The sequence below is a fragment of the Neopsephotus bourkii genome, unplaced genomic scaffold (assembly GCF_033783945.1).
Source record: "Neopsephotus bourkii isolate Nb327-2 ecotype Australia unplaced genomic scaffold, CSIRO-AGI_Nbou_v1 NB_1768, whole genome shotgun sequence".
NCBI classification, from domain to species: Eukaryota; Metazoa; Chordata; class Aves; order Psittaciformes; family Psittacidae; genus Neopsephotus; species Neopsephotus bourkii.
This window is the reverse complement of record NW_026902242.1, coordinates 259,366-489,061: the sequence shown is the minus strand read 5'-3', so window position 1 is coordinate 489,061 and position 229,696 is coordinate 259,366. Positions and strand designations below refer to the sequence as shown.

The 229,696-nt window shown below is 46.6% G+C and overlaps 1 protein-coding gene and 1 pseudogene across 10 annotated transcripts; both read right to left on the bottom strand.

Annotated features, from left to right (window-relative positions):
* Positions 1-10,234: 10,234 nt before the first annotated feature.
* On the bottom strand, positions 10,235-11,669 carry LOC133226083 (uncharacterized; annotated as a pseudogene).
* Positions 11,670-14,837: 3,168 nt separating this feature from the next.
* Positions 14,838-224,843, bottom strand: HDAC4 (histone deacetylase 4). 10 transcript variants are annotated; one of them, XM_061378967.1, is made up of 28 exons: positions 224,671-224,842; positions 217,307-217,425; positions 197,623-197,871; positions 142,531-142,602; positions 115,101-115,345; positions 103,869-104,019; positions 99,465-99,585; positions 94,188-94,309; positions 83,990-84,121; positions 81,824-81,936; positions 76,772-76,888; positions 76,482-76,680; positions 73,590-73,819; positions 64,629-64,886; positions 63,136-63,322; positions 56,029-56,162; positions 50,447-50,567; positions 45,542-45,588; positions 37,941-38,048; positions 37,390-37,445; positions 36,556-36,643; positions 35,278-35,397; positions 33,427-33,524; positions 24,897-25,015; positions 22,546-22,679; positions 17,484-17,568; positions 16,044-16,185; positions 14,838-15,542 (listed from the first exon to the last, which is right to left on the bottom strand). In XM_061378967.1, exons 3-28 carry the CDS (start codon positions 197,642-197,644, stop codon positions 15,503-15,505), a joined length of 3,261 nt encoding a protein of 1,086 aa, XP_061234951.1. In that variant the 5' UTR covers positions 197,645-197,871; positions 217,307-217,425; positions 224,671-224,842; the 3' UTR covers positions 14,838-15,502. The 10 variants fall into 10 exon arrangements, with proteins under 10 accessions (XP_061234951.1, XP_061234960.1, XP_061234955.1 ...); XM_061378976.1 differs by lacking the exon at positions 217,307-217,425 and adding an exon at positions 166,053-166,159; XM_061378971.1 differs by lacking the exon at positions 217,307-217,425 and having other exon boundaries at positions 103,869-104,016; positions 224,671-224,843.
* Between the last annotated feature and the right edge of the window lie 4,853 nt (positions 224,844-229,696).

Genomic DNA, 229,696 nt, shown 5'->3' with positions numbered 1-229,696 from the left:
AGGGAGAGGAGGAAAAGGAGGAGGGCTGGGGATGGAGCAGCATGGAATGATGGAGCAGCGAGGATGACCTCCGTAACTACGGAAAGCAAACAAAACCAGGGATGAAGGAGGCAGCTGGCTCCTTTGCCAGTCACTTGATTCTATGGAACTCTTCTCTTTTGCTGCTTGTTGAGGCATTTGTTGAAAAAGCTTTGCCTTGCTGCGTCAGAAGCATTGCAAACCATGGGGCAGCCAACACCCAGCTGGGACTGAGCCTAACCTGGCAGCCTTGGTCTGCTTACTTAAGCAAATAGGGCTCTGGGGATGAACAAGGCATGTATCTGTCTGGTTGCTTCCTTTCCCCTTCCCTCCAGCTGACTTTGGAGCCCATTCTTGGTTTGTGGACTAACCTAAATGGGGGCAGTGAACTCGGAAAGATTCAGTTCCTCACAGTGCCTTGAGACTGCTCTGGCAGATGGATGGGGCTGACTGCAGCCTGAGCCCAGCCCAGCTTAACCCAGCGTGGCCAAAACCACCAGAGGAGCAAACTGGAGCCCACCAAGGGCTTGCAGGATGCTCAAAGCAATGCAAGAGGAGGTGGCCCATGGTCACCTTGTCCCAGTCACACTGCTGCTGCTGTGTGATGCCACACAGACCATGGGAAGCCCTTTCCCAACCTAGCTGATTCTATGACTCTGTGCATTCCTATTGATGAACAGGCAACTGCAGCCTCCTGCCAGTGTCAATTTCATCTCATTTGATCACATCAGGAGCCTGTAGCCCTGAGTTTCCTCACTTCAAGTCTCCTGCAGCTGGAGAGACCCCAGGGATACCTATAGGACATTTGCTTTGAGCTGTCATCCCTCCCAAGCCTTGTACACAGCCATCCTGCAATATATAGAAGGAAAAAGGAAAAGCAAATTCCTAAGCAGCATAAACAAACCTCGGAGAGCACTCTGGGAGCCGGGATGATTAACATTCCTTAAGGAAGGAGCTGGGGGAAGGGAGGCACAACACCCTCCTGCGGGTCCCACCTTCCCACCTAATCCCCCCATTGCCATCTGGCAGATTTACTGGCCGCAGGAACGTCGCTCCGACTGATAGAATGAGGAATTGCAGGCGGTGCTATATTTCCTCATGAATTTCACTTCCCTGCCAGAAGAGTTCAGAGCTGGGTCAGACTTTTATATATATTTATGTACATTATATATATATATATATATATAAACACATTTATCTTTTTCTTCTTCTTCTTTCCAGGTGATTTCCACCTTTCCCCATCTAAGGACTCATTTATCCTCATTCATCTTCCCTGCTCACCAGTTTTTTTACTGTTTGCCCAAACGGGTTAAAGAAAACTGAAGGACCAAAGTTTGCATCCATCCCATCCCCTCCAGGGTGCTTCTTTCTGTGGATACTTGGGGTGGTTGTGTTATGCTGGTTTGTGTTGGAAGGGACCTTAAAGCTCATCCAGTTGATGAAGCCACGGGCAGGGACACCTTCCACTAGAGCAGGTTGCTCCAAGCCCCTGTGTCCAACCTGGCCTTGAACACTGCCAGGGATGGGGCAGCCACAGCTTCTCTGGGCAGCCTCCTCACTCAACACCCCCAAGTCCTTCTCCTCAGGGCTGCTCTGGTTTCAATCAAGCTCAGCTCCAGCTTAACAGGCTCTAAAGAAGAGGTGGGTGGTTTGGACTTCAAACAGCCCTGTCCCTCCTCCCCCATCACAGTCATGGTGGACTGCCTTCACAGGGTCACGATCAGAAGGGGATGTACATCAGCATCCTAAATCACTGGTCTCTGAGCTTCTACCATGCCGCTTTACCTCATGCCTATGTCTTCCATCCCTGCTCAAGGCAGGATGCTGAGAAGCACAGATTGGAGATTTTGTGGGTACCCATCATCACGTACCTGTCTTTACTCCCGGGGAGGGGTCCGCACCAGTGCAGCAGGAGGGACAGCGAACAGCCTCTGTGCTGTGCTCCGCAGCAACAGGGGCCTTGGGGAAAGAAAACAGTGGCAGAAACCCCAAAGTCGTTTGCTCTGCATCATTTACTTGCTCCCTACTACTGCTGCATGCTTCTGGGAAGAGAGTGGGACAAACAAGGTTCTCCCTCTCCACGGGGATTAGGGGATGGGAACACATGGAGACGGAAGTCTCAGAAGACACAAGCACTAAAATCCCTGGGCACAAAGTGACCAAACACCTTTGTGTGTTGCACAGCTGAGCTGCCACACTGGTACTCCTTCATCTCCAGCTCGGGTGCGTGACTGCAGTCCCTTTTCACCCTTGTAGGAGAAAGGCAAACACAAACAGGTGGAAATCACCTTTTCCGTCATCCCATGGCCAAACCTGAGGAGCAGGACAGGACCACATTCTCTTGCCATCAGGAGAGGACATCAGAGACCCGCATTTCTGGCTGACCCCTGTCAGAGCCTGTGCTGCCCTGTATTTCCATGGACACATTCCTGACCGCGGAAACCTGGATCACACCCTTGAGGAGGGGAAGGAAAGGACTTGTTCTATTCGAGGCACTCCAGCTCCTTCAGGAGAGGACTGTTTTGAAGGCATCCTTGTTGAACACAAGGCTATTGCCCTGAAGGAGCTGCCTTTGCCCCTCCCGACACCATCCCCAAGCAGGTCACACATCTTCTCACCAGTGGCTGGCTCTAAGCTGCTTTTTTCCCACCATTCCGGAGTTTTACAGCCAGCATTCCTCATTTTCCATGTCATTAATCTCCACGAGCCCTGGCTCCAGGTCGGCTGGAAGCCAAATCCTGCCAGACAGGTTCCAAGTGGAATCCAAGTTGTCTGGAAAAGGCGTAATTCAACTACAAATTCAGTAAGCACATGAACCATGCGCTGGCTCTCGTCAACCACAACCACCCAGCAGGGCAAGCTCAAGCCAACACACAGGTTTGGTGCCTTCTCCCGTTCCAACTGGCTTTCCCAGCAAGCAGCCAAAACATGAAGGGTTATTTTGAGCTGATAGTTTTAATCCCCACAAAACGAGAGAGATTTTCGTGCTTTGGGAGTTGCCATTGAGCACTGTCAGCATTTTCATAGCATTTTTGCAATGACTTTTCATTTCCTCTGTTGGCATCCGAGCTGCTTTGCTGTGGAGCTCCAATTCCCCAAGGTCCCAAAGCTGAGGACAAGACAGGCCAAACCTCTGTCAGACAGGGCAAGGGAAGGAAAAGAAGAAACCTGTTCTATGGTGGGAAAAGGGAGAACAGGAAGAGCAAAAACTCACCTGGACATCTCTTTAAGCTAAAAGAGGGAGATTCAGTTTGATGTGAGGAAGGAATTCTATGCAATGAGGGTGGTAAAACCCTGGCGCAGGTTGCCCAGAGGAGTGGTGGATGCCCCAATTCCTATAGACATTCCAGGGCTGGATGTTGTTCTGAGCAACCTGGTCTAGCTCAAGATGTCCCTACTCATTGCAGAAGGGTTGGACCAGATGAGCTCTGAAGGTCCCTTCCTACCCAGACCATTCTGTGATCTCCATAGGTGCTCTACGCCGTCAAAACCAGCCCTCTCCCCGTATTCTGTAGATTGCCTGTGCAGTTTGCCTGTCCCAGAGGGTGATGCTCAACACTGTAGGAACAACACAGCTCTTCGCCCCTCCCGCAAGCTGCAGGTGATGTGCACATTAGGCATTCCAGGCAGGAAGTCTGCCTGCTATCTATCATTTGCTGTCAGTCTCTTCCCAGCATCTCCAGTGTTAATGGGGTTGCCCTCAGGGCTTTGCTCAACATCCACCTATACTGCACAGCCCTTGCCAACATCCCTTCTGTTGCCTGGCTGGCAGGACTGGCTTCCCTTGGGCGAGGGCTGTGCAAGAGCTGCCAATGAACTCAGGAAAGCAGCTACATCAGAGCCCAAGGCACAAGCCAAGGCTCCGTGTTCTTTGACTCAGGTTGTGTGCTTGTGTGCTATTTGCCTCCCTCCAGTAACAAACCCCGGCGGGGTTAAACCAGAGGAGCTGTGTGGCTCTGCACCAGGAATAAATGGCTAACCAGACCAGCAGCACCAGTGTGTTGAGCTGGGATCCTTAGGAACAAGGGCTCTGACAGCCCGTGGCGTGATCCATCCCCAGCCTGCGCCAAGCTCTCTCCTACAGCAAATCCAAGATGCACATTGGAGGAGCCCTAATGAAATCTGCAGATACGTTAGTGCTCTGCTTGGATTGCTCTTCCTTGCCTCCCCCTGCAAGCCTCTTCAGAACAGAGCTTGGAAGCAGTCTGTTGTACTTAAGAACTAAGTCCTGCCTTTCTCGACTCACAAAGGGAACCAAAAGGAATTGTTTTGGAATAACAGTGCAAATCGAATTACCCGTGGCAGATAAGGGGCAGAGAGGTCAGCTCTGAAAAGGCTTTAGATGAAAGAAGCATTAGCCTGCAACCCGCAAGGAATAACTCAATTCCAGTCTCATTTTCAGCACCCCCAGAATCTGGCGCAGCAGAGGTTCCCTAATAAAGCTCAACAGATAAACCTGGCCAAGAGGATTTGTTTTCCTGCTGAACACAGAGCCATTCCACCAACCACATGCTGAGCATCAACCATCCCCCAGAAAGGGGGAAGTATAGCAATGTATTAGAAGCCATCATCAGCCCCGAGGAAGCCAAGCAGCCCCAGTCAGGTTCCAGGCAGAGCTATGAGAAGCCACTCTGTGGTTTGGGTTTGCGGCCTCATGCACACCTCCTCCTCTTCCCAAGCTGCATCCCATGGATGCAGACACCCCCATGGCACCATGGACAGGAAAGAGATGGAGGTCAGGGTGGGGATGTGCAAACCCTCTGCTCTTGAATGCACCAAATGTGGCAGGGTTATTGATGGGTTTGGGACATGCCTGGGGCTCCCATTGGATGTTTTCCACCATCTCTGCTTCAATTCTCTTCCTTTTCACAGCAGAGCTCTCCCCACCTTTCCCAAAGATTCCTCCCTTTGGTTGGAACCTCCCTTCTCCTGGCGCGCAGCAGGAAACCATTTGAGACCAGACCCAATGCAGCCCTACTGAGGGCCAAGCAGGGACCCTCACCAGCGCCAAGACCCACCTCCTGGATAAATAGGCTCCAGGAATTCCTGTCACTCACCACCGAATGAGCCCAGCTGGCTAAAAGCTGGTTGCTAAGCTTGCGTTGGCCGCATGATCCATAGGGATTGGGGGGGATTTCAGGAACTGCTCCATGCAGTGGGGAAGGAGGGGGGTTGCTTTTTGTTATTTCTTTTGCTCCTTCAAATGAAAACATTTCATTGAAGAGTGAGATTTGGGAAGCTTTCTCCAGGCCTCTGGGCTTTCGATGCCTTTAAAGCACAGGAATTGCTCCCCATTCCCTTCTTGGTTTAAAGGGAAACAGGGCTCTTACTCCTGCAGGCCCTCCGAAACTGCTGACCATTGTGCCTTGATGGAACACAAACTAAAGAGCACGATGCTGCCTGTGCCCTCGTCCTCCTAAATACAGTAAAATGCTTTCTTTCTATTAAACTGCATTGAGTTTGCAGATGCCAAACCTTTCCCCTTGCTGCAGGGGAATAAACTGTGCAAGAAATAGATGAAAATGACCCCAAAGGTCTATAATAAAGCAAATAGAATCACAGAATCAAACTGGTTTGTGTTGGAAGGGACCTTAAAGCTCGTCCAGTTCCAACCCCCTGCCATGGGCAGGGACACTCTCACAGTAAAGATCTTCTTCCTTATCTCCAACCTGAATTTCCCCCGTTGCAGTTTGAACCCTTTACTTCCTGTCCTATGAAAGATATCCTAGATAAAGGGTACCTGTCTGTAGCTGGTGCACATCAATGTGCAATCAGGCCTGTACAGGATAAAATGGTTTCCCTGCCACTGCCATGTGTTTTAAGCTTGGAGCATGCACTGTGCTGCCTACTTCTCAAGGGGTGGCTGCAGCTACTGCCCCATTGCATTGGGCTGGGGATGCGTGGGATGCAGGTGCCCATGATGGAGAGCAGACCCCCCCCCTATTCTCACTGCCCTCAACAAACCCAAGGGCTCTGCCAGAGAGGTTTGTGGTCCCTTTCTGAGCTCAGAAAGCAAAGCAGATGACGGCAGTGCGCTGCTGCCCAGCGTTAGGATCCCATGGGGATGATGCTCACCTGTCACAGGGTAGGTCACCTCCTGGACCACTGCCATTGCTGCTCCTATGCCCTCAAGCTGATCCCAGAGGAGAAGAGTTGGTCCCTGTAGCAGTGATTTGGGGGTCTCCTGGACAAGCACCGGTTGCTGCTGCTCCAGCCCCTGAGGTCTTCTGGGCATCCCCAGGTTTGGATAGCATAAGAGAGTACAGGAAAGAAACCCAAGTCCCGGGTGGCTTCCCACATTTCCACATCCTTATAATCACACCGGAATTCCACAGCCCAACCCAATGAGCCCGTCAGCAAACTCAGACACCATCCCCTTTTCCCAGAGCCTGTAATTAGCTCAAGCTTTGCTTCGTCCCTGCTGAAGCCTTTCATTAGGACAGCCTGTGAGATGCTATTTGCACAGCCATGAAATACAAACACACTGTCAAGCCTCAGCGGGCACCGCTTGTGCTGAGTTATGCTGTTGTCAAAGAAGGCAGACTGTGACCTCCCCACAACGCGCAGAGTTGGGGTGTTATCACCTTCACTATTATTCAGTACATTCCCTGTTCTCCTGAGAACAGCTTTTCCTGCGCCTCCAGAGGTTTGCTGCCCATTGCTGGTCCCTCAGCAGCTCCTGAAGGAACAGCTTGCCGTTCAGGGATGCTTGCCATGGCTTTCCTCTATTCTTCCTTCCCTCTTCTGCTTTGCAGCGTTCTTTTGCCAAGCCTTTGCACAGATCAACCCTCTCAGCTCTTTCACTTATTAAACTCTCTTTACCCTTCCCCTTCTCTCCCATCCAGGCTGGAGAGCCTCACCTCCCCGTACCAGGCACATCCAGGACTCACATTAGGTTGTTCACATCTTCATTCCGACCTGAAGACATCAGTGTGTTCCATTGTCCAATCTTAGCAGCTGATGCTTGGTGTTCTCTTGGGAAACGCCTGGTGTTACTGACTACAGAACATGGAATCCCAGGATTGGTTTGTGTTGGAAGGGACCTTAAAGCTGATCCAGTTCCAACCCCCTTTGTTACAGCCAAACCCCATGGCAGACTGCAAGGGCAATTGCACTCCAATTCATGCACACATGGCTCCATCCCATTGCTCTGTGTTCACACCACATACCCATTTGGCCAGCACTAGGCTTTCCAGTGCTTCTGAATTGACTTTCTGCATGGAAGCAAACACTTCCTGGCATTTGAAAGGCTCTGTCTCGGCAGAGTTACTGTGGGGTCTCTGGGTATTCTCCTTCGATGCTTTGCCGTGGACTCCTACAGCTCATTGAGACCCCCTCAATTCAGCTTCCAGGACCTCTTGAGTTACATTCCTTGTATATGTGACGGTTCTTTGGAGTTGGATTTGCTGCTGATGGATCTCCCATAGGTCACTGCTGTCTGCAGGCAGGACAAAAGTGCATCAGCTTCAAGCACCAGCTCCCCATACAAAGGAGCACCAGCTCTTCCTTAACATTGCAGAAATCACGGCAGTTGCACCCATAGGAGCAGATTCCTGCCTCTTTGGCCAGGCTTCAGCCTTTCCTCCAGTACACAGGCAGAAAGCCCTTAAATTCCCAGCTATAACCAAGCTATTGCACCTTTCCATCATCTATCCCAGTTTGCTCCAGGGGAAACAGTGTGAAACACCTCCCAGCCTCTCCCCACTGGGAACGCAAGCTCAACTCCCCATTCCCTTGCTGCGAGGGTACCAGCATCCCAAAGGACCTAGCTTGTAGCACACATGCTATTCTTTCCAGCACCATTACTGCCACATGTGTTTTCCCTAAAGCCATTACCACTTAAAGGCAACTGCATTTCAATTCCCACTTACTGGTTTTCAATAGTAATCCTTCCTTGCTTAGCAACAGTCGCTTTTGCAGCAGGAAGCCCTAAGCTGAACTTTACCTAGAAAAGAGCAGTCAGGCTTCTTGGAAAAGGACCATATGAGAGGAAGCAGCTTCTGGAGCCAGCCCGGAGCTGGGCAGCCTTGTGTTTATAGCTACCTCCCCTCCCGTGAGCAGCAAACCCATTCCTGACTCCTGTGGGGAACAGCAATGACACCCCATGGCAGTTCTGTGCATCAGATTGATGTTTCTGCTTACAGGATGCAGGCAGGGGGAACAAACGAGTCCCCAGGTCCCTCAGCGATGCTCAGAGCGGCCCACAAGAGATGAACCCTCCACCAGCCCTAGGAGAAAGCTTCCACTCAGCACGCATCCAAATCCTGTCATAAAAGCAGGATGTTTTGCTGGCACAGGCTGAACTCTTGCCCCCTTTGCTGTGTATTTAATACTGGACCCTGTTCTTTCCCCTGCAGCTACAGAGATGTTGATTTAAGGCACAAAGCCTTGACTTGCTGCCCACAGTGAGAAACAGCCTCTTTCTCCTTTAAAGAAATGAAGTAATAAAGTTAAAACCAACCCCATCTCACTCTGGAAGAGCCACGGGAAGGGTGTGGAGCAGTAGCCTGGACATCCCATCCCTTGCACACAGACCCAGGCTCCCACCAGAGGGAACCACCTCAAAGGGACTGGGGCACATTCACAGCAGCACAAACGCTGTTTTCTTTGGGAAGAACAGGTTTCTGGCTATAAAACTTCCCATGGCCGAAGCTGCACTTATTAAAACACATCATTTCACATTGAGACCCTGGCGTGGGTGCCGCACCATTGAGTTCAAACCTCCCTGCTGCATCGCATCAGGTTTACATCCATGTGCTCACAGCGTGTGGCAAGAAATGAAGGCAGCTCTAGATCACAGGTGCATCTGCAGGCCTGACATGTCAGCACTCACAGAGCAGGTCCCACTCCCTTGCAAGCTGCATGCCTGGGGCTGGACCTGGAGGTTGGAACCGGTGTGTTTAGAGAAGGAAATGGCTGTTGGAAACACGGATAATCTGGTACTGCAGGGCCTGGGGATGCTGAAGGAAAGCCCATTGCAGGCTGCCCTCCAAAGCATCCAGGCCAGCACTTAACCAACCCCCCCTCCTCATTTGTAGGGTCTCAAATCCACCACTCAGCAATGAGTATTCATCAGAGCCCACAGTGCACATTTGGCTTTGCAGTGCGAGACCTGGGGCTTCTAAAAGGATTAGCAGCCTCTGACAAATGCACTGCACAGAGCCTGAAGCTGTGCTGGAAACAACCCTCACTCCTCCCAAAACGAGCCCTCCAGGCTGTCAGAGCTGGCTGGAGCCTGGCAATGGAATTCCACACCCATGGATGAACTGGAAGACCCTTCCCAAAGTTCTGCCCAGAACAGCCCCCATGGCCATGCTGGCCCATGTCACTCCTGGTCCCAAAGCAAGCCAAAAGCCAAAGCAAACTGGAGCAACAGGCGATGCTCAGTGTCCCACAGCAGGGTGCCACTGTTGCTGTCATGGGCAGGGATGGGGGACACTGCCTGTGATTACCGCTTTGGTCGTCTTTAAGAACAGTGGCTTAGGTGGACTTTGGCCATAAGCCTCCTTTTCTCCTTTTCCAAGAGGAAAGGCACATGGATCTGGACAGCTCTGTCCCTGTGATGCTTTGCTGCCAAGAGATGCTACCAAGATCACAAGTTTTCCATGTGTTCTCCCCTACCCCTGCCTGTGGCAGGGGGTTGGAACTGGATGAGCTTTAAGGTCCCTTCCAGCCCAAATCATTCCATGATTCTGCTTCTCCCATCTTAACTTGAAAGCAACACTGAGAACCTCTCCTGAGCTTCAGAGCGTGCGGGCAAGTGCAGAGGATCTGCTCAGACAGGGCACGGGATGATCTGCGGGTTTGGAGGAGAGCAGAACTGGATAATGACGCATGGAAATGGGAGTTACCCCGGAGCTGAAGGAACCATCCTGGGAACCGGCAGGTCTATACCCAGCTCCGGCTACAGCCAAGGAAAGTACCAGCTCCATGAGCCAGAAACAGAATGTCAGGTTTTGCCTCCATTGGTTTTCCTGGTTTTCACTCACTGGTGGCTTTTGTGGGGAACCCAGCTGCTCCCAGAGATTTCCTCCTGGGAATCCTGTTCTTTCATCACCCTACAACCCCTACGTGCACGTGACAACACACACCTCAGAGCAGCAAGGAAACGGGGCAGAAGCTCCACCACGGGCATCCTTTGACCAAAAAGCCACTTCAAGTACCGAGGCCTCGTTCATGACCCCAAGAAACCACTTTGTTTAAAGCAGCTGAAAGCTCACATTCCCCCCGCCCCAAAGGCACCAGACGAAAAGAAGCTCAGCAACAGAAACCAGGGTGGTTCTATAATTAACTTTGTCTTTTTATTTACACCACAAGAATAACAAGTTGTCATAATGTGGTACAAAATACTGGACTCCTAATAAAGTTGAAATCGAAGTCGGTACTGTCAGAGAAAGACACCATTGGCCAGTTCGAAACAAAAAAGAAAAAGAAAAAAGGGAGAAAAAACCCTAAAAAAAAAAAAAAAGCAAAATAACAATAAAAAAAAAACCAACCCAAAACAACAAATCCAAAACGAAAACAAGGAGGAAAATATTCCAAACTCCATCAAGGAAAAGAAAGGACCGTCAGAAAACTTAGCACGAGGAATGCTACCATCACTTAAAGTAGGGTCCATACAATCTAAGAGTGAAACTGTGTCTAAATTACAGCGTAAACCGGGAGCTGCTACCAATGGTGACGTCATACTGAGCATGTATTAGGTATAAAGTAGAATATAATATAGTTACAACTTTTTGATACTACATATCTGTAATAAGCTCTCGGGTGAATAATGTTTCGACCCCTTCCCCCCCCCACGCCCTCCCCACCCCACTTTTTATATATATATTATATATATAAGTTTGTCATCCTCATAAATTGGAAAATAGCGCCTCCACTATGGAGCACAGAAAACTGTTAACTTATTTCTTTCTTTCAATAGGATACTTCTTTCTCATCAATATCAAAGACAAAAGCGAAGGGCGGGCTGAGAACGAGCCCCACTCCGCCGCAATGAAGAAACACGTTTTCCTTTCGCTGTAAAGTCTCGTTTTTAAACCACAGTGTTGCACAGTACACGACTGCTTTTAAAGTGAAACCGAGCAAGAATACATCATGGAAAAGGAAGCTTTAGAAAAGTTCACGCAGCTGTGCTGAAGAGTTAACTCGTCAAAGTCCTCCTCATTCACCTCCTCGGAAGGAATGACTCTTAGCTGTTGCCAAAGGGTTGCATCCAACCTCCCCACCCGGCCGAGAAAGCAAAGCAAACCTCCCAACCCAAACGAAAAGGAGAAAACTAAAAACCCCCAAATGACACAGGCAGTTTTGACTTGGTGTGTTCTGCGTAGTCGCCCTAAAAACACTGTTTCCACATAAATACAATAAACTCTATTATTGGTAAGTTACAAGTGCTAGATAAACATCTTTTTTCTTCTTAAAATGAGAAATGTTTAAGTAGTCCTTTTTCATCTTTTTTTTTCCTTTTTTTTATGTATTTTTAACAATAAAAAGCACAATTTCTCAGTTAAGTTCAGTAAGACGCAAAAAAAACCCCTTCCCACTCTCCTTCCTTCGTGTGTAGCTGTGTGGGTGTGTATGTGTGTGTGTGTGTGTGACAACAACATCCCAACCTTTCGTCTCCTCAAATGCCATGAGAAGAAAAACGTAACACCCCCCCCCCAAAAAAAAGAAATAGTCAAATAAAAGAAAACCAACCCAAAAAACAACCCCCAAAAGCACACGTTTTTTATCCTTTTCTCATTTCTCAAAGCTGCCAAGTTTGGCGTGCAAAATCTGGGTACAATATAAAGACATGCCAACCTTACAGACCATGCAACCTCGAGGTGTAGGAAACTTAAAAAAATAGATTCATATATATCTTTATATATTTATATATAGCAATGCCCGGAAAAGATGTGGGCCCAAAAAGGTTTACAAAAGGAAGAATGGAATGAATACATGGCTGTGACTACTAAAAAAAGGAATGTTTTGTATCGAAAGTAAAAAACAAAACACAAATCCCTCCCCCCCCAAAAAAAACAAACCACCAAACCCCAATGATTACTTGTGTACTGCAAACTGGGCCTTGCTTCTCTGTAAAGAGGACTGAAAGATGCTCCTTTCTTTCCAAGCAGGTACAAAGGATGCGCTGGGGGCAGCACCGTGTTGGGATGCAGGCGCATCCCGGGCTCCCGCCACAGTAAAGTCATCTGAAATGAAGAAGCTAATGGCTCAAAAGGTGAATAAACCTCAAAACAAGGGCTCTTTCCTCCACTTCTCTGAGCCTGCACTGGCCCTGAGGAGCATCCCCCCTCGCATAGGGAGCGGGCACTGCTGCAGAACAAATTCACGTAAGTGGGAGTTAGGAGGAGATGAGCTTTGATGTCTTGGGGAAGGGGGGAAAATCTTTCCATCCCTGGCCAAAAGCTGAGTGAAAACGATGGAAAGAAATGATCCTGACAAGCTCCTCTGATTCCCACAAAGAAACCGGCTCAGCATGGTCAGCAGGCGGCTCTCAGAAAACACGGAAAGAAAAGCAATCAAGAGCAGAAACTACAACAAAGCCCCTCCGGGGAAGAGCTGACAAAGAGAAAGGATGGTGTAAACATGGTTGTTACTGCCCACAGCGTGTACACGGCAAAAGGAGAAGTTGAAGTCAGTTCACCAGATTCGGCACTCAGGTTCATTTTAGATCACAGCAGCAAAGTGGTCAGTTGAAAGAAACAAACCCCCAAAACCACCACATCTCCAGGTACCTCTTGTTTTGACACAGGAAGATCATTTCAAGACTATGCTGTGGATGGTCCTACACGACCAAAGATATTCATAACTTGAACACGTACTTGGGTTTGCAAACCTCAAATACAGTAGTGTCTGGTTTGTAAATTGCATTATAAACCAAGGAAGAAAACACAAAAGCCTCTTGCGTTTGCTCACAACGCTTCCAACTCCTCCCATGAGAGCGAGTCCTGAATGGAATGAAAGCGGCTGCTTTGAGAACTGGAAGGAAGGAAGTTACTGGAAGCGACCCCGGCAGTCATCATTGAAACAGAATCAAATGAGAATTAAAGAGAGAAGCTACACTTGGTTGATGGGAGGAGGGCTGTGTGCTATCCTACACTGCTGTAAGAAGGCACGCGTGTCAATCCGGGCTCCTCTAAGCTGCTCCAACTCTTCATGGCAGGGCTTTGCTGCTTCTCCCCTTCCTGTCTGCAGGAATGGGGAGGGGGGCAAAAATACCTTCAGGAAAAGTTCTCCAACCCTACCAGCAATGGGAAGAAGAAGAGGAGAGAAAAAGAGGGAGAGAAAGAGGACACAGGGAGGTGTGCGTGCATGTCTGTGTGTCCGTCTGTCCGGCGGAGAGAAAATGCCAGCTGTCCCATGAGTGTCCCACAAGCCTTTCCCAATGGTAGGCAGCACCAGGAGCCGCCTGTAATCCTGGCTTCGATCCATGTGGAGGACAAAGACATCACCCATGGGAACAGTACTATGCTGAAGGTAAGAAAAACTCTTATTTTCTTTACATAGCTACTATAACAGAACTGAGGCAATATACAGTCGGCGGTATCATTATACAAAAGAGCCAATCCCGGTTCCCTCTTCCTTGTGAAAACGCACCCGTTGCGGAAAATAAACCTCTGCCACGGTTCCTTACGCCCGCAGAAAGCTGCTCACTGTCCAAAAGACTCAAGGAAAAGACAAACCCAAAGGAAAAATAAACAAGGCAAAAAAGAATGTGGAAGCAAGAAAAATGGGGGGGGGTGGGGGGGGGGAAAGGGGGTTCGATGCTATTGCCATTCGGAAACGAAACCTGCCAAATGGAAAGTAAATGTCAGAGTCACACAAACAAGGCTTCTGGAGGGGTTTGATATAAAAATTAACATCAAATTCATAGTCTTTGTTATAAAAAACTTTTTTTTCTCTCTTTTTGTTTTGATAGAAAAAGGATCACAACTAAAAACCTTAAATTAAAATACAAATGTTTAAGGGTAGTTGCCCAGTGGCTTAACGTGTTGGCTTTCTGAAACACTTCCCAACTTGTCATCTCCAAAGTCCTCGACTTTCAACCTGGATCCTTTTCCAAAAGCACCCCTTACATTCCAATTCACAAAGCTGTCTCTAAGGAGCTTTCCAATGGCTACTGTTACTATGCATTTATTAAACGTAGTTTTCTATAAATGCATCATAAATATTTTGTTCTCCGTAAGAATCCGGTTTTCTAAGCTTGGAATACATTTGGAATATACATTATACACATAGATAGAGTTATACCTAAAAATTTAAGCAATATCTCATGCTAGTTGCTTTTCATAAAAAGCATTCCAGTCTTAAATCCTGCAGTTGTAGTCTAATACATGCTTCAACAACCAAATTGAGAAGTTCAATTCAGAGATAACGTAGAAGAGAGAAAACGTTGGAAAAGTGGGTTTAAAAATGGCTGAATTTCAAAGACCCAACAGTATTTGCCACTTTTTTGGCAACTACCTTAATTTTTTTTTTCTCTTTTTTATCCTTTTTTTTTTTTTTTTTTTTCTCTTTAAACAGCAATGAAAGAAACCAAAACAAATCCAAACTTGGAGAGAGTTTTTGGAGACGCTCTGTTCAGTTGATGCCTGCTTCCCACCACCATGCCAGCACAAGCCAAAAAGTCGTCTTTCCTGATGGCAGTTCTTGGCTTTCCCAAGCAGAGGGAAAAAACAACTATTGATGAACTGCTGTGTTCTTTGTGAGTGTTTTTTTGTGTGTGTGTTTTTACTTAAGGCATTGTTCCTCAAACTTCAGAAAATCCAGCTGCACCATATCCATCCATTAAAAAAAAAGGCACAAACTCATCTTCAGATGGCTTTGGAGACAATAAAGCCGACTCCATCTGGGCTACCGTTTCCCCCCTTTCTCTTTCCCTTTCCTTTCGCTGTTAAGATGAGTCCCTCTTTCCCTGTCCCTCCCCGTTAAAAAGACACCATCTCCCATTGTCCTGCTTTCGACAAGCACGTCGTTGACTCACAGGCAGGCAAGAGCCATTGGAAAAATCCAAGAAATGAAACTGTACGATGGGTTCGAGTGGTTCAAGCGAAGATTGCTGAATCGTGGGTGACCAACTTGGAAAGCACCAGTTTTACTGTAAAGGTTTGTTTTCTTTCTGGTTGTGGTGTTCAATCTTTGATTTTGTTATTTCTTATCTCTTTTCGGTTTATGGCAACTCTGCCAAAGACTTCACGGGCTTTGTTCCTCTTTGCTGCTCCCACTGAGGGCCAGAGAAAAAAGCGGCCAGTGTCAGTCCTTTACTGCTCTTCGCCAGCATTTTTCTGTTTCAGCAAATAGATACTGTAGACGCATATAGATATGGAGAGATTGTTTTCGGTTGCTTTGTTTTACACCTGGTTGTCCTTCTGTATTCTGGAGAAAACCATGACAGGACGCAGGAGTAACAAGAGAAAGCCTCTTGGCAGAGCTTCAAGACAGAAGACGAACAAACAAGAGAACTCCAGCTGGAAGGTGAATGCTACAGGGGAGGTTCCTCTTCCATGGGTTCATCATCAGGTCTGAGTGATTTCACAGCCAAGCAGGTAGGATGGGAAGGGGAGGGAAGAGAGAAAAGAGAGTTGAGCACACAGAGCTGGACAATTTGTGGTGCAAAGTTTCATGCTTTATGTTCCCATCCCCTTCCCCTTCCCACCCAGGCAGTTGTGCTCAGCTGCCTCACCTACAATTACAACTTGACACCAAGAAGGGGTTTTAGGCAATCTGTGCAATGCTAACATCTCTTGCAGCAAAATCATTTTCCCCGCAGTCTAAACCCACGTTCAGCTCCAGTTGGAGCAGACGGGTCAGGCACAGTATGCATCATACTAAGGTCACACACAGTGTTCATAGCACTGCTGTTCTCCTGCAGCCCAGGAAGTATTTAGAGAGCCCACAAAGTACGGGAAATAAGGGGAATGTGTGTGCAATAGTTGAAAGAGGAGGATTAACCCAGAAGGCTGCCCACAACAGCTCATCCTGACTGCGAGACGGGATGACAGACAAGAAGGAAAGCAACTCACCTCTTCTCAGCTGGCTTCACACCTACTGACAGAGATGCCATGGCTGTTACTGTCTCTGCCTCCTCGTTCTCACACTTCTGAGCCTCAACCAGGGAGTACCCCACTGTGGAGGCATAACGCTGGAGTGAATGCCAGTACTTGCCTGGGGTAGAGGTGGGAAGAGAGGCAGTAAGGTCACCTGTGCTGTTACAGGTCCAGCACCACATTCCCACTTTCCCAAGCCCAAGAGATAGCTGAGAACTACCTGGGAAAGACTCATCGTGCCTATGCAAAATGCAACCCTGATCTGCCCTCTCTCTCTCTTCAAGAACTATCTTGGAGTTCCAGGAAGCTGCAGGTTCCTTGGAATATGTGCCAAGGGAGACCTTGGCTTGTGAGGCAAGGACAGAGAGACGCCTGTGAGCTATATGCCACACTACTCTAACAACAGAGGAGCTGCTATGTTTAAACCCTTGTCCTATCACCACAGTCCCTGATGAAGAGCCCCTCTCCAGCATCCTTGTAGCCCCCATCAGACACTGGAAGGCTGCTCTGAGGTCTCCATGCAGAATGTACAGGGAGTATCAGAGGTGAAGATCCGAGCTGCACAGAAGTGCAGAGCATCCCTCTGTCTTCATGAAAGGAGGTACTTAGGTGCTTGAAACAGAATGACGTTTCCTTTTTCACTTCAAAACCCTCAGAAACATTTAGACCTTGGGAAAAATAAGCAAGAGGATGGATGTAGTCCAGATTTGGGCTGGATATCTGCATTCAGTTGCTAACTGCCCTGTTCTTTTTGTGGGCAAATCACCCAAGACTGAAGAAGTTTAAGCTGCATTTCTTTTTTATGGTGGAAGTTTGCTACCTTTTTCGGTGGAAAGAGCACAGGAAAGCTTTAGAGGGAAAGAATGAAGGGAGACTAGCCCTCCCACCTTAGACCACAAACATTTGAAGTGGGAAGATGTCAGGACATAGCGGTGGAATTCCCATGTTACTCCATCCCCCAAGAAAGGTTCAACTACAATGATTTCAACCTCCCAGCTAAATAAACCTAAAATATCAGCAACTCTGTTGAACTATCTATTTATAACTAATGAGTGCCACCACATCCAACAAGACTTAACGTCACTCAGATAGCTGAATTGCTTTTGAACGGGTAAGACCCCACTCTAATTGCAGGGCAGCCTGTCCCTTCCTGAGATTTTAGAGGTTTTAATACTAATTCCTCCCCAAATGCTAAAGCGTTTCCCTGAATCAAGAGCTCGCCATGCATTGCTTGATCCACTCTTGCATGCACAGCAAGACCAGCTTGCAGCTGCACAAATCCAGGTCACAAGGGCAGTGACCACCCATAAACTAGGACAAAAGCACACAGTGTTGCCAGGATGATGGAGCAGTCAAATGGGTGTCCCACAGGGCTACTCAGCTGGAAAGCAGCTGGGTGACTGGGGCTATACTCACTGTGTATCTCGATTACTTTCTCCATTGAATGCACGGCATTAGCATTTGCTCTCTGCTGGAAAACCTTTTCTGGAAGAGGGTCGAGCTGGAAAGAGAAAGGAACACCAAAGAAATGTTACCTCAAGAGACCAGGAGCCTCCACTTCACTTCCCTGGTTCCCATTTCTGCACCTTCAGTTAAACAGGCAAAATACACAGACTCCCCAAGTGCTCTTGTGATACTCAGCGCAGTCTCCTCCACCCTGATGCTCCTCCACACATAAAATGCTGCAGCTCAGGAGCCGTGCAGCACAGAACCTGCTGCAGCCACTGATACAAACTCAATGTAGAGGCAGTATTAGACAGGCAAGATAAATTAAGGCCACTATTACTATTATATAAATACCTAATTCAGTGTATTTACTCTTAACACACACACACACCCCCATTCTGAAGATGGGGAGCTTCACTGAGCAGCTTGCCACTGCTGTGAAAACAGACTGCTCCAACCCATGGGTGTGAAATTAAGCCCATGGGTGTGAATTAAGCTCTCCTGGTGAGGAGGTGGTTTTGCCTCTGGATCTATGTCTTTGTCAGAGGTCCCTGTATCCCAGTGGGATCAGTCAGGGAACACACACCTCTGCTAAGTGGTGCTGGTTCATAGCGGTAGCAGAGACTGCTGAGCCCACACTTTGATTAGCACAGCTGGTTTAAATAAAGACATTAAATTGCTCCTAAATTAATAGCACTCAAAAGCCAGAAGCTTCTGCAGACTTGAGACTTGCTATATAGAAAAGGAATGTCCAACCTAGATGCGTCGTGTATTGCTTGGTTTTGGATACAAGCTCTCCTGCAATGCAGGAGAGACCTGTCCTTTCAGTCTGCAGTCAGGAGGTTACAAAACTACCTCCTGACCTACCAGGGATCCACTTCATCTTTACATCAGCATGGACAAATGCACCTATGGTGAACTGACAGGAAGTGCAGAGCTCCCTTCAGCAATGAATGACATAACTTTTCCAATTTCTTTTTAGAGGCACAAAAATGCTCTGGCAGCCAGGGCAAGGGAAAGGAATAAGAATGAGGGAAGGGGAAGAGCAAGAGAAATGCTCTCTTCCTTCTTGACATCATTCCCTCCTATTTTCTAGGAGATAGAAAGCTTTGCCTGTATCCATCCCAGCCCCAGCAGCCTTTGGTCAGTACAGAAAGAGAGAAATTACATCAACCCCCATGACAACTGTATTCTTCTGTCAACTGTTCTGTTGCCCTTTATGAGGTTATTAAACTTTGACTGTTGTAGTTACAATGCTTTGATTCACAGGAGACAAGAAACCTGGGCTCAAATCAAAGTAACGCACAGCTACTTGTGGTTTGGTTTTGAAGACCCAGCAAAGACCCTAAGATCCATTTCATATGGCTCCTGCCATACTTTGGAAACAGCAGCAGCAGCAGCACAGTAATGATAAAAAGGTCTTCCAAGGGGCAGAGATGGGGTTATTTGTTTTCAACAGGTGACAGTGTGGAGATTCCTGGTTTCTTCTGCCACAGCAGAGGTGTCTGCTTGGTAGGTAAAGATGTGCCAGCAGAGTAACCCTACTTGGCTCACACACATGGCCAATGGCTTGGATTAGACCTCTCACAACCAAGTAAATCCTCAAGGTAAAACTTCCAGCAGTTCTGATCCTCTCCAAAGCCCATCTTTTGTTTCCGTCTTTCCCCCACTGCTGCCCCCACTTCTCCAACTAAGAACGTGAATTCATCACAGACCTCCAAAGCTGGGTATCCAAAACAAGGGATATCCTTGTGTTTGAAAACAGTGGCCGAGGCCCAACCAGGGCTATTCCCCAGCAAAGCAGCAAACACAGCTGAACAGTTAAAAATAGACAAAACTGACAGCAAAGTTCAACTGTGACTTGTGTTCAAAGCCAAGAGAAGCTCCAGCCAAGAGATGTGCTCTTATGACCACGTGGCAGCCATTCACTAGGTCTTTATGAGGACTGGAAGATGCTCCATTCCACACATAATCACAGATGGTGCTTTTTATACCTCTTTAACAATAACACTGGTCAAAACTGGCTTCTGTACAATAGAAGTGAAGGCAAAAGCAATTCCTGGACGTATCTTTAAGTAAGAGCTTTCTAACTCTCTCAGTCCATTTGACAGAAAGCAAGCAACATCAGGCAGCCCAGCCACACATGTAAATCATTTCCATTGCACGTTCCTCCCCTTGAAGTAACTCACAGACAACAGCTCTCCAGGAAAAGGGACGAAATACCTCCAGGCATTAGGCAAAGGCTTTACACCACTGCTTATTTTCACCTTGTTTATTTGGGATGATGCCTGGATTCATCTCCTCATGGTTGCTGCCTCCTGTGCCCTCCAACCCTGCTATCAGAGGCCCCTTTAAGTCATGACGGTTTACTGGTCTATATTACCATCAGCACATCTTCCCTGCATCATAGAACAGCTTGGATTGGAGGGGACCTTTGAAGCTCATCTAGTCCAATGACACCTTCAACTAGACCAGGTTGCTCAGAACCACATCCAGCCCATCTTTGATTTCACAGCCGAAGTTGTGTTAGTGTTGCACAGCTGAGTTTGCAACCAAAGCAATGTACATTCATTTGCAAGCCACCTCGCCCGGCACTAACTCATTTCACATTAAAATGATCTGCTGCAAAGCTAAAGCTCTGGTTTAATTTCCTGGACAGTTGGGAACAAGACAGCTCTTGCCTTTGCCTAACGCTGCATAACACAGGAGTTTTGATCTCTGCCGGTGAACGCAGACGCACTGGGGACTGGCACCATTCCCTTCATTTCCTACCATTCCCTGTGTAACTCCAGCATGGCTCTTCAGGAAGCAAAGCTCCCCGCAGCCCGTCGCGGCCGCAGCTGGCTGTCCATGTGCATGCATGCAAGAGCCTCTCACACGCTGTACATCAAACTGCATCAAAGGGCCGCGGGACAAAGCAACAGCAGTTCCCTCCAACTTCCTTGTGTTAAAAAGAGGGTATAAAAGAGCTTGATAAAACTAGTGTTTCCTGCTTTTTGATGTGGGGGTAAGCCAGAGAACACGACTGTGATCCCTGCACAGCCTTAGAGCCCACCTAGGAAAAGTGAAAACAGGTCCATCTCCAAGTATTTTAGTCCCTCAGAGCTGTCCTGATTCAGTGATGAATAAAAGTGCTTTTTCACTTTGAAGGATCATTATTAGCTCTAAATGAAACTACTCAGGCAGTTGGCAACATCCAAGCTATTGTGAGGGCTGAGAGGCTAAAGCCTCGCACTTCCAAACGTGTTTGTGGCTTGGATCGGGCACTTATTTATTGCACATAGATCCTCACACCACACTGCAGTCACCTGCCTGCATCACAGGAGCACGTTATGCAAGAGGGATAACATCCTTCACATGTTATTTGTTCTGTCTCCCCTTCAAAGGGCATCTTGCATTAAAACCTTCTGCATCCAGAGGTGCTGAGGAATTGTCTGTGGTGACAACAGCTGCCACCTTAAGAGAGATGGGTGCTGCAATAAAGACTTCACTGCTTCCATGCTGATGTAGTAGTTGTCTCCTGAGTTTCTGGCTGTCCTGAGAGCTGATCACAGGCTGGCCTGTTGGATCAATTACCTGTGCTGAGAACTGCCTGGCCAAGCACAAGGAGCAGATGCTCTCTGCATGCTTGGAGATGGGATGCTGGATGATTGAAGCAGATGCTTCTGATGGATTCCAGCTGTTTTATCTCTTAGACTGGTTAGTGAGGTTTCCCCAGGCACTGTTGTCCTTCATGTGGAGTGTGGATACTACAAGACAGAGCACTTCTACAACAGGCTGGAAGTAAAACATAGCTGATCTGCACCTCCACACAGATCCTGCTCCCTGCCTGTAGTGGCTCACCACCATCCCCAGAAGGCAGCTCCTGCTGGAGGCAGACCCTGAGCTGAAACACTGCTTGGCCTCTCCTCTTTGTGGTGCTGCACCTTCAGGTGTTGATCACATCCTCCCTCAGGGGCTCTGTAGCAAAGGTGGTGATGAAAGACCCTGGATGTGCTCTTCAAGGCAGGTGAAAGCTTTAGGAGGAATTGCCTCCTTTCACCAGGACAGGAAGGGAGATGCCTTGTGGAAGAGAACGCTGCCTTCAGGGGTCATCTCTGCAGCCTGCTCATGTCTTGCTACTCTCAGATTTGTTCTTTACGGAGGGCAATCTCTTACCTGAAGAGGCAGCCTAAAAACATTCAAACATACGTACTTCTTTCCCCTCTGCTGCCCCTGCTTCTCTACTAAACATGAGTTTGTCACAGACCTCCAAAGCTGGGTATCCAAAACAGGCCCTTAGTGCTGCCTTAGGTTTCACAGCCACCCCTGACTTCCAATTGTGGTGGCTGCTTTTCCCCCCGGGCTGAAATATTTAGCTCTATGGAATCACACTCTGCTGTTATCACAGAATCCCAGACTGGTTTGCATTGGAAAGGACCTAACCCTCATTCATTTCCAACCCCCTGCCACAGGCAGGGACACCTTCCACTAGAGCAGGTTGCTCCAAGCCCCTGTGTCCAACCTGGCCTTGAACACTGCCAGGGATGGGGCAGCCACAGCTTCTCTGAGCACCCTGTGCCAGTGCCTCAGCACCCTCACAGGGAAGAGCTTCTGCCTTACATCCCAATACAGCAATAGACAGAGCTATAAAATATAACATCAAGCTAAAAATACACTTGAAAACAATGTCAAGCAAGCTGCCTAACACAGCTGGCACAAGCTGTTGGGTGTGAATTAAGTCATGGTAAACCTAGGGGCAAAAACTAACACTGTAGTACTAGAGGGGGTCTGCAAAAAGAAGAGCAGGCTTGGACAGTGAATTCAGAAAGCAATTCAAAGAGTTCTTCTCAAAAGAGCAGAAAGCAATCTTGCATAAAGAATAAACTCTAATTCAGCTCTTAATGATTCCAAGCCTTATAATACACATTACCAAACACAGGTAGTTAAATAAAGCATGCAGTGTTTAAATCAATGCATGTCAAAAGGACCCAAAACAAGGACAGAAATGAGGTGGAGGTTGTGGCTCTTGGTTTTTTGCATGTCCTGGTACCTCGTTTCCCAGCAAAGCAGAAACACAAGCTTCGGAGGCATCACAAATAGCTGTCAGGTCATGGCCTCCTTCAAGAGCCAGGACAACGCGTCCCCCAGCCAGGCCCATCAGCTGCTTCGTCAGGTACCCAAAGCCTGTAACGAGGGAAAAAGAGGAAATGCAGGAGAAGGGCAAAGGTTGCGGCTGGAATCAGGCTCCTGGCAAAGGATCAAAGAATTATAGAGAGGAATTACATCATATTAAAAAACCACAAGGGATCTGAAAGGACTCAACACATAATATAAGCCAGGTTGGATTTTAATATGCTTGCTGCAGAATTCCAGCCATGGTTCCCTGCTGGACTGCCTCAGCCGTGTGTGTGTGTGTGTTGGGATGGATCTGTACCTCCCTCATGAGCTGGAGTTTATTCCAGGTGAGAAGCAGCACTGTCGCTCCAACCTCCCCTCAGTGTCCCAAATTAAATATCACAGAATCCCAGCCTGGTTTTGGTTGGGAAGGACCTTAGGATCATCCAGTTCCAACCCCTGCCACAGGCAGGGACACCTTCCACTAGAGCAGGTTGCTCCAAGCCCCTGTGTCCAACCTGGCCTTGAACACTGCCAGGGATGGGGCAGCCACAGCTTCTCTGGGCACCCTGTGCCAGCGCCTCAGCACCCTCACAGGGAAGAGCTTCTGCCTAAGAGCTCATCTCAGTCTCCCCTGTTCTGGCAGGTTAAAGCCATTCCCTTGTCCTGTCCCTGCAGGCCCTTGTTCAAAGCCCCTCTCTGGATTTCTTAGCAGCCCTTTTAAGGTATCAAACCAATTAAAAAAAAAAAAAAAAAAACCCAAAACACCCTGAAATAAATATATAAAAATTAATATAATTTAAATAAATATATATAAAATAAATAACAACTATAGCAGTGAATAACTCCTTTGGAAGGAAGGAAGGAAGGAAAGCTGGAAGGAGGTAGTTTTATGCCCCACTTTGGAAGATGTAGTTAGAGCAGTCATGGGGGAGGGAGGAGGAGAAGGGGAAATCAGTCAAACTGCTGCTGGTGCTTTCAGCTGCAATAGCAGCATTGCAGTGCCCCAGAGATATCTGACATCTAGTTCTTAACAGACGTTTCTTCCCATATATAATACGCTATAAAAATTCCTGGGGCAGCCGGGACTTTGATCAGATGACACACAATACATTTCTACCTTTAAACAAAACAGAACCAAGCTGCGAGGGTTTAAAGAACACAGCCTCAAAGCAGCATCCCCCCCCTCTAAAAAACCTCAATACATGCAAACAGAAGAAAATCCAGGGCATTTCCCCCTCCTATCCATGTTCCCTGCTTTCTGCTTTGTAGTGACCTCCATGAGTGCCTTTGGGAAGTGCCAAATTAACAGCCAGGCACCAAGATTCATGGCTGAGCCCATAACATGTAGTGTTAGAATAGCATTTAGACTAGTAGAGCATGGGTAATTCAACCAGCAGGCAAACAAGACCTTGTCATTACAGTGTTTCTGGATACCTTAAATAACTTATCTCTTGTAAATCTCTCTCACTTTATTCCTATAGGAAGTTTATAGGCTCAGCTACCTTACACGGTTCTCAAGTTTACTGCAGAAAAGAAGTTTCCTGGCTGAAACAAACTCTTCAAAAGTAATAATAAAATCCTTTTGCAAGAAAAACTGTCCTCTCGATTGACTGCAGTGAAACAGTGCTGGGTATAAGCACAGCATAACCAAGGGAAGGAATTTCAGTGCATCTCCTGCACAGTGTATACTGTCACAGATCTAAAGCTAAAGGGAGGTTCTTGTGGGCCTGTATCATTGCTGCAAAGGTGGAGAACAAAAATGTTCAACTCTATTTTTATTATTATATTTATATTCTTTATAATTTATATTTTATAATTTATAATAATTTATTATAGAATCTATAATACAATGATAGATTATTTAATTATAGTCTGGTATCCTGGAGGAAGGAATTGACTTACGCTACTATTCAGAGCAAGGTGCCCTGTTTATACCTAGCATTGCCTCTTTCTGCAGTTCACCATTAGAACAAGTGAAATGTTGTGATTCAGCATCCGTCTTGCACATGTCGAGATGTGACTACATACGAATTGGTAACTTATTTGCAGTCAAAACTGAAATATTCAATGCTTCAAGGAACTGAAGGCTTCAACCATACCAAAATATACACAGTGCAGTGACAAAACACATCAAAATTCAAAGGAAAAGGCTGCAAAGTTTGCCATAGAAATGAAGGAGCTGAAGGACAGACCCCAAAATGTAAAACCTGCAAATAGTGTACTTTAGTCCCTAGGACAGCAGCAGTTTACAGCAGTTTCAGCTCTTGTAAATCCACAACTTACATTTCGCTGATAGATTATATCCTCCAAGAGGTGTGGGATGGCCTTCAACCGCATCAAAACCAGATGACACCAGCACAACATCTGGGGCAAATTCATTGGCAATGGGCATTACTACCGTTCTGCAACACAAAGTTAACAATGGCAGACACGTTATTTTGGCTCAGAAACACTTAAACCATCCTGAACAAACCCCTTACAAAACCTTGTGCTATCATTCCACAGTAGGAAGGCCCATCTCCTACCTTCTGACAAGGAGAGAACACCATCCAGTACAGTTTGAAAGTCAACCTCATGTTAGTCTTAACAGTGAGGTCTATTATTTCCTCAACAGCATCACATTTTGACCAGGACAATAAGTTGTCATACACTATGTTTCCCATTTGGGATCATATCTTGCTTTGCACAAGGAGATAAGGAGAAAATAAGAGGGCCTCTGGCACAGTCTGGAAATCCACCTAGGAAACCTGTCCAATGGCTCATGGTCCTTGTCTCCATGTTCTCCTCTGAAATCCTCCTTTAGCCTTCGCAGCACCTACAAAGCTCTTTATTTTTCCCTTGTTGCAGTTTTCATTGACCATAATGAAAGGCTGGGGATGTCACAGAGGGCAAAAAGCTTTCATGGGCAAATACTCTACCCAAATACACCTCTGCAAACTCCAGTTCCTCATCCTCTGACATTTTGTTCACTGCAAAAAATGGCCTTGAATTGCTTAGCACCCATAAACCATCGGCTGTTAAGGCTGCTATTTAAATGAAACAAGAGGTCTGTGCCTGTTGTTTCTCAGCAAAAGGCCTTTTCCTTGTGGTTTCTATCTTCAATCTACTCAATTTCTGTTCAAAACCAACAGGAGGTTGCAAATACCCCAATTCTCAAGCCAAGACATCACATAGGTGGCAATCTGAGCAGAGGAACAAGTAGCTGCTTCTTCATCTAACAGCTCCAGCATAAACATGGCAGAACTGAAACTACAGCAATTAAAGAAGTCAAAGGAAGGGAGCTTGGTAACGAGCAAGATGCAGACACCCACACTGTGCTCTGACCAACAGGTTGTTGGATGAACTCCTTCTCGTCTTCACGTCGGGGTACCTACACACAAGGGTTTGAAAGTTGCTTTGAAGTCTTCCATTGGGCACTGATAACAGTACGAAATGGTGGAAAAGCAAGGAGGTGCACAGGTGGTTGCAAACCTCCACCTCAAGGCCCTTCATATACAGTGGTGTTTTCCAAATGATGGGGTTTTTCTATTAGAAATGAATCTTCATTCCTGCTGGTACTGAAGACAACAGCATTTCCCTACTTCCCCAGCCTAGGAAGAGCTGCTGGCAAGGTTAACTTTCTAATATATGGAGTAATTAATATACCAAAGCATGAACCTGTAAATATATTTGCATTCACCTTTACTGAGTACAGTTGTTACATAACACTCCAAAACCCCAAGAGCAAGCCGAAAAAGGTCTGTTTAGTGCTGAGATTGCTCAAGTGCTATCAAGACACCCATAAAAATTCACATCTCTCGCTAGAATGCTGTTAAACAGCCACAAGACATCTGCTGGTGTCAGCAACTTGTATTAGCCCCAACACCGATCTGAGCTGATGCCCAGGTTTTACTTTTAAATGGAGTATTAACATCTACCTCTCAATAAGCTGCTTCTGGTGTCGGTCGAACCCATCAAGCAGTTTCCACTGCCACCACTGAGCAGGAAAGCAAGGACATGGCACATTGCATGGTCTGGTCAAGGCACTCAGACATCATGTAACCCAAAAGAAGCATGTCTTGAGCTTTATGTTTTGCCAACTGATTGCCGCAGTAACCCAAAAGCCTCCTGCAATCTTTGCACAGGCAAAGAGCGAGGCAAAAAGAACCTGATTTTCTTTCAATTCTTACAAAAGCTGTAAGATTGTGAATTCTTTTCCTTACAGTTGACAAAAATCTGCTGAGTGCAACTCACAGACATTGCAAGGAGAAACCACCTCCTTCACAAAGGACTAAAGCACCAGTTTTGAAGTAAGCGCACATGGGAGAGTTGTATCTCCCCCCCACCCCGAGCTTTGAAGTACTGCTGAGCTCTTCAATTCTAACCAAAGAAAAACTGCTAAAAGAACCAGATTTCCTCCCCACTCCCTGAAATTATATTGCCACAGGAGCTGCTAGTACCTCAAGTGATGTGTGGGATCACTGCATGTTGGTTGCAGAGCAAGACCAAATCTGCACTCCTGAGCTGTGGGCACGGTCTGTCTGCAACCCCAAATCAGTAATCATTTCTGGGCTGCAGGACAGCTCACAGAATCCCAGCCTGGTTTGGGTTGGACGGGACCTTAAAGCTCATCCAGTTCCAACCCCTGCCACGGGCAGGGACACCTTCCACTAGAGCAGGTTGCTCCAAGCCCCTGTGTCCAACCTGGCCTTGAACACTGCCAGGGATGGGGCAGCCACAGCTTCTCTGGGCACCCTGTGCCAGCGCCTCAGCACCCTCACAGGGAAGAGCTTCTGCCTAAGAGCTCATCTCAGTCTCCCCTGTTCTGGCAGGTTAAAGCCATTCCCCTTGGCCTGTCCCTACAGGCCCTTGTCCAAAGCCCCTCTCCAGGTTTCCTGCAGCCCCTTTAGGCACTGGAGCTGCTCTAAGGTCTCCCCTTCAGGAGCCTTCTCTTCTCCAGGCTGCCCCAGCCCAGCTCTCTCAGCCTGGCTCCAGAGCAGAGCTGCTTCAGCCCTCACAGCATCTCCATGGCCTCCTCTGGACTCGCTCCAACGGCTCCATGTCCCTCTTGTGCTGCTGCCCCAGAGCTGGATCAGGACTGCAGGGGGGTCTCACAAGCGTTTATCAGCTCATCTGCTGATAGCCAAGCATGAATGAACAGGGACAGCCTGCGAGCAGTGCTGGTGATGCTCGGCTGAAGGTTCCTGCGTGGTGACAGCGGCTCAAAGATACCCTCTAGTGGCACAGCCAACACACAGCCAGCACTGAGATTTCACCGTGAACCAAGGCTGTATAAACTCCAACCAGCAACTGCTGCTTTTTCTGTCCTAAAAGTGAATCCACTGATATTTCACAGCAGGTAAAAGAAGCTATTTAGAGATGTCCAGTTTTCTACAGTGTTGGATGGGGTGACCTTCCAGCTACAATTGCTTACTGAAGCAAGTACCCTCAACTCTGGGCAATTATTAGTGGTGGTCTGTATAGACACAGTAGATTTCAACAGGTCCCTCAGATATTTAGGAAACATGGGTCACAGGTCCCTATGCTTCCCCATCCAAGAGGAGCCAGGACAGACAGACAGTCTGTGCCCATGGACAGGTGCTGCATGATGCCCATCCCAGACAGAACCTATCCAGGAGCTATGTGTGTTGAGAGGAGAAGTGCAAGGTGACAAGGTGTCAGAATAAAGAAGTTAATGATGCTTTTGGTACCTTGACCATGACAAACTCATTCAAACACAACCACTCTCAAAACCAGACTTGAACCCTTTGCTTCATCCAATGTCTCCCACCCAAACTCTCTTGCTTCTGACTTTCTCCTAATTCCAGTACTCCAAACCTGCAGTCCCAACTCTGATGCTCTCCAGGTACGTAAAGCACCTCTACCTTTGGACATAAAACCTGACCCAGGAGGGCCAGAGCCTTTCTGCCTCTCAGCAGTCCCTTGCTTTGCCTATCAATGACTATCAAGGAGGTGAGCAATTTTGTCTGCATCTGTAAATGAATGGCTGAGGTGGCTGTAGAGTTATTCACTGAGCAATGAAAGGGTTTGGAACACTCAATATTCATTCAAGCCAAACAGAACTTTTTAAGACACAAAGGTTTATATTTCCTAAATGTTAAAATTTACATCCTAATGTAAAAGGGTTGTTTTGCTTCCTTAAAATAAACTAAATCCTTTCATTTCATTCTCATCGCAGCTAAGCCGAACAGCTCAGCATTAAACCAATGGCTGTGGAAAGCAAAAACTACCCCTCATTTCTGCAATCATTTGGAAGAGAGAAAAAGAACCCAAAAAACGATTTTTGATGTGTTTTCCAGAAGACTGGGTAATTTTTAGGCTGCTATTAGCCAATTCACCAATTAAATGCCTAATAAATGACAGGCAGATTAAACAGTCCTACAGAGGATTTCTTGCTTTTAAATGCTCAATTGCAGTGAGGAAATTGGTGAGATTTAGAAGGCTGAACACTTTCTTTCCAGAGACTTTTTCTCTACTGTTGGCCATATCTGTATCTGTATCCAACAACACATTATCTGTTGCTCCTACATCTAATCCTACGTCTCTAAGCCTCCGTCTTTGTTTCTCTAAGCAGCCACTGCCACGGCCATTTACTATGTCAAAAGGGATCAGGAGTTTGAGGACAAAATCAGCATCAGGAGAGCATGAAATGTGAAAGACAGAAACGACCATTTCAGGCAAAACATCATCTTTCCTGCCTCCCTCTTACTCACTCCTGAAATGGTTTATGGATTGAAGGGAAAAACTAAATCCCCCCCTTCAAACTGGCTCCTGAATTCATTGTGTGCTTCAAGGCAGGAGGAGGGACCTTTCAAATATAGTCCTGGCTTTTGCTTCTGGTTGAGGTGTTTGAAATAAAGCTACCATGGAATCAAGCTGTATTTGGAATTATAATTGTGGACGAGACCCCAGGGTAGGGGAAAAAAAATCTCTCTGAGACAACACAACTGCTGGAATCAGCAGGAAAAACCTGCTTATAGTAAATTCAGAGTAAAACTCCCATCAATAAAATAATACCATTGAATTTCACCAAGTAGTTGCTGGGTTATAACAGGGAACTAGCTGCAGTCCTCGTGCTTTTACTGCAGGTCTCTTAGCTGGGTTTGCACACTGTGCCTTTGAAGCCTTCCTGAAGCTTTCTAAAGCAAACCTGCTTTCTGCTTGTATAACAAGCGAGGGAACAACAAACCCTGGTAAAAAGAAGAAAGAAAACCCCCACGAACACACTGGATTTTACAACTGTTTGTTTCTATAACTACTGCATAACAGCACTGAACACACGCCGATGAGTTAAGGGCTTTCGAAACTACATACCCTGCATTTCTCACATTAGAGTTTAACACATTTCTGCCTAATCTGTGAAATCTGTATTGCCCACATACTTTAGCACTGAGTTCAGAAGCGGGACCTTTGCCCAGACAATGGTCAGCTAAATCAGAATGTCACGCTGTCTTGGGCAGGCAGAGCCCAAGAGCTACGATGGGGATGGAGGAGTGCCAAGCAAACTCCCCAAATCCCTTCTGCACTTCCTATTAGTGACCAGAGTGACTCCACCCTATATCCCCCCCCCTCAAAGTACAGTAATCATGATATCACCCCAACCTTGAGACAGGGCAGCCGGTGATTTCAGCCCTCGGTTATGAAGACAATAAGCGACAAAGCGCATGGTGAGGCTGCTCTCTGCTCTGCATTAACTCTTGTTCTCACTTTAGAAACGGATTAGTGAACTTAGTAAATATGAAGAGGTCAGACTGTCCTGAACAACCCAATGTTGAGCTGCAAGCACAGGGAAGCTTGTATCTGTAGAGTATTTGTCAGTAGCAAAAATACTTGATGCAAGTTACTCTCTGTTCTTCAGACAGACTAAAACAACACTGTAAAAGGGTTCCAGTGTGGGGGTGACAGGATTCACTGAGGTTATTTATTCACACATCAGAAGACTTATTGCTGAGGACAATTATTAGTTTGTGTGAGCACATGCTTTTATCAAACCCATACACCACCTCACCCTAAAATACAACCCAAAAATGAAAAGCATGTTGCTTGGTTTTTCTTCCGCTTTGTTTTTACATAGGAAGATGGATTTCTTCCCTAAAAGCAGACAAGCACATCAAGAGTTAAGGCTGAAGAAAAGTCTATCAGTATCTTTGCCTAGCTCAAAGGATTTCCACTGATTCCTCTGCAGACTTCAAAGCCTCACAGTTTGGCATTTGGACTGGTTTGAATTAAAGCTCGGTTCTCCGCTGTGAGTTTCCAAGTTCATGGTGAAAATGCCTGCAGCTTCTGGAGTTCATTATGGCCAATTTTCTTATCTTTTCTTCATCTTAGGTTTGATCCCTAGCAAATGCAACGTGGCATTCGATGGGGTGGAATAACAAGGTGCTGCCTTGAAGGCATGCATTGTCTCAAGGGGCTAACACAAGAAAAGAAGGAGGAAAAAAAGAGGATATATGACCCATTCCCTTCACTTTCTAACTCTCAGGGGACTATAAATTGCAAACTTCAAAGCATTATTTTACATTAAAATCAATAGAAATATTCGGGGGGGATGGGGGGAAATGTTTTTCAAAGAAGCTGGTTAAGATTTAAAAAGGTCACTTGATAATGTATTATCACGACCAGACTTGGCATAAGATGAAAAAACCCATCCAATTTAACTTCTTGACTGAAGGTGTGCACATGGGGCAGACTACGGGAAGTGCTACCTAAGAGGATGAGTCACAACATCCCTCAGCTTCCCAACATCCCCCCTCCCCACCCCAACCCCCAAATTAGGGCTGTGACTAGCTCCAAAATATGCTCCCCAAATAGCTGCAGTCTCTGGGCAAAAAGACACCAGTGCCTATTAAGGAATGGTTGGCAAAGGTCTCACTGTACAGATGGAGCAATTTTCCAGCAGCCTTGATACTCAATTCATGTTTAATAGCGAGTATGTCACTCTGTCAACATACTTCTGACTGGTCTCTTTCTAATGAAGAGATCAGTCTTGTTGACTGCTGGGATAAACAGACTTCCACTTTGGAGGAAAGTGTTGCTTTCCTGTAACAGGAATAAAACAGTGAGACAAATTACACTTATTTGACTAGATGTGATTTTAAACTGCACACGTTCTTTGAAGGCTTTTTAATGGCAGGCTGAAGAGTAAAAGCTCTTTCTGCTCTATAATGGAATACAAATACGTGCACAGGGAAGGACAGAAAATAATGCTCCCAGATTTTTAATGCTCCTCCATGAAGGCCGGATTTCATTTGCATCCCATGTTTTGGCAAGTGCGTGTCTCTGTGAATGCATGCAGGGTGGTCGTCAAAAGTGCACTAAATCTGCTTTGAGGACTGAAAATCACTTCAACCCATAGCTGTTAAAAGACAGGCCAGTTGGAGAGGATGAACCCGCAGCACAAAGGTTGGGGGGTAGAACTGGACAGGCTAAGAAAAAGAAAGCCTCTACATCCAGCAGGTCAGGAAATTGGATTTGTTCTCCTGGAAGGAGTATCAGAAAGGGAAGCGTGGTCTCACAGCGGCCTCTATTCACTACTGCATTACTTACAAGTTCTCCCCTACCCAGAGATCCACCTTCATTTCACCTTGGCATTATGCTGTTTTCATCATTAGTTTTAATACCTTCCTTTTCCCATTCTCTGAAGCTCTGGCAAATGCATCACGGCCCCTGAATGCCAGAGATGTACACTGCCCCATTGGGCTATTTTGCCCATTAGCTACTCAGAGCAGCAAGATATGTTCAGCCAAGAACTCCCATAGCGACACTGCTAAGAGAGACCACAACCTGGGTTTGCATGACCATAGATCAGCTAATGTGTGTTCTGCTTCATGCATCTCTTCTGATGATGCTGGTATGAGGAAGAAAGTAAGGATCAGATCAAAGGACTCCCTGCAGATACCTCCCTGTGATCCTCAGGTATCGCATACTTCTGTGAGCAGAAGAAGATGAGGAGGACATCAACAAGTGGCCTCATCCCCATCTCCATTTGGAGAATCAAATGATGCCAGGGTTTTTTTTGAGCATGCTTGGATATACTTGCACAACTCAGCACAGTGCCTTATATCTGGCTTTGCTATTACTTCTCATCAATGAGGATATCCCAGCAACACGTGAATTCAGCTCCACAGCTTTGCTTACCTTCATTCACACTCTGACAGTGAGTGATGAGTAACAGTTAAGAGATGGTTGTATTTTTACTCAGAACACACAACATGCTGCTTCTGAGGGGAAACCAGAACCCAGTAAGAAAAGCACAGACCCAACCTGGCCTTGAACACTGCCCGGGATGGGGCAGCCACAGCTTCTCTGAGCACCCTGTGCCAGCGCCTCAGCACCCCTACAGGGAAGAGCTTCTGCCTTATCTCCAGCCTGAACTTCCCCTGTTTCAGTTTGAATCCATCACCCCTTGTCCTATTGCTACAGTCCCTGATGATGACAGAACAGTAAAGTCCTTCTGGACTCTCCATCAGCTGGGTTTACCCACAGAAAAACCCCAAAGAGGTACAAAGCTTTTAAGCCAAAATCAGAAAAGCTTATTCGTATCAGTTGACATTTTACATTCATACATCAGTGCTGAGCAGCAAGTATGTCAGCCCCTTAATGCCACAGCCACACTTATGGCCAAAAATAGCCTATTTACTTAATTCAGCTTTATTTTTATGCTGTTACTCCAAAAGGAACTGTAACTGGATATAAATCTCTTATTTCTAAACTTAGCAAGAGAGAAACTCAAGATTATGAAGGGCTGTACAAGGAAAAAGAAACCCAATTTAGGTAAAACAGTCAGTTTCTAAGAGGAAAACTTTAATATTACCTGAAAGCAGTTAAGTATTCTGTGTCTCCCATCGGTGGATCGAGGCCACCAGTAAAGGCCATGTTAACATTGAAACCAACTCCTGCTCCTGTGCCAACCTGAAAAAGGAGATTGCACTCTGAATTACAAATATGGAAGCTGTCTTAATATCCTTCCAGTTGAATATGGATTTTGATTAAATAGCTTGGTAGCAGTGAGGTTAATTTTTCCCTCTAAAGCAACTTGGTCCCCAAAATCACGAGTGAAAATAAAGGTCCTCCATGCTCTGGTCTTTATAGGAGTTGTGGACCTGCTCACACAAAACTCACTTCATCATCAACTGCCTCCTCTTCCTTGTCTGCAGGAGAGTGTGTTACATGCAATACCTTTTTGAGCTTCATCCAGAAGCATATTCTGTCTTTCATTGGGGGGGGGGGGGGGGAGAAAACCCAGTTTTAATCAGAGTGAGCTCCCCCTCTGCTGGGGAAAAGTACGACTGACAGAGATTCTCACTGCTTGAGGGCCATCAGCGTGGTGAATGTCCATACATCCCCATCCTTGCCTGTCCTGCAGAGATCCCTGTCTGCACTGACTGAAAATACATGAGAAAGGGAAAAACTGAACACAGAAACGAGGGGTTTCTAGGAATTTGCCAAGAAGCAGGGCCATGCTTTCCCTATCCACATCGAAACCCCAAAGTAATCCATCCCTTCATCAAGTGGGGACCTTGCAGCAGCCTGAGCGTGAGGCCCTGAGCTCCTACACACCCCGCTTGTGTTCTGTGGGGTTGGTTTTTACATCTCTGCATATGAAAACAGAATTTAAACTGAAAACCAAAAATTAAGGTGTTCTACAATACACAGGTATTGATTCAGGCTACATAAAGCTGCAGGGCTGTTAGTGCACATTCTCCCTTGTATTGGTGCAAACACCACTGGTACAAAAACCCCAGGGGATTCACCCGTCCACAGTGGCTTACTTAGCCATCTGCTGCTTTAACTGAAGTTGGTTTGTAGTCTTGGCTTCATCTGGTCTGGAATGACACATTAAAAATACTATAAATGGTTATATCTGGAATGGATGGTGTAGTCTTGTGTTTCTTTTATGACAGTAGGTATTTTGTAAGACAGATTACGAGAGCATTAAAAGGTCAGCCAAAAAGTAGGTCTTTTGCATATCCTCAAGCAGAAATTAAGCCTGCTGCAAAGGACTACTGTTTATTCACTATAACAGCAGTCCACAAACAAGGGAACAAAGCAGTATCATAGAATCAATTAGGTTGGAAAAGACTTTCAAGATCATCATGCTATGTTTGAGTTCCTTTAGGAATCAAAATGGAAACATGGATGTTTGCTGAATTGGAAAACATGGAACTGACAGGGCCAGAACTCTGGTTTTCAGATGTAACCTCATGTGCCTCAGAGTATTCAAAACTAAGTATTTCGTATCATTTCTCTTCGATAAAATCACTCTGGAAGGACAGTATCTCCTGCTAACCTAGAGGGAAAGGAAGGATGCGATGGATGTAGGAGCATTCATCCAGAGCTCAAGGAGAAAGGCCTCCCAACTTCACTGGCCCAGCCCTTCTCTGCAGGCTCTAAGGATACTACCAGGAACTGGTGGAATTGGCCCAGTAGCCTAAGTGACCAGTGCTAAAATCCTGCCATTCACGGCTGTTAGGACTTGGACAAGAAGGCACCAAGCACACAAACCCAAGAGATACATTCGCAAAGGGGCACTAACAAGCATGAGCATGGGAGTGGTGGCAGGAGCCTGGCAGAGCCTCCCGAAGATGCTAGGAGGCACCTGAGTCACAGCCCATAGCCAGTCCTATTAGAGACAGATGGATGCTATGTCAATCCATGCTCTTACCTCATCGGGAGCACCACTGCCTGGAAAGAAGTTCCCATCATCATAGCGATGTAGTGAAATATAAAGAACATTAGGATCATTGTAGAAAGCTTGCTGAGTACCGTTCCCGTGGTGAACATCCTTCAGGGACAGAGATTGCATTATATGAAGGAGGTTAGTACCTTTGTCAATATGCAGATTAAAGCCACCAAACTTGGGATTCAGAGGGGTTTTCTTTGCTGCTGTGCTTCATTTTCTATGCTTCTCTCTTATAGCTGAAGCAGCTGATTGGAAATGAGAGTAACCTGCTTTGCACAGCTGGCTTCAGGTTACACTCCTTGTTCAACACATGGGATAAATTGGGGTAAACACAACCTTAAATGTTTATCAAAACTGAGGATAGGCTCAATTTACTTGGATGGAGAGAACTGGATTCATATCAGTCTTGGGGGGTGGAGAGACACTTCATGAGTTACCCCAAGTTTGCATCTTTAATGAGTCTGTGGGGCAACAACTAATACAAGTGCCCAGCAAACTTGTGTTGGACCCAACAAGGTTAAAAAGCACAAACCTATTACCTGGATCCCCTATTGCATTTCTGCTTGGCACAGAAATGTGGTCTGTAACAACACAGGTCTTCAAAATGCCCCTTCCTGACATGAAAACCAGTTGAGGAAAAGGATGTCCATCCAGTAAGTCAAAAAGCCAAAGGCATTCATTTTAACTTGTGTGTCTAGCCCGTGGGAGATACGTGGCAATATCATAAAAACTCATGGCTGATACCTAGCAAATCAAATGCCTTCACAACCATACAAATACATCTCATTCCAATGCAGAGATCACTTTTAACTGACTGGCCTACAGGCAGGACACTGAGACCATCCAGATCCACGTCAAGGCATGCCAAACAGCCTGTCCCTCTCAGTAGCTGGTCCTCACATCTTGAAGAGAAAGCTGGGAAGGATCATAACACTTTGGGTGAAAACCTTAATTAATAAATAACCATAATGCAGCATGCTTTGCTATTACCCATCACAGAGACTGCATTATGGGCTTGTTTTGGAAAGCAACTACTTATTAATTACAATTTTATTTTCAAAACGATGGAATTTTTCTTTTATTGAAACACTTTGATGAAAAGAAGCCCCAAACTTGAAAAAACCCCAAATTTTGGCTTGCAGACCATAGGCAATGTTTGTTTTTCCCTGTCTGACAAAGCCAGGGTTGTCCTTACAAGATAAAAACCCCAGAACAATATCCACCTGCTTCCGTGGAGGGTAGAAACAGGCAGTTACTCACCCAGTCCACTATAAGGATTTTGCTAACGTTCAGTCTTTGCTGGAGCAGCTTGGCTGCGATTGCCACGGAGTTAAAATAGCAGAACCCCCTGGAGGTGATGAGAGGGAAAGGAGAGGTGTTAATTCTACATGTCCTTGGTCCCAGTGCGTCTATCAGCTCGATATAACACATTTGGAAGGGATTTCTTCTGCTCTTAACTCTTCTTTCCTCCCTGGAAGATAGAAGTGCTCAATGCTGGCTCAAGAACTCAACAGCAAGCACTCATCTCTCACCAAAGAGTGCTGAAGCACCCAAAACATGAAACTTCATCACATGTTAAGCCAGATACACAAAGCCGACATGATTTATACACAGGACCTTGATTTGAGAACAGTCTGATGGCAAAAGCCCTGCTATAGTAAACATATGCAAGACAGTCAACTTGAGCTTTGGCTATGTGAAGCCTTCCTACTCTGACACTCTCCTAATTCAGTGTTGTGACCACACGACACAGTTATATTTGCTATTACCACTGTTACTTGGGTACCCTTGTTTTCTTCGCATCGGACAAGCCATCAACATTGAATATAAAACAATTCAAGAGGTTAAAGCAAATAGAAGCATCAGTTCTTTTTCCAAAGCATGATTCTAGTGCTGATTCTGGCTCAGAAATATCCACCTGAAATCACTAAGCAGGATCTTACCCACTTCCAGAGAATCACTGGGAGCTTTGACTATAAAAGTGTCTTACATACCAATAAGCAAGACGTTCTGGAATGGAAACCTAACCAACTCCCTTATTTCCAGCTGCAGCTCCCACAACAGACAAACACTGAAGCACACATGCATACTTACATGGGTGTGCTCTCTTCTGCGTGGTGACCCGGAGGCCGAACAACAGCAAATCCATTCTACACATGAAACATAAGGAAGAAGAGACAGAAAGGAAGGTTTAGAGCACCAAGAGCAGAAGCATTAGTTCTGCTTTGGAACTATGTAGTTGTTCTTGATAGTTTTCTCACTCTCCCTCGTTTTGGAGGTGGGAAAAACATTCACATGAATGGTACAGAAACTGGTTGGTGCAGCATTTCCTTTCATTCAAGGGAAAGTCTTCATGAGGTCACTGAAACAGCAAATGGGCTGGTTAAAAGCAACAACAAGACCCTCAGATAATGCCATAACAGTGATTTCTTTTGCTGCTCTGGTTTCCTTCTTACTCTTAGTCAGCGCATAAGAACATTCTCCAGGAGCCTGGTGTTCACTTGCTGATATCCTCAAGGATTTTTATGACTAAAGCCAGAATGGTGCCATTATAATGAAGCTAACTGGACCTCCTGCATATCACAGCCCTGAGCAGAGTCCTGTACAGAGCCTATATCAAAGCGAAGTGTTATTTTCATACCAACCTTCAGTTCTCCTGTGGCTACTTTGGAAACGAGCTCAATGACACAGCCCACAGCCAGGCGAGCAGCACCAGACGAGTGAACTTCATTCCAAATGGTGTCACTGTCAACCTAAGGGAGACACACAGGAAACACGTTTAGGAACAACAAGGACAACCAGGAAGCAGAGACCCACAGTTTATGAAGTTCTTCTTCAGTACTGAATGCATAAATGCATTAAACACATTAAATTTAAATGCATTAGGTTGGAGGACTGGTCCAGGCAGTACCAGGGCTGGACCCTACTCATGAGCGTAACATCACCGCTACTGTGTGTCCATCCAGCAAAATGGCACTCAAGAGATGATCATTTCCAACAGCTCTGCAATGCTAAAGGGTCAATGCTGTAACAGAGCAGCAAATTCTGCGTCTCCAGCACTGTAAAGTTGCAGGTGTCTCCAACCAGTAACTCCTACCAACACCACTGTATAAATATTTCTTTTTGAATTACTGAAGGAAACTAAACCCAGATGAAATAAAAAAGTTTACAAAATCATTCAATGATTCTATAAAATAAAACACACACAATAAAAAGGATGTTTAATAGTGGGTGTTTAAAAGATGCCTGCCCAGGACTGCCAGGATAAGGTTATGCTGCCAGCAGCTTCCCTGGGGAGCCATCCTTTCAACCCTGTCTCATCAAAGCTAACAGACCTTCACCATTGAGCTGCTGACTACAGACATTTACTTCCATGCTCCATACTTGACAAGACCACAGTCCTCTATGGTTTCCCCCCCCCCCCAAAACATGCAAAACAGGCTAGAGGCAATGCAAGGCATTCTGCTGACATCCCCAGGTCATTATTCTATGAGATCATGTCCTAGTTTCAACACAAAGGGACAAGCATTGGCTTTTACCCATTCATCCCAACAAGGTAAGTCTGCAAATATGGGATGAAACGCCTGTTCTTTCTTTTACTGCCACTCAGCTGTGACTCTGCAGAGAGCAGAGGGGGAAGGAGGACTCCTCGGGGGTGGAGGGTTCCAGGCTGAAGGTCTTGATCTCCTCATTTCACCCATGTCATCAGACCCATGTAACTGTCTCAATGCAAAGGATCACCAGCTATTTCTCACCTATGACACTGTGTTGAGCATATTTATGGAAACAAGGTCAACAGAGAAGGAAAGAAAGGGATGATCTGTTTTGTCTGGCATCCAGTCTACTCACTGGAGATGCCCCATAGGAGAATGTTCCCACCTCCTTCACACCTGTGCTAAAGCCAGTGGAAATAGTCCCAGCTCTGTTATCAGGGATGGCTTCTGGCAGCATCTGCCCTGAGGATGCTTTTGAAATCACAGTAAACCAAGAAAGCATTTGAAGGACACCAGAAAGCATCTCTGTGCAGTAATGCTGTCAATATATGTGTTGTCTCAGACTGAGGAAAGCCACTGGACTGGTGGAAAAGCCCTACAGTGACTATCTGTGCTGAGAGTATCTAACCCATCTTTGAGACTATCCAACCGATGTTTGAGAGTACGTAGCCCACCTCTGAACGTACCTAGCCCATCTCTGAGCATATCTAACCTATCTTTAAGCACATCTAATTCATCTTGGTCTTGAAAGAAAATGCTGCAGGACACTGGTAGCTTTTGCCTGGCTACAGCAAGTACCAGGCCCCTTCCATGGATGCAGAATTGCTGAGGGCTATCCTCATTCACTGTGAGGTACCAGAGGAATAGAAACAGAACACCACAATTCACATGTCCAACGCATGGCTTTACATAGGAGACCAACAGACCCTTGGATCTCCTCAGACGTCAGTTTGTGCCAGCATTTCCCTTTATACAGCATGCGCTTGAGACAAGCACTACTATGTTCAGGCCCTTTGATGCCAGCAGAAACCAAGCACCAAACCTGGTTTGATGGAGGTCAACACAGGGTGGGTTTAAAGGGCCAGAAAGAAATGAAGTACTTGGATAAAAGCACTCCACCTGTGATCCAGAAGCCAAAGTCAAGGGCTCTGCCACGACCCCACACTCAGCTCCCAACGCAGAGATGTCCACTGCTACCCACAAGCTCTCCACTGCCGCATCCCACGTGCAAGCATCTCCAAGATAAGGATTTAACACCCAGCCACCTCCCCTGGAATGGATGTCTGGAGACCACTGGGCCCTCCTCCAAGGCAGCACTTCATCATCTGTGAGGCTGTAAGTGTTTGAACAGTCCCGCTGAAGCCATCAGCGCTCCACAGTGGGGGGGGGGGAGTGTGTGTGTGCACAGACTCTGCCATGGTGGAAAACGTTATTAATGTGGCCCTGAGCTGGACTGCTCTCCAGCTCTGAAGCTGCTGCTGTTTGGTGCACAGGCTGCTGTTGACCCCTCCATCATTCCTGAACTCTGAAGTTCATTACAGGCGAGACGCTATTTGGCTTTCCCTGCCTATGAGCTCTTTGATGTAGCTGCCATCACAGGAGTTGTTGCTGGGACAGCACATCAAGCCTTACCATCTGGAAGGACTTTACAGAAAGGGGAAGCATATTTCTTGCCTTGTGTGGATCCAACAGCATATATTCCTCTTTTTATTCCTGAGCTGGAGGATACAACTGTGTCAGAGATACCGAGTCTTCCACATCTGCTGCTGCTGGATGAGGAGCAGTTGTCCTGGTCAGCACACTCCTTGAGAATAATAATGCCTTATATATAGAAGCTGCTCTTTCTGTTTGATAAGTCCCTAGGATAAGGCTCCTTTAAAGGTGGGGAGAGGGAATTCAGTGCCTGGGACCTGCTGGAGGCTCTTAACATTCACAGCATGTACCATCATTAGCAAATGATGAGGGAATGCAGAACAGGAAGGGTCAACAGCTTGACACAGGCTCTCTCCTATGAGCAATGCCTAAGATGCTTCAAGGTGAAAACCAAAAGACTTTGTCCTTCCTTATAAACTGGAAGTCTTCATTAATATACATGATGAGGTTCCTATTCCCACTGTATATCCTTCTGTACACTCATGTGCAGCTCCTTCAAAGTGAAATGAGCGTCTTATAAAAGGTTTCATTATTTCTTTAGCTGAAGAGCTATGCAGATAAGAAATTAAGCCTAGGGACAGGTAGAGACAAGTTGTAGTGCTGCTTTGCAGTGTTTGAAGCTAAGAGAAGCAAAGGAGTTGTTCTCTTCCCTCATTACTCCTTATCATCACGCTGAGGCAACAGTAGCGCATATTATCTGTGCTGCGAGTGAGTTGTCTTTACCTCACCACATCTCCTCCTGCTCTTAAGCACTGATGAAACAACCACACTCCTATTTTGTTCTTTTAAGACTGGCTCATTAGTTTCTTCTCATTTCCATTCCATGGAAGAAGAAAATACACCAAAGAAAACGAAGTTATTAGCTACCATAACATCAAGTCTTTGAGTGTTTTCAAGTTGGATGCAAATCTGCTTTTCAAAGCTTGAACTCCTTGCCCAAAAATCTTCTTCTAATTATCCTGGATTAGGTAATGGTGCACATAAGCCATACATTAAGGAAAGAGCGTGTGCTGCAGAGAAGCGAAGGTAATGTCCCAAGTAGTGCACTTGCAGGTGCTGCTGAGGAACAGTAGGAATAAATTACTGTTGCTTAAATCAGAGCTCACATCTGTTGATATAAGTGCTTCTGTGCTTTATTCCCTTCTTGCTATGATCAGAAGCCTGCAGATGGGAGGAGGTTTGGCAGTGTCAGCTACAGCAATGTCAAGGCTTCACTTGTATTAAGCAAACCAGCGAGGAGAAAGAATTGATAAGAGTTTCCAAGCACCAGGGAACAAATTTACCCTTTTTCTCATAGATTTGAAGCCACTGTGACTTCATTTTTAAAGAGAGAGATTGAAAGGTGTTGTGTGATGAAGCAATTTGCTTTAAACTTTTTCTTGCTCCTTCACTCTCTTTAAGTTGCCTTGCCTTGCTGGCTGGACTTCATCTTGGCTCTTAACAGCTCTTCATGGGCTTCTATCCCATTAACTGCCCTCCACTGCCTTTCAGATCCATCTATTCTTTTAATCTACATGAAAGTCCCTAAGTAAGACAACTGTGTTTTAACTGTTTGCAGGAACAGAACCTGCTTTCAAGACCATAATATTATCTGACACTTCAGCTCCTGAATTACAAAGCAATCATGCTCCAGGCCGGTCCTTCTCCTACCCAAGGCATTATTTTGTGTCCAACACTGAATTTCATGTGCTACATCACCATTTAGGTTCTCATTATCATAACATCACCCTTATTTCCTTGCAGGCAGCTTTTGCTTTGATGATCATCAGCATTTGCTTTAATAACACCAGCAAAGGACACTTGCTTATGACAATGCTGCCAGGGATGGGGCAGCCACAGTATCTCTGAGCACCCTGTGCCAGCGCCTCAGCACCCTCACAGGGAAGAAATAAAACTTCTTCAGACCTGGGCTGCAAACCATTTGTGGTCAAGCTGATGTCCTAAAGGTGCTCTGATCATCACTTACACCTCATGTTCCTTCACTACCAGGAAACAATCACCACCACAAACTGACTGGAGCCTACTCAAACTTCTCTCAGCACCAGGGCTGCCTCTCCCACAACCTTCTCAGCTTTGAAGCAGAAGAGAAAACAGGGACTGATGACTGCTTAGCAATGAGTAATGGTCTGATAACATGGCAATCTCTAAATAAAACTCCATCACCATATAGAAACCCATCCATATAGAAACTCATCCATATAGAAAAGCTATCTTGCAGCCTGAAAAGGGTCTGGAAAGCAACAGTAGAAAAACACCAGTTAAACTCTCTTGCTAGAACAATTTGAAATCATTGCATTACACCACAACAAGCACTTTAGCTCCCAGCAGCATTCACATGCTGAAACTTCTCACATTTACGTGACACCTCCTCTTCCACTAAAATCCTTCCTAACTGATGCTTTACCCTCGGCTCTGATTTACTTAAATTCCCTTTTCTGATTTCCTCAAAAAAAGAAGAAATTACATTCATCTCAAACCCATCTTTGGTGCAGAAAGGAACTTGGTTTTCAGCTGCTCCTGCAAGGCGTGCTCTATGGCCCCAGATAAGATCCCACTACAGGGCTGCTTCTGACAGGTTCCCATAGCAAATCAAATCAAGAGCAGCTTGTCTCACAGCACTGGCAAGCTAACACAGGCTGCAGCCTTCCCTCTGCTTCTTCAGTAACCACACCATGCCACTCAGCCCGCTTTCTTGACTCATCTCACACTCTGAAAGACAGTATAAAACAGGATCGAAACGACTCCATGAGCTCACTGCACGGATCTTTGACCCCAAAGGAGATGGTCTATGCTCCAACCCATCCACAGGATGTAGAAAAGTGAAGCACACTATGCTCTAGCCAATGGTTTGGTATCATAGCCTCATTTTCCCTACAAAATGCTCAGATGTATATATTATATACTATAGATAATATTGTATAATACTTATATCATATATAATATTTAAATATTTATAGTATAATATTTATCCCCATACCAGCGAAGATGATGTTTTCCTGCACCAACCATGAAAGCAGCACCAGTACACAGTCACTGAGGCAACTGGGGAAGGAAATCCAAGCAGAGCAACAGAAAGCCATTTTAATGAATAAACCAGACTATCACGTAGCTGAGGCCACGAGGATGATCAGGGCCTGGAGCACCTCCTGTATGGAGACAGGCTGGGAACATTGGGGCTGTTCAGTCTGGGGAAGAGAAGCTGCATGGAGACCTCAGAGCAGCTTCCAGTGTCTGAAGGGGCTACAAGGATGCTGGGGAGGGACTCTTCATCAGGGACTGTAGTGATAGGACAAGGGGTGATGGGTTCAGACTGAAACAGGGGAAGTTCAGGTTGGAGATAAGGAAGAAGCTCTTCCCTGTGAGGGTGCTGAGAAGCTGTGGCTGCCCCATCCCTGGCAGTGTTCAAGGCCAGGTTGGACACAGGGGCTTGGAGCACCCTGCTCTAGTGGAAGGTGTCCCTGCCTGTGGCAGGGGTTGGAAATGGATGAGATTTAAGGTCCTTTCCAACCCAAGCCATTCTATTATTATTAGTAAATTACTGGGTTTAAAAAGCTTTACATAGAAAACATGTGAATTATCTGCTAAGACTGCTAAAGTACTGGACAAAAGACAGCAAATGGCTTATTTAATAGCGAATATTGAATATTTAACCAGCAAGTTAACTGCAAACTCTATCTTCCTTTTGAGCATATTGATAATACCAGCACCGTGGCATTTCCTGCCTTGATTTGGGATTTAATGCAAGCCTTGCGGGCCCGCGCTAGGCTCAGGCACTGTCTCGACTTGTTACCCTTCAGCCTTCATTTGCAAATGATAATTTCTGCTTTGAATGGCATGCCTGACTGCAGGGCAGAGTAAATGCAACCCTTTGAAACTCCAGCCAAAAATTTGCCATGAATTAGGAGGCTGCAGCATATTTACAATACAGAATGAAATCTCTCCCCGCGTGGCGGTAGGAATAAATGCCGATTATTCTTGTTTTGGGCTTTTCTTTTCTATTCCCCCTCCTTTTTTGACGGGATAATTTTCAAAGCAGCGATTTTTGCAAAGACTCAGGAAGAAAACAATTTTGTTTCATTTCCATAACAGAATCCAGACCTCCAAATTCAACTCACGAGCTACAATTATGCCCGAGAACCACCACTGCGAGGTTTCAAACACAATGCCTTTTATTGTCTCTTCTCATTCTTTCCCCTTCCTGCTCTCTGGGATTTTCTCCACTGTCACCCTGCACAGAAACTTTAGAGCAGAGACTTGAAAGGGAAACTTTCAAGCTTTCAGGCTTCAAAGAACAACAACATAAACCTTTGACATAAAGTATTTGCATGGCATTGGGGGTTTTCAGCCTTATGGGAACAAACAACAAGAGAAAGTTGCTTTATTAGATAGACTCTTGACACATCAAAACTGATGTTCAGCTTCGCTGTGATGAATGGAGGGATATTTTAGTCACCTCCTTCCAAATCCACATATGATTGTCCTGGAGGAAGATGCCAAATATTGAAGCCTGCAATTCCCTTGTGCTGCATAACCTGTGACACATTACATTCGAGGACAGTAATGTAGCCCAGACCCAAACACAGCAACTTGCTATTTACAGGCACTTCCCCAATACTGTCCTTCAATATCACTATTTGCTTAATATGTTTTCCACCTGCAGGAGCAGGCAGGCAGCTCTGAAGTACAAATACCGAAGATGAAACACCTACACGGCTCGAGCAGCATGAAAAGCACATCCTGCATTCTATGCTGAAAGCATTTTTGGATGTAAAGGTTGCCTTCAAATCCAGTAACCTCTAAGCCGTTAAACATGACTGCCTGGGAAATGAGGTTTCTCCTCCTAAAAGCCAGAGACAAAACATGCCTATGAATGTCACACACACTTCAGTGCTCCAAAATAGCTCCAACATCTTCACACTGCTTTTGAAGAAAGGCACGTGAGGCTGTCACTGCAACCCCCCACCCCAGGAAGACCCTGTTTATGGGTGACATCTGGTTGCAATTACCCACTGGCTGGAATGCAAAGCAAGGAGTTTTGGTACCGATGGGACTGGGGAGAACAAACAGGACGTTATTTACACATTAAAGAGACTACTCACCCCGACACCACCACAGGGAAGCCTGACAAACATCGATGTTAGGGAACCTGTAGGAAAACAACCCAAAAAGGGACCCCGTAAGTCAAGAAGTCAAAGTTCACCACATTTTGCCCCAATTTGATGGCAGTGCTGCAACCTTTCCAAACACAGGTCTCAGGAAGCACACAGGCAACCCACTGCAATGCATTCATACACAATGTACACACTTGAGCTTATTAAAAAGCCTTCCCAGTATAAAAGCCTTCTATAAATCACTGCTTTTTATGCAAGGTTTGTGTGCTGTCCTACGTCTCAAGCAGTCATGCTGCCTATAAATGATTGAGATGCTACCAACGGCTGCTCAGCATGAACATTTTAACTTCTTTCAACTGAAAGGGGATAGCAAATCATAAACCCACCCTCATTACTTGTCATCAGCTGTTCCTAGGAGACTTTGGAGCACAGGGGAGAGGAAGACAAGAAAATAAACCAGTGGTAAAGCAAAGCAAACGTGTTCCAACTAGAAGAGTAAAACCCACACTAAAACTTGGGAGAAAACCAGAAAATCTGGAGGGCTCATTTTGCATCTGTAACAATTTTCACATCACTTGCAGATGAGCAAATCACCCTCAATGGTTTACAAACCGAACACTGAAACAAGCACAGGCTGTCTCACATCCATCACCAACCTACATGTACGACTTGCGCACTTGCCTACACATCCCAGGCAAAGAGGGAGAAGGAAATCTGTGTGTGCAGACACTGTAAAAGATGTTGAATACACTGCCCGAGGTTCATTGACTTGAGACCTATTTAAAGTTAATGGTGAACTAAATTGGTTGAATCGGATTTCTCTCTCACCAAACCAGATTCTTGTCCTGGTCATGTCTATACTGAAAGAATGAATTCCCTTAAATGTTAAGTACCAGCTTTGTAGAGCATGAATTAGACATGACAGCAGACAGACGCTGCTGAGGACCATGCTGGTGTCAAACGCGTTGCAGACACATACGTTACCCCCTGTGACTGACAGCAGAGTGAATGCATGTGTATTATTAATCTGAGTGCACAGCAAGATTCACTCTCTGATTAGATCCACATGAAAGTTCTTAGATCATCCTGCCTCGGACCTCCTGTCACATCCTTCACTGCTAATCCAGCTATTACTTTGATATTTATCTTCTTGAAAACAATTTCTGATTGCTCTCTCCAAATTAAAAGCAGCCTTATTTGCCCAAGTTTAAATTTGTTCAACAGGTTCCAAAGCTTTACGCTGCCAAATGAGAGATGGATTCCTATTTTCCATCCTCAGACTTCCAAAGGCTTTAGCAACACTTCCAGGGGTACAGCTGTGCAACCTGCCTTGAAGGCCACCATGTTCAAACCCAGCCAATAAACCACAGCAAAGCAGATCTTTGTGATGCTCATAGCCCATTAGGGGAAATTTGTGTAAAGCGTTTGACACTGTCCCACACGACATCCTTGTCTCTAAATTGGAGAGACATCAATTTGATGAATGGACCACTCGGTGGATAAAGAACTGGCTGGATGGCTGCACACAAAGAGTTGTGCTCAATGGCTCAATGTCCGGCTGGAGACCAGTAACAAGTGGTGTCCCTCAGGGATCGGTGTTGGGACCGGTCTTGTTTAACATCTTCGTCGCTGACATGGACAGTGGGATTGAGTGCGCCCTCAGCAAGTTTGCCGATGACACCAAGCTGTGTGGTTCGGTTGATACGCTGGAGGGAAGGAATGCCATCCAGAGGGACCTTGACACGCTTGTGAGGTGGGCTGATGCCAACCTCATGAAGTTTAACCATGCCAAGTGCAAGGTCCTACACCTGGGTCGGAGCAATCCCAGGCACAGCTACAGGCTGGGCAGAGAAGAGATTCAGAGCAGCCCTGAGGAGAAGGACTTGGGGGTGCTGGTCGATGAGAAAATGAACATGAGCCGGCTTCAGTGTGCGCTTGCAGCCCAGGAAGCCAACCGTATCCTGGGCTGCATCAAAAGGAGCGTGACCAGCAGGTCGAAGGAGGAGGTGATCCTGCCCCTTTATTCTGCTCTCATGACACCTCACTTGGAGTACTGTGTGCAGTTCTGGTGTCCTCAACATAAAAAGGACATGGATCTGTTGGAACAAGTCCAGAGGAGGCCACGAGGATGATCAGGGGACTGGAGCACCTCCCATATGAGGACAGGCTGAGAAAGTTGGGGCTGTTCAGCCTGGAGAAGGCTGCATGGAGACCTCATAGCAGCCTTCCAGTATCTGAAGGGGGGCTATAGGGATGCTGGGGAGGGACTCTTCATTAGGGACTGTAGTGGTAGGACAAGGGGTAATGGCTTAAAACTTAAACAGGGGAAGTTTAGATTGGATATAAGGAGGAAATTCTTTCCTGTTAGGGTGGTGAGGCACTGGAATGGGTTGCCCAGGGAGGTTGTGAATGCTCCATCCCTGGCAGTGTTCAAGGCCAGGTTGGACGAGGCCTTGGATGATATGGTTTAGAGCAAGGTGTCCCTGCCCATAGCAGGGGGGTTGGAACTTGATGATCTTAAGGTCCTTTCCAACCCTAACTATTCTATGATTCTATGAAAGTAACTTCAACATCAGTGCTGGGCTTCTGTTGAAAGTCTCTTCTATTGACTTTTCTCTTTGAGAAAGGAGCAAGACACAGAAGTAGGGAGCTACAGGACAAGTGCAGCAGTAAAAGGAATCAGCAGAGCCACAAGGAAGCCTGCTTACAAATCTGAAGCCCCTGACCTATCTACTCCCTTCCTGCTTTCTCCTAAAGAACTGCTGGATGAAGAGACATCCCTTTGCATTTGCAGAAGTTTAAGAAGAAACATCCCCTGTTTTCACCCTCCAGCTTTACAAGCTCTTCCTTTTAGGCTGAGGTTTCTCATGCTTTATTTTCCTTATAGACATATCAAAGGCAAAGAGTTTACATGGAGTCAGCCACCAGAGCGGTACATATGTCAAGTCTAACAAACTTCTATTTGCGTATGTGAGCCTCACACAAAGCTTTGGTCTCAGACTTCAAACCTGACATACATTTACCTCTAATGTATTTAAAAGAACCCTGGAAAAGCTGGTTTGTAAATTTAAAAGCCTCTTAAACTCTCAACAGGCTGAAGAAGGGGCTGCCTGCAGGCTTGCTCACCTCTTTTGCTCAGGGAGGTTTCCCCAACACATCACTGGCTGTTCCCCTTGCTCAGCTCCAGCACTGTGGAAGTCATCAAGTTAACAAACTGGTTTTAGGGCCAGCATCACCCTTCCTACCCTGCTTCCAAAGCAGAACATCTCCCTGGGTGCTATGCACACATCTCCACCAGGCACACGTACAAATCATACACATAGGGTGGTGATGGACATGAGACAGTATGTTCTTGTTTCAGGATCCAGTTTATAAATCTGCAGAATTTGGAGGATGATTTGCTCATCTGCAAGCCCAGAAAGTGATGTGAAACTTCTTACAGATACAGAATGAGCCCTCCAGATTTTCTCTGTTTTTCTCAAAGCCTTAATGCTGGTTGTCTTTCAAGCCATCAACTTCTGCCTTGTTGCCTGTCAGCCACACTGAATGGTGTGAAGCTGTTTGCTCTCCCTGCAAGCTCTATGCTCAATGCAAGTGTCAGTGTGGCCCATGCACAGCTCAGTGTGCAACAGGATGACAACTGGGCAGTGGGAAGAAGCATTCCATCACTGTCTGGGCAAAGACAGTCATGTGAGCTGGCATGAGTCCCACTGCTAGCAGCTCAATGCTAAACTGCTGCCAAGTGGGTTTGGGAAACAAGGCCTAAGCTCAGCTAAGAGCTACTGGAAAGCCCTTCCTATTGGAGATCCTGGGGACCTGACCTTCTGCCTAGAGTTTTACACTACCAAGGATATGAAAGCAAAAATGTTTTAAACTTTACATATGAACTGTGCAGTTTTTCAGCCAGATGTATCTGCTTTTTGTTTCTCTGGACCTTAAAGAGGTGGTAAATTAGCCATAAATACAGTGCTAATTCCATGTTTAACCAACAGGCTAATAGCTTTCCTCTTTGGGAATCCAATGTACATACTGAATACGCTATAAAATCTTTCCAGCTCTTTTGCTGTGAGTACTCCATCCTGCAGGCCATCAAGTTAATCCTCTTTTTATATTGTCCAAAGTCAAGCTAATCCCAAAAATAAACTTCCTCAACTTGTAGGTTCCAGAAGTGTCTTTTTGCTGACTCTCGCATGAGAACTTCCCAAACTGCCCCTCAAGCTTATCACAAAGGCACAAAGGGAGATGATGATGATGATGATGACTCCACAGAGGTGAGGTGTTGGAATCTACATGGTTTGGTTGCTGGGGGGTGCTGGTTATCTGAACAACCATTCCATCTGTTTTCTGCAGGGAAAATGACCGTATTTTATGACAGATGCATCCCTGTTTCAGGAATAGATAGTGTCCAGAGTAAGGGATAAACAATCTTAAGCCAAATCAAATGCAAGACTAAGAGGCCCCTATTACTCTCCTGCAGTTTATCTATAGAAAACTGACAGCCTTTTGCTGACATCAATGCAGCTGGTTGGTGCTGCAGGTGCTTACTATGGTGTACCAGCTGCTACCTAGCAATGGGCAACATTCTAGCATGCAGAGAAGAGTGTCCAAGCATAAAAGAAAACATCTGAATCTCCTTTCCTCCTCAAGGAAAACCTCCTTTTAGGTTTTGAAGACATCAAAATTTTGGCTATCTAGGGTTCAGGGATCTACCTGAAGAAAGGGAGGTGTTTCTTGTACTGCTCTCAAGCAGTCATTGAATGGTGATGGGAAGGATTCTTTCCGGAACTGCTTGGGAACTGCCTGGGGATGCTTTCATATTGCTGTCACCAAGTGAGTGCCCAGCAGGGCTGAGGACAGCAGTGTGAATGCTAGAGGTGAGGAAGGAGGCAATACCTAGAAGTTTCTTGCTGTCCAGTTTCTGTCTGTTCAGAGGGTTTGTGCCGTACAGCAGCGTATGGGCTTCAGAGTGGACTGTCTGCAGCTCTTCTAAAGTTGCTTTTCTTCCACGAATGCACTGAAAGAGGAAAGAAAAGGAGTGATGAAATCACTGCTTACCTCTCATTAAAGAACTTTTTCCTTAGGAAATCATAAAGACACTCAGAAAAGAGCTAAAATGGGTTCTTATGTGGAAAAATTGATTGTAAGGCAGATTTTGGTTTAGTCCCTTATTCAAAATATTAGCTTCACATAGAAAGTCATCTTTTTACATAGAAAGCTCATCCAGTTCCAACCACCTGCCACAGGCAGGGACACCTTCTGCCTTTAGGCACTGGAGCTGCTCTAAGCTCTCCCCTTAAGGAGCCTTCTCTTCTCGAGGCTGAACCAGCCCAGCTCTCTCAGCCTGGCTCCAGAGCAGAGCTGCTCCAGCCCTTGCAGCATCTCCGTGGCCTCCTCTGGATCAAACAGTCAACAACAAAATATAACTAGCTAACAGCAGAACGCTGGAAGGCTCTGAAAGCCTCTTACAGAGGTCTGAAGGTCACCCAAAATGTAAGTCTCAGGACTGAGCATCCTGCTGTGCAGCTCATATCTATGCAATCCATGCAGGATCACATGTACCTCCTTCACTGCCTTCACCCGGGCTGCCTCAAAGCCAGGCTTCCACCTTCCTGGAGAAGTTGAGGTTCTAATAAGAACAACAAAAACTGATACCTCAAAGGAAAAAAGGGAGGAAAAAAGAAATCATGCTCCTCCGAAGAACAGGCTTTCAAATGGGAAACTTGTTCTGAAGAGAAGGTCAAGAGCATCTTGCTCCTGAGAGCTGGTGCAAACCTGTCTGAGGCATAAGGCAGCAGAAATCAAAGCCCAGCGGGATGCTCGTGCACTTTGCTGCTCTTCATTGTGGCATCCCTGCTCTCCATTTCCTCTTTCCTTCCCTCTATGCTCTGCTCCACTACCTAGGCTTCCTGAGATCAGTGATGAGGCAAAACTGCAGCATCCCATTAAAGAGGCAATAACCACAAAAACCCTAGATCCAAAAAGGGATAGAAATACTTGGCAAATGAAATCCCTCAGGAACTTTCATTCTGTCTTCTTTTTTTTGTCCATCCTGCCCTTAGAGGCTTTTACAGCTTCCCTCTAACCTGTATGCCAACTCTGTTCCTTTGAACAAGATGTACTGACCCATTTTTAGCTCCTACATTTAGGGGTTGTACAGAAACAGCATTTTGTATGCCTTGGTGTTACGTGAAGGCACCAGGAGAATGACAGCCTGTCCCAGTAAGACGCCAGCACCTCCATGGACACAAACAGCTTCAGCTCCCCAGGTCCTGTTTAAAGGAGGTGACACTACCAAGACATCTGTGCTCTTTAGGAGGGTTCTTAGTGCCATCCTCCCCTGCACATGACACCCATAACCAAACAGGAACTGGGAGTGGATGGAGAACTTCCTTCAGTGCTGCAAGTAAAACATATGCAAAGATAAAGCTACCACTTACTGAACCAAAGCTATGTATCACAAACAGCAAAGCAAACCTTGTTTAGTTAGAAACAATGGTGCTTGAGAGGCTTTTGCACCTTTCTCATCTCCCAGCTCATGGACCACAAACTTTGTCCTTAGCTTTAACACAAGAGATTTGGAAAATGAATTAACACCCCCCCAGAATAAAGTTGGAGAACATATATACGGAGAACATATTAATGGAGAACATACTCCTCACTCCTGTTCCCATACCCATCATGACTTGTACCTCAGTCTACAGCTCAGCCTGGCCCCCGTGCTCCTAATTTAAGCAGTTCCTTGTTTTCTAAGAGCTCTTAAGTCCTGATATTCTTACCTTTGAGGCTCTGCATTGCCTTTGGAGCTCGCTTACTCCATATTACACCCTCCCCTTTGCCTAACCTCAAGTGATCACGAGCCACATCTTGTCCCATCTGTGGCCCTCCAAAAACCACAAAAGGCCATGAAAACAGCTACAAGCTTCTCTCCAGAGACTGACTTCCCACTGCCACCACCTCATACACACTTGTGATGGGAAACCTTTAAACAACACAGCATTGCTGCCAGTGCTTGGAGATGGACCCCAGTTGAGGAACTTGCTCTTCCTCATCCCGGTTGAGGAGCCTGGGGATTTGATGACATCCAAAACATAACAAACCCTATGGATTTCCTCCTGCTTTTGATGCTGGTGGGAAGATCCCAGTACACCACAAGTGTGGGTCTGCATTTGGGAGGCAGAATTTTCAATAAGAGATTGCCTCAAGAATTGTTGCTTTGAAACTCTGAACGTCCACAGAGTAACTGCTGTGTTTTATAAAGCTACTTGATTAAATCGAACTTAATTAAACAAGCAATACCATAAACCACAGCTGTCACCAACTTTGGACAACTGCTTTCACTCCAAAGGGACATCTTTGAGCTTGTGCGACTCTGCCAGACTCTTACCCATCACACCATAAATCTGGCAACAGAGACACCAAAAGAACATTCCCAGGAGAAAAGACACCCAGAACTGCTGGAGCTTGCATGAGAAAGCAGAGCTGGGCTTTCTTTTCAGCATGCAGTCATAGGGGAAACAAGCTGTTAAGATGAGAGGGATCCACGGGAGACTCATCTGATCCCACACTGTGTGTATGGGATTATTCCCTATGGTTTTAATCTGTGCCAAGCAGCTACTTGCAACCAAGAGAATCAACTATACCAGTGCATGGATCACAGCAAAGGGCTGCTAAGGAAGGAAGGGGAAATGTGACAATAAGGAAATGACATAGTTCAAATTGTCCTTTTGCAAATATGAATTGCAAGGAACGGATGAAACAACATAAATCACAATTTTCACATCAGGCCCTTGGGTTTACTTAAGTGACTCTTCACGTCTGAGACACAGGGACCTGCAACAGTGAAGATGTGTCTGTCAGCAATCCAGCTAAGAACAGAACACAGAATGAAACAGCAGCTCAGCAAACACATCAGTGTTCAGCTTGGCAAAGTTCTGAGTGTTAGAATCCAGGTGTTGCTGCTCATTGCTGCAGACCTACTACTAACACTGAAGATACTCACCTCTTTCCAAGTGCCTGTAAGACTGTTATGCAGATGGAGCAGTTGTAATCCATAAAACCCAATGTAAACACATGGCAGCCTGCATTGGTAGGGAAGTGTCAACCTCCTCATATAAAGACCTCTGTTAAGTTGACACAGCACATGCACAATACTGTGGGTAGGGATAGCAGGCACAGCTCATGTTGGCCTGCATGGAGCTTTGCATAGGCAAGAGAGATTTGAAAAAGTAATAAAATTATTCAGTGTAGTCACGATTAATAGGTCAGACTTCAAAATTCCTTTTAAATTAGTCATATAATAGAGTATGTCCCACAGAATTAAACTTTTACAGAATCCCAGACAGGTTAAAGCCATTCCCCCTTGTCCTGTCCCTACAGGCCCTTGTCCAAAGCCCCTCTCCAGGTTTCCTGTAGCCCCTTTAGGCACTGGAGCTGCTCTGAGGTCTCCTCTTAAGGAGCCTTCTCTTCTCCATGCTGAGCCAGCCCAGCTCTCTCAGCTTGTCAACTCAGACTTTCTACATGTCCAGTCTACAGCATTCTTGTCCCCATGGTAAATCCTTGGTCCCAGGCAGTGCCAACAGCTCATGCTCATGCTCTAAACCCAGCAGCAGCGATCACTCATGTCTAAAAGCTGTCCCCTTACCATGCAAGTGAGTCTGATAATGGAGGTAATCTTCACTGAAGGAAAAACCTATATTGTCTTCTCTGCCTGCTGGTAGAGAGGTTCCAGCTGAGAAGCTTCAGATAGCCTCTGAAGGGCAGGGAAGTGACCAAATGGCTTTGCAAACACGGAAAAGAATGACATCAGTCAAGAACAGCAGAAAGTCAGGCAAAGAGAAAGAAGAAGAAGAAAATCAAGACCAAAAGAATGAAGCGTGGAGGTAGGAAGGAAGAGAAACAGAGAAAGGTTAAAGAAGGAAACTAATACAGTTAAGTAAGGTGAGTAGGAGATATGGGTATAAAGGAAAAGCTAACTAGAGAGAGAAATGAGTGTTTTTAGAGCAGCCGGTTAACCTGAGATGGCAGGTTCGACCTTGAGGGAAGGCAGAGAGAAGAAAACCCAGGAATTAAGGCAGAAAAGATAACATCATTGTGTGAGGTACCCCTGCCTGTGGCAGGGGGTTGGAACTGGATGCGCTTAAGGTCTTTTCCAAGCCAAACCAGTCTGGGGTGCTACGGTTTTATCACTTATTTTCTGACAAATAAGGCTGAATGTCAGCAACAAGCAGAAGGGAAACATGGGTGGGAAGCAGGCGAACATCAGGAACAACTCCAACTGGAGCACTACCCAAAATTAAAGCAAGTAACCGTTGCCTGGGATCACACAGTGAAGAATCCGCACATCAGACAACATCTACAACACACATTTAGGAGACCAGGCAACTCGCACTGCTCCTGAACAGAGAAGTTAGGCAGCGGTGGGGTACGTTTTCCTTTTGTGTGTCCCAAATAACAATCCCTAAATCCATAGAAAAGGGCCTCCATAGACAGAAACGGGTTTCGGGTTCTTCCTTGCTGTTTGCAGGGCTTGGGGGAGCTTTAGCCAGGGGCAGTGCTGCCACCCAGTGGAAGCCTTTTCTAGTTGCTCAGGGAATATTCCCAGCCATAACTCAAACGTACTGCGTGCTTCAGGCCCTCCAGATGCTCAAAGAATCAATGATTACATACTACCATTAATTTAAGACCACCGCTTTTAGTTATCAATATTAATAGTCATTAATCACGATTATTAGTCATTAATCTTTGTATTTTAGTATCTAAACTTTACGTTTGCCTTGCTCTTAAAATACATCTATTAATTTAACCTCTCATGATGCAATAGTGCTTAATTACATCCTCCACCCTCATTCTTTTTACAGTAGCTTTACTATAGGTTGACCATTACATACCAAAGAGTATTAATAAAGTTATTAAACCACAGAAATACACACTTATTGTTCCACAGCTTCTCCCACTGTGATTGGAGTGATAATAGCACAGTTGCTTCATATTTTGCTCTTATATTTGGTTGCTCAAGAATCCAACCCTTGGTTGGGAATTCCAGGACTGAAATTGTAGGACTGGAAATATCTTCAGACCAGAATAGGACTGAAAATCACAGAAGCAGCTTCATGGCATCATCGGTCAAGAGCATTCCCCAACGTTCCAGGAACAGTCAGCTCGCTAGCAAAGTACTCCTGACATACACACAAGCATAAGCAGTCATCGAGGAATGGATTAAATTTAGGCCACATATGGCAAAACACTGCCAAGAGCAGGAGCTATAAAAACATCAATCCAGGATGCAGTGTAAAGTTTGCACATCCAGCGAGCAGTCAACAGCCTGAGCAGCAGGCGCCGTACAAACCATCCGGACCAGAAATCAGCCCCCCACAAATGCTCATAATCCAGCAGCTGGATCAGCCAGACAAATCCAAACTCTCTGTTTTCCCAGGCCCCCCAGCCACTTCATCCCCTTTGGTTGGTACTTTACTGACCTCACACTTGCCACGAAGACCCGTCTCCTGCAGCCGGGACCAGATGCTCTGGATGCGCCCCGCATGCTCTGGGTGGCTGTTGGTGTTTCCACAGGTACACTGGTGTTTCAGCATCAAGGTGTCATATACAAGGCCTGCAGCAGAGGTGACAAAAATTGCTCTCAGTTAAAATAAATATATAAAGAATTTGCCCTAGATGGAACAAAACCTGATCTTTTTCTTTCTATTCAACAGTTCTAGACAAAGACTCTGTTTTTCCAGGAGCCACCAAGCTCTAAGGAATTAAAAGCCAAGACAACCCCAAACCTGCAACACTGGCTTCCTGTGGAAACCTTCACCAGCTACGGAAAAGCAGTTAGTTACCAACATCTCTGCAGGCTGAAGCTGTGAGTGACAGAAGGAGGCGACAACTGGAAGCATCACTATAAGTACAGGGCTGCTGGTATAGGAATGTGATTAAGGAGGGGACCGAGCTGCAACTTCTCTGTGAGGGTACTTAATGTTGCTGCTAAAACCACAGAATCCCAGCCTGGTTTAGGTTGGAAGGGACCTTAAAGCTCATCCAGCTCCAACCTCTGCCATGGGCAGGGACACCTTCCACTAGAGCAGGTTGCTCCAAGCTCCTGTGTCCAACCTGGCCTTGAACACTGCCAGGGATGGGGCAGCCACAGCTTCTCTGGGCACCCTGTGCCAGTGCCTCAGCACCCTCATAGTGAAGAATGACTCTAGGGCTTGGGATTAAAAACCAAAAGGAATAAGTCATTGGCAGGCACTATGCTTCATTACATAGTTTGTGCTGAAGTCTTTGCATCAACATTATTTGACAACGCACTAATTAGGGCTATTAGCACACACTTGGGCATAATTACTCAGCACAACATGCAGGTATTCAGCAATGTTGTTTCATTTGAATGTGGGAGTCAGGCAGCTAAATCCCCTTGCATTATCAAGTATTTATGGCATGACAACAGCATCAGAAACTTGGATTCATGCTCCAGAGTTGCCCAGATACATTTCTGGAAGGGGAGTTAGGATTTCATAGCAACGTTCCAGGTTCTCCACAACTCTGCAGTCCCCGTGACAAAAGACCTGGGTTTTTTATGTTCATTCAAGCAAACAAGACATTCTAAATGTTTAAATTACCATAGGATCATGGAATGATTTGTGTTGGAAGGGACCTTAAAGCTCATCCAGTCCCAACTCCTGCCACAGGCAGGGACACCTTCCACTAGAGCAGGTTGCTCCAAGCCCCTGTGTCCAACCTGGCCTTGAACACTGCCAGGGATGGGGCAGCCACAGCTTCTCTGGGCACCCTGTGCCAGTGCCTCAGCACCCAAAGGTCTTGGTAAGAATCCAAGGCCTTTGAATTAGCAGTGAAAGCAGGAGATATTCCCAGATCCCAGTGCTAAAGATTCTGTAACAGCAAACAGTAATGTCCTTCGAAATCCCAGTTGAGTACACCTATGTTGTGGCAGGGAATGTAAACCCACCAGAGCTGGTTTGCAACAGCACAGCAACCAATAAACAGCACAATTCCAAATGCAGGGAGTTCAAAGGGGCTTGTAAGAAACTAGACTTGGAGAACAGACATGGGCATGCAGCCTGGAGCTGAGTGCCGTGCTGCGGCAAGTACCCAAGCTCGGCTCCAGCTGCAATCACTCCTTGGGACTGAGTGCAGACATGTTCTGCCACTGAAGAATTTGGCTTTCCCCATGGAGGCAAACCCTGGCACTGACACTTGCAGGTATTCAGCCTTAGGGGAGGTATCTGACAGCTCCTCACTTCGCTGTAGGTGAGAGTGCAAAGGGAAAAGTACCCCAAACCACATTCAGTTCTAGGAAGAGAACAGAGCACTGGCTCTGTTGGCTAACCCTCTGCCGCTGGGTTAGCCAAAGTTCAGTCAAACAAGATCATGCTGCAAAGCTCTGTAGAGCTCTCCCACATTTGATTCGCGGCATCAAACTTCATTAGGAGCTGCTGGGCAAAGGCAGGCACTGTAATCGTCACCTGGGGAGAAGCTATAGCCCAAAGGTAAGGCTGGTTATACCCAAGAACTCTGCAGTGTAAGTTCATTTAAACCAGTGCAAGGTCTGCAGTAACCTCATTTCATGTTAACTTGTTCTTGAAGGAATGTCTTCTTCAGGGGACACCATCCATTTTGATATCTGCTAAGGCACTGGGGCACAGGGTGCCCAGGGATGCTGTGGCTGCCCCATCCCTGGCAGTGTTCAAGGCCAGGCTGGACACAGGGGCTTGGAGCAACCTGCTCTAGTGGAAGGTGTCCCTGCCCGTGGCAGGGGTTGGAACTGGATGGGCTTGAAGGTCCCTTCCAACACAAACCAGGCTGGGATTTGACGATCCTGTAACATTTGCTACCCAAAAGAACCCCATGTAGATGTCCTCCAAGATCATATGGGGCTGCACTTGTCTGGCTAACTCATTCACATTCTCTTTCCCAGTGATTCAATGGTAACAGCAGTGTCTCAATGAAGTTCTGTGCTGTAATCACATGGCCCTCACCACTTCTCATTTTAACAAACTAAACCACTGGAAAGAAGGGAACTGTTCCAAGCTCCTGCCTGTGGTTGGGGACACTCAGCTGAAGACACATACAGAAAGCAAAGCTCAGTGATTTAAGCTTAAAATACAAACCTACGTTGGTCATTACAAGGTAAATTAAGTGGTGCTGGAAGCAACCCTCTAAGACATGAGCACAATCATTTCTAAAGGTCAGCACTAAAGCATAACCAAAGCGCTTTTCTTGGCAGAGCGAACATATGATTTGAGGTTCAGATAATTACATTGCTCTGCACAGGAGAGAACAAATGCCTTCATCAGAACTGAGAAATACCTTAATGCAGAACATCGGGATAATTTGTGGATCCATTTTTACAAGAGATCAGAGACTGGATAATTGGAGCTATGCAAATTAATGGCCTAACCTGAGAAGTCTTATTCAAGTGTGTAGAACAGTGCATGCAGAAGTATTCATTAAAGTCAAGGGGGTTACTTGTGCTAGCGAGGGCAAGTTCAAGGACTAGCGTTCTTTCATATGCTAGTAGGAAGGAAAATGAGATGTCATGCTTCAGGACATAAACCTGAGTGCTTGGAGAAGTCAGCAAGGGCACTTGTTTTCCCTTTCATGTGGAGTAATGCACATCATGTTTGAGAAGAGCATTAGGTTGTCTTCCTACACATACCTTTGAAGTCACAGGTACTGGACACACAAAGAGACAGGGAAATAAATCATACATAAAGCCCAGAATTCCCAGCTGTCTGCTCCTAACTCTGTCCAAAGAAAGCATTACTGTTTGCTATAGAATATCCTGAATATGAAAGCGATGAACAATGCCTTTGTGTGCTGGACAATAACTGATCTCTTAAGAGACGCATCCATGTCTAGAGTGATCACGGTTGGCTTCATTAGGGCCATTGAACGAGGTTTGGTTTTTGCAGCCCTCTCACAGAATGATCACAACAATTCAAATCTGAATTCCTCTGAAACCATGTGAGGATCAGACTCCAAAGCAGCCACTCATCAAACAGATGGATTTGCCTTGTGAAAAAGAAGCCTGATGGACTTCAGCACTGCCTGCTTTGAAAAACACCCAAGACTTTCATTTCCTGCCTTTCAAAGAATAGTTCAAGCCTAGTGATTAAGCTTTAGTACCCACTAAAGACACAATCTGCGACACACCATGGACAACTTCAAGCACATATCAGCAGCTGAACTCACACACACATGCTCAGCAGCTGAGCTGCCTGCCTTTCCTCTCCATGCTTGCGTGCCCAGAGTTGTAGGCTTCCCCTTTTATGTGAGATGAAGGACTACTTATAGGACTAAAGTTCTCACCTTTAATGCACTGCACTTCTATTAGTGCCAGTGAATGGGAAACACTCCTCCCTTGACAGCAATTTATTGTGTTTTCCCTCCTCCATTCACCTAGCATAAAACGTAGAGAACTGCACAATAAGGGCCTTGGAGTCTTAACATGAATAAATGCCATGAAAAGGATATTTTACAGGTGAACTACACTAAGCATCCTTCATATCACTGCACGGGATCGTGTGGTGCTATATAAAAGCAGTGTGATGTTCTACCTCTTATTTTAAGCCACTTTCTTATTTTAAACCCAAGGAAAAGAAATCAGAACGTTGTAAAAGTGTCTTTTCAAAGCAGCACAGTTCTCAACATCTACATTCTTACAGTTACTTGTAATTGGAATGAAACTTAGAGGCACACATCTGAGTCAAAAGTAAATCCTCCGGTAGGAAATGTTATTGTATGTTCCAAGTCCTGCATATGATTGACAAGGCAACTTAAACAGCAGAAGAGAAGAAGGGAAAGAAGAAAAGGAACGATTGATCTCTTAAAGTAGGGCAAGACTTCCTTGATTTTAAAGCACCAAGATTTGGGTCTAAGTGGACTAGATGCCCAAATTCCATCTGCTTTCACTGTGAGCCCGGGAACTACCCGTCTTTGCACCTTTGGCAAAAGCTAAACTCTAGAATCATCTTGCTATAGCTGGGTGCATTAGGAATGCAGTTTTATTGAAATTCAAGGTTTCAATATTAACAACAAAGAGAGGATAAAAAGACTGGCTTGCAAACATGAGCTTTTACAGAGCTGGTTGGACATGCTTTCAGCTAGGAGCTGAAGAACACAGTCATATTTAACGTATCTACTAGATCTACACAACTACCCACTATACAGGTTGAAGGAGGTGATCCTGCCTCTCTACTCTGCTCTGGTGAGACCCCCCCTTGCAGCACTGTGTGCAGTTCTGGTTTCCACAGCATAAGGAGGACATGGAGCTGTTGGAGCAAGTCCAGAGGAGGGCCATGAGGATGAGCAGGGGCTGGAGCACCCCCTGTATGGAGACAGGCTGAGAACATTGGGGCTGTTCAGCCTGGAGAAGAGAAGCTGCGTGGAGACCTCAGAGCAGCTTCCAGTGTCTGAAGGGGGCTACAAGGATGCTGGGGAGGGACTCTTCATCAGGGACTGCAGTGACAGGACAAGGGGTGATGGGTTCAAACTGAAACAGGGGAAGCTGCTGAGGCGCTGGCACAGGGTGCCCAGAGAAGTGGTAAATGCTCCATCCCTGGCAGTGTTCAAGGCCAGGCTGGACAGAGCCTTGGGCAACATGGTCTAAAGTGAGACATCCCTGCCCGTGGCAAAGGGGTTGGAACTGGATGATCTTAAAGTTCTTTCCAACCCAAACTATCCTATGACTTCATCAGTATCTGAAAATAAACCCCATCCACAGTGCTGATTTTAACAGTGCAAAAAGTGTGGGTGAAAGAAATGTGTAAGTAAAGAGAAACAAAATCATGAGTTGCTCATATTGGAGTGTTCTGGATTTTCTTCCCTTTCCTTTTCCCAGGGCACACATCACATTGCAACACGTTCATTCACAAAATAGAGCTTGACATTTGGGGAAGAAGGCGGACTTCAAAACACATCCTCCTAATGACCTAACACAGGAATTGGAAAGCTGCACATAAATTGATTTTGTCTCTTACTAAGGCTACTGAACAGACAGAAAGGATTTTTGGGGAAAAAAAGCTGGTTGTCAGGATGGGGCTTTGCAGTTGTGATTTAACCCCACCCAGCAACTAAGTACGACACAGCTGCTCACTCACACCTCCCCTGCCCCCCGCAGTAGGATGGAGAGGAGAAATGGAAGAATAAAGGCCACAGGCTGAGATTAAGAACAGATTATTGAAATTAACTCTAATAACAATAGTATTCCAGCCTGGTTTCTGTTGGAAGGGACCTTAAAGCTCATCCAGTTCCAACCCCCTGCCACAGGCAGGGACACCTTCCACTAGAGCAGGGTGCTCCAAGCCCCTGTGTCCAACCTGGCCTTGAACACTGCCAGGGATGGGGCAGCCACAGCTTCTCTGGGCACCCTGTGCCAGTGCCTCAGCACCCTCACAGGGAAGAGCTTCTGCCTAAGAGCTCATCTCAGTCTCCCCTGTTCTGGCAGGTTAAAGCCATTCTCCTTGGCCTGTCCCTACAGGCCCTTGTTCAAAGCCCCTCTCCAGGTTTCCTGCATCCCCTTTAGGCACTGGAGCTGCTCTGAGGTCTCCCCTTAAGGAGCCCTCTGCTGTCCAGGCTGACCCAGCCCAGCTCTCTCAGCCTGGCTCCAGAGCAGAGCTGCTCCAGCCCTTGCAGCATCTCCATGGCCTCCTCTGTACTTGTTACAACAACAATTCTGCTATAATAATACCAGTAATGTGAAAAAGGGAGAGATAAATAAAACCCAATAAACACAAGTGATGCAGAATACAACCGCTCACCACCCACTGACCTATACCCATCTGACCTGAGCAGCAATCAGTGGCTCCCAGCTAACTCCTCCCAGTTTATATACTGGGCATGATGTGCTGTTGAAAGGAATATCCCTTTGGCTAGTCTGGGTCCCCCAAGCTTCTTGTTCTCCTCACCACTGGTAAAGCATGAGACACTGAAAAGTCCTTGATTAAGAGAGGCAACCAAAACATCAGTGTGCTGTCAGCATTATCCTGAGGCTAAAGCCAAATCACAGCACTGCACCAGCTACTAAGGAAAAAATACCTCTATCCCTGCTAAAACTGGGATAATCTCATTTGTGCTAACCTACAGACACAGATTCCCGGGCAGAGGCTGTGTTACAGAAGGATGGGTAGACTGGCACAAAGCCTGGAGTGGATAACTTATGGCATTGGGCTGCACAGGGACTGGATACAGCAATCAGATACTGCAATTGGCACACTGTCCTTTGTCAGTACACTGCCTCTCTCTTGCCTTGCATCTAAATCAGCTTTGTCACAGCATATGACTTGTGTTTTCTGGAGGGAGATCCATAATTAAAGTTCTGTGCTTGCTTCTCTTGTTATTTGCTGTCTGGACTGTAGCTGGCTGTCCCTCTGCAGAATGCACAAGCAGGACAACAGGGTGTAAGGCAACTGACACTTATCCTTGAAGACAACAGGATACTATGGAACCCCCAAGCACAGCCGAGACATGATGGCTTTGCAGGGACATGGCAGAAAAGCACAACATTAAGGCAAAATGGTAACACCAACCCCACTGCTTTAGCCTCCAGCGTCCCAAAACGTTACCTGTTGTGAACCTTGGCTTAGTGGGTGGCTCCTGTACAGACATCGGGAAGGTGGCCGAGGCAGGTGAGGACTGAGCACGGGACAGGGGCCGATGGCCTCCAAAGGAGACAGGCATGCCTGCTGCCTCCAGCGATGCCTGGTAGTTCCTCAGCTGGTGGATCCGTTGCTGCTCCAACAGAAGGGCTTGCTGTGGGGAAAAGAAGGAGGTATCATAGAATCATGAAATGGTTTGGGTTGGAAGGGACCTTAAAGCTCATTCAGTTCCAAGCCCCTGCCACAGGCAGGGACACCTTCCGCTAATGTTGTTCAAATGACATTTGTTTTATGTATTTATTTATTCACTAAGGCAATGAGGCTTGGATGCGACTGCATAAATCAAATGACAATTCGAACAAGCATGGTTATCCATGGCATTGATCCTTCAAGGCAGCGCTGTTCTGAAGATAAAGGAACCAAACACGTAGTCTCTGAGGAACAACAGCAACTCCACGAGTCAGCTCTACAGTGCTTGGAAGAAGGCAGAGCAGCAAGATGCAGATGACTTCATGGAGCAACTCATTTGCACCTGATTCCCAAACACTGCAACTGCAAAGCTGGCACAAGTCCGTTTTCCCTAGCCAAGGGCTGCTCCTACACCCTGGCATGGCTACAGCAATCTGCTCTTGGCTGCAGATCCTGGGCAGGGGTTATGCAGGGCTGTCAGTGCTGAAGGCTGTAAAGATGAGCAGAGCACTGATGCCATAGGAGAATCACCTTCATTACTGCTACCACAACAGGCAGACTTTGGGAGACTGCCATGTAACCGGGAAGATTACTCTGTGCTATGTTGTTCTTGGATTTATCACCTGCAATCCACGAGCCTTCAGTGCTTACCCTCAAAAGTGAGAACAGTGAGGTCTCTAGGATCTCTAGCTCTGAAGAAGGAACCTGCTCCCATGGATCTTGTTCCCTTTTCCCTTCACTAGCACTTCTCTTGGGCAGTCCATTTGTTTTCAAACATAAAACCAAACTAAAATCCTCTGTAGCAATTGAACCACACTTGTCTTCCCAAAGAAACAAAGTGGTTCAGTGGCTGCAAACACATTGTCTGCATTTGGTGCAGCTGCTCCAGATTCTCCCTGGGACTTCTGAGTTGATGTGGTGACTAATTTAACCTGCATATTTATTTACATAGCCAGTCTTCAAAAGCTGGTTGCCCTTAGCTTATCACAGAGTCATAGAATGGTTTGGGTTGGAAAGGATCTTAAAGTTCATCCAGTTCCAACCCCCTGCCATGGGCAGGGACACCTTGCTCCAAGCCCCTGTGTCCAACCTGGCCTTGAGCGCTGCCAGGGATGGGGCAGCCACAGCTCCTCTGGGCACCCTGTGCCAGCGCCTCAGCACCCTCACAGGGAAGAAAGCCTCTCACCCTAGAGCAGTATATGGTGAGTACCAAGAACCAACCAACCTTCTACAAAGAACCAAGTGCCAAGCATGGTGCGTTGCAAGCTCACCTGACGGAAGAGCAGCTCCTGCTCAGCCTGCCTCTGCCCAGACTCCAGCTCCTGCTGCGGCTCTGCTTCCTCCTCATCACTCTCAATGGGCTCTTGCTTCACTTGCACCATGTTGGCCAAGCCTGGGGCCTCCTTTTGGCTTGCAACTCTGTCAGTGTATGGCTCCTCCAAAAGGGCTTGGTGTTCCCGTAACTCTTCTTCTGTCTCCTCAGGGTGGCTTTCGTGCTGGCGAGCTGGTTCATTGGGTTTTGATATAATCTGAGAATAAGAACCCAGAGATGAAGTGATAAATAAACTGCGACTCCCCAGAGGTAAAGTTCACTCTGTTCTCCTCAAAGAACACAATTCATGGAAGAGCAATTGGGAATTATAGCTTTTAGCTCATAAATGAGGTCCAAAACAACTGCTCAAGGGAAAAGTCAGGGCAACCTCATCGTTAAGCGCTATGAATTCCTGTCTCCCAGGTAATGACGAGTCTTCATTTTCCACTCAATTTTCCCTCTTAAGAAGTAAGAACCTCTTGTGCCTACACACCTATGGATGCTACTCCATTTACAGATGCACAGAGAACCATAGACCCTCTAAGAGACTTTCTGCTACCTTGTTTTCCTGGCGTGTCTTTGAATCACCCCTCAATTTTACCTGTCAAGTGAGAGGCTTTCATAAGGATTTGTCTTTGTCAGTCTCCTGAGATGAGTTAAGAGGAAGCTGAGGACACTCAACTTAGCACATCTGTACATAAGTGATCCACAAGATAAGTGCCCATTCCAGCCAGACTTTCCTAACTAGAGATGGTGAGCTTCCCTGAAAGCAGCTACTAAATCAAAGGGAACAACAGAGTTTTCACTATAATTCACACAGGCTCAGACTTACTGAAGGTAAAATTCACACTTCTCACTCTCAGACTGCTCCTGATTCCTATTTGGGTAAAAGCCCAATTCAAAGCCATGAACTGTCTTTAAATGCTGCACAAGTAAATAAATCCATTTCCTTGCCTGAAAAGAGCTTAGCCTGAACCCACTTCCTAGGCTTATAAAGAAACTGCTGAACCTTGAAAGCTGTCAGGGCAGAGCTTTTGTAAGGATTAGATCACTGGTATGAAAAGCAATATTGATTTTAAATCTAATAAAGCTGAATCAAAACACAGTTACTGAACACATGCAGAAAGAGGGACTACTTGTAAGTAACTTGCTCTTTGAAGAACCATGGCTTAAACCTGAAACTAAGCCCTTTTCCCCAAGCAGAGGGAGAGAGACTCTGCCACATAAGTTCAGCAGCCCTACACAAAGCAGATTCAGGCAGAGAGTGGCAATATAAAGGATTAATTGCCTTCAATGATCGCAGTGGGGACAGCAAGAAGCTGTTCATAGCTCCAGCAGATGATCTCAAGTAACTGAGGCTCGAAACCTTTAACTTTGGAGCACTGCAACACAGGGCCACAGGTTTCCAGCACTCGGTGAATAACTGCATCTCGGATGTCTTGATTCCTGAGAGGAGCAGGACATACAGAAGGGCATTATCTCGCCTGCAAGCTTAAGGCAAGCCCCTACAGGGTTCAAATCCCCAACTCCAGCACAGATAGGGAATAGAGCCCACCCCTCTTTTCACACCCCCTAACCCCCAGCATCCCCCTTCTAGTAACAAGAGCCAGTGTTTTTGTACTGATTGACATCCTGTTTAGGCTTTTTAGGAAGGACAGGCTGGGAATGTGAGGAGGAGAAGCTGCCCTTTATGTGAGGGAGGAGCAAGAACACGTGGCACTCTGTATTTTGGTATGGAACTGGAGTCACAGAATTCCTGACTGGTTTGTGTTGGAAGGGACCTTAAAGCTCATCCAGTTCAACCCCTGCCACAGGGGGTCCAGGGCTGCTGACTGATTGATACTCAGGGATTCTACAAGATCAAGAAAGACCCATCCCAACTAGTTAGAAACCAGGCACAAGTTGCAGAAGGCCTGCATGGATGAGCAGGTTGCTCCTAAGTGAACTCAAGATATAACCAGGCACTGTACAAGAGCTAGAAGCAGGAAAGGTGACCCAAGAGGAGTAGACAGCTGCTACCTGATCTTGTTTGTACGGTGTTAAGAAAACCAAAGGCAACCGGGAGTTGAATTTGGCAAGGGATTTGAAGGGTTATCAAGAAAGAAAAGAGTAAGACAAGGGAATTCATGTGCCCACTGTTGAACAGGTAACGGACCTGGTGACAAATGACATAGAAAAGGCCATGGTACTTAAAGCCTTCTCTTCCAGCAAGGCCATCCCTCAGGAATCCCAGAGGAAATTTTGGAGCAAGGAAGACTTACCCTTTGGTGGACGGCCACCAAGTTTTGGGAGAACTCAAAAACTGCGGGGAGTACATAAATCCATGGGGCCTGATGGGTTGCACTCAGATGATGGGACAAGAGGCAACAGGCACAAATTAAACCACATTAAATTCCTTCTGAACACAAGACATGCATTTTTCACTGTGAGAGTGGTCCAACAGGTTGCCCATAGGCATTGTGGAATCTCCATTCTTGGAGATATTCAAAACCCAACTGCAACCTGCTCCAGCTGATCCTGCTCAAGCAGGGACATTGGATTAAATTGATCTCACGAGGTTCCTGCCAACCCAAAAGATTCAGGGATCCAAACTTCTCAAGGTGAGAAGTACCTTTTCACCCACCCAACTCCCCCCATCCAATGTGGTACTCACTGGGTAACTAAACCACATTAAGCTAAAGGAAGTTCTTCCATCAATATTAAGCTCTCTTAGGCTTGATGAATTGAATCTGTTTTAAAGCTAATTAAACCATCATAAACTATCTTCTGTTCTTTTCTTTTCCTGCTTGGATCCAAGGTCTCCAGCTTTGAATTTAATACCTTTTGCACTTAGGAACTACACAAGGTAATTGCTGGGAAAAGAAAAACTGTCCTTGTCAAATGTGATGGAAATGAGCAGCAGTGTAATTCCCTAGAGTTTTTAAATTATTCCAACTCCATATAAATGTAAGAATGAAATGAAAAACATTCTGAAGGTTGAAAGCTCAAGTGGTCAATGACAGGGACATTTTAAAACATTCAGTTTGCTCTCCCAGTACAAAGTGAATCTCTTGGTATGGTGTCTGTTCTAACTGATGCAACCTTATTGTCCTTCTAAAAGGACAATTCTGCAAAGCAAGCACATTGGTAGGAACATATTCCATACAGTACATGTGCATGTACATTCCAGGCCCACTGAACTCCCTAAAAACCTTCCATTTTTGCCATTTCATGAACATGTGTTCGTGTAATTTAAGACAATTTAAGGTAACAAAATCTGTGTTGGCACATGGACAGCAGGATTGATGCACCCTCAGCAAGTTTACTGATGGCACCAAGCTGTGTGGTATGGTTGATACACTGGAGGGAAGGGATGGGATCCAGAGGGACCTCAGAGACCTCTCCCAGCTGGAGAGCTGAGATGATGTGAACCTCATGGAGTTCAACCAGGCCAAGGGCAAGGTCCTGCCCCTGGGTTGGGTAATCCCCAGCACAAACACAGGCTAAGGGTGACCGGATGGAACAGTCCTGAGGAAAAGGACTTGGGGGTGTTGGGTGAGGAGAAGCTCCCCATGACCCAACTTCAGTGTGTGCTTGAGCACAGAACACCCCTGGGTGCTAGGAATGGAGAGGTAGGTGGTGGGGGGCTCGTATCCTGGCTGAGATGCTCAAGCGACAGCAGAGAGCCATAAGGCATCTGCAGGGAACATTGCTGGGGGCTTGAATTAAATGCTGGGAAAGCTAAAACAAAAGCCTTGCTCTTCTGACTATCAACACAACTATCAACAGGACTCCTCCCGTGTGAGGTATCCCTTGGATTCTCATTTTTAACTTGTATAGACTAAGAAAAACCAAGAGCTGATAAGGGATGATGACAAGAGGCCAAGTTGGGCATAGTAAGGAGCTGACAGAGCCTTCTGCAGCAGCTCAAGACTAGAATAATCTGTTATCAGTTGGTTGGTTGGGATTTTTTTGACCCTGAAGAGACGAGACAGCAGGAAAAACCATTAGTCTGAGGCAGCCTACCTGCTGGAAGCACCAGGAGGATGCTGGTTAGACCAGAGGGAGCAACCCAAGTGGAATTAATCAAAGACCAGGGACTGCCTGGATAGGAACAGGAGAGGAAAAGGAAACACCTCGGCACCAGCCAAAGCTGTTTGCTTTCCCTTCTCTAAGTAATTGGAGTTATGTGTTGATTATATCAGCTACACATCTAGGCGTCACCAGCCCTGCAGCAACAGACACCCCACAGAACAACGGCTCCTGGCAAAACCCTAAACAGCATTTTCACCCTAATAGTAGGTGCGTTGATGCACTAGCAACATGAATGTCAAGTGCCTCATGTCCTGCTGGAGGGCATTTCATGTTCAACCAACTGAGACAGCAGGAATGCTGAAGGAGCTTTTCCAGAGATCATTTTCAATACCTGTTCTATCCCAAGTTATGCCTGGGGAATTCCAACCAGACTCCCTTAAACCTTTCAAAAGGGAAGAGTCTACCTGAATACTAACACACTCTAATACACTGCATTTTTCTGCTATCACAAATGACATATGCAAAGGATTCACTTGAAGCTAAAGAGTTAATTCCAAGGACAAGAAAATAAGGGAACAGTGAAATAAAATTCTAGGTGTTAATAAAAATGCATCCACCCAACGCTGCTGCACAAGACAAGGTCAGACACTATAGCGTGGTGTATATATGTTGCCATATATATATATGGCCCAGCAGGAGAAACACTTCCCAAAGCACGCTAGAAATAAGGGTTACTCAGAGGAAACATCATTTGACCACAGAAGCTCACAATTAATCAGCTTAAGAATACAATTCAGGGCTAAACAGGAGATTACCTGTTCTAGGAAGGCTTTGTGAAGGCATCCAGGGGACTAAAGCCAAAACATCCATTTTCACTACGTAAAGGGAGTAAGTTGAGTGTTCTTGAGTATTGCTCTTTAGAAAGGGTGTTGCTGCTTCAAGACCTATCACGCTGCAAAGCTGACACTTGTAACTCAAAATACCTCAGAGGACAGGGTCTTTCTTTATGATGTTCACTGTCACAACAAAATGCCGACCTCTAAATGCCACAGAGGATTGCCTCATATACTTCTCTTACGGCAAAACAAGCCCTCTTGACAACGGGGAAAACCCATTCCCAAGGGTTGAACATTATAAACACAAAAAGGTGGGAAACAGCAGCACGCCCCTGTGGCAAGGGGATGGAACTGGGTAAGATTTAAGGTCCCTTCCAACCCAAACCAGGCTGGGGATTAACGTATAGCTTTCATTTTCAAGGCTGTTTAGAGTTTACTGGTTTAGGGCACATTCCTCATTGCAATCAAAGGCTGCACAGAGCTCAGTTTGCAAGCAGGGATTCACTATCTTATCTAGAATCTCATTTAATGTCTCAAACCCTCATTCTGCAGAAAAAGTTGATTTCTCCACAGGGTTTTGCAGTGTGAGCACATGAGTGCTCTGCAAATATTAGCACATCTGTGTTGGCAATGACTTGACGGCAAAGCTGCTCCATGCCATCAAATGCACAGCTGGGGCAGAGATTATGAAACCTCACTGGATAGGGCTTTCCATATGATGTGGTTGATGTTAAGATGTGATGGTTTAGGTGTGCAAACAAACCTCTGCAGCTCAAAGCTCTGTTTCCTTGTCCTGCAAACAATATGGACAACATGAGTGTGCCACTGCAAGCTGGATGCACTCAGTGGGATGTAGCTCTGTGGCAGAGGGGAGAAAGCCAATTCCATGCCACAGTGTCAAACTGCATTAGCCCTAAGGTCCCTTCTTTCTCTCTCCCACTCCAATTCCAAGGCATCACATCACCGGAGAGCAGCCTCATTCTTACCCTTCTTCAATAAGTTCAGAATCCAGTTAATCACCAAAAACTGCATCAAAAAGATGCATAAAGAAGAAAATGTAAGAAAGACTTGCATGGGAAACTTCTCTAATTCCATGCCCTAACTCAAGTGCTCAGCTTGACAACTTCAGCAATGCTCTTTTCATTTCCACATGCCATGTGTCCCCATTTTTTTAAGGGAATGGGTGCATGGAGTTCTTCCCCCCTCCTTAAAGCAAATGTCACCACCAGATGACAAGAAGACCACGATACGAGCAGGGTCCCAGCCTGGACCATCAGCAAGTAGCTCCTGAATGGGATGAATCATGTGCTTCACTGCACTCAAGCAATCCTCAATTTGCTGCTGACAGTGGCAGAGCAGGGACTTCAGACCCTGTGCTGGAAGGGATTGCACCCATAGGAGTCACCCCAGGGAAGCCTTGTCCCTCCTTTGGACCCATCCTATGCAACACATCCCTCTGTGCTCTCTTTCCCTACCCAGCCACCCGTCCTGTCCTCATGTGTCCAATTCCAAGTTATTCTTCCAACATGGAGCCTTCACAGCCAAATCCCCATTAGGATTATTCTTAATCAGGAAGAAAACAACCCATTTTTCCTCAGTTGCCTTCTTGGAAACAGCATGACTTGTTTTGGCTGTGATCTTCTCAAAGATGTCATCTAATGCTGACACCTAAAAGGGGAAGTTTAAGGCCAAAACCTTCAAGTTTGGAAAAACCCACAAGCAATTGAAAGCAGCCTCGTGTTATTTACAGGAAATCCAACCCCAACCTTAACACAGTGCTGACAGTTCTGCTAATAATTAAAAGGCAGCAATCTCTTCCCTTATTTTTAGTTGTGCCCTTAACTCTCCTACACACAAGGCTCTTAAAATATCTGCGCATCTGGGAAAAGTCTTTTTCCATGTCAGCACTTGGATGCTATCCCACGGGATAAATTTGCCACACGCACACAGCGCTAGGACCAAAACGATTTTAACTCCTTGGTTCTATAAATCAAACAACAGGGAAAAATCGCCCCTGTGCAATCAGTTTCATGACACTCCCCCTGCTTCCTGCCCTGCCTCTGCTTATGGATGTGATGGATCATGGCTTGAACAAAGCTGAAATTCAGAGGGCTGCAGGGCTCCAGCGCCTGGGAGGTCCAAGTGAAAGTCTCAGTGAGTTCAGTGGGTACGTCATGGCAAAGGCTTTGGCCGCTTACAAGTGCTGGCAACGGCATAAACCTCCAAAACCTCAAACAAACCAACCGCTGAGCTGACATCTATTGCTGAACAAAGAAACCCTACCTAGCACCCCACAGCCAACCCTCCTGCTCACAAAGAGTGTTTAGAGGGGGGCAATGGGGGTTTCTAGGGCAGCAGCAGCTCCCTACCACCCCAGCGTGCAGGGCTGAATGAGGGCCAGGGCTGGCACAAGCGGTGCGCGGTGGCAGCTCTCCAGAAGTACATGATTGACGTCAGTAACTTGTGTAATCATCCTGCCTTAGCTTGAGTCTATAAACAAAGTGTGTTTTGGGGGGGAGGGAGTTGTGTGGAGTGGGGTTTTGTTGTGTGGGGTTTTTACATCTCAGGAGTTGTATTTTCTCACAGGACTGGAACAGTGGAAACATTTGGAGGAACCTCTGCCATCAATGAAAGTGCAGTGATGTGAAAGGTCCTCCTGTCACCAAACTCATCCTCCGAAGCCTGAAATCTACTACTCCTTGCTTCTGAAAGAAAGCCACCTCTGGAACTCCTTCAGAAAAGCCTTTAGAAAGGCTCAAAACAGCATGAGCCACAGTCAAAAAAATATCACCCTGATTAGGAACCATCTCCCCCTTCCCCAACAGCCTTTTCATAGTGCACATCTACCAACAGACTGTGCCTTCTGCAGCCCTAGGGGTCAACCTCAGCTCAGGTAAAACATCACAGCTCCATCCATACTATTCGTAAGCAGACCTCTTGCACCTAAAAGTTGAGTTTTACTTTCCCATAGGCTAAACCATCAGGTTAGATTTTGTCTTTTTAAATGGATACTGGATGCAGTGATCTCAAAGCAGCTTGTTGCAGGTTTGCTGTATTACTGGGATGCTCAGACAGATGCTTTTGGCTACAAAGCAATTGCACAAATCTGTGCTCCAGTGAATGGTGCTCTGCAATGTCCATCTGATGTCAAATTGTAGAATGGAATGGAATACATGTATTTCATTTCATAGAATGGAATGTCCTCCAAGGCATTTAGAGAAAACGAGCCAGGCTGGACAGAGCCTTGGGTGACATAGTTTAGTGCGAGGTGTCCCTGCTCACGGCAGGGGGTTGGAACTGAATGATCTTAAGGTCCTTTCCATCCCTAACTATTCTATGATGCTAATTAAGGTAGTGCTTGCTTCCTTCAAAGCAAGTTTTGGATCAGAACTAGCTGATCTAGTCAAAACAACTTCTGCAGGATGCACAGTAATGCTCAGTATTAAAGCTGCAAGTCTGAACTGTACTGCCTTTCCACTGTGCTAAAGAGGTATTGATCCTTGCCTTCATGGAATCATGGAATGGTTTGGCTTGGAAAGGACCTCAAGATCACCAAGTTCCAACCCCCTGCCATGGGCAGGGACACCTCACACTAAACCATGTCACCGAAGGCTCTGTCCAGCCTGGCCTTGAACACTGCCAGGGATGAAGCATTCACCACTTCTCTGGGCACCCTGTGCCAGTGCCTCAGCACCCTCACAGGGAAGAGCTTCTGCCTTAGATCTAACCTGAACTCCCCCTGTTTCAGTTTGAACCCACCACCCCTTGTCCTATCACTACAGTCCCTGACGATCTCCAGCATCCTTGTAGCCCCGTTTGGACACTGGAAGCTAAACTGAGGTCTCCACACTGCTTCTCCTTTCCAGGCTGAGCAGCCCCAAACCTTGGCGATGGCTGTCCACATCCTTGCTGATGTACTTCATGAAGAAGAGGTTCAAGGATGAAGGCTATTTGGTGATGGAGGTAAAGACCACATACACATTGCTACACAAGAAACTCTACTAGCGCTGCCCAAAGTTGCTATCAATGCTGTATGAGGCAAAACCAGACTTTAAAAGCATCGTGCCTACCTTGTTGATGTGCAGTTGCTGCTGCTGGAATTGCTGTTTGTGTTTCTCCAAGAACTGCTGGTGCTGCTGCTGGATCACTAACTGCTGGAGAGCCTGGGCGTTCTGGGGAAGGGGAGCAGACTGCGTACGCCCCAGCGGGCGATGCTGCCGGAGTTTGTGTATTGAAGGGGAGACCCTTTCTCCACCAACCAGAGACTGTGCATGGAGGGGCAGTCCTGAAAGATACCAGTCTGAAGATAATATGGAGGAAAAAACAGCAGAGAAGGAAAAAAAAGGAAGAAGAAAGGAAGGGAGAAAACGGCTGTTGAGTAACACTGATGGTGACAATGACATATAATGTTAAAACCAGCCACCTCGCCTGTTACAGCTGAAGCATCCTTCAAAGAGAACAGATAACAATTAATCACCACTGGGTGGAGAAATACTTTGCTTTTCTTTGAATCCTTTGTTTTCTTGGTCACTCGAAGCCCATAGGGAAATTGTTCGTTTCTTAAACCCAGCAATACCTCACTGAGCCTTCCATCACTCCACGGGTGACATGAATGAACATCACAGTGGTAGTTTGGAGAAATTTAAGTCTTGGAATATGAAGTAACCCCAGGTTCATTCCTAAGCAAGCAGCAACCCAAGCTGCCACCTCACAGCATCCAGCAATTACACCTTACAGGGCGCTCACTGGACATGCTGAATGATGATGGATGATGATGAAGCTGCTGCTTACTCTACACCACACAGGGCATGGCAGCCCTTGGCTGTACTCTATATCCTCCTGTAGAAAAGACATGGGATGAAAATTTCCACGTGATAGACCCCTCACCAGGTTTGCATTGGGAAAAAGCACTTCCTTGAAGTATTTCAGGTATATGGGAGCAATCAGGCTTTGGTATTTCTATAGAAAGAAGGTAAGTTAGAACCCAAGATGACAAACAGCTACAATTGTTTTCATCACTGTCCTGTGCATACATGCCAGCAACTTGATGGAAACACAAGGTTATTTTGGGATAACTTGAGTTAATCATATGCCCCTGGCAATTTGGGCGATGACTACCATGTGAAACACCTATCTGAGCTCCAGTAAGGGCATGTCTTTAGGAAGTGTCATGTCTTTTGACCTGCTCTTGAGGTAAACCAGTTCTTACTCTACTCTCCAAAAACACCTTCCCGTATTTCTTAGAAAGCTGGGATATGGAGACAGGCCCAACCCAAGGGTGGAGGAACTGAGGATAAGCATTTACTTCTGCTCATTACAACTTGGGATAGAAAGGCATTGCTGCTGTGAACTCCTGTCTCCCTGATGTGGATCAGCCTGCACGCACCTGTAGGAAAGGAGTACTCTTTTGCCTCACCTCATTGCATAAAACCAAGTAAAGCCTTTGCAGGTGTTAGCATTCAAAAAACTGCCCAGTTCAAGGGGCAGAGAAGTTGCATCTCCTCTCTGTCTTCAGTCTTTAGTTTAGAAGAGAGAGACGCTGCCCAGAGTTCTTTAGCCAGAATGCAGCAGTTTAGAAACACCTTGACATTTCTGTCCAGGACATTACCTCATTTTCCCATTGATTCACCAACTGCCCTACGTGGGAGAATGTGACTCATTTAAAAGCCTCTCTTCGTAGGGAAAGATTTACTGACTTTCTCCCACCTTTGCTCTTCTGAAAAGAATAATGTAAAAAGGCATCTTAGCTTAAAAATGCATGTCTATAAATTCACGTATACACATATGCACACACATGTCTGTGTGTGTATGAACAGATGAATAAGGGGGAAAGATGTGTTCCATTTCCCTCATAGCACAGCTCCTCACACCGGCAGAGGAAGGGCCCCTATACATTTTGCATAGGATACCTTGGAGGACTTTGGAGAACTTGTTTTGGTTTGCTCTCTTTCAGTTACTGCATCCAGAACGTGTGTTTTGTCTTGTTGCTCTGTTGTATTGTGTTTCTCCTAAGTGTTGGTTTACGATATGTTGTTCTCACTCTAAAAACATCCCATGTAGCAGGTGGACTAGAAGGAATACACTCAGAAGCAACCATTATATACTGCAAACTGAAGGAAGCTTTGAGAGAGGTTGCATAGGAAGCAGAACTGCACTTTTCCCTATGTGTGCTTTAATGCAAACACCAGCACAGAGAAGTTCTGGTGACAGGGTAAGAGCAGAAGTCTCCTCCAATGGCTTTCCATCAACAGGCCTTGGACAAAGGGTAAATGGTGAAGAGCCACGTATTGACTCTGAGTAACCTCATCACGCCACCTTCCACTAGCCCTGGTTGCTCCCAGCCTCGCTGAACATGCTTATAAGCTTATCAGAACCACATGTATATCCCTGGGATTTGAATGTAAAACCAGACGGGAACCAAAGAGCTGTGCTGCAATGCTTCAGTGACCACCATCTCTCAAGAATTCCCATTAGAAATGGAACAAATGAAAGTAAAATCAACACGTCTATTAGAACTCCAGGAGAACATCCTCTGTCCCAGCATTACACACTGTAAAACCAAATCCTACTGAGGACTGTTGCTTTGAATTAACCCTATTTATAGAAATGTGCCTTCCCACAGGTACTTCATGCTGAAAACACAACACAGGGAGTGATTCAAAGCAATTAGCACCCTGAAAATGTAACAGACACAAACAAATACAATCTGTTGCAATGCAGCTGATGTTGCCGTGGTTTTGCCACTTCAAATAATGATGAACAGCAAGTATTTCAATCTGTGAGTTTTTAAACATGTGCTTTTCCTACACGAAACAGAAACCAGAGGTGATAAACAGGGATGTTGTGTCTCTTTTGCGCAAGAGACAGACCTTACCACCAAGCAACAGATGCCACTCTCTTTCTTAAGCTGTCCCTACATTTAGGGACTGGAGTTTTGCACATTACCTATGGATCACTCTCACCTGTGACTAAGGGAGTTTGTGCAGTTGGCTGTTCCAGTAAGACCATGTGCTGCAGAAGAGGGTTATGTGCAGTTCCCCCATCTCTTTCCAATGTTGTAGTGCTCAAGTAGGGAGTGAGGTGAGTGCCAGGAAATAAAGAGATCCGCTGCTGTAAGGTTGGGATAGTAAGTCTCTCTGCATCTTGCTGTGCTGATCCTCCCTGCAAATGCATAATGGATGGCAACCGCATTAAGGGATAAATCAGGGCAAACAACAACATCCCAAAGGCTGTATCCTCCCTCCCCACTTACACTGGAAGGGCCAGTTGCAGGCAGTCCTAGTGTGATGTTGGGCAAAGAAGGAGATGTGTAGAGTGGAAGCTGTGTAACGGAGCCTTCACGATTCACAAGTCTGTGAGCCAGGCTGGTCTGGAAACAAAAGTAAGAACATTGTCCTGGTGAGAAAACATCTAGAGACTGGATCAAGGACACAGTCCACTTGCTGTGAGAGCACACCACAAATGTACAGAGTGTGTAACTTCACTGCTCATGTTGGAAATAACGAACAGGGAAACTGAACTCTGCTTCAGACCCAGCCTAAATAATCAAGTTCCCCCTCTGCTGTGCTCTGAGGAGACCCCCCCCCCCCCCCCCGCAGTCCTGATCCAGATCTGGGGCAACAGCACAAGAGGGACGTGGAGCAGCTGGAGCAAGGCCAGAGGAGGGATGGAGATGCTGCGAGGCCTGGAGCAGCTCTGCTCTGGAGCCAGGCTGAAAGAGCTGGGCTGGGTCAGTCTGGAGAAGAGAAGGCTCCTTAAGGGGAAACCTAGCAGCATCCAAGGCCAGGTTGGACACAGGGACTTGGAGCACCCTGCTCTAGGGGAAGGTGATTCCCTGTGGCAGGGAGTTGGAGCTGGATGCGCTTTAAGATCCCTTCCAGCCCAAACCATTCCATGATTCTATGATATTTTCAACAAGCTTGAATGCCATTTAATGAAAGCACAAGGAGGCAAAAGGAAACAAGAAAGAATTCACTCTGCACCGGATCGTAGGAAAACTGGGTGACTTTGTTGAACACTTGGAACTGAGATGCAATTGGACATGGGAAAAACGTCTGGCTAGTCAATGACACATCGAAGACTGCGTTTAAAAGGCAGTCCAGTGTCTGCGAACAGTGACACACATAGGGAAGGCTTCCTCTGGTCCTTGTACAGGCAGTACAACCCTCAGCTGCAGAGGTGGGGTGTTCTTTTAAAGCCAAACCCATGACCAGCTGCTCCCCTTAAATACTGATAAACCAAAGAGGTGGGATTGGTTTCGGAGGTTGTTCTATAGAAAACACTCAGTTTTCAGTACCAGTTCTTCTGTGCTTCCCCCCAGCATGTTACTACAGGGTTTCTTTGTAGTCTTTGAGGGAGAAAAACAGGGGTTTATTATCCAGAGCCATCCAAGCCCTGCAACCAAGGAAATAACCTGCGAAGTCTCATTGACTTACAGGACTTTGAATTTAAGCCTGAAATGTATTAGGATATCTGTTACATCGATACAGATTGTTCCACAGTGTAACACAAAGTTAATCATAACCCCTTTTCCCACAATAGCACCTCCGTTAAACAGTTGAAATTCTATAGAAAGTAATTTATATCTAAACTGTATATTATTTAAGTCGGAAAGTGGCCTGTAGAGAATTGAGGATGCTCAGAACACTTGTTTCCTAACAGGAAAATCAGGCAGTTTATTGTGATTTTCATAATGGCTTTTCTAGCACATAAATCAATCTTGCTTGGAAATTAAAGGTATTTTTACTTAAGTGTTCCTGCCTTAAATGGCCATAAGATAATTCAGTAAATCAGGAAACAGCTCTATAAATGTAACTTTAAGGCTTTTGGATGAGACGTTGAAGTCTGATTAAAGCTAAAGCACACTAGTAAGTAGCATAAATTGTCTGTGATTTGCTAAAGAGAACAACAGTCATTATAATGCCTTTTGGTTTTTAAGGTAATCTCTCTTAGCTTTAAAAGGGCAAATAGTTGGGAAGGACAAGTAAGCTGTTAAATCTCTCTGCAAAAGCTTTTTGCAGTGACTCTGCCTGAAGCCTGAGCAGCAGCAGAGTGCTGGGAAGGATGCAGGGGTGATCCTGCTGGGAAGGATGCAGGGGTGATCCTTAGTCTCCAGGAAAAGTCCAAATAAACTGCAAAAGGTCTCTCTGTAGGGTAGAGAGGTTGGTGGCAGTTGCAGGGTGAGATCATCCCTGTGTTGGTTATCTTGGTCTCGTCATCCCTTTGTAAGACAGCGTTCAGGGCATGCACTTGGTCTGTGCTTCACAGAATCACAGGATGGTTTGGACTGGAAAGGACCTTAAAGCTCATCCAGTTCCAATGCCCTGCCAGGGGCAGGAACACCTTCCACTAGAGCAGGTTGCTCCAAGCCCCTGTGTCCAACCTGGCCTCCAACACTGCCAGGGATGGGGCAGCCACAGCTTCTCTGGGCACCCTGTGCCAGCGCCTCAGCACCCTCACAGGGAAGAGCTTCTGCCTAAGAGCTCCTCTCAGTCTTCCCTGTTCTGGCAGGTTAAAGCCATTCCCCTTGTCCTGTCCCTACAGGCCCTTGTCCAAAGCCCCTCTCCAGCAGCTCCCTTTAGGCACTGGAGCTGCTCTAAAGTCCTTAAGGAACCTTCTCTTCTCCAGGCTGGACCAGCCCAGCTCTCTCAGCTTGTCACTTCTTCCATAGGAAGAGAAGATGTATTTTTAAGGTCTCACTTCACAAGCTGGAAAGGAGGAATCTGCAGGGAGCACTCTGCTGCTGAGCAGTACCTGGGTAAGGACATGCGTTGTGTGTACCCACACGCTGCTTCTGCCAAGTAATCATGAGCACTAGTGGCAATTTGGCTTTAAGTTAAATGACATAATGGTAGCGTGCCACATTGAGAAGATAGTTATTGTCAGCAGAGCAATATAATATTTTCCTGATATCATAAATGAAACAAAACTACATCCATTTTCCCTTTGAACAATCAATACTCCGGAGTTGTGCCTCAAAGTATCTCCTGGGGATTTGTTTGAAAAACAGCGAAGAGCAAAACGCAACAGCTTGACACTATCAGCATCTGGTATTTAGCAGCATTATTATCACTTTAAATATACAGATCCCATCTACAGGGCGTACACAAACATTTGCTGAATTGCACAGAAGAGAACAATTTCAGCATGCACGATTTTGGGCTGTAGACAAGTACTTTATATAGCCTTGCATGAACTGCAATGGCAATGGGTATCGCTACCTTGCAGAGATGGAAAAACCTTTGGATTTCAAACCAGTATTTAAATAGACAGTGTCTATTTTAAAAGGAGGCAGAGAGCTGTCATCTTTCTCCACTGAAGACAAGCACTGGAACTTAAATAACATGTTTACCAGATATTAAACTAGATATAAACCAGATATTAAACAGATACCATCTTCCACGAGACTTGGAAAGGTTCAAGAGGTGACTGAGCCAACTAAGAAGCAAAGAGATGTGTTTCTCATTTAAAACAAAACCTGAAGGTGTCCTCAGCATAAGAAGCATGTGGAGATGCTGGAGCAAGTCCAGAGGAGGCCATGAGGATGATCAAGGGCTGGAGCACCTCCTGTATGGAGACAAGCTAAGAACACTGGGGCTGTTCAGCCTGGAGAAAAGAAGCTTGTCCCCTTGTCCCCTTGTCTCCAGGTTTCCTGTAGCCCCTTTAGGCACTGGAGCTGCTCTAAGGTCTCCCCAGAGCACAGCAGAGGGGCAGGATGCCCTTCCTGAGCTGCTGCCCACACTCTAGGGATGCAGCCCAGCACACAGGGAGGTTCTGGGCTCAAGCACACACTGAAGCCGAGTCATGGGGAGCTTCTCCTCACCCAGTACCCCCAAGTCCATCTCCTCAGGGCTGCTCCATCCATTCTCCACCAGCCTGTACTTGTGCTTGTCTTAATCTTTACAGTAATTGCCTAAATCCTGTAAGTTCTACAGCAGACTAGCGTGAACGTAGCCGTGCGTTGGATAATTTGGCAGAGGAGAAGGTACAGAAGGTGACACATTCCCCATATTAAATACTGTTACACTACATTAGAAAAAAAAATAAAGTGAAAATCTGTACAGAACTAAAGTATTAAGGGCTCACATTTATACTGCAAGAAGCCCTTTTCAATTCTAAACGACAATTTGGGAAGAACAAGCCCAGGCCTGTTTTTACAACCCTGATGGTAAGACAGAAACTACATTCATGTGGAGAACAGCTAATGGTAAGCTGGATAAAAAGACATGCACCAGTAACATTACACAATGACACTGAGTTTGTACATACAGGGTTTACAGTGAGATCCACCCCAATATCTGCCCTTAAAAGAAGGTGGGCTTCAGTAATCCTGAACACAGGAGCTGTTATCTCCCAGTTTACTCAGTCCAACACCTTGCCCTTGACATCTGTAAGAGATGCCTCAAGTAATGGTGGAAGCTTTGGGCCACGAGGATGCCCAGGGGCTGGAGCACCTCCCATATGAAGACAGGCTGAGAACATTGGGGCTGTTCAGCCTGGAGAAGAGAAGCTGCGTTGAGACCTCAGAGCAGCTTCCAGTGTTTAAAGGGGGCCATACAAGGATGCAGAAAGGGACTCTTCACCAGGGACTATAGCCATAGGACAAGGGGTGATGGGCTTAAACTGAAACAGGGGAAGTTCAGGTTGGAGATAAGTAGGAAGCTCTTCCCTGTGAGGGTGCTGAGGTGCTGGCACAGGGTGCCCAGAGAAGCTGTGGCTGCCCCATCCCTGGCAGTGTTCAAGGCCAGGTTGGACACAGGGGCTTGGAGCAACCTGCTCTAGTGGAAGGTGTCCCTACCTGTGGCAGGGGTTGGAACTGGATGATCTTAAGGTCCCTTCCAACGCAAACCGTTCTGTGATTATCAACTAGCATGCTGGTATGAGGCGCCAAGCTTTCGTGTGCCTATGTGGGGAGGAAAAGGTTAAATCCATTCCCTTTAATACAGTTCTGGTTTGTTCATATTTAGACAAAGCTACTGCACACAATAACTTCACCCTTTAGACAAAATACTTCAATTTGACCAGGAAACCTTGTTAAATCCCTGTATTTTGACTCTCTCGTCACAACAAACCCTCTACAAGTTACCACAAGGAGCTTGTGAGCTGGCTCAGCTGAGATTTAATCAACAGATAATGCATCCTGTCATGCCAGATTGAGAGGTAATTCCCAAAGCCTGCCCCGAGTCACGAGCTACGTTTTTGTTCCTGTGGCGCACACCGGTTTGTCCACTTCAGTTCCTAAACCTCTGCAAAACCTGATTGGAAACCCAAGTGTTAAAACCCAGAGGGAGGAAGAGCTCTGTACCTCTGCTTGAATACTCGTGACTGATCCTGCAATTCCGTTCTCGGTGCTTATGTTATTGGAGCTGTTGTTTGGAGAGCTGGGCCCAGATCCAGGAGCACTGTTGCATGCAGAGTCTAAAAACACATCCAAAACCAACTTTCAGTGTTACAAACAATCTCCATGATGGTATTTAAACAGATAACAACCCTTTAAGTTTTGTTTTGGAGGAAAACAACCTTCCTCCTCCCCATCTGCCTCTGCCTAAATCTTCCCAGGGCTCTTAAAATACCAACAACTAATTTCAAATGGGCTGCCCAAGTACCTACTTACCATACTTGAGTCTTCTCCTCCTGGGGATTTCTCTTACAGTATAATAATAACTTTAAATACAATTGGAAGATAATGAAAGACATGGAAAAAGCTTGAAAAGGCCAAAGTGGAGGATGTCAGCTTGTCCTGCTTCAGATTTCTAGCAGTGCTTCTCTCTCCCTCTTTCACCTATAACCCCAACAACACCCTCTACTCATGTATTGCATCAGACTTCACACTCGAACAAGCAGGGGAACTGTCTCAGCCTCGACATTTTCCCACGCAGGCTTCTAGTCCATCTGGTTTTACTGGACAGCCACCACTAGCACCGAGTCCTCACGCTGGGCACAAGAACTGACCTTTGCTTTTAGAGCACAGCACTGAGATTTTCCAGTGCAGGGCATGGGGTATGTCCCTGTCCCCTGCCAAGTGCCCGCACCATGCCTGGTCCTCAAAGAAACAAGACTTGCCTTGGTCTGCCCTTCACGGAACTCCCACAGCACTGAGCTCCCCATCCCGGAAAAGCCTGGCGACTGACTCCCAAGGATTACATTTTGACAGGATGGCAAATTCAGTTGTTTGAAGGGATTTAAAAGCTGTGTGAGTGAAACAGGGCTGGATGGACCATGGGCCATGGTTGCGTCTGAGCATATTTCACCAGAATCAGGCAAAACTCTACAGGGTCCAAATCTGTTTAAATCACTGCCTTTAAATCACTAAATCAGAAAACTCTCTCCATATTATATATTTTATCAATATGTTCCCTTTGAACTCACTACCCAGAACCACAGAGATGCCCAGCCTGAAATCAAAGCCTCCCATCAACAGCACAGAAATAACAACAAACAGAAAGAGCGTGTGAAATGGCAACAGCCTGAAATCTTCCCTTAGAAGGTGTCTCATGCAGTGCATGGCCCAGCTTCCACTGCTTCTCCTTTTAGTTTAGAAGGTAAATAACATTCTAAACCTTTTCTTTAGCATAAAAGCCACGGGACATACAGCAATATATGAGTGAAGTAGACTGGATTTTCAGACCTGCTATAAATGATGCTTTAGCTCTTGAAATCATCTATTCCCTTGCAAAACAGAGAGGCACCAAGTGGTGCATGGCTACCCCAGGGTCACCTGAAAGCACTGTGCTCTCTAAAGACAGCTCACTCCGAGCTTCTCCGAATGATGCTACTGTGCCTTGAAGTGAGCCAAGTCTGAAAAAGCTGCTACATAGTGGTACTTACACTCAGGCATCCCTAGGTGGTGCTCAGAATTAACTTTATGGTAATCTATACAGTCTACCTTACCCTGATTCCTCCTTATAAACTTGACTCCCAGAAGAATACTCTTCTTCAACAAGAAACTGTCAAATAAGTAGTCAAAATATCATATATATATATATATATATATATAAAACAATGCCTTACATACTTTAAAACCCTGCTGTAATTACCTAACAAGGAACTATGGCAGTCTGCCCAAAAGCTTAAACTAACAGGGGTTATAAAGCATTTCCTGTTGGAGGACGAAAGCCGTGAATTAAAGCCTCCCCAAGGATATTAATAGGATCATCTTTGAGAAAGTTGATTTCTCAACCTGTTGCTGAACATCCTAGAAATGCTTGGGGGAACCAAAAACCCAGCACTCTGGTGGCATATTTCCATGTCTTCGAACCAAACCCAAGCTCCTGGTGTTGATAATGTTATCTCAGCAGATCGGTACTTAACGGACCGATGCTGCTGACGCACACTTACATCCCCCACTGCCAACTTCATCCCGGTTTCACCAACACATGAGAGATGCAGACTGAACGCAGGGATTCATCTGGGGAAGGGAACCTCTTATGGAGTGTGTGGCTGCAGGGTGGATGCCTTGTCACCCACCTACCTGTGACATCCAGCGGGCGCTTCTTCAGAGCAGTAACCACTGGGCCATCTTTTCTGCGCAAGAGGGGGCTGCTCCGTCTTTCAGCAACTTTCTGCTTTAGTCTGGATCGTAACTTCAGGTTGGGTTCAGATGCTGAACAGGATAAAGCACAGCAGAGTGCTTTGGTTAATATTAGTTGGTTCATTTAATATTAATTAGTTAGTAATAACTGGTTCAGTATTTTACCTATTTCAGTAGCTTTTAACGCAAAGGCTGGGTTCAAGTTCAGTATTTGTAGAATCCTAAATGGAATTAGTCATTTGATAGCATAGGTGTGGAAGAAAGACTTAAGAGAATGAGCATGTCCCAGCCCATGAGACAGCTGAATTCACTGGCAATGAAAGTCAACAGCATTTTAATTGATAATCATCCTGCAATCTCTTTTCTCAACTGAAGACACTGACTTACAAGCAACTGTGAACTCAAGACTAATGCAGAGAACAATGTTCACATTCCCTAGCTTCCTAACTTGCTTCCAAGCCAGTGGCAAAGCTAAACTACAGGATCAAAACCATCAGTACAGGAACTGGTGAGACAGCTGAGATGTTGCTGTCTGGTTGAGCATGGAGCATCACTGTGGGGCTCAGACAGCATCTGCAATGCACTGCTGAAATGGGCAGCTTCCCTCCCATGGAGTCATCCAACCCCAGGGTGAGCTGGCTTAGGGAGGAACACCAGGGCAGGGGAAAGAAAACACGAGAATCAAAGCTCACAGCCAAACCAGGAGAGTGTTTTCCTGCTGGTTCACCTCCTTGAAGCAACTAACCTTGGAGCGAGATGAGCCTGTGTCCTCTGTAGCCAGTGTCAACTCAAGCAACAGGGCACAAGAGCGTGGCCAAGGCCAAAGCCAGCACCAGGGAGGAGAAGGGTTGTTTATTTGGGGAGCAACTTGGTTTGCACCATCACAGGCACAAAACTGAACCGTATCTAAACCCACATCAAATGCTTTGAGAATTCAGAGCTGCCAAGGGCAGGTGTGCATGGATTTCCTGAGACCACAGTCCGACTTGCTTTGTGTACATCAGCCTTTGGAGAGCCTCTCTTCAACACTTCGGCTGTCTCTAAATCCTGGAATCTCATTTCCCCGAAATGCAAAGCAGAGCTCTTGGGAAGCTCTATCCTAATGCCTCTGGGTTAATGACAGCAATATGGAACACATCTGTATGGCTCAGATTATCAAGGTTTTATAAAGGTAATGAAGCTGTAAGTCAAGATTCCTCCTGCAAGATGACTTCCTCTGTAAACTTCCTGATCCCTTCAGCAGACACAAACTATCTCCTTTGGTGCTTTATATTGTGAGATTTGTAAACTGGCCCAGTCTTTTCCCCTCCTCAACCTCTTAACAACTCTGCAGCTTAATCCCTTTGAACAAACAGATCCTGTGCTCTCACCATTAACTACCCATACACTCAGCTCCTTGTACAATGAGCTATATTGCTTTAGGAGAATTAAGAGAGGGTTTACAAACTGATTTGAATTAACAAAGATATATTTTCCCTCAGTTGGCTTTGACCACTGGGTCACGTCAAAACTCAAGCCTGACAACATGAATTGCAGGGTTCCAATCTCAGAAGGCTGATGAATTCAAGATCAAATGCTTGAAGTTAAGCCATCAAAACAGTTCTTTGATGAAACTTTTGGGAGGGGGGAAAAACAGAGCTTTTCATTAATGTTTTGGACAGGAAAATGCCAACAAGAGATAAAGGGAGCACTAAAAGTGTCAGACTCCACAAGATGATGCTTAAAATGCCGGATGAAGTGCATTAGCAAAGGGGAAATAATCTTACAGGGCATTTGCATGCAAAGTGGCAGGGGACTGAATGCAATCTGTCATCTGCTTGGAGGGCAGTACTGGAAGAGTGGACTAGTTAAAATACAAGCATAGGTTCTAATTACTCACTTCAGTAAGTTCTCTTCAAAACAGAAGCTGACTTAGGGCTTTAAAAGTGGCCTTTAGGTACATGAACATTCAGTACCTCATCCTTCAGCCTTTAATTCCCAATTTTAATTGGTTCCAAATACTGAGGATTAGTAACCGGGTAGATGCTCCAGTCAAAGACTTTAAAGAACAAATGGGAACTAGATGCAGATACATCCGGTTTGGATACATCTGCACTGCCAACTAGTATATGAAATAGAAGCCTATGCCCCAGCTGTTGAAAGGATCTGTCTTCTGCCAAAGCAAAACAGGACAATACAAACTGTACTCGAGCACTGATTTTATTTCTATGCAATGTAGACCCTGCATGGTGCTCAGCTGAAGCATGTTTTCTGTTGGGAACAGACAAGTATTTGTGAGGTTTTCTATGTACAGAGAAGGGACTGGTTAGAAACACCTTCAAAATGGGCAGGGAAACAAAAGATCCGAGGCTCACAGATTATCCAACACGACCAGATCTGCCCCCTGTGCAAAGCCACAATCCCCACGTCCTTCCATGTAACAGGAAGGGAATGAACATAGACAATTCCAGCCTTAACAGAGAAAACAACTTGAGAACAGGTTATTGCGAAAGCAGGGTATTACAATGTCAGGGAAAACTGTTTTCAGGCAAAACCATCCCAGATATTCCTCCTTTGCTTCCTCAGTTGGACTTCAGAAACAACAAAGAGTCTCTTGAAAGAACTGTGTTGCTTTAGCATCTTCTGCTTGTGGTTTTATCTCCACCACCCTGCTATAATCCCCAATCTAACCTGTCATCAAGACCTCAGACAGCATAATCCCAACCCACATTTAACTGGGTGCTATACAGCTCAAATGAGGTGAATTCAGATTCAGCGCAGGCAGTGCAGAATAATCTTAAATTGAAGGAATTGACACAGAGCATCTTTTATCAGAAAAGATGTAGCTTTAAACAGCCATTTCCAAACCTCAAAGCAATAATTTAAGCTGATTTAGATGGTTTTTAAACTAGTAGATACTAGCCAATAGTTTTAAGCTGAAGAGAGATGTCCTTTAAATGGAGAAAGCAGGAATTCAAACAACATGTAGCTATCAATACCAGGTACTCAACACAGGTCAGATGTTCTCCCAAAGAGCACCAGTTCCACTGAGAATCCCAACATTCACCCTGTCAGGCAATATGCCCAAATAAAGCCAACTAAACCCATCACTGCTACCTACAGTAAGCTTAAAACTGAATTACACAACTTACTGGTCTCCTGCATCTTAAGGTGAAACCTTGAGAAGCAAACACTGGGAAGTTAGAAAGAAATCAGGTTGACTCCTGTTTAGCAAACAGATGGAGCCCATGCCAAGTCTGAGTCAGCTTCCACAAAGCCAGTGGGATTTCTTCAGCAGTGACATACTTAATTTGGCCTATAATAAGGATTTATACAAAGAATATTTTGTTTTCCTCCACATAAATTAATAACTAGAGCAGAAGCCAAAAGCTTCCCTAGTTTGCACAGGCTCAAACCCAACTTACCCCTCTTATACATCATTTATTGCAGCAGGACCCATGTAATCCACTTCGCCAACATTTATGTCATTCTCATTGTTTCCTTCCTAGAATTGCAACCCCTAAGCTGCTGAACTAATGGGACATTAAGTCTGTGCAAGGCAAAAACACAACGTCCTGGGCAGGCGTTGCCAGGTTCCCATTAAACATCCATGTTCCTGATAAAATAGCCAACAATGCACCATGAAAACCCTCATCCCAGTCCTTGAACGTCTTGATTTCAGCAGCTGGGCACTGCGAGGGTGCTGAGGCGCTGACACAGGATGCTCATAGAAGCTGTGGCTGCCCCATCCCTGGCAGTGTTCAAGGCCATGCTTGATGGGGCTTGGAACAACCTGACCGATTTAAAGCCATTTAAGGTTCTGAGGTCTTCCCAGAGCCTTCTCTTCTCCAGGCTGAGAATATAGCAAGTATCTTGTAAAAATCTAAAAAATCTGAAATTCAAATCTAATATAAACCTCTTAAAAATACAGCAAAATCTTTATCCATCCCTTTCTACCTACGTTCGTAGATACATTAGTTCAGGTGATGCCATCCAACAAGCTAAGACACCTGGGGCTGTTCAGCCCAGAGAACAGAAGCTGCATGGAGACCTCAGAGCAGCTTCCAGTGTCTGAAGGGGGCTACAAGGATGCAGAGAGGGACTCTTCATCAGGGACTGTAGTGATAGGGCAAGGGGTGATGGGGAATAGAGGAAGTTCAGGTTGGATATAAAGAAGCTTGTCTGGGCACCCTCACAGGGAAGAGCTTCTGCCTAAGAGCTCATCTCAGTCTCCCCTGTTCTGGCAGGTTAAAGTCATTCCCCTTGTCCTGTCCCTACAGGCCCTTGTCCAAAGCCCCTCTCCAGGTTTCCTGCAGCCCCTTTAGGCTGCTCTAAGGTCTCCCCTTAAGGAGCCTTCTCTTGTCCAGGCTGAACCAGCCCAGCTCTCTCAGCGCTTGTCTGAAGAGCTCTTCTGCAGCATCACTGCCATAAAGCAATTTTTGCCTTTAGGAAGTTATTTTTGGACTAGAGACACTTATGTCATAGAATTCTAGAATCAACTAAGTCAGAAAAACCTTTCCTTGCAGCAGCAAAGGCTGTTTAAACAATAGGGATTTCTCAGGCAGGTCTATGGCTCCTCTCAGCAGAGCGCACACTGAGGCAGTGCGCGGGTCCCCAGGAAAGCCACACCTCCATCTCCATCGGCTGGAAGGGCAATGCTGGTGGGAAAGCAAAGCTGCTCTGGAACTTGAGTGACACTCCATGCCATAGAGAGCTCAATGATCTTCTCTAAATCATACTCCCACACTACACCAGGATTTCTGCCTACTCTATTTTCCTCTAAACAATCTCCGCGATAAAACAAACCACTTAAAGCATTCCAATGATCAGAACCAACTGAGGGAGGTATTATGCCTTTTCTTGACAAAGGCAGCATTTTAATCACTGACAAACCCTTTCTTTTGCTCTCTGCTTCCTTTGAAATGCAAGGAATTCAGCACAATTTCACCTGCTTAGCTGCAAATAATACTCAAACCAATCTGTGCTGGTACCAGTGAGCAAACACTGTGCACAAGCACTGGTTTGTGGTGCCCAGCAAGTAGATGCACATAGGGAAGGACCATGCTGCCTGTTTCATGGAAGCTCTGTATGGGCAGCAAGTGATCAGGACCCTGACAGCCCAGGTACATGTCACCATCTAGGTGCAAGCTGGGGCTTAGAAGTCATTGTTCACAATCTGCTTGTGCTTGATGGAGCCCAAAGAATATAATCGCCTTTTCTGTTTCTTTTAGAAGGTTGGTGGGCTGGAAGCTGTACTGGTTGCTGGCATCATCAGCACAGGCAATATATTTGGGACCTACTTCCTTCTGAAGTAGGTCCCAAAGGTAGAGGAAGGGGTTTCCTTTTTGTTGCATTCCTTTATTCCTTGAGGGAAGTCACTGCAGCAAAGAAGTGCGTAACCATGGTCTGACAATGCTGAGCTAAATACTCCTCCTTGGACCTTTCCAGCCAGTTCTTAACTGTGTGGGCTGGGAAGGCTGAGGACAGCTTTTTTCCCTTTACCACAAGCCCTAAGACACAGAACTTGACCTATAACCAGTTCTGTTCCATCACAACTTGTGCAGAAGGCAAGACACACTGCTGGGATGGGAGGTTTTCAGGTAGGATACTGGTTCTTCCCCGCTCCCCAGAGAACAGGAGCTGAAAGAGGGGTCTGTGACACTTCCTCCCCATCCTTTCTGCCCAAGTCCATACCACACACACACTCATTTACTATCTAGGCAGGAAATCCAGAGACACAGACTTGCCAAAGATGTCTTTGTAAGCTCCCAGTCTGGCATTCAACTCCGTCTAGCTTTGGAAATAGTGGAAACTCACACCCTGAGATGTTATCCCACAGCTCTGCAGTGAAAACATATTTGGGACCACAGGAATCTTTTTGCCTCCTTCAAATCTTCATGGCCATCAACTTCCTTCTGATGTTCAGCTCCCCAGTGCAGCCAGCTGTGATACTGGAGTAAAGGGAAAGCCAGGGTCCAGAGCATCAGCAATGCTTCACAAAACAGTGACAATGGCTGCAGCAGCACCAAAACCCAAGCCAAAGACACCAAAACCCAGCTCTTAAGAGATTCAGGAGGTCTCTTGGTGCACAATGAACCACAGCAGTTTGGCAAACACCAGAGGCTTAAGAAGCACAAGTCAAACACGAAACAATAGCGTGGTTTTGATAATATCAGCTTGGCCCAAAATCCCACCTCTGCTGACAGACCTGCCAGGAGAAAGGTTGGAAGACCAAAGTACTTCAAAAGAAATGAGCCGGGTTTCTCCCTTTGGGGTCAGGTTTAAGTATTGATATGGGCAACCACTTCCAGCTCCTGCATGCAGTGAATTGAATGTGTGCTGGCTCTAGCAGGGGTTGAGCTTGGCAAAACTTACCCTGATTTTCATGACAACTGATTGGAATGCTGTGGCTTTCCTTTGAAATCCCGATGAGCTGTCAAGGCCCAACAAACACAAGGAATCCTTACCCTACCTTTACGCAGGAGGAAGTGGGAAAGCTAGTGTCCAACATGAGACAGCCCAGCCCTGCACAGGATGTATAGAAACGCAAAAGCAAACAAACCCCCTATGTAAGCAAGAGGAAAACCATGTTAAAAAGTTGCATTGTTCTCTTTTTACCCATCTCAATGCTGGTAGCTGTGTCAGCTTTGTAATTAACAGCATCTTCCAACACATCCACCGCTCGGGTTTCAGAAAGCAGGGAACCCCATCAACTAACAGCCTTGTTCCTGGGAGAAAATGAGAACAACCATAGAATGGCTTGGGTTGAAAAGGACCTTAGGATCGTTCAGTTCCAATCCTTGCCACGGGCAGGGACACCTGACATTAGACCACGTCGCCCAAGGCTCTGTCCAACCTTGAATATTCTTCAGGACAGCAAAATGGGAAAGCTGTGCTAAAAACAAACCTCAGGAGCTCCAAGACAGCTGCTGACAAACAGCTCCTGGGGTCTGTCAGTACATGAAGTCCTGCATCCACCTCTGGGGCAGGAGCACCAGAGGGACGTAGAGCTGTTAGAGCGAGGCCAGAGGAGGCCACGGAGATGCTGCGAGGGCTGGAGCAGCTCTGCTCTGGAGCCAGGCTGAGAGAGCTGGGCTGGGTCAGCCTGGAGAAGGCTCCGTAAGGGGAGACCTCAAAGCAGCTCCAGTGCCTAAAGGGGCTGCAGGAAACCTGGAGAGGGGCTTTGGACAAGGGCCTGTAGGGATAGGACAAGGGGAAAACTACCTTCCTGCAGACCCCTACATTACCCTATCCCTAACGATGCTGTTGGTTGGATTCCAGGCCCAGTAACCAGAAGCGCATTGTGATGAACTTCGTTATTTGAAGTGCAAATATTGAATCAAATTGGCCTACAGGAGATGGCAGTTTTACATTACAGACACAAAGGCAGGGTTTTACCTAGTGCCAATAACGTGAAAAGCTCCCCCATAATCAAGAACTTTAGTTAGGATGGGCTCCAGCCTTCCCTGTCTTTTGTTTACACCAGACTGTTCAGGAGCTTTTCTTCTCCAAGCAACTTAACATTCTTGGCAAGGGGAATTCTGCAGGGGAACACTGTGCCAGAGACTGACGTGCTGCTGCGTTGAAAGGGAAAGAAAGGGAAAACAAATCAAAACAACAATAGCTCTCTCCTGAACCTTGCGAGCGAACTCGATTGTGTTACAGAGCAGTCCCCAAAAGGTTAATGCTGGGGTCCAAAAAGAATAAGCATCAGCACGCTGGAAAAACAAAATCAGCTCAATGTCTTCCTGCTTTATAACAACAGGGATTTTGGTTGGTTCCATTTTTAATAATGTGATTAAGTACATTTATCATCCTTAATTCCCCCTGTCTGACAGGGCTTTTATTCAGCCAGAGTCTTATTGAGAACTCAGTTTGGGTCACAGCAAAGGGCTGAGCTCTGCAGAAATCCCCTTCCATAACACTGGGAGCAGGAAGGGTGGCTGATCCTCAAACCCAAGCAACAAGAAAAGCCTGCAAGAACTCTCAGCCTGGCTCTGGACAAAGGCCTGTAGGGACAGGACAAGGGCAATGGCTTTAACCTGACAGAGGGGAGCAACCTGCTCTAGTGGAAGGTTGGCAGGGTGTTGGAACTGGATGAGCTTTAAGGTCCCTTCAGCCCAAACCACTCTGGGATTCTATGAAGTAAGGTTCCCTGAAGCGATGAGCATGGGGGTCCTGGAGCATGTCAAAGCCCATTTACACTTGGGAATGCTACCGTACTAGAAACGGATCACCTGCATTTATAAGGTACAGAAAAGAGCTAAAAGTCTTTTGGAGACAGGCTGTCCACAGGCCCTAAGCAATAGGAAAGGTGCCAAGGGATGTTTCCTCTGCATGGAAATGCTGTGATTTCCCAGAGCAGCCTGAAAGTCTTCAACAGAAGAGGAGTAAATAGCAGCAGCAGCTGATAGAGCCTGGGCTTGCATTTCTCCTCCCAGGCAGATGTGTGCACTGAGCACATCTTTGTGCTTCACCAGCTTTAGAGCTGAAGGAAGTCTTCTCTGAGAATATTCCTCCACCAGTCCTCTCCTTCCCTACCAAAGACAAAAGTCCCAAAGCCCGGACAGCACCACTTCATCTGTCCTGGGCACTGATGGTACAGCAGCATCTACCACACACCTAATGGGGTGTTTGATTACCTCGAAGCAGAGATTAGAGGATGTTTCACCCTTCAAGCAAAGCCAGTTCTCTTAGCTCTACTTCTGGAGTTCTCCAGAAAAAGCACAATCAAAACTATCTCCACCAAAGGTACAGGGTATGCTCAGGAAAAAACCCATATCCTGGAGAGGGCTTGCCAAGTTATGATTGACTTCTTGTGCAGCTGAAATGTCTGGCACTTGTCACCCAACCCACCAAGTGGGAAGGCATAGCAGATGGGAACCCATCCCCAGATCCATGCGGCAGGCCAGGTGCTATGGTCCATAGTGAGAAGTTCCCAAAAAGGTCTTCTAAAGCACAGGACTGGAAGGCAGTGAAAGAAGAAAACCCCCAAGTTCCCAAAGGTAACGAGAACTGAGTTAAACCATTCACTGCACCCAAGACCTCCTCTACTTCTAACTATTAGAAGTGCCATGAGAACACCTACATTCCTCTCCCAGAAAGCAAAGGAGATGCTGCAGCTCTTGGGAGCTGATGTAGGGCAGCTGATTTGAGCAAAGCCTGCTCAAATCCTCCCCAAGGAGACTGGGTTAACACACTGTCAGCATTCCTTAGCACAAGAATGACACAATTTTGACTCCTGGTACTCATCCATCCACATCTGAAGATCCACAAAGCATCCCTGAGAAACAGCTCGGCAGCACCTGCAGAAGCTGTGAAGTTCAACCATACCCCTGCTCTCCTCTTGCTTCCACTCCATCTTTTCAGAACCTGTGGCTGCCCCATCCCTGGCAGTGTTCAAGGCCAGGTTGGACACAGGGGCTTGGAGCAACCTGCTCTAGTGGAAGGTGTCCCTGCCCATGGCAGGGGTTTGGAGCTGGATGAGCTTTAAGGTCCCTTCCAACCCAAACCAGGCTGGGATTCTATGATTCCCCAAAGAAAGCAGCCGAGGATCACAAGCTGGCCAGGTTAGAAGCTGAGGCTTGTTGGCTTAGGCATGCAAGATGGAGCTGAGGATGAGAGCCAACCAAAACAACCTGGTTTACATAATATATAGCTGAGAAATAACTGACCTGCTAAGCCACCATGCAGGGAAAATCCTAACTGAGAAATAACTGTCTAGGTGTGAACCAAACCCCTTTGCAGGAAGTCCCGCCGTTCTGACTGGCAGAACCAGATTTATTTATTTTAAGTATAAACTTGTGCATAAAATGCAAATCCCCAAAGAAATTAACTTTTCTTGGTCCTTTTCTCACTCAGCAGAACGCACTTGGACTTCAGACACCCAGATCTCTGTATTAGCTTTGACTCTGGGAAAACATCTCACAAACTTTGACACGCTGTCTCCTAACCGCACATCCAAAGCAGCTCCAGGCTCCCTCTCACACTGAGTACAGTGACAGATGAAGGGGGAGCACAGCAGAGTGGGTGCTTGTTGAATAAACCACCCCATGAAATACAGATTTACAGTAATGTAACTCCTTTAAAACAACAAAACAAAGAGGACCAAGTGTGACAGCAAAGACAGAGCAACACAGAAAATCAGTGCAAGAGCTACCTGTTTTTCTGAGTGGGAAGTCATCTTTGGAATCATACATCCCCAGTACAGGGTGATTGTAGGTGCCGGATACGCCACTTTGGGGTGGGGAGCTCTGGTCCAAAGAGCTGTGCTGGGTCTTCCTGCACAGAAGGAAAGAAAAAGAGAAGGAAGAAGCTTTACATCAGTGATACACAAAGGGAATGACTGTAGCTTCACCTTGGTTATCTCAGTTAGTGGGGAACAGTGCAAAGGAAAACATCCTGGTAGTATCTTTCTCCCTCTAAACACTCATATATGACTAATATAGAGGAGATAACTAAACACAGGCTTAATTTTCAGTAGAATGACCCTGTTGAGAATGGCTCAACTCATGAAGCTATTTAACCATGAGTATAATGTCAAGCATCTACTTGGACTAGCTTTTGCTAAGTCATAATCTTGAAGCTCAGCATCAGTGCTCTTACTCCCTTCAACAATCTCCCTTCACTGAATATAATGCAGATGCAGTAGACAAAGCCCAAGAACGAAACAAAACCAAAGGACGAGGTGCCACAACTGGCTAATGGAGCCACGCCGCATAGGTGGTCTTCTGCCTTTGGCTTCCCTGCCTGCTGACCCCAGTACTCAGCAGAGATACAGCCAAAGTACTCAACACCCTTCCAGATTAACTTCTTGAATCTGGTAATTTATAGCTTTGTTTGAGCAGGCTGCTGGAAGTAAATTGCACTCTGTTTGCTAAAGATATTAAATAATGAATGAGTTTTCTAAGCCTCCCACCAGTTTGTTGGCTGCATCTTTCCTACCTAATGACTTGTGCCCAGCCTTGCCATTTCCCAGGAGCTTGACCAACCCCAATCAGCACAGGCTTTGGGAAGTCTCCAAGCTGTGCATGCTAGGAGATTGGCTCCATCCATGGAATGACTGATTTAGCCATATAGGTAACAGCCACAGAGCTGTCAAACAAGCACTTTAAGTTTAAAGAAACACAATTTAAACCCTGTATTACTTCTCCCAAATACTAAAGAATATGAGACAAAGTGAGCACTTTGTCAAAAGAAGTGAGTATTTGAGATATTACATTGCCTAATAACCAGGCATTTTGGGGACCTTGGTTAAAAACATTCTCCTACAAAAGGTTCTTTATGGAAACCAAAACGAGCCATTCCCAGCTGAAAATGACACCAATCCATCCCATTCCTTTGGCAGTACCTGTTTTGAAAGCTCAAATCCAAAGTAGGCTGTTGGGTGAGATACATTGCAGCAATTCAACTACAAGTGATACCTCTCAAAAGGAAGGGGCTAATGAGGCACCAGGAAAACACATCCCATTTTCTACACGGTTTTGTTGCAAGTTTAGCTGAACATCTACATTAACATTTTCTATAGCCACAGCTCTTCCCAAGCAGTGTGATTCACTGTGGTTTCCTAATCCTCCCTCCCTTCCTATCCTAACCATAGAGGCAGAACGATGCTGCGGGCTCTTACACAGTTGTGTATTTCATGAGCGTTTGCGCACATCACGTACCCCCTGCACATTCACACCAATAAATGCCCCTGCACACACGCAGTTTAATCATCACCTGCAATCAAAACACAACCAAACTGACAGATATTTGAAGCCCTTCTAAAAACAGAGGGTGCTTTCTCTGCCCAGGTCTGCTCATAGCAGGGGAAGGCAGCACAGAGAGATGGTTCACAAACAGAAAGCCTTGGATGCTGCAAGCCAAGAGCCCTCAAACCCATCGTGTCACACAATGACATTTTTTTGCCTATACAAGCAAGAGGCTTTTCTTTCTCTCTTTTTAAGTCATGACTTAAGCTGCACAATCATGCACACTGAAACTATTTTCATCTCTTTGTTAAGGAATGTGCAGTAACCCAGAGGGCCTGTTTAGATGTGCTTGGGGGTTGCTGAATGACAGATATTTAAACTCTGCAAACAGGAATACATTATACGGCTCAAGGACTGGGATCGAACACTCCTACCCTGCTTGGAGCTAAACGCAACGCTCTGCATGCCCATTCCAGCCTTTCAGAGGTCTTGAAAGAGATGAAGTTGTACATTACATCGAGCTTGGGGGCATTCCTGAAAGCTCATAGCTTCACAGAATGTATCCCCTGTTCTTTGAGCTCTGAGGTCCTCCATAAAACCTTCAATCTCCATGTGCACAGCAAAGAATGCGTGAGACTTCAACCAAAGACATGGAACGCAAACTGGATATATATTCAAACATATGTATCTGTGTTAGAAGGTTCTGTGTACCAAGACTGTAGACACCTACGGACACTGGTATAATTTAATGTGTGATTATATCTCTCTACCTCCTTCCCATGCAAACACTCAGCTTTCATGACTGCTACCACACTGAGTAGTTACTACTCAAGTGCATTTCTAACAGCTTCTCAGGGAAGTAATAGCCTTGTTTGCTAAGCCCAAGGCGCTCTGTCTGCGTTCCTGTTAAGCCACTCTTACTTACATTAAGTAAGGTTTTCAAACACATGAATGAATACTCAGTACCCGAGATACACTTGAACATTTAATGAAGGGTTAAATGGTGAGTTCTCCAATCCAAATCTGTCCAGGCCTCTTTAGGATTAACTCCCTACTTTGCTCAACTGATGTTTAGAATATGATTTAATATGAGAAACAGCAATGAGACATTCCTCTGGCCAAAAAGAACAGCCACAGTAGACACATGGGTCAAAGCTGAAATACAAGTTCTGCCTGTATGCCTCACGGCTCTGCAATTAGTCCAGTGATGCTCCCCTCCTTTGCAGATCTTAGTGTCAAGTGGGGTCAGCCCTGTGCTGGGGCTCTGGAGATCACAGCCTCCATGATAGTTGTGCCCTGTGTATCTTCTAGAACTGGAACAAGGACATTAGGCATTCAAGGCCAGGTTGGACAGGGCTTGGAACAGCCTGCTCTAGTGGAAGGTGTCTCTGCCCCTTGGAACTGGATGAACTTTAAGGTCCCTTCCAACACAAATGAGTCTGGGATTCTGTGATTTTGAAAAGCAAAGCCCCCTGTGGGCAGGGCTGTCCAGTGGGTTCAGAATCCACAGGAGGGACAGCTTGACATTACAAGTCAAAAGGATTTCTTCTGCTGTTGCCTATCACCAACATAAACTGAAAATGAGACCCACAAAGCTGTTTTAAACAATTACATATAGGCTGCAGATGTAGCTATTAAAGACAGTTTACAAAGTGGCTTGAATACCACAGAGCTGAAGACAGAGCAAGACCTCCGCGATGGCCCACAAGAAACAGTATAAGAATTACCAAGTCTCTTTTTCTCATTTAGCAGATCCTTTGGACTACAACTACATCCTGCTTAAAAACGTCTAAAACTGGCCCCCTGTCATCTCAAGGGCTGATCCACACATGCAATTGTGCCCTTTAACATCAGCGATTAATTAGGAAGTATTCACTAGCTATAAACACTCCATGTACGAGCAACCAGCAGTGTTGAATGAAGTTCAAACAGATACAAGATCAAAGAATCCCAGACTGGTTTGGGTTGGAAGGGACCTTAAAGCTCATCCATTCCCAACCCCCTGCCACGGGCAGGGACACCTTCCACTAGAGCAGGTTGCTCCAAGCCCCTGTGTCCAACCTGGCCTCCAACACTGCCAGGGATGGGGCAGCCACAGCTTCTCTGGGCACCCTGTGCCAGCGCCTCAGCACCCTCACAGGGAAGAGCTTCTGCCTAAGAGCTCATCTCAGTCTCCCCTGTTCTGGCAGGTTAAAGCCATTCCCCTTGGCCTGTCCCTACAGGCCCTTCCCAAAGCCCCTCTCCAGGTTTCCTGCAGCCCCTTTAGGCACTGGAGCTGCTCTAAGGTCTCCCCTTCAGGAGCCTTCTCTTCTCCAGGCTGACCCAGCCCAGCTCTCTCAACCTGGCTTCAGAGCAGAGCTGCTCCAGCCCTCGCAGCATCTCCATGGCCTCCTCTGGCCTTGCTCCAACAGCTCTACGTCCTTCTTGAGTTGGAGGCAGATACTGAAGGCAAAAGCATTTGGACATCTCTGAGGACAACCAAAGCCTTGCCCAAAGGCTACGTCACATGTCAATGGAACACACTTCACATCACGGCCATTGACGCAGAGCCACTGTGGTGTTCAATACCCTCAGGAGAGTTGTTGTTTCCAAGTAATGCTTTCAATTCTTGTTTTTAAAGGAATTCACAAACCTTAATAAGACCAAAAGAAGTGCTTAAAAACAGGCGTGTCATTTAAAAGACTATTTCAGCATCTGTTACCACTTAATTGGTTTGCCTGCTCACAGTAGGAGCATCTAGTCTATCTTCTGCAAGCCTCATCTGCGTATGCTAAATCCAAACACCACCCAACTGAATCACATTACAAGTATGTGAGTACATAAATATCTCTCTAACTGAATTGCTAACCTTTGAGATGCCATATAAATAAATACTAATATGTAATTCATTTCAAAGGTTTTCTCTTCTTTTTAAAGAATCCTTTTAAAATAGAATGGGAATGAAAAATCTTTGACTTCTGCCTTAATAGCTGAAGGGTGCATTGACAAATCCTCCTCCAGCACTAGATAGGACACTCCAGTCACACAGCCCTGCTGCCATCTGCCCTCCTCAAAGGCTGAACACAACAAGCTCATGAATGCCTGCACCGTACTACCAAGACAGACCCTTAGAAACGCTTTGGAGGCCCTTGGGGCTTTCTTCCCGCTTCATATCTTTTGTTAAATCTAAGAATATTGATCCTTTACCCACCACAAAGCAGGTGGAGGGAAGACAAGGGGATTATTTAAATTCCTATGGATGGCCCCTTGTGCATGAGTTTATACGTCTCTATCTGTTAACATCCTGCAGCATCACAGGAAAGGGATGTTTTGATTAACACGTGCCACAATAAACCTAACAAATAGGATGATGTTTGGAAAGCTCTCAGTATTGGATCGGGCCTTGGAGCAACCTACTCTAATGGAAGGTGTCCCTGACTGTGGCAAGGGGCTGGAACTAGATGAGCTTTAAGGTCCCTTCCAACCCAAACCAGTCTGGGATTCTCTGACTCTATGCTTGCTCAACTACCCTGAGTTGCAATACACTAAACATAAAAGGTAATTTACCCATTTTATTGAAGTTCAAACGATTCACACAGAAACCCTCTGAAAAATGCATTTTGGTCACATACAGCACAGTCAAACCCCGGCTCTCTCTGCTCTGCTTTAGCCAGTAAACACATCAGGTCCATTCCCCACATCTCCAGCAATGTGAAAAAAGGTGGCACAGGCTGAATCATAAAGATAAGCCCAGTACCACTTACCCGTACCAGAAGCGAGGGTCACTGGATATACAGTGGTTGAGATTCCGGTGTGCCAATGCCTTCTTCTTATTTAAGACAAACTCTTGCAATTTCATCTTGACTTCTGTGCTTGCCACTGCACCTGAAATGTCAAAACGCGTAAGAAAAAGACCATTTAATCAATTGACATACTTGAAAGAACTGAAATTCCTATAAAGATCTGCAATTCAATCTTTGATTTCCAGTCTAAAAGCAGAACTTATTATTTTAAAGAGGGAAAGAACAAAGTATCTCCAGTAAGAAGATCTCGCTTTTTATTCCCCTCTTTGCCTTTAGGTTTGCATATAATCACAACTCCTGTTTGAAAACAGGGATTGAATCAGAGATTTATCATTTCACTATAAAATTGTTCTGAGGGGGATTTTATGTGTGCAGGGAAGCACACTCAAAAGAAAGCTGTCATACGAGGTACTTCCAACTTGCTTTCCATCAAAGGCAGTTAAGAGAAAGGGTCTTGTGTACACTCAACTTTTAAATGTCACATCTGCAAGCAGAAGGGGAATGAGACCAATGTCTCATATGGGGATTTAGTCTTGAAAACCCTGGTAAATAGGGCCCTCTTTGTTCCCAAGTATCTGTGGACAATAAGACCTACATAATATTCCAATTCATTTACAAGTGTGCAATCTCTTCTTTCAAATAGGAAATCTCACAGTTAAAAGAAGTAAGGAATTTTGCAGCTCAGAGTTAAAATGTCAACTGTGTAATTTCTAACCATGATTTCCTCCACAATAGAGACCGGTTTGTTTTCCTACCATGATGGATTAAAACTATCGTTTGCTTGACAGAACAGATTCGCAGCCAGAGGGCTCCTGATGGAGTAATGCATAGAAAGTTTGGCAAGTAGAACATGTGGAAAAGGATGGTTCATCTATACCTTGGCGTAAAGCAAGAATTCCAGAGGAAAGTAGCCTGGCTTCAAGGAAAAGTAAAGGCCAGGAAAGCTGTCTGCTCTCCTGGGAGTAAAAGCTTCAACTACAACAGGGCAATCTTTTGCCTCCTGGATCCTACTCAGCAACGTGGTGCCATTTGACAGAGTGGGGAAACACTTCTTGTATGGCTCCAAGAGAAGAAAACTGCACTGTTTTTCTACAGCTCTGCCTTGAATCTTGGTCAACTGTGTTTAAATGGTTGAAAAGTCACCTTTTTGGAGCCCTGCCTTTCTCACTGCATCTACATATGTAGGTATGGTGTATAGCTGCTGAGGAGCTGGAGGCAAGTTTGTATTAGTGTAGCAAGACACACGGCTAGAGCAGAAGAGGTGACAAAGTCATGCTTAAAGGCCTTATCTCTCCAAAAGGTGTCATCATTCATCTATGGGAATCTTTAATCTAAAATGGCTGCATTCCATCAGTTTGGAATCTGACATGATTTAGAACATCTGAAATGAAACAGTTTTCTATGCTGAGATATAGAAAAGCTTCCTGGCTTGTCTTCCTCTGGAATTAGAAGTTGAAAGGCCCCATAGCAAAATAAAAATGTGTAGGCTTTGCCTTCCCTCAGGAATGCTGGAGCCATGGACCAAGTTGTCATGAAAGACCTTCTGACCGTTACTCAGCTCTTGAACCTTGAGTTGAAAGATCAAAAGAAAGAAAACCCAAGCCCAATGATCTAATTCACTTTAAATAAATATAAATCCCTTTAAAATACTATAAATAGCTCACTAACAAAATAACCACACTGGGTTATTTTGAACCCAGTCACATAAACATTGTGCAATGTCCAATAAAGATGTTAAAGAGGACTCTAAAGGTGGAAAGGGACAAGCTGTCACATATACAATAGTATACACCATGAAGGAGTATAAGCAAACAGGACAAGAGAAAGCCCACGTGTATGGATTAAGTCCATAGGGAGGAAGCAAGACACTCAACCCCAATGGAAGCAAAGACACTCAACCCCCAATGGAAGTAAAAGGCACGGCAGAGTCAAAGCAGGAGGAAAGAGAAAGAACTGGAGATCAAGAGCCCACACAGCAACCCTGGCAAGGGAAGCAGCTTTGCATGTGGGAAAAACCAAGCTGTGAAGCTGGTGAAACTCACGTGGTGAAACACGTGGGAAAAAAACCAAGCTGTGAAACTCACCTTTTGGAGAGTGAGAGTGTAAGAGGAACAGGGAGCAAAGAGCATATCAACTGATAAGACTGCAAACAAGAGAGAGCCACAAGGAGCAAAGTACTGCAGGCAGAATAGCTCTAAGGAGCCAGAAAGATGTGTTTGGATATATCCAAATATAGCACATCCAAACCTAGGATAAGGCAGGGTTAGTGGGAAGAGACTAAGGGAGGGCAGTGGCAGGACTAGGCTCTTGTAGAAGGAGAAGGTCGCACAATGCAAGAGGAGAGGAGCAGAACTCTTAAGTGAAGATGTGGGCTTATCATTGCTTACAAGGAAGTCAAACACACGACACAGCCCAAGACTGTCTGAGCAACAAGGGATTGAACTGTCCATGCCCAGAAGTGTCTGGAAACACTGATGCACAGACAGGTTGTAGGTTCAATCTGAGCAGTGGGAAGGCAGAATGACCAAGTATCGCTCCTTATCCTGCAGGAAAACTACCTTTATTTTCATATACATTTTCCTTCCTCTAAGGGAAATCATGCTTTTCATCCAAAGCTTTCTGATAGTAGGTATCAGTTAAAGCTCACAAGATGAGAATGCAACAAGCTGATACTGGCTTAAACTAAACAGGCTTGTGATTTGCTTCTAAGAGATACAAGCCAATTCTATTTGGGCTTACAGTGATGGAGGAAGGAGGAAAATAAACTATTCACAACTATTAATGCTCCATCCCTGGTGGTGTGCAAGGCCAGGCTGGATGGAGTCTTGGGTGACATGGTTTAGTGCAAAGTGTTCCTGCCCACAACAAGGGTGTTGAAACTGGATGATCTTAAGGTCCTTTCCAACCCTAACTATTCTATGATTAAATACTCTTTATATTTCAGATCAGGACAATTTTAGCTGTGTTGCACTTAGCAAAATCTTCTGATGTGAGAAAAAGCAGTATTCTGAAGAGCTGAGGTGCTATAATGATTATACACCATAGAACTTCTTCAATAAAGAGTAACTTAAAAATAAAACTGTAGCCATGGGAACAGGATCTTCAACTTACCATCCCCAAAATCTGGTTTCTCCTTTACACCTATGGTGTTTCAGCCAAAAGGTGCTTTGATGCCTTTGAAGCTCACAGAGATTCAGGCATTTTGCTATATATTCAAATTACTTTAAGGAGAAGAGCCAGATACCAGTACTACAGAAGTGCCCAGCAAAACACTGACACAGCATCAACAGCTGATAATAAAACAGCACGGTGAAGTGGAAATGCTTATAGCTTCCATTCACCTCAAACCCACTGCATTTACTTTGGACAATAACATAAAGCAGCCAGAGGAAAATGGAAAGCAATGGACCTGGTAGTCAACCAGGCACCAGAGCAGAAAACCTGCATTAGCATCCCTTTTACTCACTCCTGAATGTTGAACAGCTTCTGCCTAAGAGCTCATCTCAATGTTCCCTCTGGCAGGTTAAAGACATTCCCCTGCAGGTTAAAGCCATTCCCCTTGTCCTGTCCCTACACAAAACCCCTCTCCAGGTTTCTTGCAGCCCCTTCTGATGCTTATTCCTACTAGAAAAATTCTTTTTGGACCTTTATCTCATTCCTGGTTCCCAGACAGCATCTCATCTCCTCCAGCCCCCTCTGCTTCTTCCATCACAGGCTGCTTTATTCCATTTGAGCTGAAGACCTAACAAGTTGATCGTACAACTTGGTGAGGTATTTTTCTTCCCATTCACTTCCAAAAGAAAACTGAACAAGCAACCAAAGTGCTTTTGATAAGAGGAAATTGTGAGGCCATAATCACTCTACTGAATCTCGTCAAGTGCATAATGACACGTGGGAAAGCCAACCACAATCTGTAACCTCATGAAAGAAGTACTTTTTGAATGAAAACACTTTCAAAAGCAAAGAACTGAGAACTCGGCTCCATCTTAAAAGAGGGGAATTAAAGTGAAAGAAGAAGAAGCAGCAATGCAGTGTGCATCTGGTGTATTTTATGGGCTTAATATTCTGCCTCCATTAGGAATGCTGCCAAAAATACTTCAAAAAATGTTAAATCAAGTAAAGAGATGAGAGGCTTCCTTTTGAAAAATGCTCAAATTGCATTTCCTAAGACAAAAATGAAGATAAAGCAGAGAAATACGTCTCTCTCCACACTCAATACTTCAGTTTACGTAAGCTCCCTGCGCAGCCGAGCTCTGTAAGAGAGGCCATCAGGAAGGTTTCTCCAGCTTTATAAAGCTGCATGATGGCTGCCATTCATCTGCTCTACCTGTCAGCACTGACAGAGGTGAGCTTTTTGCTACTTACTCTCTTTTCCTTTCTCTTTGTTTTTTAGCTGCTGAAGTTTCTGCTCTCGGTGCTGCTTCTCCAGTTCCTGTTCCTGCCGGTGCTGCTCCAACTTCCTCTGGTGCTCCAGCAGCTCCTGCTGATGCTTCATGGCCAGCATCTCCTGCTGCTGCTGTGGAGAAGGGATGAGAGGAAAAAGAGTAAGTTAACACTGCAGAGTTCCCAGGGCTAACCCAGAAGCTGCTGTCAGGTGACAACAACATTGCTTAATTCGTTGAAAGAGCAAAAATGGTGTTTTCCTTGTCTAGAGGCTCCAGCACCATGACTCACTCTATGTAACCCCATTTCCATTTCAGGGATATGCTAAGTGACAGGGACTTTATGCCCCAGGCTTCAGGGTACGGTCTGTTTACAAGCAAAGCATCATGTTCAGGAAGCACCTCATTTGAGAAAGTGACACAAAGCTTCTACCCAAAAGAGGGGAGACTGAGATGAGCTCTTAGGCAGAAGCTCTTCCCTGTGAGGGTGCTGAGGCGCTGGCACAGGGTGCCCAGAGAAGCTGTGGCTGCCCCATCCCTGGCAGTGTTCAAGGCCAGGCTGGACACAGGGGCTTGGAGCGACCTGCTCGAGTGGAAGGTGTCCCTGCCCGTGGCAGGGGTTGGACCTGGATGAGCTTTAAGGTCCCTTCCAACCCAAACAATTCTGTGCTGAAGGAGCGTGCTTGAGCTCACCAAGTCAGGCACTCCCAGTAAAATACACCATTATCAACGTGGGCTTTGCAGAAGAGTTCCCTTGTGCTTTTTTGAATAAGCCTCTAATTATATGACTTTGGACTCTGTTTTCTCCAACAGCCATTCTCCCTCTCTGTGTACAGACATGAGTTCCCACAGACTGGAATACCTCTATCTTCTTAACTCCATCAAACACTGGTTACTTTCAGGGTAAGGGAACCCTCTGAGAACAGGTCTCACCCCATCCTTCTCCAAACCCTGACAGCGGGAGCAGACGCACTCCACGCGCACTGATTTCTCCTATTGCACATGTGTGCTACCCCGACGCTGCAGCCGCAGATGCATTCTAGACCACAGACATCAGATGAAACCATTCTATATAAAGATGCAAAGAAAGAAATGTAAAGAGGTACTTTCCAATCTGCCTGGCTATCTGCTGGCAACTCTGGATGGAGTCCCTGCTGCTGCCTCTTCCAAGCAGGCAGACTGTTGTAAAACACCCAACCCCAGTTATAGCGGAATTCGCAATGATTGCACCTATGCTTCCCTTCCTCATCCTATGGAATTTTATGTAAACAGCAAAAAAACAACCCACCAAAACCCAGACTCTCAAAACCTAAAGAAGAAAAACAACCAAAAAAAAAAACCCCCAAACCCTTGACAAAAGTAGTTATTTTTGTTTCATAATTAAGCAGCAGCTTCCACTAACACATCTCCATTTGGAGCAAGAGTATCTTTTCAGGCTTCCAACAAGTCCACCACATGGTGGGCTTTTATAACCTAGCCATAGAAAGTATGCAAATGAACAATATTTAATGCACAATATGTTAAAACAGGTTTTGTTATTTTTATGAAATCAGGAGCCTTTTCTCTCCATCTGCAGTCTCCTAGGCTCTGCGTGCTTCACTTCCTGCAATGGTTTACATACATTAGGGTGCCTTAGAAGGAACTGTGCATTCATTGACATCTGTAGTGAAATGTAAATGAAAGACCAATTTGTATCTGGATGGCTTATAGAGGTTTCATTAGAGAGGTATTGTTCCTGCTGATTTGGACCCCACTTGCCACAAAGCCTATTCTTAATATAGTTTTCCCATCTTTTCAAAGTTGGAAAAATAAATAGTAATGAAGCAACCTCTCCAATCATCTCCATGAAAAAGGGAAAGAAATCACTTTGTTGGTGTCTGCTGGAGCCTCAGAAAATGACTCCAGAAAACCCATCCAGGTGCTCTGTCTGAACTGGGATGTCTTCTTACAGCATGAACGTGTCTCCAAGCCCAGGGCTGAAAACAAGCCACACAGACCTTGGGTCAGCATCCCAAATCCTTATCATGGCTCAGCCACATCATTGCCCTGCTCATCCCTGCTGCTACCGGTACCCATCTTGTTCTAATAAAGCCAGAGGGAATATAACTATCACATTAAAACTGCAAAAAGGCCTTTCTTAGCTTTAAAACCATAAGCTTTAAGACTAGACTGTGCCCCAGTTTTGTATTTTGGGGGTTTCCAGTTTAATTTTCTCATGTAAAAACAGGGTTTTCTGCTGACGCTTTGTGCAGAAAAACCCATGAGCCGCAAGAGAACCCGCCTACAACAACTGACAGGAGGAGCAGGAAACCTGAGGACATACAAAAAGTTGTCATGGGGACAAAAGGAACTGAAGCATCACAAGAAGGTGAGATTCTGCTTCATCTAAAGCAATCACAGTTCTTTTTAACAGTCAGTAACCATCCATCCCCATGTGTGGCTAATAGCAGCATAGTTCTAACCTCCTTCCTGCACCATGAACTAAGCTGCTTCTGCTAAGGTAATACCTATACACTGTGGGCTTGGTCTGGCATTGAAACTTCCCATTCCCAATGGTAATGCCATTAGAATAGCTGTGAAAGACAAAGTGTTATGCCAAGGGAAATCCCTTTGCATTCAGCCTAATTCAGCTATCAGTTGGAGGAGCACAGTGTGTGGCAGCCAGGCACACCACATTAGGGAGTGCAGCTCGGAACATCTGAATTAGGTGCTCTTGCCAAAGTAAATGTTTGTCAATATTTGTAACTATGGGGATTCCTGCATATGTTTAATGTCACTGCTTCCACTATTTATGAAAACTGCACAAATGCTCAACTGTACCTGGAGTTAGTGTTGCTGGTGCTCCTTTAGCATACATTAATATTAATCAATGTAATGGGGAGAACGCAGAGCATTCCCAACGCTCAGCTAACCGTGAGGACTTGTTGCTGTAGTGGGTTTTGCCATCTCATTCATCAGCTGTGTCTTCAGTATGTCAACCTACAATGGGGACTGATACCTTACCAGTAACACCACTGTCAACTTCCACTGCACAAAGCAACCTCTTTGTAAGCAAAGAGGAGCTAAACCAGAGGGACTAAGGATGTGTTTCATGAGGACATGTCACATTAAGGCTTCCAGAACGACTCCTCAAACTGCTAAATGAGCAGCAAGAATGTGAGTCCTTCCTGCATCCAGGAACCTTGAAGACACTACCTTATTCTTCCCCCAGAAGCCAGGCACTGCTCTGTGCTGCTTCTTTCCCATCCAACCATCACTTTAAAGGTGCATCTGCCATTTACTTTCACAAAATGGACTAAAATCTGCAAAGCAGGAGAGGTTTTGAAACTCAGACTATGGCTCCTAGGGTTTTATATATATATATTTGAATAGCTTACTGTAATTAGTGAAAAGCAGTATAAACCCATCTGTACCCAGACAGCTCACCCTTACTCATGCAGGTAATCACAAGCCTGGCTGACCAACGGTTTGCATACTGATTGCCGATATAAGATTGCAGGCTGAGGAGTTCTTTATCCAACTACTTCCCCTGCCACCTCGAAAGGAGAGGCTGGCCTCTGATGGAGGCAATAGCTTAGAGGAAGTTGTAAGGATGTGCAAGTAAAATACTACCTTCAAACCCAACAACTTAGTGCTAGACAAGACCAAAACCAACCCCAAAAAAGCAGATCTCTGAACTTGTCCTCTTTGAGTCAAGAGTCGAGGCATGACCCAGAAAGCACTTTGAGAAACTAAGCTGGGTTCAGCTCCTTTCACTGAAGCTTAATTCTTCATGACATTCTTCCTATCTTAGTCCTCTCCCTCAGCGGCCAGCAAGATTAGGGTTTTGGTGGAAATAGTGGGGTGTAGGGCAAATCATCTGCCATGTGCTTTGCCAAAACTCCATGGTTTTGGGGGTTAAATCTGGTATTCAAAAAGACCAAGAAAGAAGCGACCAAGCCATGTACACATCAAAACACCCCCCAAACAATCACTAGGTATGGGTGGAAGCAAAGCAGGGATGTCAGCTTTGAGGGAGAACTGCTGTATTGGGTGATCTCAGAGCGCTCTCAACACTGGCCATTCCTTTGGCCAGACTGCTTCATGGTCTCCACATCCTGTTTACTCAAGTCTCAAGCTGTGGCTTCAGTTTCAGGATTCACTCTCTTGGCTCCATCCCGACGTGTTTCAGATAATTCCTGGAGCACCAGAGGCTGCTCAGAATGACTGAGATGTATTGGGGGGGGGGAACAACATTGTGGTTTCCAGCAGGAGCCAAGATACAGGAATCCTAAAGCCCAGCTGAGCAGAACAAATGCCTATCATCCTTCTCTTGGACACATCAGCAGCTGAACATAGATTTGCTGTGTCCCCTTCCTGCTATCAGACAGCATCCCTTTGCTACACAGGGAAACAACCCTGCCCAGCAGACAGCTTCCCGGGCAGGAGACTGATCCCGGTTAGACATACCCTACTGGGAATGTCTGGTGTTCAAGTTTATGAGGCTTAAATGTCTCCAGGAACGGGAACAAGGGTTGTGTTCCCTCCCAGCCAGCTCTAGGTGACAAGATCCTACGCTATTACTTTGGCAGCTTACATATGGATATATAATTTCAGATCACTGTTTCTTTCCCATGCCATTACTGCTCGCTTCCCCTAAAAGGCTGGAAGCTCACATAGCAGCTTCATCCCTCTAAGTCCTGGATATCTGTGCTGGGAATGCATTTGCACATGCCTTTTGCTCCCTGACTGCCAATCCAGGCTAGTTTTCACCCTATCTCCAGAAGGTGAGCCTCTTCAGAAAGCACTGAGCTCAATTTGTAGTATCCAGCATGTTCAGCTCCACCTCCCATTTTACCCTGAGCAAAACTCCCTTGCATTTGCCTCTGCTTTGCTTTACATGGTTATTGCTGAAGGGGGGAACAAATCCTTGCACCACGAGCATCCAAATCATGCATGACAAGACGGAATCTTTATAAATCAAAGATCTATATACTGTAAAGGAAGGAGCCCCAGATGTTTAATTCTAAGTGAGATTTTATGATGCCATAAGCAATCAGACCTCAGTCCTTGGAGAAGCAGTTACATCCTCTGTGAACTGTTATGGGGTGCAGGGAGTAGATGAATTGAAATGGGAAAGTTATGTTAAAATCAGGATCAGGAGTGGAGATGCAGGACAAAGAGATCAGGAGCAGTCAGAGGAGCCACCACCAGGTTTTGGTCATTGCAAAGAAGGAGATGTTGGCACCAGGTGCCCAGAGAAGCTGTGGCTGCCCCATCCCTGCCAGTGTTCAAGGCCAGGTTGGACACAGGGGCTTGGAGCAACCTGCGCTAGTGGAAGGTGTCCCTGCCCATGGTAGGGGATTGGAGCTGGATGAGCTTTAAGGTCCCTTCAACACAAACCACTCTGGGATTCTGTGATGCACACCACCACCAGTTAAACAGGAAACTTAAACACAGAGATTTATCCACCACCACTGTTCATACTGGGTGTACTTGAGTGAAGCTATTAGCAACATCATTTATGTTTCAAATGCAGCATCATTCTCCCACATACCAGCTCAATGTTGTTAAGAGACCACATGCACCAACAGGAATTACAAGATTAGGAAGGTTAAATTTATCAGCAACAGTGTATATTAACAGGTCAATATTCTTGCAGGATCCACTCAGCTTTCTTTACTCCTGCCCCGATTCTCTGTGTGCTCTCTCTGACTACTTCCCATCTAATTTTATCTACTTCCAAAATAAGATGGAAGTTGAAAAATCAGATGTGTGAACTGCAAAATATTCTTGCTCCTGCCATTTACTCTGCAATTCCAAACTGAACAGAGACCATAAGGATCTAGGCTTTAAAAGGAAGTCATTTAAAGTAATGACTGCACCCCACACACGTACTGGGAGACAAACTCACACTATAAACAATGGAAGAACAGGAACCTGATCACTTGAAAAAGCTGTTTGGACTGCTGTTGCCATCAGCCATTCAGCCTTTGGAACACCCAGACTCTGCCCAATTTAAGTCCAGCTTCAGGAGATTCATTCACAAGAACATGCAGTGGGTGAATATCTGTTCTTTGACTTCAACAAAGGAACATGGAGTGGCCGAGCAAAGGGGCCACAGGCTTTCAATCTCCCATTGCTGATGGATTGGCAAACCTCCATATCCTGCTGGAAAACTGTGAACCCCAAAGCAAAGAGACTGAGTAATGGTACATGGAGGACAAGGCTGGCTGTACCACCACACTCCATGCACACAGGTCCAGGGATTCACAGCACAATCCACACTCACTGTCTGCAATGAGATTCGTGACTTGACTTTTGAGTGAGGTTTTTCCATCTCAAAGCTGGAGATTGATGGAGTCCCCATTCAGCTCCTTCCAGCCAACAAGCTGTGGCCTATTTCAGAAGCCCAAAGGAAGCATGCTTCTTTTACCAGGTTTAGAGTAGGACCAGTGCAGACAACGCTCCTGACTGCGCAATCCAGCTTCAGCCCAGAAACTATCAACATTAAGTAGGAAGATGCCCCCGAATGAACCCAGCCTGCTGCATGATGATTTCTTCAACCAAGAGAGGGGGCCCAGAGGTGTCCAAGCTGCTCTATGGATCTGTTGACACTACCCACCCTTCTGTGTGAAGATTTGTCTTCAGTGCTCTTGGGAAAGAGCTTGTCTTTGAGGCAGAGGAAAGTCACTCCCTGCCCTTCAAAGAGAGCAAACACTCTGATCTTACAAAAGCTTTCCTCAGGGTTACTTCCATCAGAAGTGAAGTTTTGCAGGCTCCAGGTCTAAGTCTTGGAGGCAGCTCCGTGGATCAGAAAACGGAGGCAAGGTCACCAAAAAAGAACAGGAAGCTGTCTAGAAATAGCAAGGGAGCACATTACAATGCATTCAAGTAGACAGAAGGCACAAAATGTTCAGTCTGGGTTTTTTTTTACCACCGACTGTACCCAGCTGCAGCCTTCCAAGATGAATAATCTTATCATGTCAGAAGGCAGACAGAGGCGGGCACCTGGTATCTCTGGGCTTTTGAAGTTGCTCTTGAACAATGCAGGCTGTGAGGAACGGCTGCTCTGCAGACAAGCAGCACAAACTGGAGCAGAGGGAGTCTCTCTGCATGGGCTGCTGTAGGCAGGAAGGATGGAGCAGCCACAGTCAGCAATGGGAGTTGGAGTGTTTGGGGGGGGTCAAAGGGAAGTTTGCCTTTACCAGAGTTCAATGTGAAGAGGAGGATATAGGGGAAATGGGTACCTTTGGCAGCCCTGACTCAGGGCATGTGGAAGGTGCCACCCAGCAAAGGGGAGAAGCAGATGACATTGATCCCATCAGCAGATGGGAATTTAAGTTAGGAAGCGGGAATTGACACAAATAGGCCACCAGAAGAGGCTCTAAGCACTGGCATGGCTACAACTGACAGAGGATGAGACTTATGCCCAAGGAGCAATCCTGCAAGCAAAACCTGTCATTCCAAGGGCAGGTACCTCCAAATAAAAGCAACAGCAGGATCAGCATGATACCTGTTAAGTCTAGATAAATCTCTACAGCATTCCAAGATGTGTCTGGAAGATTTTCTGTCAGCCTTCTGCTCTCCAAAACAAAAATAAGGAATGGCCAGAGAGTTTCAACCTATATCTCTAAGATACCTCTATCTGACACCTCGGATGTGTTACACCTCTCCGTCAGGGCTTGGAAGCTAGATTGATTGAAACTATGCCATCTGAAACCAGCCAAAATCTAACAAAGCCATCTCCTCAGCTTTATCTCAACACTGCTATGTATATAAAGCTGATGTCTGAAAACATTCCATGTATTTTTATTAACTGGCTTGAAGCCATGAGGCAGCACAGCACACTGCTCCACAAATCACTGCATTCGGAAAAAGAGACCAATTTGGGAATCGCTCCTCATCAAACCTCACCACAAATCTCCTTTGGCTCTTGTTATGGACTCCTCTGCCCACCCTGTCTACATTGCATGTACAGCCTCATCTTCCTTCTGCTCCCGAAGCACACAAACCTTCTTTTCTCAGCTAACGGGAAAAGCAGGAATAGCATTGCAGAATTAACAACCTTGAACTTCCAGGTGAGGATCGGAGGCCAATGAGGAACTGTGAGGCTCAGTTGCTTGCCTGTCTTGCTATCCCATCGCCTTCCTCACCCTTTCTCATGTCTGCTGTCATGTGCTAACACCAACATGCGTCAGCATCCTGAATACGTTCCTGGCTTTAGCTATAAACCAGCCAGAGCTGGGAAGAGCCCTGCTCTGAGCTCCGGCAGCACAGGGATTAACCACACTACCCACCGCGTCCTTCACTCCCACTGCTCACAGAGCTCACACTGCCCTGCCAAAGCTCCTGCCCCTCTTCAACCACCTCGCTCCGGCTCTTGACCAGAAGGCAAATGGAAAAGCTTTTGGTAACTTCCAGCTGATCTTGGCTGGGAAGGAGTGACTCACAAAGGAAAAAATTCCCTGCCGATTCCTTCACAATCAAAGGTCAAGCAAAGCTCACACTGGGACCTGTGGAGAGGCTTTCCACCATCGCAACGGCCCGGGCATCAGGCTCTTTATTCCACCCTTGATTTTGTTTAGGAAGGCAGATTTGAAGGCTATAAATATTGTTACACATCTGGCGAGGCGTTCCAGAGTGGAAAATCCATCTCACTGAAGGTAAATGGCTACAGGAGAGAGGAGCTGCCACCTCTGCCTCCAGCCAGCACACAGCAGCCTCCGGTGCTCACCAACTCCTGCTTCCTTTCCATGACGCTCTCGCATCTCAGCAACCTGCAAAGCTGCACCACCATTGTGAAAAGCACTTTTCCCTATTTCTGTATGAAGTCCTCATCAGGTTCCATTCATTTTCCCTAAACAAGTCGGGGTTTTCTTGTTACTCCTTGATGTCAACGATTCCACTCCCATTGTGTGCCAAGCGGTAACTGTGCCTACTGTAATTCCCTTCCACAAATACTGTTTCACTCGGAGCCTGGCTCTCAAATTCCAGGATCTTCTGGGATATTCCACCTACATTTGGAGCTCACCTCTTCAAAATCCAATGCCTACAAAGCAAGGACTGCTCAGGAGGGAAAGGACAAGGAAAGGGACTGCACATGCAGGCAAGAAGGGCTGTGACCATCCCATCATCTTCTCCTCTTGCGCTATAGGTCAGATGATTCAAACTGGGCTGTTGGAATGAAACCAAGCTCTGGAAAAAGCCCAAACATCAGATTTCAATAGGAAAAAGTTATCTACTTGAATAGAAAAACAAGGAAGACATGCCAGCATTTTTCAAGCCAAATTTCACTTACTTAAGACAACCTTAAGGTGTTCCTTACACCAGGGCTTTGTTTAGGGGTGGAAGGGAGAGATGCTTCCCCCCCTCTTAGCTCAGATTGGGTCAGAACAGATTCTCTGCTCACACTGACACCAGAGTAAGAAAAGAAAGAAAACAAATAAACCCTGATTCCTGCTGTACTCGCTGAGGTTTAAAATGTCAATGGAGTAACTTCTTTAAAACATCCATAGTACTGCTGGCTGCAACTGAGCCATGTTGGTTATGCAGATGCCCATCCAAAACACAGAGGAGCTGCTTCACAATCACAGAACCATAGAATGGTTTGGGTTGGAAGGGACTTTAAATCTCATCCAGCTCCAACCCCTGCCATGGGCAGGGGCACCTTCCACTAGAGCAGGTTGCTCCAAGCCCCTGTGTCCAACCTGGCCTTGAACACTGCCAGGGATGGGGCAGCCACAGCTTCTCTGGACACCCTGTGCCAGCGCCTCAGCACCCTCACAGGGAAGAGCTTCTGCCTAGGAGCTCATCTCAGTCTCCCCTGTTCTGGCAGGTTAAAGCCATTCCCCTTGGCCTGTCCCTACAGGTCCTTGTCCGAAGCCCCTCTCCAGGTTTCCTGCAGCCCCTTGAGGCACTGGAGCTGCTCTGAGGTCTCCCGTTCAGGAGCCTTCTCTTGTCCAGGCTGACCCAGCCCAGCTCTCTCAGCCTGGCTCCAGAGCAGAGCTGCTCCAGCCCCTGATTATGCACCTCCCTATACCTCTGCCCTGAGGAGAACACAGAGGACCCACCAAGGACAGAGATAATTCAATCAGTCCTCAAATAGCGATTGCTCTTCCAAACCCTGTGTTTGAAAACTCTGTAAATAATACACCATTAACTTTTAATCCTGTCTTCCCCACTCTGACATGAATTTCGTATTAAAACAAAAGTTATATAAGGTTGAATCGAGGTTGCTTTTTAATATTACATTAACGCTACTTACCATGTGCAGTGCTAATCCCCGTTTGAAAGGAGAGCATATTAGCAATGCTGAAAGCTTCTGTTACCATAGCAATAGTCTATCACTGTGAAATATTTATATAATGTCTAAGGTTTTCACTATGCAACAGCCATCTTCTAAACTGCACTTCCTACTTCTCCTGTGTGTTACGTGGCTTCTCCGTCCCGTGCACCGGAGCAGCCCTGGCTCCTGTCACTGCAGCGACACGAAGGTTCAAACATCTGCTCTGCACTTGGTGCTGATGTGCAGTGAGCACTCTGATGGGCCCCTCTAGTCCCATATATGTGGTTGTAGCGGAAAGATAGCCTAAAAGCCCTCGTGTTGGGTTAAATTCTACTGAGACTTCCCAAATCCAGGCAAAACAAATCACCTGATGGCAGTGGCATACAGAAGTACTGACTACAGATAGGGGGTCATGTTTAACATGGCACCAGCTTACCTTGCTTCCTCTCCTACACCCTATCCCCCTTTTTAACTCTTGGTGCTTGCATTCCTTTACAAAAGATCATCCGAAGAATCATGGACTGGTTTGTGTTGGAAGGGAACTTAAAGCTTATCCAGTTCCAACCCCTGCCACGGGCAGGGACACCTTCCACTAGAGCAGGTTGCTCCAAGCCCCTGTGTCCAACCTGGCCTTGAACACTGCCAGGGATGGGGCAGCCACAGCTTCTCTGGGCACCCTGTGCCAGCGCCTCAGCACCCTCACAGGGAAGAGCTTCTTCCTAAGAGCTCATCTCAGTCTCCCCTGTTCTGGCAGGTTAAAGCCATTCCCCTTGGTCTGTCCCTGCACAAAGCCCCTCTCCAGGTTTCTTATAGCCCCTTTAGGTATTCTTTGAGCAGAGGTTACCAAACCCAGCACAGTATTCCTACCCCAAAGCACATCAGCTGGATCACCTCTAGGTGAGCGGATGCTTCCACACAGTGCCCAGCGCAGGGCTGCTCATCACTTACCTTGATGTGCTCATGCAGCTGGGCCTCATGCTGCCGGGAGAGCTGCTCGTGCTGCCGCTGGAACTCGGCTATGAGGATCTGTCTCTGGATCTGCTGTTTCTGCTTGAGTGCCAGGAGCTCCTGCTGCAGCTGCTGTTCCCGCAGCGTCGGCTCTGTCACAGGCATGGAAAACTGGTGGTCCAAGCGCAGATCCATTGGGACTGAAGTCGGTGCAACTTGCAAGGGCAGTGCTGTGGTCACATCAACTGCAGCATGAAAACAAGAGGAGAGATGAGTATATTCCTCATTCACACAGGGATCTAGCTCTCATATATGTCCAGTAAAGACATTGAGGAACTATGTATTGAATCAAGAACAACACCTTAAAACTCTTATCTTTTAAATGGTAAAAAAGCACTATGGGAATTCAGAGTTCAGGAAGTTTTCCTGCAGCCATCACCACCTGCAGATATGTGCATTTGCTAACAGTAAAGGACTTCAACACATCACATGTGACCCTTCTTAATACCATTCTACATCTGAGGATTTGAAACATACACCTGTGGTTCTGCTCTTCGAGCATCACTTGAAATAAGAAAGATTAATCTCAGACTTCACAGAATCATGGAATTATTTGGGTTGGAAGTGGCATTAGAGCTCATCCAGCTCCAAGCCCATGCCATGAGCAGGGACACCTTCCACTAGGGCAGGTTGCTCCAAGCCCCTGTGTCCAACCTGTCCTCCAACACTTCCAGGGATGGGGCAGCCACAGCTTCTCTGGGCACCCTGTGCCAGCGCCTCAGCACCCTCACAAGGAAGAGCTTCTGCCTAAGAGCTCATCTCAGTCTCCCCTGTTCTGGCAGGTTAAAGCCATTCCCCTTGGCCTGTCCCTACAGGCCCTTGTCCAAAGCCCCTCTCCAGCTTTCCTGCAGCCCCTTTAGGCACTGGAGCTGCTCTAAGGTCTCCCTGCAGATTGTGAACACATCACATGGGAACGCTGCAGAGCAGCAGCAAGAGGAAGCAGGTTCCCCAGTGGTGACTATGCAGATACTTGCCTGTGTCATTCCAAGTCCAAGTGGGACAAACCTGAAGCACAATCAAGGCACAGACAGAGAACAGTTTGTTTACCAAGAGGTGTATGCAAAGAGAATAAAAAAGAGAAAATTATCACTGTGATTATCTGTGGAGTAAAAATCAGTCCTTTGCTTGCACAAGAAGCACCCCCCTGAAGACAATGGGATTGTGGTAAAAAAGGGCAGCAAGAAATATCTGTGAAAAATCCCTTTGCAATAACTGAACTCAGCTTGTTTGTGCTAAAAAAGAAAATCACTGCCATCACATAATGACTACAGATGCCTAAATTCCACCTGAATTCTGCATTTCTCCTACACTCCATACACGGACCACATGCAATGCCTCTATCTACAATCACTCAGTCAGAATGAAAACAGACTCATCCTTCAAAAACACTGAGCTTCCACAAACTTGGAAACGAAAGTTGGGCTGGAGGTTTTCATTTTAGCTGCTGTTTTCTCTTTAAGATATGTCTGTGCAAGGTTGCACAAACTGCAGCATCCCTGAAGCTGGACCAGTCATACATCTGCTAAGGTACCTACTCCACATGACAGGGTTACCCAGGGATTGCCTGTGACTGTGCCTGGGGAAGGCTGAGATCTCACAGGGGTAGACATGATGCCCCACTATAAGGACCCTGTGCTGAACCTGCCCTGCTTATACAAGCCACTTCATTGCCACCCTTCTGTGCCATTCCCCAGAGGAAGCCACTGTGATACCCTCTGATGCCCACACATAACCTCCATCAGGACATTAGTATCATCAATCCCAGAGGAAGGAGTTTTCATAGGGTTTTGTCCCAGTTTGATGCTGGTAAAACCTGAGTCTGAATAAAACAGAGACACACGGGAAAAGAAACCATAATAGTGGAGTCATTCCTAAAAAAACAGGTGTTTTGGAAGGTGTAAACCAAAATGCACTGCCGTGCTGCCAACAGCAGCAGCGACAGGGACCACTGGAAAGGCAACTGCATCCCGGATGGCAGCTCCTTGGAAAGGGGGATGTGGAGCTAAGTAGTGGGGTTTCAAAAGCACAACCAGGTTAGTGCTGCTCGAGCTGAAGGCAGAGAACAACCAAGAAGCAACAAATCACACTCCAAGAGATGAATGAAGACATTTTGCTTGGTCTACATAAGACCAATTTGCAGGAGAACATCACTTCTAAGCAAAGAAATGCAGATTAGCATAGGAAATGGAAAGCACAGTAAAAACCAAACCCAAATCCATTGCTTTTCATTGAAAACAAAGATGCACAAAAGCAGGGGGAGGGTGCTACAGAGACCAGAGCATCTGAGTTGAGTTTCACATGTGCAGGAGCAGTGTCCTTCCACCTCCTCATGCTGGGGAGGAGGAGACTTTCTCTTTGGTTTTCTCTTTTGGATGGAAACATTCTCTGCTAAAGGTCACATTACTGGAAGTGTTGCTATTTTTCAACCCACAAGCTCTTCCCTCCACTTCCCTATTGTTTTCCTTCCTGTGGCCTTTTCACTGCTCCCCTCTCTCCCCCGCAGGACCAGAGCTGGGATTCCTTCCCTCCAGGGCATTCTGGGGTGAGCCATTCAATCATTCTAACCCACCTAACCGTGTTCCTACGCCCTCCTTGGGAATGGCTGATGCTTTCCTATGTGGTTGGAACTGAGGGTAAACCCTTCCAATTCCTGCCCACAAAGCATCCCTACAGCAAGTGCTGCACAGAAGCATCCCTCCATCCTTTCTGTGGGAGCTGATGGCTCGACACCAGCCCTCTCATTTCACAGACTATCGCTTCAGAAACTTCTCACCTTACATGTGATGCTTTAAATTAGATTTAAAGCAGAATTTCAGACTGACAGAAGAACGTTTTGGATCCCTCCAGCACTACTCAAACTCAGACGACCCCATAACAGCTCCCTATCTATGTGATACCTGCCCCTGCAGCATGGTGAATGGGGCAAAAGGTACCATCTGAAACCATTTTGTGCCCCAAGGGCTGTAGGAAATGGGACGAGTGCTGGAAAAGAGATGAGGGGTGATGGTTTTAAACTAAAAGAGGGGAGATTCAGGCTGGACACGAGGAAGAAACTGTTTACAGTGAGGGTGGTAAAACACTGACACAGGTTGCCCAGAGGTCCCCTCCCTAGATCCCGAAGAGCTCAAACCAGTTAATGGTAGAGGATCAAATGGAGTGAGTCATGAAGCAAGCAGCACAGTGGGCTCTGTGAATCACAAACCTTTTAAACGTGCTCCCTGTTGTCACGTCCAGCTGAAGATTTCTGAGCACCCGGAAAGAACATCTCCCATCTTTCAGACGTGCGGACCAAAGGTCAGAGTTACTAATGCAGAGGTAGGAGCCACTCGAGCTGCTTACCCCTTCTCCACATAAATCTGTTTATCTTCAGTACAGCTGACTGTGTTTGGTAATGCTATTTATAGACCCATAGGCTGGATGGGGTTGGAAGTGGCATTAGAGCTCATCCAGCCCCCTGCCACAGGCAGGGACACCTTCCACAGGGCAGGTTGCTCCAAGCCCCTGTGTCCAACCTGGCCTTGAACACTGCCAGGGATGGGGCAGCCACAGCTTCTCTGGGCACCCTGTGCCAGCGCCTCAGCACCCTCACAGGGAAGAGCTTCTGCCTAAGAGCTCATCTCAGTCTCCCCTGTTCTGGCAGGTTAAAGCCATTCCCCTTGTCCTGTCCCTGCAGGCCCTTGTCCAAAGCCCCTCTCCAGGTTTCCTGCAGCCCCTTTAGGCACTGGAGCTGCTCTGAGGTCTCCCCTTAAGGAGCCTTCTCTTGTCCAGGCTGAACCAGCCCAGCTCTCTCAGGATGGCTCCAGAGCAGAGATTTAGACTAAATGCAATTTGTCTCGAAATCCACATACAGTTTCTAACACATCTTTAAGAACTAAGCACTCTGTTCCCTAAAAGCAGACAACAAAAGCTTTCAATGTGTTAAAATAGGCACGGTTTCAGCCAGAACAAACACACTACTCCCTGTGACTGCTACAACTTGTGCTTGTCTCCTGTGATAAACTATAGAATCATAGAATGGTTTGGGTTGGAAAGGACCTTAAGATCATCCAGTTCTAACCCCCTGCCATGGGCAGCAACACCTCACACTAAACCATGTCACCCAAGTCTCTGTCCAACCTGGCTTTCAACAGTGCCAGGGATGGAGCATTCACAGCTTCCTTGGGCAACCCATTCCAGCACCTCATCACCCTCACAGGGAAGAACTTCTTCCTTATATCTAACCTGAACTTCCCCTGTTTCAGTTTGAACCCATCACCCTTTGTCCTATCACTACGGTCCCTGATGAAGAGTCCCTTCCCAGCATCAGTGTACTCCCTAAGCAGAGCCTGAACTTGCACCGTGTTGGATAATGGTCCTGAGAAAACTTCATGGTCCTTCCATTTCCCATCCGAAAGGATTCATTCCCCCTGCAACACCCAGTGCACAGGGCACCAGCTGTGGAGAGCACGACCACAATTCCCATTCAGAGTCTCCGCAGAGGCTGCGTCATCCTCGGCTCTTACTATTTCAGTCTCCAAATACCCCCCTCTTTGAAATGCCATGAGCTCCCCACAGAAGCAGCGAGTGCTTTTGACCTCCCGAAAACAATCCAACCTTCTCTGCTTAATGAACACATCCTCAAGACAGAAAAAAGCCTGTGTTCTTATGAATATTTTATGGTAGACTAGAAAATTGCTTTTCTAGGTTCTGCCTTGAGAACATATTAATACAATCGGCTTCATGACGCTAGCAAGAGCACAAAGACTACATTCAGAGGTTGAATGCAAAATGCCAAAGCCATGAATTCGAAGACAAGATCGCGATTATGGATAATCAACTATCTTGTGTTCTCTCTGCCTTTTCCTCCCCTGTAGGACCAGAAGGAGAAAACAGAAGGGATGTTACTTGTTAAGCTCTGTTTTAACCTAAGCATGGAAGGATCCTTTCTATCCATGCTCAAGTTACCGTTAGTGTTATACCACATCAGAAACACTCTGCTCAATGGTTCTCTCAAACACCATCCAAGTGTGCCTGTGTTGGATGTTAAAGCATCGTCCCCATTGCTCACCAGCACGGAGCAGCCTCCTGGTTGAGGTTGCCAATTTGATAGCTCACAGCCTGCTCTTACATAGACTGAAGTTGTTAAACACGCTTGCTGTAAATGAACTGGTAATCTCCAACCTGAAATCAAAGGTGTGTTCCCTGCAAGCAACGCTGGACATGAAAATCATTGCCGATCAAGGCTGCATAGAAACACACTGTCAGAGAAACCATACGGTTTCTTCCATGCTCCCAAGTGGAAAATAACTTCTCCACAAGTACTAAGCATTTTGGAAGGGATGAGGAGAAGGTGACATTACTGCAATACATGCATTGAAATAAACTTCACAGGAAAAACTGTATATTCTTCCATTCTCAGATACAGCATTTCCATAAGGATGAAAACATCAAAGGGCTGAGTCCTGAAAACACACTAGAATGGAAGTTAAAACCAAAGATATTTGGGATATTTAAAGTACAGCTTTAAATTCAAATCTTGCTTCAGCATAAACTTTCCTTAACCTGAACTTTAGAAACATTGCTCAAACTTGCTTTCTTTTTTCTTAAACCAAATGCTGTTGCCAGAAAGACTTGCCTTTCGTGCCTCTGTGTGTTCAGACTGAAGCAGAAAGGAAATGTGCCTCTCACATTTGAAATATGACATCACCTTCACATGGGAAGTGCAGGGGACACCTTCCCTGAGGCTGCCACCCGCCCGGCACAGAGGGGAGTTATATCTAACTCCAGGGAATTAGATCTAAGGCAGAAGCTCTTCCCTGTGAGGGTGCTGAGGCACTGGCACAGGGTGCCCAGAGAAGCTGTGGCTGCCCCATCCCTGGCAGTGTTCAAGGCCAGGTTGGACACAGGGGCTTGGAGCAACCTGCTCTAGTGGAAGGTGTCCCTGCCCGTGGAAATGGATGAGCTTTAAGGTCCCTTCTAACCCAAACCAGTCTGGGATTCCATGGGTTAAAGCCATAGGGAAAGAAGTAAGGATCAACCAAGGGACTGCTTGCAGTGATTTACTCTGGAAGGATGGCTCACGTTAGTTGGGTGTTGTTAGACCATTATGGATCCAGTCTCTGCCCAGCAGGAACTGGTGCCAGCATCCCCCCCAGGCCATGCAGTGCTGGGCAGCCAGGGTGCTCCTTCCCACTCCTGAAAATGCCCAAACTCACCAAAACACTGAGCGAGGGTGAGATCAGAGCTATTAATAGAAACAAGCTACTGCAGTATCTGACTGCAGCACCAGGAGAGAAGCAGTGTATTCTGTGCGTAAAGCAGAACAAAGCAGACGAAGACATAGCACCCTCAGAGCACATGCTGCATGTCCCACAGACATGGGGGGCGGAGCCCCACACTACCATCTATACTCAGCTTATTCTCTAGGGAAGATGTCACCAGGAGCCTGCAGACTTGCCCAGGACCCCATGAAGGAGGTCTCTGAGGTGCAGCTTCCTTGACACCAGTCCTGCATGGCACATCACAAGCATCACCCAGGAGCAGGATGAAGGCATGGCCCTGCCACACTCCTCCATCAGTCTGTAGTACACATGTGCAGAGATGGGGAAGTGGGGTGCTGTGGGGGAGCCTGGAGCAACACTTCATTACCTCTGCTTTAATTCTTACCTCTGCCCTCCCAAAGGCAGGAGCCAGGATCTCAGCAATGATTACTCTGGGGCTAGAATTACATGGTGACTTTTAAGTACCACATTGCAGCTAGTCTGAAGGATGGGGACGTCAGATCAGACATCAGAAAGTGGTCCTCACTTATGGGGACAGACCAGTCATGTGGTGACACAGCTCTGGAATGGGAAGCAAACACCGGCGATGGAGTCATCCCTCTATAAAGCAGGCAAGGCTGTGCACCACAGCAGCCGGTGTGTTTGCAGAGCTTGTGACAAGAGAGGTGTGGGTGAATGCAAACGCAGCCTAGATCCCTTCTCAGCACACAAGAGAAGAGTAAATAGCAGCTGAGGTTGCCAACCAGCACCACACATGCTGCAGTTCAGCAAAGGGCTGGAGTCATTCCCTGCTAGGAGAATATTTCCTGCAGTATGAATGGGAACCAAAATTAATCATCCCAGCACCCATTGAAAGGCATCGTGAGGCACTGCACCGTAGGCAACAGATGGAGCTGTAAATGTCACTCACTCATTCATGGCAATGAAACTTTTTGCTGATTACTACTGAGAGCTGAAGACATAATAAGGGTGCAGTGATGCTGGATTTCTATAACCAGCTTTCTTTGATCCTAATCCCTTTCCCGGAAAGATCTATCAGCATTTATTGGAGACCTAGATAGACAATTTATTCATGGTGACAAGAAAGCCAAACCTTGAAGAGCAGACCACTTCATCTTCACTTACTCTATCCTAGGTTTAAAACAATTAAAGCCATTCCCCTTGGCCTGTCCCTACAGGCCCTTGTCCAAAGCCCCTCTCCAGGTTTCCTGTATCCCCTTTAGGCACTGGAGCTGCTCTAAGGTCTCCCCTTAAGGAGCCTTCTCTTCCATGGCTAAATACCTGGACCTTAGAAACCATCTGATGGTCCCATCTAAAGTACTGGAAAACACTTCAGTGTTCCTGAGCAGAGGCTGCAGCAGAGCCCTCATCTCCTGAGGACCATTAGCATTATGTCCTGCCCAGAGGAAAGCCAAACGCTTCACAAGGAAAACAGGGCACTGCCAAGCACACAACATGTAATAAGTCCTAAATAAGACTGTGAAGAGTTCATGCCAAAATGCTTGTGAGGAGGCCAGGAAGAACACCTTCATTGCACAGATGTCTCCAAAAGATGAGCCTGTGCAGATAGAGAAGTTCCAAAGGGAGACACTTCAGTTCCACCACCTCCTTCTCATTCATTATCCTACCCCACCTTCAATGACATCTTTCAAAGGAGTGTCTTGGAAGATGCCACTGCTTTTACTGGAATTAAAGATCATGGAATCAAAAGCATCAGCTTGGACTACTTCTTACTTTAGACTTCATACAGTTGTGGTAAGCATTTCCTTGCATTCTAGGGGACAGACAACCAAAACCCACATGAGTTTCCACAGGAAAAGGCATCTATATAAGTAATAATATACAGCATTAGACAAATCAAAAGAATATCTATCCCTTCTTAAAAGGCATTCCTGGGAATATCATTTCCCCTGCCTCCTTGTTCCAAGCATTATCCAGCAAGTCAACCTCTTTGATCCACCTGTCTCACTGTTGGTACAAGAAACTCCTTGCCTTATCAGGTACCCAAGGAAAAAAGGCAGGTTGGAGGAAGCTCTGCTATACTTCTGAAGAGACAAACCCATCCAGATCTCTCATATGCCTCTTTCTAATCTCATTATGAACTTCATTCAAGGGAAACTGGTACTTTAGAAAAGAGAATTAAACACGGAGCAGATGAAGAAGGAGCCTGAGAGTCTCATCTGAGGTTATAGATGAAAACTCCCCATGATGACAAGAAACCCTACCCTGTTGCATCACTGTTAGAGCGAGTCCAGACGAGGCCGTGGAGATGCTGTAAGGGCTGGAGCAGCTCTGCTCTGGAGCCAGGCTGAGAGAGCTGGGCTGGTCCAGCCTGGAGAAGAGAAGGCTCCTTAAGGACCTTAGAGCAGCTCCAGTGCCTAAAGGGGCTGCAGGAAACCTGGAGAGGGGCTTTGGACAAGGACCTGTAGGGACAGGACAAGGGGAATGGCTTTAACCTGCCAGAGGGGAGCAGCTTCACAAACCATTGTTGAGCAGCATTTCAGAAGGTACTAAGAGCACTCCTGCTCACCCGACACATCCAACACAACCAGTTGTAATTAAAAGGCACCTGATATTAAGAACAACTTCTGATTATATCAAAACACTGTTTCTATAAATGGTAGATGGAGCGCTCTAAGACAGCCATCTCCCAGTTTTCACATCATCAACCAAAGCTGGAGCACAAGATGTCTTGATCCCCCTTTCCTCAAAGACTGTCCTTCAAAAGAGAAAGGAACACTGCAACCAAAAACAAATGTGCAAAACGGGGGGGGGGAACAGAACAAATAGAACAGTTTATCCCCTCCCTGCATCCTTATTATATTGGATGACCTACCCCAACTGAAGAACTATGACCATGACACTCCTGGACCCCTCCAGGGCTCTGTAGAGAAGATGGAGGAGGATGACAGCCTGTGTTCTCTTACTCTGATGTGTATTGCCAGAGAAACAGCACACCTTTTTTCAAGCAAGGGTGGGTGAATGAGGAGGAGCACCCACACAACTCCCACTTCTCCTCTTATTTTCCTCATTGTACTTGTTTCACCTTCTCTGTAGCATCCATCACTCTGGAAGACTTGGGAGTATGCACAGAAAAGTAGAAAGAGCAGCATCAGCTGGATACAGGACTGAAGAATCAGCTTTATTCTGACCCTGCTACTGGAAACTACCTAACTAAGCAGCATCCAAGCTGAAGACAACTCATTCACAGCTGTGTAAAATATGGGTTACATCTCCTCTATATCTACTACAACCAAAGCAGCAGGTCAGCAAGTCTTCTCTCTCTCCTCTGATGAATAAGGCAATTCTGGTTTATGTTGCTCAAAACCACAAGTCAGTCTTTTAGCCTCAAATTCCATTTAATTCATGCAAAAATGGTGGGTTTACTAAAAGAAACATGGTCATGATATAACTAACTACAAACGACACCACAGCTAAACCTGACCCTGTCAAAATGCTTCACAGAGAGTTAGTTTTCTGCTGTGGAACACAAGAAAAGCCAGGAGGGTTTGCTCACCAGGTTCATCAAGGGAAGATGTAATAGCAAAACATCTCCTTTGGAGATACAAAGCCTTGCTCCTCAGAGATCTGGATTTCAGTGTGAGCACAGCACCCACCCTCACCACAGCGCCATGGGGGAGCAAATGAAACCTAAATCACAGCTAAAGAACTTCCAAAGTGGTAAAACCCATAATGAAATGTGGCACAGGCTCAGTGAATTCAATACTCTACGAAATTTAAAGGGTAGTATCTAGTGCAAGTTGGGCTGATCAAACAACAGGATAGATATCAGTGAGTTTGGGAACGCATGGCTGAGCTTGACTGGAGTGTGCAGGGACAGACTCTGCCATCAGGAGCTCCCATTTGTGCTCATGGTCCCCACAGTGTACATTCAGGCAACTTCTCTGCTGGGGCTTGACTGTAGCCTGATTGTTCCCCAAAAAGGATGCTATGAGAAGCCCAAAGGTGAGAGACCTAACATATATACATATATATATGTATGTTGACCCTATCTGTATCTTTACCTAACCTAAACTAACAATGACTGGCTTCTTGGACAACTTGAAAACAATAAAGGACTTTGGCAAGAACCTGAAGAGGGTTCAGTGATTCAAATACCAAGTCTTAAGAGAACACCTGGTTAGGAAGGGGAAGAGTGGACAAAAGGCATTCAGAAAACTAGAAGAAAGAGATAAAAAGGACATCCAGACATGCAGCTGAGGAACAACTACAGGAGGACAAGGCTGACCATGAAGCAGAACTTGCACCAGCATCTCCCTTCAGAGGTCTGGAGAAGAGCTAGTATGAAGCTCTCCATCCATCCACCATCATCTGAAGAATGGTGACAGAAGAGCAGAGGCTGGATGTGAGCACAGAAGGTACCAGCCTGAAGCAGGAAGCACATCTTTATTGGAACAGACTATGAATGTTAATGGAAGTTCACCTATCTCCAGACTAAGGAATGCACAAAGTACCACAAGGATGATGTGGTTCCTCAAGGTCTGTTTCCAGATCCTATCTCTCTTTTTATAGCACCGGACAATAACTGAAACATGAGGAAAATGGGGCATTCCATTCTTGCATTCACTTCAGCATTCCTACACAACAAATGGTTTCAAAGAAAGTATCCAAAGCTGAACAGATCAGCTCCAAAACACCCAAAACCTTTCCATGAAAGCAATACACACTAAATGCCTTCTCCATCAACCAAATCACAATGTATGCTAAGAGTATTTTATCTGTAGGCCACTAATGAAGGACTGTGTGCTCTAAACCTCCATCCCTCCCTATTGCTTTTGTACTGCCATAGGTTTTGTTTCTGAAACATAGCAAATTGTTGGGAACAACATCTGGAAGCTTTTCCCATTTGGACTAAATACTTCATAGACTGACTTGTCTTGAATGTCGAATTCTCTTAGCATGCTAAGGCATTTAAAGAAGTTCTGAATTTAAGCTTGGTTTAATGGTTTGGGTTTTTTCTTATGGAGTACAGAATCTATCCAACAAAACACAAGCCCAAAAGATTACAGGAACCAAGTCGGCCTTGCAAGGAAAGGCAGACCATTTAAAACATTCATAGAACATAACGCATGTGTGAAAATGCACTGCTCAGCTCTCTTTAGAGCATCATCCTCTGAAAAGGCAATTCTTGTTCATAAGATATAAAACAAGAGAGGGGACATAAAGGGAATTTTACTTCTAGATAGCTCTGAGAAAAACCTACAGATGCAGTAAGGGGTTTCAAAGCTGTGTGCTGAAGAACTGGGACAACTGCAGAGAAAGACTCCAGTGGCTGGGAGACAGCAGAGAATAAACCACCATAAAGGATGACAGCTGGATGAGCCCACCTAAACTACAAAGGCACTGGGCTACAGCATGTAAGCACCAGCTAAGAGGTGGTATCATGTGCCTGTGGGCTCCAAGCTTGCAATAAGAGGCCTTTCCTTCACTTGAGAGAAGCAAGTTTAATTGAGGCCAAGTTAATTGCCAAGGTGACCTTATAGCAGCTTTACACAGAGAAGACTTCCAGTACCTAAACAGCTACAAGAAACCTGGAGAGGGGCTTTGGACAAGGGCCTGTAGGGACAGGACAAGGGGAATGGCTTTAACCTGCCAGAACAGGGGAGACTGAGATGAGCTCTTAGGCAGAAGCTCGTCCCTGTGAGGGTGCTGAGGCGGTGGCACAGGGTGCCCAGAGAAGCTGTGGCTGCCCCATCCCTGCCAGTGTTCAAGGCCAGGTTGGACACAGGGGCTTGGAGGAACCTGCTCTAGTGGAAGGTGTCCCTGCCCATGGCAGGGGTTGGAACTGAATGAGCTTTAAGGTCCCTTCAACCCAAACCCGGCTGGGATTCCATGATTAAAGGCCACAATAACTACAAAGAGAAGCGGTTGATCTTCCCCCTCCCAGTTCCCAACTCTCACCAGATGACAATCTCTGGCAAAACACAAGGCACTGACCTAAATGTCTCTGAATGGCATTTAAAACAGTGGAAAGCCTGGCAAGGTGATTTAATGGCGTTTCATGAGTGACAGCTTGCATATACTTGTAGCTGCCACTCAAACCCCAGAGCACATTAAAGTTCTTGTGCTTCAGCAGGACCCAAAGCCTACAACAGCTCCTCTGCTCTCCCAGCTGATGAGCTGAAAGAGCCACCCCTCAGAACAGCACTCTGCATTTGCAAAATGCTGCTGTTACAGTATTTTTGTATACAGAAAGGTCTAGAGGTTGATAATCTGTGTGTGCCTGTCAGACCACTCATCTTAACTACAAAGATAACTAGCATATCTTCAAGTACGTTAAATCCTGCGTCAGTGTCTCCATATTGAAATAAAGCTGGTTTAAATCGCTACAGCATAATCCTCCCATGATTTAGCCTTTCATTTGCATCTTTCCACTTCACCACTGATTTGCCTCATGTTTGCTTCACTCAAAGCAGCAGGTTTGAACTGTAGAGCCCTGCTTTGGTGGCTACCATACAACAGCACCAACTTGTCTCTATCGATCCCTAGCCCTGCAAAGAGCCTGGGAGATGTATTAAAGGCTTGCCTACTCATGCAAAAGGTAGGGGTCCAGAAGTGACGCTTGAAAATGGGGAGGGATAAAGCTGTCTCACATCTTCAATGGCTGGGTGGGTTGAGGAGTTCCTGCCACATATGCCCTGTTGATGCTGGAGCAGCTGGCCAGGGCTTTGAGCAGGATTCACCAGCACAGATGAGTTGGTTACTGGGAGTCATGGATGTGGTTCTGCAACAGGAGGCCTCAAAGCTACATCTGACCATATAAAGAGGCAGTTTTACAAGGTCTGCTGTATTAAAGCTCTTTACAGATAAACCCCATCAAACAAAGCTACAGGGAAAAAGAAATATGACACAGTAATACCTTACAGTTGGATCACCAGTGTGTATTTAGAGCATGCAAAATTCAAGGCCAGGCTGGACAGGGCTTGGAGCATCCCTGTCTAGTGGAAGGTGTCCCCGTCCCTGGCAGGGAGCTGGAACTGCATGAGCTTTAAGGTCCCTTCCAACCCAAACCAGTCTGGGATTCTCTGCTTTTTGGCCTTACCCAAACTTTGACTTCCTTATGCATTCCTCAGAAATGCCACCTCAGTACTTTTAGGTGACTGTATATTTGTCTGTACTGTACATTTCTGGTGAGCAAACCTGTTCTGTTTTGCAGGTCACCTGGTTTTGCCATCTGCCTTGATTTATGCTTAAGGACAGTATTGCTCCTGAAATCCCTGCTATCATACACAATGGTAAAAGATGTAAACCAGCAGCAGCTTGATTTTGTATCATCCCACTGCAGATACTCATGATGAACAAGGTATCAGCACAAGCTTGAACACAAAGTGTACAAAGGCATTTAGGGGTGTCTGTCCTTCATTCCCATCAGCCCCCCCAAACTTCCATAGAGACACCTTTTCAAGCTTAGAATCATGGTGTGCTTGGAAATACTGGTCCTAGACTGTAAGTAAAAACAGACACCGATGTGGGTCACCCTGAACTCAACACTTCTGCCTATTGATGCGGGCACTGACATGCACCAAGCAAGGGCACAGAGGCAGCTTTGGACAAAGCCTATGTAATACTTTGGCAATGCTCTACAATGACTTTAAAACCAAACAAATAAGCCCCAAAAAGCAGCTACTCTACCAAACCAGACTGAAATCCTTTTTGAAGATTCCCACTATACACACTTGTTGCCTGTATTTGCTTCCAGTTACAGTAACCTGCTTCCTCCAGATCTTTAAAATGAGAAACAAAGGTACCTCTCCACCACTATAAGTAAGTCTCCTATAGGCAGTTCCACATTTATTGCTTCAAGTCAATTTGTCATCAGAATACATGTACTGGAGCAGAATTTCTGTGCAGCCACATGCCATTGCATGGTATGAAACTAAACCTGTGGTGAGAAAAATGCTTCACTACAAGAGTTCTCCTCTCATTGTGAGCCCACCTCAGACGCTTGAAGAAGCTTTTCCAGCCATACTGGCATGTGTAAGACTAAATGTCTCCTGCCTGTGAAAACGAATGTCTTAAAATGAGCATTTGCATTACGATCTGGTTTACAATAGCTTAAAGGAAAGTTCAGTTTAATCTAAAACACTTTGCTCCTCCAGACTGCATTACCCAGCAGGTCTAAAGCTGTTCAAAGCTAAAGGCACTGAAACCCAGGAGTGCTGGACTTGTGCAGAGCCTTAACGCAGCACCTGGCTGCTTGAAAGTGCTTTAACAACGACCCAGCATATCCCATTTGTGGGAGGCAACCACAACTCTTCCAGATGCTCATTACCTGGGGAAGACAGATCATAGAATGGCTTTCATTGCTGTTGTCAGCAACCTGAGGGCACTGATGGAGAACAGAACTGAGTACAACACACAGACAACAGAACGCTTGCACAGCAGATATTCAGTACCCAGCCAGCTGCAAAGAACTTAAATGCTTCAATCACAGAATCCCAGACTGATTTGGGTTGAAGGGACCTTGAAGCTCTCCCAGTTCCAACCCCTGCCAAAGGCAGGGACACCTTCCACTAGAGCAGCTTGCTCCAAGCCCCTGTGTCCAACCTGGCCTTGAACACTGCCAGGGATGGGGCAGCCACAGCTTCTCTGGGCACCCTGTGCCAGCGCCTCAGCACCCTCACAGGGAAGAGCTTCTGCCTAAGGGCTGCTCCATCCAGTGTCCCCCAGCCTGTAGCAGTGCTTGTGATTGCCCCAACCCAGGGGCAGGCCCTTGCACTTTGCCCTCAGATAACATGATACTCCTAACATTGCAGCTCTCCTTTGCTCAACAGGATTGACAGGGGCAGGCAACAAGGCAGAAACCCACTATAACCATATTATAGATGGTGTTGAATCCATTAACTAGGTGACACCTTTAAGAAGGGTTTAACCTCCGTCATCATCATCTATGTTGCACTTAGACATATTCTCAATACTCTCTGACAGTTATATGCACCGAGAGATGCACAGCTTAGTCTCTTGGACGTAAAGTAGTGCTTAGATATAAAATAGCAGCTAATATTATAATTCAAAGGTGCAAAATAATACTCTGCATTATAAAACAGCTACTTAGAAATCGAAATCTTTGTCATATGCAAGATCTTATTTTATGGGATAAAGGGTAAAGAACATTTTAAACTGCACACCAACTAACATCTAACGTGCTCCAAGACTGTCTGAAAACCTCAATTAAAGCTGCTTTAGAAGAACCAGAATTAATCCTCTGGTGATCTTCACCTCTCCTATCATTCTTACTCATGTGTCACCTCATGCACCTCACTCAAAAGTGCTATTTCTCTCATGCAACAGAACTAAGGTGTAGCTCCTGCCCCCTAATGCCGCATCAGCATTTTGATTAGCGCATTTACCCCATAGCCAAAGCTCTACATTGAAGCTCAAATTTCTAACAGAAAACCAGAAAACAGCACAAAAGAGCTATTGCTTGGCAGAAGTGAGCATTTACAAGCTTTAGGAGTTTGGTGGGGTTCAATGATGCACAGAGAGGAGTTGCCAAATGACTGCATTGTCTGCTTCTCTCTTGGTGTGGCAGTGCAGGAAGCCTTTGCCAAGCCAGCAAAGAGCAGCACAACTTCAAAGCTTCCCTGCTCTGTGCAAAAGAGCAGAGTTTGTGGTGAAATTTGATTCTTGTAAAGAGAAAACGGAGTTTATTCAACAAATGTGTCCTTCAATAGGAGTAAACCGTGGGTTTGACCCCGAAAATGTACAACTGGTATCTCTAAGAGACTGCCTGGGGAAGGGGGGTACAGTGCCTTTAATGAAGTTCCCCTAAAATCCCCCCTCCTCCTTCAGATTAGGAGCAGCTTTGTCTGCCTGTGCCTACCTGAAATGGCTTTCAAGGCTGTTGTCAGCAACCTGAGGGCACTGAAGGAGAACACAATCAAGTACAACACATAGAGAGGCAACACAACGTTTGCACAGCAAATACTCAGTACACAGCCAGCTGCAAAGAACTTAAAATGCTTCAATCACAGCATCCCAGCCTGCTTTGGGTTGGAAGCTCATTCTAGTTCCAACCCCCCAAGTGGGAACTATGCTCCTGGAAGACTCCTGGTACATGGAGATTGAAGGCTTTGAATGGAAAGCAAGCAACACAGCTGAGACAGCTCTTCCCCGGGACACAAAAGGAGTGGAGATGGTGGCACTGTCAGCTTTGTGCCCAATCCCACACATGAACCAGCAAAGGGAAACTGGGCTCCCATTCAAGCTCCCTTTGCTGCTCTCTCATGTCCATGAAAGCACCAGGTCTGCAGAAGGCTGCAGAGGCAGGAGGTGGCAGATCTCAAGGAAGCCCATGTTCTCCTCACTGCCGATCCATCCAGGCAAACATTTCACAGCTTCACTGTTGAGCTGTCATCTGTGGGAGCAGCACTTGGTGGGAAGCAGGTTAGGCAGTCACCCTCGTACCACTCTGTGCCCCTTTCCAACAGCCCTAAATGCTGCTGCTATAAAAAGAAGGGCATAGTTGGCAAAAGAAACCCATATAGCACAAGGAGTAAACCAGAAAGGCAGGAACAGGAGTCTATCAGGCACCCACCAAGCAAATGCTATGCACCGCAGAAGGTGCTGAGCATGACGTCGCGATTAAAGTCATAATCTCCAAGTCAATATTCACCAAGAAGCTCTGGGAAGGCAGAACACCACCTGCACAACTGCAATACATGGTTCAGCAGCAGCAGCCTTTTCCTAAGACCTAACCTAAATCCTATTGCTCAAAAGAGGTATAAGCAGCAGATCAAAGGAGGAGATCCTGCCCCTCTGCTCTGCTCTGGTGAGAACCCCCTTTCAGCACTGTGTGCAGTTCTGGTGTCCTCAGCATAAAAAGCACATGGAGCTGTTGGAGCAAATCCAGAGGAGGCCACAAGGATGAGCAGGGGCTGGAGCAGCTCCTGTATGGAGACAGGCTGAGAGCATTGGGGCTGTTCAGCCTGGAGAAGAGAAGCTGCATGGAGACCTCATAGCAGCCTTCCAGTATCTGAAGGAGGTTACAAGGATGCAGGGACTCTTCATCAGGGACTGCAGTGATAGGACAAGGGGTGATGGGTTCAAACTGAAACAGGGGAAGTTCAGGTTAGATATAAGGCAGAAGCTCTTCCCTGTGAGGGTGCTGAGGCGCTGGCACAGGGTGCCCAGAGAAGCTGTGGCTGCCCCATCCCTGGCAGTGTTCAAGGCCAGGTTGGACACAGGGGCTTGGAGCAACCTGCTCTAGTGGAAGGTGTCCCTGCCCATGGCAGGGGTTGGAACTGGATGAGCTTTAAGGTCCCTTCCAACACAAACCAGTCTGGGATTCTGTGATTTGTGAGGTTCAGTCCCTTACACTGAGTAGTGGAAACCTGAACCCCACTCTCTGGTTGAGTCCCAGGGTCAGAACTGGATATTCATATTTCAGCTGTTTCCCATTTGTTTAACCACGCTCTTTGTTTAGCATGTGGAGGTCTCACATCAACGTGCTCTTGGAGGCCAGGACACAGGCATGTTGCATATGAGAGGGTAGCACATTTCAGTGCTGCAGGGAATTAGTGTTCCTCTCCAAGCTTTTATCAGCAGAACCTTAGTGCTCCGCTAAGCATCAAGTAACCTGGGCTGAGACAGACAGGGCAGGTCTAATGCCATCTGAAGAGACTTCCAATTTAAACGTAAAGTATGCCAGATCCCTGGCTTACTGTCAAAAGAGCAAGAATCAGTTTTGCTTGCTTTTCCCTCCCAGTGCATCACAAACACCTCCACAAACCTACTGCTGATCCCAGGACCTCAACTCATCACCTTTCCACAACAGAAAACCAACAGGAAAACCCACTGCTTATCAGAGAACAGATAAACCCCTACCAGCTGGCTGGCCAGACCTGTATGTGGGACACTGGGGTCCCAACACTCTCTGGGCAAATGCCTTCAGCTCTGCCTGTCCCTGTGATAACAGCACCTAGTGAGACAAAGGTGTGTATGGTGGCAACACAGTGTCTCCTCCTAAAAGATCTCTGCTTGGAACAAGACTAAAGCTTGTCTTCATGGAATGGTTTGTGTTGGAAAGGACCTTAAAGCTCATCCAGTTCCAGCCCCTGTTGGAACTTCCCCTATTTCGGTTTGAACCCATCACTCCTGGTCCTATCACTGCAGTCCCTGATGAAGAGTCCCCCTCTGCATCCTTGTAGCCCCCTTCAGACACTGGAAGCTGCCCTGAGGTCTCCACACCTCCTAAGACTAGAGGAACAAGATCCTGCTTCCATGGTCCCCCATCCTGCAAGCCCTACAATATCAGAACAACATCTGAAAGGGTCCTGATGTGCCCTTGCACTGTGTCAGACACATATCTGCTTTCTCTCAGCCACATTCATTTATCTTCACAACCAAATATCCCTACCCTCACTAGTTCCCTTGCTCGGTTCAGTTGACTCCTGCCGTTACCATCTCAGGACTCACAACCCACCTCCAACAGTCACATAACAGCGCTATTACTGAACATGATGCTTGTCTACTTACCCTAATACAGCCAAGCACAGAGCCTTGGGTGACATGGTCTAGTGTGAGGTGTCCCTGCCCAGGGCAGTGGGTTGGAACTGGAGGATCTTAAGGTCCTTTCCAACCCAAACCAGTCTATGAGTCTATGCAACCAGCCAATTTACATCACCCCTTCGGTCTAAGACTGCAACGAATGCTCTTGGCAGCATTTCCAACGGGCTCCTCGGGAACGACACCACCGAGGTGCAATCATTTCCCAAGTGCAAAATGAACTCGAAAATCCCCACCTCAAAACTCTGAGGCTGTCCAGCCCTCCCCCAGAACGTGTGAACAACCCAAAGCTGCTAATTTCATTCATGACAGATTGCTCCTGCCCTCCACTGGAGTTATTTCAGCCTACCCAGCAAAATGGAATGGAAATCACTCAATCAGAACACGGGTAATGCTGCCTTCGCAGGTACATTAGCAAGTAGATAGGCTTGCTTTGACTAGTTTTGCATGATATATTCCTTTCCTAATACATTATACAGGCATCAAATGTTAAAGGAAGTATAGCAGAAAATAACCTGGGCTGAGCTTTTCCTAATAAAACCATTTCCCCAAACACTGAAAGCACAAAGAGAAGCTCTTATTATATTCAACAGAAAAATACTTGAAAGCTTAAGGCAGGTTTGGAATAGTAAAAAATAGAGGATAAAGGTTCTCCCTCCATCAATACCTTATTGTAATAGCTTAAGCTACTTTGAGAAGAGATTGAGTAATAGTCTGTATTCATTTGTTGAAGAGAAACCAGATCAGTGCCCTTAGTGACAATAAAAGCCTTCCAGGTGTCACTTTACCAACGCACATGACACCCTGAGAACTCAGGATCGTCAAGACCTTCGTTAATATCATTACAACCTAAGAGCAGGACTACAAATGTGTCAAGTGAAGCAAGTTTTGACCTAAATTCCACCCATGGTTTGGTCTTCAACACAAGCTGGAGACCTGCTTGGGACCAGCTCCTCCGGCCAGGGGAGAAGGTCACTCACTGGATTTCATTAGAAACTTGGAAATCAATTCCCCATATAAAATTCATTAGCAAGAAGTGTAACAGCTTGAAAAATACCTGGCAAAAGTAGCATTAAGATGTGCCATACATTTATTATCTATATTACAATTCCAGTTCCAAGCCAATGATTCCAACACCTTTTATTAAATCATAAAAACTTCAGACCCACTTATAATGAAATCTCTAATCAAATATGAATGAATCATCGGAGATGAAACAATTTCATGAACAAAAACCAGATGGAAAAGTAGTAAGGAACAGAGTGGTTTAAATCACAAGATTTAAAGTGAAGCCAAAGAAGCAGATATTTAATCATAAGCAGTCATTTCAAGTTAAAAAGAGACACCGGCAGAAGGTAGACCTCAAATCAAGCCATTAAAGGGGGAAGTGCCAAGCCAGCACCAACCATAAACTTAAATGAGATGGCTTTAGTGTGGATGAACTTACTCCTGCATCCAAGGCACAGAAAACACTGATTTCACAGCTGCTTGGTGGTAACAGGAGCTAGGTGAGGATGGAGAAGGAAAACCCCATGCGGTCCTCTTTGAGAGTTCGTCATGTAGGAAAGCATGAGCATGCAGAAGGAAACCATGGTGGTGCAGCTGAAGTAAAACCACACAGTTCAGTTCTTCAAAGACCCTCCTTGTTGAAGGCAACATCCCATCTTTCAAGGCCTAGATATTTCAGGAGCCAAACCAAAGTTCAACCATTACACATCATCAACTGAGCACGTCAGTGTTCCTAGGGCTTTCTGGCTTAAAGTACCTTGGTTACAGTTTTTATCCATATACTTGGTGACTTGTGTCTAAGTCTAAGTCATTTTTGGGTTTGCAGCAGGTTTTTTTTTGGGAGTAGGTTAGGGAAAAAATGGGGAAAAGGTGATGAAAAGGAAGAGGAAAAGTCTACTTAACCAACCGAGGGCAATGTTCCAGGGCAGCATCTGGAGAGTGCTGCAGTATTTTAGGCATCACTGCACAAGCCATTCACCTGATATTCCCTCCAAGTGCTCAAAGACAAAGCAGAGCCAAATATAGCCCTGAAAATCAATATACACTGGGGAAGAGCTTCTAGGATGCTGATAAATGCATCTTGTGTTGGAAGAGGGATTCCTAAAATCCTAGGAACACAGGTGGCTACAGACCACTGACCTGTGGCATCTATTTCCCCTTTAGCAAGAAACTACCCTGAGTAAATCTGGGCATAAAGCTCTCTGGGTTGCTCCATGATACAGCGAACACCAACATAGGGAATGTGGACCAAAAGCAAACACGCGGCTAATGGAACAGTCCTCAGTGTATCCAAAGGCTCTTCTCTCCATCAGCTGCTTATATAGAAAAGCAAAGCACAGAACAACCTGTCCTTTGGTAGGAAATCAGTAAGGTATCTGCTAAGCAAATCCAGTGCAATATATCGTTATCAGTGTGAATTAATAAACCAAGCAAGGTGAGGGAAGAATAAAGCAACAGCAAGTTGGGCCTTGCAGTGAAGCAAACTTCCCTGCCAGTTGCCTTTCATCTAAGGGAACAGCTCTATATTCCAGTGCTTAAGATGTAAGTGCTGCTTTCAGCTCTTAAGAGAAACAAGTTGTTAATAATTCATCCCACCTCCTCTGTTTGATAACCATTTTCTTGTGGGTTAGGAAGGAGGTGACAGCTAAACATTTTTGCTGAGGCAAAACACACCAAGGCACAGTCTATGAGCTGCAGGCTCCTGCTCTTCCCACCCCACAGGATAAAGACATCCACGTTCTGGACAGAAAACCCCATCTAGCAAGAGAAGTGGTTCAATTCCTTGCAGGACACAGATGCTAAAGTTCAGGCAAGTGATGGCTGGAGCAGCTCTCCTCTGGAGCCAGGCTGAGAGAGCTGGGCTGGGTCAGCCTGGACAAGAGAAGGCTCCTGAAGGGGAGACCTCAGAGCAGCTCCAGTGCCTGAAGGGGCTGCAGGAAACCTGGAAAAGGGCTTTGGACAAGGGCCTGTAGGGACAGGACAAGGGGAATGGCTTTAACCTGCCAGAACAGGGGAGATTGAGAGGAGCTCTTAGGCAGAAGCTCCTTTCCAACCCAAACCAGTCTGGGATTCTATGGTACCCTATCAGGGTGGCACCTCTTGCTTACATTCCCATACGCGCACACAACCCTGCAAGGCACGTGTGCTGATGGAGAGTTAGATTATCCTATGAACATGACTTTGGGTTCAATATTAGTCCAACAAAGAGCTCTGGAAGCTTGAGCTTCCCCAGTACTCCGCATGGAGCTGCCCAGAACCTTTAGATGTGGTAATTCCCTGCCCTGACCTGCATAAATAGCCCCAAATTTGCTGACCACATTCTGCAAAGGGCTTTTTAGTAAAGCACAACAATACAGCAAATCTGAAGACTAAAGTGGTGTGCAAAGCTCTCCTTGCTGAGCAATAGGCTGCAAAAGTGACCTTTAGTAGCATCTATAGCTGGGCAAACACTTTTTATTGTCACTGCATGGGTACCTTTTGAACGTCCAGCTCTGAGCTGGATATAATATCCATTGCTTATTGCAGGTTAACTGGATTTTAACCACCAATGCTTACTATTGATAATTTAGGGGTTTGGGTAGCTGTGTGTGTCCCCCCTAGAACTCCTGGGAGAATAGATCAGGATATCTTTGCTATTAAAGGATAAGCCTTTCTATGTGTGAACTACACTTCTGGAGCATGATAAAACTCTACTGTCCCTGCACTAATACATCCCAGTGTGAACAAGGAGGTGTGGGCCCATGGGGAGCCCCAGCGCTGGCCCATGGGCCAGCAATGTGAACCTGCTTCAAAGCCCCACTGCACCACGCTGCTTTGGTACCTTTCTGAAGGAGCTTTTGAAGCAGAGGCACTATAGAAAACAGACAAGGATGTGAAAACACAGTGCAGGGAGAGGGCATCCCCTTCCTTTGAAAGGGTAAATGAACAAAGGCATGGGATTCTGCTCTGTTAGACCAACCAGGCTACCACTCCCTCTTGGGGACAGGGATTAATCTCTGATTTCAAAAGCCTGTAAAATCATGTAACAATATTAGTCCAGAGGCTCTCGCAAACCATTTATTCATACATACATCAACATCTTCTTTCTTCAAATGAATGTGGCAGTGAGACTGGATAATTAAGCCCAGGAAGAAGAAAAAGCAGAGAACTGCAGTCTCATACATAATCCTCTGCTCATCCCTGCCACACTGCCCTTGCTATTGACAGTGGCATATCCAGAAGAGACATTTTGGGCAGCTTAATGTAGAAGATGCAGTCTGATTGCTAACCGATGGCTGCTGACCATGAGCAGCTTGTGCCCAGGCAGCCAAAAAGCCACCAGCATCCTGGCCTGTATCAGCACCAGTGTAGCGAGCAGGGCCAGGGCAGGGATTGCGCCCCTGCGCTGGGCACTGGTGAGGCTGCACCTCCGATCTTGTGTTCAGTTCTGAGTCCCTCACTACAAGAGGGACATTGAGGTGCTGGAGCGGGGCCAGAGAAGGGCAATGGAGCTGGTGCAGGGCCTGGAGCACAAGTGTGATGGGGAACGGCTGAGGGACCTGGGGGGTTCAGTCTGGAGAAGGCTCAGGGGGGACCTGATCGCTCCCTACAACTGCCTGACAGGAGGATGGAGCCAGGAGGGGGCTGGGCTCTGCTCCCAAGGAACAAGGGATGGGACAAGAGGAAACGGCCCCAAGCTGCACCAGGGCAGGTTTAGATGGAGCTGAGGAGCAATTCCTTCCCCAGAGGCTGCTCAGGCATTGGAACAGGCTGCCCAGGGCAGGGCTGGAGGCACCGTCCCTGCAAGTGATCACACACTGTGGAGACGAGGCCTCAGTGCCATGGGTTAGTGGTGGCTTTGGCAGGACTGGGGAGTGGTTGGACTGGATGAGCTTAAAGGGCTTTTCCAACCTGGTTGAGTCTGTGATTCTGTGATCACCAGCACCATTAGGCCATATCAAGCCCATGTTGCTCTTGTAGAAACTGCTCAGCAGCAGCCACCCCCATGCTTTAACTCACTTGATTCCTAATGCTTTGTAGGATACTACTGTCACCCTCAAAAACCTGTCCTGAAACCACCACTGATCACTGGTCTAACACACACATATCTGAAGTACATGAAACACAGCTTACACAAAGGGAAACTCATTCTACAAAGTACGCTAAATGAAGACCTATGTGATGAGTCTCAAGCATGCTATCAACAGCAAATACCTGATGTTTTTAGGAGGATTATCTACAAAATACCTGGTTATTTACATAATCAAGGTCTTTTAGACTGGCCCTCCAGCTTTGCTCTATTGGAAACTTGAAACATCTCTCAGTTAAAACTCATAGGAAGAAAAAGTGAGAGCTCAAGGAAGCTCTGTCCATCCCTCCTTACATAGGAATCAGTCCCCTTATGCAGACAGCACCGAAGTTCAGTGCTATAAAGAAGAAAACCATTCCAAAAATACCCAAACTTGTGGGACAATTCCCATCCCTGCCACCTATCCAAACCAGACACTGCCACCTCCATGTTCCCTTAGCTGAGAAGCTTTCTCTCCTGCTAATCACGGCTTCTTAATCATCAAGCTATTCCTCTGTGTACCATGCAGTAAGATAAAATGTGTAATCCTCGCTCTGAAGATCTCCAAATTCAGCAAGGAAAGGTTAAGGCCAAGCAAGGTTGCAGAATAACCTCAACAATTTATTCCCTTCCCTCCCATGAGCCAAAGATGCAGTTAACATTCTGAAGCCAGAATGAGAGAAAGCAGCACGATCCAACAGATGATGATATTCCTGGGCAAGATGTGGGTTGGTGCCTTGGTTTACTTCTACAAGCAACTAAGGCATTCAGAAGCACCAATTAGGATACATTTTTGGAAAGAGCAAAAGTCTCCCTTCCTCAGATTAATCCTTAATTTATGGCAAAAGAAGATAGAAATGTTTAGGACTTGGGTATCGGACATCCCTTTCTCACCTTTTCACACCAGAGAACAACGACGAACAAGGGTTAAAGCTCTCCCACACATGGTTCATGGTGATGAGAAACTGTTTTGGGTTCCTACAAACACTCCACAATGATTTTACCATAGAAAGGGTTGGGTTGGAAGGGACCTTAAAGCTCATCCAGCTCCTACCCCCTGCCACAGGCAGGGACACCTTCCACTAGAGCAGGTTGCTCCAAGCCCCTGTGTCCAACCTGGCCTTAGATCTGAGGATAACTGTCCATTGTCCACACTAGTGCTACAAATCAGTCATTTTACCATGGTCAGGATGGGATAAGGATTTAAACAGAATATCCCAGGCTATGATGAAGCAATTTTCCTTAAGCTGTTTTTCAACACCTTTATTTCAGCCATGCCTGAGACTTGGACCAACACCCCACAAACCCACACATAACTTGTTTTTCCAGAGCAATACTTGGTCATGTTCCTCTTTTCTTCTCTCCGAAGGATCTGCAGCAAACTCATAAAGGTAATATGATAAAACCCAGACATGACAATGGTTTTCCCAAGTGGGTAACTCCCACAGCCTGACAGCAGCTTGTAACAGACATTTAAAAGACCCATCAGGGTATGTAAGTCCAGGCTGGCACGAAACTGAAAGCCAGCTGAGGAGCCACTTCCAAGCCAAATGATATTTGCTTGCATTTACAAACATGCTGAAACATCTTTTGGCCAAACAGCTTTTAAACCCTGCTCTGCTAATCCAAATAGGAGATGGACATTTCCAGCCTGTCTATGGACTGCAGGGCTGAAAAGACTGCCCCCAAATACAGCAGAAACTGAGTAAACATAGGGTCTTGTGTGACAAAAGGAACTGCATGACTCCTGTCCAGAGCCAATCCTGCTCTTTGGATAAGGTCTCATTTGCATTCCCAGTCAGTCCTACCCTTCGCCCATTACATGCACAACCAGCCTGAGCTTTCCAGTGTGACACAGGAATTCCCATGGCTCAAGGACTGGCAGAAGACACTGGACACAGATGTTGCTGCCTCTCTCACAAGCTGCTTGCTAACACAGAATCACAGAGTGGTCTGGGTTGAAGGGACCTCAAAGCTCTTCCAGTTCCAACCCCTTGCCCATCACCCCTTGTCCTATCGCTACAGTCCTTGATGAAGTGTCCCTCTGTTCATCCAGGGGCAAACAGAACACTGAACTTTACCATCAGGTTACCCGAGTTGTTAACCAGCACCAGCCTTTGCCCTAAAACACCTCAGAAGGAAACATCAGACATGAGAAGCAAAAAGAAAATGGATTCCAAAACCACCAACCACTACCACGACAGTAAAAAATGAAACCCCATCACATGCACAATTCACAATAGTGGCCATTGATCTCCTGACAGAGAAGAGGACGGTGCCTCCTCTTCTACAGAGCTACAAAACCCAGCTAAGCACATGGATATGAAACAGGGAACACAACACTTAAACCTGAGCTGTGTTACCTCAGTAGGCTTAAAATGAGAACCTCTCCTAGGGTCAGGAAAACAGAACCTCCCCTGACAGACATGTTTTAGAGCACACAGAGAAGGGAAGAGAGGTTTTCTCAGCATCCAAAGCCAAACACTCAGACCTGGTTAAATGAGGATCTCTTCCTTTCCCCCCCTACCAGCACAATAGGTATACCTCCTTCAAAGATTCCTTCCCCAGATACACACTGAAGTCCACAAAAATCTAGGTTAGGTCACAGCCCATCTTCTTTCCCCCTCCCTATAATCTACTGAAGTTGTTTTGAATAAGCTTCGTTTACATCTTTCCAACTTGCATTACCAGAAGCACTTAGATCTCCTGTGAGATCTCTTCCTTAATATCTAAGGACCCGAGGGCATTTTGGAAGGCAACAGAGAAGAGAAAGTTGGGGTTTTGGAAGCTTCTACCTGGAAAGTAGACGAACGCTTGATATATCCTATCATTCCTAGCATAAAGCTCTTTGAACCTGGAAACAAAGCCCTTTAGGAAGAGAGAACAGTGAAACACAGCAGCAGATTGCTTTCTGTGGCATTTTATGTCCTGTGACCAAAAGGCTGGATTCTATCACTCCAAGTGCTGCAGTTTTGAGCTGGAAGATCTCTCTCAGCTCCAGAAGGATGAACAGTGCTTGCTTCGTATCAGGACAAGACCCACAAGATACTGTAGCTGGATCATTAGAAGAGGGAAGCAAAGCAAATAGCCCAGAGCCCAGCACAGTACACTTTGATCAGCCTGTGTTTGCCTCCTGATTTCAACAAGAGCTCCCCTTAATGGGAGCAGCAACTGAAAACCCTCTTTTGCTTCACAGTGCTCCTTTTATGCTGCAAAAGGACACAGAAGGTACTGCTTTCTTCTGCTGTCCTCTCCTTTCCATGTAAACCCAAGCAGCTCCAAGCCAGGTTAAGCCCTCCTTAGCCCCCTGCCAAGCTGTTTAAGACTCCCCAGGGCTGCTCCATCCTCCCTCCACTCCCAAGTCCCACTCACCCAGCCTGGGAAAGTAAATGCTTGCAAGTCCTAACACACTTGATTGCAGCATTTGGCATTTGCATTGTGCTTTCCCCACTTGCAGGATAGAGCTGAGGAACATTTTCCTGCATTCCCAGAATAGGAACAACATTTAATAAGAGTTTCTTCTTACCAGAGCTAGGCATGTGGTTCACTCTAGGTGGATTCAACAGCTCGACTGGCTGGTCTCTGCCAGAAAGCCCATCTGGAAAGAGAGAGAAAATAATGTGAAATCACATCAAGGCTATTTTTAGCTATTCCAAGGATTAGAAACCATAAAAATCACTAACCAATTATCAATGTAAAACAGAGACACAAGTAGCACAAATCAATAGAAACAAGAGCACAAACAGGACAGCTTACAGCGTAACAACTGCATACAATAAAGCATGAAATCAAAGCTACCATAACCCAAATTACACTCAGGTTTTCCTGGCCTTTAAATCCACAACTGTTCCCAATCCTCATCCAAGGCTTATGAACCTTACCATACAATAACTACATTGCAACTCATCCCTCGCTTGAAGAGCTGAGTGAGCTAAGACAGAAAGGCAGCCTTGTGAAGCAGAGTTGAAGAATGGCTGTAATATAGCAGGGAGATGTTAAGGAAACCTGACAAATCACTGCAGGAGATTAAAATGCAGAGACATGCATAACAAGCCCCATTTTGCATAAGTTTGGATTTCAGAAAGGCATTAAAAACATACTTTGTAAATGATATGCAGAAATCCATCTTGCTGAAGCAGTTCTCCATTTAAAAGATTTCAAAGATGGTATCTTGTATGCAGGTAGAGTTAAAACAGAAGAACACAGTAGCTGCTGCTGGAGACTGCCCGACCAGATTTTCTAGTCCCCCATTCCCTTCCCAACCTGCACCCCCCCCAATCAAAGTGGAAGCAAAAAGAGGCAACTAAATGATGTTTTCAGTACTTCGGTTGTGAAGACAGAAAACTTCTCTCAAACCCATTTGGAAATCTCTCCACCTTTGCCAGTTCAGTCTCACTTGTTCTTCTCCAATGCCTTTCTACACGCACAGATAGGATCAAGCCAAACCCTGTCTGGAGACATCAAAGAAGCCACCCCATCTCTTCTCAGACAACGCAAAGGATTATAACAATGTGAAGATGGCAGTGGAACATTTGAAACATACCAAAAATCACCCCCATCACGCTTATTTTCTCCATTCCAGCTTTGTGGAGAGAAAGCCTACCTGACTATTCATCACTTGCATGGGTTTGCCTTCAGTGACCATATCCAAGGATTAGTGTAGCCTCAACAACACAGCAATAAACTATAACTACACTGAGTTCTCCTTCTCAAACAAGTCATTTAGTTTATTCACTTTATCATTTGGGGGGCTTTTGATTTGTTACTTCAAGGCTTTGCTGTACTAGAGTGGCCAATCTACAGTGGTGGGATGACACCTGGCACAAGCAGCAGATGATGATAATAAATGAGGAGGGAACTGGACTGAAGTAGTAGAGCAATACACCAGCACTGAAATATCATCAGTTCCTCAGCAAACTGCATCCCTACTTGCTGCTGAAGCTTCACTGTTCCTGTGCTGGCCATGCCAGCATGGCCCCGGGACCAGGAGCATCCACAGAGAAGTGAGAGCAGCACCAGGAGCCCTTGGTTTTCCTTGGGAGCAGAGTATTTCCAGCATCACTGCTGAGCTATTTCAGAGGAGGAACTATGTATAAAACAGAGCCTTACACCAGCAGCCTGGGTGCTCTGCAGGACAAACCTGGGTCACTGCAGCTCAGACCACCCCCCCCCCATGTTCTACATGCACCCCCAGAGCGTGAGCAGCAGATCAGGGAGGGGATTCTGCCTCTGCTGCGCTCTGGGGAGACCTCAGAGCAGCTCCAGTGCCTAAAGGGGCTCCAGGAAACCTGGAGAGGGGCTTTGGACAAGGGCCTGCAGGGACAGGACAAGGGGAATAGCTTTAACCTGCCAGAACAGGGGCTTCACTCAACAAAACACTGAGCATCTTGGACTCCATCCAGCCTTTGTGCATATGAAAAGCTTTTGAGCTCAAAAGCAAAGCAAAACCAATCCCAGAAGACAATTTGACCTCTTGAAGCAACTGAACATTCCTCTTGTCTCCTCAGCTTCGTACAAGCTAAAGATGCTATTCGAAGCAAAGAAATCATTTCATTTCAAGAGCCTAACCAATCAGTATTTTAGGAAATTGGAAACACCACTGCATTTAATGAAGCATCCTATCTGCTGCCAACACAATACTGCCCAAAAAAACCCCAAACCAAAGCAACCACATACCTTCTGAAAACAGCAAGACAAGGAAGACTTGAAAACCCTACATATGCTCCATTAAATTGTGATTGAGTACTAAAATCCATACACCAAATAGAGCAGGATTCCTCCTTGCTCAGCTCAGCAATGCTGCTGCCCACAAACGCCTTGCTTTGATTGATTCCTTCTCTCAAACACATGAGCTAACCCAACGTCAAACTGCTCAAATAAACCTGAGAACTGAGCATAAAGATGAAGTTTGGAGTCCGAGGCTGTGATTCCGTGCTTTACAGAACTTCAAAAGAGGAAAACCCAACCCTATGCTTTGCATATTCAACAGCATTGCTTCACTGATCCTGTTGCACTATTAACACTGAAAATACGCTGGTCACCTGGGGGGATCTGAGCCTCAAGACAAGTGTGTTTTCAGCTATTGCTGCAGTGGGGTTTCTTCCCACCATCACTGCAGACTCTCTCCTAAGGCAGTTGATGTACAGTTGAATTGTGTGACAAGAGGAAAACACCATGTTTTATGCCAAGAGTGGTCTGGGTCTGCAAATGTCAAACTGACCGCAATCAGTTTCCATGACAAACAAGTTTTATCCCCACCTCCTGCCTTCACAAAGTACTAGCTCCAATCCTCTCCCTGCTTCACCAGGTAGCTACAGAGAGAGCTGTGGCAACTAGAAAACTAAAGGGAAAACACAGAAAGCACTCAAGTTATCTGTGCCACACATGGATGGATCCCTATTCCTGCCTAGAAGGGATTGCACGGGTGCTTCTGCAGTTCCCAGGAAGTGGACAGGGACTGGAAGCAGTTTGTCTGGCTGCCTTGGACAGGCAAACACAATGCAAAGAGGTCAAAAGATGCACTCATTATTTGACTTTCACAAGCCCTGGTTTGAATAGCACTGAGACAAACCAGACTACCCACTAAATATCTTCCAGCTCTTTACTGGCCAAGGGTTTACCTAAGACACTAAAACTAATTGTCAGAAAATATTCGCTTGAATTGATTTTGTATGAAGAAACCTGGAGAGGGGCTTTGGACAAGGGCCTGTAGGGACAGGCCAAGGGGAATGGCTTTAACCTGCCAGAACAGGGGAAACTGAGATGAGCCCTTAGGCAGAAGCTCTTCCCTGTGAGGGTGCTGAGGCGCTGGCACAGGGTGCCCAGAGAAGCTGTGGCTGCCCCATCCCTGGCAGTGTTCAAGGCCAGGTTGGACACAGGGGCTTGGAGCAACCTGCTCTAGTGGAAGGTGTCCCTGCCTGTGGCAGGGATTTGGAACTGGATGAGCTTTAAGGTCCCTTTAACTCAAACCATTCCTTGGTGCTATGACTCAATCTGATTTTACCAAGACCACCAGAGCAGCACAGAGCTGAACTGTCCCAGGTGTACCCGTTGGGCTGGACTGGATAGATCTATCTTAGAGTTACTGGCACCTGGTGATGAAGCAGTGCCTGCAGAGCTTCCAGTCCAAGGGCAAAACACATTGCATCGTTCACGGAGCCTGGAAGGAAGCAGACAGCAGCCTGCCTGATGTACGGCTCGACTTGGAGAACATTTAGTGTAGCTTCATTTCCAGATGGGTATTTCTTCTCATTAATTAATAAGATGAAGCCATTATTAATAGATGGGATCTTAACACTTTATTTTTATCCTAGTCAGTTCCAAAGAGTCACAGAAGTTGCTTTAAAAATCTCAGCAGGACAGGTTTGGAAGTAGCTAGGATTTCAGGATTCAAACCTGTGGAAAACAGCAAAGCCAAGATAAGATGGTTCTAGGATACTCCACAATAAGACAAAATCATGGATAAAACCCCTCTGAAAAGAAAAAGCCGCAAAATGAACAACAACATCCAATGCAAATCCAAAACCAGATGAGGAAGTATTACTAAAGACAAATAATGAACAAACCCAGAAGGCTGAAGCATCCAGTGAGCTCTTCCAGCAAACTGGAAGCAGCCTGACTACCATTAATTGTTGAGTTTCAAAACACAGGGCACAACTGGGAAAGGAGACGTTATTTAAATAGTTTTCCATGTATTCAGATCTTTCAACCCAATGCAAATCACCTTGCCCTGCTTAGATGCCTTGACTAAAGTGCTGAACAACTGACAAGTCTCTCTAAAGGGCACCTGGAGTAAAAGAAAAGTTCTATAGGGATATGGAAGTCAAACTTTAGGAGAGGCAAGAGTAAGAGGTACAGAAAATGGTGTAATTGACTAGGATTGGGGTTCATGAAAGAAAGGAGAAGTTTAAGAGACAGAATGAGTAATTAAATAAGCAGGAAACAGGAAAAGCAAGGGGAAGGTGAAGCAGGCAAATGCTGTGTTTCCCTGTCAGAATGGCTCGCAAACAAGGTTGGATTTCACTTGAGTTGAATAAAAAGACATGAAAGCAAAACCAAACCTTCCCCCAATCCACACTGAGGGTCTACATAGGGCACATCTGTAAGAATCATAGAATCACACAGCGATTTGAGTTGGAAGTGGCATTAGAGCTCATCCAGCTCCAAGCCCCTGCCACGAGCAGGGACACCTTCCACTAGAGCAGGTTGCTCCAAGCCCCTGTGTCCAACCTGGCCTTGAACACTGCCAGGGATGGGGCAGCCACAGCTTCTCTGGGCACCCTGTGCTAGGGCAGTGATTCAGAAGACATGAAGTTCATTCAGGATGTATTAGCAGATGCATATGCAACCCAATAGGTTCCCAGTCTTCTTTAGGGCAACACTTCCTGGAAAAGACTTCACTCCACAGCAGCAATTGGTTCTTTCTGAGAAGGCAGGGAATTATGTCCCAAAACCTAAGACCTTGCCAGTGAACTGCTATCCATGTCCTCCGTACAAGCTACTGCCACCTACCATTCGCTGCTTCGGGTTCCTTTCCAAGCTGGTTCAGAGGCTGCTTGGCACACAACCTGCAAAACCTCCAATGGACTCCACTGTTCTCAGGCACACAGAAGGAACCAGGGTTTTTTGTTTACCTGTTCCCAGTTCTTGGATGAAACCATGGGAATATAGAGTAAAACTGTTGAGCCATAAGACATCAGCAACAGTCGCAAGTGATGAACTATAGGACTGTTTCTTTGCAAGGCAGTTAACAGATGATTTGTGCTGGTTTTAAGCCAGAAACATGCAGCTCAAAAGCTTGCCTCTCTCCCTTCAGAGCCAAAACACAAAGAAGCTGTAACCTCTCAGTGCCCAATAGATAAGAAGCCTCAGACAGCACAAGGCAGTCAAGCCTAAGACAAAAAAAGGGCCATCGGTTGGCATCTGAGATACTATCCCAACCACATCGCTCAATAGCGTGCAACTAAAAGTAAGCTGCTGCTAAGGTCTGAAAGAAAGGGGATGTTTCTGGATCAATAAGCCCTGAATTTGTAGGTGTCATCAAGCAAACAGTTTCCTGTTCTCCTTGCTGCTTTCTAATAAAACTGGGAACCTGGCTCACAAAGAAAAGATGCATTCCCCTTCTTGCACCCATGTCTACACTTCAACACAACAACACTGTACTTGAGAGAAGAGGTCCAAGACATAATGAACCTCACAGTTATCTTCACTCAAGAGCTAAATAAGCTACTGCGTGCTTGACCAGGGTTACTCTTAAAGCCTGCACCAACAGGAGCTCTGCCAGGAGCAGCTTTCACTTGGGAGCAGGCGCTTGGAGCAAGCCCCTGGCTGCCCCGCTTCCCATCCTTCTCCACATCCTGTGGTTTTGGTTGCATCTAAGCACGGAGACTGGACTTTTTCAGGGGAAACACTTGAAACTCAACCCAAAACACCCTTCAACTCACTTAACACGCTGAGACACTAATGGAGACTTGGGTTCAAGGTGTAAGGTTTCCCTGTCCATGGCAGGAGTTGGAACTGGATGAGCTTTAAGGCCCCTTCCAACCTAAACCAGTCTGGGATTGTATGATTCAGTGACTGGACTAAATGAAGTCCTAAAGCCAGGTTCAAACACCTCCTCAGCATTATCTGCTGTGCTCCACAGAGCTGATCCTCTGTTTGGTACTTGCCATCACAAGCTCCACCCCTCTGATGAAGGCTGCTTAGTGGTCTACAAGCCAGCAGGAGCCTCAGCTTATAATCACGCTGCTGTCATCACCTTACAAGGAGGTACACCCTCTGAAATGAACTCCTCACTGGCACTGCCCACAACAACTCCATGGACCTATTCCAGGCCCAAAACATCTAGGTTTTGACCCATTACCACTATATAACGTACCATAATCCCATTATATAAAGTCACCTTGCACTTTATATCCAAGTTGTGGGGCTGGTTTCGTTAAGCGAGTGCTTCTGATATCGTTGTATTTCTCCAATCAGACTATGCACTACCCTTGTGGGATGCCAAGCAGTTCAAACAGGATCACTGAGGAATAAAAGCCTCCAACCATGACCATTAAGCACAGTCTACCCAACCATCCTGACTTGCATTTTAACGCCTGCAGCATGGAACACCAAGTGAAAACATGAGTTCTGAGAATGGGAATTATCAGGGACCTATTATTTATTTGTCTACTCATTTGAAATACACGGGGGGGGGGACTTCAGCATTTACAAGAAAGCAATTAAAGCAGCAAATGGATTATTTCTCTTTAAACCTATGAGAAAATGCTCAGTGCATATTTCCTCTCTAATTTGTCTGCACTCAAGGAGCTATTTTTGGAAGTCTCCCTAGACTGTATTGTAGCACCACATGTACTGTAATGGCATTTTAATTAGCCCAGAGAGCTGGAAGATGCACTGTGCATCCAAAAGAGAAGCAGGCTAACAAAATGAGAGCATCCTTCCCTTCGTTCAGATTTACAGTCGAAATACCAATTCTGGCTTCAATTGGAATGGGCTGCTAGAAAACCCCAGAGCATCAGAACAGCCTACAGAATACAACAGAAACAAACCTAGGAATTAAGCACTATTTACTTGTATTTTAAGTGTGGATGGTAAGAAGGAAATGCTTCAGACAGAACAGGGGAGAGGAGGAGAGGAGACAATAAAGACATAATTGGGCTCTCAATATGTTAGGTTTAGGCCTGCAAGTCTAATGAATCAAATGCCCCATTAGATGAAAGCTAATCCAATCCTGGTTATACAGGGTTGGGTTTTGTGTTCTACGGTTTGGGTTTTTAGTTATTTTTAGCACTACTACGACATCTAACACCCAAGTTAGCCACCTGCCAATGAGCGATACAGCACAAAACCCTCAGCAGCATGGTCCGGTATGTATTTCATTTGCTGTAATTCTGACTTCTTTCTCCCTGCGCTGGGCACTGGCGAGGCTGTACCTCAAATCCTCTGTGCAGTTCTAGGCCCCTCACTACAACAGAGACATTGAGGTGCGGGAGCAGGGCCAGAGAAGGGCAATGGAGCTGGTGCAGGGCCTGGAGCACAAGTGTGATGGGGAACGGCTGAGGGACCTGGGGGGTTCAGTCTGGAGAAGAGAAGGCTCAGGGGGGACCTGATTGCTCCCTACAACTGCCTGACAGGAGGATGGAGCCAGGAGGGGCTGGGCTGTGCTCCCAAGGAACAAGGGATGGGACAAGGGGAAATGGCCACAAGCTGCACCAGGGCAGGTTTAGATGGAGCTGAGGAACAATTCCTTCCCCACAGGCTGCCCAGGGCAGGGCTGGAGTCACCATCCCTTCACACCCCATGTAGACGAGGCCCTCAGTCTCATGGTGGCCTTGGCAGTGCTGGTGAATGGTTGGACTTGATGAGCTTAAAGGGTTTTTCCAACCTGATTGATTCTGTGAATCTATCCCTACTTTTGATGCAGCAGAAACTAAGTCAGGCTGATGCCTACCTCGCTTCCAGAAGAGGCTGATGTAGCTGGAATCAAAACCTCCTCCCTGCCCTTGACAACAGCGATGACTCCAGTGCCATTCATAGCTCCAGACATCTTGTGGAAGGTACCCCTGAAGCCAGCAGCTGAACGACCACAGCACTCAATACCTTACAAGCAAGAACTATGATGGTATCAGAAGATACTCAGGGGTAGTATCTACAAGAGCTTCACACTACTTTCCTACGCAGAACATAGTGAAGATAAACCCAACGGATCCCACTTTGGTTACCATCAAAGTAAAAAGCACGTAGTAAAAAAGTAGCCTTTAATGTATTACTAGGAAGTTATCCTAGAAGTAAAATACCTAAGCTCCATCACAACAGGAAATGCTGTTGTCCCTCAAGGTGTTCACAGATTAATACCCAAATGCCAACATACTCCTTTTCAAATGCCAAAAGCATAAAAGCATTGTGCTCCATTTCCTGTGCCATTCTTTGCCTTAACTCTCTGCAGTGGGAGGATAATGCAATTCCTACTAAACAGAGAACCATAGAATGGCTTGGGTTGGAAAGGACCTGACACACAACAACATTCAGTCTTTTCAACAGACTCCGATGACTTGATCCGCACAAGATATGGAAGCTGGTTCAAACTGAAACAGGGGAAGTTCAGGTTGGAGATAAGGCAGAAGCTCTTCCCTGTGAGGGTGCTGAGGCTCTGGCACAGGGTGCCCAGAGAAGCTGTGGCTGCCCCATCCCTGGCAGTGTTGGAGGCCAGGTTGGACACAGGGGCTTGGAGCAACCTGCTCTAGTGGAAGGGGTCCCTGCCTGTGGCAGGGGGTTGGGAATGGATGAGCTTTGACATCCCTTCCAACCCAAACCAGGCTGGGATTCGATGAGTCTATGCCGTTTTGGAAATCCACGTTAATAAAAGTATCTTTCCATGCAAATGCAAGGAACCAAAGGGTTGTGGTAATCTCTTCATTAGACCAAAGAGAGAAAGTTCCCTGAATGCAGTCCAATATCCCACACAAACAAAGCATTAGGTGGAGAGGAACATAAAAAGGGCACTGTACTTGCTATTTCCTCAATGTGGTCATTCTTCCCTTTGTAATTTATGTCTGGTTTCCCTGTATAGCCAAAACTATCCATATTTAATGTTGTTTTCCATTTCATTCTTCTGTAACAAGTTTCCAAGTCAGCTTGTTTGGTACACAGAAAATAACCACAAAGCCTAATCACAGACAAGCTCCATCACTCACATAGTAGAGATAAAGCCAGCATCCTACACCCTGAGCACTTCCTGCACCTTGGTAGTCTGAGAGCTTACTCAGTCCCACTCGGGTGAGATAGGAACCCAAGAAACACACCTGCTTGTACCCAACACCAAACACCCACCCAGCAAATGCTGCCGACCACGACAATGGATCCAACACCAGTGTCCCAACCGTTCCCAAACACACCCTGACTCCGACGGTAAGAGCCAGCTCAGCCTCCACTTGAGAACTTCAACACCTCCCATGAGCGATGTTCTCCTCACACAACCACTGATCAACCTGAACATCTAACCATGATAATTCTCCACTTATAGGCACTGCTGTCTCCTTCCCTACACACAGTCACAGTCAAGCATGCCATATCAGGACAGCAACTGTGTCAAAGCCTCTATTTTAGGCTTAGCTTACCCAGTCCTTTCCAGCAGCCTCTCTTCTGCAGCCATCAGAAGGTATTGGTGGTGGGCATCCAACACCTTCTCCTGCTTAGCACTACCTCAAAACCTAGCTCAGGGTTTCCATCACATGAAGAATAAAACACATCATTGTGTCTGTGCCTCCCAGAGTGCCTGGAGGATCCCACAGGATCCCACTATGTCCTGATGTTAAATCCATCTCATGCGAGATGCTGCACACAGAACCAACCTGGTACTTCGTATGGCACTTCCCCATTACCCCAGCTCTACCAGATGGAAAGTCAATGACTATCAACACCAGGACACAGGAAAACTGTCCCAGTCTACCCATTCCTGATACAACACCAGTGATTAACTACTAGATTTAGACAGAATCATGGAATGGTTTGTGTTGGAAGGAGCCTTAAGGCTCATTCAGTTCCAACTGCACCCTCAAAGGGAAGAGCTTCTGGCTAAGAGCTCATTTCAATCTCCCCTCTGGCAGGTTCAAGCCATGAAGACAGTCCATATGCACTGTCTTCATGTCAACTGATGTACAGGGTTCTAAAATTTAGACTTCATATATTTTTAAATCCCAAGGAAAGGGAAAAAAAAAATAAGCATCACTTCCAAGCATCTAAAAGTAGCTTCCACTTCCACAGACTTGGTGGAACAGCAATTTCCCCCTTTGCAACGAAGGAGCAGAGACTCTGCTGTTTCTTGCTATAAATATATCCATAGATATTTCTGCTGGCACGAAGCGCTTTAGTTTTCAAGGCAAGAGATTCATCGACTCTTCCGGAGAGCTCCATCCTTCCCAGCTTTTGTTCTGTCACTGAGCACACGCTCCTGGCAGGAGAGGAGGAGGGGACAATCTGCCACCATCTGCAGGGTGCTCTCCATCTGAAAAGGTGCCTGTCCTCCAGAAATCAGCACAGGCCAAGCTTCAAACTGGAATCTTGTGTTCAACCAACAGATTTCATCCAAGTGGTGCTATGCAAAATGTTCCTTGTTCCCTGCTGAGCGCAGGGAAGGGGTTTGGGGTTGGTTTGGGTTTGATTTGGCTTTTTGGGGTCGGGTTGGTTGGGAGATTTGGGGTTTTTAGACTTTTCTATCCATCTTTCTATCTCTGCAGTGCTCAAGGCCAGTTTGGACAGGGTGACATGGTCTAGTGTGAGGTGTCCCTGCCCGTGACAAGGGGTTGGAACTGGATGAGCTTAAGGTCCTTTCATAGCCAAAACCATTCTACAATCCTTCCTGTTATGTGGATATGGTGAAGTCAGTATTCCACAATCACTGCTAAGTATTTCAACAGGAGATCAGTATTATCAATGTGAGGTCCTTCATCTGCTGAGCCAGATCCCAGGAAATTTCAGCCCACCAAAAGAAGCCAGCTCCACAGGATCCCCTTGGCATTCAGTAGGAGAGGTGCTGCTGGCACCCGGCCATTTCCCAATCACAGCCTATTCAGAACACATGAATTCAGGGTTGATAGCTACACATTCCCAGATACAATGACGCTTGAATCCAAACGAACACTCCAGTAGGCTTTCAGAACTGATTGGTGATACAAAAATGAAGCAAGGAAAGAAAAAAACACCTTGAAATTATCTGTAATTGTCAGCAAGTGGAGACCTAGGAAGCATGTTATAAAGGCAGGAGGAGAAGGTTCAATAACCTGCTTGATTTCCCCTTCTCTCTAGTTGAATAAGCTGTCAGGAAGAAATCCAGCTGAAACATAGCCTGGCTCTTCTAGAGGTTTAAACAAGCCTCCAGCTCCTGCCCTCATAGGACACTATGTACAAGGCAATAAGTTACCAAGTGAAGAAAAGGCTTTGCCTCCTTAAAGAGGGAAGGAACTCTACGTTAACATGACTGTGGGTGTCCTTCCTCACCCCAGCCTGCATTTAAGGTAGCACACACTGCAAATCAGGCTTCTCCACAAGCCTATTTCCAAGGCAGGCTGTGTCCAAAGGCTCTGAGCCTTTCCACAGCAGCAAAGGGAAGGGATAATAATGACTCAGCAACCCATTACACTGATGCTTTCAGAAAACAAAATAACCCAGGGAAAATTCCTGGATGAAGCAGAGGGCAGGGAGAAAAGAAGCAAAGGGAACTCATTCTTGGATCGCTCCCTGGACACTGCCGGCAATAGGAATCATCTCCAAATGCACTACAAAGCAGATGCTTTCTCTCCTTACAACCTGCAGCTTCTGGAGTGGATGGCAGAATTGGGAAGACCAGAGGAAAAAAGGGAGATTTGTTGAGGAAAATAGAGACACAGAAACAGGACCATCAGCAAACAGAGCAGGATATGGCCTGGGCATTCCTGCTTTCCACACAGCTTGTCAGAGACCTCCAGCTTCAGAAGCTTGAGTGAGAGGTCTAGAGGGCTCTTCTCCCTGATGTCATGCCAATGTTAGTCAATGTACATCAGGACACCACACTTGGAAACAACAGCAGTTCTATGGATGCTGGTGCCTTGCAACTTTGTCCCTATGTATCACAGTAACCACAGCTCCCCTCTCCTCCAAGGCTTGAATCATGGAGGACAACGTGACTTGTTTAAACCTGGCTCCCTGCATCTTCACATGCATCCATCAGACCGGCAGAATGCATCATGAACCCATCCTGAGGGACACCAGCCTGCTGCCATCTACCCAGTGCCAGGGTAGCCTGGCTCCAGAGCAGAGCTGCTCCAGCCCTCACATCTTGAGGCCATGAAGAACACCACTTGTCATTGGTCTCCACTTGGACATTGAGCCATTGACCAATTGACCACAACTCATTGAGTGTGACCATGCAGTCAATTCCTTATCCACCGAGTGGTGCATCCATCACACCCATGCCTTTCCAGTTTACAGACAAGGATGTTGTGCAGATAATGTCAAATGCCTTGCACAAGTCCAGGTAGATGATGTCAGCTGCTTCTCCCTCATCCATCAATGCCAGAGCCCCAAAGTAGAAAGTCGTAGAAGGCCACCACCTTTGTCAGGCATGATATGCCTTTAGTGAAACCATGCTTGTGTCACCAATCACCCTTTATTGTCCATGTGCCTCAGCATAGTTTCTACATAGAAACTATGGAAATCTATGGAAATGCCCATGATCTTGCTGGGCAACAGTGAGAAATCCTTCTGTTTTAAGGATCAGAGACAAGCTGGCCTACTAGCAGCCTAACCTGCAATCCACCCTAAGCTCACTGAAGACAGCAACCAGATATAAGATGCCACCACCTCTCTCAAAAAGGCAAAAAGACACGTTTTGTTTCCTTGCTGTGGTTGTATTTTGGGTACATACACATAAAATAAGGGAATTGGTAAAGTTTGGGCCATTATCTCTGTGCAGTCATATAATAGGGTATTCAGACAAAGTAGTTACGACCAGAAACAGCCCAGTGAGGGAGAGCTGCAATAGCATCAGTGTGTGAAGGAGCATCCACATGAAAGGAGCAAGCCCCAGTCTCCAGGGTTTTCACCTACTGAATTCATTCATGGTGATGCTCTGGGTGAAGCTGCCATGCACCCCCAAAAAACTACCCATGTCCAAAGATCAAAATCCTTTCAAATATCCTCATTCAGGCTTCTCAAAACAGAAGAGCCAATGGAGACAGTGCCCAGCAAAAGGCAACCGTTTCATCAAAATCATCAGTTCAACCCCAAAATGATCCTGGTAAAGCACTGACGAGACACACGCTTTGTATGGAGAGCACTGGAGAGAGCCCACAGAAGACAGGTCAGGGTGTATCTGCCCACACTCACATGAGAGGACGACAGTAAAGAGCTTTTGCTGCTGGCATGATACCAGCAACAGCAAGAAGACGCCTTTTGCTTCTAGTCAGAAAGAGGAAAGGCATTAATGTACCTTCTGAACCACTCCTGACTGCATGTTGGTAGTGGTCCATCAATAGAGTCCAGAAAGCTCTTCCCAGCTGGCTCTCCCCAGCTCACATCACAGCTGCAGCTCATCTTTCCAGGATTATGGAGGGTCTTGTTTTGGGTTTAGGCACGTTTCAACACGCAGATACTTCTGTTCCAAGAAAGTATTTAATGTTTCCTATTATTGCATTCAGCACCAGCACATGCATCTGGCAGGCATTTCCAGGCTTGTGCCATTAACTTGGAGCATGGAAGAAGTATCATCACCCAGGCTCTTCCAAAACCTCACTTGCCAACAGAGAAAGCACAAGTGGTACCCCCTTACAACCACTGAAAGCCAAGAAAGCTCCTCAGTACCTGACCTTGTTGAACACTGCCTGTGCCCCAAGCCCTGGTTGCTCCTGAGCTTGCCAACCAACCCCTGAGGCAGGCTCCCTCGAATAAGGCTCTCCAGCTTGCTTCCAGATTTGCTTCTCATAACAGGATGCACTGTTTTAACTGCTGGCTGTAGAGCTGGACATTGGAGAAGGTGCTAGAAATGGATGGGAAAGGAAAGCAGAACTGACCTGATATCCAGCTGAACACCACCACCTCAGAAGCATAAAGAGATGTTTCGGAGGATGCAACACAAGCATCCAAGGATGTTGCCATGTGTTCCTCTACATTACACTCCAGAAACCTCTGATTTTCATCCATGAGATTACACAGGCTTCATCCCACATGATTCCAGGTCTGAGTTTCTACTCAGGCCCTTCCACTGCAGCAATTCCTTATGCTCTATGGGTTCTTCACATCTAAAGCCCCTTCCAATCTGCTCAGGGTGGTTCAGTACACTTGGATCTGTGAGACTAGGTACACTAGGACATGTTTCCATTTGGATCAACTGTGTGCTGTGTGTACAAAATCTGTTGCATTTCTCACGCACCTAAGCCTCCCTGGATCTCTTCTCTTGCCTAGGAGAAAGCCAGGCTGGTTTACGCTGTCACTACTCCCTGTTGTTGACGGAGATGGAAATCACATTCTCATGACACTAAGACTGCTCACAGTAACCAACTAGAGCTCGCAGCTCGGAGATGGGACTCACCCAGAAGACATCTCCTAACACTTAACCTCAACTCCTGCTTTGATTCCTCCTGATGATGAAAAGCAACAGATCTGGCACAGGAAAACCTCACCCATATCATGAGAAAGAGCCCATTGACATCTTCCTTGCACTCAACATTTTTTTTCCCTGCTCTATTGTGAATAGGAGTTAACACAAGCTGAAATGCTTATGGAATAATCACGGGATTTTCTTACCACTTTACCACAGTGGATCATTACTCCAGTGTTACCTACTACAGCAGTATTAGACAGCAATACAGATTTGCTACAGTAAAAGCATTTTAAATCACATTAAACAGAGTAACATGAGGATAGCACATTTTGAAACAGTAATTTCTAATCCCTGGTCTGTTGAGGAGCAAGTTCCTCTTCTGAATTCAAGGATAAGCAACCATGGAGCCAATGCAAAATACCGGGCTTTGAATATGTTCCATATAACACCAGGCCCACCTTCCTCCCTTCTTCCTGGAGGTCCCTGTTACCCAGTGGCTGCATGTAGCTAAAATGCTCCCTCATTTGCCAGGTATTACAATAAGGCCCAAGTTTCTCCTCTTTACACAACTGGGATAGGCTCCTCTCCCCCTGAACAGCTTGCAAGATACTTAGACTCACCTGACTGATGGTACTGAGCAGCTTCTAACAACAAAAAGACATGTTAGCATGCAAAATTCACCGCAAGAGAGGCACAAATCCACTCTGTGCCAAAGCTTCCTTGACATACATCTGAAGGGGGCCTGAAAGGATGCTGGAGAGGGACTCTTCATCAGGGACTGTAATGATAGGACAAAGGGTGATGGCTTTAATGATCGGCTGGATGAGTCCTTTCTAACACAAACCAGTGATTCTATGAAATGAAAGAGTATTAATGAGTAGTACGTGTCCACCTCACCCTTTACTCCAACCCAGAGTCTCACAGGGGGCTAACAAGCATCAAACTACCTCACAGACTGCACTTGCATGAATGCCATGGCCATGCGGATGTGCACAAGGTCTGCCAACAGTGTTAATGGATAATGATAAATCTCAGGAGGTTTAACACCTCAGTGAGCTCTGAAACCTGTGAGATGCCTCTGAATCAGGGGAGTGCATGATGAAATAGCTTCTGTGTGTTACAAAGGAAAATGCTCTAAAAGCAGTGTTATGTAAATGTCTCCAAACACGACAGCAGGTGCGTTTGCTGCATGAGTTAACCTCTGATCCCCCTCCTACCCAAAGGAACTACTCAGCTTGCACCAATGCAGTTGCTAGGTTTCATGTTCACAAAGCAGGGAAAACCATGCTAATGGACTGCAAACAGCATCCTATGAACCACCTGAACATCACACAACCAAAAAACGCACTGGACCAACAGTGAAGTCCCTGTTGCTGGCTGAACAAAGCCTAAGACAGCAGCGGCAGTGTACCATCAGCCTGTGTGCCAGCAGAAGACTTGTTAGGTTCATTGGATCATGCTCAAATATCTTACTGCATTAGAACAGTGATGTATCTCCATACATGTCATCAATATATACACATGCATTTATCTAAATGTGTTTATTGATGTGATAATGTTATCTTCTGGACTTACTGCCCCATCCCTGGCAATGTTCAAGGCCAGGTTGGACAGGACTTGGAGCAACCTGCTATAGTGGAAGGTGTCCCTGCCCATGGGACATCCCAATCCAGATCAGTCTGAGAATCTATGATTCTATTTTATGGTATTTAACTTATATAACATGGATTTGGAAAGAAGCTCTGAAGGAAAAGGCGTTCCTTTGACATTCATTTAAAGAGAAAGCGTTCAAGGTCCATTAAGCATTCAACAAAACTATTCCACAAAGATATGAGCTCGTAACTCCAGGCAGCATATGTCTCCTCTCCAGACAGTCCTTCTTGTGAAAGCAGCGTTGCTTCTGAGGGTGAGATTCACTGAACTGAGAAACACAGGCTGATTTTGTCCAGCCTGCCCTAGTTTGGAGCCCTTTCATCTTCCTGGCTCTTCAGCAGAGCCAGAAGTGTAACACAGAGACTCAGATCTGGGATTTGTCTTTGTTTCTAGGGGAAAAAAAAAAGAGTACATCTCAACAGTAGCACGGGAGAGGAAAGAGCGTTCCCATGCAGTGTGGCCAGTTCTGACTGCATCGCCCTGGGGTTCTGGGTGCTGCTTCTAGTGGCTCCCAATTAATAATTACCTGATTTCAAGATGCCACTGTGGAAGCACAGAATTAGCCAGGTTGGAAAAGCCCTTTAAGCTCATCCAGTCCAACCACTCCCCAGCACTGCCAAGGCCACCACTAATTCAAGGCACTGAGGCCTCGTCTCCACGGTGTGTGAACACTTGCAGGGACGGTGACTCCAGCCCTGCCCTGGGCAGCCTGTTCCAATGCCTGAGCACCCTCTGGGGAAGGAATTGTTCCTCAGCTCCATCTAAACCTGCCCTGGTGCAGCTTGGGGCCGTTTCCTCTTGTCCCATCCCTTGTTCCTTGAGATCAGAGCCGAGCCCCCTCCTGGCTCCATTCTTCTGTCAGTCGGCTGTAGGGAGCGATAAGGCAGTGTTCGAGGCCAGGCTGGACACAGGGGCTTGGAGCACCCTGCTCTAGTGGAAGGTGTCCCTGCCTGTGGCAGGGGTTGGAACTGGATGAGCTTTAAGGTCCTTTCCACCCAAACCATTCCATGATTCTATGATTTCATAGCCTGCGAAATGCTTCCACCAGCTTTGGCTGCACCTTCCAGCGTTTTACACCAGCAGCTATTTTTGTTTTCCTTTCCTCCAGCCAGTAATGGAGAAACCAGCCCTGTTCATCTCTCGTATGTTGCCGTGATGCCTTTTGCTGGCACAGCAGCATCCTGAGGCACGTGGCAGTGACAGCCCTGTCAAACCACAGTGCCATTCAATAGCCTCTCTGAGAAATCCATTCTAGCCCACTTTAGGATAAATGGATCACCCTGCTAGCAGGGACTGTTCATCCTTTGTACCCCAAGAGCAAAGGAACAGTTGAAAACACGACTTGCATCAATTGAGCTCCTCTACATGAGATTTCCCTCTGCACTGTAAACATTTTCTCACTTCTTGAATTGGAAATGCATCAAGACAAAGCAGATCCCACCATTATCCAAGTGCTGTACACAAACTTCATCCAAACTAAAGCCTTTGGACAGGCTTTCAGTGCAGCCCCAGCAAGCTCACCCACAAACAGACCTGCAGAACAAAACAGATCTCTGCATCAATCCATACTCAACCCAACACTGGCCAACAAGAAAACTCCTTCATGTGCTTCTTCCTCAGTCATTTCTCTGATACTGGGATTGAATCCCAGCCTGGTTTGGCTGGAAGGGACCTTAAAGCTCATCCAGTCCCAATCCCCTGCCACAGGCAGGGACACCTTCCACTAGAGCAGGTTGCTCCAAGCCCCTGTGTCCAACCTGGCCTTGAACACTGCCAGGGATGGGGCAGCCACAGCTTCTCTGGGCACCCTGTGCCAGCGCCTCAGCACCTTCACAGGGAAGAACTTCCTTATCTCCAACCTGAACTTCCCCTGTTTCAGTCTGAGCCCATCACCCCTTGTCCTATCACTGCCGTCCCTAAAGAAAGGGACTGCAGGCAAGGGATGAGGAAGCCAGGAATGACCCTCCTTTCTCCAACTCCTACCCTTCCTCATAGCCATAAATCACGCAGTTTGATCCCCCTCTGCTACATATTAAGAAGTCAGAGAGCAAAGCAAGAGAAAGCCTTACCTCAAACTCCTCCTCAATACCCAAGGCATGCATTTGACAGTTCTCTCCAAACATCCTGTTCGGAATCCATGGTTTAAAACGCCTCTGTGGCCCTGCATGGCTGTCAGCTTGTCCTCCTGTCTCTGGCATACATGAGGTTTGACCTTTTCAGATTTACATTTCGAGAGCTCTGAATCTTTGTGAGCCAGAGAAAAATGAACCAAGAGGAATTTCTGGAATGGGCAACTGGACTCCTGATGCTTCCTAGGGCAAAACACACACTGCTTGTGTTCCAGCTTCCTAATGCCCTGGTAAACAAGAGAAAATTGAATGACAAAAGCAACCGAAGGAGCTGGAATCCTCTGAAAGATGGAAAACAGACTTCCACAGCTGCCCACATGAAGTGAAGATGTTGCAGCAGTTCATGTTCAATGGTAGCACAAACAATGCTCCAAAGGAAGAATGAAGCTGGGGAAAATAATACAGAGCAGCAATTGTATTTCCAAGTGAAGAAAAGCCAGGCACTTACTTCCCAGTGTGTTGCACCATGTGTATCCAGCCTCTTGCCTTGTGCTGCAGATGCCACACTCATTTTAAGGGGATATTTAATCCATGCAGCTGCCTCAGTACCAGCATTACAGTGTGTTCTGTGGGACCCCCAGTCCTTTCTCTCCACTACCAGTCCCACAATGGAAACACACAGGCTTTTCCTAGTGTTCAACACTTGTAATAAATGCTGGGACCCCAGATTTAGCAGTGCTCCCATTCTGTAACCATATCAGTACAGAACCAGGCTCTGGGATAAGGGTGCTCCTGGACAATTATGACCATTTCTTAGGCAGGTATATCTCTGGGCTTAGCTATTCAAAGTATCAGCAAACTTAGGCTTCCTCAGTCCTAGATACTCTTCAGTGCTATAAAGCACCCATGTCCCAGAGGACAAACAAGAACATAGAACAGAATACACCATCAGCACCAATATTAAGTTATGGCTTGGGAAAGTTTCAAGTGGGGAGAAAACCTCTTGGTCATTTAACTAAAAACAAGTTAACCCTTAAATATGACTATAATTGAATATTGGGAGCATGAAGAGGAAGAGATGGGCTAAGTTGAAGCATGGCAGCATCCCCCAAGCGTCTTCTTCATAGAGTCCCTACCCCAGCGCTGACACCTCACTTTGGAACTTGCCATCCTTGCCTCCAACAAAATGCTCCATCTCAAAATCATTCTCCATCCAAACAAACTCATTTGCGATGTAGAATGAATTGGTGAGGGTTAAAGTGGTTTGTATAAATCACCTGTGGGTATTTCCAGCGCTGTAACACTGAACACACAGGAAAGGTGCTAATGTGTGCGTACAACTCTTACACATCAGAAGCACTTGTCTCTCTTTAAGCAGTGCTCTCCTAAATGACTAGACCATGCACAGTCTATCCATCAAGTTCTCCATCAATAAAATCCATTGATCAGTGGCAGTCACAGAAATCCAGCAAAAAGGGAAAAAGCCACAAGAAACAGCCCCCTGCACAAGAGAGCTCGTGGCACAGAGGACATGGGAATTACTGTCAGAAGGGAGATGAGCAGCACAAGACTCTAGGAAAGGTGCAAAGAAGTAAGAGAATAAGACACAAACCTTGATAGTGATGCTTGGGGCTAAGAGCAGCTCACAACAACCATCAGCTGCTGAACAAAGCAGCTAAAGAAGCCTTTGCTACACAGGAGGGGTAACGACCCACACAGCAGTTGCTCTGTGGTACTACAGTCCCCTACCCTTCCATAACCAAGAGCCAAGAGGATGTGGGTGCTCCTCTGGCAACTTGGATATGCTGTACATAGAGCTGTGACAATCCCAGTGCCATGGCCCCAAAAAGGACCTAAGGAAGCAGAAAAGGGACCTCTAAGTCTTCAATGGACGGGTGATTGTCCATTCCCAAGGAATTAAAAGTTGTACTGCACCAAGAAGAACAAATTAGCAAATGAATGAAGTTATTTTATCCATTCTTAAGTCAGAATTCCCACCACAAAACATGTATTTGACTGTCTGGGGCTAACTGGAGCCCCAAAGTGATGTGTGGGAAGAAACTGCTGTGTGTAGTTACTCATGGACCCCTACCCAAAAGGCCCTGAGTACTGTTCTAGTGACACCTTACCCCTGCAGCACAGCACAGTGACCTGCACTTAGCCTCACATAGACCAGCTCATGAGCACACCACATCACAATCACAGAATGGTTGGGGTTGGAAGGGACCTTAAAGCTCATCCAGTTCAATGCATCACTTGGGTGGCTCTCAAGGAAGGGCACTCAACTGATGTTGGCAGCACCTCACACCAGGTTCCCTAAACGCCCATCAACTGATTCATCAAACCACAAAAGGCAAAGCTATTTTTATCCCTGTGAACACCAGCAGAGACAAGCTACCCTGTGCAATGTGGTGGGGGTTATTACGCACAGAACGTTATTATCTGTCCTCGAAAGTAGATACTATAAAGTCATCAAAAAGGACTTTGAACGTGCAGTTCAGAAAGGCACAGATCAATGGGGCTCTTGTTTACCTGCAGTTCAGGAACCTGCCCTCTTAAGGGGGCTCTGCACGTGGTGCTCTATTATATATTATAACGTGGTGTTGGTGTTACATAGGTGAACTCCTACATGTGTACTCTACAGATTTGGCAGAGGGGAGACCTTAGAGCAGCTCCAGTGCCTAAAGGGGCTACAGAAAACATGGAGAGGGGCTTTGGACAAGGGCCTGTAAGGACATGATGAAGGGCTTTAACCTGGTTCAAGAGCCTGCTCTAGCAACAATCCTAAGCTTTTTTGGAAGCAGAAGCTTTATTGCTATAGGAGCAATGGAGCAGAATCAAAGCCAGGGCAAACTCCCCACCAGAATGAAGTCCATCCCATATCACCAAGGCCCCCATTTCCATGCTGCATGGAGAACAAGCAGCCCATCTCCCTCTTCCAGCTGGGCAGGCACCACCAGCCACTCATCTCCTCTTGTAACACTGAGTTCATGGTGTAAATCCACAACCAAAACATGCTCAGGAGAGGACAGACACTCTGTAAGTGCACCTATGTTTGCATGAAGCAGCTGCTGGGCTAACACCTGCATTCCGAGATGCTTCAAAGCTTACAAGGGTAAAAGACACATGGAGATAGACCACGGAACCAGTCGCATACGGTCTTAACCCCCTCCACCCCTCCATCCCCCACCCAGCCCTTGTAAGTCTTCCCTTCCCTAAGTTCAGGAGCAGCCTCAGACAGTTCAAAGCCTTTTGTACTTTCTGCCCTTTCACTCCCTCCTCAGCCTGACCTGCAGCCATTTCCTAATTGCAAAATGCACGTGGTCATAAATCGAAGTTCAAAAGATGCTTCAGAACAATTCAGTCGCTGCAAGCTGGTGACTGTTGATCTGTACAACATCAGTAACTCCTTAGTAGGGAAATACCCTCCTAACAGTGGAGGCAGCTGAGCAACTACTCTGGTTGTAGGCTGTATTCTCAAGGGTTAGCTTCCAATCGCAGTGAAAGCACCACAGATTACACAGCCACTTGTCAGCCCATGAAGACCTGCAAGACAAGGAGAGTTCCAAAGGTACCAGGAATCCACATGAATAATCCTTAAACAACTGGGATTTGTCCCATACCCCACAAACCAAAGGAGAATTTCTGCTCTCAGGAACCATCTGATCTGTCACACATCTACAAGGGCAGCTCTAAGTGCTCCTAAACACCAACATGGAACTAACATTGATGCTTGCAAACACTCTTTATGTCCTCACGCAAATCTCTTTCTGCAGACAGCCACATGCAGACAACACAGTGATAGAACAGGTCCCTTCTTGTTGTCCTCCTTAAGCAGATGAAAACAGGACATTGTCGCTTCGAAGCCTCAAGAAAGCAAAGATCCAGGTCCCATGCACTGCAAACACTCCCTCTGACACATCTTTAATCAAAGAGAAGGGATAGACACAACAATTCCAACAGAAAAGGACCCACTTCCCCCCACTTCTGGGAGAAATTTGATGGTTTAACTCTTTTTACCTTTATCTCATTTACATTCACCTTTCCTATATGCAGTAGGAGGAGAAACTCCGCAAAGGAAACAAGATCCTGGAGAGCAGCACCATGGTAAGCATCACCATTTTTCTGCCATCACTAGTACAGGAAGACCCAGAAGTAGAATAGTATGACCAGGCTCTTCAATTATAGTACTTCTGGTTTACCAATAGCATCTAAAGGAAAGCAAGTCTCCCAGTCATACAATCCATAGGCATTAGAAAATGCATGGAACACCCCTCTGCCACCACACCTGATGCAGGCAAGAAGAGGCCATCACACTGACAAGTAAGGATATGGAAGAGCATTGGGGGTGACTGCTGTAACAACTTAAAACAAGACTAAACAAAGGTGTTTGTGTAAGGAAAAGAGTTGGTAACAGTTGGGCACATGAGGGTTCTTTGTAGCATTTCTGCAGAAGAGAAGGCTCCAGAGAGGCCTTATTGCAGCCTTCTAATACCTAAAAGGGCTAAAAGAAACCTGGAGAGGGGCTTTGGACAAGGGCCTATAGGGACAGGACAAGGGGAATGGCTTTAACCTGCCAGAACAGGGGAGACTGAGATGAGCTCTTAGGCAGAAGCTCTTCCCTGTGAGGGTGCTGAGGCACTGGCACAGGGTGCCCAGAGAAGCTGTGGCTGCCCCATACCTGGCAGTGTTCAAGGCCAGGTTGGACACAGGGGCTTGGAGCAACCTGCTCTAGTGGAAGGTGTCCCTGCCTGTGGCAGGGGTTGGAACTGGATGAGCTTTAAGGTCCCTTCCAACACAAACCAGTCTGGGATTGTGTGATTTAGGGAGACTGTTTGATCTCCCCAATTTCATATCACTGTGAGCTCCCATACAGCAAACACATGATGTAATGAGCTGCCAGAATGGCTTCCTCCTCACCAGTCTGCCTCTGAGGATGAAAACCAGCCAGCAACAACACCCCCAAGTCTGGAGAAAGAGACAGGCCAGCCTCTTGGTGTTCACTTCCACAGGGAAACACTGAGATTGTCTGAAAACCACTTAAAACCAGCCCAAAATTTACCATTAGAAAAGGCCAGAGGAGTAATGGATGGGTAGAGAACCCCCAAACCTGCATGTTCTCTAGGGTTTCATCAACATTCATAGATCTCCTTTAAAAGTTTGGGAGAACAGGAGGAATTAATAGACTGCCATATGCCCATGTGCTGCATTTGCTACAGCAATTTATTCTTATAGCTATTTTATTACCTTCTTTGGGAACTGAGCGAGATAAGGATCATCATCCTGACACTTGGAAATTAGCTTGTTTCTATGAATGTCAGCAGGAAAGCAGGAATTAATCCTCTCATTCCAGCCTGAAAAATAGTGAGAGCAAGTCCAATGAAGGCAAAATAAATTGGTTTGTGTTTGTAGGAAGGGGGGGGAAAAGAACTGTTTGGAACAGCAATGGCCTTATTATGCTGGCAAGCCTACAGCCCATGAGATCAATGTTTTGATGAGCACAAGGACTGGTGCCAAAGGGGGACGGGAAGGAGGAGAAGAGACTTCAGTGAGGAGCAAGGAAGAGGCAGGGAGGTGGTCTGAGACTGAATTAGGTCAAGGGTGGGTTTAAGGACAAGGGAAAGCAGAGCGTGCTTGTATAGGATCATCAGGGCTAAGCGGGACCTCGGACATGGGTACTGAAGGCTGAGAGATGAAAAGAAGAAATAGGGTCGCTCTCACCTGCAAGTGAAAGGAGTACACCAAGAGGTGGGAAACAACAAGGAGAAGCATTTACAGTGGACCTTGCATGCACCAAGACAACATCCACCTTCATAGCATCATAGAATGATGCTATGCTTTAAGCTCATCCAGTCCAACCGTTCCCCAGCCCTGCCAAGGCCACCACTAACCCATGGCACTGAGGCCTCATCTCCACAGTGTGTGAACACTTGCAGGGACGGTGACTCCAGCCCTGCCCTGGGCAGCCTATTCCAATGCCTGAGCACCCTCTGGGGAAGGAATTGTTCCTCAGCTCCATCTAAACCTGCCCTGGTGCAGCTTGGGGCCGTTTCCTCTTGTCCCATCCCTTGTTCCTTGGGAGCAGAGCCCAGCCCCTCCTGGCTCCATCCTCCTGTCAGGCAGTTGTAGGGAGCGATCAGGTTCCCCCTGAGCCTTCTCCAGACTGAACCCCCCAGGTCCCTCAGCCGTTCCCCATCACACTTGTGCTCCAGGCCCTGCACCAGCTCCATTGCCCTTCTCTGGCCCTGCTCCAGCACCTCAATGTCCCTCTGGTAGTGAGGGGCCCAGAGCTGAACACAGGATTTGAGGTGCAGCCTCACCAGTGCCCAGCGCAGGGCAACAATCACTGCCCTGGCCCTGCTGGCTACACTATTTATACCTCCAGCGTGCCTATCCTGCAAGGAAAACCTCCACTGAAAGGGCTCCAAAAGGGAACAAACAAAACCTCTGTGGATTTCCAGGAACAGCTCCGTAGCTCTATTTTAAGTGAAGGGCAGATATGACTGTTGTGGCTTTTGGGGTTGTTGCTTTCTTGGTAACACCTCTCCCAAAGACTTTACTGCACAGCAGCAGCGTGAAGTCATGTCCCACCCCAAGGCTGGGTTTGCCAAAGGGATTTATTTCTGGGCTCGCAACCCGTGTCGAGGTGGGAGCTCCAGCTTGGCACTGACACTGCCTGGCTTGCGATCCTGCTGCAGTCACAGTTTCTGGGTCAGAAAGTACAGACTTCATGGCTAAAAGTATAGAGGATTCTGCAAGCAGGGCCTCCCACGTCTGGAGGGCTGAAAGATGAGTCTGTACCAAGCTGAATTTGAGCAAAGCTCTCCTCAGAAAGATAAAGAATTAAATGGAAACACAAACCTGTGTCCCTTTACCTCAATAACCTCATCTCAGCAACCTCCTGGCTTAGTGATGGCAGAGCTGGGATGCGGACAACGCTGGTGCTCTCCAGGATCTTGTTTCCTCTGCATGACACTCAAAGGCCATAAAACCTTGGGGTTTATGATGGAATAAAGAAACCCCTTGCTTCCACAAGGAAACCTGTATCTGTTGCTCTCAAACTCACTTTGTACAATGCCAAATGCAGAGTTCAGTGGTAACTCATGACACCAGTGGAAGAGATCTGAGGGAACGGAAGGAAAAGAAGCTTCTCATCTCCCACTTAAAACTAGCTCTCTGCCCTCAGAGCCTGAGCCCACTGAACCCTGTTGGAAGAGGATCTGCTCAAAGCACTCCCTCACACGCTTGCCTTGGGCCTGCATTCCAAAGTGCACACAAAGCCTCTCTTAAATGTGGTCTGATTGACGCAAATCAGGAGCCGAGCGGGTGATTCATCCTTGTCAGCCCCTAACACTTGCACAAAGCCAGCCAGCATGCGGACAAACTCGCTGATGCACCCAAACGCTCAGCACCAGCGGGAAAGGCGTTAGAGTCAAACACGGACCGCTCAGGTTAAGGCAGAAGGGGTTTTATTCCCCCTTTCCTCGTCCCTAAAAGACATTCTGGATTCTCCTAAGTAACAGAGTTGTAATAAACCTTCAGGCATGAAGGTGTCATTAGCACCTTGCTGTAATTCACTGCTGCTTGGCAGGAAGGATTGGGATGCTACAATTGAGTCATAATCTCACTGGAGTTAAAGGATAACCCATAACCAGAGCCCACTGACCTGCAGTGCTGCCACACTGCCAGGCATATGTTTGACCTCCCCATTCCCAATGCAAGTCTATTCCCCCTCTCTTCATGGCAAAGACATTTTCCCTCTTCCCTTCCCATGAGCTTCACAGGAGAATAAAGAGCAGGAGCAAAGAGGTCTGTGGCTGGGGACAAACATTTCACCCCATTTCTCTTGAGGAAAGAGCCAAAAGCAGCATCTGCCTTGAGCCCCTGCTACAGCTCTTCTTGCTGGTCCTGCACTGGTCCCACTTCCCTTGCACTTCCTGCAGGCTCGGCACAGGATATGCACAGGTATATATTCATCACAGATGTACTCCCCATCCCTGGCAGTGTTCAAGGCCAGGTTGGACACAGGGGCTTGGAGCAGCCTGCTCTAGTGGAAGGTGTCCCTGTCTGTGGCAGGGGTTGGGACTGAATGAGCTTTATGGTCCTTCCTAACCCAACTCAGGCTGGGATTCTATGTAGATAAAGCTGGGATCTTTCTGTACTCCCCATGCATCTCAGTCCAACTTACCTAGAAGAGACAGCCTGAAAAGCAAACGTGACCCAAGCCCATGACTCCAACCCCAGAGCAGTCCAAATGGAAAGCTGCTGTCTAGACTCATGCTATGACACAGCTAAAAGAGACAGCACAAGCAGCAAGCCCGATTTCACTCCATGCCTTCATGCTCAGAGCAGTCCACTGGAAAACCTGCTGGAGGAGGCTGGGAATGGATGAATGAGGAGGGTCCCCACCATCAGCAGCAGGCTGGTGCTGTGCTGCTCTCCCCACCACACACAGCCTACAAACCCCTCTCTAATTACAACTAATGACACCATTATGTTCTTGCAAACAATTAGGAAACAAAAGAATGCACAAAGATCCTTCCAACGCCACAAAACAAAGTGGAAGTGTTGTTTCAGACTCGGCTTTTCATTAACCAGCTCAAGGCAAACGCCACTGTAGGTAGGAGGATCCAAACAAGCGTAAGTTCTATGAGCAACTCTTGCATCCAAGATGCACCTTGATGATGCTCAGCTTCTGAAGGTCCCTAGAACACTTCTCCAGCAGTCTGCCTAAATGAGATACCTCTTTCTCTCTGAGGGGATGGAGAATGGTGACAAGATGTGCCCAGTGGCCTGCACCAACCCTATGCTCCTCAAACTTCAGCTCTGCTAGCATGGCAATCCAAACACAAAGCCTCTGTATCCTGAGCTGGCTTTGCTGAAACAAGCCCATGTTCCACACCCAAGTTCCCAGAAGAGACTTCCTGATCCACACATCACCCACAGTCCTCTGGCTCCTGGTGTTTTGAGGCATCCTACATCATTACCTGTATTTTCCAGCCCCTAACCTCCCCTTCCAGCTCGAGTCTGCACCCCACTGCTTTTCAATGATGAAGGGAAATCCATTCAGGAATGGGTAAAGGGAAAGCTATGAAGTGCCCACCATCTCCAGTGTACAATGCTCACCTCCTTCCATAATTTACTTAAAGTTAGCTGGAAAAAAAACACAAAACCCAGCTGACAGCAGCATCCAGGATCCTGGGAGACAACAGAATTAAATACCTTAGACACAGGCTACATCCACATCAACACTGCACTTCAGAAGGGCATCTCCTGGGACACACCATTTAAACCGCCTTTGAGTTTATAACCCAAAGACATTTCAAGCACACAAACCATGTCTCCTCCTGTGCTGAGCTGCCCACCAGTGCGCCTCCACAGCCTGGCTCCACTCCTGCCTTTGCACTTACTCACTGGTGTATATAAACAGTGATGCTCTGCTACAGAAGGTGAGACCTAAAAGAACTTTTGGTGTAGCACCCCTTCCAGCTGGCTCAAAAGGAACCAGTCCAAAAGGCTGAAGTAATGGAGTTCAACATCTCCATCACTGCAGTAGGGACCAGCATAAGGAGAAGTCATGCCATCAACCCAGGAACATCAGATCTAACTCATCAGGATGAAAACAGTTGCAGAAGAAAACAAGAAAAGCCAATTTCTCAGGAACACATTCTTATGAAGGAGTGAATTACAAATGCAATGCCACAGCACTGTAGCTGTCACCCCTTCTCAGGTTCTGCTTTAGTCATCATTAAAACAAACACGAGGCAAAGCACAAAACCCTTATGAAGCTGGTTGATGAAGCACTGCAGCATGCGGCTATGAAGGGAATTAAAAGCTGATTTGACTCAGTACTTCTCCATATACACACATTCAGTCCTGAGGTATTTTTAAGTTCTATGTCAAAAACTGCAAGACAGTGGAGCTGAAGAGAATCCCAGCCTGGTTTGGGATGAAGGGACCTTAACATCATCCAGTTCCAACCCCTGCCACAGGCAGGGACACCTTCCACTAGAGCAGGTTGCTCCAAGCCCCTGTGTCCAACCTGGCCTTGAACACTGCCAGGGATGGGGCAGCCACAGCTTCTCTGGGCACCCTGTGCCAGCGCCTCAGCACCCTCACAGGGAAGAGCTTCTGCCTTATCTCCAACCTGAACTTCCCCTGTTTCAGTGTGAACCCATCACCCCTTGTCCTATCACTGCAGTCCCTGATGAAGAGTCCCTCTCCAGCATCCTTGTAGCCCCTTTAGACACTGGAAGCTGCCCTGAGGTCTCCATGCAGCTTCTCTTCTCCAGGCTGAACAGTCCCAGTGTTCTCAGCCTGTCTCCATACAGGAGGTGCTCCAGCCCCTGATCATCCCTGTGGCCTCCTCTGGACTTGTTCCAACAGCTCCATGTGCTTCTCATGCTGAGGACACCAGAACTGCACACAGTGCTGCAAGGGGGGGGGGGTTCATGAGAGCAGAGTTGAGGGGCAGAATCCCCTCCCTGAGCTGCTGCTCATGCTTTATGGGTGCAGCCCAGCATATGGGGGGGGGGGGGGGGGTTCTGGGGTCAAGTACACACTGAAGCCAGATCATATTCAGCTTCTCACTGACTACCCTCAAAAGCTCTAAGTATTACAAGCCCCTAAACCAACTGATGTCCAGAAACCTTCTGGCAGCTCATACTCAAGAGCAGGTCAAAACAAAGGCGGAAGACAAGAAGATGTTATCAAAGGGACAGCACTAGAACCATTCAAGGCAAGCTTCAATAACTTAAGAACTTCTATTCATTACACTTAGCTCCCAGGAAACTCCCCTTTCTCTGTTAACTCTCTGGTTGAAAACGGTCTTTTAACTAGCATCGAATCCCCTATTGCTCCAAGCAAACCAGTGTGTGCCCATGCAGTTGTGGCAGGGGTTTTTCCCCTGGTTCCACTGCAGCCCAAGTACACAGCAGGATGCAGCTTCAGCTGTGCTCTCCTAACAACAGATTGCTTATTTCCCTTGGCCCAACGAAGAGGGAAGGGATTTTGCAGGCAGGACCCTAAAAGCAGCTGTCCACAAGTGGCAGCAGCTGGAAGCAGAAGCACATTACATTAAGAATAGAGAGGGCAACAGAAGATGAACATGTGAAAAGCAGGACAAGGTGACTGACACAAGTGAATAAATACTTGCAAATACAGTAGGTTTCTATAGCTTTTTGGGGTTTAGGGAACCATCAGCATTCTGAACAGATTTAGGAAGGCCAGAACTGAATCTTGCATTGTTTTTGGCTTCATGCAGGAAATGAGCTTTAATGACAACCTGCAGTTAGCTCTGTAGTGATTTGCTTTCTGCTTCATTGACAGCAATGACAAGACTTTATTAGCAGGGCTAAAATTAAAACCAAACCATGTTTCCCAGCTGCAAAGAATGCTCCAGCATTCCCTGACACCTCCTGAAAGGAGACAAAAAAAAGCCATTTCAAAGCAACTCCATCACCTCTTTGGATCACAGCTTATCCCACGTTGAGGACTGTCCTGTGCACACCCATGACCACAGATGGAGATTAAGTGCTGTGGCAAACAACTGTCCTAAAGGGATAAGTATTTTCATATTCCAAATAAAAGCAGGATTTCTAACTTGGAAAACCAGCAGGAACATATCAAAGGGAAGACCATTTGGGCAATATGGATTCTGACTTTGCTCACCGCAATTTCACACAGTCTGGTTACTACCATTAGGAAAAGCATCTGAATAGATTAAAAGATTTATGAGGGTGAGAAACGATGACCATTTAAACTGCTGCCCCCATATTTAACATCTAAACCCCACACAAGTTATGCTTCCGGGTATAGGAAGTGAGGGAAAACATTGCTACCATAGTTTAAGGTTGAAGAATTTAAAGCCCCCCCCCCCCAGTCTGAAACAAGAGTTTGTTCAGTATCACCCTGATGACTTTGTCCATCACTGCTTCCCAATCAAGATTATTACTGAACATCATTACAGACTGGTTTGTGTTGAAGGGAGCTTAAATCTCATCCAGCTCCAACCCCTGCCACAGGCAGGGACACCTTCCACTAGAGCAGGGTGCTCCAAGCCCCTGTGCCCAACCTGGCCTTGAACACTGCCAGGGATGGGGCAGCCACAGCTTCTCTGGGCACCCTGTGCCAGCGCCTCAGCACCCTCACAGGGAAGAGCTTCTGCCTAAGAGCTCATCTCAGTCTCCCCTGTTCTGGCAGGTTAAAGCCATTCCCCTTGTCCTGTCCCTACAGGCCCTTGTCCAAAGCCCCTCTCCAGGTTTCCTGAAGCCCCTTTAGGCACTGGAGCTGCTCTAAGGTCTCCCCTTAAGGAGCCTGCTCTTCTCCATGCTGAACCAGCCCAGCTCTCTCAGCCTGTTTCCATAGGAGAACTTCCCATAGGACTTACCTGAACCATAAGCAGCATTCAGATTGTTCCAAAGCCCTATGGTTGCAACCCCACTGAACAGCCCCCCCAACACCTCCTGTCCCATTGATTTTCCACTGCCCTAGATGGGCACAAAGCATGGTTTAAGGACTACTGTTTGCAGACAGATTTAAAGCAATCCAAACCAGTTTAAGGGATGCCTGGCAGAACAAAGCCTTTGCTTGTTGTCTTGTCTATTTAGAGTCTCCTTTCTAGCAGAGATGCTCTTTGTTTCACATCATGTGCAGTGACACCCTCCTCTCTCCCAAGTACCTGTCTTTGCTTTTAAGCATCCTGAATGTTCAAAACACCCCTTCAACAACCATCAAATAACAACACCTACTGAGTCATGTGCTTGGAGGGGTTATTTACACTAGTTTGGCATGATGAGGACAGCTCTTACTGCTTTACCACGTGTGGATAACAAACATGTTGAAAACCCATCAGCAGTAAAACATCAATATGAAGTATACTCAGAGTGCACATCTAAGGTTAAGAGGTGGCAAGAACTGGTTAGAACAGCAAGGGCATCACTAGATAGTTTAGTGCCTCTTTAGCAAGCTCAGAGCAGCAACCAAGATGAAAGACATGGGTACAAGGATGCTCACAAGGATGCTCACACTTCCTAGAAGGACCGCACATGGATAATTGCGACCTGTCAGATCTGGAGCAGAAGTATTCAGAGATTTGGAAGAATAAAAACAATGCAAAACCCTGGAAAAGTCTGCTTGAGCCCTTCTGTCTGACATTAGAGAAACTCTGCTTTAAAAATGGAAAGGCTGAGGAATAGAGAAAGGAATAAGAAATAGTGATTATGGAAAGGAAACTATCACCAGAATCATGTCAGAAAGTTATCCAAGCAACTGATGCTGCAGCACAGAAAAAGCCTCCTAGGCCTGCCCAGTCCAATGTCACTGGGAATGCTCATGTAGGATCTTCCCAAATGGGAAAGGAAAACATCCAAGTTTCCTGGAAGTCAGCAAAAGCCGAGCCCTTGACATGGTCATCCCTGTGTCCAGATGATTCCAAAAGTTCACCATGGAAGCACAGTTCACATTGTAATCTAGAAAGTAGAAAACCTTCCTGCCTGTGTACTGAGCTACTAGTCTGTGAGGGGTAAATAGGATGAAGCAACTAAAAACCAGGGATCACCATAAATGCTGTGGCTGCAACACCTTAACTATTTGCGTTGCTGAAACCCTTAATACGGATTCATCAACCATTCTATCTGACTGAAAACATGCCCATCAATTAAATAAAGCATTGCCATACAGAACGGTACCTCCAGAGCTCATGTCAAGCATGTTCCTGACGTGGGCAGTGTTCATCGTGTCTTAAAGAATCACCAATCCAATCAGGCAGCTTCAACACTGATTCCCAGTGAGGGGAATAAAGCAGGAGGAAGTGTTATTGTAAGGATGGAACTCAGGATAGCAGAGCTCCAGGTCAGGAAAGGGCACTTCTCAGACGAAAGAGGAGTGGAGAGACTCTGGTAGCACCACCTTTCACCAGTGTGGGAACTACTCTCACTTAACTCCCACCAGCTCAACACTAAGGTGCCTGAGATGGCAATCCACAGAATCTCAGAATCCCAGCATGGTTTGTGTTGAAGGGTGTTTAAAGCTCATCCAGTTCCAACCCCCTGCCACAGGCAGGGACACCTTCCACTAGAGCAGGTTGCTCCAAGCCCCTGTGTCCAACCTGGCCTTGAACACTGCCAGGGATGGGGCAGCCACAGCTTCTCTGGGCACCCTGTGCCAGCGCCTCAGCACCCTCACAGGGAAGAGCTTCTGCCTAAGAGCTCATCTCAGTCTCCCCTGTTCTGGCAGGTTAAAGCCATTCCCCTTGTCCTGTCCCTACAGGCCCTTGTCCAAAGCCCCTCTCCAGGTTTCCTGTAGCCCCTTTAGGCACTGGAGCTGCTCTAAAGCCTTCCCAGAGTGCAGCTGAGGAGAGAATCCCCTCCCCAACCTCACTCTGCTCACTCTGGGGGGTGCAGCCCGGCACACAGGGAGGCTCAGGCTCTGGGTGTTGCAGCTCAGTGTCAGGTACACACCGCTGCACACAGCCAGTCACTCATCTCCACAGGACCCGATCGACACAGCCTCAGTTACACACAGTTGCTCCGTGCTCATTCCCATTGCTCCCACATCTCCACTGATGGGAGCGCACTTGTCAGTGCAGCAGCTGCTCCCGAGCAGCAGCAGCTGCAGGGGCTGTCCCTGGGAGCTGGAGGTGAGGTTGGGGAAGATGCTCAGAGGATGCAGCTGCAGAGCTTGCACATGCAGCTGGATGCAGGCACAGATGAGCTGTCATCTCTTTGCACACTATTTTTCTGCTATTTGAAAAAGCCATAAAGCCAATTCTCTTTTTCCCTTGCTATGTCCTTGTTTAAGCATATCTGCACTGGTCTATTTGGGTATCTGGATGGTAAACATGGCATCCAGACTCTGCTTTTAGAAAAGACAGTGCAACTCCTTTCCAAGCTATTACTTCTACTTCACTAAGTTATTATTCTCTGTAAATTTATCCTTACCTTTCTGCACCGTTGCATAGAAGACACAGCAATATTGTGCCCAGGAAGCAAGTGCAGTGTGTCCAAAGCTGACCACCCCTCTCTTTTCAGGACTATAACATCCTGCTCTGCGGGGCTGTGAACCAGCCTGGCCTTGTGCAGGACAAAACCCTGGATGTGGAGAGAAGCGTTTCACTTCTTAAGGGTCTGGAAATCCACACCAGGAGAAAGAAGACGATGAGCCACCATGCGCGAGACAGACAGGCTGCTTCTGGAGGCTGCTGCTGCTCAAGCTGGAGCACCAGGAATAGCTGGTGACCGTGCACAGATCAAGGGGTGAGGTGGTCAAAGGTAGGTGATAAATATGTTCAGTGACAACAGACAAGAGCTAAATGGGCCTTTGCAATTAACACCACTCCCCAAGCAACATGAGATGCTGACCGCCCCACTTACCTCCCAGTGCCTTGGGGGAGAAAAGTAAGCAAAGAATCAATAGAATCCCAGCCTGGTTTGGGTTGAAGGGACCTTAAAGCTCATCCAGTTCCAACCCCTGCCACAGGCAAGGCCACCTTCCACTAGAGCAGGTTGCTCCAGGTTCTAAGGTCTCCCCTTAAGGAGCCTTCTCTTCTTCAGGCTGAACCAGCCCAGCTCTCTCAGCCTGGCTCCAGAGCAGAGCTGCTCCAAGCTTGCAGCATTTCCATGGCCCTGAGGAACACCACTCATCACCGAGCTCCACTTGCACATCAAGCTGTTGACCACAGCTCTCCGAGTGTGACCATCCAGTCAATTCCTTATGCACCAAGTGGTCCATGTGTCAAATCCATGCCTCTCCAGTTTAGGGACAAAGATGTTGTGTGGGTCAGTGTATTTCGTACATATAAGCAGTAGTAATTCCCATGTACCAGAAAAACATTACCCTCTGATAAGGTTTCAATTCAAAGATAGAACCTTATATTTACCAAACAGCTTGCACAGATGTCAGCAAACTGTTCCATTGCACATCCTTTTCCTGGTCCTGGCCCTGAAGAGCTGCTGCAGGGAGCTCCCAGCTCCTCAGGCCATTGAGCTCAGCAGCAGAGAAGACAGCTCTCTGCATCCATCCCAGCAAGGTGGGGTTTCCCTGCTTCTTCCAGGGATGATGAAAGGTTCATTTATTCAGGCCCCAAGTACCGAGAGCTCCAGCTTACCTGGGAAAGCTTCCCATTCACCACAGGCGAACGGAGCTTGCAAGACATGAATGTCTGGTTTATGAACATCTGCACTCCATGAATGCAGAGTAAGAGGTTTATAAATGTGACGGTTGTGCACACAGGCAATACATTATATCTCTAAGGAAAAAAACCACGAGATGCAAAACAGTACCAAAGCCTAAACTGAGATCGTACTGCCTCATCTTCTACAATGCACAGGAGAATGTCCCTACCTGCTCCCCGTGTGACATCTCTCCAATACACTCTCAATGTACTTCACAGCCCCAAAATCATCCTAAGCCAGATGTGTCATGGACATCCAAAGCATAGACGACAGCCCCACCTTGTGCAAACCTGTCCCATGCTGTCCTGAGTAACATCCCAAGGCATAAAGATCCTCACGTGAGAGATGCATGGTATAGGGATACCCTTAATCACAAAATCCCAGACTGGTTTGGGTTGAAAGGGACCTTAAAGCTCATCCAGTCCCAACTCCACCCTCACAGGGAAGAGCTTCTACTTAAGAGCTCATCTCGGTCTCCCTGTTCTGGCAGGTTAAAGCCATTCCCCTTGTCCTGTCCCTACAGGCCCTTGGCCAAAGCCCCTCTCCAGGTTTCCTGCAGCCCCTTTAGGCACTGGAGCTGCTCTGAGGTCTCCCCTTAAGGAGCCTTCTCTTGTCCAGGCTGACCCAGCCCAACTCTCTCAGCCTGGCTCCAGAGCAGAGCTGCTCCAGCCCTCGCAGCATCCCCATGGCCCAAAGCAAAGACATCCAAACCAGTATCCAAGACATCCTGAACCAGCTGCACCACCTTATTCCACAGAGGGATCTTTTCCCTGCAAAACCCTTCCCACACCACAGCAGTTTAAAGCCCAAAGTCTGAACAACATAAACGGGGAATTTTAAGCTGTAGCTGAGCTGTTGCTGCTCTGGATCCTCCTCAGTGTGCTCAGCTGCACTCACAGCAAAGCTCCCTCTTGTCTCACCATTGTAACCTCCACTTGTGAGCCAGAGCCCTGCCACTGCAGATCCTGGTTTCTGACACTAACATGGATAGTTAAGGAATGACATTGCACCTTCCTGCTTTACTAAACTCCCTTATGTAGCAGCACCAGAGAGCAAGAGCCCAGTTCCATACAGATACACAACAACTACCCTGGCAATACACACTGCTACTAACAGAAGAACTTCAAAGAAAGGTATTGCTCCTCTGACCTTTCATTTCAACTGTAACCATGGCCTATAAAAGCTACTTGAGGGAAATCTTAGGCTCTAGGAAAAGATTTTAGATGGAAGCACTTACAGAAAACTATAGGGCAATTTTCCATACTTCCTCTTTGTGGAATATCCATTACCTGCCTGTTAACAGCGCCATGGGTTAGTGGTAGCCTTAGCAGTGCTGGGCAATGGTTGGACTGGATGAGCTTAAAGGACTTTTCCAACCTGGTTGGTTCTATAAATACCTAAAACTCTCCCCTCCACCACACAGAAAATAAAACCCTGTTGGCCCCCCAATATCAAAGCGGAGCAGCAGAAAAGAAAGCCAAACTTCAGGAATAGGAAGCACAAGGACACAACTGAGCAGAGATGTTCCTCATTCCTCTCACAGTGGCCAGAAATATCCCCATTTCTGTAAATACAGCCTTAGTCAACAGGGTGACAAACCCGTACCGAGATAAATGTCACAGGCTGACGTCAGTGCCAGAGCAGCCTAATCAAAGTTCAGCCTTTGGCTATTTTTAAACACCAAAGTATTTTTCTCTTTCAAAAACACCAACAAAAAAAGATAGCACTGAAACTCATCCTTACCAAAATTCCCTTCTACAAACTCTCCACAGCATTAAACCAGAGCATTTCTTCCTCTCTGGCACCAGAGACATCAAAGCGAAGCTCTCCCCAGCCCCGAAACTGTCCCAGCCGACGGGGCTCTGCACTAGAAAGCAGAAGATAAGGATTTGGGAATGTGCACAGCCCGGATTGGCACCACCAGATACTTTGTATTGGAAACTTACCCAGACAGGTTAAAAATAACAGGGTGCAGGCCAGGGGCTGTGCTGAAGGTCGCTGCCAGCACAACTGCTGTTGGGGTAAGAGCTGCTGGAGACGTGCGACTCGTGAGTCGTAGTATTTGTGTCCCCAGCAAACACTGTACAACCAGTTCTCTTGGCTGGGAATTAAGGTCATGGAGGTTGGTCACAACCAACACAGTGCCACAGCAGGGGAATCAAGCCCAACATCCACTTGGATTGACTTGTGCTCCTTCTTAAGACGAACCATCCACCAGGTTTGACTGCTAAGAGTCACTGCTGTCTATCAGCACGGTCTGGTCAACATTCCCATTATGCATTCCCATAGTTTTAAGCCCCATTAGCACAGGATCCAGTTTCCAGAATGGGAGAGCAGGCATGGCACAAGGTGTTTATATGGACCAAGCCACAGAGCTTCCCAATCTTCTGGCCTTGCAAAGTACCAGCATAGAAAGAACATCATTACCTTCAAAAAGACACCTTTGTAAGTGAGCTGGAACACTGTCCACAGTAACTAACCCAAGGGGATAGTCACCACTGGACTTTATGGTCTCCATTTGGAAAAGAAGCAATTCAAACCAGGAATGCCTGATGCTGCCTTCAGCTCTTGCTTCACCAAGGCCAAGTTGGATGGGACTTGGAGCAACCTGCTCTAGTGGAAGGTGTCACTGCCCATGGCAGGGGTTGGAGCTGGATGAGCTTTAAGGTCCCTTCCAACCCAAACCAGGCTGGGATTCTATGATTCTATTTAAGGATTTCCTGAAGTTACCTGTACTTAACAGGTACATGAGGATACTGGCCTCATTAAAGACTTACTGTACTTTGTGAGGAAAAGGCCTGCTTAGCACCTAAGGTGCTCTGCACAGCAGCCACCCAGGGAAAGCTGTCAGTGCACAACAGACTGATGTTCATTCAGTGCAACATGAAAGCTTCATTCATTTAGAGTCATTGGTGAAGCAACACGCCAAGAGGAGCTGTGCATCAGGGGTGCCAAACCCAGGCTGCAGGATGCAGCACAACAACCAGGAGGTTAAGAGAGAAGGATGGAAGCAAATTCCTATCAGCCAACATCCAATGAGATCATACATAGGCCTCGACTTGTGAAGGTGAAGATAGCTATTCATCGATTTCTTTCTTGACCAAGGGGTTGCCTTATTTAATAGAAGCCAGCAGAGCTAAACCTCCTGGATAAACTACCAGTGGAAGAAGCCATTTCCCCAACAGAAAGAATCAATGCTTATCCATTTTCTCTTTTATCCTCCTACTCACATGGTGAATTGAAGAAACAGAGCTAACCGCAGCTCCCATCTGCTCTGCTCCCAGATGTTTCTCCAGCTCAAGAAACCAAGGCAGAGCCTGCCCCAAACCAAACCAAACCAAACCAATAGGGTTTTCTTTCTAAAGGCTAAGTAAAGCAGCTCCAGGTTGACAAGCGCACAGCTCTGAGCATACACCCCGTGGAGCCAAGCATGCAGAGGTGTTCTCCTGGGACTGAGCTTGTCCAGATCACTTCAATTGGAACTGCGGATGCAGAGGCACACACAGGCTTTAATTACATGAAAGAACACAAGCACTGAATAACAAAGTCTTTAAGCAAGAAGCACGCTGAGAGCTCTGCATCCCCTGCAGCACTTTCCCAACACCACCACCCCCCCAACAAATAAATAAAACTCCACATTTCAGGCACAGGGGGTGGAATACAAAGTCCATTTACTGTAATACTCACAGATGAAGGATTGTAATTGCTCTGCCTTGACATCTGGTTTCTATTTCGCTCCCATTAGATCAGATGACATAACAAACAGATGATGCACCAGAGCTTGCAGAGTTCTGCTGTGAGTCTTGCTGTTTACATTCTTGTTCATAGAAATGTCAGCTATGCCACACACAGCAAAGGCATCAAAGCCAAAGAAGCAGTTTTCAAAGGGAAAAGCAAGACAGGGACAGGTATTTTTGGAGGGGGGAGGAGGAAAGATGGGTTTAAATCCATATATAACATACTCCGTTGCACAATCCAGCTTTAGACACTGATTCTACACACTGCCTGTGGACAGAGTTTATGTGAACAAGCCACAGGGAACACACCAGTTTACACCCTGGCGTAACAGTTAAGTAAGCAAGTGTCAAATGTAATGATGCAAACACAAATTCCACCATGCCTTGTCACATTACTGTTATCTAACCACATGCAAACCCACATTGCCCATGTCCCCACTCCACCTTCCGATTTGGGCCTGTAAAGTGATTATTTTTAAGTCACTTCTGCTGTCACAGTGATTCACAGCTTTAAGAGTGTATAGCAAGCAGGTAACTTCCTAAATCAGACACCTACTTTGCTGACCTTGTCCTTAAAACCACATTATAAGCCTTCTGAGTCAACAGCACATCCTTCCTTCACCGCAATTCAGGAAGCTATGCAGCTGGGAGGAAGCTGCTTCAGCTGAACGCAGGTGATCTGCACACAGCAGTGAGGTTTCACTCCATCCTCCCTGCACAAAGCCCGTTCCATGCCTCATGGGAATAGGTGACGTGTGTTTGCAGCCCAGAACCCTCATCCCGTATGCTGGGTGCACCCCCAGAGCATGAGCAGCAGCTCAGGGAGGGAATCCTGCCCCTCTGCTGCGCTCTGGAGAGACCTTAGAGCGGCTCCAGTGCCTAAAGGGGGTACAGGAAACCTGGAGGGGCTTTGGACACGGGCCTGTAGGGACAGGCCAAGGGGAATGGCTTTAACCTGCCAGAACAGGGGAGACTGAGATGAGCTCTTAGGCAGAAGCTCTTCCCTGTGAGGGTGCTGAGGCGCTGGCACAGGGTGCCCAGAGAAGCTGTGGCTGCCCCATCCCTGGCAGTGTTCAAGGCCAGGTTGGACACAGGGGCTTGGAGCAACCTGCTCTAGTGGAAGGTGTCCCTGCCCGTGGCAGGGGGTTGGAACTGGATGAGCTTTAAGCTCCCTTCCAACCCAAACCGTGCTGGGATTCTATGACAGGATCACACACAACCACTCACAAGAACTAATTACCATTTTCCTTTGCACAAGCCCACTCACAGGAAATTCGGGATGATGCAGGAACCCTTTGATACCTGAAGACTGCAGTGACTAACACTGCAGGCAGCTCCTCTTTCCAACACCCTATTAAAAGGGCTTCAACCACATGCAACTGACCCCTTCGCACACTCACCTACTGTCAGGCTTGCAGGGACCTAACCCTGCTTTGAGAAGAGACCAAATCTCATTTTCAGCTATTACAAATGACAAAAACCTTCCAAAACGACTTCTTTCTACCCTGTCTCTTCCAGAACAGCTTGGGTTTGGTCTTTGGGACAAGGAGCCCTGACATCTGAACTAAACTGACAAGAGCAGCTACAAGATGCCCATGTTCTGCTCGGGAAAGACCTGCCAAGGCTCCCTGCAGATGGGACCTCTCGGAGTAGGAGGTTTGTGACATTTAACTTGGAGCCAAATAGGAATATAATAAAAGCCTTGAGAGATAATCCCCTTAATCCCTTCTGATTTCCAAAGGCCAGTTACTGGCTTTTCTCCTCACTTTACTCTTACATACACACCCATCTACATTACATAGTGTGCAGAGAGCGTCTGAAGTGTTGAAGGCATTAGGAATGGGCAGACAAGTGGAAAAATACTCCCAAATACCAGTTTTAAGAAGCAGATCCCTCAGGTACTACAAGTACCTGCTGCCACAGAAGTAAAAATGGTGTTTTGGTGTCCAGAGAATCCCTTCTGGCCATGCCTGAACAAGTTCATCATTAAGCACCAAGCAAGCAATTAATAGCATTAATCTTGGAACATAAAGACAGGATGAGGTGTATGCAACTTCTTACCCTCTGAAGGTATCTGCACTGGAGCAGGTTCTTAGCAAGCCCAGAGGAACTACCTGAAGGAGTGGTTTAGGGGAAGAGAGAAAGCAAAGGGAGAAAAAAGGGAAGAGAAAAGCCAAACCAATACCACTTCCCACATCATGCACATCAGGGCTGCATTACATGCCTAAAACAATTGAACTGCAACAGCTTTGTTATGAATGTAAGCAATCCCTGAGGTTGGGGGTATTACTCGGTGCTTTTTGGTACTTTGCTAAGGCAAAATTTGCAATTGAGGTAAAAATCCCAGCCTGGTTTGGGTTGGAAGGGACCTTATAGCTCATCCACCTCCGAACACCCTGCCATGGGCAGGGACACCTCCCACTAGAGCAGGTTGCTCCAAGCCCCCATCCAACCTGGCCCAGATTTACTCACTCCTACTAAGACACCATTGCCTGCCTTATCTCCTGCCTCATGCTGATGTTTATGCTGGTGAAGAAGTTCAAAGCAGTGAATTTGCTTTCAATACCTCCCTCCTGCACACAGGAGGGAGCAGGCAGCAAGGGGGGGGTCCTCTCCAAGCATCAGCACACAGCTCTAGTCATAACAAGTCCTCGAGCACGCCAAGAGCAGAGCAGTGCAACTCCACAGGGAGGATGGAGGAGGTTCCATACCATGCTTCCTGGCATGTTTATTTAGGACAGCATGAGAAAAGGGGCTCCGTGGCTCTGACTCTTCCAGAGGCCAAGCTGAAAAAGCTTCTCCTTCAGCACCCAAGTTTTAAGTGGTTATTCATTCCTGCTTGTCATCTGCAAGCAAGCTACTCCTCCATTCATTCCCGACTGGCAGAATGCAAATGCGTAGTGCAGAAGCCTTCACTTTTACTATTAGGAATGATGCTATTTTTACCTTTAAGCCTCCAGTATCACAAATCAGAGATCCTTCACACGCATCACCCCCGGCTCCCTCCACTCTGCTATTGTGTCTTGCAGAGCTGTAGGTGTTTTCCTCCCATAGCTTTACTTGCTGAGAGCAAGCGGGAGCATGTTGACATCTGCCTGCTCTGCACCGCAGCAGCAGCAGCGCGTTGCATGTGTAAGGCTCTGTACAACTGCTTATTTATAGGCCAGGCTAAGTCATAGGGAGCCAGCAAACCACAGTGACAACACAGCTGTCACACAGACTGCCCGATCTGTGCTTAACCGCTCCACGAATGTCACCTTTCAACACAGGAGAAGGAAGTGTCACAACCACTGGTCATCAGACAAAGCCAGGCACCCGAACCCTCGGCACACATCGTGTTTTCTGCCCCCTCATCTGTTTCCACCAGCACTAAGTGTTCACTTCTGCTCCAACGCCAGACAAAACATCTTCAAGCTGCCAGCACGCTCCTCTGCTGGCACAGCCAAGGGCATTCTGCAAAGGTCAGTGGTTTGAAGGATCTGCACAAGGGATGAGAAAGCCCTGCGAGCATGTGATGCTTGGAATGAGAGACTGCTCCATACTTCGATGTTTCAGTGGTTGTTGCTCTGGAAAGAGGTCCACAGCAGCACTTCAGGAGTCCAACAGCAGCAAGGGGGTGGGAAGAACCCACACGGTCGAATTCATCGTCTCAGCAGCTAAAAAAGGGCTTGAAGTAGGATTTGGAGAGCAGCACAGTGCACGCAGTCCAGCATTCGCTAGCAGGGCTGCCTGTGTTGAAGGTGTCCAACACCTCCGACTGCATCTGAGGCATGAATCAAGTCATGGGGAAACTCCAAGCCAAGTATTTTCTAATGAAAGGGATCAGCAACCAGTGAAAGTGTCCAGCAGGCTCCACTGGTTCCCATTTGGGAGGAGAAGGAGGGAGAGGAGACACCCAGGTCTGAGTTTTCCTCCCTGCATCTTCCCTGCACACAAAGGTATCCTCTGCACAGCTGAGTCAGCAGAACCGCTGACTTGGAAGCAGCAGAGTGGTAAATAAAGGGGATTAAGACAATAAATCACTTCGACTTTGCCAATACAAAGAATACATTAACCAACCAGGATGTTATTAACAACTTGCAAATGTGACAACAACAGGCGAGCTCACAGACACGATGAAAATACAGTCTTGCAGGAAAACAGGAGGAAAAAAACAACATTGAGTGAATAATGAGCATTCTGCCTCCTTCAGAATAAGAGCCAGTTCCAAGCTCAGTGCCAGCAGTTTCTAAACGCTACTTGCTACTTCTTAGAGCAAAATCATTCCAGTTGAAGACACCGAGGAAGGGGGGAAGCTACTACAAGGAGTCCCACACTTGTTACTTGCAGGAGAATAAAGGAGTTTGTAGCACAACAAAAGTAATCCTACTCACACTTTGCTAAAGCCACAACTACATCTGTGTCTAAACCACCTACGAGCATCATTATTTCACTATAAAAACAAATGCCTTCTGCAGAGCTTTAGCAGATTGAGGAGCTCAAAAAGCAAACCACAACACTGGAAGCGCACTGCTTTCCACCAGCCCTGCTCCCAGCTCACCTGCACCAGTAGGGACTATGGGCTGGCACAGCCCAGCTCCCGTGGCTGAAGGACTGGGCTTGGAGCAACCTGCTCTAGTGGAAGGTGTCCCTGCCTGTGGCAGGGGTTGGAACTGGATGAGTTTTAAGGTCCCTTCCAACACAAACCATCCTGTGATTCTATTGCAACTGACTTTCAATGGAAGTATCTACTCAGCAGCAGTGTCATCTACCCTTGCTTTGAGCCCATCACACCCAGAGCAATGCATTACTAATTCATTAGCTAGGCAAAGGCTGCACTGTGTGTGTATTCAGTTCTAACTTGCTTATTCAGCAAGTCTTGTTTCTCTAGTTGGCGTCTAGCTGGCCAAATACCGTAAGTTTACACAGCTACTACTATAAGCATCCTGCCATACACTGTGCATGCTGTGATGGCACTACCAGAATACTGGATGCTCCAGCAATGAGCACCAGTGAAGACTGGGTCCACAGCAGCCATTAGACAGAGCAGTACTTCTCAGATGCTACCTCTTGGACTTCAGGCATGTCAAAGAGACAGCTTCATGTGTAATGGCCAGCGCTGGGCACCTTCAATCCCTGCTCAAAGCTCCCAGAAACAACCATACCATGTCCTGGTCTCATTAACATGGGTGTTTAATCTCCAGCTCTTCAGTGACCAGTTCCTGGGGGAGGAAAGCAAAGCCCACCTTGATGTAAGACAGTATTACTCAGCAATCACTGAGTTCTCTAGCCCAACATCACCTATCATCTATACCACAGGCCACACTGATACTACTCCATTTACCCAAAGGCATGTTAGACACATGGAACAGGGGAAATGAGTGTGATGAGCAGGCTACAACACCCTGGTCAGGCTGCACGGCCCAAAGGAAGGACCTTGAGCCAGTTCAGACAGGAAGAGCCTGGAGAAACCAGTAGCAATCACACCCTGAGGCAAGCAGGAGCTGTCTGTACCCACTGCATAGGAGGTCTCTGAAGCAAAAGGTGATCCCATAGGCAACTTAAACAGAACTCTCTCACAAACTCAAGCTTTCGTATCCAAGGTGGAGTTAGGATAGACACGCATGCAAATACACAAAAGCCTACATCCCTGAGCCAACTCAGAACAACCTTGCTGCTAACAGCATCATATACTCCTGAGCAGCCACCTTCTGCCAAGATCCTCTGACTCAGGCGAGGCACAGGCTCACCACAGGAACAGCACAACAGGAGGAACACAACCATTATATCATAAAATGGTTTGGTTTGAAGGGAGCTTAGAGCTCACCCAGTCCCAACCCTTCCACTAGAGCAGGTTGCTCCAAGCCCCTGTGTCCGACCTGGCCTCCAACACTGCCAGGGATGGGGCAGCCACAGCTTCTCTGGGCACCCTGTGCCAGTGCCTCAGCACCCTCACAGGGAAGAGCTTCTGCCTAAGAGCCCATCTCAGTCTCCCCTGTTCTGGCAGGTTAAAGCCATTCCCCTTGGCCTGTCCCTACAGGCCCTTGTCCAAAGCCCCTCTCCAGGTTTCCTGTAGCCCCTTTAGGCACTGGAGCTGCTCTGAGGTCTCCCCTTCAGGAGCCTGCTCTTCTCCAGGCTGAAACTTCTCTGCAAGAATCAAAACAAGACTGTGTCTGAGCTGTCAGACTACAGCTACTGTGATGGAGAGTCTTTAAATCTAGAGTCCTCATTCATACACATTACTTTAGTGCACATAGCATGTATAGTCCTGCCTCCATCAGCAGGACAACACTTCAGAACATTCAGTCATTTCAAACACCTCCCATTTCCACTTGGCTCCATTCCTGCCTGCAGGAACACTGTCAAACCTACTGCTGTGTTCTGCAATGGCTGTAGCCAGCTGCTCCAGCAAAGCAGCAGCTCTTCTGGCCAAGCTGCAGGCACCCACAGCACCCCACAACCCAAGTGTCACAACTTGTCACCTTCGGCCACAGCTTATCCCAAGATGGGACAGCAACACATGGGTTACATTTGGGACATCCTGGTTACCACCAACAGTAAACTTGTTGCAGAGAGTGATTTCATTTTACACAGAGGAAAACAAACAAATCCAACCCAACAAACCCACACTACTTTTTGCAATAGGAAAAGCAACCTGAAGAGGAGTATTTGCATTACTGAGCTTTGGTTTCCTTTCAAAGGAAAGCAACTGGATCTGTTACCTGAGCCAGCCGCACAGACAGCAGTGATGGATACACCTGAAATGTGCTGTCATCCTGGCAATTAAATCCATGTCTTCATCCTCCTACCTAATAAATACAGGCACTGCACTGTCCAAAACTTCAGCCCTACCCTATCTTTAGCATCTGCCAAGTCATTTACCAGGTTTCTTACTTTCTTGAAGGATTCAGCACCCGGTTTGCACAAGAGCTGTTCAAATGGGCTTATAGAAAGCTGCTTTCACCTGGGTGCTAGAACACCTAATGATCAAGTAACTGTTGCCCAATGTCTTTGGGCAATTATCCCCAAACCATCCTGTTCTTTTGTGCAGTGCCACCCATATTCTCCATGAGAAAAGCACACATCGATTCAGCTTTGAAGAAGGACCAGAAGAAAGCCAGCAGCTCAGAAGTGAGCCTTCCCAAGTGACCAAATGTGAGGTCTTGGACTCACTCAGAAGCGACCCCAAAGGTGGGGAGCTCCAAGGAAACACAGCCATGGACCATCACAGATGCTATTCTGAGCTCAGTGACCTCTTCAAACAGCAGCCTTGGAGCAGAGGATTGCAGCAGCCAAGATCTGAAACCACGGATGCACATCAGGATAGCAAGAGGTACGGAGGTGCGAGGAGCAACTAAGTCCACTGAAGAAAACCTACAAAGCCTTGAGCATTTGGGTCAAGCAGGCTGGTGATCTTCACTTCATTCCAGCAACTGAAGTATGGTGGGACAGGCATTTGGCTTGCTCATAGCTGTGAACACACACACACACACACACACACATTAGGCAGAAGCTCTTCCCTGTGAGGGTGCTGAGGCGCTGGCACAGGGTGCCCAGAGAAGCTGTGGCTGCCCCATCCCTGGCAGTGTTGGAGGCCAGGTTGGACACAGGGGCTTGGAGCACCCTGCTCTAGTGGAAGGTGTCCCTGCCCATGGCAGGAGTTGGAACTGGATGAGCTTTAAGGTCCCTTCCAGCCCAAACCAGGCTGAGATGCTATGATTTTAATTCAGAGCATACCCAAACGTTTGTCAACGTGAACCGTTGCTACATTTGTTGAGCTCACCCTGTCTCACATACATTTGGGGGAGGCAGAAGTGGTGACCCTGCAAGTTGGCTCTACCTGCTGCAATGCTGGATATTAAGAAGTAAACCAGTGGCATAAGTCCCATGAGCTATTTTAAATAGCTCCTGCATGAAGCTTCACTTGAAAGAGAACCAAAAAGGCAAGAATCTTCATGGCAGCCTGAATGAACAGCATCACCCCTACCTGCCAAGAAGCCATCATGCTAAACCTGTCAAGAGTTAGGAGCCTGCAGAACAGGCCTTCCACCTGCTGGAAAAGAAAGCAGAAAGGAAGGAAGGGAAGGCAAATCTAATGCCAATCTGATAGTTGCTGCTGGCAGGAAACAGATGCCAAAGCCCTTCTTCTGGGTTTAGGAAGCTGTAGGAATCACATGCCTTCTCCTGGCAAAGGCTGGGTGAGACCAGTGGTACCTGGTTTTGAATAAAGCAAGTGCCTGGAGGGTTCAGGATCAGTGACAGACGTCAAGGACACAATACTTGGATGGACTATAAGAGTTTGGTCTTTTTCTTGGTCTGGGTTATTTTTGGATGGGGTATTAATCTAGTTCTGGCTTCTGTCTTCTCCCAGAGCAGCTCAGGTGACTTAGAGACCATAAGCACACTAGTGTCAATAGAGTTTTCAACAAAGATGTTTCTCTTTATAGCCAGCACAGACCAAAAGCACAGTTATAGGAGGGAGGGCAGGCTGTTTAACTGGAAAGCTGAAGTTCTGAATGCCCAAACAGAAGAGCAAAACCAAACCAAACCAAACCTCATTCTCAGTGGATTATCTTCAAGTCACCAGGCTGTTAAGGGTTGCTGCCTGAAGAACTGTCCATTGATCATAAATACTGCAACCAACTTTATTCAACTAGTAAAACTGCCTTTGGATCTCCGCAACTCCACCAGCTGAGGAAGCAGAGCAGTGACTGCACGTCTAAATAGCTGCATTGATCCTGGTCTACCGAGCAGAAGGCGAAACCTGACAGCAAAGAGTCATTACACAGCAGTTCATGGACAGCACCACTGGGTAAAGCATGGCAAAACACACAGTCCAGAGAGTCCACTGCCAAGAGAGGCACAAACCGACACCCCAAGGCTCATGATCCTTTCTATTCAATAGAGCCTGATGGGGTTACACCACTCCAGCAGCCACCTTCCAGGACAAAGGGGTTACCTGGAACCAAGACTGGTATTCAAAGCTCACAAACCACACCTCACTCCTCTTACACTTCTCCCTGCAAACCTATTTCTGTGCTTTGGCAAGCCAACAGCTCCAGATCCCATGAGCACATAGAATCCCAAATAGTGGAAGGGTCAGGATTGAGGGGGTTTAAGTGATTTTTCTTTGAATTAATCTGTCCTTTCCCCAAAGTCATGATGGCAGCCCCACCACTGAACTGTGGCATAGTGAAGGGTTCCAGTATTCCTCTCTACACAAGCAACTCCAGCTTACCCATGGGCTTGGTAGCATTCAAGGCCAAGCTGGACACAGGGGCTTGGAGCAGCCTGCTCTAGTGGAAGGTGTCCCTGCCTGTGGCAGGGGTTGGAACTGGATGAGCTTTGAGGTCCCTTCCAACACAAACCAGGCTGGGATTCTATGATCCTTGCAGAATGTACTCAGACTGTACAACTCATGGCTTCACACCAAAGCTGATGGTGCTGCATCAGAGTTGAGTAGATCAGATACAAACCCTGGAACGATTAAATCCAGCCTGTGGATTCTCTGGCAAAGCCTGTGCTGCTGGGGTTCAAAGGAGGATTAACGGTGCCCCACTGAACCACCCCCCACATGATAACACTCATGGAGAACTGGTGCTACCAGTTGTACCACCTTCAAGCTGAGTCTCTCCATCAATGCTGAATGACAGTCAGACAAGGAAAGGTTTTCACAGTCATAAGGACACACTGCACCACCACTTAGGAAAGTTAAATAACCACAGAGAAGCAGCTTAGCATTACTTTATGAAGAGACTTAGCTCCAGAACTATTGAATACAGACCTACTAAGTAGCGAATGTTCCCAATTATGGTCTTGATATACAAGATACTTGTCCCTTCAGCAGACAGGATGCCAAGGACCCCTTAACCCATGGAGCAAAGTGAAGGCAGAGCATGCCCGTGCTAGAAGGTTCACAACCTGCAACGACAGCTTTCCAGGGTATTGATTGTATTGCTGGACCGGGTCTAGTCCTGAAAGGGTTTTTACAAAGTGCTTCTCTGGGTTTTCAGCATTAAAATAGAAGCTTGAATCATGCTTGAAGTTGAAGACCAAACTGTTACAGTAAGCACAGTCTGCTTTTGGTTCAAAGTAGATATTAAGTCATCTTGATTGCCTTCCATTTGAAAGAGACCACAGGGAGACATGAGGATCTCAGAAAAGCCCCTGAGTATTTCTGTGCATGTAATTCCATGTTCAATAGGTGCAAAGTTTAATATTAGCTTCACCCTTTGGAAAGACTAAAACCTTGCTTCAACATTGCAGCACATCAGTCTTAGCAAGCATCAAGTGTGGAAGTAGCTCCCGCAGGAATCACTAGGAGATGCTGGGTATTCCAAAGCAGAAAAGGGCACTGCAGGATTTCCCCAGTAACTGATGAACAACACTATTTTGATATTGGTAATAGAAAGAGAAACTTTAAAAGATCTGCTGATAGACTAAAATGAGGCTTCTAAAAGGAAGAATGAATTCCATGCCTCATTTCTCAGCATCAAAGATGCTAACAGAGATTCACTTGTCTGTTCTCTTCTTGCAATGGTGTCACTGGAGCCATGGCCCCTGCCCCAGCCAGCCTCCAACTCTCAAACACAAGGGAAAAGAGAAGGAAAACAAGCACCACAAATATACTAAAAAAGAGATAGGAATACAGAAGACAACAGCAACACACTGCACAAAGGGCCACAGAGTCTCCATTTGGCTGGAGCAACACAAGGGTTAATATCTAAAGAGGATACTGCAGTTTTACTCTGCAACACAACTGCACAAAGGGTTAAACTCATCCTACCTCAGCACTTGCGCAACACTGTCAGTTAGTTAGATCAGTTATTTGAGACTTAACCCCACTAAGCATATATTTGAAGTTCCTAAATGCAAATTCATGCAAAGCAGACAACAGCCGTATTACAGGTACCCTAAAATCCAGGCCGTGTTTTATTGGCTGGTGTTAACCTATGGATATGATCATTCTCATTGAAGAACAGGCTGAGAGCTGGGCTGATTCAGCCTGGAGAAAAGAAGGCTCAAGGGGAGACCTCAGAGCAGCTCCAGAGCCTAAAGGGGCTACAAGAAACCTGAAGAGGGGCTTTGGACAAGGGCCTGTAGGGACAGGACAGGAGGAATGGCTTTAACCTGCCAGAACAGGGGAGACTGAGATGAGCTCTTAGGCAGAAGCTCTTCCCTGTGATTCTTTCTATGATTCTGTTTTGATGAAGAGCTCTCAGAAGTAAAGGAATATGTCCTCCTTTAGCAGTGAGGGTACAGCAGTACCTGCCAAAGCACAGGTAAGCACACAGCCTAATTCCTAAAGGATGAAAAATGCCATGCATGGCTGACAACCTTCTGAGAGTAAGTGGATTTGCTGCCCCTGCTCTTGAACCTCTCTCAGAAGCAGTGGGGTGACTGAAATGTTCCTTCACCATCAGCTCTGTCCTAATAGATCGGACCACATCAAAGGCACGCCACCAAGCCTCAGCAATGTGACAGCCTGGAGTAAAGACAAGCTAGATACCTTGAAAGACATGCTGAGAATATCCACCTTGATACAGTCCAGTAACTAACGTAATGTGGGGAAGTAGATATGAGGTAAGATACAGCTCAAATTCAGGTTGACCAAAAGTAACAGAAATGTAGTAACTATAGAAAAATGCTCTTATCCTTTCCAAGTGAGATGCAGGGTCCAAAGGACCATCTCAAACAGCATCATCCGCCTTTAAAAGTGCAACCTGTTTGATATCTTTTTCCTACCCTGTACTTCATTCCAAATAAGCCAGAATTCTCTGCCTCTCATCAGCAGCACCTCTTCTCATCTTTGCACTGCAGAATACATCACAAGCTAAAAAACTTACTTTAGAAAGAGGCTTTTAAAGAATTCCAAAGTGCAAAGAACTGCATTTAAAGCAAAAGTAGAAATGAGAGAAGCATACTTAGCAGGGACACTGACCTAGGAGGAACTAACTTGAACCCCAAGCTGAAGCACAAAACACTTCTTCTCTTTTGAGGATACAATAAAAAACCTTGTACAGAAAGTCTCAACTATTTGATGCTCCAAATAGTGAAAACTTCACAGGTTTCATGGTAACAGCCTTAAAACTTCCAAGGTCCTCAAAATGACATGACTGGTTCTTAGAGGAAATCCAGGACAGGTTCTCCTTGCATGATTTCATGATATATAAGAAGCAGAATGCAAGTGGAATAGGTATTCTATCATAGGCTGAGGAAAGAAAAGTACACAGAGAACATGCCCTGTTCGCATCTACAAGGGTTTTAAGTTATTCTAACCAAGCTTCTTACTGCCAAGACCTTGTTGCTGAGTGTCCTTCTCAACCAAACCCCAAACCTGGGGGACCAGATGCTCAAGACAACAGCTTCAAGGCATAGCAGCAGCTCTTGCAAGTGAGCTCCTAGTCCATATGCTGAACACTTAACCTACTGCTGTAAAGAACAGGCATCAGAATTCCTTCTAAGGAGCTCCTCTTACCTCTGCTGAACCTGCCAAAGAGTTGAATCTTACCCCAAAACTTGAGCTCCCCATGAAGCACACACATGGCAGTGTGAGAGGAGGAACAGGTCTGGAGAAATCTTTGTATTTCCACCAACAAAATAATGTAAAGACAGCCTCAGAAATCACGAGGTTCTACCTATACTCACTACTAGTAGTATTTTACTAAGAGTCTGAATGCCCAGCGTAGAATAACCCAGCCATAATGCAGCAGAGCAGCAGACAGGTAGAAGAAGCAGGGTTATACCGTCCAGATGTTCGTCCAGAGGACAGCCACCAGGTATCAGCTGTGCCCCAGCCTTGCTAAAGGAGGCCTGGAAAGGACCCCTCTAGTCCTTATGTTTCTTTAAAGAACGCTCTTGCCCCCAGATTACTTACAGAAGCAGCATCATGAGTGCCAGAAAGTAGGTCAGTGTCATTTAAAGCCGCTTTGAAATGCATCTGCACAGAAACTTCTTCATCTTTCAAACGAGAAGGCATAAAATATTTATTGCCTGGTGCAAACTGTTGGAGACACTCCCAAGGCAAGCTCTGAAATGGCTTTGCACGCCTCATTGAGCCATGGCCTGGGAAAGGAGAGGGGCTCCTTGCACTCAGCAGATAAAGCACCACCAGCACACACAAGTACTCATGAGCCCAGCAAATCACAGCACGTGAGATGCTCAGCTTCCCATGGTGTGGGAGCGGGGAGCATGCCGCTTCCTCTGGTATCTCCTCTCAGGCTTTATGATGCTGCTGCAGAGTTGTGTGTATCTGAGAGGCAGCTCATTCTTCAGCTTCAATATTCCTAATTATCAAACATTCAGCACTTCCAAATGGAAATGAAATGTGCAGCTCCACGAGAGCAGCACGGAAGAAAGAATAGAGCATTTGCATTCCCACTGGCTAATCCCTGCAAGATAACATTTCACAAACAAAATGCTTCATTGAACATGGAGATTTCCAGCTTTTACAAAGGAAAGTGAACTTTAAACAAATACAAATCAGTTGAGTGATTAACTTCAAGTGTTTGGGCTTTTTTAAGCTAATCTTTATGAAGAACTAATATCAGCAGAACAATCTTTCCTGATTAAAGAACCAACTGATAGTGAAACTCGAGGCATTGAAAGTATAAGGGGGGGGGGGGGTAGTTCAAGGCGACCACAAGAAATCATTTAAGGTCAATGGGGGAACACACACATACCAGTGCTGACTGGGTTGTGAGTAACGTGAGCAGCATCAGCACCACAGGTTACCTAAGGTAAGCGTAAACTGTGGGCAACGGAATAGGTTAAGAAGTGAAACTAAACATGCTTTCCCCTGAGCTTTGCCATAATCCTCCATGTTATCTTAATTAGCCTCATTTTCTTAATTATACTTTGCAGCAACTTGATCTTTTATAGCACGATTTCAGTGTAGTTCACTCCCCCCAACTTTGTTCCAGTGCTGTTAGAAGCAGCGACTCCTCTGCCAAAAACCAAAGGGCACATCATGCCTCTGAGCTTTGTCTTGACTAGGCCTTATGCAGCTGCATGGGAAAGCCCATCCTCCTGCCTCCCACCCCTTCATCCTGCCCAGCAGGTCAGGGAAGGGATTCTGCCCCACTGCTGTGCTCTGGGGAGACCCTCCCCCACAGTCCTGATCCAGCTCTGGGGCAACAGCACAGGAGGGACACGGAGCTGTTGAACCAAGACCAGAGGAGGCCACAGAGATGCTGCGAGGGCTGGAGCTGCTGTGCTCTGGAGCCAGGCTGAGAGAGCTGGGCTGGGCCAGCCTGGAGAAGAGAAGGCTCCTTAAAGGGAGACCTTAGAGAAGCTCTGTAGGTCTACATCCTACATCTATGGCTCAAGACAGATTGATTTACCTATTGGAAGTTACTGAGGACTAACTTCTCCCACCTGGTATTCTTACTTCTATCAAAGTTATGTTACTCTCTGAGAAAGTAAAGTCCAAATAGAACAAAAGAAGTGGCAGTGATGGGGGCAGAATGAGGGGGCAAACTCATACTTCTCTTAGGTAACTTAGCCTTCTCCATATCGCTTTGCTCAGTGAGAAGCCTTCAGGACCCACCATTTCTCACCACTGAGTTTTGCAGATGAGAAGGTAGAAAAAATAAAGGGAAAGAAATTAAAAGCAAACCACTTCCATTCATCTCTGCTGCAGCAGTTTGATAGCACTGCTTCTGAAACAGCCCAGGAGATTAGAGAAGAAAGCTTGTACCCACTGAAGCAAGGCTTAACAGGCTCAAGTTAAGCCAGGGCCTTCTCTTAAACCATGGCCATCATTAGCAAGAATTACCTGTAGCCATGTAATCAAAACAGCTATCGGAAGTGACAGGAGAAGTTCAGATGTCATCTTTGGCAAGGCTTGGAAACTATTTCTACCTATTACTATACAACTGACTCTAAAGGAGAACCAAGCAGCCAAAACACCACAATACACTGGGTACATGACCATTACACACTAGGAGTTTCAACTCAGTGCTTAGAACTACAGGCAAAGGAAGAACCCAACACATAGGAAGGGCACAGGGAGAGTTTCTCAACAGTATTTGATGAGATTTAAGACTTTGTGGAGGTTGATACTGTTTGAGAATATGCTCAGACAAAGCCTACCTGCAGAACACCATTCTATGGCTCTGTAACAAATAGATCAGCTTGCTCAGAACTACATCCAGCCTGGCCTGGAATATCTCCAGGGATGGGGCATTCACCACCTCTCCGGACAACCTGTGCCAGTGCCTTACCACCCTCACTGTAAAGAATTTCTTCTTCCTCGCATCCAACCTGAATCTTCCCTCTTCTAGTTTAAAACCATCGTTTTCACCCTTTAAATGATCTCCAGTGGACCAGCTGACAATGGGACTTGAGTTTCTATCACACGCCCTTCACGTCAACAGGAAATTTAAGCTGTATTTCTAAATGCAACTGCAACAGTTTCTTTCCATTTGAGAGGGTTAACTACCAGAGTAGACAAGCCTTTCCCCTATTAGTAGTCTTATGTTCTACCAAGCACTCCCTCAGTAGTCACACCTGCAATTCTTACTGAGCCATCGCACCTGTCACTCCAACGTCTTATGTGACAAGGGCCAAAACGGTTTAAGAAGAGAAGCACAGGAGAGCACACAGAGGTCCAAGGCCACCCAGCACCTCCCTGGGTTCGGATTACACCAGCCGTAGCAGCAAGAGTCGGTGCAGTTTCAATGGTCCTGCATCAACAGAACAGCTCCACTAAGGACATCCCCCTTTCCCAAGTACCTGAGAGCTGCTCCTGAACAAGTAAAGCACTGTCAAGTTTGTTGGGGTTTGAATACAAGTATATATTGCACCTATGCCACCCCAAGGAGATAAAAGGTGGCTTTCTGAGCTCCTCACTTGTATGTGAGGCAGTATTCAAGTAACTATTCACTTGTTTGAAGAATAGAACCATTTCAGTTCATACACAAAGGTGAGGTTTTCAAGGCTGCTGCTTGTAAACTCCACTATCCCTTCCAACTGCAGCGTTTCTTGCTCCCAGCCTCAACATGGAAGCGTTTCTTGCTTCCCAGCTCTCCAACACAAACAGGCTGCTAGAAGGAATCATGAAGCAAATTTTACCCACAAATACAGCTCCTTAAACCTTAGGAGCTGTTTGTTGGCTTTTAACACTTCAGCCTTATTAGACTGATCAAACTCAAGTCACAAAACTAATCTCTCCAAGGCATAGTTGACTCCTGTCACGTGCCTGTTGTTGGATTACTTTGCTTCCTCACAGCCATCTTCTTCTACCATAAACTGCAACAGTCAAAGGAGGCACATGAGAACACAGCAAACATTCCTCTTCCAAAGCACTACCTCACAAAGCTCTGCCTAGTTACCCCAAACTCACTAAACACTAACACAGAAGGCAACTTTAAGCAAGAAAGCAGGTAACTGAGGCTCTTCCAGGTCCTCTTGACAGATAGAAATGCAGTTTTGTAGTGATGAATCATGACTTTGAATTACAAGGCATATCAGGAATGCTCCCCCAGACAACACTGAGATGGATCAACTGACTCTTGTTGCAACAAAACTATACTTCCCTACTAAAGGTCCTTTAAAAGTCAGAGTTTCCTTGGGTATCACTAAAGACACACCAGCAGAACCATGACCATTCCTTAGAGCTACACTACAGACCATAAAGACTCATCAGCATAGATTTAACAAACTGAACATCTGATTATCTCCAAAACCACCTCCAACGTTCAGTGACATGTAATGCAACAATCAGAACCCTAAAAAGGCAGGATTTCCTTGGCACTCTGCTAACAGCATTCCAATTCCCCATCAAAAGGCCAAATGAGAGTTTTACACAAAGCAGTAGCACAAGGAGAGGGACGGGATTATCACTGGAACCCAACAACAAGTCTCTTCATGCAACAAACACGTGGTATTTTGCTGCTGTTACTGCATTTCAAGTGGGTTTGCCCTTACCTGGATGGCTTTGGGAGCTCATTGCTGGTGACGTCAAGTCCTTTGGAGAAGGGATTGGAGCTGGAACAGTTTCCACGCAAGTCCCAGCAGCTCGAAAGAGCTCCAATGTTTCACCAATACATAGAAATTGGAAGTGGGTATTAAATCATGGCCACCTTATAAAATCCAGGGCACAGGGACATGCTGAGCTGTAGAGAAGTAATCCAATAGGGTGGCAGAATATCTTCTAATGGCTTTCAAAATGGGAACCTGCAATTAAAGAAAAAGATGCCTGCATTAGAGAATTAAGACTTACAACCATTTAATTACCCATTAGACAACGTATTTATCCCCAGCAGATTCAAACTAGGAGACTATTTCAGGCTTTCAAGGTTGCAGAGAGCAATTTTCACATAGAGAGGCAATTTTGATTAATAACCATAAAACTGCAGTCTAATATTTTAACAGCATTCAAAAGCAAGACTTAAACAATAAAACTCCAACTCCACATTCGAGCCTGAAAAACCCAAACTTGCATGTTAATTCTCAGCCTCCAACAGCACCATATGAAGTCACTTCGGTCCAACAGCTTCCATATTTCCCAAACCATATGTATGAGTGGTAACTGTACTTCAGGCATCTGTTACCCAAAGAAGTCGAAAGAAAAACTCCTCAGTGCCAAGAAGCAGGACTGGAGCAGGAAGGAAGAAATCCCACACAAGCAAATCCACTCCCACTCCAGCAGATTATTAAGAAGCAACTTCACACTGTCCCAAGGGAAAAAATAAACCCACCGTTCCCTAGTAGTTTTAAGCTGTATATTACAGGGAGGAAGAAAAGGGGGTCAAAAAGACCACTGAGTAAGAAACCCACTGTACCCTTGCCCACCTCCATGAAACTAGAACAGCAGCAAGGCCAAGCTGGATGGGGTTTGGAGCAACCTGCTCTAGTGGAAGGTGTCCCTGCCCACGGCAAGGGGTTGGAACTGGATGAGCTTTAAGGTCCCTTCCAACCCAAACCACTCTGGGGCTCTATGAAACCAAAGTGTTATACTTTATGAAACCAAAGTTAAATACTTTAACCAAAGTATTTCACAACCACAGGTTATTTCCCTTCTTTGTCCCAAAAAGTCCTACAATCGCAGAATGGTTTGGGCTGGAAGCGACCTTAAAGCTCATCCACACAGGGAAGAGCTTCTGCCTAAGAGCTCATCTCAGTCTCCCCTGTTCTGGCAGGTTAAAGCCATTCCCCTTGGTCTGTCCCTACAGGCCCTTGTCCAAAGCCCCTCTCCAGGTTTCCTGTAGCCCCTTTAGACACTGGAGCTGCTCTGAGGTCTCCCCTTAAGGAACCTTCTCTTTCCCAGACTCCCAACAAACAACCTCTCCTGGACAACAAGGACGACGTGTTAACACACAGCCGGTACCTGGGGTTTCTCACTGCCCTGACAAGGTATTTCTGCCCTCCCAGCTTGGAGAACAAGACCAGTTTAGAACCAGCACTCCCTAACCCACTTCACACATGAAGTCAGCCTGCTGGCAGAAGCGGACCAGTCACCCCATCTCAATGAATCCCGCTGACTCTGCTCAAAGCAGAGTGGGGAGCACTCACCCCAAACTGCTCCACCAGCAGATCTAAGGGTGTGGTGACCTCCAGCAAAAAGGCAGCAAGATGGCTTGGGCGGGGGATGATGATGATGATGATAGTAACTACTACTGCTGCTTGCACAATGAGCATCTGTCCACAACTTATCTGTACCATCTATTCTTGGAAGAGCTCTTACCATGCTCAGATATTCATGTTCCTTTCCAATAAGGCAGCAAAACCAGGTCAAAGACTTTGACTACCACCCACTGCCACTAATGAAATCACAGAATGGTTATGGTTGGAAGGGACCAACCCCCTGCAATAAGCAGGGAAAGCCTCCTCTAGACCAGACTGCTCAAAAGGTAGATTTAGATTAAACATTAGGCAGAAGCTCTTCCCTGTGAGGGTGCTGAGGCGCTGGCACAGGGTGCCCAGAGAAGCTGTGGCTGCCCCATCCCTGGCAGTGTTCAAGGCCAGGTTGGACACAGGGGCTTGGAGCAACCTGCTCTAGTGGAAGGTGTCCCTGCCTGGATGAGCTTTTTAAGGTCCCTTCCAACCCAAACCAGGCTGGGATTCCATGATAAAGAAACCATACCTCCCAGGATAATGACAACAGTCATTTCCCAACTCGTGTCACCACCAATTCTAATATTCAGCCACCACTTGCAATGGTGTAAATGCAATTTAATGAGACATTTCCCAAGTGGTCAGAAGCTGTTGTCAGGCCCCAATCTGCCACAATTCTTATGTAAATCTGTCATTTTGCCACTACCTCACAAAACTACTTCTCAAATGAGGAGAAACAAAACACTGGTTACCCCTCTGCCTGGTATATTTGGAGTTCTATAGGGTTTTCCAAGGAAATTCCCTCATTAAACAATGAAACAGTGAACAGAGATTGTTCTACTTGTACCCCATCACTTTCCAGGACAAGGGCAACCACCTCACACATAGCTGTGGGAGCATCCTCAGGCACGGGCAAGGACCAAATCATGGGCATGATGAGCTGCTCGAGCAGGCTGCCCACTACTAACCAGATACACACTGTACGTGATGGGATGAGACGTGTTTGTTTACAGCAGCACAAGCCTCTCATTAACTTCAGAATCAGTTTTGGCCAGACAGGTCCTTCCTTTCCTATGGGGAGCAGGATGGGAGGCACAAGAGTGGTGTACGGAGCCTCCCTGCTGTCTCCAAGTGAGTCCCATGCTTGTCCGCTGGCTTAGGGAATTGTCTTGGCAGCCAACAAGCAGTGGCACACTGACCATTCCAGCTTTGGCACTTCACCTGGAGGCCTTCCCTAGGTACAGCCCAAGAGCATCCGTGCACAAGCCTGTGGGGATGGCACATTTCAGACTATGGGGGCGACAGGGCGAGTATGACAGTAGGCTAAAACAAGCAAGAGTCTAAAACACACACTCTTATTTAATCAGGCATAGCAAACAGTAGTTATCAGATGGTATCATCAAGCTTATTCCTTTCTGAGTCTGGTTCCTGCTGGAAAAACTCCAGAACAGAAGCACCTTCCACTAGAGCAGGTTGCTCCAAGCCCCTGTGTCCAACCTGGCCTTGAACACTGCCAGGGATGGGGCAGCCACAGCTTCTCTGGGCACCCTGTGCCAGCGCCTCAGCACCCTCACAGGGAAGAGCTTCTGCCTAAGAGCTCATCTCAGTCTCCCCTGTTCAGGCAGGCTAAAGCCATTCCCCTTGTCCTGTCCCTACAGGCCCTTGTAGAGGTCCCTGCCTTTGTCCTCTTCAACTGCATGACCAGGCTTGCCCCCCAAAACCACTCCACAACTCAGTTCTGCACTGTCCCTTTCACTTTCCAAGGCCACTTTTTCCCCACTGGGCATACTGCCAGCCATTAAGAGACAGAATTGCATGTGAACTAAGAAATACAAGTAATCCAGCAGTTTTCCAAGTCTGTTTCCATACATTTCTCAGCTACCAAAAGCCTCAGTAACAAGGAACAGAAACGTTCCAGTTCTGCCACACAAATGTTCGGAGAGGATGAATGCTCACCTTCCCCTCCCCAGCCTATTCCAGATGTGCCTCTCTCCAAGTCCCAAGTACAGATGTGCAGTACCCAGTCATTAAAGTTCTGGGCAAGCTCTCTTTACAAAGCTCTAGTTTCCAGAGCTTAAATTGCTGCGGTACTTCAACCAAGATAAAAATCTTGGCCTAAGGGTGAACTTGCAAGATTGTTTTAAGCCAAGTCAGGCTGGTTGCTTCAGGATACCATCAATGAGCTTGCTTCATCTGCAGGCCCTCTCAGGGCATGCCACCACCACCCCCGGACGGCAACACTAGAGCCAGCTGACAAGATCACTTTAAACCCTCAGTTAAACAAACCTAACAGCTCGCTGATTCAAAGCATCAAAACATGGTGTAAGTCATACACCTACTATACTCATCACTCTGCATTGAAGGTTATTTTTATGTCCAGAGAAAGCTGTGCTGCATTTCAGACCCCTGAGTATTAAAAGACACTGCCTTTTAGCGGTACAAGGAGGGCAACTCTTGTTAATAGAACAGCAGAAAGGATGCTAGGAGAGTGCCTTCTGCATCCTGGCACTTCTGTAGCAGCACTACAGCATCCTGGGGATTGATCTCTAAAAGCCATGGAAAGACCCATCATCCAAAAGCATTATCACAGAAGATAACTCTGGAGCAACAGCACAAGAGGGACGTAGAGCTGTTGGAGAGAGGCCAGAGGAGGCCATGGAGATGCTGTGAGATGCTCAGCAGCTCTGCTCTGGAGCCAGGCTGAAAGAGCTGGGCTGGGTCAGCCTGGACAAGAGAAAGCTCCTGAAGCGGAGACCTCAGAGCAGTTCCAGTGCCTAAAGGGGCTGCAGGAAACCTGGAGAGGGGCTTTGAGGTCCCTCCCAACCCAAACCAGGCTGGGACTGTATGATCCTGCTGCCTGATACCGCAGATTAAATTCTTATAACAAGATGATTTCCATCACATGCCCCCATCACCAAAGAAAATCAACCAAGGTATTAGGCCCCTTCCTGTATTAACAGGCACAACCAGTATTAAGCTTAATCCCACATGCCCCATGTAAAATGATGACACCATCCTGGTGCTTGCTTGGCTTCCTACCATGCAGTCGGTGAACAACCTGATGCTGCAGCATGCCCATGCTTTCCACAGATTCACACCTATGGAGAGCTGGTGGTTAAATCTTCTTTCACAAGAGAACCCAAAGTTTAACCAGAGGAACAAGACAAAAGCTGCTGTTGCTCTGCAGTGATTGCTTGCGAAACCCTGCCAATACAGGATCTATATATATGAAAGGAGGAGGAGAGAAGGGAAAGGCATATAGCTATTTGAAAGCAATAATAATGTACTGTGACCACAAAATGATTTCCTGCATCTTTATTTAGTGCAGAGGCAGTGTGAAACAGTCTCCAGGGCTGATTCTTCTCTCTAGGGACCATGTCTCCAGAGCCACTGCTTTGCAAGCTGACAAGACCAGGAGCAGCAGTCTTGAGGACTCGACACAACCCTTTGACATCACTTCAGCTTCTTCTTCTCAAGCAGAAAACAGCTTCACTGACTCTGCCCCTGAAGACCAAGTTCCATGAGTGCTGTCCATTGGTTTTCCTGCAGTGATTCTCAAACCAGACCTCTCCCAGAAAACACATTTGCAAGCCCCAAACATCATCATCCTCTCAAAGAGTTGTAGGTCTCTGTAGGCAGCGTTTCTGTCTTTGGTACAAATTCCTCATGCAGGTGAAACAGATCATGAGATGACTTAAAGATATTAGAGTGATGCAGAATCATGGCAGAGAAGTCACCAATCCCTTTGTTTTCCATCCATTTCTCTCAGAGCAAGAAGTTTTCCCCACTTTTTCTGGGAGAGAGTTTGGGTGGAAAACAAGTAAGTAAAAAGATAAGAACAGATACTTTGTGTGGAAAGCTGGAGCAGAGAGCATCCCATATTCCTTCTTAGTTGCACTATGAAACACAAGAGTGCCTGAATTCCAAAAGCAAATGGACAGACTCCATAGGAAAGGGGACAACCACCAAGTGCTTCTTTACAAGACGAGTCACTGGCTGGCAGGAGAGTGTTTCAGACGGGTGCCACCAAGTTCATGTCCTGTTGTGAAACACCTCCCAAGGTACACCTTGGATGCTGCTGGAGAACATGGCAATTGAAGTACCTTTAAAGACAGAACACCCCACTCTACAGTCACCAAATCAATTCAGTTCTGGGATGTGACAGTCCCACCTTTCGCACGACAGTTTACTCCTTACAACTTTCTACCCTTGCACTGAAATCTCACAGCAAACTCAGTTCCTGAGTTTCCACACAAGTGGTAATTACACCTGCGTTCATTAAAACACTCGCAACTGGAAGTACCTACACAGCACTCAGGCACCCACACAGAAGAACAGGGAGCAGACTGAGCTGGAGTAGCTGAAGCCTTCGTTACAGTTAGAAGGGTGTAACTAATAATTAAGCAGAAACCCCAACCTAACCACTGTTACAAACAGCTTCTCACACAGTTAGCACAGATCCAGACTGACCAGTCTGGCATTTATTACCGGAGCATCCCATCTTTGCTACTTGTTTTCTCCACGCTCTTATCTTGCAGTAGCACAGCCAAAAGGTTCCTACCTTTAAGATCCAGAGCTCCACACAATGATTCAAATGTACCACCTAAGAAACACAGAATCATTACCCAGTACTTGAAAGAATTAAAACACAGTGCATTTGTTTAGCAAATGCTGACATTTCAATGCCAACCATTACAAGTGCTACTCTCACATGCCAGCCAAGAGTGTGTTTCTGCCTCTCCCTTCAACTTCCACTTCCAGATACACGCTGTGAGCATTTACTGCTTATATGCTCCCACTAAACATTTTAACTTTGTGACAGGTTTTGTATGTTATAATGATCAGAAAGAGATTCTCTCTCTAACCACATTCGTCCTAAGTGTTAAATTACAGTCTATGTGCGTTAAGACTTCAAGAATAACCAATACTTACTGTGTATTTACACAGTTCCTTCAGAGAAGACTATAATACATTGCTAGACAGTTCCTGGTAGTTGCTGTTGGAGCAATCCTGCTTTATTTTAGGCAGTGGCTTGTTAAGCAGTGCTATACATGCACTGAAGACACCAGCAGACATGAGAATGAACTGAACACCAGCCACAAGTGGCACAACACTACTAACTGTGAGCCACCTTATTAACACAGAACTAACCCACAGCTATTCAAGGGTAGGAACATACATAGAAGTCACCATGTGTAGCACAAATCCTTCATAAAAACAGTGAAGAAAAACTACTTTCTACACTTTCAGCTCCTTCTGGTTCTTGCTGTCAAGAAATACCCCACTATGATGGGCAGAGCACACAGATCCCTTAAGTAAGGCTGCCTTTCCCATGCTTTAGTTTGGTTTTGAAGTGGAGTCACCAGCTCCAACTGATCTCCGGTGGCAGTCCTTCCACCTTAGTGGCATCAATCCACGTGATGAGAAACTAACCCAAACTGGTATTTCAGTAGAAACACTGACATTTGAGTACAGGTGAAGACTTCTTCACCCATTTCAATGCTAAACTAAAACATAATGCCACCACTACAGCTTGCCCTTAGCAGAAGTCTGTTTTCCTCGCTGGACTTGATGATCTTACAGGTCTCTTCCAGCCTAGTTGATCCTATGACTCTACTTGGAAGTATTCAAGCCAGGATGGACAGAGCCTGGAGCAACCCACTCTAGTGGAAGGTGTCCCTCCCTGTGGCAGGGGGCTGAAGCTGGATGAGCTTTAAGATCCCTTCCAATACAAACCAGTCTGGGATTCTGTAACTAGACTTTCTACATCTCTGCATCCAATCCCTCCTACCATCTACAGACCACCACAACCAACAGTTACAGTTGCTTTGAAAGCTGTAGATGCCTCCATGTCCTAAAAAGAATGACATTAAGATCTTCTGGTGGGTACCATGCAGTTTTTGCAGCCCTTCATTGCCAGAAGTACACAAAGTATTAACATCATTTCTACTTCTCCATATGTGACATTAATAGCTGGACAGATGAAAAGGGGATCTACTGGTATCCCCCTTATTTTTAGGCCTTGATATGCATTGCTGTTAAAGCAGCATTGAAGGCATCCCAAATCCACATGAAAGCAAAAAACCAAGGCTTTGGGAACAACCAAGTGGATGACGAGTGGACCTAAAGCCTCCAATGCATGATCCAAAATTCTGAACACAAGATCACTTTTAGGAACATGAGCAAATCTGGAAATACCACCTCATGTTCACTCTGTGGGAGCTCAACTTGATAGAGTGGGCAACAGCTTGGAAAACTGGGTTTAGAGTCAAGTGGGAGCAGGGCTCATGGAATAGCTGCAGATTGAGAAACGCAACTGCCTGTGTGCAAAAACCTGGGAATACGTAGGATTCCAGAGCTCTCCTTAACTAGCAAGGCTCTGGCAGAGGGTCTGAAGGAGCAGGATGCTTCTGAGCTCAATCCAGTTTCTCAGCAAGAGCAGCAAGAACAAGCAGTCTCACAGATGGATCCACGTGGGAGGCAGAAAGGAGAAGTCTGCCTCAGGAGCCCGCTCCAGCTGCTTCCAAAGCCTTGGAGGAGATTGAACAAATTGGGCAGTTACCTATAAAACTCCACCATCTTGGCTTTTCCTGAAGCCCTCTTCTTCCCTCATCCCATGTTTTGCCTCCATCCTAGTATTTCTGCATGGAAAAGAGTTCAAATCGGACAGCTGAAAGCAGTGCTGGACCAAAGGTAGAAGAATACAGGGAGTTTATGGACCACCTCCATTTCTTCATCCCTTCCCTGCAAATCACAGCTACAAGAATTCAAAGCACAAAAAAACCACCCCCAAAATCCTGAATATTTAACTGAAAATTGAACAAAAATGGTCAATTCTTGTTAATGAAACGCCCTAACAACATTTCAGTGCCAGGAAGAGTGTGTGTGACCCAGCAGGCAGCACGCTCGCACCAACTGAACGTTCCAATTTCAAACTCAGCAGCACCTCAAGCTTCATTTTGGGTGCCTGTGATCCAAACACAACTTCCACTACTTATTAAGATAACCCTAAATTCATGCAGGGCAGTCACATGGCACAGGGTGCCCAGAGAAGCTGTGGCTGCCCCATCCCTGGCAGTGCTGAAGGCAAGGCTGGATGGGGCTTGGAGCAACCTGTTCTAGTGGAAGGTGTCCCTGCCCATAGCAGGGGGTTGGAACTGGATGAGCTTTAAGGTCCCTTCCAACACAAACCAGTCTGGGACTGTATGAATAATGAAGGTTTCAAAACAAGCCTTATTTTCTCTGGCTGCCTGTGCACACACAATCCTTCTTTCCTTTTAAAACAGCCTGATATAGACAAAAACCCCAACACTTATGTAATTAGTTTCAGGAAACAACTGAACACCAAACTTGCCAACCACATTTTCACTCTAGCTCAGCTTTCACAACTGCTAAAAATACACAATTCACCATTCTTTACCTGGGGTGCTTTCAAATCCTCATACAGAGGTAGGGAAAACTAGGGACAAAAACCTAGACTGATTTGGGTTGGAAGGGACCTCAAAGCTCATCCAGTTCCAAACCCCTGCCACAGGCAGGGACACCTTCCACTAGAGCAGGGTGCTCCAAGCCCCTGTGTCCAACCTGGCCTTGAACACTGCCAGGGATGGGGCAGCCACAGCTTCTCTGGGCACCCTGTGCCAGCGCCTCAGCACCCTCACAGGGAAGAGCTTCTGCCTTGTCTCCAACCTGAACTTCCCCTGTTTCAGTTTGATCCCATCACCCCTTGTCCTGTCACTCCAGTCCCTGATGAAGAGTCCCTCTCCAGCATCCTTGTAGCCCCCTTCAGACACTGGAAGCTGCCCTCAGGGCTCTACGCAGCTTCTGTTCTCCAGGCTGAACAGCCCCAACTGTACTTCGGCTGCTACAACCCACATCTGAACTTCTTGTTCCTTCTGAAAAAGAATCACAATTCCTGGTCACTCGCTGTGCCCAACCCATCTGCTCTAGCAGCACAAAATAGCTGAGTACATGTGTCATCAATCACTGCGAGTTATTTCATTAACTTGCAAAAAGAATATTGACTTTTTCTTTCAAGAACAAACATTGTTTAAGGTTAGGCCAGTTCTTTTTTTTTTTCCCTGTTATTTAATTGAATGCTATCTGATTGCCACAAAAAATAATTAAGTCTAAAGCAACCCTGTCACATCATTCTTTTGTCAAGTAAAACATTTCCCCAAGTCTCCTTTGGAACTGACTTCAGTGCAGGGCTAGTCTGGACCAGAAACTTAATTCTCCATGTTCTCAACTACCCTGGTGTTCAGTGCAGGATGAGAACCTTACTGTTCCCATCTACCACCACCACCGTGCTTTTTAAGCACTGACCTTTGTCATGCTCTTGGAAAGAAACATGCCTCAAGGTCTCCAACAAACAAATTGTTGCATCATTTTCAAGTGGCCGATTAGCCCTCTGCTGCTCCCTGGAAAATAGGTGACAGAAGAACAAAAGTATCACAAGGGGTTGTGGGGTTTATTCTGCAACAGGGGTATCCCAGTGTTCCTGGCACAGAAAGAACACCAACAAAACCCCAACAACTGGTGCCACACTGACAGCACAAACTGACACCAGCTGCACGATGCAAGCTTAGAATCACAGGATCAACCACGCTGGAAAAGCCCTTTAAGCTCACCCAGTCCAACCATTCCCCAGCACTGCCAAGGCCACCACTAACCCATGGCACTGAGGGCCTCGTCTCCACAGTGTGTGACGTTGACTCCAGCCCTGCCCTGTTCAGCCTGTTCCAATGCCTGAGCACCCTCTGGGGAAGGAATTGTTCCTCAGCTCCATCTAAACCTCCCCTGGTGCAGCTTGAGGCCATTTCCTCTTGTCCCATCCCTTGTTCCTTGGGAGCAGAGCCCAGCCCCTCCTGGCTCCATCCTCCTGTCAGGCAGTTGTAGGGAGCGATCAGGTCCCCCCTGAGCCTTCTCTTCTCCAGACTGAACCCCCCAGGTCCCTCAGCCGTTCCCCATCACACTTGTGCTCCAGGCCCTGCACCAGCTCCATTGCCCTTCTCTGCCCTGCTCCAGCATCTCAATGTCTCTCTTATAGTGAGGGTCCCAGAGCTGAAGACAAGATCCAAACACATTCTTCTCCCTGGACTCTCCGACCGCTTCACAGGCTTACCTGGCTCAGCCCTGAATTAACTCAGTCATGGTCCACCATCTCCACCTCCCCATACGCAGCACATGAGCTCACCTCCCTTGCAGAAAGAAGGCATCCATGCCTGCTCACCCAGCCCTGCCCAGCCACGGTCTGGAAGGAGCCACTTAGCTCGCTTCTGCATTATGTTTCTCCATGCCTTAGTTAAGTGGCTTAAACACTCACTGTTAAGCCCCAGAAAGCTCTTTTGTTTGAGGACAACACCAATGCCATTTTCTACACCTAGACATCACACACCCCCTGCAAAGAACACCTATTAATGCAGCCTTACTAGGCCACTGGCAAGAATTGTTACCACCATTCATACACACATCCCCTTTTGCTCCCAAACTCCGGCTCCCATGAGCCTGCCCTACAGAAACAGGGCTGTGAGTGCAACTATCCACTGCAGGAAAGCATGCAGGCCTTCGGGGTGACTGCCCAGATCATGAAACAAGAGCACACCCTCACCCACAAAACAGAGCATCACAGGAGCTGCAGTTTACACGTTAGCATGTTTGCGTGCTTCTGCCTTGCACTGAATGCTAATGCTGTTACCAAAACACTCTGGTTTCCACAGCAACACAGCGATCCAGACCACAGGCAGGGACACCTTCCACTAGAGCAGGTTGCTCCAAGCCCCTGTGTCCAACCTGGCCTTGAACACTGCCAGGGATGGGGCAGCCACAGCTTCTCTGGGCACCCTGTGCCAGCGCCTCAGCACCCTCACAGGGAAGAGCTTCTGCTAAAGCCTAATCTCTACCCAGTGTATATGCAGTGCATTATGTATTTGCGCATCTTCTTACTCAAAGGATCTTAACCAGGGCATCACCTAAGCACAGATTTCACATATACGCACAGAGGATACAGCAGTGTACAGGAAAATAAAAATACAGCTTTAAAGGTAAAGTGCAATATAAACTTCTTTGTGTTATTTATTGGCAAAACCTTTCCTCCTCTCCTCATCAGCACATGAAAAGTGATGTTGACATACACCTGTAAGAGCATGACAGAGCTGGCAGTCAAACACTGAAACACAGATAACACAGAACACGAGCAGCTAAGTCAACAGCTCTTTTTGCCATCAAAAAACCTTTAAAGGAACAAGAAAGCTGGAAAGGAGCTTTTGACAAGGGCATGGAGCGATACGACAAGGGGGAATGCCGCTTGCTCCATGTTTAACTCCCAAGTCCCACTCTCGAGCCACATACATGGCTAGAATAGAAAATCAACTCCATCAGCAGGACGATGTCAATTCCTGTGTTGTACCCCTCTAAGCAGGGCTCCATTTTTAATGAGCAACAGCAGCCTTTAATAACAACCAGACTCTTCAGTCAATATTTCAAGCTTGCAGCTGACAAGCAAGAAAAGCAGGGCAGGAGCAAGTGGAACTACATGCACTTGAGGGGCTTTGGGCTCGGGTTATAGCACCATCAAAGCAAACAGGACAAAAACCTTTGAAGAAGATCTTGTCTATAGAGAGACATAAGCCACCCAACTTTGGGACTTCACTTCCCAGGTGTTGCTCCAGCACCAGGGCTGTTATTAAACTCGGAGTAAAGGAAGAGCTCCGTTTCCATGAGGATTTATAGATCCTATTTTGTCTGCTTGCACAACATGAACACAGCAAGACAAATTGGAATTGGTCCTTGAAAGAAGGCAACTGGATAGTAAAGCCATAAAAAACTGGGATGTATTTCAAGGACTGATACAGTATCACTCACAGAACTGGGTTGAAGATAGGTTTTAAAGCACTGTCAGTCGCCAGTTGAAGAGGCTTCAAGTCAGCATCCTCAAGGAAGTCATAGAGCCCAAGCTCGCATGTGCAAACATTCTACTGTTAGCTTTCTATGATCTAGAGTAAAAATTATACCCCTGTTTATGGCTTTACACACTGAACAGCATAAACACACTATTCTTCCCTCTAAGACATCCCTCTTTCAGGTTAGGAATCAAGCCAAGTAAGTTAAGCCAGGGTTTGACCCTCTTTAGCCTTCTCCATCCATTTTCCAAACACCATAGCCCAAACTTCAGGATCTGTTATTCCCTAGGCTGGGTTAGGGGATTTTGCACTTCTGCATGCTCCTAAATATCCTCCCGAAAGCTTCACACTTAACAGCTTCAACTGCTACACCAGGAAGAATTACTCTGCTTCCAAGATGACAAGAGGAAACAGCCCCAAGCTGCACCAGGGCAGGTTTAGATGGAGCTGAGGAACAATTCCTTCCCCAGAGGGTGCTCAGTCACTGGAACAGGCTGAACAGGGTAGTGCTGGAGTCACTGTCCCTGTATAGATGTGGTGCTTGGGAACATGGTTTAGTGGTGGCCTTGGCAGTGCTGGGGAATGGCTGGACTCGATGGTCTTAATGGTCTTCTCCATCCTCAATAATTCTCTGAGCTGCCATTAGCCACCACAGCTCTGCTGTGCAGAATGCCTCTTCATCACCTGCTACAGAACTGCTACTCTAAAATACATGAACAGGAATAGAATCATAGAATGGTTTGGGTTGGAAAGGACTTAAGATCACCCAGTTCCGACCTATGGGCAAGGATACCTTCCACTAAAACAGGTTGCTCCAAGCCCCTGACCTTGAACACTGCCAGGGATGGGGCAGCGACAGCTTCTCTGGGCACCCTATGTCTTGCCATGCTGCAAACACACACTGCTGGGTCATCCAAACAACTCCTCTGCATTTGAGCTGTTCAAGGAAGAGCACACAGCACTGCAAATCCAACGTGCCTCCCTGCTCCCTCAGATCACTCTGCATGCAAAGCACTCTGCGCACTGGGGCAGGGGAAAGCAGGCTGTCAGGATCTGTTCCGAAGCTGGAATAGGGAGATAAACTGAAGTGGAAAGGAGCAGAGGCTGCTGCCACATCCAGATGCACAGAAGGCAGTAAATACGTACCAGTAAATATGTACATCAGCAGCCACTTCTAGGAAGAAGCCAGGAACATCCAAAAGCAGCTTCAGTTCTGCTGAACTTTACTGTGTTAAAGCAAGACACAGAAGAGTTCCCTCTGACAGAGCCAGCTTTAATTCTAGTTCAAGGAAACACTGGACTAGATCATAAAATCACAGAATCAACCAGGTTGGAAAAAGATCTTTTAAGGTCATCAATTCCAACCATTGCCCAGCACTGCCAAGGCCACCACTAACCCATGGCACTGAGGGCCTTGGTGATCTCTTAGGTAATTTCCAACCAAAAGCCTTCTATGATTCCAAGGTATCTATTAAAAAACAAGTCCCCACACTGAACATAAGAGTATTTGCAAGTAGTTTTGGACATTTACTTTTAGCACCCTCACTTGGAAGCTCAATAAAAAGTACTATCAAAAAGACTCTACCTGAAGCTGTAAATGACCCCAACAAAGCTCCATCAACTCCCAGTTCCAAATCCTTCCACAGACCAGGAAAGAGCTTGCTGCCCCAAAGCCACAAACAGCCCATTTCCCACAAGATGCAAGAGAGAAGGAAATAAAAGCTGTATCGACCATGCACCCCTGAAGGCAGATACTTCAGAGCAAGAGCTGCAGTTCACATGACTTGATAGCAGATGAGCAACTCGGGAGAGCTGCTTCTGAAAGGCAATACTGGGACATCCATCTGTTGTCCTTGAAGTTTTGAGAGACACATCAAGCCGAAATACATCTATCTGGAAAGATTAAATATAGAAAGGATTCATATAGATCTATATGAAAGAGAGATTTGTGAAATGTATATACATATATGTGTATATATATTTACATGTGTCTATATGCATATATGTACATACACATGTATATATACACATAGATGTGTATATACATATAATATATATATGTAAATACATATATGTAAATACATATATGGCTGCCCCATCCCTGGCAGTGTTCAAGGCCAGGTTGGACACAGGGGCTTGGAGCAACCTGCTCTAGTGGAAGGTGTCCCTGCCCGTGGCAGGGGTTGGAACTGGGTGAGCTTTAAGGTCCCTTCAAACCCAAACCAGGCTGGGATTCTGGGATTCTGTATTGAAACATCAGCACCAAAGAAAGCATTTCTCTTTATCTCTTTATTTTCACTTCCTTTTATCTGCCTATCACCTCGGAATCGGAGAGACAAGCTCAAAGGCCAGTTTTGGATATAGCCCCAGACATGCGTTCTGCACATTTATAAGGAGCTCTTCCCTGTTGTGGCAGGGACCGAACTCAGCTTCACTAACTTATTCCAGGAGCCTGTTTCCTAAAAGAAGGGGAAAGAAAGTACTCCAATGAGGATACCTACTTGACAGACCTCAGCTTCTCTCAAAGTACTTGGGGAAGTCAGATACCTAATGAGCTCGAAGAAACTCATCCACTGCTAGCATCAAAAACCAGCTGTGTGCTAAAGCTAGGCAGATGTAACAACCAAAAATCAGACCTTTCCAGACTGAATAAGCCTCCCACATATGGCACAATACAACAGAAATTTACCCAGGAATGTAAGAGACACTGCAGAGCTTAGAGCACCCTCCGACTCCCCAAAAGCTCCATACCTGTGGTAAACACAACAGCAATTTCCACTCAGTAAAGCTCCCAGCACTGATGCTCCTGAAGAAAGGTTATGACAAAGCATATTTGCTGGCAGGGAGGCTACATGAAGCCATAGAAAGGGTCTGCGAGGGCCTGCTCTAGGAGGAAAGAGCCCCATAAAGGGCAGGGAAAGAGATAGTTGACTGCAAAAAGCCAGGTACTGAAACACCTATGCCCGAAACATGCTCTTTCCATCACGGCCACCCCAAGCACTGCATTGGAAGCCCATTCTCTACTGCCCAGAAAGCCCTTCTCATTTAGGAATCCTCCTGTAGCTGCAGGAAAACATTAGTACCTTTTCTTGTGTTTGCATGAATTTCACACCCACACTTGTTGGTTGGCTACAGCATATGCTCAGAATTCATTTAGCTGTATTCAGAGGCTCTGTTGCTTTCCATTTGTGTTGCCAGTGTTAGGAACAAGCCTCAGAGCTATACACTGAGGCCCTGGAATTTAAATACACGATAACACTGTAAATAAAAGGAAACAAATTCCTTAAGGAAAACCTTGTCACATGCCAGATCAGTTCCCAATAGGAACCACTCTGCTTTGACAAGAGATAAATATTTACAGTGTAGAACAGAGAACACCTTGTGTTGCAAGAGGAGGAATTCAAGCCTCATCTGTCCCCGGTATACTTAAGAGGTTATTTGGATTGATAAAGAAAGAAAATACAATCCCAGTACCTAGAAGCAGACACTGCTCATTTCCATCACCATAACACAGAACGGAAGGGAGTCACACAGAGAGATTGTCAAACAGACTGAATCCAGAACAGATTTTCACAAAGGGAGACCTCATCCCCCAGGGAATGTAGACAGTTTACAGCAAAAGAGGAAATTATTGCCAAGAATATGCTGCCTTCCTTTTTTTTCCCCCTTTTCATTTAAATATAGCCTTAACTTGCTCCTCTTTACGAGTTGAGAATGTAGACACCGAAGATGCTTTCTCACTGGGACAAAAAGGAAGCAAGAAGGATTAGATGTCCCTATCGAGCTCCTCAGACTGGGGGATATCACACTAGGGATACCCTCAGCAGAGGGAAGAGAAAGCTCAGGCATTAGTTCATTAGGCTATCTCCCCGTTTCCAGTGCCTCCTGGCTTGAGCAGCAACTTCCAGCAAAGGAAAGAATGTGGGGAATGTCACTCAGAATGGCACTTGGGAAGACCTAGGAATGGGAAGTATACAATAACTGGATATCCTTCTCCCGAGGAGGGGTGATAAGCCCCATGCAAAGAAGATGCCCTCTTTTCTAGCATTAGACAGCTACATCTCAAGTTGCTTGGGGTTTTGTGTCATTTTAAATGAGGCAAGCACCTCATTAAACAGAAATGCAATGGCTTTATGGTGCCTCTGCAGCTCTAATTCAAATTTCTAACAGGACCTACACAAGGACAGCCTGGCTTGGCTGTTACGCCACAGGATTTCATATCTGGAGTGCAATACTCCTCACCCAACTGCTATTTGGGCTTTTATTGCACATACCCTTTGAAAAGCGCCAGCCCAGCCACCCCTAGGTTTATGGAAGAGTTCAATGTCTATCTCCAAGTCTCAGTTTCCTTACTTCCTTCTCCTCTTACAATGGAATTATTACCTTGTGCAAAACCCGCTTGCCTTGACCCCACTTCGTGCGAGCAGCATTACTGTGTGGCACCGTCCCTGCCACCACTCCCTGTGCCTGTGTTCCATGCACCAGCTCTTCACCCACTCCCCTGCTCTCAGCATCCCTCCACAGCAGGCTATTTTTAGACCAGCATTTTTATAGCAAAGACCAGAAGCAGCACAGTTTCAGTGCCAAACTGGATTCAGCTGAGCCTTCTAACACTGCCAGTAACCGGCATCACAACACTGCGGTCCGACAGTCTGTATGTCTGCACCAGGGCCATTGTCAACCACACGGCACTCTCCCAGCTGCCCCACACCACCAGGTCACCAAGATCAGCCCAGTACTGCCCATGAAAGATTCATACCATTCATCCCCCCATCAACAGAATGCACTGTGCTTTGTTTTTTCATGGGCGTGTAAGCTTTCTGCACTGAGAAGGGTTTGATCCATCCCCTAAATGGAACACCACCTATCTTTACACTTGCAGTGCCATGAACCAGACCCGAAAATCAGATTCAGCAGGTCCCACCACCACCTATTTCTGTTTACAAAACAGAAACTAATACAGGAAACATCAGTCTAAGCTATCCACATCCAGCCACAGATGTGAACAGGACCATGTAATCTGTGTACATCCACCCAAAACCAGCAAGGACTGCTCATAAGACTGTATAGTAAAAGATTCATCTATGCTCAATGATTCATAATTCTCATGAATACGACTTCAACTTAGACATCTTCTCCAAGGGATACTGCAGCCAGAAACAGAGCTACCCTTTGACCTGGAATCACACCAACTACCCTGCTGTTCACTTCTAGTCCTTTCCCTCCTCTTTTGACCATGCTGCCACACTAAACTTCCTTACTCAAATGCATCCATTAGCCTCTACCAGCATCTGAAAGCAGGTAAAAACAGGGGAAGGGGGATAAAAACTTAACAGTGGGGAGGAGCTGTTGGGTGAGGAGAAGCTCCCCATGACCCAGCTTCAGTGTGCGCTTGAGCACAAGAGCCCTGCCGTGTGCTGGGCTGCACCCCCAGAGTGTGAGCAGAACCTCAGGGAGGGCATTCTCCCCCTCTGCTGTGCTCTGGGGAGACCCCCCCTCTGCAGCCCTGACCCAGCTCTGTGGCAGCAGCACAAGAGGGACGTGGAGCTGCTGGAGCGAGTCCAGAGGAGGCCATGGAGATGCTGTGAGGTCTGGAGCAGCTCTGCTCTGGAGCCAGGCTGAGAGAGCTGGGCTGGGTCAGCCTGGACAAGAGAAGGCTCCTGAAGGGGAGACCTTAGAGCAGCTCCAGTGCCTAAAGGGGCTACAGGAAACCTGGAGAGGGGCTTTGGACAAGGGCCTGTAGGGACAGGACAAGGGGAATGGCTTTAACCTGCCAGAACAGGGGAGACTGAGATGAGCTCTTAGGCAGAAGCTCTTCCCTGTGAGGGTGCTGAGGCGCTGGCACAGGGTGCCCAGAGAAGCTGTGGCTGCCCCATCCCTGGCAGTGTTCAAGGCCAGGTTGGACACAGGGGTTTGGAGCAGCCTGCTCTAATGGAAGGTGTCCCTGCCCACGGCAAGGGGTTGGAACTGGATGAGCTGCTAACCCAAACCATTCTCCAAGTCTGTAATTTTCTCACAGTCAGGACGTTGCCATTAGATTCAAACAGAAAAATCAGTCTTGTGTAGAAGTGCACCACAGAATCTATATGGAAGATAATTTATTGTGTCCATTTACATTAAGTAGGTCAGGAAAAAAACAGAAATGCAAATGCAGTTCACGGTAGCCAATATCTGTTCCAGTGCACTGGCAGGTTCAGTTACTCAGCAGCATCTCTAACACTAGATCCAAACACACCTGACTGTGTGGCCTCTTCACCTTGCTTTACCCTTTCTCTTCATCACATAACGAAGGCAAGATGAAAAGTTTTGTGCATACTCACTACCAAACCCATCAGGGCCTTGCTTCATCACGCTGCCACCGAGTTAAGAGCAGCAGCAACCGAACTAAACATGGAGAACCTCAGTAATCTGTGACAGCAATCACTACCCACAGCAAAGGAAGGTTTACACAAATCCAGGGCTGGGTTGTTGACAAACAGCAGCACCAGAGCTGTACATAGAGAAAGAAAGGGCTCTGTTCAGCACTAACCCAATAGATAGAGATGCTTAAAGCATCCAAGGGAGCCATTTCTTTCACTGGCCCTGAAGGCACTACAACAGCCCCAAGCACACTCAAACTGCATCGTCTCCTTGCAAAAGAAGCAGGAGGCAGCAGGAAACTGCACCTTACTGCTTCCTTGCCCTCTCCATGTTTATAACAGGTGCCATCATTCATCCCCTCCAACAAGACCTCCACAAGAAACATGACCCCGTGTGTCCTGAGATACCCCACACAGGTACCTGTGCTCCCTTTTTGCCCCCCAAACAATCTAAAGAAAAATGCCAGGCTTCCTGCTGTGCCACAAGAGATCAATCTCTGTCTGAGTCCTGCCAGCCTCATCCCCACCACAACACAGACAGGTTCCCCCCTGACTCAGCCAAAGCACTAGGTATTTATTTATTGGTAAGTCTATGCTGGCTGGAGAAGCAACTCTTAGTATGCAGTGCCCTAAACTACAATCCAGCCTGCAGGAAAGTTCATTTTTACTTACGAATTCTCCTTCTAGTACCCCTAGAAACTGGAGCAAACATCAACAAAACCTGGAAAACTCATTCCCATTGGGAAAATGCACCTTTCTGAATACTTTGACCAACACTTCTTTCTGAGTACTTACTGGGAACAGCATCCAACAGAATTCATTCATTGTTTCAGGCTTACATTTTGGATGCTTTTCTTAGAGCAACACACACTAGACAAAGTTTTGTCCATGCAACACCCAAACTGAACACTTTTCTGCTGAGCAAACACAATGCAAGTTATTTGAGCATATGAGGAAAACACAGGAGAAGAGAAGCTGCGTGGAGACCTCATAGCAGACTTCGAGTATCTGAAGGGGGCCTATAGGGATGCTGGAGAGGGACTCTTCATAAGCAACTGTAGGGACAGGACAAGGGGAATGGCTTTAACCTGCCAGAACAGGGGAGACTGAGATGAGCTCTTAGGCAGAAGCTCTTCCCTGTGAGGGTGCTGAGGCGCTGGCACAGGGTGCCCAGAGAAGCTGTGGCTGCCCCATCCCTGGCAGTGTTCAAGGCCAGGTTGGACACAGGGGCTTGGAGCAACCTGCTCCAGTGGAAGGTGTCCCTGCCCATGGCAGGGGTTGGAACTGGATGAGCTTTATGGTCCCTTCCACCCCAAACCAGTCTGGGATTTTACATTAACAGGCTAAGAATAACATCATCCAAGCTTTAGGCTTTTACTGAAGGAAAATGAAAACTCAAACAGGAAGACAACTTGGAAATGGCTGGGGGAAAGGGGACCAGCGTAAGATGCTCATCTCCCTTTAATCCTGAAGAGCCAATGTAAGTAACTGCTTACTCAAGGTGAAAAGTCCAAAGGCATTAGTGCGGATGCAGCTGTGATGCCACACACACCTTGTTCCCCATGTCCTCACACAACTGCACACAGGACAAAGCACTGGTTCAGACCAGTACACCACCTTACAACACCTTGCACACCAGTAGCAGGGACAGGGTAGCCCTGAACAACTGCTGCTTCTTACATTTAATGCCAACTGTACCAAACTAATGCCCTCATGTGCGTTTGACAAATGAAGCTCCATTTCACAGAGAACTGGTTACAGAACACTAATGTTCACAGAATTTAACAGTAATTAAGTCTTACTGACAGACACCTCATTAAAGCACCAGTTCTCCAGAAAAATCACAAAGTGAATTATTTCCTACGCTGGAAATGGCAGCGTTTTTTCACTCCTAAAAGATAAATGGAGGTAAGTTCAACTGGATGTCAGTGCTCCCTACAATAAGAGTGAGCTGCTTGAAAAGATTTAAAACAATACATTGCTATGCTGCCAGCACGGAGAAGGTCATCTCCTCGACATGATTTTATCCTCTGATTGCAAAACCAGACCCCTTACAATAAGAGTTTGTCACCCAACAGCTTATGGCTGGTTATAAAACGCCCAGATACACACGTCCAGGAAAGGCTATGGGAGATCTAACTTGGAAGAACACAAGGGAACGAACACAGCGGGCTTCAACCTGTCACTTCAGCAAGTCACATCTTCACCATGGAGAGATGAAGAACTTACTGAATGTGTTCCTAGGCATCATCACCTCGTGGGCAACACGCTGCCAGAGTAACACTTAGTCATATCCAATGGATAAGCCCAAACTACTGGAATGATTACAGAATCACAGGATCAACCAGGTTGGAAAAGCCCTTTAAGCTCACCAAGTCCAACTGTTCTCCAGCCCTGCCAAGGCCACCACTAACCCATGGCACTGAGGCCTCGTCTCCCCAGTGTGTGAATAGTTGCAGGGACGGTGACTCCAGCCCTGCCCTGGGCAGCCTGTTCCAATGCCTGAGCACCCTCTGGGGAAGGAATTGTTCCTCAGCTCCAGTCTAAACGATGCTCCAAAAGAACAAGCTCTTTCTTCCTCAGACCTTGGATAAGCCACATGAGCTGCACACATTCCCTTCAGCTTTCCCCAGCACCTCTCTGGCTCCTATCCGCTCCTCTACCAAACTAAATGTCTATCTCAGAGGACTCCTAGGTTAAAACTACATCTTGACCACACTAGGAAGAAGTTTCTCATTAGTCTGAGATCCCATTTTCAACTTGCAGCTTCTTGGTTTTTAAATGCTTCTTGTGTGAGGAACAAAGGTTAAATCACTTGATGAGGGCAGACGGCTGAGTGTGCCCATAACCACAAGTCAACACAACATTCCTCTGCACTAGTAGATGGCAGTTTGAAGCAGCTTTTAATCAAGTCATATCCAATAGGAAAACACCAAGGGAAAAAATACAGAGTTGATCAGGACATGTCTAGCAATGAATACCATGAAAAACAGAATGAAAAGCCTGAGTTTTTATAGAGGAAGGCCAAGCTGTAATTCCTTGCAAAGGGAAAACCACAGAAGCTTTCCAAGAGATTTTACAGTCTTTTCCTAATTGTTCCCTTTTACAAAGCTGTTATGCAACCTCTGTGTGCTTTCCTGCTTCTCTACCCCCCTTATTTCACCCATTCCCCCCCCGCCCCACACACTCTTGAGGCAGCTAGCTCCAAACAGCCGGCAACACAGGAGATATTTGTCTCTTCTCTCGGTTTCAACTGCCCATGTTTTGCAGCGAAGCAGCATCACCCAAAATCTGCTTGCTATTCAAGCAATGACAAGCATCACTTCACGAATCATCTGTTATGGATTGCCTTATCAACATGGGTCACTGCAGGAGAAAGCAAACCTGGCCCACTTCAGTTTTCTGCAGAACACAATCAAAATGCAGGTGGCATGAGTTACTAGAGCAGTCTGAGGAGTTCCCTCACCCAAGGGCTGCAATACAGAGACAGTGCCCATAGCAGAGACCATCTAAATCAGATCTAAATGCTAAGATTCATTTCCTCCCCACACACACACAGCTTTTACTCCCGTTTCTTATGCCTCTCAGTAGGTAACAACATTGCCACATTTCTGATTATTAAAGCAGTCAGTTTTAGTGTTTCTGCCTTTTCTCAGCTTAAACAATGAGGCAAACCCACGCATTTTCATGGGGTTTCCCCCTGTACCCAGAAATCTGAGAGGAGAACTGGGCTCTTTTCATTGCTTTGGAGCATCGGGATGCTTGGACCTGGGGAACCTGGGAGCAAAAGTTACTGAAAACCGGAAACTAAGCATTAGGGATAAGGACTCAAAACTGACGAGCAGGTTTGAAGTGAGTGACAAAACACATCCTGCCAGCTTCTGTCTCCAGCAAAACAGGCTTCTACAAAAGCACAAACCCGAAGGATCCCAGCAGGAGTCTGACAGAATCCAAACCCAACAGCCGGCCTTGTAGGCTAGGTAAAAGACGACAGACAAGCAATGGGGTAACTGGAAACAAGCTAGAGGTGACCTGGAGGAGCAATGAGGACACCAAAAGAGTCATCAAGAATACTTGGCAAATATTCCATGAATGATGTTACCAGTATCCAAATAACACGTTCAGTTAACATCTCGCTGTGGTTTGTGACAAGTGTTGCTGTCTGGAACCAGCTAAGCAACAGATACTGTTCAGCAAATAAACTATTCTGGTAATATTACTGTGTGTACTCAATAGGTGCAAGACAAGTAAAAATATGGTCCCAAGACTCTGCTACACACACACACACACAATGCCAAGAGTATTTATTTCCAGTAAACACAAAACCATTCAATGCCAAGGAGTGTAACAATCGCTTCTTTAACTGGAAAAGGACACCAAAGAGATGTTTTAAGCCCAAGGTTACGTTGGCACAGCTGGGCAATGAGCATCCAGGTTTTCAGATCCTGAAGCGAGCATCGCACTAGCAGACACTTCACTGCACTTAACCCAGACAGATGCATGCTACCCTTGAGAAAACACGAGGACAAGGAGGTACTGTGGCCTTACAAAACCCTTCCAGCATGGAAAACAACTGCTGCAGGAACACTTCAAGCAATCCAAAAGTGACAAAAACAATTCAAAGCCCCTTCTTCTAAGTGCCCTCTTGTTTTCCCTTTTCATAGAATCCCAGACTGGTCTGGTACCATAAAGCTCATCCAGTTCCAACCCCTGCCATTTGACACCTTCCACTAGAGCAGGTTGCTCCAAGCCCCTGTGTCCAACCTGGCCTTGAACACTGCCAGGGATGGGGCAGCCACAGCTTCTCTGGGCACCCTGTGCCACCGCCTCAGCACCCTCACAGGGAAGAGCTTCTGCCTAAGAGCTCATCTCAGTCTCCCCTGTTCTGTCAGGTTAAAGCCATTCCCCTTGTCCTATCCCTACAGGCCCTTGTCCAAAGCCCCTCTCCAGGTTTCCTGTAGCCCCCTTTAGGTGGTGGAAGACAGCTCTAAAGGTCTCCTCAGAGCCTTCTCTTGTCCAAGTTCTCTTCTGTGTTAACGGGAATACAGAAGCCTCTGTAACATGAGCACAGCAAAGTAAAAAGTTGCGTTTTGACCAACACAAAGATTAAAACGTGCAAGAAACTACTTTCCCTAGTTGATTCTTTTTGCTAGTAAGTTACCATCAAAAGGCAAGTGATCAGTGAAACCAACTTCCACTACAGAGTTCACAGGCCCTTGGTGTACCCAGCCTGCGACCTCCTAACCTGGGGCTGACAGATATTCCTTGGGCTCCTCAAGGACTTTGTGTGTTTCCCTTGGTGCTGACCACAGGTTGAGTTAGCTCACACCTGCCTGTTTTCTCCTATTTTAGGACAGTCTGCTGGAGATCACACAACATGAACACAGACTGCTCCACCAACATTTCCTCCCAAGGGAATAAAAACTTTCATGCCATACCTATGCTCTTCTTTCATGCCCCCAACCCATTAAGTAAATGGCAAATTCCTCTGGTATTCCAAGGTAATTTTCAAAATGCATTTCATGCATTTTCTAATCTGTCTCCTTTCTACAGCCAAGTCCTGAAGCAAACCCAAAAGAATTACAGGATGGCAAAGTTAAATTGCAAAGATTGAAACATTTGGGGACTCTTTTTTTCCGCTTAATTTGGGCAACCAAGGGCACAGCTTAAGATCAGCAACTGGAATGTGTCAGATGCACATGCCAAAACATCCAAACAGGAAGCATATAATCCTAGAAAGTCATGTCTTACACATTTCTCTTGATACAGAGAGGCTGCAGTTGCTAAACTACTCTAACTGGGTGGCATTTTATATCTCTAAATGTAATGGAGTGAGCACATTGCCATGGCTACAGGAGGATTCTGCACTAACTTCGTTGCCTCGTAATCGCTGTATATTTGTATACATGCAGCTGAGCTTCCTTAATTCAGTGCCCTCAAAGAGGCTGCCGAGTGCCAACAGCAGCTTTTAGGCTCGAAGCTCCATAGAGGGGTGATGGGAACATCAGAAACAACTAAAAACCCGGGGCCGCAACAGCCCGCATTAGGGAAAGCAAAGGAGAAAAAGGAATAAGAAACCTTGCCAAGAAGCAGATTATTATATAAACTTCACAGCTCCTTAGCTTTTACAAATGTTGCCATTAAAGAAAGAAAAAGAAAACCCATCCCTAATTCAAATAATTAACTCCAGGTAGCTTTTGGCAACAACCAAAAGCACTTTGATGGCAGCAAATACAGTCCCATTTATTGACAGGGCATAAGAGCAGTAAATCAAAATGCATTGGCAAGGAGACTGGAGCGCCAACAGCCAAAATCATGCTCGCTCCATCTCTCCAGGCTCACATGAGCATGAGGAAGGCAACAGAATACAGCTGTTGGGAACAAGCACAGAACCAAGCTGCTTGGTGAGAAGAAACACACAGCACCAGCGAGCGCCTCTACCCCGCTCCAGCACCCTGCTTCCCAGCTTTACAAGTGATTTTCACATCCTGAATCCACCCACAGCTTTCTAACACCGATCCCACTTCTTGGGAACATTTTTAGACCTGGAATCCAGTCTGGAATACCAGGCAAGATGAAATCCTCGCTTAACAGGCACAAAACAAGCCCGTTTGGTGACAAGCCTGCTTTATGTAAAGCTCCCAAAGCAGGCTGTTGACAAGCAAGGCAACCACCCGAAAAAGCCTTCCACTCTCCCCAAACGAGTGCCATAACACAATCACGCAAATGTTGTGCATGACGGGCAGGTTTACATCCCTTTGAACGGGGGAGATGGTGGCCAAACAGCCATTATATAAACACGTTCGGCTTGCCGAAGGTGCCGTGCACCCAGCAGAGAACCCCGACGGAGCAGAGGGATTGCACAGCATCTTCCCTGATAAATTCCTGCAGCAAAACCCACACACAGCCAAACGCTCAGCAACATCCTCCTCCGAACGCACCAGAACCTCTCTTTTTTAGCCTCATTTCTCATTGCACAAGCAACTCTTTACATTTCGGAGCGGTTCACGCACTTTATTGACCCACAGCTCCCCAAATGGAGTGTTTTAGGGGGAGAAGCCATAGTGTAGAGCCCTGCCTCGGCTCGGAGCTGTCATCTTCCCTTTGCAGCCCAACGTTACCTCCTCAAAACACGGTGATGTTAAGGAGCACACTCCTTGTTTTATCCTCCGAGTTACCAAAAACCCCATTTTTAACGGTGCTTTTTAGCGGGGAACCATTGGACAACCTCCGTGCTCCAACCCCGGAGCCGCTGCCCCGTGAAGCGCGTCCCCACCGACACAAACTTTCCCCAAGTCCACCCTTATCACCGGGAAGCGCCGAGCAAGACCCGACCCCGCTCCACAGCCCGCTCGGATCCGCAGGGCCCCGCCGCAGGGCCGCCGCGCCCGCCCCGGCCAACACCCGCGCCCCGCCGCCCCCAGGCCCACGCCCTCAGCACAGCCCACACGGCCTGGGCCCGGCGGGGCTGGGGCTAGGGCTGGAGCCGGGTGCGGGCCCGGCCGCCGCCCGCGGCACTCACCGCTGCCCGCATCGCTCCCGCCGAGCCCCGCGCAGCACCGAGGCGGCGGCGCTGCTCGCCGTGAGCGGAGGGAGGGAGGGAGGGAGGGGAAGGAGGAGCCGCGGCGGCCCGGCAGGGGAGGGGCGGGGCTACGCCGCAGCGAGCGAAGTGGGCGTGGCTTGCGGAGGCGCCGGCCCCCACCCTCCTCATTCACAAAAACGCGAGCGGCGGGGAGGTTCCGCGCGTGCTGATTGGAAGAAGGAGCTGCCCGTCACGCCCCTCCGCCCCATGGCGAGTGACGGCGTGCGGAGGCTCCACCCCGCCGAGCGCGTCGACCAATCAGAAAGCGGCAAAAAATGCCAAGCGGCTCAAATACGCCCGCCACCGCTGCAAGGGCGATTCTGATTGGCTCAAGCAGCTGCCCATCAGCTCCCTTCTCCAGAACGCTCCGCGCTTCACGGTTCGGAACACGGAGGGAAGGGGAAAAACCAGCCGCGCTCCAACGGTCACTCGAAGAACGCGGCGGCCCGGAGCGTCCCCGCCGGCATTACAACCCGGCGGGCAACCAAAGGGCCCCACGCCACGGCGGGGGTCGGCACGGAGAGGCCCGATCCGAAGCGAGGGTGTGGAAAGCAGCGGTGCGCCGCCGGGTACTGACCTGTGTCGGCGGCGGACGAGGCGGGAGAGCCGTGCGGCGATGGCTCCGGTGCGCGGGACACCGCGGCGGGCGCGCCACCGACGGACTCAGCCCGTGACGGGATCCGCCATCTTGGAATTTTTAGATGGAGAGTCACGTGGTGCGACCATTTTTCCCCGCGGCCAATCAGGAAGCGTGGTTTATTTATAGCCCGGCGAGGGAGGGGGAGAAGGGGACCAATCGAGACACGCCCTCGCCCTCACGGCACCGCCCCGTGGCGCGCGGCCCGTCGCCTTGACGACGGCGCGCCCGGTGGTGTTGAGCGGGGGGGCGCTGAGGCAGGGGTCCGCCATGTCTGCTCTAGGCCCGTAGTGCCGGAGCGGAGTGGAGCTCCGGCCTGTAGCGGGGCGGCCGAGCACCGAGGGCGGATTAGAGCCCCAACACGGGTGTGGGTCTCCGAGGCCGGACGTGCCCACTCGGCTTTGGAGGCCCGGACAGGCCTGAAGGCTGTTTGGGATGTGGAGCGTTGGCGCAGCAGCATCCAGCTCCAACCCTCTGCTACCGGCGGGGACACCTTCCACTAGAGCAGGTTGCTCCAAGCCCCTGTGTCCAACCTGGCCTTGAACACTGCCAGGGATGGGGCAGCCACAGCTTCTCTGGGCACCCTCACAGGGAAGAGCTGCTGCTTGAGATCAAGTAAACAGCACCAGTGAGAAGACAGCTAGAGGTGATGGATTGTTTTGAAGTGAATTCTTTCACTTATAACAGGAAAGCAATGAATTCTGATGTTTTCCTTCCTTGGGTAGTTTGAGATAGCAAAAACTAAGGGGTTTTTTGATTCTCAGGATACTAATGGAGAAGGATTAACTAGAAATACTGGAGCAAATGCAAGCCATGGTAGGTGAAAACCTAGAGAGGGGCTTTGGACAAGGGCCTGTAGGGACAGGACAAGGGGAATGGCTTTAACCTGCCAGAACAGGGGAGACTGAGATGAGCTCTTAGGCAGAAGCTCTTCCCTGTGAGGGTGCTGAGGTGCTGGCACAGGGTGCCCAGAGAAGCTGTGGCTGCCCCATCCCTGGCAGTGTTCAAGGCCAGGTTGGACACAGGGGCTTGGAGCAACCTCCTTTAGTGGAAGGTGTCCCTGCCTTTGGAGCTGGATGAGCTTTAAGGTCTCTTCAACCCAAGCCCATTGTATGAGTCTATATGTAGTATTTTCATAGAATATGTATTTTTTTTTGTCAGTTTTCTGCACCCAAGTGTTATTTTTTTACCCATCAAGTATTGTCTATAAAAAATGGCTGCTGAGTGCTCTGCTTTTAATAGCAAACAGCTGAATCGAGATATAAAAAATACAAGAAAAGGGGAGAACATACTTCAAAAAATCTCTGCTAATCTTGGCCTCAATTACCAAGAGTAAAGAAATAAAAAGGGATTGTTCAGCACACTGCCTCTACCCATGTGTTCCTAGCAACCATTCAACATTTAATTGATTTTGCTATTTTCTAAAGAATTACTCTATTGAACTGTCAAGTCTTCTCTAGCTGCACTTTCTTCATTAGCCAAGCCCAGAGCTGCCATAACTCTCAGTTCACTTGTGTTTCGATGATTTACCTTTGACTAGGACAATGCAAGAAGCGAGTCACACAATCCTGGACCGGTTTGGGTTGGAAGGGACCTTAAAGCTCATCCAGTTCCAACCCCTCCCACAGGCAAGGACACCTTCCACCAGAGCAGGTTGCTCCAAGCCCCTGTGTCCAACCTGGCCTTGAACACTGCCAGGGATGGGGCAGCCACAGCTTCTCTGGGCGCCCTGTGCCAGCACCTCAACACCCTCACAGGGAAGAGCTTCTGCCTAAGAGCTCATCTCAATCTCCCCTCTGGCAGGTTAAAGCCATTCCCCTTGTCCAATCACTCTTTTCCCTTGTAAAAAGCTACTTTCCAGCTTTAACATTCCATATTATGGGAAGCAAAATATTTTGGGATCTCTATTAGCTGGTGTGAGAAAACTTAGCCAGGGGACACCTGTGAGGCATGCTCTGCTGGGAACATCCTGCCCAAGATGCAGTAGATACCATCTCGGGCTTCTTTGAAGACATTGCCAATGGCGAAAGGAAGTCTAAGTCTCAAATGTCATAACATCAAATATTATTACTCCCTTTTTTATGATGGCTTTCAACTTTTTGTTGAAGGCAAGCCACCATGGTGGTCCTAGAAAGAAGGTGACCCCTGCTGTGTCCAGTTCCATTCTGAGTTAATGCCATCTACGCAGCCTTCAAACCTCTGCTATCCAGGTAGAGCTTGCAGAGGGTTCTTGTACTTCACATAGGTGGAGCCATTGGCTTACACAGTTAAAGCAGTTCATGGTATGAGCCCTGGGGACACAGTGGTCTGCTCTCACTCTTGTACCAATCACTGTGCCTACTCGTAGCCCATTCAGTACACTAAGGGGGACTCCCACTTAGCTTTCATAGAGCTCCTTAACACCATGGAGTAACACAGTCTGAAACACAACATTCCTATTTGTAGGCAGCCATCCCAGCACACTTCTGCTGCTTTTGATTTATTGACTCTTGGTAAGTTGTTTTTAAACATCCAGATTTGCCTTAAAGAAAAATGAACTCCTGTAGCTCAGCCATCTGGATTTCCATACATTCTGGAATCAGAAGGGAATTGCTTACAACTTTGGCCCTCCCTCAAAATTTACATAGACATAGTAACATAGAAACACCTTTTTTCTTTACTGTGAGATGTTTACAACTACATTTCCATTTGAAAGGGCCACCCATCTCAAACTCCTTGCCATATTAATCTGACCCCTCCAGTTGCTCACTTTCCCATGCTCTGAACAACATCTTGGCAGAGGTCACGGTTACTCTTGACAGTTCCACCAGCAATAGCATCCTATTAACTTCAGGTTTCCACTCTTTAAGAGATTCATTTATTACTGACAGCTTACAACCATTACATTTTGCTTATTCTAAGCTTGAGCATGCAGAAGGCCTGAAGTCTTCATAGAACCAACTAGGTTGGAAAAGACCTTGAAGACCATCAAGTCCAACATGCACCTAAGAGCACTGCTGGCATGAAGAGCACCACTTCTTCATAAAGCTGAAGCCCTTTTTGTTTCATATTTAGCTTATACTGGCTTGTGAGCTTGTTTGTTTGTTCTTCTTCGGTTGGTGAGGTTTTAGGTTTCCTCCCATGGTTGTTCTGTCTTTATTCAAGGCCACTTTGTGTGCTCTCATGTGTGTGTATAAATAATCTCCAGTTATTTTTGTCAAGAGATGGGAGTGCTTTAGGAGTAGAAGTCACTAATGCAGCCTGTGGAGCAGACAAGGTACTATTTGCAAAGGCTGCCTGCCCTCTCTTGTGGCTCCCCATTTCTGGTACAGCTGGGAGATGGTTTGGTAACCAGCGTGGGTTACAACCAACATCTTGTTGCCTATTGCAGCTTCTAAACTAATGGAGCCCAGAGGTACCTTTGATGTCACCCATGCCCTCAACATGAAGGGTTGGATGTTGTACTGCAGACCCATTCTCTTGGCTACAAACTCCAAAGGCTACTTGCCTGGCTACAACAGTTACCTCCAATGTTTTCTGCATTGCTAAAATAGAATCATAGAATAGTTAGGGTTGGAAAGAACCTTAAGATCATCCACTTCCAACCCCCCCGCCATGGGCAGGGCCACCTCACACAAAACCATGTCACCTAAGGCTCTGTCCAGCCTGGCCTTGAACACTGCCAGGGATGGAGCATTCACAGCTTCCCTGGGCAACCCATTCTAGTGCCTAACCACCCTTACAGTAAAGAACTTTCTCCTTATATCCAATATAAACTCCCCCGTTTCAGTTTGAACCCATCACTCCTTGTCCTGTCGCTGCAGTCCCTGATGGAGAGTCCCTTTCCAGCATCCTTGTGGCCCCCTTCAGATACTGGAAGGCTGCTCTGAGGAGCTTATGAGGTAGCTTAAGGAGAGGAAACAAGAGAAGAAAATTGTGCCCTAAAAGTTGCTATGGAGTGTAAGTTTTCTCTTCAGGATTTGATTGATGTAGTAGTAGTGGCTGTGGGTGTGAATATGTGTATCTATTAATATCCAGTCTAGGCTAACCTGTGCATAATGACAGAAAATTAAACCTTGTAATCGTTCATGTAAATTAGAGCAGAGATTAACCAGAACAAGTATTCTTCCTATATTCTAAAACCCAACTGTACATAGCACAGTCTGCTTTTCCTTTGTCGCAGCTGAAACATTCACTCAGAAGCCATTTGAAGTAAGAAACCAAAACAAGATAAATAAAAAAGGAATTGGCAGAGCTAATTCATGAAGTCTGAAATAGAATGCAATTCCAGAACTTCATGCCTACCTCCACCTCGGCTTTACCTCAACTCTTCTTCTTGTTTGTCAGGAATGGTTCCACTCTTCATGTTCTTAAGCAGGAAATCACAGCCCTCACAACACTCCAGCTAATTTCCCTCTTTAGTCACAGAGAGCTGGTGACAATAACAGAGGATTGCTTCAGTCTTCCACTCTAATCCTGCCTCTCCCACCACCTCCATGGCCAATAAAAAGAAGGTATGAAGAAAGCCACCAGGATCTCCCTCTAGAGCCCAGCCAAAAAGCCTCCTTTGAGTGCCACTGGCTTCTTTAGAGAGGGGCAAGCCTAGATGTTTTTACCTGGTGATTACTTACGCTTCTTCTCCCTGATCAGTTAGTTGCCATCGTTGCTCTCCCTTGAAATTCCTCTCTTGCCAGCCACCCTTCTTTGCTATAGCTCCCACTCCCATCTGTTCCGCATCCTTCCAATAGCATACTCTTTTTCTGCCATGGAAAAGAAACCCAACAAACCAACCACCCTCCAGACACAGCTGTAATAGAACAGAGAATGTTAAATTTACATCACCCCACTCCTGTGTTTTCTTCCACGTATCTTTTGGGGCTGTTTTTTCCTGGTGAATTTTGCTTCAGCTCCAACTTCTTCTCGTATCTTTATAAAGAACTGTAAAATCTTGTGCTCTTGCAGAAAGAGACGTCTCCGTTTTTTGCTG

What these genes read in the sequence shown, in the direction of transcription:
- HDAC4 (XM_061378967.1), bottom strand. Translation starts at nt 197,644, where the DNA reads ATGAGCTCCCAAAGCCATCCAG. An exon ending in GCAGAAGAGAGCACACCCAT is followed by an intron (nt 36,644 to 37,389) that starts GTAAGTATGCAT and finishes CATCACCTCCAG; the next exon opens with GGGGTTCTGCTATTTTAACT. An exon ending in GAATACTTAACTGCTTTCAG is followed by an intron (nt 25,016 to 33,426) that starts GTAATATTAAAG and finishes TTTGTGTTGCAG; the next exon opens with AACGGTAGTAATGCCCATTG.